This window comes from Acomys minous (genome assembly GCF_964271855.1).
Source record: "Acomys minous genome assembly, chromosome: 14".
Lineage (NCBI taxonomy): Eukaryota > Metazoa > Chordata > Mammalia > Rodentia > Muridae > Acomys > Acomys minous.
In genome coordinates, this window is record NC_140496.1 from 77,840,114 (window position 1) to 78,128,471 (window position 288,358).

Consider the following 288,358-nt stretch of genomic DNA (forward strand, 5'->3'; position numbering starts at 1 on the left):
CTTGGTCTGGTCAAGGACCCTGGGCTGCAGATGAGCTCATGCGTTGCCCCACCCGCACCTGTTATGGCCCCGCCCCCCGCACCAACTACCACGCCCCTTGGACGTGGGCCAATGGGCTGGGCTCCAGGAGGCGGGCCGCAGAGGGCGTGAGGCGTGGGGCGTGGGGCGCGAGGCGGGGGGCGGGGCGTCGCGTCTGTGGCTGGCGCGGTCGTGGCGGTAGCTGCTGGGGCGGCGGCGGCGGTGGCGGTGGCGGCGGCAGCTCGACCCGGCGTCCGCGGGCCAGCCGTGCGGGGGATGGGGACTTCGAGATCCAGCCGGCCGAAGGGGCAGCGGTCGTGAGTGTTAGTGCGGTGTCCGGGAAGCGGGATGGAGCCACATGGTGAGTGAGCAGAGGCGGCGCGAGCTCCCGCCGTGCCTTGGGGCTGGAGGGCGCTTTGGGGTCGCGGGGTCCGGGAGGCTTAGGGCGGGGAGGCGGCTGCGGGCCGGGCTCTAAGTTCTCTCCACCACCCCAGTGGATCAGACCCGGGGTGAAGGGCTCTGAGGAACCGGCAGAGCTGGGGAGGGAGAATGCGGGGACGTTGCGGACCCCGGCGCCCATGCGGGGGATCCCGCGTCGGCCGTGGAGCATCAGCTCCCGGGAGTGACGGTCCCCCATCCTCGGTCTCGTCCGCGGGTGTCCCGCAGCCCCCGGGGCCCTTTCCCATCCACCGCCGGAGGCACTCTGGCCCCGGGAGCTTCCCCATTGCTTTTCTTCCTCTGGGCTTCACGTCCGTGTTCCCTGCTGGGACCGAGTTAGGAAGTTTGGTGGCGTTCTCACGGACTCCACTGTGACAGGCGCACAGGCTGAGGTACGGTAACTCCTGCTACGTCCTCATTTTTCCTCTGGCACTTCTTGTCTGTCCCGGAGTGCCAGGACAAGTTTGTCAGACAGCCCCCTTCCCTCCCATCCCCTGCTCCCGCCTCCCAGGCGCTCCTGTCACTTTCCTCTTTGCATTCCTTGGGTTCTGGTCACCCTTTCCCCAGCTGTGGCCCTAGGGTAAACCGTGCTTTTTGCAGACTTGGAATTGATAAACTGAGAGATTACAGTTACCACCTGGGGAGCCGGCTCCTGAAAGTTTTATTGCTGAGAAGGTCCCAGGACTGTCTTTGATGGAAACCTGGTGTTTTCACAAAACCAAGTCGCCAAAGGCTCCTGGTCTTGGAGCCTTCTTGACAATACCCCAAGTTTATCTCACTTTTTTTTTCCCCTGTCCGTCTGTGGGCATCAAGGCTTGGATTACACACTGTGTTCTTTCGGGACTTTAACGTGTTTTTACTAAGTGTGTCTTTTAAGGGGAGGGGAAATACTATGTGGTTTTTTTTTTTTTGTTTTTTGAAAGTTCAAAGCCCAGCAGGTTTGATTTTGTTTACCTGGTTTTTTTCCTCTTATTTGGGAATTCATGTTACCTTCTCATTGAACTTGGGGAAAGGGGTTACCTCTTTATGGAAAGGAATTAAGAATTAAATACAAAGAGATAGTTAAAACAAACAAATAAGCAAACCCCAACACGAGATTTAGGTAATTTCTTCAGGCAGTTTGCCAGAAATGCCTACTTAGAAATGCTTCAAGTGTTGTGCAAGTAAGGAGCCCTGACACTTAAGCATCATTACCCTGACAGCCTTGTAGCTCTGGTCTCATGATTTGGAGAAGCTTGAAAATGAACTCAGTAATTTCGGCTCAGATAGAAAAATGCTTCAATCCCCAAGTGAGCAGAAAATGGCACTGTGGCTGAGAAGAAGAGAGCACTGTGCGGTGACTGTATGTTGGCTGCTTATTTCCGGTTTTCTTGAGATAGAGCATACACCGGCATTACCAGAACCCTCACATCTCTGCCAAAAGCTGCCTTTGCATAAGGATTTTTTTTTTTAAATTTAGCTTTATTTTATGTGCACTGTTGTTTTGCCTTCATGTTTTGTCTTATGTGAGAGTGTCAGATCTTGGGAGTTACGGTTTTGAGCTGCCATGTGGTTGCTGGGATTTGAACCCAGGCCCTCTAGAAGAGTTCCCCTTAACTGCTGAGCCATCTCTCTTTTTTTTTCTTATGCCATTGATTAACTATTCAGCGTTCACAGAAGAAACTCGGCAGCATTCCACAGGGTTACATAGAGCCCTGTAGATAGAACCTTTTCATTTATTGAGTAACAATAGACAATAAGGAATAGAGCCCAAGGCATAATATTAGGGGCGCCACGAAATGTCATCTGTCCTATGGAAAGGTAGAGGATTTCTAGTGGAGAGAATGAATGAAAAGGTTTTTTTGGGAGAAGTGTTTTGTATGAGTTTGGAGGCCCAGAGGATGGTTGCCAGTAAATGTGGAGTAGAAGGACCCTCCTGGGCAGAATGTTAGGTGACCTCCACTACGGACCTGACTGTCCCTGATACAGTTCTGATTTGGAGCATTCAGGACTGTTTCCATTGCTTGAGTTGTTTGTTTGTTTTTAAAAAATTCCCACTCATCTCTGGTGTGGTCATGAGCCACATATATTTGTAGGTAGAGAAACAAGGCCAGTTAGCAGATTATTCTGTTATAATAAAGATCTTTGTGGAGAGTTAGCATTTTATTGTTACTCTTTATTACTGCGGTGATGAGGAAAGGAGCCACCTAGTTCAGGGAGTAGACATTGCCTGGGGGAGGAGGGTAAGGGAGAGAGGGGATGTTGGTTACTACTTCTCTTAAGACAGTGTCAGTGTGTGTTCTGGAGAAAGTTTACAAATACCAGTCTCCCTTTTTAAGAGGTAACAGTTGCTTAAACATGCTCTTGGAATGTTTATGTTATGCACATGTGTGTGCCTGAGTGTGTGTGTGTGTGTGTGTGTGTGTGTGTGTGTGTGTGTGTGCACCACATGTGTGCAGGTTAATCAAGGTAGCATATCCCCTGGAACAGGTAGTTGTGAGCTGTCTGGGTGCTGGGAACCACTCCTGGGTCCTCTTCAAGAGCTGTAAGTGCTCTTCACTGCTGAGCAGTGGGAAGGAGCAAACAGTTTCCCGGACTTTAAGGCACAGTACTCTGTGTTTTGCCTATAATTCATCCATCATGTTTATGCGTCATGCTTTTGATTTTATGTACACCTGGCTGGCTTCCAAAGGGGAATTGGGGAGCAGCTAATGAAAAGAGGTGTCGAGACTGGACTGCTGGGGAGAACCTTGAGATCCCAGTGTATAGCTGGTGTGTAGGCTCTTTGAAAAACCAAAACAAAATAATTTTTAATATGGAAGATTCACATGCATGTATGAAAGTAGACCAGATAATATAAAGAATTCCTCTATACCCAGCCTCAGCTTCACAGTATATCAATTTATGACCAGCTTTTTCTCCCAGTGCTGGGGGTAGAACCCGGGACCTCAGACATACTAGGCAAGCGCTCTACTTCTCAGCAGCTCCTCCAAACCTTTTTCAGATGCATCTTTGATATCAAGAGGGTAGCTTGCCAAATTTCTGAATTTGCTATCCTGCAATTGTAGGCATGTATCACAAAGCCTGGCCCGTCTTCTATTTTTATCTCTCCTTCATTCATCCATGTTATTTTGACATAAACCTTAGACATCATGTTTTTTTATTCATAAATACTTCAGCATGTATTTCCAAAAAGAAAAACTAATATAATACCAGCATATTTCATAGTTCAGTCCAGTATTTAGTCAAATTATAGGTCATTTTTTTAACAGCTTGAGTCAAAGTACATAGAAGGTTCATATACTGTAATTGGTATATACACACTGACATGCACATATAATTAATTGATACATAATTTATATATAGTAGAATTTATGTTTCATAAGTATACACTTTGAGTTTTGACAAATGATTTGTGCCCATGTAATCACTATCATAATAAAAATGTCTTTTTTAGGATGATGTTTGCATCATTCTAGAATGTATTCGTGTGCGTGTTAATCTGCAGTTTCTCCCCCATCTGTCTACTACCCTGTCTATAGACAACCAGTTATAATGCTAGCTCGCAAATCTCTACAACTTTCATATAAATATAGTTATGCTAATATACATACATTGTTTTCTACAGTTTTGTTTTTTTCGAGACAGAGTTTCTCTGTGTAGCCCTGTCTGTCCTAGACTTGTTCTGTAGAACAGGCTGACATCAAACCCAAACCCACAGAGATCCACCTGCCTTTGCCTCTAAAGTGCTGGGGTTAAAGGTGTGCGCCACCACCGCCCTGCTGTTTTTCTATATTTTTGACCTGTTTTTTTTTAAATTTAGTATAATGCTTTAAATTATGTTTGTGTGTGGTTATAAATTTACTTGTTTTTTCTGTGTAAGTGCTTTGAGTATGTATTTGTGTACAACATGAATGCCTCGTGAAGAGGGTGCTAGATTCTTTGGAACTGGGGGTTTGATGGTTAGAAGCCACAGTGGGGTGCTGTGAACCCAATGACAGTCCCTTACAAGAGCAGTAAGGCTCTTAACTGTGGTGCTGTCTCTCCAGCACCTAGCATGATGATTTTAAGATTCGTTGATGAGTTCTTGCTATGCCATAGGCAGTTTTTATTAAGTGAAGTATTGCGTGTTAAGACTGTACCACACTTTATTGGCTTGTCTGTTGAGGGATATTGGCTGTTTGCAGGTTCTGAATACTCTGAAAATTTTTGTGGATGAGATTTTAGGTGAATGTTTGTTCTTATTTCTTGTGGATATGTAAATGAGAAATATAAGAATCTGCCAGGTTGCTTTCCTCTGATTGTATACCTTGTGTAGCAGTACTGGATTGCAGTTGCTATAACCTCAACAACAGGTACTATTTTTGGTTTAGATGAAATTGAAATTTCTTGCAATAATTAGTATTTTGGTTTAGTTTAAATGTGCATTTCCCAGCTGTGTATCTCCTTCCATAGTATTCCTTAATTACTTATTGTGAGTTTACCTATTTTGTAAGAGTTCTTGACATAATTTAGATAAAACCCTTTGCCAATCCCCCCCCCCCCCATTTTTAGCTTGCAGTTCATATTTTAATAGTATCTTTTAAGGAATAAAAGTTAATATTCATCCAGTTTGCCAGTATGTTCTTTTCTGGTTCTTGCTTTTTGGGTTTGTCAGAGGAATCATTTCTTGTGATTTTGCCTATAGTTTTTGAGAACTATCCTGGACTTTTTAGGCTTTAAAGCCATACTGACTCACCTGCTGAATGTAGCTCCTGTGGCTGAGAAGAAATTATATACAATACATAAACATGATTGTAATCTTAAAAATAACCTTTTAAAAATAGGCATCTGCATCGAGTGTGGTGGTGCACGCCTTCAATCCCAGCACTTGGGAGGCAGAGGTAGGCGGGTCTCTGTGAGTCTGAGGCCAGCCTGGTGTACAGAGTGATTCCATGACAGCCAAGGCCACACACAGAAACCCTGTCTCAACAACAACAACGGCATCTGCTTCTTTTCCCCTAAATTTGAAGAACTGGCATTTTAAATGCTATAATATAGAATCTACAGTAGCTGTCAAGTAAAGTGTACAGCGTAAATTAGGGCTTGATACTCACCTTCGTCACATGTGAGTATCAGTTATTGATCGAAAGACTACTTGTTCTTCTGTGAAAAGTCAGCTGATCTGTGTATTTTGTTTTACCTTTGGGCTGCATTCTATTGCTATCTGCATCACTCTGTCAGAAATCACTCTGTCTTGATTCTTACAGCGGAGCAGTAAATGCTGAAGCAAAGCATTTCTTAAAGTCTCCAACTTTTAAACCATTTAATTTGGTCATTTCATATATTTAACATTTTAATAAATTTAAGGTCAGGCTGAGTGTAACCTCACTACTTGGAGGCAGAGGCAGGTAGAACTGTGAGTTTGATGTCAGCCTCAGCCTGGTCTAGATAGTTCCAAGACAGCTAGAGATACTTAGTGAGACTATGTCTTGGGAGGAAAAAAAAAAAAAAAAAGAGAAAAAAATGAACTCAGCTTGGGAAAAAAAAAAAAAAGAAAAGTTCACAGTGATTGCTTGAAACTGTATGATCTGAGGTAGGTGAATTGTCATGAGTTCAAGACCAGCTTGGACTATATAGTGAATGCTAGATTCTCTAGTTTCATTTCTGTTGTTCTAATAAAACCATGAGTAAAAGCAACTTAGGAGAGGAAAGGGTTTACTTCACTCACAATTCCAAGTTACAGTCCATCATTGAGGGGAAATCGAGGCAGCTACTAGTCGGGTCGTATTCATAGTGAAGAGCAGGGAAATGAATGCACTCTCGCTTGCTTCAGCTTGCCACTTTACTCTGCCTTTCTCCTGTCCTGGCTCGCTCAGGATCCTGTACCGAGGGAGTGGTGCTGCCTGCAGTGGGCATCGCCTTCCCAGATCAATGAACCATCAAGACAGTCTCTCCATAGGGATGTCCCTGGGTGAGCCTGGTGAATTTGACACTCTTCCCAGGTGATTCTAAGCTGTGGCAGCGTCGCCACAGTCACAGAATCTCTGGGCCATACCGTTAGGGAACTCCGTGCTGACGCCAGCTATGACAAATAGAAGCTTATCTGAGAAAGGCTGAGAGGTGAATTACTTTATAGATACAATTAGTAAGTTGTCATTTCAGTAGAGTAATAGATCTCCCATAGTGGGCCAGTGACCTGTTGAGGCATGGGTTCTTACTGTCAATATCAGTGCTAGTTATAGCATTCATCCTGTGCTTGAATAATCCCACTGTTGCATCAGTGGATATATTTTGACAGGCAGATTGTCATTTTCTTTTCTTTAATTTTTTTTTACTCCATTGTAATTTAGGCAGTCTTGGTCACTAATATTCTAAGTTATAAGAACCTCCTTTTCCCCCTAAAATTTTGAGTCTTTTTATTCAGTAAAGTGCTATATTGTCAATTTAACCAGTTGTGTGATTTCTTTGCAGTGGTGTTTTGTTTTTCTTTTCTGTTTGGTGCTTGCAGAGGTCAGAAAACATCCTGTCTCCTGGAGCTGGAGTTAGAAGCAGTTGTTAAGCCACCAGGTGCGGGTGCTGGGAGCGGTGTCTGTAAGAGCAGCACTGCTGAGCTCTCTCCAGCCCTGCAGTAGTGTTTTATGGTTTTCAGCTTAGGACAGGTTTTGTTAAGCTTATCCCTGAAACATCTTGGTTTTTTGTTTTTTTGTTTTTTTTTAATGATAATTGGGAATGGAATTGATTTAAAATTTTTTATTACTCAATTCTTGGTTTATTCAACTCTTGATTGAGTGTATTTATTAACTTACCTGATCCTGTTCTATTAAAAGCAGTAGCTAATAAGTTCTTCAGAGTTTTTTAGGAACACAGATTTGTCACCTCTGAGTAAAGTGGTTTACTTCTCTTTTAATCTGAATGTATTTTATTTCTTACTGTACTTCTTGAAACTTTCATTAACAGCAGTATTTTAACCATTAACTGTGATGGTGGCTGTAGGCTTCCCTCCCCCCCCCCCCCCCCCCCCCCCCCCCCGTCCTTCCCCCCACCACCCCACCCCCAGCCCCAAGACAGGGTCTTTCTGTGTAGCCTTGGCTGTCCTGGACTCACTTTGTAGACCAGGCTGGCCTTGAACTCACAGTGATCCACTTGTCTCTGCCTCCTGAGTGCTGGGATTAAAGGTGTGCACCACCACGCCTAGCTATAGGCTTTTTATAAGGTTGAAGAAATCCCCTTCGGTGTTGACTTGGGCATGGAATTTTGTTAGATACTTTCTCTGCATCTTTTGCAACGGTCATATGAGTTCTAGGGAATGCTAAACTTAAATTCCTAAAGCAAGCTTTTTAAAAACTATGATATTGTCACAGCACTCAGGAGGCAGAGGCAGGTGGATTGCTATGAGTTTGAGGCCAGCCTGGTCTACAAAGTGAGTCTAGGACAACCAAGGCTATACAGAGAAACCCTAGCTCGAAACACACCCCCCCCCCAAAAGCCCCAAAACTATGATATTGTTGCAGCTTGTGTATAAATACTGCATTTAAGGATTTTATCTGTAATTTTATTGTATCATTGTTTGGTTTTAATACTGGGAACGCTGCCTCAAAAGTTTGGGAAGATTCTTACTTCCTCTGTTTTACACGTGTTGAGATATATTTTTTTTTTCTGGTTTAATGAATTTTTTTATCAATAAAGCCTTCTAGATTTACTTTTTTTTTTTTCAAGACAGGGTTTCTCTGTGTAGCATTGGCTTTGTAGACCACGTGGGCCTCGAACTCATAGTGATCTACCTGCCTCTGCCTCCCAAGTGCTGGGATTAAAAGTGTGCACCACTATGCCTGGCAATTTACAGTTTTTGTTCCAGGAAATTTTAGATTATAAATTCAAATTTTTAACATGTATAAGACTACTTATATTTTCTTTTTCTTTTGCTGGGTTTCTTTGGAGTCGTCCAATTTAAAGTGATTATAAAATTCCTTCTTAGCTCTTTAGTATCTGTTGGGTCTGTAATGATGTTCCTTCTTTCACCCTTTTTAGTAGTTTATGCTTATTACTGTCCTTATTTCTTCATCAATTTAGCTAGATATTTATCAGTTTAGTTAATCTTTTCAAATAACTAGCTTGTGTCTATGTTCTAATTTATTTTCTTCACTGCTTTTTGCTGTTGTTGTTCGGTTCGTTGGTTTGGTTTGGTTTTGAGACAGGGCCTTTCTGTATAGTCTTGGCTGTCCTGCAACGCACTCTGTAGACCAGGCTGGCCTTGAACTCAGAAATCCTCCTACCTCTGCTTCCAAAGTACCAGGATTAAAGGCATGCACTACTACTGACAGGCTAATTTTTATATTATTTCACTTGACTTACTTTGATTTTAATTTACTCTTTTTTCCCCTAAGTTCTTAAACTGGAAACTGGTATGACTGCTTTTGGTCTCTTGAAAATAAAGCATCCCAAACTGTTTATTTCTCTAATCATAGTTTTAAACCATGTAATCTTCATATATTGGAATATGTATTTATTTTCATTCAATTAAAAATACCTTAAAATTTAGCATGTGGAAATTTGGCCTATGGATTAGAAACATGTTTTGTAACTAAAAATATTTAGAGATTCCATAGATACCTTTAATCCTGCCTAGATCAAAAGCTTATACTACATTGTTTGAATTACTTACTGGGACTAATTTATAATTCCATATATGGCCTATTTTAGTGACTGTTCCAGGTACATTTGAAAGAATATGTATTCTGCTATTTAGGAGTGGAATTTTCTGTAAAGTTCTGTCTTGTCAAATTTGTTAATTTTTTCCCCAGATGTTCGATAGCCCTAATAATTTTATGGTTTTATTGTAGAGACGAGTACTGGAATTTTAGCCAACAGTGCCGTCAGGGTTCGTCTTATAGGTCCCAGACTTCATTACAGGGACATATCCCTTTAGGATTGTTACAGCTTTAGGAAGAAATCGCTTCTTGTCATTATTATTTAATTATCACTAAATACAACATTTTATGTTTGGTATAATTCCTTGTCTGGTATCATAGAACTGTGTTTACTTTCTTGTGATTTAGATGTTGTATCTTTTTCTTTATATTTCAGATCTATTACTGTTGGCAGTATGCAGTTAGATTTTGCTATTTTACTTAATTTGAGAATCTAGCTCACCTCCTTTGAGCTATTTTCTTTTAGTTGAATCCTCTCTTGGGTCTCGTGCTTGCCAGACAGGTATTTTGGTAGCAAGCTATACCTCCCCCCCATCTTGCTTTTCCTGGGATATTTAGAGTACATTTAATGTTGTTATTAATTATTGCTTTTTATTTATCCCGCCTGTAATGGTTTCCTTTTCTTGCTTTCTTTTAGATTGATTTAAAAAATTTTTAATTCTGGGCCGGGCATGGCGGTGCACGCCTTTAATCCCAGCCATTGGGAGGCAGAGGCAGGTGGATCGCTGTGAGTTCAAGGCCAGCCTAGTCTACAAAGTGAGTCCAGGACAGCCAAGAAACCCTGCCTCAAAAGACCAAATAAAAGTTAATTAATTAATTAATTAAAATTCTGTTTATGATAGCAATTAGCTTATTAGTTATTCTTCCAGAGATTGTAATATACATTTTAACATCTACCTTCAAGTAAATGTATTTCACATATAATGACTCATTTTAATTTTCATTTCCCTTCTTCACATCATTGCCATTTATGTTGCTTCTCCATTTATTGTAAATGATACAACATTAAGTTATAAGCAATAACTTTCTTAAAATGTGCTTGCTTTGAAGTTTCCTTAGGGCTACAAGGCACAGCCTTCCGGGATCTCCTTTTGAGTGTTCAGTATGCCATTCTGATCTCTAGGCAATGAAAAAGCCCAAATCTCCATCTCTCTTGAAATTCTTTGTACCTTTGTGGAGTTTTGCTCTGAATGTGCATCTTGGTATTTGGATACAATTAAGGGATTCCCTGTGCAGGCCAGAGAGTTTTCCTTCCGTATTGTCTTCACCCCTGGTGATCTTACAGAGGTCTGTCCACTCTGGATATCCACTCTGTTTAGCAAGAGTTCCACATCCTGCTTTGCTTCTCTCTTCTTTTGCTGTGGTCTAGAAAATGCCATTAATGTAGAAGTTGGGATGCTGTAGCGTTTTATCCATTTAAAATTAGGAGATGTGTGGGTGATGGTGGCACATACCTTTAATCCCAACACTCGGGAGGCAGAGGCAGGCAGAGCTCTGTGAGTTTGAAGCCAGCCTGGTCTATAGAGCAAGTTCCAGGCTAGCTAAAGCTACACAGAGAAATCCTATCTCAAACAAACAAAGAAACAAGCAAAAACAATCAATCAATACATAAATAAATACATTTTGTTTTTGTTTTTGTTTAGACAGGGTCTCTCTGTGTAGCCTTGGCTGTCCTGGACTCGCTTTGTAGACCAGGCTGGCCTTGAACTCACATCGATCCACCTGCCTCTGCCTCCCGAGTGCTGGGATTAAAGACGTGCACCACCACCACCACCCAGCTAAATAAATACATTTTAAGTTAGGAGATGATAGGGTTTATTTTGTTGGAAGTTCAGAGACTGTAGTTGATTTCATTGGTTTGTGGTTCCATCTCTCAAATACTACTATCCCTTGCTGTGTAATCTGACATTAGAAAGCAATAGCTCTCTACCCACCCCCACCCGGCACTGTTCCAGTTTTTCACTGCAGCAAATGGACAAATCTGTTTTTCCTGCACTTTATCTTTTAAGGATTTCTTTTCTTTTGAAATAGTGTCTCCCTTTGCAGACTAGACCGGTCTTGAATGCTCACATTCACTGCATGGATCACTATGCCTGGCCCTCTTTATTTTATTTTATTTTATTTTATTTTATTTTATTTTTTACTTTGTTGTTGTAGTTGTTGTTGTTGTTGTTGTTGTTGTTGTTGTTTTTTCTTTCATTTTTTGAGACAGGGTTTCTCTGTAGCCTTGGCTGTCCTGGCCTCCACTTTGTAGACCAGGCTGGCCTTGAACTCATAGATTTAGCTGCTTCTGTTTCCCAGAATGCTGAGATTAAACGTGTGCACCATCAGGCCCAGCTGCCTGGCCCCTTTTAAGTCTTTTTTAAATCTAGACATAGATTTTCTTAACTTTTTTTTTTGAAAAAGAAATTGTGTTGTCATAATCTAGGTTTTGCTGAGGGCATACTGAGATATAATTTGACATAGCTTTCTGTCTTACAGCTTATAAAGCCTAAATATAAAGCAGTTGGATCCAGAGTTAAGGTATCTTGACCTTTTGAGTTAGCTAGCTGTAGTGGTGCATGCCTTTAATCCCAGCTCGCAGTCAAGGCCCGTCTGGTTTACACAGCAAGTCCAGGACAGCCAAGGCTACACAGAGAAACCCTGTCTCAGGAAAAAACAAGAGTGGGCTGTCCTGTGCATGAAGGCAGTTAGCATGTCCGTGGCCTTTACCCACTAGATGTCAGTAGATCCCCTTCCTCAGTTGTGACAACCACAAATGACACCGCCAGATGTCAAATGTTTTCAGGACCCTGTTCTGCTATGAAAAGTGGTGGCTACCTAACCCACACAGCCTACTTCAGGAATATGAGAATATCTGCTTAACAAAATTAGCAGTCAGGTGTTATCACTACTATAGATACAAGTGTAAGTATCCAGCCTGGTACCATAGACATTTTGAAGCCAATGTATACAGAAAGGTTTAGAGGTTTGTAAGCTGATGCTTTACAGGATGGATGATTCACAGGCAACAGAGTGTGAATGACCATTTTAGAAGAGAAAAATGCTAGGAACAATTGTAGCAGAAGTGATAGAAACACAGGTCAATTTTTGTTTTGTTTTTCAAGACAGGGTTTCACTGTGTAGCCTTGGCTGTCCTGGACTCACTCTGTAGACCAGGCTGGCCTCCAGCTCACAGAGAACCGCCTGCCTCTGCCTCCCACATGCTGGGATTAAAGGCATGCGCCACCTCTGCCACCACCACCTCGCTAGTAATTTCAATTACAGGTTGCTTCCAGAAATGTTTTTCTGTAACTTGTTGAACAGTTTGAGATGGTTGCATCTCTGTAGATCCATTTCTATAGTAGATGGTTTTTACTTTTGAGAAATGGGCTTTATAATTTTATTATAAACCAATAATTTTAAGTAGAAAGATTATTTCGGTTTTGTGCTAGTCACAGTTTATTTGTGCCATATACCTGTAGATCAGGAGAGATTTATAAGATAGTCCTCTTAACTTAAAAATAAGCTTATTTTTGCCATAAATATCATCATCCTTTGGATGAAGAATGGGAGCTAATATGTTTTCAGACAATTGAAGTATTAGGATTGTAAGACATAAAAATAATTTCCCATAAACAACCCTACTTGGAATTTAACCATCTCATATTTATTGATGTGTTCTGTATCAGAGTCTGTGGACAACAGTTGGCTGTTTGGATAGAGTCAGATCTGCTGTAGAAAATGTTAACAGCCTTGTGGAGCAGATGGAGCCACATACTTTCTTCTCTTGACGTCCCTTGGCCTTCAGAGTCCTTTCTTCTCCTGTTGGTCTCCTTAGTTTTGAGTGGCCAGTGGCTTTCCGAGTTGTTCATAGTGGGTTAGTCTCCTCCAGCAGTGTTTAAGGGAATGTTTTGGGGTGTTTTTTTTTTTTACATGTCTTTGATATTACTGCTTTCAATTTTGATACAGTTATATTTGAAGCTTTGTGAGTCCTTTTTTTGTTTTGTTTTGTTTTGTTTTTGGGGTTTTTTTGTTGTTTTGTTTTGATTTTGAGACAGAGTTTTTTTGTGTAGCCTTGGATGTCTTGGAGTCATTTTGTAGACCAGGCTGGCCTCGAACTCATAGAGATCTGCCTGTCCCTGCCTCCCGAGTGCCACCAAGCCTAGTTTTATGAGTACATTTTAAACGATTGAATTGGAAAAAAAAAAGTTACAGAGCTAAGTGACCTTGCAAGTAACTTCTCAATTTATCTTCCCTGGATAACAACTGGGAGGCTAAGTTGGCTTCTTTCCCCGGAACTCTTTGGCATCAGGGTGCCTCTCCTCTTTTATCTGGCAGTAAGTATTCTTTCTGTTCTAGCTTTCCTCTCCAACTCCATCTTACTTTTTCATTCCCCATCTCTATCCTTTCCTCACCCTCCTCTCCACAGCTGTCTTTCTCAGCCCTTAAACTTCTCTTTGTCTCTGCTCCTCTCTGTCTGCCAGATACCTGTTCATCTTATTGTTCAATGACATAATCAGCACACAATCTTCTCTGTTGTCGGTTGTGTGGGCTGTCAGTGAGATAGGCTCCTGTGTAGCCTAGGCTGGCCTAGAACTCATTGTGTAGCCGCGACCGGCTGTGGGGTCTTGATCCACCCGGCTCCATCTGGTAAATGCTAGGATTACTGGAGTGTGCCACCAGATTCAGCTCTTTTTCATGCCGTGGAACGGCAGATAAGTAAAAGAAGTGCTCTATTTTTAAATAGACGACTTAGGGGGGGTGTGAGCAGCTAAAGCACTTAACACTTCCTCCCAGCTGGGTGCTTTAACTGTGCCTGTCCCGCCAGTGCTCTTCCTTCTTGAGGACACCTTCCCTCTTAGCTTGCTTTAAAAGTTCAGACAGCATGGCTTTCCGTGCTCAAAGCCTTTGGTGCATTTCCTCCTCCAGTGCAATTAAGAGGTAGTTTGGTTTTGAGGTTTCCTGAATGCTTATGGTACAAACTTGGTATTGTATTTAAGAGTAGAAGGGGGTACATTTTGTGTGAATCTTAAAAATCCACTGGGGAGCTAAGTAACCAAGCAATTCTATATTTATCTTTTCAAGTTACACTACGGGGCTGTTTGTCTTGTAATAATTAGAAGACGCAAGCATCTGTTTTTCAGAGTTTCCTCCTGTCTAGTTGGTGGTCGGTATTCACCTCTTGTCCTCTGGTCTCCTTGGGTCCTGCTCTCCTGCCTTTGCTTGTCCCTCTCCTGGTTTCTGTTTCCCTAAGTCTATACCCACATTTCCTTTCCACCTCACTTCACACCTCCCTGGGTCCTTTTTCTTCCACACGTCACTTTTCTATCTCTGTGCTTTTGTCACAGGCACCCTCCCCATGTTTTTCTCTCAGCTTTCTGTGTGTTGAATTCAAGAGCCCTCTGGTGCTTTTTCAATCATTCCTTCTACCCCTGAGGTGAGTTCGAGAAGGCAGTTGACCCATCACAGACCTTTGTGGAAATTTTTACTCTATATAGGGGGCAGAATAATTGTCTTGTTTCTGAGTTGCTCATTCTTTTGGAAAGATGCTGGGCAAGACCCTGTGGCACGTTACCTGTGTGGGGCCTTCATTTTCTGTTTTTTGATTTTTGTTTTTTGTTTTTTTAAGTTTTTCGAGACAAGGTTTCTCTATGTGGCCTGGCTATCCTGGACTCTGCTTTGTAGTCCAGGCTGGCCTTGAACTCATAGCGACCCACCTGCCTCTGCCTCCCGAGTGCTGGGATTAAAGGCGTGTGCCACCATGCCCGGCTTCATTTTCTGTTCTTATCACAGTTAGAGTTTGGCGAAAGAGAACGAAAGTGGTCTAGGAAATACAGATTCTTCATCCAAAAAAAAAACCCGCCTGTTAGCCAAATCCAGTTCTCAGGTGACTTTTCCTAAGCACTGTCTTCTGTGAGAAGACCCTGCCAGACCAGAAGCTGTGACAGACTACCACACCCAGGGCTCCTATACCTGCTATGTGCTCTGCCCCCGCCCCTGCGAGTGCGAGCCAATGTTCTGGCCTCCAGAGGGGGTGGGCTGAGGCGGGGTGGGGACTAGGCGGGACGGGGGTGGGGACAGGGCGGAGCACCAGCACTGCTGCGGGGCAGCGGCTGCAGTGCTGGCTGGCCCGGCATGGGGGATGGAGGCAGCAGGTTTGAGCCCTAGGCGGCGGCCACCGCCGCAAGGCCGTGAGTGTTCGTCTGGAATCGGCGCGGGGGATACAGGATGGAGCCCCACGGTGAGTGAGGGGCGGTGGTGCTCGCTCCTCCCGAGGCCCCTGGGCTAAAGGCTGGGTTGGGCTCCCGGTGAGTTGCTGTCGAGTCTGGGTCCGTATATGTGGCTAGTTTTCGGAGTTCGTAGTTCTTGCTAAGCGTAGGACCGAAGCTGTGAGCAGCGATCTGGGGATAAAGCCCCGCAGTTAGCTCATATTTACCTACCGTGTACTAAACCTTCACACCTTGTAACTCCTTTAATTCTCAGCACAGGTCCATGACCTTTCAACTCATTTCTCACCCAGGGAAGCTGAGGTTAAAAATCTGCCCCAACAAAGTAGTAATTGACAGTATCAAGGCTTAAACCTAGGCGCCCTTGCCCTAGAATCCGTGCTCTAAAGCCCAGTCTGGTCCCGCCAACCCCATCCGCAATTCTCACTCCAGTTGGCGCCCAGTCCCAAGGCATTTAGGAGCCCCACCATACGTATTGTCTTCTGTGTTGTTGATATGGATGTTTGTTTGAGCGCTCCTCAGCGTCATGGTGTGTTCTAATTCTGTTTTGGATATATGCGGAGGTTTGGTTTTAATTTTGAAACATTTATGGATGGATGTGTTCAAGACTGAGGGTTTTGAAGGCGGAATTCTAGTGTCAAATGACAGTCTCTGCTTATCAGTTTTTCACCCTTGAGAGAATTCACCAAACACCTTTTTGGAGAGCAGGCTGGTTACCTGTTAAGGCTTTCTCTGTGACTATCTCGTCTGTTGTGTCTTTTGTCTGTCACTATCGGTGCTGGTTGCCCTTTTCATTTTTTCTCTTCTTTCCTCTGTATTTTAAGTGAGGGATGGGGAACTTGCGCGTTGGCTTTGGGTGGTTTTGGCTGGCTGGGGCGAGCCCTCCCTGCCAGGAATGCTAGACATTCTGGAGGCGTGGGAGGCAGGGCCGCTTCCCCCACCCGCCCACCCTCTCTTTGCTTTCTTTCTTTTCTCTCTCTCTCTCTCTCTCTCTCTCTCTCTCTCTCTCTCTCTCTCTCTCTCTCTCTCTTCCTCTCTTAAGTTATCATGCTGCCTTCCAACCGAACAAGAATGAAGTGTGTGTTGGATGTCTTACTTTAGAAATTGTTAAGGATAAAGCTATTCCTGACATATTGCCATTCTGTTTTTGTAGAGTCCTTTAAAAAAAAAAGTGAAATTAAAGACCATTTCACTTGATTCCTATGGGTTTTTTTTTTCAATGTCTTTGATAGGTTCTCACAAACTCATAAATTATGCTGAAATAGCCGATTTCTGAAATTATGCAATTTTTGGAGGTGGTAGGAACTAACATGCAGGTCTCCCGGGCAGCTTTGCCCTCCCGGGTAGCTCCCTGCTTCAGTCCCGCAGATTATGGAGTGTGGGGGGGACATTTGATTGACACAGACTGCTGAAGTCTTGTAAAAGTCACCATTTGGGAGTTTAGGAAATTTGCACGCACATTTTTTTTTCCTAATGGCTGGTTGGACGCAGGGCCTCTTGCCAGGCAGCACTTTTCCCCTGAGCTCTGAGTCCACATTTGTAATGCACATAGGATTTAGAACTTAGACGGTAGTTTTTTGTATATTCATTCTCTAAAATTCTTCACGACATGGATATTGTAATTTTTAATTGTTATGGCTTGGAGTTGGAAGAGATAAGAATGTTTCACAAGTTTTTCACTCAGTAATCTGTTTGCACAGTTCAAACTTCACTTGGAAGCATTTACTAGGTTTCCATGAAATCAGTTACACTTTTGGAATTGTTTTCAGTCCTATATTTCTTGTTTACAACCTAGAGACTTATGAGGCCACATCTTGTTTATTACTTAAATATGCTTAAAAACAATTTCCCACAATCCAGACCTCTAGTAATAATAGCTCACAATTACCGAGTCTTCATGGCAGGCACTGTGCTAAGTACTTTCTGTGCATCGCTATCTAATTTAATTAAATTACCAGGTGCAATCTGTTATTAACTATACTTCATATTAGCACGAGTCCGAGAATATTCATTTTGGCGCATGGGAAAGCAGCGTGTAGAACCCTGCAAAGTGCACGTTGTCCAGATTTCTCGTTGTCATAGTTCAATTATAAAAGTGTGATTTTAACTTTAAACATCTTTTCAATTATAATGTTACTCCTTTTAAAGTTTTAAATGTTAGAAAAAAATCTTAAGATGTTCTAAAAATTAGTACATTAGCATAGTGCATATTTCAGGCCTTCCTCCTTATGTGTTTAAGCCTTGTCTCAAAGAGAGAAGCCTTTTTGAAGCAAGGTTTACAACTTTGAGTTGCTAATTTGACACAAATTGTTCAATTCTTTTTACTCATAAATTGTTTTTAAACTTATTATATCTTTTAATTCTTGAAGTCATCTTTATCAGTGACTGTGACATGTCATTGATAAACTGGACAATTATGTGTAGTTTACTAAATTTGAAGGTGGCATAAATAACAGCAAAACTTTGTTGTGTAAACTGCAAAGGTGATAAAGTTTGATAGGCTAATTAGTAGCCTTCTCCGTGATATTTAAAATATCTGCCTAAACTAGGTACTTGATTCCTTTATTTATTTTTATTAGTTGAAGGAGTACTTTAATATTGAGGTCCAAAAATTATACTGTTGGACATCATATTTACATAATCACAAGTAACAATAGAAATATACTTCTTTAATCCCAGCCCAGAGGCAAGTGGATCTAGGAAGCAGAGGCCAGCCTTGTCTACAGAGTGAGTTCCAGGACAGCCAGGGCTGCACAGAGAAACCCTGTCTTGAAAATACAAAACTTAGTTAAAAGAAATATAACTTTGATTTTTGTTTCATGTAATCTTACACATTTATATAATTTCATATGTTTATTTTGAGAATAGAGATAACTTTTTAAGCAAATTTTTCTTCAAAATATTGCAACCTAGAGTTACCTTTTGTGTTTCTATAAAAATTATTAGAGTAGCCTTATTAGTCCATTCATTATTAATCTTGCTAAAACATTCATTATGCAGATAGTTTCAAATAGGTCATCCTTCATATGCTTACTGTGGTGTAAGCAAAGAATATGAGGCTAGCAAGCGGTCTTGGTCTTGACAGGAAATCATAGGATAAAACATCTACTTAAACTATAGTAAATACAAAGTGAAAAATTTTGGATACTACAGAAGGACTACTGAAGATTCTGGTCTGGTTTGGTGGTGATAAAGGGCTACCACGGGTACAGGAAGATTTCCTTATTTCTTTCTTTTTGTTTGTTTTTGTTTTTGAGAAGGGTTTCTCTGCATAGCTCTGGATGTCTTGGAACTGCTTTGTAGACCAGGTTGGTCTGGAACTCACAGAGATCCACCTGCCTCGACATTCCAAATGCTAGGATTAAAGGTGTGTGCCAATACCATGCAGCTAGGAAGATGTCTTTAAGAATGTGCTTTTTGAGCTGACAGAGTAAGTAAATCAAGGAGGAAGGAGTGTTCCAGGCAGATGGAGCCTCGAGTAGTGGATGGAACCCTTAGCTAAACACTATTTTTCAAGGTGTAGAGCCGTATGTAAAGCCAGTTTAGCGAGTTGCAACTAGCATTTTTTTTAAATGTTTGTTTATTATTTATATAGTATTCTGCCTGCAGGCCAGAAGAGGACACCAGATCTCATTATAGATGATTGTGAGCCACTGTGTGGTTGCTGGGAATTGAACTCAGGACCTCTGTAAGAGTAGACAGTGCTCTTAACAACTGAGCCGTCTCTCCAGCCCACAGCTAGCATTTTAAAAGATGAACTAGGGCCTATAGAGAGAGCTCAGGGGCCAAGAGTACACACTGCTCTCGGAGAACTAAGTTTGGTTTCCAGTACCCATGTCAAGTAGCTTATAACTCGTGCTCCATGAGATCCAGCTAGCTTCTCTGGCCTCCGTGGACATCTGCACTGACATACATGCACACACACACACACACACACACACACACACACACACACCTGAAAGTAAACAACTATAAAAATAAATAAAGCACAAGATAGGCTAGAATAAGAAAATATATAAACATATCATATCGGTCCTTAGAATATGTCTTATGAAACCCAAATGCATTTATACATGCACTATACACAAAATGATATCCTCAATGTGTGTACTAGTAATAGTGGTACATAATTACCTCATGCTGTGGGTTACAGTTTAAAAAAAAAAAGGCCTGTAAATGAAAAGGGTGTGTGGTGAAGTGTGAGTCCAGATTTGCTTGCAGAGGCAGCTGGGAGCCTGCTATCATTTTGAACTTCTAGACTGTGCACATACATCTGTCCTTTAGAAAAGTATTGATCAAAGAAGGGATGCTAAGAGACTTAGGTTTTAGTGGCTCATGGCACATAAATGGAAGTAGACAAATCCTTAAGAAATTAGTATAGTAGATTAACAAATAATGGTAGTTTATTAGTTCCAGTAGCAGTAAAAGTAAGAACAGATAGATTAGAGAACTTTAATTGGGAACCAAAAATCTATTATGCCAAGTTGGTGTGAATAGACAAATATTGCTTACATATAACAAAGACTATTCCATGAGCATTTCTACTGTTGATTTCGTGGAGGTCATTGGTTGTTCTGTGATTCTGAAAGTATTCAAATACTCATAGCATACTTGGGAAACTTTTTAATGATGTTTGAGCTAATTTAATTCCTCTATTGTTTTTTGGTTGGTTGGTTTTGTTTTATTTTCCACAACAGGGTTTCCCTTTATAACCCTGGCTGTCCTGGAAATTACCCTGTAGACCAGGCCTCAAACTCAGAGATCCATCTGCCTCTACCTCTTAAGTGCTGAGATTAAGCATGACCACTACCGCCCTGCTATTGTCCCCCCTCCCCCTTTTTAATGAGACAAGGTCTTTCTACATACTTCTGCCTGTCCAGGAAGTTACTATGTAGTCCAGGCTGGCCTTGAACTCACAGAGATCTTCCTGCCTCTGCTGGGGAGTGTTGAGATTAAAGACGAATGCCACACCACCTGGCCCTCCTCTATTGTTTCTTTTCTGATTTCAAGAGATACAACCAAAATTAGGACTTTCAATTCTATAACAATAAAGATAAAAGAAAAAAAATTGAGTTCCACTAGATCAGGATTAAATATCTTAGCAGAAAACCCTTTGCTATTTTGCAATCTCTCTTAATCTTCATATGAGCCTGTAAGTTAATTGTATAGGTTATATATACATCTGGAAAATATTAGAGCTAAGATTAAAATACAAGTTTTTCTTATGACAAATATTGCCCTTTTACTCTATCATGCTGAAATTACTAAAATATATATACTCTTAAGTCACAAATTTATTTGTCCAATCAAGGTATGTGAAATTATTGGACATTGTTAGAGCTTCTCTCAACAAAGAAATACTCTTGACAGGTTTTGATAAGCTCCGTATATGTGCATGTATAAGCATTCAGAAAATTACTCTAGTTGAACTAATCTAACCGGCAGTGATCTCTAGAGTATGTTTCCATGAATGAACATCTCACAGTGAAGAGATGATCTAACAGATTGTGAGGTCATACAGCTAGTGGTAGAGAAAATTTTTTAAAATATTTCTCTCAAGACCCATCTCATTTTTAGTTTTGAAGACAATTCTGCAAAGGGAAAATATGACCGTCTGCTAAGTGATAGTTCGCAACTACCTTTACAATGAAAAAGAAAGACTCTGTGTCTTAAGAATTAAAGCCAGGTAGTTGTGAGCATACATTTTGGCATGAAGGCGTATCTAAGTTTGAACTTAAGTTATCAGTTGAGACTATAGAGGCATTTCAGCCCCTGAAGCTCGGGTTCCTTGCTTTGTGAAATGACAGGAATGGTTGCTTACACACCCCAGGTTTGCTTATCATAGCATTGTCAGAATTGTAGACACTTTGTGGCAGCTGCTGTCAGTACTAGCTCAGTGTTCCCTTATCTACAACTAGAGTGCTGAGGTGGGCTGTGGGCTGTTTGTGAAACCTAGTATATTTCTTGGCTGATATGGTATTTTTTCCCCCTCTCTTTTGTTTCTTGTCCCCCTAAGGATTTCAGTTTTACTGACTGTTAAATGAGAGGATGATTGCTCACAAACAGAAAAAGGCAAAGAAAAAACGTGTTTGGGCATCAGGCCAAGTCTCTGCTGCTATTACAACTTCTGAAATGGGGCTCAAGTCCGTAAGTTCCAACTCCATTTTTGATCCGGAGTACATCAAGGAGCTGGTGAATGATATCAGGAAGTTCTCCCATATGTTACTGTATTTGAAAGAAGCTATTATTTCAGGTTTGTCAACTTTTCTCAGTATTCTCACTGGCTAGTTTATCAAACTTAAATGCCGGCCTAGTTACGGATCAGTATGTGTGCAAGGGCAAGAGCAGGGCATGCTTCATTACTTTTTTAATGTCTGTGTCTGTCCCCCTCTCTCCCCCCCCCCAAATGTTAAATGCTTACAAGGTAAACATTTTTGTAATCAAATAGCAGTACAATACATAATAAAAGCCTTGTAACTGTGAGGGAACCAGAGCACAAAAGAAAAACTAGTTTTGGATTTCAGGCAGTTGTATATTTTACATTGGCTCACTGGAAAACCCTGAGTTACTGATCTGTGATAAGCAGGCCAACCTTTGTAATTTACATTGCTGACACTTTTGTCTAAAATTTGCTTTTCACACGTGTGAGTGGTTAAACGTTAAAATAGCATGTGTTGTACCTCGTCACAGTTCTATGACTATGTCCATATGCCACACAGAATAAAGATGCTTGTCTAAAATGGACTCACTGGGCCGACATTTAAGTCCTCATCTCCATTCTGAGTCTCACAGAACAATCCCTGCAGTGTAACTGGCTGCTAACATCAATTACAAGCCTGACTCCATGTCCTTATACAATAAGGGGCCACTGGCCCCTCTTTCCAACTACAGATTCTCACACAGTGAATTGGGTTCACTTAACAAATTGTTGAGCATTGCCATGTGTAAGGTGCTATCCTCAGTGCTCTGGAGGCTCTAACACTTAGGTGATGCTGCTAATGTCCACCAAGTGTTGAATGATAATGCTATATAAATGTGTGTGTGGTGACTTTTCTCCGCTGTAAGGAAAAAACGAAATGTGTGGTGAAATGGATGGAGTTGGAAATTAATAATGAGGTAATTCAGAAGAAAAAATTTGCTTTTCAGATTATTGACAAAATTTAATCCAAAATGGCACTTCAATGAATTTTTTTCTTAATAATGAACTTAATTATGTTTTGGTGATCTGTTATCTTCTTGAAATAAGGGATAAACACAGAATTTATTCTTTTATCTAGTTGAAATGAGTAATGAAACTGAGGTTTGATTCTCCTGACAGAAAGAACTGTACATCTCTGACTTGACTGGACCTAAGTCATTTACCTGTTAGTGTCACTTTAGTATCCATATTTGATATCGGTGACAATTAGTGGTTCAGAGACCATCTTCCTTTTTAGTGATAATTTGCAGTTCACAGTGACATCTCTAGTCAGAGAGCAAAGACCTCTGGTGTTCATATGATGCCTCTTGGGCCATCATAGAAATTTATCAGATTTCAGTAAGGATGTTTGAGCATATAACTAAAACATTTATTTTCAAAAACCACATCTTATTCTAGTGCTGAAATTTTAATTTCTAATCTAAATATAATCTTCAGGTTGAAATCACCAAATTATTGGACTAAAGTGGAAGGTTCAAATTTTTAACACTTAAAATTTGCCATTATAGATTGTTCTTTTGAGATTGTCTAAATATTAAAGAAGTTACTCACAGTCATGTTTAATAGCTTGATGTTGATAATTGGATGACAGTAAAACTACAAAAATACCCTAAACACATTATTATATTCCTAAGACATCTCAACAAAATGGCAAACCTGCAATTTATTCAAAGAAGTATGACTTCATTGTAAAGCCTTATTTTAAACTAGGTTACTATTTAAGCGGTGAGGTTTGGGGTTTTGTTTGTTCTGATGTATAGTCCATTACTGGTTGATTTTAAAGGCTATTTAAAATAATACCTTAGGTAATCAATTATTCACCTCAGCTTATGGTAGAGTATAATTTAATGTTTCCATCTAAGTAAGCTTTAGTTGATATAAATAAGAGTTGTGGTGGAATTTCTATTGGTATTTATTTTTTCTTGGAAAATTGTATTCTTTCAATTCTACATCTTGTATTGGTATCTTTAGTTTCACAAATTTAAAATGGTATTTTAAAACAAGGTGTATCACTTTTTATCTTTAAAAAAAATTATGAGTTTCAATATGTGAGTAGGCAGTCCAGGGGCTAGGAAGAAGATTCTCGCTGGTCTCGGTGGGAAAGAAAGGTGGTTGGTTATAAGATTTAGAAGGATACTACTGAGATAAAGGGGCACATGGAGCCTGGAAGTGGTGGGACACTCCTTTAAATCCAACACTCAGGAGGCAGAGGGAAGCACATCTCTTGAGTTCAAGGCCAGCCTGCTCTACAGAGTGAGTTCCAGGACAGCCAGGGCTACACAGAGAAACCCTGTCTCAAACCAAACCAAAACCAAAAACTAAAACAAAACAAAAAAGTGCATGTTGAAACAGATTTATTCAGTGAAATATAATTTAAAGGTTGGTATTCACATTATTCTTATAGTAAGAAAACTAGTACTTAGTAGATTATTGCTACTACCTCAAGCTTTTAAATTAGATTTTTGTTTTAATCAAATCACAGTGTTATGAGCCAGGCGTTGGTAGCACACATCTTTAATCCCAGCAGTCTGGCCATCCTGGTTTACAGAACAAGTTCCAGGACAGCCAGGGCTACACAGAGAAACCCGGTCTCAAAAAACCAAAACCAAACAACAACCAAACAGTATTTAGAAAAGTGGTCTGGTGCACAAAGTGCTTGCCATACAAGTATGAAAATAAAGCCGGGCAGTGGTGGCGCACGCCTCTTATTCCAGCACTCGGGAGGCAGAGGCATGCGGATTGATGTGAGTTCAAGGCCAGCCTGGTCGACAAAGTGAGTCCAGGACAGCCAAGGCTACACAGAGAAACCCTGTCTCGAAAAATAACAACAAAAACAAGTATGAAAATAAGAGTTTGGATGCTCAGAACCCACATAAAAGCCAGGTGAACGTGGTAGGCACTGGTAGTTCTAGCACTTGAGAGGGAAGGACAGATACGAAGGACAAGCTGCCTGGACTAGCTGTGCCGCACAGCGAGCTGTGTTCAGTTACAGACCCGCAAAGTGGCAGGAGCTCAGAGATAACCAGGGCAGCTTGAGGCCTCCGTGCACAGCATGCATGTGCATGTGTGCGCTCAGACAGAGGGACATGTGTGTGTGAGTGCCTGTGAAACAAGAGGCGCCAATGGAGAGAGATTGAAGCTGAACATAGTTCAGTGTATTTATCAAGTTTTGTGACTGGTGTGTGTGTGTGTATTATGACAAATTTTGCATTGAAGTTTCCTAAGTAGAGCTGTAAAGCTCATTTTAGTAGTTGAAGGACAAACTAGAAGAACTCAGTGATAGGAGTTGGAAAGATGGCTCAGTGGTTAAGAGCACTGACTGCTCTTCCAGAGGTCCTGAGTTCAATTCCCAGCAAGCACATGGTGGCTCACAACCATCTATAATGTGATCTGATGTCCTCTTCTGACGTACAAGTGTACATGCAGGCAGAGCATTGTATACATAATAATAAATAAATAAATCTTTAAATGAAAAAGAACAAAGTGGTTATCAAAGACCTTTCCATATTCCTCACAGATAGGAAATGTGTAGTTTCACTTGCATGGTCTCTCCTTCTCTTCCCTCCCTCCCCCCCCCCCAACTTCATGCACATGCTTTAGCTGACTCTAAATTTACAAATAAACGAGTTCCAGGGCGGCAGGCAGGGAGACTGGAGCTGACCCCTAACTCTGCCTAAGATAAGTGATGGAGTTCAGTGATTCTCCTTCCGTCACTCATTTCCACGGTGCAGTTTCCTGTAGTCTCACACAGTAGCAGGTGTGGGATTTTAAGTTTGAGATCTCTATCTAGTATCATTAAGGTACATTATGAATAATTACAGGGATAAATTGTACATCTTACTTTAAAAGGCCTAAGGTACTCGCTTATGCACATATACTTTGCATTTAATTATGTAGATTCATATGCTTAATTGTAGATTAGAATATATGTAATATAAGTCCTAATTTAGGTTTATAGTTGTCCCCCTTACAGGAATAATCTATCCTGCTTTCCAAATAGTAGATTCAAAAATATTCTCCTAGTTTATGCAGTAACTTTCAGAAGTTACCGTCGGATGTTTCTGGAACTGGAACAGGTACCAGCTACTGAATGTGGGTACCAGCTACTTGATGTGGGTGCTGGGAACCAAGCCCAAGCCTTCCACAAAGAGCAGCAAGGACCCTTAACTGCTGGGAATTTGAAATTTTAAAACCTTTTAATTACATAAAAGGAATACTGCAAAATGCCTAGGTTTTCTGCTACTTCATGTTTGAAAGTGTAGAAGGACATAAAATATATTTGAAGGAAAAACAAGTAGCGATGATTCCTGTAACTTTCCTTTTGTTTACGTAACAATTTTAAATGCATTTTAATCAGTTTACCATTCTAATTATGGTCATTTGTTCTCTGAGGTGTTTGTGTGTGTGTGTGTGTGTGTGTGTGTGTTGTGCTGTTTTGTTTTAGAGAGGGTCTTACTATGAAGCCCAGGTTGGCCTGGAACTAGTGACTCCTTTCTGAGCCTCTTCCTACTAGAGATTACAGGTGTGCCCCCCCCCCTCTTCTCTACTCTTAACGTATTTTTGTTTTTTAAATAGACAAGGACATAACAGATACAAGTTTATTAGGAAGCTAGACATGGTGGTGCACACCTTTAATCCCAGCGCACTAGGGAGGCAGAGGCAGGTGGATCTCTGAATTTGAACAGGCACAGAGTTCCAGGATAGCCAGAAGCCACACAGAGAAACCCTGTATCGAAAACAAAACAAATGGTGAGATTCAGATAAACTAGTTATCTGTTATCAAGTATATAAAAGAAAAGCCTTCAGAGGCTAGAGAAATGGCTCAGTGGTTAAGAGCACTTGCTGCTCTTGCAGAGGCCTCAGGTTCAGTTCCCAGCACCCATGTGCTGGCTCAAAACCATCTCTAACTCCAGTTCCAGGGGACCCAACGCTGGTTTCTTGAAATCACAGGCACACTGGTGGTGTACAAATGTGCACACAAGCAAAACACTCACATAAATAAAGTTAAAAAGTTATTTTTTATTTTGTAAAAACACAACTCTTAAAGTTGTGACTTCTAACACATCCTGTATTCTAGATTTGACAGAGCCAAAGTCATAAGAGGTAACATTGCTTCTAAAGCAAATTTTATTGAATAGCATTATTGATACATTAAATAGCATAGTCTGCTGTGATACATTCTACATGAATTTGCAATTTCAGTTAATATCCTGACTTGTAGGTTAACTCGGATTTTTTTCCATGTGATATGTAAGGAGGATGTGTAAGATCCTTTTCAGACTTAATTTTTAGCCTTAGTAGCTAATTGCAGCATCATAGTCTGCCAAATTTGTATATTAGAAACATTAAGCATCTCTATCTGTCTCCTAGAAGTAAATCTCTTTAGACGTGGCCTCAAATTTGTCCCTAAGAGGAGTTAATGTGAATGTTAACTGGGTGTGTTAACATTAGCAAATAGAACATGTAAAATAAATCACTAAGAAATGGAAAGTGGAATACAAGCAGCTCGCTTATTATACTTGTACCAGTTCTTACGGTATTTTGGTCTTGCCTAGAAAATACAGATATTTTGCACTTGCCTAGAAGGAGTTTATAGAATTTTAAAACCTTTATAATAACAACTTATATTTAATAGAAGTTAAAGCCTGCTAAATCACATATTACGGACACCTGTCATTAATCTATAACTTTTTTTCTTTTTTGTTTTTTTGTTTGTTTGTTTGTTTGTTTGTCTTATGAAACAGGGTCTCTCTGTGTAGCCTTGGCTGTCCTGGACTCGCTTTGTAGACCAAGCTGGCCTGGAACTCAAAGCGATCCACCTGCCTCTGCCTCTGGAGTGCTGGGATTAAATGTGTGTGCCACCACACCCAGCTCTTAACCTATAACTTTTTAAAGCACATGGCAGTTTATCATAGACATTCAGAACCTGGACGTGTGCCTGTAAGGCCAGGACGTGGGAGGCAGAGGCAGGAGGGTGGCTCAAGGTTATGCATGTAGCAAGACCCTATCCCAATAAGACAACCGCGAACTTCAGAGCTAATGCTTGCAGTGCAGTCCTCATTAGGCCTCTTGCTGGGTACCTGTAACTCCGAGCCAGGGTGTTTCTGCTCCTTGCAGCCCCGTTACCACGTCTGGGAAAAAGTCCTATGGCACATTTATTGCTTGAGTTCTTCCATGTAAAACTCTTGGACAGTGCTTTAAGTCTACTGCTAGTAATTTTAGAGTTCCCAGGTAGTGAGGTGAAGAAAGCTGCTGATCCTCAGGGTTCACAATTGTCCTGTAAATTCTGAAGTCATTGCAGCCTTTTCTACTTTTTGTAGAAGTGTGCTACTGATAAGTTCTGACGCTGCTTGCTTGTTGTTTTCACTGAGCTCCCTACAGAGGTTAAGCTGAATTAACCAAACCACTTTTAAAAAATTGGTCCATTTTTCTTTTTTTTAATCAAGGAAAACACCATGATTTTTTCCATATATTTACTTAAGCATTTCCATGACGTGTTTGCAGTGTAAACACTGTGCTATTGTCTTATTGCCTGAGAACCAAAAAGTAGAGCTGACTGGTCTGTTTTCACTTGATAAGTTGAATGTAGCAAAAAATAAATGACGCTAACGGGCGAAACAATAGATTAAAGTTCAGTTTGCCCCATTAAAGGGGTAAACACACAAACACTGGACACTATTGTGCTGTTCTAGAAAACCAGGTAAGCTTCTTTATCTTTACACTGTATAAGTCCACAAAGGGCAGACCCGACATTTATAACGTGGCCATGCTCAAACTTGCCTTGTATTTATTCATAGGACTAAATAATAGTACACGTAAGTTGACAGATACAGAAATATTTTAATGCAGTGTATCCTGATTATTTGACTCCCAAGTTATTTATTAATATTGATTTTACAATAGATTGGAATTCAAACTTTACTCTTTCTTTTTTATTAACCAAAATATTGTGGGACCAGGCTGTAGGAGTGTTTGTTAGTAAATCTGTGGAAAGCATCTCTTTTTTTCAAAGCCATTTTGTGTGAATGACTTATAGATTCACTTGAAAGAATCTTACTTGTAGGCATTAAGACAAGAGGCAGATTTATTTATTTATTTATTTATTTATTTATTTATTTATTTATTTTAGTTGATAATTCATGGCAACCTTAAGAGGTAGGCAGAGGAGATACTTTTATTGGTTCTCTTTTACTGATGATGAATACAAATTCAAAAAGCCCAAGATTCAATTGCAAAGAAGTGGCAACCTGGGTTGGTTTTCTTAATCTAAGTCTATAGGTTTCCACCACATGTGGCAGTCACCCCAACAACTACTACTAGTACCACCACCACCACCTCCTCCTCCTCCTCCTCCTTCTCTCTTTTTTTTTTTTGGGGGGGGGGGCAATTGTAGAAAGGCTTTCTCTGTAGCCTTGGCTATCCTGGACTGCTTTGTAGACCAGGCTGGCCTCGAACTCACAGAGATCCATTTGCCTCCCGAGTGCTGGGATTAAAGGCATGCGCCACCACACCTGGCTTCAGCTCAACTTCTTGCTTCCATTAATTGTGCCACTGGTCTTTTGTTTTATTTATTTATTTATTTATTTATTTATTTATTTATTTATTTTGCTTAGTTTGGTTTTTGAAGGGGAGATACTTGGTGTTGCTTAAAGGAACCATTTAAGCTCCTGAAGTTTTGAAAAGTTGCCAGTTGGGTGGTAGGATCGGAGACCTTTTCCTAATAAAAATAATTGGAGGTAGCTTTACTGTAAGGGGAAGAAGGTTTGGTGTAAGTGAAGCTTCTTTTCTTTGAACAATGCATGGAACAGATAGTTGAGGGCTTGCTAATTTGTAAAGTTAGTTACCCAGATACACTAATGTCTTAGTAGACTCCTTGTGGTTAGCCTTCTATTTAGATTCCTATTGATTTATAGACACTTTCAGAAATTCCTGTTAAATCATAGGGGCCTGGAAGTATTTAGAGCACAATTTGAGGTTTTATGACATGTATTTTAAGTAACTCAGTCACTACCTTTCCGTATGTTGACATGGAACAACTTCAGTATGTGTAAGGGCTTCCTGCGGGGGAATAAAACAGTTTCAGGTTGGTAAGCCATGCATACTGATAGTTCCTGGGATGTTCTATGGAATTTACACAAAAGAGAAGCAAACCCTCCAGTAGAGCACATACTGCAGTTAACGCTTAAAGAGAACACATGGGTTTTGAATCACAGCAGATGGTCAGTGAGCCCCCAGGCTTTGGTATGTGATGAGACAGCACGTGATGGGAGTGTGTGGTAAAGAAAGAGTGTTCACACCATCACATCACAGAGCTCCAGCACGTGATGGGAGTGTGTGGTAAAGAAAGAGTGTTCACACCATCACATCACAAAGCTCCAGAGCAGAGAGAAAGGTCTGGGGTCTTACAGTTGTCTTCCACGGCACTTCCTCGGTGACTTTGTAATTGTTCACTAAATCTTTCCTTCTAAAACAGTGGCTCTCAACTTTCCTAATGCTGCCATCCTTTAATACACTTCCTATGTTGTGGTGACACCCAACCATAAAATTATATTTGTTGTGTTTTCATCATTGTAATTTTGCTACTGTTATGAATCAAAATATACATATCTGTGTTTTTCTATGGTCTTATATGACCCCTGAAAAAGGGTCATTCTACCCCCAAAGGGTCATGATCCACAGGTTGAGGACTGCTGTTACTGTCTCTTCTCTGGCAACAGTGCTACCCTAGGACCATCCCTTTAACAGATAGGCCTGTCATCCTCACATTTCTTTCTTGATAGTGCGGTTAATAAGGGGAATATTTGGTGTAGAAGGGAGAAAATGCTTTTGTTTTTATCCTGAAGATAGTTTTTCTTTGTGGTTATTATCTTTCACTGTTTCTTTAAAAAGTTATGTAATTATGAAATAACTTATATTTACAATTTTTGTTGTTCAAATTTTGCCTCCAAAGCTGAATGATGTTCTTTCTAACTGCCTACCTAATAAAACTGCGGAACACCAAATGAGACAGTATTAAGTATTTTGAGACAGTATTTTCTTTAAATTTTTTGTTTTTGTTTTGTGGTGGACAGGGCATAGGATTCGTATCAAGACAGATCTCTGTGTAGCCATGGCTGCCCTCAAACTCAGAGATCTGCCTGCCTCTGCCTCCTGAGTGCTGGGATTACAGGTGTGCGCCACTGCACCCGGCCCAATTTTTCACCATTAACAACTAATCAAACTTTTGTAAAAAGCAAAAAATTCATGAAAGATCTGTGTATCTTACTATAAGTAAATTACATCCTAGTTTCAAACTGTGTAGATCAAATAATGCTCCTTACACATACACCTGTGGGTTACTGGTTTCTAATACTAGTTCATGCAGAGAATCAATTCCAATGTGCAAACTTAACCTTTCAAAGACTTTTATGGGATTTCAAGTTTGTTACCATGTATAATAAAGACATAAGGCAGGCGTGGCCCTTTTTAGTTGCCTTGAGAAGTCTGAAGAGCATGTTTAGATTAAGAAAAATGAAGACGTTGTGCTAACTGGCCACACTGTGATAGCCTTTGAAATCCTTCTGTGCTGCTGCTGTTGTTGACGACAATGATGATTGTGTGCACTTGTGTCACAGAACACATCTGGAGTCTGAGGACAACTTTGGGGAGTCGTCTCCCTTCATGTAGGTTCTAGAAATTGAGTTTAGGTTGCCAGGCTTTCAGAGCAAGCACCATTACTCACTGTCATCCCACTAGTCTGCTTGTGCTTTTTTGTTTTTGTATTATTTTGTTTATCTTTTGTTTTGTTTTTTTTTTGAGACAGGATTTCTCTGTGTAGTCCTGGCTGTCCTGGAACTCATGTTGTAGACCAAGCTGGCCTTGAACTCAAGAGATCTGTCTGCCTCTGCCTTCCAAATGCTGGGATTAAAGGTGTGTACACCACCACCTGGCTTAGGCCTGTTTTATAACAGGGCTAGTGTAACTCAGGCTGGCCTCAGAGCAAAGCTAAGCATGACCTTGAACTTCTACTTATCGTCTGCTTCCACTTCCCAGGTACTTGGATCATAGGCTCGTACCACCATGCCTGGCCCTAAATCCTTAATGAATTGAGTGACAAAGGGTTTTCTGAACATGCTAATAAGTAAATAAATAAATAAATATAAAAATAAAATGTATATAATTGCAATAGCTAAAAATAGAACTGAATGTGTAGTGGGCAGAAATCATGAAACCAGCATCTACATGTCTTTGTAGCTTAGGTTTCTAGAACTTTGTACTGGAAATTAATTTTTAAATTTTTTTTGTTTTTCTTTTAAAGACTGTTTTAAAGAAGCCATTCATATACGTCTGGATGAACTTCTTCGTGTTTTAAAATCTATAATGAATAAGCATCAAAACCTCAATTCTGTAGAACTTCAGAATGCTGCAGAAATGCTTACTGCAAAAGTGAAAGGTAAGGAAAACTTACTGAGGGTGGCCGCTGAGGGTGAAAGGGATCCAGTGACACATTTACGTTTCAGTCTATACTAACTGTATAGCCACCTCCTTAAGGTATTTTTAGGAATTGTCTAAATAAGGAATTTCTGTATATTTTGATATATAAATATTCCCAAGTCACACCTAAAAGATTTCTTTCCATGAAAAATAAAAACTGTTAGACGTGGTAACATTCTTACTCAACCAACAGCCAGTGTTTAAGGTTTCAGTTTTGGGCATGAGTTCCTCTTCTTCGAATTGGTTATTACTGTCTAAGGATCCTTTGCTATGTGAAGACGGTGGTATTAAAAAAAAAAATGGACATTTGTAGTGTCTTCAAATGGAGAAGAACAAGGCTCGGTTTGCTATGTGAAAATGAAATTGCAATTTTAATTTCATCAAGTATGTGTGGAGATACATTATAGAACATACATTAATGTGATCTAAACAGACTCAAGAATTAGGGCATTGACTCCTGTAAAGACATCCACTTGAAACTGTTAAAAATTATTCTGGACTACAATATATAAGAAGGACTGAGTGAAGGGAGGACTAAAGAGATTAGGAAATTGTGAGAAATAGTTACCTAGATGAAAAATGAAGCCGTGAGCTTGATAGACTGCAGGACATGTAACTGATAGGATGTCAGGGATTGCAGAGATTGCAAAGTTGAAGACGTAGACTTGTGCCAGTGGAAGGGAGCTCTGCAGGGAAATAGAGGGCTGCATGAAGCCAGGGTCAGAAGTGGACAGCCAGAGGAGCGTCTGCCAGGCAGGGAGAAAAGTCATGGACCTTCAGGGTTTTTTAGAAGTGCTCATCAGAGCAAAATGCCACTGACAGGACAACAGGTTTCCAGTAGTGGCACTATAAAAAAGTGGTAGCAGTGATGTGTGGAACGTCAGAGGCAGACAAGTGGCAGGTGTCACAGGCACCAAGGTGGCACAGTAAGCTCCCATCATCCATCCTGGATGAAGGACAGACTCACCAGAAGGAGAGGTTGCCAGTCCAGAAGTTTGACAAGTCACGTGCAGGCGTTACAAATGACCTGTGGCTTCAAGGGTGAGGCTATTGTGTAGGTCGGCCCCTGTGTGAGAACTTTGGGTGTGAAAAAGCTGGTGAGAGTGGTGAATGTGCCCATTCAGAAAGGGAAGAAGCCAGTGTCAATGGGTAAGGCAGAAAGGAAATGAAAACCTTTTAATAAAAATGTAGCCTATATCCACCCCCCACCCCCACTCCTACCTTTTCTGACTTTAGGCTTTTCCTGTTTGTGTGGTTTCCTTTTCTATTTGAAGCACTGGGAGAGAAAGGGTGCTGTAGACAGTTTTAAGTGGGAAACATGGGTCGCTTGTTCTGTGGCTCTTAAAAATGTGCTTAGTAACCAAATTTGTTTTCAAGTGGGTTGTTTACCAGTGCCATTTAACTTTACTTAGATAGGGAAATTTGTGTCTATAGATAGTAAATTTTCCATGCTTGGAAATAGCGACTTAGCTCAATTGTTGTCAGTGGCTATTGTGTGCAGTCAGGATGTCCTGGGGGAGGAGTGCACCAGCGTGCGGCTGCTGTCCACATTCCAGAAACGGACCTGGAGACAGAGGTCTCTTTTTAACTTTGAGGTAAAGCGATCTTTTGAATATTATTTCCCACCATGAATGTCTTATACTCAGAATTAGTGGCACTGTTTTTTGCTTTGGTATTGGATGAAATTGGAAAGAGGAAGATATGATGGATTTGTCAGTGGAAAACTGTTTCTGTAGGATTCCATCGAAACCGAAAATGTTAAAAGGGTTTTTTGCTTTTGCTTTTGAGGCCCTCCAGAAATACTGAGTGACCTGCACAGTTGAAGTTAAATCAGAGTTTACTTATTAGTAATTTAGTTTTTCAAAACCCGAGAAGACAAGAAATAGGTAGAAGCCATTTCAGAATGCAAGAGGCAAACGGTCTAAATGTATTGATATTTCCAGCTTTGGGACAGGAAGTTCCTTTTTTTTTTTTTTTTTTTCATTTTGGGGAGAAACTTCAAGAAAAACTATTGTATGATGGATCAGAGAGCTGCAGGATTGAAGCATCGTCTACATCTGTAAAAACAGCAGTGGCTGAGCAGCTGTCTTCCTTTGCATGTGTTAACTGCAAATACAGTTTTACAACTGCAAATACAGTTTTACAAATTGCCTTACTGTTCAAAACGAAACTTTAAAAAAACAAAACCATAGAACAGAATAACCTCAGGGCTATATAATCTTGTTTGTGTTGCCACAGGTTTGAATTCACACAATATATCTAGTTGTTATACATGAAACAGAATCTTCCCGTTGCTTTTTTTTTTTAACTGTAAGCATGGATTTACCTTGTAATAACTTTAAAAGAAAAATCCTTAGCTTTCTCCCATTTGTCCAGCAGTGATTTGTAGTTCCTGTGTCTCTTTCTGTTCCCAAGCAGGAAGTTCAGTTGACAAAATATTTGCAATGTGGTAGGAGAGATACAGCCTGTTTCTGAAGCAGATAAAAACATCTTCAGATGTCAGTAATTTATGATGTATTTAGTATTTTCAGCCGCTTAGGTCAGGTTTACTTATAAGTGAAAAGTAATTTTGTATATTCATAAGTTTGGCAAACAGAAAAAAACAGACCTTAATCACACACACTACATTGTTGAAGCAAATCTAATTTTTCAACATGTAGTTCATTCATACAGTTGAAAATGCAGATTGCTTCAGCGGATATCCAATAGTGAAGCTTTCTTTGCCGTTAGAACCTTAGCCATTCATCCTAGCCCTGAGGTAGATCGTGACTGCACCGATTGCTGCCACACACAGATACAAGCAAACGCCTGGACAGTCTCCTTCTTCATCCTTGCATTCAAATGATAGTATTCTGCTCCTTGCTCATTTGTCTGCCCATAGACTGTTTCTCAGTTCTTCAGGTTTTATTTTTTTTCAAAGTTATGTGGTGACACATAATGTTGATGTGCTATAATTTAACCATTTCATTCCCAGTAGATGTTTACATTGCGTCCTGCTAATGAGCCTATGCATAGCCATGTGAATTCTTAGTACTTAGGTATTGAGAAAGTTTATGACTTTGGACACTGCCAAATAGATGTCCTCTCTGAAGGGCTGCCTGCCCTCTGATAGTGTGAAAGGAACTGGTTCCCCACCTCTGTTGCAGTGCTGGTTACCAAGATTTGTTACCCAGGCTCTTAGAACTGTTGTCTTGTGTAGTTAGAGCTGCGTTTTCCATTTTGAGTGCAGTTTAGTATGTTTCAGAGTCATTTCTACTACATGTTTTTATTTGAATTGGTCTATTACCTGATTTTCTCTTAGTGTTTGATATTTTTAAAATATAATTAATTCATAGAAACTCTTCACCTTTCTAACAATAGCTCTTCAATATAGGTTATAATTTTACTTATTCTGTGATTTTTTTTTTAAAGCATCGGTCTTTTTGTGTTTGCGAGTTTTAGTTATTGGGGTGGCCTTCCTTAATCTGAAGCTTCACCATTCTCTAGATCATTTTACCTAAAGTTTTTATGGTATCATTTAAGTTTATTTGGAGAAACAAAATGTGTTCTTTTAAATCAGTGGTTCTCAATCTGTGGGTCACAATCCCTTTGGGGGTGGTATATCAGATATTTACTTATGACTCATAGTAGTAGCAAAATTACAGTTATGAAGTAGCTACAAAAACAATTTTATGGTTGGGGTCACGATGACGTGAGAAACTGTATTAAAGGGTCATAGCTTTAGGAAGGTTGAGAACGACTGCGTTAGAGGAGGCCAGGGGTAGTAGGAGTGAAAAGAAAGGAAAAACATTTTATAATCAAAACTGAGCTAAACAATGTATGGGGAAAAAGCAAGCGCAAAGTAGAAGAAACATGTGAAAGAAGCTCTTGGAAGTGTTGGATGTAGCATTCAGCACCTGGAAAGTGACTCCTTGGCAGTATAATACAAGTGAAGTTCTAAGCAGGGACCACACGGGGACTGGGCCCCCCAGCCGCCCCCCCCAGACAGATGTAGCTGACGGGCAGCTTGGTCCTCGTACCCCTTACCACCTGGTTAAAGGAATGTGGGCTGCCCGCGAGGCCTGCTATTCCGTCACTTCCCCCTGGCAGGGCTGCTTCGGTCCTGATGCGGCTTGACATGCTGGGATGGGGAGGGGGCTCCCCTTCTCTGAGGAGTCGAGGAGGGTGGATAGGGGAAACAGGGAGGGATGGTGGGACCACGAGGAGAGGAAGGAGGGGGCTGTGACTGAGATGGAAAGTGAATAGTTAATTTTTAAAAAAAGAAGAGAAGTTCTCTGGAGATAGTAAGGTATAGAGGGAAGAGCCTAAGATGTCTACAGAACTGAGGGAGGGTGCGCACAGCTCCTGAAGTCCAGCCACTTAATGTTTGTTTCTCATTCTGTCCTAAATATGCTACTTTGCGTGTAAAGAAAGGAAATTTAGATTATGTCCGCATCGGAAGTGGTCACAATCAGACTTGAACCCATGTCTGGAACTCCAAAGCTTTACTTCTTCCATGTACTATAACGAATACCTTTTAAGAGAGTTAAATATTTCATGATGGAAGGACGTGGTTAATTTTGTAACAAATAGTAATTACGGCTAATATTCTTTAGGATTGACGATACTGTGTGGCAGACGTTGTTAAACTCTTTACAGGGATGATGTCATATAATCATCCCAGTTCTGAGATGAGTAAACCTGTCAGGTGAGCTTCCCTCAGTAGATAAGGAGCCGCAGTGAGAGGTCTGTGCAAGGTTCTGCCCGTACTGAGTGGTGGGAGAGCTGCAGGTTGAGCTGAGTCAAGGAGACTGAAGACTAAAGAGACCTGTTTCCACTGGCGGCCAGTTGATGCAGATGGCGCTGTTTGATGGCACAGGGTTCCAGTGTCCTCTAGTTCCCACAGCAACCTTTGAGTGTGTAATTATTCCCACAGTCAATGAGGAAACTGAGGCTAGAGGTGTTAATGTCGTCTGCATAGTAAGAGACAAAGCTGCGGCTCGGCCTGGGCAGGCTGTTCGTAGAACCTGTCTTCTCACTTAGGAGCCAGCAACAAGATCTGGAGGGCCAAGTGGAGTTTTATGGGAACACAGGCATTTTTATTTATTTCTGTATGGTCTGTGGCTTTCTTCAGCAGAGTGTAAACCCAAACATTTCCTGAAAATTAGAGATGTTTGCTGCCTGGCTTTTTATAGAAAAAGTTAAACCATTGAACTGAGTGAGTTGATTAATCATAGTGAAAGCAAGACCGTCATTAACTATTGCAGAGATTGGTAGAGAAAAGGGAAACGAGATTGGCTAGGGGCTCAAGAAGAAACATGGTAAAATAAAATTTATCTTTCAATTAGCAAGGATTTTGAGCATTTCCTTAGGAAAAAAATGTTAATTGAATGAGATCTAGGGAAAGAAGGGAGGAGGAACATTGTTGGTACAGGGTTCTGAAGAAACAGAATGAGAAGACAGATTACTGGAACAAAAAGGATGAAGCATATTAGAAATACAAAGCAGCAGTGAAAGGGAGTTATATTTACTGTAGCTTATGTCCTATAATATGGTTGTGTTACCAAATGTCCACTTGAAAAGAACTTACACATGTTGCTTCTGGGTAGAGTTGTACAAAATGTCTGTCTTGTCAAGTTGGTTGATAAGTATCATTCAGAACTCTCTGTCCTTTATTTTATGTTTTTTGTCACTTACTGAGAGGAGTATTGAAATATCTGTCATTGAGACTGTATTCATTTCTCACTGTGGCCATATCAGTTTTTGGTTTGAATTTTGCAGCCCTATACAATTATAAATGTACACAAATTGTTATGTCCTTCTGCTTAACTCCCCTTTAGTATTATGACACTTTAAAAATAACCACTGGGCAATTCCCTTGTTTGGGAATCTACTTTGTATAATATTAGGCAGTAAAGTGGGGCAAGTGTAAGCTTCTCATAGTTTCCTTTTTGTTTCTTTGTTTTGATTTGTTTTTTGATACAGGGTTTCTCTGTGTAGCTCTGGGTGTCCTGGACTTGTTTTGTAGACCACACTGGCCTCAAACTCAAGCAATCTGCCTCCTTCTGCTTCCTAAGTGCTGGGATTAAAGGCATGTGCCACCATACCCAGCCATGATTAGTTTCTTGTTTGTAAATTTTCTTCTTTTTAGTGAGGTGTAGTGGCATATGCCTTTAATCCCAGCACTTTGGGATACAGAGGTAGGCAGATCTCTGTGAGTATGAGGCCAGCCTGGTCTGTAAAGCAAGTTCCAGGACAGCCAGATCTACACAAGGAAACCTTGTCTTAAAAAAAACAAAAAAACAAAAGTGAAGATTACTGCCTTTTTTACTGTCTTAGAAATTGTGTATTCTTCGATTTGTTTGCTTGTTTGTTTGTTTTTAGTTATTTCAGGCAGAAGTAGAATCTGTTTCTCCAACTTGACTAGAGCAAAGGTCTAGAAATATTCTTAAAATTATTTGCACTGGCTGGGCACGTGGCACACTAATCCCAGCACTTGGAAAAGCAGAGGCAGGCAGATCTCTGTGAGTTCGAGGCCAGCCTGGTCTACAAAGTAAGTCCAGGACAGCCAAGACTACATAAAGAAACTCTGTCTCAAAAAACAAAAACAAATTTTTTTAAAAATTGCACTTTCTTAAGTTTTTCATCTTGTTTTAAAGGACATTTAGAAAAGATTTGATTAAAAGTAGGGACTTAATTGTCCCCACCCCAGAGCGTACAGAGATGTATTCATATACAGTTCTGGTTATAATTTCAGGAGTTCTTGTTTCCTAGCCATATTTGTATATTTGAATCAACATCTGAAAAAATAGAGACCTGTGAAGTCTGAGTCTTTGGTGATGGAGCAGTTTTTCAAACTACAGCCAAGATTTAAAATAACCTGTGAAGCATAGGGTGCCTTTCCAGCTCCCCCACCTGCGCTTTGTGAGCAGAGTGGAGCGGGAAGAGATAGAGCAGGGACCACAGGAACACGGTTTACTGAAAGGAAAAAAAGACCAATTCCACCTTCAGATTTTGCCTTGGCAAATTATGTCTTGTTTTTTTCCAATTTTAGTGTATTTGCTGCCAAAGCGAGCACCATGTCTTGGTTTTTAACAACAGTACATAGAAGGAAGCTAAAATAACTTTGTCCCATTGTATTTCATAATATTTATTAACAAAATGCAATATGTTATAAAATCCCTATTATAAACAAAGGGCAATTAAGTCAGTTAATGTGTACTTTGGATCCCAAGAGCCTGTTGATAGGAACAAAAGCTATGTATGAGTAGGATTTTAACTTTTCTAAAATACCGGTTTTTTAAATGTGATGCTATGTTGTACACTTTATGACATTCAAAATGTATCTACGACTCCTGTCGTTGGTAGTTTATATTTTGTACTTCAAAGTGACTTCAGTGGGCCAACATCTTTAGTTCTTTTTAAAATGCCAGAGAGAGCTGCAAGTGAGAAAACAACAACAAAGACAGAATACTCCATAAAGAGGTCAGCGCAGCATGGTCTCAGTGACTGCAGACTGATTTCACATTGAGTCACTCTTTAGATGTGCTAGATTATGTAATGCATACAGTAATCAGCTTGCTAGTCAATCTACTTCCACACAAACTGATGCTTTTGCACGATTTCCTTAATAAAGAACTTAAATATCCTGTTTTTGAACCTTTTAATAAGCCCTTTGAAGCAATAGTGATTCCAGGAGTAAATGATTTTGTATCAGTGTAGTGTTAAGTGTGCCTTCCTCCACTTAATGCAACTGATCTTTGCTTATAGCTGTGAACTTTACAGAAGTCAACGAAGAAAACAAAAACGATCTGTTTCAAGAAGTGTTTTCCTCCATTGAAACTTTGGCATTTACCTTTGGAAATATGTAAGTAAAGACCGTCATTGACGTTACTAAATGGCTCAGTGGGAGGGGAGAGCCCGGAACTTTGGGATGGATGGAAGGCAGAGTATGAGACAGTGTCACATACCAGCACAGCTTGGGGGGGGTGTGGGGGGAGGGGTTGCTCCCTCGTGCTTCCTGCCTGCGTTTGCAAGTATTTGTAGAGCTCCTGTGCTTTCTGGGGTGACATTCCTAGGTATTTGCTAAAACAGTTTATTTTAGATGACAGACTGACAGTTAAGAAACACAGAGTGTAATGCTTTTTTGTTTTTGTGCTTTTTCCCCCCTCTCTCTGGATAGCCTTACCAACTTCCTTATGGGAGATGTAGGCAGTGATTCTATACTGCGGCTGCCCGTTTCTCGAGAAAGCAAGGTAGGTGAATTTTTGTGAAAACAAAGTCTAATATTTTTAACTTACTATCACAGCCGTTTCCTCATACTTAACTTAGTATTATTCTGAGAGTTTAAACTTTATAAATTACCTTATCATTTTGAGGCCAAAGAAAACAGATTAATTTTGTATGCCATAAAATGGTCAGTTTTTTTGGTTGGTTGCTTGGGTTTTTTTTTGGTTGGTTGGTTGGGTTTTGAGTGATGATTTGGTTATTCTTTTTTTTTTCCCTTTTTCTTTCTTTTTCTTTTTTCTTTTTGTCTTCTTTTTTTTGGTTTTTTCAAGACAGAGTTTCTCTGTGTAGCCTTGACTGTCCTGGACTCGCTATGTAGACCAGGCTAGCCTCGAACTCACATCAATCTGCCTGCCTCTGCCTCCCAAGTGCTGGGATTAAAGGCGTGCACCACCACACCCAACGATTATTCTTTTCTAAGTGATACTGTATTATGAAAATAGCTTTAACTATTGATGAATCTATGTTATGTGGTCCAAAATTATAGCGAGGTTTTTTTTTTGGGGGGGGGTGGGTATATTGGTGTAGGTACACATCCATGTTTGAGCATGTGATAGCCAGAGATGGACATAGAAAATAGCCTTCTATCCCCTTTTTATAGAAGGGCAAACTAAGGTTAAGTAAACCGAAATGTGCAGACCGATGCTATCCACCAAAAGCTGAGCACAGACGCAGGTGCCTTTGATCCCTTCTCATTGAATCTGTACACACTGTATTGCCCAGCCATGTATACACGATTCATACATGAATTTATTCAGCCACATGCTCTTAGTCCCTCAGTACTTGGGAGGCTGAGGCAGGCAGATGTCTGTGAATTCTAGACCAGCTTGGTCTGCACAATGAGTTTCAAGCCAACCAGAGCTACATAGTGCGATCCTATCTTCAAAAATAAAAATAAAGGAAACAACAACAAAAACCCAAAACCAACCAACCAAAAAATTTAACAATTAGGATTAATATATATATATTATATATATATATATATATATATATATATATATATATATATATATTATTTATTTCCCCTTTGTGGCCTTAAGAAGATGACATGAAGCCCTCTGGTCTAGAAGACAGAGGCATTAACCCTTTCTTATGTGCATGGTCATTGTCAATATCATCACTAATGTCACAGCTTCTACTTCCATGCTTGGTACCTGGCCACAAGCAACTATTTATTGTAAGGTGACAAAGTCATAGATCAAAGCATGTTTCTCTGCAATGGTTTCACCAAATTCACAAATAAAATTTAGAAGATGTAAAAGAAAATGTACTTCCTTCAGGCTACATTCCATAAATAGGATGATATTTTTAAGCAGTGTCTAATAAGGTGTAGCCATTACTTACATGATTCTTTAAATTTAAATTGATAAGTAAAATTAAAACTTTATTTTATAGTTGGTTGGCCATATTCTAAATGTTCAAGTAGCTACCTGTATCTGGTATCTGCTGCATATGTAAACACAATATAATAGGCATGGCATTTCCATCATCACAGGAAATTTTGCATTTAGCTGTCCAAAAAAATGTGAAAAGGCATGTGTACCTGTGATAAAATGGTAAAAGATGGCTGGGTGGTCTCTGAGTTTGTGATGCTTCTTTAACTTTGGAGCCTTTTTAGATCTGTGGAATTTGAAGTTTAATATGGATTCATTGATTTTAATTAATTAGATTAGATGAGTTTTGTTTATTGTTGAATCTTGGGAACTATAATTCTTGCAGTGTTATGGTATTTAATTAGACTTCTTAGGCCTCTGAGTTTTAAATACTTGAAATTCTTGAACAAGAATTATGTCAGAGTAATAAAGCGGGGGACAGGATTCTGGAAGCGGTGGTTGGTTATGTTCTGCTCTAATCTTAAATTTGTTTCTTCCATGTGTTCAGTCTTTTGAAAACATTTCTATGGACTCTGTGGACTTACCCAGTGAGAAAGGTAGTGCTCAAGATTTTATTGAACATTTGCATTTTCTTTCATTAAGTATTATAAAATACACTTAATCTCTTTGTACTTTGTAATCTAATATATTTATTTTTAATATAAAATTATATAGGAAGTTTTTCATATAAAACAAAACTTGTTTGAGTAGATGATGTGATAATGTAAAGTGATCATAATTACACACAGATTGTAGCTCAACAGATAATAGAAATATGCATTAAGATAAAAATACAGGGGCTGGAGATGCAGCGGCTTAGTGGCTGAGAGCACTCACTGCTCTTGCAGAGGATCCGGAGGAGGGTCCCAGCCCATATGGCAGTCCAAAACCATCTGCAACTCTGGTTTCATGGGATCTGATGACCCTTGCTTCTGGCCTTGTGGGCACCAGGCATGCATGTGATACACACAGACTTGCAAGCAAAACATATAAACATATAAAGTAAAAATTAATAAAATTTTAAAGATAAAGGTACACTGTAATTTGAAGTATAAACAATGGCCTTTTAAAAACTTATAATTTGAATTTGTAACCAGTTTTTGTTGATTAATTCCTAAGGAGCTAAGCACTTCTTTTTATAGACTAATTATGTGCTCATACTTAAACTTATTTTGATGTTTTTATTTTCAGGAAATTTTTCCCCTATAGAACTAGACAACTTGCTATTAAAGAACACTGACTCGATAGAACTGGCTTTGTCATATGCTAAAACATGGTCAAAATATACCAAGAACATAGTATCATGGGTTGAAAAAAAGCTCAACTTGGGTGAGTTCTCTATTAGCACTAAATTGTGATTCATTTTCTACAGACTGAGGTGTTATGATTTCTAAATAGTGGTTATTTCATCTTAAATAGAATTAATTTTTTTCTTGAACGAGGATTTATTACACTAGATATATGTACCATACATTTTTGTGGCCTCCTAGATGTAGGCACACAACAAACAATGCTGTCTCTGCCTTTAGGTTTTTTGGTTTTTAGAGATGGGATCTCTGTGTAGCCTTGGCTGTCCTGGACTCACTTTGTAAACCAGGCTGGCATCGAACTCATAGAGATCCGCCTGCCTCTGCCTCCTGAGTGCTGAGATTACAGGCTTGTGCCACCGCCCTGCTGTCTCTGCCTTTAAAGAATCCTTCAAAGTATATAATCACATAATATGGTAAGAGGAGAGAAGAGCAGCAGTGGATGCAAAAACAGAAAGAAAGGAAGCCTGGCAGAAACAGCTAAGTAGCTAAAGTTAATATAGTGTTTCACAGCTGAAAAAAAATGATTCCATATCCACTATCTGACCTGACCCCCTAATACTTGGAAACCCCCATTTCCCTAAGGGGCATAGCAGATTAGTTTGCAAACGTGGCATATTTGGAGGGAAGTAGGATTCAGCAGTGCCATGCTCATTCTGCACTCTTGACAGCTGAGGGGCAGGCATGTGCGCTCCGAACGTTCCCCAGTTGGTCCTAACGAGCAGTTAGATTAAGAGTTACTTCCTTCTGTCATGATGCATACTGATATGTGTGATCACTTTTTAGTTGAAGAAGCAAAAATAATTTTGGAGTGTATAGATAAAGAAAATGTTCATTTTGCCCTTTTTAACCTTTTCAGAATTGGAGTCCACAAGAAATATTGTTAAATTGGCAGAGGCAACTAGATCTAGCATTGGAATACAAGTGAGTATTGGGTGAACTCCTTGGGCCCTATAATAGTCTACTCAGCTGAACTCCCAGTCAGTTCTAAGAAGAGAGAAGTATTGGTCTTTTTATGGGGGAAAAAATTTTTTTAAATTTAAATGCTAGTCCTTATGAATGAAACTAGAGCATTTAAAAGTTTATATAAAAACCTATTTTAATACTAAGTTTGCTAACTAGTTCATAATTTCATTTTTTTCTCATATAGACACTAGTCATTTTACTAGAGAAAAACGTGTAGTCTTTTTGAAGAACAGGGATATATCCAAAACTCACTGGTTTTTTTCCTAATATGTCAGCTTTAGGGATTGAGCCACAGCATACTAGGAAGGGGCTTCTAGAACTGTGTAGTGTAAAACTGACCTTTCAACTTGAAATTCCAGGAGTTTATGCCGCTGCAGTCCCTGTTCACCAATGCTCTTCTCAATGATATACACAGCAGCCACCTTTTACAGCAAACAATTGCAGCTCTCCAAGCCAACAAATTTGTGCAGGTAAAAATTAGTACACACAGCATATGCTTGCGTGTTTGTTTCTTCAATACCAGCATGCCTTTATAAAACAACTACTTCTTTTTAATATTCTTAATAGCCTCTACTTGGGAGGAAGAATGAAATGGAGAAACAAAGGAAAGAAATAAAAGAACTTTGGAAACAGCAACAGAATAAAGTGGTTAGTATCATACCGGAGTTTCACGTGCCTGCTTGTGAACCTCTAAACCCACCTGCAGTGTCCAAACCGCTGTCTTAGTCCAGGTTCCCTAAACTGCTGCCTTATGGCCTGTTTAATACTCTTTTCTGTAGCTTGAAACAGAAGCAGCTCTCAAAAAGGCAAAGTTGTTATGTATGCAACGGCAGGACGAATACGAAAAGGCGAAGTCTTCCATGTTCCGAGCAGAAGAGGAGCAGCTGAGCTCAAGTGTTGGCTTAGCAAAAAACCTCAACAAACAACTAGAAAAAAAGCGGAGGTTGGAAGAAGAGGCCCTTCAGAAAGTAATGCTTTTGTCATTTGAAACTTGACTTAGTAATCCTCTGCTAAGGATTTGGCTTTCAAACTGCCAGGAGTCAGGATCACCAGGAAGGCATACTCAGGCTGCTGGGCCTTGCCCACAGAGTTTCTTCTTTAGTTGGTCAAGAGTGGGACCCAGGCAAGCATCACTTCTAACAAGCCCCCAGGCGACGGTGATGTTGCTGGTAGAAGTGCACACTTTGGGAACCACTGTGCTGGCACACTTACGAGTGTGCGAAAGAAGCATCTTAGGGTAGTGGTTTCTTATTTTTGACTAGATTGATTATTTATTTATTTGATTATAAAGTCTACTTTCTGGGCAAGTCTCTGTGTTACTCACCCACCGAACCCTAATAAGCCAAGGCTTTGTATCATTCATGAAATATAACATATATAAGTATAATTGACAAATTCTGTAAAATAAATGGCAAATATAAGTAGAAAATGCTGTTTTAAATAAATATGGAGGCTATTTTCTATGCAAACAATATAGTAATTGCAAATTAATCCCAGCAGTTAAAAGCAATGCTAACCAAAATGCTATTTATCTTTAAATTACTTATTTAAAATGTATCTCATAGCATTGTTTAAAATTTTAAATTTCAGAATTTGCATAAATACTTCTCAGTTTTTAAGCTACAGCTTTAACTATAATAAGTGTTTGAGTCTACATTTAGTGATTACTGTTGTTTCTGTGATGGTCTTGAAGGTAGAAGAAGCAAACGAGCACTACAAAGTCTGTGTAACAAATGTTGAAGAAAGACGGAATGATCTAGAAAATACCAAGAGGGAAATTTTAACACAGCTCCGGACACTTGTTTTCCAGTGTGACCTGACACTTAAAGCTGTAAGTTGTTTCTTCATTCATTGAAAGCAACAGGGGAGAAGTCTTGGCATCTGATGACTTTGATTGCTGAGCGCTTTAAACCCTGGGACTCACAACATGTGGGCTCTCAGTTTCCAATAGTGGTCTGTAATTTGTGTTACCTTTTTTCCTCTTTCTTTCTTCCCTCTTTCTTTCCTTTCCCTTTCCCTTCCCTCCCTTTCTCCCTCTCTTTCTTTCTTCTTTCTTTTTACTGAACCAGGGTCTGCTGTGCAGCCTCTGCTGGTTCTTTGTCCTGGCCCCTAGGTGTTGGGTTACATGTTTATACCTCCATGACTTGTTTTGTTGGTGGTGTTGCCTTCTTTACTTACTTTTGTTCTTTCTCTTCACTATTTCCCTAACTTGATGATTTGTTTGGCTAAAACTTAAACGTGAGCATTTGTACTTGCCTCTAGCCCACTACCTTTCTTGCCTTGGTTGGTAAAATGGATTTGAACCCTGAAATGTTTGACATTGCTGCGAGATAGTCTATAAAATTTAAGTAAACAAGATGGTAAAACTGAACCGATGATTGATGTGAGGACAAAGCATCCTGTGCCACATTTCATTTATGTCTTTAAAGTATTTTATAAAGAGTTTGTATTCAACAAGCCGTTTTTGCATGTAGTTGACAATTTTAAATATATATATATTATACATATAATTTTATATATAATAAATATATATATTTAATATATGACAAGGATGGATGGATCGATGGAGATATATATATATATCCCTGGATATATATATATATATATGCATACAACCACAATTAGGAACCAGAAATTTTCATCAGTGTTGCCCCTCTGTTGTCAATCACTATACCCACACCTAATTCCTACCAATACTGACATGTTTGCCGTCTTGTTAATTGTCTGTAAAAAAGACAACATTAACTTTCTTGTTTCTAAATTTTCCAACTTTTCCAGGGTGTCTCATAAGTGGACTCTTAACATCCTAATTCCTTTGAGATTCCTCAGTGTTGTGCATGTTCCCATAGTTCCGTTCTCTGCCTTAGCAGCTGGCAGGTCCCTGTGTTAGTGTATCACAGTGTTTATCCATTCATCAGGTGGACTTATAGTTCGGGGTCATTATGAGTAAAGCCCCAAGACAGATTTTTGTTGAACATAGCTTTCATATTGAGAGGACCACATAGGAATGTGCATGTCACTGTCAGGTGCATCACTAACTCAATAGGAAACTATAAGACAGTTCTCCAGAGTGTCTCTAATCAGCATGAGAACCTAGCTCTGTGCCCTTGATACTGTGGCATGCTTAGCTGCTCTAATAGGTGTGTGGTAAAGATCTCACAGTGGTTTTCATTTGTGCGTCCAGAGTAAAGAAAGGGGGAAGCGATTGTTTTATATTTTAATTAGAATCTTTAAAATAACATTAAAAATTGTTTCAAGAGCTTATTGCAATTTGGCTATTTTTACTTTTTTGTTTTGTTTTTTTTGTTTGTTTTTTGGCAATTCGGCTATTTTAAGTTGTGTGGGTATTTTGTTGTTATTGTTATCTTATGTTGACTTTGCTTGTATTTTCTCCCATTTCAAAGTTTTTCTTCTATACTTTTAGCAATGTCTTGTAAGGGAAAGCTTTTGATTTTGTTAGGTCTATTTTATTCTTGTTTGGGTCATGCTTTTGATGTTATGTCTAAAAGTGCTTCACTTAACCCAAGGTCATAGACCTTCCCCCTCTGTTTTGTACTGAAAATTGTATAGTTTGACATTTGCATATATGGTTCCTGTTGAGTTCATTTTTGTGCAAGGTGTGGACGGAAGCTGGGGTTTTTATGGCATATAGATACCATACTAAAATCATACTGAAGGATTTTCATAAGTACCAGCACAAAGAAGGCAGTACCAGAGAATTTATTGCATTTCCCAGTAGAACAGGAAACATAACATAAGACCACAAAAGAAATGCCAGCTTTGGCAGGCAGAAAGCAGGGGTTACCAGATTCACTAAGTTTAAGAATCTATATTGGAAATTAGATGTGGCGGTGCACACCTATAATCCTAGCATTTTGGAGATAGAGGCATGAGGATCAAAATTCAAGGCCATCCTTGGCAATATGACAAGTTTTTGATTAGACCTGGGCTACATGGGACTCTGCCTCAAACAAAATATAACAACAACAACAACAAAACGAATTTTAGTTGGGGCTTCTTCAAGAAAGGCAAAGCGAGAAGAGACTACGAACAGTTAGAGCTGGCTTCTTTGCACAGTGCGGTGAGCTCTGGGAATGAGAAGATGCCCTTCAGCCTTATTCTGGGTTCACTCAGGGCAGAGGAAATCAGCTTGATGTAGGAGACGCATTGGTTGGGGCTGTAAACTTGGGACTTACTGGTTTTGTGTATGAAGATGTGGTGCTTTCCCAGCTCTTGTCTTATCGAGTACAATTTCCCTGGCTAGCTTTATAAAAGATAGAAGAAGAAAGGAAGAAACATTAATACAGCTCAGTGGGTTGAAACACTATGCTATTTCCTTTAAATTACCTTTGCATCTTTTTCAAAACCCATTGGCCATATTTGTACATACCTGCTTCTTAAATCTCTCTCTTGATTCTGTTGCTTTATACTGAAACTAGGTGTGAGCACAATTTTATTCTTTTTAAGAGTTATATTTGAGGGGCTAGAGAGATGTCCCAGAGGTAGAGAGCACTGGCCACTCTTGCAAAGGTCCTGGATTCAGGTGCAAGCACCCACATGGCAGCTCACAACTCCAGTCTATAACTTCAGTCCCAAGGAGTCATTGCCTCTTCTGGCCTCTCTGGGTCCCAGGCATACATGCAGACAAAGCACTCATACACATAAATTAATAATAATTTTAAAATATTTTTAAAAATAATTATATTTTAAGTTCCTTAATGTTCCATAAAATTAATAGAATCAGCCTGTCTATATAAAAAGAATTTTGTAAACATTTTCAGTGGGATGGATTTATTGTCTTAGATCAGATTATGAAGAGTTAGCTACATGTTTGTATGTCTTTTCATCTGTTTAGGCCTTTGCTTTTTAAAATCAGAATTTTGCTTTCAATATAAGAATCTCTGAGCCTTTAATGCCAGCACTCAGGAGGCAGAGGCAGGTGGATCTCTGTGAGTTCAAGGGCAGTCTGATCTACAAAGCAAGTTCCAGGACAGCCAGGGCTACATAGAGAAACCCTATCTCAATAAAACGAAACAAAACAAAAAAGAACCTTTGAAAGGTTTTATCTATGGAGCTTCTGTAAGTAATGTATATACACATAGCTTACATGTCCATTCCACTTAATTTCAAATTCCAATTGTTTCACAATATTTAGAATCATAGTTAATTTTTGCATGAACTTGTATCTTGTAGCCTTGGTAAATAGCTTTATTTGTAGATTTCTCAAGGTTTTCATGGTAGGAAATTAAGCTGATTGCAATAAGGGCAATTTTATGTCTTTTTCCCCTATGGTCTTTTTATTTTTTATGGCATCTTTTAATTTTTTATAGGGCTGTTAGTTAAATAGAAATGAAAAAAGAAAATTTCCCTGTCTTAGTGTCTGTCTTAGAAGAAAAGCATTTTGTTTTTACTGCTTAAATATGACGATAGCTGTTAGTCTCTTTGAAGATGCCCCATATATAATTAAGAAATTTCCTTTTTTTTTCTCCTACGTTTCCTGAGAGTTGTGTCTATGTTATTCTGTGTGATCATGTAGTTTACCTTATAATCCGCCTTCCTTACTCTCTTCTCCCTATCCTCCCTCATGTCTCTCCCTCCTTTCCCCCTTTTACTGTCTTTTGTCTTGGTTAGGGTAATCTGCTGTCATAAAATGAAGTGAGAAAATACTAACTTTTGTGGGGGAAGGGTTTGCCAAATTTGTGCTATTTCTTCTTTTCTTCTTATGTAGCAGCGTGTGTGGTATCTGGGGTTGAGATTTAGAGTTTTGGTTTTTTTTTTACACTACATAGTCACTTCTTTTTATTAATTTTTAGGTGAAGTTTGGTAGTTATGGCTTGCATGGAATTAATCCCTTTCAACTTGATGAATATATATACATACATACACGCACATATACATACATATGTACATGTATATATTTGGTGGCTGTAGCTTTCCTTTATCTAAGTGGGTACAGTGATGTTTCCTTTTTCATTCTTTTGTTTTCCCTCATAAAAATGCAATCCCCAACTTAATAGAAGTTTTATTAAGGTTTTTTTCAACTTTACAATGGTTTTATCAGAATATTAAAGTTTCCACTTAGGATGAGTTTGTTGACATTTAGACCCATAATAAGCTGAGAAGTATTATACTGTCCTGTTAATTTGCAAATGTTTGCTCACCAGATAGAGTACCAGTAACCACCAAAGAAACAGTTACACGGAGTCTAGTTTGGTGAACCAGTCGGTTTTATGGGGTTACAGGAGCATGAGCAGCCATAGAGCTCAGCTGTAGAGCAAAGTCTGTCCCCCAGCAGCTGTTAACTGTGTGTGTGTGTGTGTGTGTGTGTGTGTGTGTGTGTGTGTGTCCCTGTCCTCTTACCAGAAGGGCCTGGGATGCGCCCCTCCCCCACTCGCCCCCAGCAACTGTTAACTGCCTGTATATCCTGAGGGAGGGGAGGGAGTCACAGCTGCTGAGAGCTCAGGAAGGCCCTGTCCTACCCGGAGGACAGCATTCCACAACAAATTTTGAATGCTATCCTAGGTATTTTCAGTGTTGTTTTGTGGCACTCTGGGTCTTAATACTGTTTCAAGGTGGGGGTGGGGAGCTAGCCTTTGTTCTAGTTTGCTTCACTCTCCTAGCTCTCCGCCTGGCACCTTGGTCTGACTGGGAAGCTGAAGTGTCATGCAATCTATCACCTCTGCTCCCCAGAAAGCTAAGAGACATCAGGTCTCAGTCATTAAATGGAGGAGGTGGGTGCACAACTCACGCATAAAGAGAAAAATAAAAGCTACAGGAGTTTCAACAGTCCACCACCATTCTTTGAACACAGCTCCTCTGAGCATAAAGGAAAATTCATTTCAGAATTTTAGATCTAGTTAGTTCTGTAATTACCCTTCTGCTACAGGATTGTGCCCCAAGGATTTGGAGTTCTGTGAGGAACGGGTCAGAGAGGGTGGATCAGAGAAATCAGGGCTTTCTTCCTACTTTTTGAGCCACATTTTCTATTCCTTCGCTGCTTTGGCCCACAGAGGCCTTGTCTTGAAGCTGTCTGTCTCGTACCTAGTGTTATACTTACAGCCATTGGCCTAGGCTGGAAAACACGATGGGCACAGGAAAGCAAGTTACGTACCTAAATTTGTCATACATTTCCACAGTCTGCCTTTTACCTAGGGAGTCTTTAGCTAGGTGACACCTGACCAAGAATCCAGGACTATGTAGCGAATTCAGTGGGAGAAAAGGCTCCATCTCAGAAACTTCTAAAGTTTGAGCTCTTAAAATTGTGAGTCATTTATTTATCAATGTCTGATATTAGCTTGCCTACCCAGAGGACAGCATTCCACAACAAATTTTGAATGCTATCCTAGTCTGTAACTACAAAGATTTCCAAAGTCCCTTCACCTCAGACTACAGCTGATAATTGCTAAGATGGAATGTGTGTCTGCCTGTGTATTAGGGTGTCTGTCTACCTGACCTTACCTAGTTCTCAGAAGACCCTGCTATGTAAATATATTTTGGCTTCATTTTACTGGTGCAGAAACAGAAGTCTAGAGGGTCCGTCTTCCCAGTGCGTGGTCTTTGGACCAGTCGCCTTTCGTTACTCTGATAGCCTGTCGGTGCTGTAGAGCTTTGGGTTCTCAACCAGACTTGAGATCAGAATCTGCATTCGAACAAGATCTCTCACATGATTCCATGAACTGCACTTTTTCTCATTTCTGGTACAGAGAAATTTTCAGTAACTTGGTAAGTGTCTTTCCCCCATGTTAGTGACCCTTTGGATCCAACAAGTTCAACTTCCCATTAGCATTAGACTGGCTTATTGAGTAGCCAGTCACTGGACTGATGCTGTACCAAAAAAAACAAATAAATAAAATAAAAATAAATAAATAAATAAAGGCTGGATTTCCTATGCTAATTGAAGGGATAAGATGCAAACTGTTCTCTTGGGTGCACACTTCAAATTCTGCCTCTGCTCACTGACTTTCCTTAGAGAAGCCCTTGGAAAGGATTCTGGCTGACTAGGGTTTAGCCTACCATCTGATAACACAGGAGCGATGAAGAGAAAACATGATAGTCTTTTTGAAATAACATTAGCCAAAATTTGGCATTTTCCATATTCTCAAGTACATCCTCCACATGGAATTCGGAGTGGTATTTTAAGGAATAAATAGCCGTGCTTTGCTTAAAGTCTTTAGCTGGCTTCCTGTTACACTTCACCTCCACCCTGCAGACTCCACGGTCAAGTTGACTGCTACCTTGCTTGACCTCGTGTCAAGCAGAAGTTCTGATTCCTTGAGTGTGCTTTAGGCCACTGGCCTTGCATCTGCCTGTGGAGCACAAGCTGTGGCCCACTCACTTTTGCACCACCTCCGCCTTTTGTTTGAATTGGGCCTTCTCCCTGGGGCTGTGTCCTACCTCTTTCTCTCATATTTCAAATGTCAGCTCTTTGGCCTTCCCTAACCTACCATGTTGAAAATACTGTTCCAAAAACACATGCATGGTGGTACTACATGGTTAATATTGGTTTTTAATTTTTTATTGGTGTATATATAGGGGTTGTGTGTATATGTGTGTATGTATGATGGGAGACATGCATGCCGTAGCATGTGAGTGGAGGTTAGAGAACAACTTCCTGGAGTGAGGTTCTCTCCTCTAGCTTTCCAAGGGTTCCAGGACTTGAACTCAGGACATCAGACTTGTGTGGGCAGGTGCCTTTACCCACTGAGCTATCTCATTGGCTCACGTTGGCATTCTTATATAGTGTTTATAGCATTTTTCAGTACCACAAAATATTTTAGGAGCCACCCTTAGGATCATATATCTATGGAGGAGGATCAGTAGCTCATAAATTTGCTAAAGTATACTGAACTATAATATACGTCTAAAATTAAAAGGACTTTCAAAAAAAGAAAAAGTGAAAACAGTCAAGATAGTACTGCTTATGATTGGAAGGTTCCCCGATCCATTTGTTTTTCATTTAGGAGTTTAGAAGATTGAGATTCAACCATCAAAATATAGAGCTAGGAGTCCTCAAACACATCATGCCCTAAAGCTACTAACCAGCCAGGGATGTGGGTTGTAGTTTAAAGCCCATTAGCTGTTAGAGTAAAACTACTGTTTGATTTCCAGCGTAAGTTGTGCAGTCCACCAGTCAACTTAGTGTGCTAATAGTGATACTCAGTGTTGGATATGCCATGTATGGCCCTGTTATTGGTGTGCTTGTTGACAGAAACATACATCTACATAGCATTTTATATCTTACGAGATATGTCTGTCTTTTGTCTTTGTCTTTGACTGTAGGTAACAGTTAACCTCTTTCATATGCAGCAGCTACAGGCTGCATCCCTTGCCAACAGTTTACAGTCTCTCTGTGATAGTGCCAAACTCTACGATCCAGGCCAAGAGTACAGTGAATTTGTGAAGGCTACACGCTCAAGTGAATTAGAAGAAAAGGTTGATGGGTAAGAATTCATGCAACAATGAAACTATTTCAAAAGAGAAAACATTTGCTGGGTTCCTGTCTAAGCTTATAAGGAAGTATCTTTTCTTACACTGAAATATTAACTTTAATTTTAAAAAGTATTTTCATATTATTTTGTGGTTTCTTAGCACATATAAGGTATAGCTACAATGTAGTTGAGAATGAGCTTTCCAGTTTCATACAGACCTCACTTCTTTCAGTCTTAAAAGTCCTTGAAATAGCAAATTGATGACCTACATATTTTGAGTATACCAAAAACTTAACCTACATTTTTCACTAATGTTAGATTAGAAAAGTTTAATCATGACATAAATATTAAATATTTTATTGTTATACCTCTTCCATATTTTAGCTGTTATAAGTAGGAAATTAATATTAAGTTCATCCTGCATTCATTAAACAATTTTTAATAGACTATTAGTGCTGAACTTTATTCATTTTTCACACCACAGGAATGTAAATAAGAAAATAACAAATAGTCCCCAGACCTCTGGATATGGACCTGCTGACTCTTTAGAGGATGTTGCGCGCCTTCCTGACAGTTGTAATAAACTTGAAGAGGACAGGTGCTCCAACAGTGCAGACATGACAGGTGTGTTTCATCCTGAAGCAAATGCTTTTTTATGAAACAGCGGGACACTCGGATGTGGTTACTAAATGGATTTGAGTTCAGGAAACAGTCTCCTGTTCTCTATCGCTTACAGTTCTAACCACCAGACTGTCTCCAGAAGTCCATAACTAGTATTGTTAAAGGAACTAGAACCAGTTCCTGCTCTATAACGTCAGTATTTCACCTTGTGAGACTGCGCGTAGGCAAGCTTGTCACTCTTCTTTTTTAAGGTCCTTCTTTCGTACGATCGTGGAAGTTCGGGATGTTTAGTGACTCTGAGAGTACTGGAGGGAGCAGCGAGTCTAGGTCTCTGGATTCGGAATCTATAAGTCCAGGTACATAAATGTTTGTCTTACTGGAAATCCAATGAGAGACTATAGTAGCCCATTGGGGATTGTTTGTTTGTTTTTGTTTTTCTGTGAAGCCTTGGCTGTCCTGGACTCGCAGTGTAGACCAGACCAAGAGATTCGCCTGCCTCTGCCTCCCGAGTGCGGGGATTACAGGTGTGGGCCACCACGCCCAGCAGGCAATGTGGGATATTTTTAATGAGCATATTTTAGAATAAACTATCTCAGACATAAGAGAATATAATACATACATATGTGTAGTTTAAAGAAAAATGATGACACTTTTATATGGAATTATCATCTAGCTCAGCAAGCAGAACATGAGAAGCACCGTTTATATGCATAAATAAACCACACACACACACACACACACACACACACACACACACACACACACACTCACCTCCTAGCCCACCAGAGTAATCAATCTATATAGATATTTTACATGTTTTTTATAATATATTTCATGGACTTTATCCTCTTCTGAATGCTATAAAAATAGAACATTTCCTTACTCTTGATTTGACACTGGAAGTTGGGCCTCTTGCATGTTGGGCAAGTACCCAGCCACTGAGCTGTACCCTGGGCCGTTGTTTTGTTTGTTTTGAGCGGGGCTTGGAGTTGGCCGGCTGGGCCTGAGCGCATTCTGCAGCACAGGCAAGCTTTGAGTCTTGTGCTCCTCCTCCTCCCGCCTCCCAAGGAGCTGGCACTATAGCCTGCAGCACCGTGAGGCCCGGCAGGACCAAAGGCTTCACTTTTATTTTCTTTATCCATGTTGATGTGAATAGCTATGTCTATGCTTATCCTGCTTAATAATTTGTAATGAAAATATCTTTATTTGGGTTTTGTGGTGTGTGGGCTTGTGTATGTATTTTAGTTAACTGCCGTGGTCGGCCTTTCCAGCAACATTTACTATGATGTCAGTTGCTCTGTCGTACATTAGATATTAAAGAGGAAGAGGCTGCCTGGTTTTTGTTTTGTTTTTCAAGACAGGGTTTCTTTGTGTAGCCATGGCTGTCCTGGAACTCTGAATCCTTTGTTACCTGGATTTTGAGTATAGGAAAAAAAACTAATAAAAATAATACAAACTGTGTAACTCCAAGAATACTATCAACACCTGTTTGTACTGTTCTTTGGTGACTAGTCAGGTAATGGTGCCCACAATCTCATTTTAGGAGACTTTCATCGGAAACTTCCACGAACTCCGTCCAGTGGGACCATGTCTTCTGCTGATGATCTCGATGAAAGAGAGCCGCCATCACCTTCAGAAGCTGGTACTAAGTTCATCTCAGTCAGGACCCACTAATCCAGCTGAAATAGTGGCAGTGCATAACACTAGAACGTTGCTTTGCTATGTGCATCTTAAGTATATCTGCATGTTTATGTATATGTATGAACTGATAATAATTGATCAGAATAAGGAATACAGCTACTAGATGTAAAACATACCGGCACTCTGTTGAACAGCAGGTATATATATGGTGTTCTGTCATAAGTCCCAAGCAGCGACTTTCTGTTAAAAGCAGGCCATTGCATAAGAAATTCTGAAAACGTTCATTCTTAATAGTGCAGAGGCTATGAACAAAAAAGAAATTGAGTGATAAACCCTTACTGTGCTGCTGCCAGCCCAAGTGCTACCAAACAGCAAGTTACAGGAATGAAGAAACTGCAAGAAGCCAAGTGGGAGAAGGAGATAAATGTCCTTCTCAAGGACAGGAAAGATGTGGATGTGAAAGATACAGAAGGCAGTTATTGTAATGACTCAGATTAAACTGATATAAGTTAGGTTTTATTTCTTTGCTACATTCAGATGTCTGGTTTTGGCAGGGGAGGGTTGGCAGAATTTCCCAAATTAATAGGATATTTGACTTCCACTATCATTTAAAAATAGAACTAGCTAATACTAATTTTATAAGACTAACTTTATAAGTACTTCTTTAATGTATATATTGCTAACATGCTAGTTTCATGTAACTAGCTCTTTTGAAGTAGTAATTGGGTTTTCGTCGGAATATAATGCCACCCATAAACACACTTCCCTGCTCTGTATGGGACCTCTTAATAAAAGCATAAATTGGCTTATCCTGAGACCCTCATGTCATGGCATCTTAGAATTAGCTTACTGGTTCGGTGGTGATGTTATAGCTAAACCATTTGATAAAAGTGTGTGATTATATCTATAAGTTGTTTTTGATGTTAGAAACCCCAGACAGTAGGGTGTTTTTGTTTTTTGTTTTTTGTTTTTTTGTGATATGTATATGACTGAAAGGTCTAAGTATTACTCAGAATACATAAAATTTTTGTCATCTTTCCATTCTTGTGTATTGTTTCTGTTACAAGGACCCAACTCCCTTGGAGCATTTAAGAAAACATTGATGTCGAAGGCAGCTCTCACGCACAAGTTTCGAAAGTTGAGATCCCCCACAAAATGTAGGGATTGTGAAGGCATCGTAATGTTCCCAGGCGTTGAATGTGAAGAGGTGAGATCTGTTTGGAATTGCATAGGCCCTCTCACTTGCCATCTAGTTAGTTGATTACTCTGTATCTATCAGTGTTTTTTTTTTATTAGAATATAAAATGATAGGTTGCATTGTGGCATCTTCATATATGTCATTAAATGGTGTCATGTTTTTCGCTTAATACATTTCATTTTTTGTTACGATTTTGTTTATTAGACTCTTTTACAAATACATAACTTTTTACTTTATGTGTAGTGATGGCTTTCCTGCATGTATGTCTGTGCACCAAGTGTGTGCAGTGCCTTTGGAGGCCAGAGAAGGACATCAGATCCCCTGGGACTGGAGTTACAGATGGTTGTGAGCCATCCTGTGGGTGATGCCAGTTGCATGCCAGTCCTCTGGAAGAGCAGGGGCTACTTTCAACTGCTAGGCTGTCTCTTCCACCCCTACACATATATTTTTAATAAGTTTTACCTCAGTGTATGTTTTATTGGTTTGTATTTTCTTCTGTTGTTAGGGCTATTTCAGACATAACACACCTTAAACTTGTTTTTACTATGTTACCAATATATCCATAGTTTGCTCAGTTGTAAATAATTTTAAGGCAAACTAATGTGTTTTAAACGGTCATTTTTCTTGTAGTGTCTCCTTGTTTGTCATCGGAAGTGTTTGGAGAACTTAGTCATTATTTGTGGTCATCAAAAACTTCAGGGGAAAATGCACATATTTGGTGCAGAATTTATACAAGTTGCAAAAAAGGAACCAGATGGCATCCCTTTCGTACTAAAAATATGTGCCTCAGAAATTGAAAATAGAGCCTTGTGTCTCCAGGTACCTAAGTGTATGTCATTTGTTGTAATGAAAAGAGAATTTGTACTATCCATTTGTAATAATTGGTTTTATTCCAACTTATTTGAGAAATGTTATTTGCCCTAGCCAAGTTTTTTTTTCTGTAATACTAAAAAAAGTGCAGTAGATACATCTAATATGTTTGGAATTGTAGTAACCATTTAAACTAAGGCAGAATTTGTTTCTCCATTCAAGGGAATTTATCGTGTTTGTGGAAACAAAATAAAAACTGAAAAACTATGCCAGGCTCTGGAAAATGGAATGCACTTAGTAGATATTTCAGAATTCAGCTCACATGACATCTGTGATGTCTTGAAGTTATACCTGCGCCAGGTAAAGGCTTTATTTTTGTAACTTATCATATTGAAACAGTAAAAATGTGATTTGTGGGATTTTTTTTTTCAGTTCATGGCCTTTGTATATACATATTTTCATTGACATAGACCATATTGATGTCTTCTAAATATTAATGGATAGATCAAAATGCAAATAAGTCAGGCATGCAATTAAAAATATAAAATAATAACAATAAAACACTGATTTTCATCTTTTGGTAAGAGAACATAGAACATTACTCTCCATTACAAAAGACCTCCATGTGCCTTTTCCAACTTATGGCCCCCTGACACTACATGGAAGCGCTTTTGTGTAAAGGAATAAACATTTTCCCAAGCATGGAGAAGCTAAATAACATAAAGTGTATTAAGTTTTAGGAACCCAACTTGTAAGGAAAGGCCAGTGCTGAACTGTTCATAAGTATTCAGCAAACAGATCAGTGTTTGGGTCAACTTGATTTTGTCTTCCCTGATATTTCAAAATAGCTATTTTAGATAGTCAGTGTGTGAGTTTGGGGAAGGGGGGACACCATTTAGCACAAATTTGGGACAACAATAGGTGGGTACTAGAAAGCTAACAGGAATATGGTCAGGAAGTAGGCCACCCTTTATTGTCTTTTCTGTGCTCCATGTTGGATCAGCAGTTGACTTAGCATATTCAAAGACAACATATGTATGGGCCTCAGGCAGAAGCTTATGGGGGCTGTTCAAGAATTTAGCCCAGTGTTATGAGCCAGGTACAAAGACTGCTTGGGCCATGCCTATCTGGCATTCTGTTCCCGGGTGAAGTTGCAGAGAGGGTCATGCTGGGAATATCTGGAGTTCCGTCACTCCATTCTGGACCGTTTGGTCTGTTTGTATAGCTGCTGTCTTGGGAATTTTTTTCTCTGTGAAGAAGATATTTCATCATTGTTTCTGTCTTTTTTCCTGTTTTACTCATGTCTATCCTTGAATAAGGTGGACCTTACTCATCTGTAAATGATTGTGTTTCTGTTCTCTTGATGGGAATTGGACAACATAGATAGTAGATGCCTGTACTTTTCAGGTAGGACTTTGCTTTGCGCGCTTGGCGACCTGTGTTGGCTCTCTGGTCTCCTCCCCTTTCTCTGCTCGTTCCCTGCTTTTTCTGTCCTGTGGTCTTTCTAGGAGATTGATTCAGCCATAGCTCTTCCTACTGCAGCAAACTTAGTTATACCGAGGATCACTCTTTAATTTCTGCAAACTCAGTGGTCTGTTCCTTCCAATTCATTTGACATTGTGTATTATAGTTTTAATTGGTGTTAACATTGGGATAGTAATTAGTATAATATAGACAGATTAGCATTTTAAAATCCCTTGTAAAACTTCTTGGTTTCGAGTTTTATTGTCTGTCAGTTAATGTCTTAATTATTTAATTCATGACAGTGTTTCAGATTAGCCTAATCTATCATGTCTATAGCAAGGATATATATTTAAAGTTTTTTTTGTGTGTGTATGTAAATGGATGTTTTGCCTGAATGTATGTCTTTACTGCATGCATGCTGGTGCCCAGGGAGGCCAGAAGCCAGTCAAATCCTCTGGCACTAAAGAACAGACAGCCGTGAGCCAGCCACATGGGTGCTGGAAATGGAACCTGGGTCCCCTAGAAGAGCAGCCAGTGCTCTTAATCACTGAGCCGTCTCTCTAGCCCAAGCTACTCAGTTATAGACCTACTTTAAGTCTTGTTAATCTAAGAGGACATGGTGGATCATTGATTGGCTGTGAATAATGGTTAACATTAGCTGGAAAAAAGACAACAGTATTCATAATTAATTTTATTTCTTTAGCTCCCAGAACCATTTGTTCTATTCAAATTATATAAGGAATTTATAGACCTTGCAAAAGAGATACAACATGTAAATGAAGAACAAGAAACAAAAAAGGATAGCCCAGAAGACAAAAAACAACCACATGGGAACATAGAAATCAACCGAATCCTTCTGAAGAGCAAGGACCTGCTGAGACAGCTGCCGGCGTCAAATCTTAACAGTTTTCATTACCTCATAGTACATCTGAAGCGGTAAGAGTTCTTTATAGAGCCTCCTTTAGTGGGTGAGTCGTTTTTCTGGTTAAGTAAAATGTAGTGCTTTTACCGTTTTAAAACACTGTCGTAATGTTAAGTACATTGGTGTATTTTTTTAATGGATTTCATTTTTCTTACATGTTAGAGGAAAAGGGAGTGAATGTATGTTCGGACAGCCAACATCAACATCAGATTTCTCCTGTGAGCCTGACTCTAGTTGGAGAAAGAAGATAGGAACAGGGTTTCTGTCCTGTGAGCTTCCTCACAGACCTGTGCATGCACCGCACCCTCATGCACTCGCGCGCCCGCGCACACACACAGTACAGCATCATTCTGTTCAATAGGTTCTGGAAGATGGGGTAAATCAGAGAATGCAGCGCTCGAGTAAGGCTTAAAGAACTCAGTAGTGATTTACTTGTCCAAGAGCGCTCAGAAGAGCATCGCAGGCAGAGGATGACAGACACAGATGGGTGAGAGCAGTTCACACCTAGGAAACAAGGTCATGTGTTTGGGCTACACCAGAAGCTCAGTGGGAACTGATAAGATCTTGCATACCTAACAGCTGAGTTTACCATCTTGCTTCTGTACCCACTAAAGATTTTTGAGCCAGGAATTTTTCATGCTCAGATTTGCCTGTTAGATCTTCCTGGCAGAAACACGGAGACTGGGCTGGAGGGGAGACCTTTACTAAAGTCCTTGTCGAGTAGTTGTAGAAGGCAAAGGTGAGGAGAAGTGGGAGTGTAAGAGGGACACTACAATCCTGGGGCCTCTGGGAGGAGGCGCTGAGGCTTGAGAAATAGCCGAGGTTATAAGAAATTGACCGTAGCATTTTGTTTCCATTATAAAGGTCTGGAAGCATATACAGAAGTAATCTTTAAGGGTTCCTTTTTGTGTCTGCTGGGAAAATGTGTCGTTTCTTTTACTTGGTTTTTATCATAATAGAAAACTATGATTAAATCAACTGGCATGTAGTCAATATTTTAATCAAATGATTATATATTTTTCTTAGACCTCCCTCACAACTTGGCCCTTAACTGTTTTCTAGACTGTGTACCGTGTGTGTGTTCAGGCAGCCAATATGGTCCCTCAGGTGCCTCCTGTGTGCCAGGCTACTCTTCCCAGCCCATAGTACACTGTGCTGAAAACGTCAGTAGGCAAGTCTCATAAGCTTTGTGTGCTCTGCTCTGCAGGGTGGTAGATCATGCAGAAGAAAATAAGATGAATTCTAAGAACTTGGGAGTGATATTTGGACCAACTCTCATCAGACCAAGGCCCACGACCGCTCCCGTCACCATCTCTTCCCTTGCTGAATATTCTAACCAGGCCCGATTAGTGGAGTTCCTCATTACTTACTCACAGAAGATCTTCGACGGGTCCCTGCAGTCTCAAGATGTTGCTGTGCCTCCTACAGGTGCTGTTGCACCTCAGGGTGATCAGGGGTGTCTCCCCAAGCCTCTGTTATCGCCAGATGAAAGAGACACGGACCATTCTATGAAACCACTATTTTTTTCTTCAAAGGAAGTAAGTTTGTTTCTTGTTAATATGTATGTGCATATGTTTATGTGAAAGCACACACACAAGCGACAAGACAGGCGTGTACAGTGCCATGGCACTGGGGTAGAAGTCAGTGAACAATTTTGAGGAGTTTATTTTTATCTCCACAGTGTTGAGACAGGGTCTGGCTTGGTTCTGTTACTGGGCAGTATGATCCAAAGTCGCTAGTTTCAAGCTTCTGAGCTGTTCCCAGGTCCCCGCCTCTTAGCTCACTGTAGAACCTCTGGGGCCACAGACCCCATGTGGCATGCTGCCATACCCATTTCCTTCATCTGTTTTGTTTTTGCTTTATGTGGGCTCTGGGGATCGCACTCAGGTGTCGGGCTTGGGTGGACAGCACCTTTTAACTGTTAAGCGAGAGTTTTGAGTGGTATAGAGTTGTCTTAGAGCTGAATGGCATTTTGTCAATAGTTTAATGATCTTGGAACTGTTGCTTTTGAAATGTGCTGTGTAATACAAGTGTGAAAATTCTTTTCCATTAACAGGATGTCCGTACTGCAGATTGTGAGAGCAGAACTTACGAATTAGCTACATCGTTTGAAGAATCAGAACGCAAACAAAACGCATTGGGAAAATGTGACGCTTCTGTCGTTGGTGAGTAGCTGTAGGAACAACGCTGGGTACAGAATTAAAGCTTTATGAGTAAACTATTACTGAAAGCTGAGATGAGTGCACTGGGTTCAGTCCTCAGCTCTTCAAAAACAAACAGAAGCAAAGTGAAATGAAGTTAAGGAAAGGTCAAACTTCCATGTTTTATTGCTTAACAAATCGATGCCGGCCCCTGGGAAAGTTGCCTTTTAGTGTACCTTGCCTCTTTTTCCAGTTGTGTGTGTTATGTGCAGGTATGTGCATCCGTAGTTTCCATGTGTACAGATGCCAAGGGTTGATATCTAGAATCTTCTTTGGTAATCTTCTGCCCTATTCATTAAGGCAGGATCTCCTTATGAGACCCAGAGCTTGCTGATAGGGCTAGTCCTGGTAGCCAGCTTCCTCTGGTTTTCTCCTGTCTCTACCTTCTGAGAATGGGATTATGGGCAAGCTGCCAGCCATACTCAGCATTAACGTGAGTTCTGGGATGTGAATACTATTCCTCTCAGTGAACCAAGTGCTTTAACAACTGAGCCATCTCCCCAGCCCTGTGCCTTATATTTAAATACCATTTTTCATAATATCTTTTTATAAAAGATACCTTAGAGTTCCTAGGTGTTTTTATGCTCCTTCTAAAATTTTGTTTTACCTTATTTTGTTTGACTTTGCTTCTCTTTCGGTTAAAGTCGAGGTAGACAAGTGTGAGCAGTGTGCTACTGGATAACATGTTTTGTAATGTGACTCAAAGCATTGCTGAATTTAACTGCTAATAAGCATTACCCAGAGTCCTAAAAGTGGAGCTGGAACGATGGCTTAGAGCACTTCCAGAGCTGCTCTTGTAGAGGACCCAGCTGGGTTCCCAGCACCTACGTGGTGCTCAGCCATCTGTAGCCCCAGTGGCACAGACTCTGGTGCCATATGTACATGCAGGGCAAGCACTCATACAGAAATCTGGGTTTTGGTTTTTTGGAGTTTTGTTTGTTTGTTTGTTTGTTTGTTTGTTTTTTCAGTTTGGTTTGGTTTTTGGTTTTTCAAGACAGAGTTTCTTTGTGCAGGCAGCTCTGACTGTCCTGTTCTTGATTTGTAGACCAAACTGGCCTCAAACTCAACAGAGACCCGCATGCCTTTGCCTCCTGGGTGCTGGAATTAAAGGCGTGCGTGTGGCACCACACCCAGCCTTTTCCCACTTTTAAAAAAGAGTTCTAAAGTGAAAGCCTTCAGCAGGTTTCCCATGCTTTTCTTGTGGACGGCCTCATGTGCATCATTCATTCCCTTGACCGTCGCCGCCAGCGGTTCCCCGATGCCGCCCAGCGGCAGTTGTGGTGTGGGGAAAGTGCTTGCTGTTGCTCTGCAAGCCAGTTTTGCAGAAAGGTCAGCTTAGATGTGTGATCAAGTAGTAGTGAGCACGGCCTAGTGCAGGAGAGAGCCTACGTGACTTTCCTGTGTGATTCCATGTATTAGCTGTGCCCAGGACGCCGGATTCATGAATCAGCTTGTGGGCAGGGGGGATTGAGCCTGTCTCGTGGCTTCAGGGGGTGGGTCCTGTCTCGTGGCTTCAGGGGGTGGGTCCTGTCTCGTGGCTTCAGGGGGTGGGTCCGTTGCCTTGGTGGGAAGGCGTGGTGGAGTAGAGCAGAGAAAGGAAGGAGTGCAGAAAGGGTCAGGGTAAGAGCTAGTCCTCAAGGACATGCCACTGGTGACCTCCGACCTCCAACTGGATACCACCAACTGTAACAGCTTCCCAATAATGCTGTAATAATGTGAGTCTGTCAAGAATTTACTAGTCAGTTAGTTCATCAGGTAAAAGCACTCGCCACACAAGCCAGGTGACCTGGGTTGCCCTCTGACCTCCTTGGGCATACCATGCACATACACACAGGTTTTAATAAAACTAATCCACATACTAGGTTAGAGTCATCATGGCCTACTATCTCTGGAGACACTGCCATGGTCACCCCAGAAGTCAGCCTTTCAGTCCAGTACATTAGCAATGAAGGTCACAGCTCTGATACGATCTTCATAGCAACTCCGTGCTGGAAAGCGGACAACACTGGCCTCACTCATGAGTGAATTATTCACATAGGATTGGAATCCAGTTCTCTCTGATTTGTAAATCTAACCTGATTTTGTTTTTCACTACCCCATTAAATGAGGCTCCCAACTAGGAATACTAGTAAACACCATGATTTGAAAGTATTTTTAGTATTTATTGTATACCAGATAGTTCTAGGCACTTTTCTTGTTGGAGCATTTAGACCACATGACAAGTTATACACGTATCTTCTTATGTGCTGTGAGGACATGTAGGGACAGCAAGCCTTTGCAGTGCAGCTCAGGACCAACAGCTGACTGTACAGCCCACACTGCTCTTCACTACGCTGCCAACTCTCCTTGCAGCGCTGAAGGAATACATGTACTTTGGTTCTAGCAGCCAGCTGCAGTGAGTCAGGTCCCTAGAGCATTCTGTGAATGTGGAGAACGCAGAGAAGAAGATTACAGAAACATTGCTCTAGAGCCCAGGGGAGAAAGGTCATCTGGTGGCCGGAGAGAGAGAGAGAGAGAGCTCATTGGCTAAGAGTGCTTGCTGAATTGACCTGAATTGGGTTCCCAGTACCACATCAGGCCACTTCTGCCTGAAGCTTTCGTTCAAGCTTCATTGGGATCCAACACCTCTGGTCTCTGAGAGCATCTGTGCTTTTGTGCACATGTGCACACAGACACACATAATTCATTTTTTAATAAATAAAAAAGTTGTCAGTCCAAGATAAATTAAGAGGTCAGAGAGATGACTGACAAGCGATACTGGTAAATCACCTGTATACACACCATGCCCAGGATGGGGGAGAAGGTGAGGCCACAGAGACTTAAAGCTACGATGTTTCTCAGTGCCAAGGACCCGGGGATCAAGGACAGCACCTTTGCAGGAGTTGTAATTTCTCGGGTAAATATAGACAAGAAGAAAATAAAGAGACAGTGTGGGGAGCCGAGGACTCGGGGTGAGAAAGTGTGGCCACGGGACCAGGCTGGTGGAAAAAGAAGAAAGTAAACCTGGGGCAACTAGCCTGTGGGGGAATGGCAGTGTTTTCCTCAAAGCACGGTTCTTCAACCTCAGTTTGACCTAGTGGATGTTACAGTTTAGTAGCAGAGCGGTGGTGGCAGGCCCCTTCTCACTGTGGGCAGAATGCAGCTAAGAAGCAGCAAGTGAGGTGCCTGAGTTCTTGGGATTCATGGCACGCCTGCATTTGGTTGGTCCGAGATGCTGTAATTTTTCTGAGTTAACTCACCAATGTCTGCCTGTTGGCTTTTTTGACCTAGAAAATACTTGTTCACGGGGCCCACATTAAAACAAATTACTAGACAAGTAGTTTTTGTATTTCGTTCTAGTTTTAACTAATTTATAAAATGCTTATGGCAATTTTTTGGATAAATTTATGCAAAAATTAAATGAACTTTTCAATTCAAACTGCATCTCTAAAGAACAGTTGTGTCTTCTGCATAGACAACTGAAAATACCATGCTGGGACATTTATAAAAAAATTTTTGTTAGCCAGTGTCAGTTTCTAGTGTTTATCATGTGCCACTTTCTTTTTCAGACAACAAAGTACATTTGCTTTTTGACCAAGAGCTTGAGTCAGCAGCATCCCAAAAGATGGACGGTGTTTGTAAAAGCCCCAAGCTCTTTCTTCTGAAGTCTGACAGGACAGCAAGCGGTGTGCAGAGACACACTCCAAGGACCAAGATGAGACCTGTAAGTTTGCCTGTAGATCGGCTGCTGCTTCTTGCCAGTTCTCCTACCGAGAGAAGCAGCAGGAATATAGGAAACATGGACCCAGACAAGCTTGGCAAGAACCCTGCCTTTGAAGGACTTCATAGGAAAGAAAACCCAAATAGTCCTTGTTCCAAAGAGAATGGCTTTGACCAGCAAAATGTGCAGAAATCCTGGAACAGACAATACGAGCGGAACAGTTTTACTGCCAAGACTACGATGATTGTACCCAGTGCGCACTCTGAAAAGGGATTGACAGCCAACCCTGGGAACAGTGGGGACCATTGCAGTAGTGCCGCCCAGCCCAGTAAGCCATACGCAGAGCCAGCCACGTCAGAGCGGAGGTCCTCTGATTCCTGTCCTGTCGCTGCTGTCAGAGCTCCCAGAACGCTGCAGCCCCAGCACTGGACAACATTTTACAAACCACCTAATCCCACCTCAAATGTCAGGGGGACTGAGGAGAAAAGAGCATTGCCCTCCGTGCCTGTGCCTCCTGTCCCAACACAAGGTCCAACAGCATTGCCCTCCGTGCCTGTGCCTCCTGTCCTGGCACACGGTCCCCACATTCATGTGACAAAATCGGACCCAGACTCGGGAGTCACGTCAGCACATCCAGTGCAGCCAAATGGTCAACCCAAAGAGAGCTCTGAGGAGCCTGGCCTGCCTGAGGGGACTCCCACCTGCCAGAGACCGCGACTGAAGCGAATGCAGCAGTTTGAAGACCTTGAAGATGAAATCCCCCAGTTTGTGTAGGATTATCAAAATCGAGTTCTCTGTTTTGTGGTGTCATTTTGTGAGAGGGACGTTTGGACAGGGCCCTTTTGTATAGGATTGCCAAAGCTGTTTGTCACTGTGGTGTTTGTTGATCATGTGGGAAAAGAGAGTGTTCTGACAAGGCTGCATTTATGCCTCGCTGGAATGATTTTTGGAGTTGTAAAAAAAAAAAATGAACGGGTGGATTAGTGTTTTTTAGAGTTGATTTTCCCCATAAAATGATCCATTTAAATGTATCCCTAATATATGATGGTTTTTAGCAGTAGGAGCAATTGGGGAAACCCAGCTTTATTGTGCAGAGTGAGACCAAGTACATATTTATGAAGTATTTCCGACACAGGTGCCTGGAAGATGTTCGTGTGCTGTGATTTCCCCACACGGCCACATAGGGCATCTTTGACCATTTGTGCTTCTGTAGTTGTATGTAAGCTTTTATTTTTCAATTGAAAATTCACCTTTTAATATTTACATAATGGCCAAAGGGTTTGCCAGTCTGTATTTAATTATACTTAATTGCCAGTTTTTACATGTGGCAGTTAAGTTGTACCCCCCAAAATGCACTTAAATATGAACTGTGTAGTTCCATTGCCTCTTATTTGGCATTACATGGTTTTTAATACATTTGGTAGGGTTGGGAGTTTTGTTTTATCTCTTAGTCTTGTCTGTATAAACTTTGTTTCCGACTGTTCTGAACATGTTTTATACAGTGGTCCAGGAAAGATGCTATTTTCAGAGGTTTTTAAATTTCAGTACATTTCTTGTTTTTACTGCCTGGCTTTGTTTAAACTGTTCCTTTTATAAGAAATGTTTTGACTTACGAATCATTTTATATACTTTTTCTACCTGACTTTCAACCATTGAAAATGTATAGTTCATTCAGATGGAGTGAAGATTTATTTAAGTTGATCCCAAGGGTACACTTCAGTAGGCCTCGTGTTTAGAAATTTGGAAGAAGGTATAGATGACCAGATCTGTTTCTTAAAAAAAAAAAAAAAAAGAAAGAAAGAAAGAAAGAAAACAACAACCTGGTTTTCAGAACTTGTGCGTTCCTGTTATTTTCTTGCATCGCTGTTTGTCTAAACTAGGATGTAAAAGGGACACAAATACCTTTTGTATGTGTGAATTATATTATGCTTTTGTATGGCCTTGTTATATTTGATAAATATATGTACATACTCACTTGCTAAATTATCTCAGGTTCTCGTGGCTTGTCGGACAACATCTTCAGTTGTAGTCTTCAGGGGAATTAACCATCGACCTAGGCGTCAGCTCCAGGGGTCAGGCATCCCTTAACTACAGCACAGAACGATTTATGACAAGCTGTAAGAACTAGGGAGCTGAGTAACCAGCCTTTTCATGATGAAGCTTTGTTTTTGTTCCGTATTACACACCATATTGCTGTGAAAGCTAAAATGAAATCAGCCAACAATTATTGAGCCCCCTCTGTATGCTGCAAACTTAACAAAGTTTCTACATAAATCTTCATAGCAACCTGTAATAGGCGAGTATGCTGTCATTCCTCTGCCAGTGATGGCACTAGAAACATAGGGCATGCGTCCAGGTTCACCTGCAGAATCAATCCTAAAACAGGGCCGTCCGATTCTGATGGTTGGTGCTCTTAGCAACTCTGTGACAGTAGGAAATAATATCAGAGTACTTAGTAACAAATGCCCCTCTAAAAATTCTTACTGTGAAGTAAGATCCCCGTTGAGTCATTCCTGCATGTGTGGTTCAGGAACAGTAAGTGTGTTCTCAGGTGTGCACAACTCGCCGTTGCCACAACTTCCTTACTAGCCCATTAACTCCAGCCTGAGCCCAGCCAGTGGCTATATCGTGGCATAAAGATGCGTCCATTTCCCACTTCATGAGTGGCAGTTCCAGTTGTAGACCTTTTCTACCTGTAGGGTTTCCTGGCTATTATCCAGCCTATGGCTCCTCTCTTTTCCTGGGAGCAATAAGCAAGCTTCCTAAAAGAAAGAGTTGCAATTTCTAGAGTGCCCACAGTATCACAGTGCCTGCTACCCAGTAACATAGAGGCAGCTGCTGGAAAGTGATGTGAGCAAGGGGAAAGGGCAGAAGCCAGGAGTCCTTCTAGAAAAGAGCTTTCATTTCACCCTTTAGAAGTACACTCTCTTCAGATGGGGACTGCTCTATACTCCTAGGCTCATGTAATTGATTTTCCCCCCTTTCCTAAAGACAGGAAATAATTTTTGTGCACTGATATCATTAGATGTGTAGATGATTCAGTTAGGATCCACAGTCTAGCAAAGTTCATATGTTCATTGTCAGTATACAGAGGCCAGTTGAATTCCTGTAAATAAGCAACTGTCAGACATAGGAGTGTTCAGGGTTTCATGTCTTCAGTAGAATAAAAATGGAAGACTGAGGAAAGATTTCACGGAGAGATCATACAGAGTCTCTTATACAGAATATCCTATGTATAATGTATATGAATTGGAACTTCTGCTTCTTGCACATGACCATAGTACACCCATTAAATCAGAAGGTTAACATTGTCATGATAGTGATAGCTAATCAATAGGTCAAATTCAGATTTTATCGATTGCCCCTGTCAGTGTTCCTGTCCATGCCAACATTCCAGTCCCAGACCACATGGTGCATTTAGTTGTCCTTTTTCTTTGGTCTCCTTCAATATGGAACTTTGGTACTTGACCTTATGACCTTGGCCCTTAAGGGGCACAGAACAATTTATGTAATGTCCATGTGAGTTTGTGTGATACTTCCTCACAGGCAGAGTCAGGTTATGTATTTTTTGGTCAAAAATATCATTCTTTTTGGTATACCAGGAAATGAGTGATCCCTGTTTGCTATGGTCCTGTTTATTATCTTTGGTCACTTGATTAGGATAATATCCAGGAAGCTTTTCCATTGTCAAGTTTAATTAAAATTAAAAAGTACTTTGGGTCCTGGTTCAGTAAGTCAAGGCTCTTGCAAGGCATGTCTGATCTGGGAACCCTAGGACCCGAGTAAAAGTGGAAGAGAGAGAAACAACTCCCGGTTGTCCTCTGTCCCCTACCTGCACTCACAGGTCACATGCGATAAAAGATGACATTTTTTAAGTGCTTTGGGAAGATATTCCTAGGAACTATAAATGTTTTCCGCTGATTTGCCAACAGCCTGTTAGTTTTGAGTCCATCAGCAATTCTTGCCCGAATCAGTCACAACTATTTCGATTGCCAGATGGTGAGTTCATGGCTTCGGTATTTTTCTGTAAGGAAGAACTGCTTCCTTAATGTATTTTCATCAGTAAAGACTCATAGATTCCTTCTTTACGGAGTAGATTATGATAATGTCCTTTATCCCAAAATTGATTTGTGGGAGTCTTTTCAAGGCTTTTTTTTTTTTAATGCCTCGTAGGGGTCTTTAATTTAGAGGTGTATGTTAAGTGACATAAAGTCACCTGCCCTTTTCCTTATCTCAGATCAAGAATTAGACATTTTCAAAAAGCTCATGTGCCTTTACATGAAATTTGTTTAGGGACCTTTAATCTAGTCTGTCCTTTCATACTTGAATCCCTCCTCCCTCGACATCTCGTCTGTGCTAAATAACTCCTCGGTGGGAGTCGCACCGCTCCTGACCACGCTGAACCCAAGCATGCCAATCAAAACTCTCGCTGAGCATGGTGGTGCACACCTTTAACCCAGCACTCAGGAGGCAGAGCCAGGCAGAGCTCTGTGAGTTTGAGCCCAGCCTGGTCTACACAGTGCCAGGACAGCCAGAGCTACACAGAAAAACCCTATGTCTAAAACAAAACCTCTGGTCTCTACCACATCCTCCCAGACCACACTAACTGAATCCTTGACCCCTGCCAACATCAGTCCTCAGCACAGTTTGAATTCTAGGCCTAGACAGAAAAGAAGAAATGTTCATAATATTAAAAGCAATTACTAAATATTGACTTGATTGCAGAAAGCTTTAAGTGAAAGCCATATGTGGTTTGAAATGTCTTCATAACCAGTATTACTTTGCCAGTATTAGAGGAAAAAAAATAGTGTGGAAGACTTAGTCTTCTTTTTGGGTTCACCTTTGGCATTTTACATACATAGCACTTGAGCCGTAACAATACCTCACAAGAAAATCGGCCTCAGCTTTCTGGGTGTGTTCCTGTCTACTTGTTGCCTGTCTACTTGTCGCAGGGTGTTTTAAGTCTTCCTGTGTGACAAAGGAGAATGATAGGAACCTTATGTTCCTGTGACAGACAAAGGTAGGAAGGATTGCTTTCAGGGGTTTCAGTTCACGCTTGGCTGGCTCCATTGTGTTGGGTCTGAGCTGAGACACATTGTCACGGTGGAGGGAGTATGTGACAGAAGAGACTGCTGTCCTCAAGGCAGCAACAACGAGTAATGGACCAGTCTTTCAACGGTGACCCACTATGACCAGGCGCTTCCTCTTCTCTTTTCCACCTCTCGCTGATATGTTTAGCTATCGATGAGTGCATGAGAGCCTCTGTGATCCAATCACCTCTGAGCAAGGCTTCACAGGAGAGCAAGTCTTTGACACTCAGCCTTCGGGGGACATGATGGGTCCCAACCATAACAGTGTCGCTAGACTTGAAGGCTTTTGCTGTCAAGTCAGTGCTGGCTGGTAGGTGAATGTAGCTCTTGAGCTGTAAAGATCAGGTGCATACTATCTTACTGTAGAGTAAGGTCTTAGTAATTGTAGGCACGAAGTGGTTCTCAACCTTCCTAACACTGCCACCCCATAGAATTATTTAGTTGCTACTTCATCGCTGTAATTTTGCTAGAAGTGTTATGACTAAACTCATTTTACATTATGTTATGACTACAAGCCTATGGGGGCCAAGCCATTCAATTGCTTTTCTAACCCAAAGGCCCAAACTCCTTCAATGCATTCCTTCAAACAAAAGCATTGTAAAAGTAACTTTATTCACCTGTTCCAATTGTTGTCTTGGAGGATTACTGCCTCTGTTTGCTAATTTAGGCCTGGAAGCTTCTAGCCTCCATACAATCTAACCTAGGCCTAGAATGTTTTCAGCTTCTGCGACTTACTTCTGAATGAGCTCGCCCTTTCTTGTTCTTTGTAAGTTCTGAGCTGGTTCATTTAACTCAGCTGTTCTGCCTCAAATTCCTCTCCCAGCTGACTTGTTCAATCTGGCTTCTCTCTTGGCCCCTGAGTTGCTCTGTTAGGCCTCAAACTAACTCCAGCAATCCTTTCTAATCTTCTGGCTCCTCATTCTGTCTTCACCTGTTTCTAGCTTGTTCTCTCATCCAAGTTCTCTCTGTAAAACTCTCCTGGTAAAACTGCCTCCCCTTTCCTCATTCTGTGTTGGTCCTTTAAGAAGCTTCCCTTTCCTCTCTATTCTCATGAGATTTGGGCGTATCTTTCTCTGATTCGTCATCTTTTCTGCCACTCAGACATCATTTTCAAACATGGGTGCTTCCTTATACAAACTAACTTTACCTTCCTTGTTTGAGATTAAAGGCATGTACCACCATGCCTGGGACCTAAACTTTTCTTTACTGGGCACTTGCTCTATACCAGGCTGGCCTTGAGCTCAGATCTGCTTGCCTCTGTCTTCATGGTTGGTGTGGTGGTTTGAATAGAAATGACCCCCATAGACTCATGTGTTTGAATGTTTGGCCTATAGGAAGTGGCACTATTAGGAGGTGTGGCCTTGTGGGAGCAGATGTGGCCTTGTTGGAGGAAGTGTGTCACTATGGGGGCGGGCTTTGAAGTCTCATATGCTCAAGCTATGCCCAGTGTGGTTCACAGTTTCTTCCTGCTCCCTGCAGGTCAAGATATAGAATCCTCACCTCCTTCCCCAGCACCACGTCTGCCTGTGTGCTGGCATGCTTCCCACCATGGCAATCACAGACCAAACCTCTGAAGCTGCAAACCAGCCCCGATTAAATGTTCCCTATATAAGAGTTGCTGCGGTCATGGTGTCTCTTCATAGCAATAGAAACCCTACCTAAGGCAGAAGTTGGTATCAGGGACTGGAGTATTTCTTGCTGAAGTACAAGAGTAGTTGCACAAACCACTCAGAATCCGGTTTCAATCAGATATGGTTTATTGAGGGAACTCACACCCTCAACACAAGGCTGACTGCAATCAGGGCCACAGCAAGGACTCGCAAGCCTAACTGTGACACCCACCTGTTTTCTGGAGTCAGGTTATATAGGCAAAAACGGCAATTAGCTCATACATACATCAGGGCAGATGGTGGGACCAGTGGTCAACTCTGACTTACTTTGCTAACAAGCAGTTGTAATTGAACTTTTGATTGGTCCTAAGTGAGACAAGGGAGGCAGTGCTTAGGTTACATTCAACATGTAACCAAAAACGTAGGTAACAAGAGTGCAGCCAGAGGGTAGCCAAGTGTGTAAATAACAAAGTATGAATTATGACACCATTGAATCATCTAGTGTAGGTTAACTTGACCCTCTGGCAGGGAATGTTAGTGTCAGCTATGAATAACTGCTTCTAGGAAGCAGAGTTGAAAAGTTTTTAAAAATATATATTGAACTTAATTTCACCTTATAAGCAAAATGGAAGTTGCATATGAGTGTTACAGTAAATTGTATTGGTTCAGCCTAAGAAGCCAATAACTGACACAGGGAGACTGAAACGTACTCTAATATTGCCAGCACTACACCGGGCAGAATCTAAACTGATACAAATCTACTCATAAACTAACATAAACTACTCTAAACCTCATAACATACATATATCCCAAGCACTAGCCACTATGATCCTCGGAGACTTCTCTCTCCTTCCCCGTCAACTGTCAACCATCTTCTTTCTCCCTCTCAACTGTCACTCGGCTCCGCCCCCTCTCCAGGAAGTCCCGCCTTCCACTTCCTGTCCTGCCCAGCTGATTGGCTAAACAGCCCTTTAATAACAGTTGTTACGTCCACTCAAGACTCCACAAACAAGAAGATAAAAGTAATGGTTTGTATTTAGTCAAAGCTTGTAGTATTTTAAAAGTTGAAATAGAAGAAAATTAAGTACTTGAACAACTTCAATTTAGGTGAGGTTACTTGGGAAAGTCAAAAGAAAGGAAGATCAAAGAAAAAAGGAATAGGACAGAAATAGTGGGCTGGTAGAGAAAAACCCACTTAAATGAGTAATTGAACCCACGTTATATAATGCTCCAATAATGTAAGTTTGTTGAACTAGAGAGGGATTAAAAACCTTACACACTTCCTGCTTATAAGAGACTCAAAATAAAGGTGTCCAGGAAATGAAAGGACAGACAGATGTGGGTTACAGCTACCAGAACACCCACGCAACTGTGCCAGTGTCATGTAAACCAAGCATGACAGAAGAGAAGATGTTATAACTAAAAAGACAATGTCAGCCATGAATTTAAGGAACACAGGTTCTAAATGTATACAGCGACGAAGACATCTGAGAGGAGAACTGGGTGAAGCCATAGTCCCAGCGTCACCGCCACATAGCTCTGAAGATGGGAGACAGGAAAAGCAGGCATCCACTAGGAATTCCAAAAGTTAGGATCAACTAAACTACATCTCTAGGAGCAGAAAGACTAGCAAGGGCCTGGGAATGGAGAAACTCAAGAATAGAATATGTGAGCCCCAAAGATGCCAACATGGCAGAAGAAAAAAATAGAAAAGGAAATAAAATGTAGAAATTGGTGTGATAAAACACAAACTTTAAAACAATAAAGCTAAGTTTTGAAAAGCCTAAGAAAATGTATAAACTAGTAAAATTAATTTTTTTTCCCTTTGGTTGATTGGTTTAGTTTTGTTTTCCAAAACAGGGTTTCTCTGTGTAACAGCCCTGGCTGTTTTGGGGCTTACTCTGTAGACCAGCCTGGCCTTGAACTCAGCGATCTGCCTACCTCTGCCTCCTGAGTGCTGGAAGGCAGAGACAGGCTAAAATTTAAAAAAATTTTAAAAGAAAAAAAAAATAACATCTGAAATGGAAAAACAATCTCTTCCTAGAGAACTGAACATTGGAAATAAGATAATGAGCAAGCTCAGTTTGAGTATTTGAATAAGAACAAAATCAAAGGAGATGAACTAGGGAGATAGCTTGGCAGATAAGAGCTCTTGTTCTGCCAGCCTGGAGACCTGCGTTTAGACCCCCGTACCCATGTACAAACCCAGACATGGGTGCACTTGCCTGTAGCCAACCCCAGCACTGGGAACGGAGACAGTCACGTCTTGAGAGCTCATTGGCCAGCCAGCCTGGCCCAAGTTTTCAGTTCAGGCAAATCTGAGGATTCTGGTTCTCCTTTGTTACTGATTTCCAGCGTATTTCCCCCAAGGATGGAGAGCATAATTTGAGTCATTTAAATCTTCTGAAATGTCCCAAGGCTTTCTTGATGGCTTCTGTGGTGACGCACACCTTTAATCCCAGCACTTAGGGAGGCAGAGGCAGATGGATCTCTGTGAGTTTGAGGCCAGCCTGGTCTACAGAGTGAGTTTCAGGACAGCGGAGGCTACAGAAAGGACAGGGGCAGGGGGACACATTCTTCCAGGAAAGCAAAGGGGAATAGTTCCAAATCTCATAGGTAGTCCTTATCCTAATACCAAACTTCATAAAGAGACTGACAACTGGGAAAGAAACCAGAAAAAGAGATAATATAGCCTGTGACCATTGGTGAGATAAGCTCTCATTTGAAATTTCACTGGCTTAGTTCCATTTACCATAGATTTTTTTGAAAAAATTGTTCCATGTAATTGACCACATTATCTTAAAGGGAGAAAAATATAATTGCCTTAATACATGCAAATTATAAAAAGAGCTTGAGGTCTGGGGAAGATTGCTCGTTCAGGACAGTGTTCGCCATACCAGACACACACACACACACACACACACACACACACACACACACACACACACACACACGTAAAACACCAGGTGAAGGTGTGCGCATGTAATCCCAGTGCCAGGGAGGCACAGGCAGGTGAATCCCAGAGCTCGCTGACCAGCCAGCCAGCCCAACCTAATCATGAGGTCCAGGTTTTGTGAGAAAACAGCGCACAGTGGCTGCAGAGGTGGCTCCGTGGTTAAGAGCACTTGCTGCACGCTCCTTGCTGCTCACCATCACAGTGCTGCCCTTTATCCAGCGAACCTGCGATCAGGCGCAGACACCTTTGCTGTGCAAACCCATAAGGCACAACTATGAGAACAAGGAATAATTCTTCGCCCCTGGGGAGCCAGAGGGAACTGAGCTGCTTATCAAGCTGTTTCCTTGGAGCAGAACCTCAGCTGAAAGATGTCTGAAGTCACTAGGTATGGACCACCTCGATATTGGCAAGCAGTAGCTCGACTCTGCAAACAGTCTCTACATTCTGCTATGTTTGAAGTGTGTTTGACTAAAGTTGTCTGCAAATAAATGTAAATTGTTGGGGGGGGGATGTACTTACTGTTCTTGCAGAGGACCTGAGTCATTCCAAGCACCCACCTGCCAGCTCACAACTACACTACCAGGGGAGCCAGTGGCTCTTCTTAGCCTCTGTAGGCACTGGGTTCACATACACACATGCAAGCAAAACATTAAGACACATTTTTTAAAGTTTTTAAGTTTACCCTAAGTTTATTCCTGGCATGGGTAAACACACACACACACACACACACACACACACACACACACACACACACACGTTTGATTAAATTCAACAATCATTTGTAATTTTTAAAAATAGCAAACCTCTCTGGGGTGGTGGCTCACACCTTTTGAATCCCAGCGCTCTGGAAGCAGAAGGAGAGGCTGGCCAGCCTGGTCTATAGACTGAGTTCCAGGACAGCCAGGGCTGCAAAGGGAAAACTGTCTCAAAAAACCAAATGTTGAGTGTTTGAGGAGCACATGATGTGTCTACTTGTTTGGTGGTGGTGGTTGTTGTTGTTGTTGTTGTTGTTGTTTGGTTTTTGGTTTTTTTCTTTTTTTGAGAGATGGTCTCACCAGGCCCCCTAGATGCTAGGATTTCAGGTGTGCACTACTGAACCTAGCTTGAGCATAAATATTTAGCAGGTTATTTTAATTTGATCCCCAGCATAAAGCTCAATCCAGAGAAAATGCTGCACTGTTTGGGACACTTAATGCCATGAACTGGTTGTGTAGATTGCATTAGCTACAACTTTTGGTTAGCCACTGAATATGTCTTTTCTTTCCCTGCTGATCCCATAATGGTGGTGGTGGTGGTGGTGGTGTTGCTTTGGCTGTTTGTTTTCATACAGGGTTTTTCTTATGTGGCCCTGGCTGTCCTAGAACTCACTCTATAGACCAAAGCTAGCCTCAAACTCAGAGATCTGCCTGCCTCTGCCTCTCAAGTTCTAGAACCAAAGGCATCCACCGCCAACCCCTGCACATAGTGCGCCAAGCAATCGTCTCCACAGCCAACCCCTGCACATCATAGTGCACAAAGCAATCTCCACCGCATTGCTTTAAGCTGAATTTTATGTTAAAGGGAGATTGTTTTTAATCTGAGTTTTGTTTATTATTTGCGATGTTGGGTATTGAACCCAGGGCCTCGATTCTGTTCAGGGCTTTCCCCAGGGTTTCGCAGACTCCTTTGGAACGATGTTAAGTTTGGAGTATAATGATAAGGTTTGAACGTGTGATTTCAGGAGTCGATGGGCAACACCTGTAGGCCGTGTTGACAGATTTATTTAGTATTTGATTTATTTAGTAAACGAGGTACTGTAATGCCTTTAGTGGCTGATCGTGAATGTGAGAGAGCATAGACCATGGGACCTTACTGGCTGAGAAAGAAGAAAGTAAATTGGGGGTGGCGCTCAAGTAGCCTGTGGGGAAATGGCAGTGTTTTCCTTAAAACACAGTTCTTCAACCTTACTTTGACCTAGTGGATGTTACAGCTTATTAACAGAGCAGCGGTGGCAGGCCCCTTCTCACTGTGAGCGGAATGTGGCTAGGAAACAGCAGGTGAGGTGTCTGAGTTCTTGGGACTCAGGGCACACCTGATTTGGTTGGTTGGAGATGATGTCATTTTTCTGAGTTAAGTCACCAATGTCTGCCTGTTGAAACTATGACAGTCCTTCACTCGGCAATTTCACACCGATAAATTTATCTTATGGAAATGCTTCTTCAACTTTTCATCAAAGAATTTGATGGAATAAGCCATTCTTTGGAGACAGTAAGTTTTGCAGTTTTTAGTGATTTGGTTCGCATAGACGCACGGACATAGTCATGTATTGTGTAAGGGTATTTGGCTCAATGGTGGTTCCGTAGGATTATGTCACCTAGGAGCATCAGCGCCATCTTGTTTCGTGTAAGTATACTTACTCTATGATGTTTGCACAAGGACCAAATTGTGCACCTATTTCTCAAAACACATCCCTGTCATTAAGGGACATGCTTGTATATTTTCAGCATTTCATTTGAAATATTCTGGCTTTGTTAGCCAGACTGGTCTCAAACTCCTTGGCTCAAGCAATCATCCCAGCTTCCCAGGACCTCGGGTGCGCTGCATGAACTAATAAAACATGGGAGGGGGTGTTTAGTCCTGTGGAATAGGTAATAGTCACTGCAGGAAGAAATATGCATTTATTCTTTTATATCTTTATCTTAGTGAGTCCAGCTGTCAACTTAGGCTGGCTTGCTTGTGTTTTGTGTTTTTGTTTTTTTTTAAAGACAGTGTCTCTGTAGTCCTCCTGTCTAGCCTGAAACTCACTATGTAGATCAGGCTGACCCTGATCTCACAGAGACCCACCCGCCTCTGCCTCCCAAGTGTTGGGATTAAATGTGTTTGCCACCACACCTGATCTGGGCTTTTTAAATATATATATATTATTCAGATACATCCCGATTGTTATCCCCTCACTTGTATTTTCCAGTTCCCACCTCCCTCTTCTGCCCTATTCCCCTCCCCCAGTCCTCTGACAGAAGGAGACCTCCTCCCTCACTATGTGACCACAGCCTATCAGGTCTCATCCAGAGAGAGCCTGCTTGCCCTTCTTCTGTGTGCCGCTGGGCCTCCCCACCACAAGGAAGTGATCAAATGGAGGGTAGGGGGCACGAGAGTTCATGTCAGAGGCTGTCCCCGTTCCCCGACAACTGTGGAGAATGAGCTGCCCATTGGCTAGATCTGAACAGGGGGTCTAGGCTTACCACTGGGCGTTTTTATCTAGTATTGGAACACAGACTTTGATGGGACAAATGAGAATGCAGGAAGCTGCTGGCGAGTATGATGAGATCCTAAATTAATGAACAGCACCTAGCAGTTACGTGCAACTGTTGTTACTGGTCCCTGTTGACAAGTGTCTTTGGTGACAGATAGCCACACAAGTAATCGTCCTGTGTAGATACTCTGATTTTTAAATACTTTTACATTTTATGTGCGTATATCTGTTTCTCTGTCTCTGTCTCTCTTTTTCTCTCTCTCTCCGTGTGTGTGTGTGTGTGTGTGTGTGTGTGTGTGTGTGTGTGTATGTGTGTGTGTGTGTGTGTGTGTGTTGGGGGTGGGGGTAGGTATAGGCTACATTTTTATTAAGAGATGCTTTTGTGCTCACGAATACACACAGAGGCCAGAAAAGAGTGTCAGAACTCCTGGAGTTGGACTTAGAAGCAGGTGGGAGCTGCTCCACTTGGGTGCTGGGAACTGGACTCTGGTTCTCTAGAGGAGCAGCAAGCCCTCTTCACGGCTGAGCCATCTCTCTCCAGCCCCATCTTTCATATGTTTTAAAATATATTCACCCTTAACACAGAAGCAGAAAGACTCAAATGGTATATACTCACTTATATCTGCATATTAGCCCAAGGGGCATGTCCCACGAAAGCCTTCACTTACCAGGAAACTGAGACAGAGGAGAGGACATTCTAGTGGGACTCTAGATGAGAGAATCATGGGAGAAAGGCAAAGTAGAAGGATCCAGAGGGTCCTAGAAGCCTACAAGTAGAACATTATGATAGGCAGATTTGGGCACAGGGGTCCCGCTCAAACTAAGGCACCAGCCAAGGACAATACAGGCGGTAAACCTTAAACCCCTACCCAGATCTAGCCAATGGTCAGAACACTCTCCACAGTAGAGTAGAGAGTGGGATAGTACTTTCTCACATACTCTGGTGCCTCACCTTTGACCATGTCCCCTGGAGGGGGAGACCTGATGGCACTCAGAGGAAGGACAGCAGGTTACCAAGAAGAGACTTGATACCCTATGAACATATAGAGGGGGAGGTAATCCCCCTCTGGAACAGTCATAGGGGAGGGGAGTAAGGGGAAAATGGGAGGGAGGGAAGAATGGGAGGATACAAGGGAGGGGATAACCATTGAGATGTAACAAGAATAAATTAATAATAATAAAATATATATATTCACCCTTTCAACTCTAAAAGCCTCAAGACCAGGCCTTCAAATTACCTACCAGCAACTTCCTAAACAGATACAACAACTGTAGCAAGCTAATTAAGCATTTTTCCTGAGCAGCCTATTAAGAAAAAAAAAATCCTCAGTGGAATTTTTGGCATCTTTTCCATCTCAGGACCACATCGACGGGGCAATACTGTTTGTCCCTTCCCTACAACAGAGGTGTTGGTGATTTTTTCCAAAAACATTAGGCTGGGCTTTCTGAGCATTAACAAAGAAAACATTAACTTCCAAAGAAAGGTGGTTATAACTGTTGCAGTAATAACTGAGCATGTGTCTCCTGAATAATGCTGGAAATTAGACGGCTCTGACCCAGTTACAGGCAAGGATTAAAGAAATCTGCTTAAAATTGAATTGTGTCCACTAGAGCAACTGCCAAGAGAAGCGCATTCCACAGTGTGTCCTTCAAAGGACCTCTGGCTAGCCACCCTGCAAACCTTTGATTTCTTTTCAACATTTAAGCATGATGGAAATATAATTCATGCATGTTCACAGCCTATTAGTTTAGGCTTTTATTTTTGCTGGACAGAATGTACAGTCATGCCGGACTTTGTTATTTGTATCTGTATCCTTAAATAAAAGTTAAATGTTGTGTAGCTTATTCTACATGGTATGCATTCTAATTTTCATGCATTCATTCATTCATTCATTCACCTGTATGTGTCCTATGTGTGTTTAGGGGTAGAGAAGAGGGGGGAAGGGAGGGAGGGAGGGGGAGTAAACAAGCAGGGCGAGACAGCGCAGAGACCTAGGGGAGGGGAATAGGGTAAAAGTGGGAGGGAGGAATGGGAAGATACAAGGGATGGGATAACAATTGAGTAGTGATCTGAATAAATTAATTAAATAAAAAAATAATTAAAAAAAGAAAAAATTAAATTTAAAAGATTTTTTGAATCTACAAAGGAAACTTCATGTGAGCATGCTAATAAAGGCAATTTAAAAATAAAAACATATCAATTTTAAAAAGGCAGCGCAGAGAGGGGTGGAGACTGGGGGTTGGCATGGACGGATAACAGCACACCACAGTGGAGCTCAGAGGGCAACTTTGGGAGAGTAACATTCTCAGAACGGGAAGGCTGCCAGAGGACTGGACCCTGGGCTTCTTATTTGTTGTTTGTTTTTATCTTGCCTTTTATTAAGACCACCGGGAGAAGTTTCATTATTCTGCCTAGGTTCTTCCCCAGAAGGCTCCAATTCATTAAGCGTGGGGTGAGAGCCACACCTAGCTGTTTTAAAAGACGTGTGACTTACAGTTGACAGTATACTTAATTCCTCCCAGAGAACTCAGCATAATTGTCTGGCACATAGATACCCCTCAAAAACTGTTTCTACAACAATCTCACTAGACCCTGCCCTACAAGATGGCAAAGCCACAAGCAGTACATCAAGTCACTCCAGCAGGTCTGGGTCAGTAACACGCTGGCAAAGTCACACTGTACCTTCTGGAGTTCTGTCACTTGAGCCCACCAAAGTATTGACTTAACCCGGACAGGCCTATCCTCTTTTGTAATTGGATTTGGGTGGGGGTGGCAGGGTGAGGAGATTCTTGTCATTAAGATTATAGAGAAAATAAAGATTTTGTTCTCATAGAACATTCTTCATGTTTGTATAATCCTTGATTGAAAATAGATAACCGGGGACTGAAGAGAGGGCTCAGTGGTTAAGAGCGCTTGTTGATCTTGCTGAGGATCCAGATTTGGTCCCCAGCACCCGCGTGGTGGCTCAGGACATTCACAACTCTAGTTCCAGGGCATCTGGTGCACTCTTCTGACCCCTGGGGACACCAGGCATACACATGGTATGCAAACAGACAGACAGACAAAACACTCAGACAAATAAATCTTTTTTTTTTCTTTCACATCTGGATAACTAGGTAATGAAATAAAAATTTCCCAGGGCTGGAGAGATGGCTCAGTGGTTAAGAGCACTGACTGCTCTTCCAAAGGACCTGGGTTCAATCCCTGGCACCCACATGTCAGCTCACAACTGTCTGTAACTCCAAGATCTGACACCCTCACACAGAAGTACATGCAGGAAAAACACCAATGCATATTTTTAAAAATGTTTAAAGAAAGAAAGAAAATTTTCACATAAGAGATTGCAGAGCTGAGTCATATGATTCAGCAAGACCTCCACCAAGGGCTTCGTGCTGTTTTGGTGTCCCATCGGATGGTGTGATAGATGGTTGTGGTATATTTCTTGGAGAAACCAATTCTATTCTACAGCAAGGATGAACTTGAAGCACTTCTGAAGCCACCTGAGTTACCTGAACACCATTAGAGAATGTCTGCTGGGTCACCTAGAAAGCTTGTTAACATAGACATACCAGAAGGCCTCGTTGAATAGCTTGGCCATCTCACCCAGGATTCTGTGAGCTTCACAGATGATTAATTCCGCTTTGGGTCCTTGGACACCTATAGACCTATGACACCTATAGACCTATGACAACTATAGACCTATGACACCTATAGACCTATGCCAACTATAGACCTATGACACCTATAGACCTATGACACCTGTAGACCTATGACACCTATAGACCTATGACACCTATAGACCTTTGACACCTATAGACCTATGATACCTATAGACCTATGAGAACTATAGACCTATGACACCTATAGACCTATGAAACCTATAGACCTGTGACAAATATAGACCTATGACAACTATAGACCTATGACACCTGTAGACTTGTGACAACTGTAGACCTATGACATATATAAACCTATGGCACTTATGACATGCTCTGCCTTGTAAGTTCTAGAAACTGAAGGACACCCCTCCTCTGAGACCTGGACAAGCCAAGGCCATCACGGGAGTTCACTCATGGTAAGCATACCTTATACTGTTTCATTGTTTTACTAAACCTGGTGTTTGTTTGTTCAAGAAATACATCAGTTGGAGAAACAACCTTATACACTCCTTGGATACATTTTTTCCTGGTTGGAATTTGCTCCCAGAGCCAATGTTTTCAAGCTGGTTATTACTGAAATAATGTCAAGCTGCTCACCGCTGGAGGGGCCACAACTCAGGAGAGGAGACAGGAAGGAATCGTGTTTACTCTAGAGACTGGGCCCAAATCAGATCAACGTGGCTGTCAGCCTCAAAGCTGCATTTGGGGAAGTCAGGGACACAAAGAGCTTTTCTATGAAGGAAAAACAGGGTTCCGTGGCACCGTGCACAAGAAGGCTCTGTGCTAAGAGGTCTTTCTTGTCCAGGACCTGTGTCTCCATGTTTCCATGCGTGGACCTCAACCTCCTGCTCTTTTGTTTGGTTTTTGGAGACAGGGTTTCTCTATGTAGTCCTGGCTGTCCTGGAACTCTCTTGGGAGACCAGACTGGCCTAGAATTCAGAGATCCACTTGCCTCTTCCTCTTGCATGGTGCTGAGCTTAAAGGTGAGTGCCACCACACCCCTCTTGTCCTCCTGCATTTAAAAAAAAAAAAAAAGATGTTACTTTCTTGCAAATTGAACCTCACACTATTTTACATGTTTTGTTAGTTGATTTGGAGAACTACAGAGGAAGGGAGAACATTACACCAATCACCAGATGTTCTGTTTAGTGGGAGGAGGAGGAGGAGGAGGAGGAGGAGGAAGAGGAAGAGGAGGAGAGGAAGAGGAGGAGGAGGAGGAGAAGCAGCAGAAGAAGAAGAAGAAGAAGAAGAAGAAGAAGAAGAAGAAGAAGAAGAAGAAGAAGAAGAAGAAGAAGAAGAAGAAGAAAAGAAGATCTCTGGCAGCTAGCCACTGAACTATTTACTTGGGTGGGTTTCTCTTTATAAAATTAGAATGACTGGCAAAAAGAAGGGCAAGCCTGCAAGGGATTCGGAGAGGACATTAGAGGCCAGCTGACCTCGCAGGAGAGCAAAGGAAGCAGAGGTTAAGGGGCTTTTACATCAGGGCCTGAAACTCCCTTAGGAAAGCTGTTGAGAAAGCAGCCGGGAATGTTCTCATAACTCTTACCCTTTGTCTGAATGGGATAAGATACAGCCTTCACCAAGGTCAAATGGGACTCCTAATCTAACAGAGGGATACTTAGTAACCGGACAGGGTGACAGGTCTGTACAGTGAACGGCTGTGGGCACACAATGGGGGTTTGGGCTATGACGCCTTTGTGGGCAGACTGGAGAGGCAGAAAGCCATGGTCCAAGTGTTTACCAACCCCGGCACCATTGAGACGTCTCAGCTTGATGGGGGCGAGAAAGGCCTGCAGCCATCTTCCAACCTTTACCCTTGACCTGTGAAACTCTCCTGGTATTTTTCCTTTTCACTTCCTTCTTCTCCATCCCCACACACTCAGTGTTTGTTTATTCGTTTATTTGTTTTCTCAAAAGTGTCAGTGCTGTCCATAACGTTGAGTCCTTCCTTTTAGTGTGATTATTTGGTCTTTTACAAGTGAGGTGATGGGAGCTGGATCTGGTGGCACCTGTCTGGAATTCCGGCTCTTGGGAGGTGAGGTAGAACGATTATGAGTTTGAGGCTAGCCTCAGCTACATAGTGAATCTGAGGCTAGCCTGGGCTACTTGACACTGTCTTAAACAAACAAATAAGACAAAGAGAGCAAACAAAAAAACAATAAGAACAACAACAACAAAAATACAGCAAGAATTAAATAAGTGAATATGGTGGGAGATACTTTTGAGTGTAGGCCACAGTTCGAGGCTCCCTTCCTCAGGTATGAAGGAGCATGAATAACAGTTTGTAAAACCTTCCCAATCTTTTCTTCTCCTTGAACGCTTTTAGTGGTAACCAAAGTCCATTGTGACCATTTCTGCACTGGGAGGGCATAGGAAATTAGGTCTCCTGGAACTGAACTAAAAACACAGACAAGCTGTCAATGTGACATGTGAGTGAGTCACCAAAGGGTCTGGAGCAGTTGGCGACCTATCACCAGAGAGGGGGTAAGAATGGAAGCCAGTGAAAAACAAATGACTCAGTTTTCCCTTTTGGCGCATGATCCATCCCAGCTGATTGCTTTTCCTATTTGACTAAGAAGATATAAGCCAGGACTGGCCCCAGCTGGTGGAGGATGGGTGCACACTGTCCTCTGGGCTGGCGGTACTGGAAAACGGGATGCGAGACGTGTCGTTACTCACTGGGGCACCGTCTTCAGAAGCTTGTGACACGAGGCGCCCAGACGTGGACATCTAAGTCAGAGGAAGATTCAACTCGGTATTTACTTCCCGCTTTGGTCAGATTCACATTGTGGGAAAGAATAAGAAAGCTTGCATTTCCCTGTTCAGCTATTTGACTTATAGTCTATGTGACCTCAGTAGGTCATCTAACATTTTTTGGATGTGTTTCCTCATCTGCAAAATGCAAATAACTTCTCCACCCAAGGGCATCTGTGAAGGACAGGTGAGTTAGAGTACCCGAGTTAATGTACATCTTTTTTTTTTTCTTTCTTTTTCTTTTTTTTTTCTGTGTAGCCTGGGCTATCCTGGACTCACTTTGTAGACCAGGCTGGCTGGCCTCGAACTCACAGCGATCCACCTGCCTCTGCCTCCCGAGTGCTGGGATTAAAGGCGTGCGCCACCACGCCCGGCCATGTACATCTTAAACCTTTAAAAGTGTAGGTGAGGGTGACCCAGGGAGACGGCATAGTACATAAGAGTGTGCTGTCCAACACGAGGACCTGAGTTTGGATTCCCTGGAACCTGTGTGAACCAGGTCATGGCTGCATGTGTCTGTTATCCCAGGAAGGTCATGAGCCAGCTTGCCTGGCCTATACAGCCACGGACCTGTATCAAACAAGAAAGAAGGCATGGGTCAACACCCAAGGTTGTCTGACTCCCTCATGTACAGACACACACACACACACACACACACACACACACACACACACACAATGTGAAATACTGTAGGAACAGCAATTGCTACTGAGTCACAGACCTGAGGCAAGATATGCGTATGTCCCCGCAGTTTGATAGGAAGAAGTAAGAGTAAATGGGCTTTTCTGGTCTCGTGGGTACATTTTAAAAGGCCAATTACATCATCTCTGAGTTTAGGACATTAGGTAAAAATGACATTCATACAACAGGAGAAGGAAAACAGCTTTAGTGGCCTGTTTTACAGTCACTCCCTCTGGGCCACCTAAAGAAGTATCTTCCAAAGGGAGGCATGCCTGCTGGTGGATCACGAGATATGAGGGCATGAAAAATTATATTTCATGATCTGGCTATGGTGACCGACGGGCCTTGAATCCCAGCACTCTGGGGGCAGAGGCAGAGGCCAGCCTGATCTACAGAGTGAGTCCCAGGCCAGCCAGGGCTACACAGGGGTCGGGGTCTTGGGATCGGGGTAGGGACTGCAATAGTTCAGTGCTCTAATGGATTCTAGGTGGAGCATGAGGTGGAAGTGGGGCTGGCCCATGAACACATTATTTCCCACATGATTGTTTAGGATGCAGCTGAACATGGAAAGTGAGTCCACTTGAGCTCAGCGTGGTGACACACACCTGTAATCCCAGAAGTTGGGAGGCCGAGTGAGGTAGAAGGGTTGCTGCAAATTCAAAGCCAGTGTGGGATATACAGGACTACATAGAAAGGGCTTTCTAGGGCCGGGCGTGGTGGCGCACACCTTTAATCCCAGCACTTGGGAGGCAGAGGCAGGCGGATCGCTGTGAGTTCAAGGCCAGCCTGGTCTACAAAGTGAGTCCTGGACAGCCAAGGCTACACAGAGAAACCCTGTCTCGAACCCTCCCCCTCAAAAAAAAAAAAAAAGAAAGAAAAAGAAAAAAGAAAGAAAGAAACAAGTTTCACTGTGCATCAACCAAGAGGGGCCTGCCATGCAACACTGCTCACACGGGGCCCCAGTTTCACTTTTTGTTGTTGTTTTTTGGTTTTTGGTTTTTCGAACTCACAGCAATCTCCCTGCCTCTGCCTCCCCAGTTTCACTCTTTAAAAAATTTGCCTTGAAAATCCCAGACCTCCCATCCTTCCGAGGAAATGCCAAGGGCTCTGAGGACTGTAAGAGGCCTGCTGGCATAGTCCACAGGTGAGGCCCGCTCTGCCTTCACTAGAGGGCCCTTGGCTGCAGAGCAGAAGTTGGCTGCTGTTGTTCTTGTAGCTGTTGGTTTTTACAGCTGAGACTCTTGTTCTTCTTGTTTTCACTTCAGGCCTCCTAGGACATAGTTGGGAATTTGTTGGGGCCTGCTCTGACCACATGCAACAACAACAACAACAACAACAACAACAAAAACCAGTGCAGCCTTCCACTCTGATGGGTTGTAGACATGTCCACTCTTTCTCCAAGTACATTTTAGCCACTTCAACAGCACTTCAGAGAAAATGAGCATCTTCAGTTGGGAACAGACCCTTCAGGAACTTTCTTGAGTTTCTGGTTTACTGGATATGTCTTCCCTTCCCACTTTAATAGAAACAACAGTAGAATCAAGAATAACACTTTTCACCTGGGCAGTGGTGGCGCATGCCTTTAATTCCAACACTCAAGAGACAGAAGCAGACAGATATCTGAGTTTTGAGGCCAGCCTGGTCTATAGAGCAAGTTCCTGGACAGCCTGGGTTACACAGAGAAAGAAACTATGTCTTGAAAAACCTGTGTGTGTGTGTGTGTGTGTGTGTGTGTGTGTGTGTATTGTTGTTGTTGTTGTTGTTGTTGTTTGAAAGACAGGGTCTCATCTATACTAAGCTGGCTGGAAGTCACTAAATACCTGACCTTGAACTTTTGGTCCTCTTGCCCTTACTTCCTAAGGGCTGGTATTGCACACACTAAGTGCTATGTCCCACCACACCCAGTGTATGTGATGCTGGACATCAAATCCAATAAGCAAGAATTCTATCAACTGAGCTCCACCCCAACCCCAAGAATAGCACTTTAAGAATATAGATTTGTTTGTTTATTCTTTCTATGTATGTATGCCTGAGCATGTGCATATGTACCACATGCATGCAGGGGTCCAGGGAAGTCAGAAGCAAGCATCATATGCCCTGGAACTTGTGATACAGGCAATTGTGAGCCCCCATGTGGATGCTGGGAATGAGACCTAGGTCCTCTGCAAGAGCAGTGAGTTTTCTCAGCCCCTCAGCCATCTCGCCAGCCTCCAAGAATGGAGCTTCTAATAAAGGTTAATTTAACAAAGGACTAGGGACTAGAATTTTCTTCATCCCTAGGCGCAGAAGCTCCCCATACTATTCGTGGGGGGCTCCTGGGATAATGGCTGGGACAGAGATCTCCCTGAGCCTCATATTGGGGCTTCCATGTTTGAGTTTGCATTGGCTAAAGTAGCCATGTGACATTTCCTCCTAGGACAGAGCTGGAAACGAGTCCACAGTGGGGACTAAGACTGACACACGTGCTGGAGAGATGGTTCAGGAGTTAAGAGCGCTGACTGCTCTTCCAGAGGTCCTGAGTTCAATTCCCAGCAACCACATGGTGGCTCACAACCATCTATGATGTGATCTGATGCCCTCTTTTGGCCTGTGGGTATACGTAATAATAAATAAATAAGTCTTGGGTTGGTGAGATGGCTCAGCAGGTAAGAGCATTGATTGCTCTTGCAGAGGTCCTGAGTTCAACTGCCAGCAACCACATGGCAGCTCACAACCATCTACAATGTGACCTAATGCACCCTGTGTACATAATAAATAAATAAATAAATAAGTTAAAAAAAAAAAAAAGAAAAGACTGACACACAACTTGCTGCTCAGCTCCTAAATCCCTTTCTCTCTTCTGCTTCCTGGCCTCAAGGAGTATTCTAGAAAGAGACAGAGGATCAGGACTGGTGTGAGTCACTAGGATGGGAGGGAGGAAAGGCTTCATGGAAATCAAGTCCTCTCTAGAGAGCAGGTTTCTCCCTCTGACACATTTAATGGAAGGAATCTGACAACAAATCACATGCCTTCTTTGTCGGGCTGAGCAGACAGGAACCACAGACATAGTTTCCCACACCGCTCGCTCCGTCTCACAAAATGCTGCCCGGGTACTTTCTGCTTTCCTTCTGCTGTCGCCAAGCTCAAGGTCAAATGGCTGCTGGGAGGAGGGGAGGGAAACGACCCAGCACTTGTGGTCACTGTTTGTCATCAGCGGGAAACCAGGACTTAGCACTCCTTCTGGCCGCTGTTCGTTTGTGAAGTTCGGGAGGAGTTCTGTCCTGTATCATTTATTGAAAGTCATCCAGGCACTTGCAAGTCCAGAGTCTTTCGAAATGTCACTCTCCAACCTCCTGAACATAGGCAGGAAGCCGCCTTTGCCTGTGAGGAGTCACACTCCGAAGATTTGCTTACGTATCTGCTTCATTTCAAGTGGATAGAAACTGTTCTGAATTAGTCTGGGCCTCGATTCTCACCCACTGTTTCCTGGTATTAGAATGGCTTTCTGTGCCATTTGGTCGTGTCGCTAGCTTCTGGCCAGGGCCTTTTAGACTATCTGGCCCTTGGTGCGCGACCTCAACAGCTGAGTTTAGGGAACCCCGCCCCGACTCACACCCCACCATCCCCACCACGCCCCTTTCCGAGCAGTGGGTCTGACCCTAGAAGCATAGCTACCCTGGGTTCCCAGGCTGTGCTCCTTGAGCTGCTCAGCCCGCACCCCCACCTCCACCCCCACCCCACCCCCAGCGATAGCAGCCAAGACCGATGCTCTGTGTGAACTGCTCCTCCACACGCCCTCAAAGCGCTTATCTGGCAGCTTCCACGTTCCGTGTGTAATACCCAGAAAATGTAAGACCTCCAGGCTCTGTGTCTTTTCTGAATGTCAAGCCAGCAAAACCTCTAAAGAGTTTTTGGAATGAATAAATAAAAGCCACCTCCTCGTTTGTGATAACACCTTGGTTTAGCTTGCTTCTGCCAAAGCAAAGTTCTTCATCCTGGGAAATGCCTCTCCTCTCCCTCTCTACCTCCCGAAGGTCTCCAGGAAGATTTTTTTTTTCTCCAACGGTGCTAGGCCAAGGTAGCTGACGTTTGTGGTTCATTCATTTCCGGCTGTATCCGTGGAGCTGGGATGACAGGAGGAGCCCCTCCCACAGCCTGCTTCGGCTCACACAAAAGTTGGACCAATTCCAGAGAAAATGACTGGGTCTGGGTGAAAATGACCCAAGTGCGCATCGAGCCTCTCTGGGGCTGGCAGGAGACACAGAGGTGAACGATCTGACCTACAGCTAGGCCTCACTCCCCAAAGCCTGCCAAGATCTCGCTATCTTGGACCAGAAAGACTAGCAAATGGCTTGAAAAGACCACAGTCGGTCCCGACTAGTGGGTTAAAGGACGAAGATGAACCGAATAGCCACAACCTTTCTCTGTAATCCGACAAATGACATGAACGTCGTGGTGGGGAAGGACAGCAGCTAACTGAGGAACTTGCCCCTTGGCTCTTCACGCTGTGGATAAACTTTCCTTCGTTAGAGATGTCTGAACAAACACTGTGGCTGAGTAAAAAAGCCGAAGAAGTCAAAAGAACGATGAGCTAGTTCCTCACATTTGTGACCAATTTATAATTCACACAGGATTTCTCACTTAGTGCCCTGTCGGGTCCCGCCCCTCCCTGCTCCCTTCGTGAAGCTGCACCTGGGTCCCGCAGGCCTGCTTTCCCACGGTGTCCGCGGAATGTAAGATACCCCTTCCCCTGCCCAAGGCTAATTCCTCCCTGCCACCTTCCTTGGGACCCCATCAATCACCTGGCAGTAGCGATAGCATCTCTCTATCAGCTGGCTTCCCCAGATATTAAAAAGGTCGGTCTCTCCTGTCCTAAGGGAAATGATGGCCTCCCTGACCCGGTGTGCCCACTAGCTACTGTGTCCACCGCTCTTCCCCTTCTTAATCTAATTGTATGAAAGAGCCCCTACGGCGTCGGCATCGGGTGCTCGCATCCCATTCTGTGACCCTCCACAGTCTGGTTTCTTCCTCCTCTTAAAACTATTATATTCGCCGCTGGGCGGTGGTGGCGCGGCCTTTAGTCCCAGCACTTGGTGAGGCAGAGGCAGGCGATCGCCGCGAGTTGGAGGCCAGCCTGGTCTACAAAGCGAGTCCAGGATAGTCAAGGCTACACAGAGAAACCCTGTCTCGAAGAACAAAAAAAAACAAAACAAAAACAAAAACAAAAACAAAAAAAAAAATATTCTGCTTATGGTCGACTGTTTTCAGCCTTTCACCTATTTGATTTTTTGTTATTGATGTTGTTGTTGTGGTGGTGTGTGTGTGTGTGTGTGTGTGTGTGTGTGTGTGTGTGTGTGTGTTGAGTTGCTTGGTATTGTGAACTACTACTTCCTTCTCCTTGACACGTTTCTCTTCCCATGATGTCCAGAGAATTCCTCTTTCCTGATTTCTCCCCACCATCTCTCGCTCCCCCTGCTCAGCTGCCTTATTGGGCTTTCTTCCTTCCCTGTAGTTGAAAGAGATTGTTGAGAGATCACATACATGCATATGAGTGCTCAAGTTAAAGTCATAAGCTGAGCATGCCCATGTGACAGATACCCAAGCCAGATGGCAGAAAGTATCCAGCACCTCTACAAACACCAGGTACCCTTTCCAGCCAGTGTCCTTCCTCCCCGTGGCAGACACACACACACACACACACACACACACACACACACACGCACACGCTCGCTTCCTTCCACAGGTGAGTTCTGCCTGTGTTTAAACTGTATGTAAATCAGGCTGTGAATACTTTGTTTTATCCTTTGTTGGCTTAGCATTGTGTGGGAGAGAAGTATCCACTTTTTTTTTTTTTTAAGTTTTAGCTTGCTCTCATTGCTATAAGAGAGTTGATAGAAAAATATAGCATAGTTAAGGGCTGGCAAGATGGTTTGGCGGATAGAGGCGCTTGCTGCCAGGACTCGTGACTTGAGTTTGATCCCTGAGACCTACATGATGGAAGGAGAGACCTGACTCTTGTAAATATTCTCTGTGGCACATGAAACACAACACACACACACATACACACACGCTGTATGCACACAACATCCCCCCACACACACACCGTACACACACAAAATAAACAACTAAAAATAGGACAGGCTGTAGTTGGTTTATCCATTCTTCTGTGATGAGCACTTGTAGAGCCTCTGGGTTTTGCTTTTTAAAAGGATCCTGTGAAGAAATGTGTGCCTGATTGTGAGAAGTCTGCAGACTCGGAGGATGAGATTATCCAAGACTGTTTAGAGTAAAAACAGTAAATGTGTCTTCTCTCTTGATAAGACAGAATGTTCAGGTACATATTTTTTTATAAGCTAAAATTTTTATATCTGCATTTTAACCCAACAATAACAAAAATTTAGGAGTTCAGAATTTTTTCAGGCAAGATTAAATTACTTCCACCTGATGCACAAAATTCTTTCTTTTTCTTTTTTTTTCTTCTTTTTTTTTTTTTTTTTTTTTGTTTTTTTTGTTTTTTGGGGTTTTTTTTTGTTTTTGTTTTTTCAAGACAAGGTTTCTCTGGGTAGCCGTGGCTGTCCTGGACTTGCTTTGTAGGCCAGGCTGGCCTCAAACTCATAGCAATCCTCCTGCCTCTGCCTCCTAAGTGCTGGTATTAAAGGCGTACACCACCATGCCTGGCCACAAAATTGTTATAGGGCTGATTCTGTTAGTAAAATATCTTTTTTTTTTTCTGATAAGACCCGTGATTTGTACAATGACTGGAGTCCTTAAATTATATCAGTTTTATCATTAATTTCTTGTGGGGGGATGTGCACAAGATTGTGCATGCATGTATGCATACATACATATGTGTACACACATGCTTGAGAGTGGGTGCACATGTGTGTACATGCTGGTGGGGGTCAAAGAAAAGTTCAGGTGTCATTTCTTAGGCACTGTCCAATTTAGTTTCAGAGACATCGTTTCTATGGACCTGAAACTCACCGAGTAGGATCTCCTGGTTGGCTACCAAACCCCAGGGATCTGTCTGTCTTCTCTTCCCCAGCATTGGGACCACACCCTCATGCCGCCACATTTGACATTTTAAAAGCGTGTTCTAGGGATTAAACAGATCCTCATGCTTGCACGGCACCCCACCCCACCCCCCACCCCCAATTGACCGTATATTTCAGTTTCATAACAACTAGTAATTGTGCCTGGACCTTTTCAATAACACTAAATGTTCTTAGCAAGACAAAGTAGAAAATGGACCTGCCATTCTTGTCTCAGTGACGGACCATATCAAAGCAATCAGGAAGGACTCTGAGCTGCAAGGCTCATTATAAACGTGTCACAGCCAAATCAGTGAGAGACCCAGTCTCAAAAAGTAAGGTAGAGAGTAAAAGTGAGGATGACAGCTGATGGTCTTCATGTACATGAGCATGTATGTGTGCATTCTCACACACATGTGAGCACACACCACATGCAACATCCACACACACAACAACAAAGACCATGTCGGGTAAGAAGACAGACAACATTGATTAAACAATGAAACAAGGGGCAGGGGTGGGAGTGCTGGAGAGATGGCTCAGTAGTTAAGACCCCTGGCTGGTCTTCCAGAGGGCACAGGCTCAATTCCCAGCACCCACACGGCAGCTCCAGTTCCAGGGGATTTGGCACCCTCACACAGACATGCATGCAAGCAAAACACCAATGCACATAAAATAAAAATAAATAAATCGTTTAAAAAACAATGAAACTGAGCTACACAGATATAGGTTAATGTTGAGTCCTCTGGGTTGTATTTGCCTGACATCCCTACAGAATTGTTTGGGTGTCCTACTCTTCCTGTACTTAATAATACAGTGATTACTTTAATTTAGTTTAATTTTTCAAAGAAAAGTACATGTTTAAATATAATGATATAGTTAGAAATAATATAGTTAGCATGCCGTCCTGAGAATATAGGGGGAAATAGCCACATTTCATGATGGTTATTATTTTTCTTCTCCAAAGGCACTCTTTCTTATGAGACTTTTAGAGATTATGTTTTTAGGAGGGAGAAAATCCTCTACTCTATGCCAAATGGTTCTGAAGCATTCATTACTCCTCTCTGGTGATAAACTATGTGGTATTGCTTCCACATCTAAACACAGAGGGAAAGTATGTTTATACTTCCACTCTGAGGCTCTCTCGAGGGATTCTCGCAGCACTCAGTGACTGATAAGTACATCTAAAACAAAAGTCAAAGTTGGAAACAAATATCGTACTTGCTTGATTCATCAGCTACCCAAGCACTGAGTCACTTGGTATAACTAAGAAATGGTTGTATTTATTAGTCATGGTGTGTGCATTGTGAGTGCACGTGTGGAGGTCAGAGGACAGTAGTGGAATTAGTTCTAGCTCTCTCCTTCATTGTGGAATACAGGAATCAAACACAGATCAGCAGGTCTGTGTGGCAAGTGCTCTGTCCCACTTAGTGGTCTCACCACACCTCAACTAATATAATCTTTATGTTTTGATGATCATAATGTGGGGTGACTGATGAGGATTGTGAACCTGCCACACATCTCTTTAAATATTGTACTGTCAGTTGACTTAACTTGTTTTGTCAGCCTTTCCTTGTTATGTCCAAGAATTGAAAATACTATTTGGGAGTTCCACTTCCTTTTTTAAAACTTGAAATTAATTTATCTTTACATTTTTCCAAATGTAATATAAGAACATAAGCATTGGATGTATATTTGAAAAATCATGCTTTTTTTTTTATATTTGTATACACCGTGTAATTTTTTTAATTTAAAAATAATTTTTTTTGGAGGCAAGGTTTCTTCATGTAGCCTTGGCTATCCTAGACTCACTTTGTAGACCAGGCTGGCCTCAAACTCACAGCAATCTGCCTGTCTCTGCCTCCTAGAGTTCTGGAATTAAAGGCATGGGCCACCACACCTGGCTACCCTTGCCATTTCTTGATGATGAAAATATTTAGGATCTCTTCTGGCTTTTTGAAATGTGCAGTTCATCATTGCTATTTGTGGCCACTGACTGTGTAGAAAGTAGCACCTAGAACTTGCTCCTGGCTGAAACTTAGTTCCCATGGATGTCCCCATGTCGTATGTATCAAACATAGACATGACAGACAGTAGGCCTCTTTTCCTTGATACTTTATATAACTCAATTGAATTTTCCCCTTACATTAATACCATGATCATGGACCTACCCAGGAATATAACCCAACAGTGCACATGTGTGTGTGTGTGTGTGTGTGTGTGTTCATGTGTACTATGTGGAGGATATGTATATCGTCTATGGCTAATATAACTTACATATTCAAAACTATTTAATTTAAAAGTGATAGGAGCCAAAACTGAACGCATTCCACAAAGGGAAGGATCACTAGGTTTGGGATGTCTCACACCTAACCTGCCTGAGACACAGGAGCACAACAGTGTCTAATGACAGCTGGCTGGGGACTTGGCTGAGGCTGGGACACCCTTCCCATCCTCCCCGAGTATCCTGTAAATTCTCTTTGATATCAGGTGTGTTGTTCTGGGAACACAGCCTCAGGGCCTGTGCTAGCCTGCGCTATATACTGTAATATTTGTAAAATAGGAGTATTACTCATAGCAGTCAAAGTGCTAAAGGGCAAGTAAAATGGAATATACATGCAATAAAATGCCATTTAGCTTTGAGGAAAGGAAGTTGGACTCATGCTTTATGGCTTGAATGTATGTGGCCTTTGAAAATCCACAAATTGAAATTTTAACCCCTAGTATGATAGAAGTCTGAGCCATTGCGAGGGACTAGTTGTGAGAACAGAGGCCTGGTGAGTGGGACCAGTGACCTTGAAAGATGCTAAAGAGAGCCCTTTACTGCTTCCCTCATGTGAGCACACACGCAGAAGGCACTGTCTAGGAACCAGAAAGTGGTGCCTCACGAGACATCCTATCTGTCAGCGTCTTGTTCTTAGTTTTACACAGTCCCCAGAGCCGTGAGGGGGGAAAATCTATTGTTCATCTAATATTTATGGCATTTTGTCAGCGAAACCTGAGTGATTAGGACATGTTTCAACATAGATAACCTTTAACACAGTCAGCTAGACATAAAAAGACAAATGTCACATGGTTCCATTGAGTTGACAGAAATGAAAATGTGGTTTCTATGGCCTTGAGAAAGAAGGGATTGAGGAGTTATTATTTAATGTGCACAGAGTTTAATATTATAAAGTAAAAAAACAGCGTATGGAGCTGGGTAGTGGTGATGGCTGAACACAGGGCATGTGTTTGCTTGTTTGGTTGGTTGGTTGTTGGTTGGTTGGTTGGTTCTTCAAGAGAGAGATTCTCTGAGTAACCCTGGGTGTCCTGGGACTCTCTCTGTAGACCGGGCTAGCTTCAAAATCACAAGCGATCCACCTGCCTCTGCCTCCCAGAGTGCTAGGATTAAAGGCTTGTGTCACCACTGCCCAGCTAGGGAACATGTTCTTAACAGTCCTGAACTATATACTTTAAATTGACTAAAATGGTGGGTTTATGTCACGTGTATTTCACAATGAAAAGAGAAAGACTCAATCTCAGGCAACATTTGTTGGGGCAAGAAGAGCTCCAGTCAGAGGACCAATGCAACCTGACGGTTAGTGAGTTAGGAAAGGTGCTTGCCATCAGGTGAGCCCACTCCTCCCTAATTCACTTAACTGTGGACTTTTTAAATTACAATAGGAGATGATTTACGTAGCTGATAATCTGGTGGCTATGACTTTCCCCCAATCATTGGGTAATTTGGAAGAAGACCCTAGTCCCTCGCCTGCTGTCCCTGTATAACCTCACCTACTTCCCAAGCATCTACAATGGCAACCTGATTGATTAATGGTGCCTTGGACTGAGTTATCCATCTATGTGCTGATGGGTTGCAAATCTGTATCTCCATCCTAAAAGCTGGTTCATGATTCCAGACCCAGGTGTCCGCTGCCTGCTGGCCATCACATCATAGGGACTTTGGCTTCAACCCCAACGTAGCTGGATAGGGTAGCTCAGACCTGACATCTCAGTGCTTGGGAGGTAGAAGCAGAAGGATCGGGGAGTTCAAGGTCATCCTCAGCTACATATCCAGTTCCAGACCAGACGAGAATAGTCTAAAACACCAACTTAAAAAAATATCAGAAGCAAATGCAAGTCTCCTGCTAGCCCCCTCATTGCCACCCCCACTCCCCACCCCTACCCCCGCCATTCCTCTTCCAGATGGGCATACCATCCATCCTCTCATTATCCAGCCAATCAGGTTCCAAGCCCCAACCATTCTAGTTGGCTTCTTCTTCTTCTTCATCACTCACTTCCAATCAGTCACCTATCTGCTGCATCTCTTTGCTTCCGGGCGCTCCAAGCCCCGCCCCTTCTCTTATGTGACAGTTGCCCCTCCTGCTTTCTCTCAATAGGCCTGCCCCATGTAGCTCGTAGGTAGGCATTGAATTAGAGTGTTTTTAATCTCTTCCTGAATGATAAAAACCACACTCTCACCTTTAAGAAGCATTTAATGATTCTGTCCAGAGCTTGCTTCTGTTTGGGGGTGCCTTGCACTTGTGACCCACTCAGAGATCACTTCATATTTGCTCACTGAGTCAATCATCAGGACTTTCTGAATCTGGTCTCTGTTTCCCTTTTATAGCCTCTTCTCCCAGTATCTCCCACCCATGCCCCACTGGAACCATCCTTATTGCTTGGAGTTTGCCTGAGCAGGTTTCTGCCTCCCGTGGCATTTTAGTGAGATATTAGTTCAATAACCCAGTATTATGGGTAACAATGAGCAAAGTACTTAATCTTGTGAGGGTTTGTTCAGATTGCTTCTCAGTAAAACAGAACACCCAGCTACCACACAAGACTGTAACAATGATAAAGACAAGATAGGCAAAGACAGTTTACAGTATTACCACATCCTAAATGTATTATGTGTAAGATGCTGTTTTGCATTGATCACCGTCTGTATTCAATGCCACTACCTCCAAGGGACCTTTTAAACATGCAAAGCAGAAACTCACTCCGTCATTGGAAGCTTTGCCAAGCATAGCCAGTCAGCCCTCATGGCTACCCTCATACATTTTTTAGGTTATCTGTGTTCATGTGCTATGTTTACAAACAGACCATGAATTCCACCAAGGCAGCATCCACCCTATTCCACGGTTCTCCTTTCACCCTTTTAAGGTCTTAATGTCTAGGACCTTTTCTTTTGTTTTGCTTTGCTTTGGTGTTTTTTTTGAGACTGGGTTTCTCTGGGTAGCCTTGGCTGTCTTAGAGCTCACACTGTAGACCAGGCTGGACGGGAACTCACAGAGATCAGGCTGGTCTTGAACTTACAGAGATCCACCTGGCTCTGCCTCCCGAGCACTGGGATTAAAGGTGTGCACCACCACCACCTGGCTGACTGGGACTTTTCAAAGAGAAAATATTCCTGAGCTTTGAGAAGGCAGAGGCAAAGCTTCCACAGGGACATACCAAGGAAACATCATGGGGCGGGGGAATGGTGTCTTTGGAATCACAGCTCCTTCACGCAGTGGTTATCTCTCTAGCAACACCCGCTGCTGAGCTAGACTGGTCCTAGTTCCATGGCCCCAGCCTGTGGCAGACATTGCTACTGGCCTGCTGAGTTTGGAGTTATCCAGGACTGGTTGATCAGACTTGAAGTTATTACAGTGCAAAAACAAAGGGCTGGAAAAAGAAGGGTTCATTTTAACTCTCACTTCCTAAGGGGAAGCAGTCAAATTCAGGGTGCTGGCCCATGTCAGATGACTGGGAGGAAATTTCCGGGGGTCCTAGGTATGCAAAGAGAATTGTCCAAGAGAGGTCAGAACACCCTCCTCAGAAACCGCAGGAGCCCCTCCAACATCTGATGGGAAGGGGTAGCTGAGGAGCTTAGTTTTTCCACTGAGCACTTGTGTAGGGCTTTTCTTCCTCTAAACAGGAGCCAAAGCCTGCCTCCCACCCCCCACCCCTGACAAAGGGCTTACAGGTAATTAGAAGGGATTATGCTGGAAGGGGAAAAGCAACCTTTAATCACCAGAAGGACACAGCAGCCTGAGCTGGAGGCAGTCCCAGCGGCCTTTGTTTGCCGGCCTGAGCCCCTGGGCAGGGTGATCCCCCCAGTGCTGGGGTGGTCCGGTATGGGCTTCCTCAGACAGATACAGCTTTTGCTTTGGAAGAACTGGACTCTGAGGAAAAGACAAAAGGTAATAACATGGGGTAGGTGGAGGTGGCATGTGAGGAGGGAGGAGAAGGCTGGAAACTAGTTCGTCCCTTAGCTCTGAGGCCACCGTTAGCTGCTCCATGAGCCTCTCTGACCAAGGGCCCACCCATAGGATGTCACCCTTTTCTTGTCCTTGACTATATGAAAATTATTCTGTCCCCTGGCTAGCACAGGAATCTACTGCCGCTCCCCACTGCTCCAGTGCTGGCACCTGCTAGTCCAGCCCTCACGACACACTGGAAGCATAACTATCCCTGAAGAAACACAAAAACAAACCAAAACAAAACAAAAAAAGCCTCAGAGGAAAGCAAAGCAGCCTTGACTAGCTCTGCACTTTCGAGCAGGCACTTCTTCACACATAAGTGTTCTGGAATTGGCCTGCAGTTCCCAGAGTAGCCACAGTTTTGATGAACAAATCTTTTCTGTCTTGCATCTTCTTGTCTTGCATCTTCCAACCATTTCATAGGTTCACCAAGTGCACTGTACTGCTGACCACAGATTTCCCCCAAACTCTTTACTCATCAGATACCGTTGGTCCAGACTAAGGGCTTAAAGGTGTAAAGTGTACATTCCCTCTGAAGTAGTTTCCATAATGGCTGGGAAACCCTGAAGTATATTTTGAGAGCCCAGCGTCATATAAAGTAAGGTGGATGGACTATCCCAGCAGAAATGGCGGCCAGAGCTGCAGGCGATCAGACCCCCCTGAGTCACACTACGAATGGCTTCTCTATAGCTTTTCTGCGAAGAGATAAGGAACAAATCCATAAAGAAATGGGGCTGAGGATGTGCCTCAGTTGGTAGAGTGCTGGCCTAACACACACACACTGAGCCCTGGATTCCATCCCCAGGACTGAATAAACTGAGTGCCGTGGTACACACCTGGCAAGGGGATCAGAAATTCAAAGTCACCCTTGGTTATATAGTGAGTGAGTTCAGAACCAATCTGGGATACATGAGATAGATAGAGGGGGGAGGGGAGGAAGGGAAGAGACAGAGAGACAGAGACAGAGACAGAGAGAGGAAGAAAGGAAGGGAAGAAGGAAAGGTTGACCCAGAGCCCAGCAGAGTCCTAAAAACATGGCACGGGCTAAAGAAGCTGATGCGGTGGGGGTGGGGGTGAGGTAGGGTTTGCTGTGAGGGAGGGGGGCTGTGAAAGGTAGAGGGGTGCTGAGATTAAATGATGGGGCCCAGGATTGAGGAAGATACCCCTTGTTGAACCCTGGCCTCCACACACACATACATCCTAACACATATGTGCATACACACACATGTATTCGCCACGCACACATATACAAAAAAGGAAGAAAGATGAGCCTCATGAAGATGTCGGGGGGAGACAGGCTACAGGGAAGAGGGAGGTCGGCGTGGGTTTCTATAGGCAGAACAGGGCTTTTCTGGGTATCAGCCAAAACATTAGGGAAGAAAGGGGACCAGGTGGCGGGGCGTGTGAAGACCTGTGTGCGCCTTAGGCAGACGTGGTCAGAGAGAGATGTGCAGGGACATGTGTCAGCTAAGCACAAGACTAGCAGCTGAGAGAGCAGGGAAAACTCAGAGGTTATGGGCAAATAGAAGGTGCCACGCTCCCACTGAGAAAGCCTAGGGAAGGGAGAGAAATTGCTGCTAAGATGGCAGCAAGGACCAGAGATCTGAAAGCAGGGTCTGGTATCAAGTCCAGACTCCATGAGAAAGGAGATCTGGCTGGTGACCTTCCGGTTGAGGAGTGACAGCTTTTTAACTAACAGATAGAAGAAGCAAGGGACACCATTCAGACAGTTCAAAGGCTTAGGTGTGGTTCAGACAGTAGACAGGGAAGCTAGAGAGAGAGGCCAAACTCAGCCATGGGGACACCATTGTCCTAAGGCTGGTGTCATTTCAAATTAGCCTTGAGGTTATTTGGGACCTCCGGGGACCAAGTGCTAACAGTAACCAAAGGCTCAATCCCTTCCAGAAATTTCCCTTCCTGAATGAAAACGCTGTCAAACCCTGAGCGAGACTCATTGTTAACTTCATCGTGTTCACGCACTCATTCAGTCAAGAAATAATAGTCGCCAGGCAGCGTGCCAGGTGCTAAGTTCGCAGTGATAAATGAGACAGTTCAGCCTCTGCTCCCAGGGTGCAAATACTCTATAGATTGCCAAGGAAATCCAATATGCCGCTGCCCACCCCCACTACCTCCACCCCTCCCCCAGCGCCTGGACTGCTGACCAGCAATGCTCCCATTGCTGTGATAAGCCAACACGGTTTCCAGAGACAGGATTGGCTCAGGAAGCTGAGCCTTTCCCTGACATTGGCAAGTGTATTCCTGTTGGGGAGGATGGAGACTTTCTTAACTGCCCATCCCACAGGGGATGGAGCCATTCATGCTGTGAACCCAGCCAGGCTCATTGAAGCCTGGGCCCTGCCTGTATTTGCTATCACCTAGAAATTGAGATCTTCCCCGCCCCCACCCCCACCCCACGCCCCCAGCCCATGCCTCTAGATAGCCAATGTTATCCAGATGTCTAGGTAGGATGAGAGCATTTTTCTAAACCCCCAGTAGCTCTATGAGGGGAGCTGTGGCTCCTTTCAAGGCATTTGGATCTTCTGGAAAGATCTGCCTCTAGAAAACGGTGGCTACGGAAAGTGCAGCATGGCTGACCCATAACTCAGCCATTTCCCAAACATTTATATTTTAGATGCTCAGCATTAAGCAGCGAGCAGGTGAGAACAGGCAGACACCAAGGTTCTTTACCCTCTTCTTTCATCCCCTCAAGATGCAGGATGGGAGTCTTCAGGTGCCTGCTCCCCCTCAGTTCCCATCTTAGGCTAGCACTTGCTTGATGTTAGAAAGTATGTGCCATGGTACTAAATGCATTGCATCATTTAACCCTCACAGTAAAGACAGAGAGGATTGGTTACCCCCATGGGTACCAATGATGTGGGCTTCCGTTATCCCTGTGGGTACCAATAAGGTAACTGAGGCTTCATAAGGGTTAGGATGGGTTGGGCCCAGGATTAAACCATGTGTGGCTTCAGGACAGCAGATGTGCTCGTCAAGCTCACTGTCACATATATCAGAAAGAGCGGGTGGCTTGGTAATTTATCACTTACCAGGGCAATAGAGGTAACCTAATATCGGCTCTGTAGCCTAAGTGTATGTCTGACCTGCATGAAGGGGAGCCGAGCATGGCCTTTGATGAATTTGGAGGCAGGCAGAAGGAGGCTGCCGCACATCAAGGGGTGGGGGAGGGGGCCCAGGAGTTCAGAAGAGATTTTTGAGGAGTTTAACCCTCACACCCCTGCCTCCCAAAGACACTGTCCAGCATCACATCAGCCCGTGCGGGCTGAGAGGGCTTGCACAGCATGTTAGTGTCAGTTTTTCTTGCCTCTGAGTGTACATACCTAGAGTCCCTTGTAGTCCCCAGGCCCCCTCTTCCGGAGGACAGGATGTTTAATGAAGGCCTGAGGACTCATCAAAATAGGGGTTTACAGCCAGATGGTGCTGGCACACGCCTTTAATCCCAACACTCCGGGAAGGAGAGGCAAACGGATCTCTGTGCGTTTGAGGACAGCCTGCTTTACAGATTGAGTTCCAGGACAGCCAGGGCTACACAGTGAAACCTTGTCTTAAAAAGAGTAGGAATTCACTTCCTAAACTCTAGAGATGCAGGCCTGGCATCACTGTGGCCTTTAGTGCTGGGCCCAACATCAGGGGACAAGAACGTGGGGGTACAGGGGTAGAGGGCAGCTGGGCACCAGCTCCAAGGCCAGGCTCCGGGTGACATGGGGCCAGGTTTGAGTCCCCTCTGGATTCCCAGCCCAGAAGGGAGGATCAGCACTCTCCAGCTCTGACTACCTCTCTTTTAAATTGAAAACAGAGAAGGAAGGGAGCCAACCTAACTGGCTGTTTTAAAACAACAAGCCCAGCTCTGCCCTGGCCAGGAACCTTCCCTCCCCCACATAGGCTGAATGGTAAAGAGGAGGGGAGGGAAGGCAGGGGGTCGGGTGGGGAGGGGGGGAACAAGGAAATACCAGTTTAGTTTTTAAAAATTCCGCGGGGGTGGGGGGGCCAGGATAAGGGGGGGCTTCTGAGCTTGGACTGGGCTTAATTAAAGTTACAGACATGTTTAAAGCGGGGAGGGGGGGACTCTGGAGCGTGGTTTTTATTATCATGTGGAATTTCTCCCTAGGGCATGCCTGTGTACACTTGAGCAGCAAGGGCAGTGCCCTTCTGGGCTGGTGGTACTGAGTCTGGGGGAGGGGAAGAGGCTGCTGGGAGGACCCACCTGCCTCTGTTAGTTGGACCAAGAATGACAGGTGGCCAGTGGTGGCAGCCCCTCCAGACCCCACGAAGAGGAAAAACATCAGCTTCTCCAGGGCGACACTGAGATGGGGGGAGAGAGGCTTGCAAGGCTGCTGTTAATTTTCACTGTATTTCTTCCATCGTCTGTCTGTCTGTGCCCTGCAACCACCCACTGTGTTCCTGTGGCCTTTATCATGACTCTATGACACAATAATAGGTGGTCCGTGTGCCAGGCACTGCTTCCTGTATTGAGCATGATAAACACATTTCATTATCACAACAGCTCTGGGAGACAGGTCCCCCCCCTCCCCACCCCCTACCCCCCACCCTCCATCCCCCACCCCCATCCCCCACCCCGTGTCACTCCTTTTTGACAGATGTGGCATGGAGAGGTTCAAAGAATATCCTCAGCCCCAGTCCTTGGCCCCAGAGTAGTCTGTTGCTGACTCTCATTATACACGAAGGACAAAACAACACACCCATTTCATAGATGAGAAAACTGAGACTCAGAAATTAAGCAAGCCTGAGACTGGGTGAAGCACAAATCTTCACATGGCAGATCAGCGCGGGTGGCATTTAGCGTCCTGTACAGCTCACAGGCAAACGTGCTGCAAGAAGGCAGCAGCAGCCTCTTTGGTAAAGAGCCAGCATTGCAAGCAATTGTCTTAGGAAGAGTCAAGGGCAAAGACTCTGGACTGGTTGTCTCATTTCCTCTGTGAGGACGCTGAGAGCAACTTCCAGTTTCGTCACTTGCACCTGTCATGCTGCTATCTTGCCGAACCCGTTCCCCGCCATGCTTCCAGGATGATCTGGAATGGAAGGGGAGGGAAACGCTGGTAGACGTGCCTTTGTGGGGTGCAGTGTGTTTTATCTTCGGACTGTTGATGGCCTGAGCCCTGGTGTCAACCCCAGCTTCCCAGAGAAGCATCCTAGGCCCATCTTGACTGAGACTTATGCCTTCCGGAGAAATCTCATGGGAGCTTCCTATGAGTCCTGCCTTGTGTCCGGTGCTGGAGTCACGGTGGAGGACAGATGTGCCTCTGAGTGATGTGGAGCAGGCAGGGGATTAGGCCAGGGAGGCTCTCTGGATGTGCATGTCCTGGGGGAATTACCAGCAAGTCTAATGGCTAGCAAGTCTTCCTGGGGCAGTCTTCTTAAACACCAGGTGATTGTAACCTTGTAGGAAAAGGTATAGGAACGTTCTGGAACCCAAGGACCTTAAAGGAAACCTACTGTTGTGTCCTGCCCTATTTGTCTGTGGGCTTCCTTTAACATAGCCTCCTCCCTTAAATATTGAGTACTCTTTTTCTTTTTTAAGTTACCCTGTACCTGTAAACAGTTCTGCTTTCCTTCAACGTGTGATTTTCTACCTCCAACTTTCAGATATGTGAGAACTTGGTTGCCAGCAAACGTCTGGGTTGTGTTCTGTTTTGTTTTAAGCAGCACATGGCTTGTCAAACATTTCTGGAGCATCTCCCTCCTAGGCTGTCTCCTTCGTGTCTAATTCCCTGTTTCACGTTCTTTCCCTCTTCTCCTCCTCTATAGTTTCACGTCTCAGTCCTCCCACTGTGTGCAGGGCTGGAAGGCGAGCAGCACCAAGCGAGCACCTCCTAAACAGGCAGGAGAGCTCTGACTCTAAAGCAAGCCTACATCTGGGTGCCAACGTTCTATGCTAGGCTGAGACCAGCTGCCTCTTTGGGTTACAGGGAGGGAGGAGGAACAGGGCAGTACGTCTGCTTCCCTTAAACAGCAGGCCTTGTTGAAGGAAAACAAATGTTGACTAACTAGATTTCGGTTGACATTGCTTTGGGGCACTGTATTTCAGAGTCATTTGTTCCCTGGTTCATTCATTAATTCAATGATCACCTTCAGGCCAGGTCTACTGTGTACCACAAGGCAAAGGAGTAGGAAAGCATAGGAAGAGCACTGGCCCTGGGGGCAGGAGGCTGGACTTTTTGCTTCCTGTTTTGACACTGTACAAGTCACCCGCCCTCTGCAGGTCTCTACACTCACCCACAGAATGAGAGCTTAGGAGACGTACACTGTCTGAGACACCAGCATGACAAAGAGCTTATCAGAATCCGTATCCTTAGCCAGGCTGAGGTGGCGCATGCCTTTGATTCCAGCAGAGCCCGGTCTACAGAGTGAATCCCAGGACAGCCTGTCTGGAACAACAACCAAAACAAACAAACAAACAAACAAACAACAAACCAGCATCAGCATCCACATGCGCACAGTCGTTATCTGCCAAGCCCTGAAGCCTCAGAGCCTTCATGGCAGTCTTGTGTTGGTGCTAGTTTCAGGAACAGACACAGATAAAATGCAGATGGACACAGACTCTGCTTGATACAGTGAATCAGGCAGGAGGTGGCCTAAGAGTAAAGACTAAAGGAGAGAGCTCTTAGGTAAATAGTCAGACTACTCTTAGCAATGGGACATAGTCTGGGAAGTACCTTATGAGATAATTTCATCCTCCTTTGCATGTTGTAAAGTGTATTGACCCAAGCCTACCCAGCACAGCCTTCTACACACCCAGGCCAGCAGCTTTATGAAGTATGGGTAGATTTACAAATAGTGTAGCCTGTTGCTCCTAGAGCACAGGACCAAAGCAAGAACAAGACAAAATGATACAACCAAGAGACAGTGAACAGAAGACGCAGGTCGGCGGCTTCTGCTGCTGCTGTTAACAGTAAACTTCTTACAGTGCATTTTGTGCTTCAAAGTTGCCCCGGCCTCTGGGCTGGCCTTGAACTTCTGCCTCAGCCTTCCAAGCACAGCTGTTGCAGACGTGTGCCATCACGCTTCACCTCAGACTTCCAGTTTCTGTTAGTTCGGTTCTTATGAATAGACACTTTTCTCTCAGTGATTTGAACACAGTAAGTACATAAGCCTGTAACGGTCACATTGTCATTTCTGAGTATCATTGCTACATATAATGTTATGTGGTGTTACATCACCACAGACACTCCAGTGTTAAGACAGTAATGGCGATTTCTTTGGATCTATCATGACGTATGGGGCCACTATGGGCTGTATGACCCATTGCGGCCTAAACTGTTACATGGGCTATGATTTACAGCATCTCAGTCTTGGAACTCAGACAGCACATAGATGAAGGCCTGTGTTCTCTGGTTATGTACCTTTCCGGATCTCTCAGCACCTTTGATCTTTCTCTTTCTATTCACCTTTTCCCAGATTCGCTTTGTAGTGGAACTCGTGTGGCCTTTATCCTTGTTTTTGGTGTTAATCTGGCTGAGGAATGCCAACCCACTCTACAGTCAACACGAATGTGAGTATGACCCCAGAGGACCTGCCTGTCCTTCCCTTTAGGACACTCTGGGGTTGGGAGGGGCTGTCACATTTGTTGCCATTTCAGAGGCTGAGTGTAGAAACCAGGTTCATCAATGCTGCACAAATTCTAGGGTCTTAGGCTGTGCACTGTCTGATTGCATGCTTGGCTGTAGTGAGGCACTGAAGGAATGTCCTACTTGTTGTTTCATTTCTTTCATTTGGCAGTTCTGGGAATCAAATGCAGCCTCGGGTATATCATTATTTTTCAGTTGGGTTGTTGTTGTTGTTGTTGTTGTTGTTGTTGTTGTTTGTCTAAACTTGCCTTCTATTTTTCATGATGACTGATGTAGGGGATTTGTTTTTCATGGTGCACTACGAGTGTGCGGGGGTGGGGGGGTGGGGGGGTGGGGGGGTGGGGGGGTGGGGAGGTAGGTCTGGAATGAAAAGGGACAGTGCAAGATCACACTTAATAAATATTATACCCTAGAGCTTACACCTCGTGGGAGCTGGCTTTGGATAGCAGCCTTTTTGGAAGGTTCCCAGTGGTTTCTAGCCAGGATGGTGCCTTCTCCTTGTAGGCAGCTGGCAGGGAAGCCTCAAGGGTTACAGAGACCTGCTGAGTTCCCAGCTCTTGACTTTCCAGCCTCCATTTCTCTGCCACTTCCTGCCCAGAGCACCTTTGGTCTTTGTCACTCCCAGGAGTGTACAGCCTCCACACCTGCCGTGGAAAGGCCTCACAGCCCCTGCCCCCCCACCCCACCCCACCCCCAAGTGCCTTCCTCCAGCCTCTGTTCCCCTCCACGTGTCCATCTAAGCCTGATGATGCGACCCTTTAATAAACGCCCTCATGTTGTGGTGACCCCCCCCCCAGCCATAAAATTATTTTCATTGCTACTTCCTAATGGTAACTGTGGTTTTTGATGGTCTTAGGCAACCCCTGTGACAAGGTCTTTTGACTCCCAAAAGAGGTCGAGACCCACAGGTTGAGAACCACTGCTCTCGGAGCCTATTCCTCCATCCTCCCCATCTATCACAGAGCTCTGGTACACAAGAGAGGGTATAAACGACCTTAGATGCTCCTGCTTCGTAAACAAGGGGAGAGGCAGAGTGTCTGAGAGTCTATGCCATTGCTCCACTTGGCCTCTGTGACTAACTCCTTCTCGTCTTCATTTCCTGTCTTAAGGCCATTTTCCCAACAAGGCAATGCCTTCGGCAGGAATGTTACCATGGCTCCAGGGGATTTTCTGCAATATGAACAACCCTTGTTTTCAAAACCCCACCCCGGGAGAAGCTCCTGGAATTGTGTCAAACTATAACAACTCTGTGTAAGTGCTAAGATTCCTATCTACAGGGAGGAGCGTGCAGACCCTCCCACTCTCCCCCGCGCCCCCCCCCCCATGTGGGAGTGGGTACACCCACCCGCACAATGAGGAGCTCTGAAAGTGTGGGGTAGGGACAGTTTCCTACCTGGAATAGTGGGTCTCTTCATGGGAGGGCACCTGGAGGGAAACCTTCAAACTCAAGCCTCACGGACATGATTTTGTCATCTTTGTGCCCAAGAGATGGCCTAGAATGTAAGAGCAGCCCCAGCTGTGATATGTCCGGCATTCTGTAGTCACCCATCTGCTTATGTAGAAGGACTCTGTGAGGAAAAACTGTCTTCACCCTCTGCCCCAGGCGACCTGTATCCTCCAACACTTTCTTTAGACATGTAAGGCCTAAGAAAAATGTCAAGGAGCATTGCAAGGAAACGGGATTTATAGGTTTACAACATCAAGTTTACTTCTCAGAAGAAGACGATGAATCCCAAATCCTCTGCTGACACCGTCACTACAGATGGTTGTAAGCTGCCACATAGGTGCTGGGGTTCATCAATCTTGGGGTTCAGTTCACACAGAGTAGCTTTTGGCCTACCAAGCTGAACACCAGTTGCCCATCTTCACTCTCCCTGGGCAGTCAGACCTGATGGGAAGGCACAGGGAGGACCTTGGGGATAGAACATGGTGCCAGGGCCCAGCCCTAAGAGTGGGTGATGGAGAAGAAGCCAGAGAACTGGGCATGGGCTGGGAAGGTGGTTATCTACCAACACCCTCAGCACAATAGACACAGAGAAAATGGGGTTTAAGGTGATCTTGCCCCGCCCCAACTCGCATACTGAGAGAATCACTCATCTCTGTCAGTGTTAGAAACATAAATATCCATCAAAAGGAGGCCATGCTAAGTAAAGCAGCAATTTTAAAATAGCACAGGACTGTTACCGTATCCTTATGAAAACAATAGCTATTTATTTACGTATAAGGCTTTCTCCTTTCTACAGATTAGCAAGAGTGTATCGAGACTTTCAAGAGCTCTTCGTGGACACACCAGAGATCCAGCACCTTGGCCAGGTTTGGACAGAGCTCCACGCCTTGTCCCAACTCATGAGCACCCTGCGGACTCACCCTGAGAGATTTGCAGGTAACCTGGGTGTCAGCGTTCCCGTTCTATACCTGCCTCTAGAGTCAGCCTGACACACCAGACACTGAAGATGTAGTAATGCGGGGGGATTGCCATGAGAAGAGAACAGAGGTGCAGGCCTATGACCCCAGCATTCCTATGGGGAGAAGGGAAGTAGAGACAGGAGAAACCCCAGAAGTGTGTAGGCTAGACAGCCTGTCTTACACAGCAGTGAAGAAAACAAGGTTGTCCTTTGACCTCTATATGCATGCTGTAGTGTGTATGCACCTGCATTCACACACACACACACACACACACACACACACACACACACACAGAGAGAGAGAGAGAGAGAGAGAGAGAGAGAGAGAGAGAGAGAGACTTTTAATGTATATTTCCTGTAATATTTATCATCCAGAATGAAGTCAGTGGGTCTGTTGAGAATAGGGTAGAACATGGAGGCACAACAGAAGATGATCGAAAATGCCCTGCGAACTAAAGACAGAAATTGTACTATATGCATTTTGTCCGGGCTACATTGAGCTTGCATGAGAAGCCAGCCAGAAACACCAAGATTAGCTGGGGGAAATTCAAAGGCTTGGAACCAGCGGTCTTGGCGGCTTCTATGATCCTGTTTAACTGATGGAAAAAAAGATGGAGATGGAAGTATGATGGCCGTGGTTGGAATGTTTGAATTTAGGATATCAAAGGGAAGTCAGGCATGATGCGGACCACAGGGGTGGATGTAGTGAACCGGAGAGGAGGGCAACAGTATCTGGTGGGGGGAAAGATAAAAGAAGTGAGAGATCAGGCTGTGAGCTGCCACAGACACAGGATGCGCAGAAAGGCAGCAAGAGCAAGACACTCCAGGGCTAGAGAAGGCAGGTCAGTGGCTAAGAACAAGGGTTGCTCTCCCAAAAGCACCCTGGTTCAATTCCCAGCACCCACATGGCAGCTCACAACCGTCTGTAACCCCAGTTCCAGAGGACCTGACACCCTCCCACAGACAAACATGAAGGCAAAATATCGCTGCAATTTTAAGCAAACAAACAAGCAAATACATAAATAAGGCTGGGCGGCAGTGGCACACGCCTTTAATCCTAGCACTCAGGAGGGAGAGGCAGGCAGAGCTCTATGAGTTCCAAGTTGGCCTGGTCTACAGAGTGAGTTCCAGGACAATCCAGGGCTACACAGAGAAACATTGTCTCAAACAAAACAAAACAAAACAAAATTAACTAAGTAAGTAAGTGATTTAAAAGAAGAAGAAGAGGAGGAGGAGGAGGAGGAGGAGGAGGAGAAGAAGAAGAGGAGAAGAAGAAGAAGAAGAAGAAGAAGAAGAAGAAGAAGAAGAAGAAGAAGAAGAAGAAGAAGAAGAAGAATCTTAGGCCACTTAAAATGAGGACCAGCAAAGAGGTGGGGGGAGGGGGCAGAAGGGAGGGAGCATGGGGAGGGGGATGTCTTACACAGCCTCAGGAGAAATAAGAGGCAAGCAAAACCCAGGAGTGACAACAAGCCTTACTTGAGCATGGCATGGCTGGCTCATCTTCAGTGGCCTCCTCCTTAGACACCTGTGGGGACAAGGTGTGGCAGTTGGAGCCCATTGCCTGAGCTTCTGTAATTCAGAGGCTACGAGGAAGTGAAGCCTCAGGAATCTAGGGGTTACTGCAGGCTTTTGGGATGAGGACCGCTTTCAAGAAATGTGGGAGTTCAGGGGCAGCAGCTGATGCTGTAGAAAGATGTGTGTTTCTAAGACCGAGGGAGGTGACTGTAAAGATGACCCTAAGAGGATGACAATGATAAAGAAAGGACTACCAAGGAAGGCAAAGAGGCAAGAGTGGTTGGACAGGGCGCTTTTTAATCTGAGTTACAAACAGTAAACTTAAGAGGGTGGTGTGGCCAGCCATCACCTGAGCATGTGGTCCAGCTCCTCCACACTGGGCACACATCTGCCACCTACGGTGACTCATACACTGGCCCAGTCTCTGGGGAGTAGAGATAGATGCGCTTGAATGCCTGCCTACAGCTCATCTAGAGAACAGAAGTAGGGTGGACAGTGACACCTCTCACCTCACCTTATGGGGAAACAGAGGGCTTTGAGAACATAGGCAGTCAGGAGGGGAAAAGACCAGAGACAGAATCTGCCCCCCCCATCCCACCCCACTCTTTGCCTTTGCTGCCAGGACCAGCAAGAGCACACAGGAGTACGTTCAGATCACTGGCTTAGGATTGCTTAGTTACATTCAAGATGCTTCCGAAATGGCAGAGCGCACATACTGCTTGCTGGCCATCATTTCTACAGCCCAGATTATATTGCTGCAGTCTTTGCTCTTCTAGAGAAGCACTTATTTTGAAGGTCTCTAGAAGGCAGAGACATGACCAGCACTTACTTTATTCATTCATTGAATCATATGTTCGTTTGTTGTCTTTGAAACAGGTTTACTTAGCATAGCCAGCCTAGAACTCACATGGTTCAGGCTTGTCTGGAACTCGTGGCAATCCTCCTGCGCCAGTCTCCAAAGTGCTGGGATGGCAAGCATGAGCCATCATGCCTGGTTCACTATTTGCCCTTTAATAGCAAGAAATCAATGGGGGAAACCTGCCAACATTAACAATGTTTTGAGCAAGGCGAGGCAAGGAGACGGGGCTAGACAGCCAGTGTCCTGATCTCGAGATGACTCTCCTTCCTTCGTTCAGAAGGGTCAGCCATGAAGTGGACTTTGCACTGAGGTATCAACTGAGTCTGGCTGGAGGGAGTGGAAGAACATTCACCCCAAGCCGAAATCCTCTGTGGTCACTGCAGTGCGCCTAGGAGAACCCAGGCCACTGTTTTCTAAGCCTTAAAACAGGACTTGAGGGTGAATGAGCTTGCAAGTGGTTCTTTCTGCAGCCTCTCCAGCTTGGGGAAGGAGGGGGGAATCTCCTAAAAAAGAGCATGGCTGAAGGCTGGGGGGTGGGGCGGGGCAGGGGATCAGGATAGCCTTCCAAGGCTCCCCAGAAGCTTGGGACAGAAACTGACAGGGGTCCAGGGACCATACCCAGAAAAATGGCATGGCCTCTGGAGGAAGTTTCGGGCCAGGCACTAAAATGTAGTTGAGATGGCAGGAGGAGGTTCTAGGGTGTTGGTCAAGAAGAACGTTGAAGCCTGAAGTCATGGTGAGGAGCTCAGTCATGCAGAGTGAGATGGATTGCTGTAGCCTCTGTGGCTTCTGCCTGTAGGGTTCCCAGTCACCTGGGAAAATATGCCTGTGCTGACCCAGACAGCACTTTCCTCACAGCAAACCTGTAGGGCTGCATTCTCTGCAGGGGAGGATTAATGAGGACGCACCAGCTGCAGACATAGCCCCCTGTCTCCAGCCAGCTCTGTGGTCTCCATCATCTGAACACCCTTCTTCCCACAGCCTCACCCTCAGCCACCCACCCACCCACCCACCCCAACCTCCCGTCTTCCCAGGGAGAAGAACAAGTAGAACCACATTTTAAATGGCTTGTAGTTTTCTTTCTCCCCCCCCACCCCCCCCTCACCCCCAGCCCCCCTTTACACTTCTCCCTCAGGAATCTAGTGAAGGGCTTGTCTGGTATCCGCACTGTCCGCCTAGACCCTGGGCCCCACACTCTGCAGGCAGGTGTGTGCTTCATCACATGGCCCTGCCCTTCTTGTCACACCCCACCCCTGACTCAGCCCAGGCCACAGTGGTGTGATACTCAGGCAAAATGACTCTGTCTTTTCCCCTTCTCCCAAGGCATTTGTGTGCTATGGCAGCTGAGTGTGTTAAAGAATAACTAAAAAATAAACAGCCTCGTGACGTTTTGCTCTCGGGATAAGAGCACAGGTATTTATTGAGTGCCTAGACTCATTCACTAGACATTTATTGAGGCCTCGACACTATGCCAGGCCCTAATGCCAGGAGAGGGAGAGAGGGAGAGGGAGAGGGAGAGAGAGAGAGGGAGGGAGAGGGAGAGAGAGAGAGAGAGAGAGAGAGAGAGAGAGAGAGAGGGAGGGAGGGAGGGAGAGGGGGGAGAGAGAGAGAGGGAGGGAGAGGGAGAGAGAGGGGAAGGGAGGGAGGGGAGAGAGAGAGAGAGAGAGAGAGAGAGAGAGAGAGAGAGAGAGAGAGAGAGAATTGATGATGACCTTGAGGTCTTACCTCTGTGTACCCAACATGGTTAGGTGGGACAAAGGATGCAAAAAAGCAAAAAAGACACCTGACATGCCTATATATGCATGTGTGTGTGTGCACGCGCGCGTGTGTGCACAGAATACTACAGTAAGAGCCTTCACGGCTGTATCTAATGGAATAACTACAAGAGAGTCAACACCCCAGAGATTAGAGAACAAAGGGAGCTGCTTGGAAAATGACAGGATATGCATATAATCCAAAGGAAAGGAAGACAAAGATGAAATACAATACCTCCTCCCAGGCCCTGCTGCTCCAGGAGGACCCTGTACTCGGGTTCCCCCAAAGGCTTTGCAAGGGAAGGTGATAGTGGGTTATCCATCCACTGGCCCAGCTCTCAAAAACATCCAACTTGACAAGAGGCTGCTGTAGGAGAACATCAGGGCCAGTTGCTCCTGACCCAGACACTGGCAGATGTGTGGGCGTGACCCCTGCCCTTCGATAGGAAATTATCATCAGCAGTATGGATCTGGTCAAGTCGCCATACAGGAACATCACATCCCTGAAAACGACAATGGAGGTTGTCAGACACTTGCCTGGAAAGGGAAAGGTGGGGGTGAGAGGTATAGCTTGCTAGAGCTGAAGCCAGAAGGAGCAGGGGTATTGGAAGAGCATAACCCTTGGAGAAATGCTCAGAGCTTAGCAGGGCACTGGGCACCTGGAGAACTTGGGCTGTCATGACGTCACAATATCCAGGGCTTTGCCTTCATGTTGAAACGGCTTCTAGAAGCTGAGCCTGTGGACTCTTCTCTGGTCAACATCTCAGAAACAGTAGCCAGCTTGAGGCTGACCCTGGCCCGCTAAGCAACAGAAGAGGCAGGTGCTGGGATGACACCTCCAAGAGGGATGGGGATGATACTAATGCAGTCAGAATAAGCATTTATTTAGTACTATTTTCAGGCCTGGGGGTTAAGTGATTCAGGTTCCTTTATCTCTGGTCACCCCTACATCTAGTTTATGAGGTGACTGTGATCACATAGAGAGAGGCCAATCACTTGGCAGTAAGGAGTCCTTTATGCCACCTTGAGAAAGAATTCCTACTTCTAAAAGGTTTTGAGTGAAGTGTTGGCTAAGGCTGACCAGGACAAGCCTAGGCAACAGGCCAGAAACTTAAAAAAAAAAATTTAATTATTGTATATTGAGGGTGGGGCACACATGTCCTGCAGCACATATGTAGAAGTCAGGACAATTCACAGTAATCAGTTCTCTCTTTCCACCATGTGTGTTCCAAGGAATAAACTCAGGTTGTCAGGCCAGGCTGTGATGGCACACACCTTTAATCCCAACACTCAGGAAGCAGAGGCAGGTGGATCTCTGAGTTTGAGGCCAGCCGGGTCTACAGAGAGAGTTCCAGGACAGCCAGGGCTATGAACAAAACCTCTGTCTCAAAAGACAAACCAACAACCAATCCCTCAGGTTGTCAGTCTTAGCAGCAAGCGCTTTTATCTACTGAGCCGTCTTGTCAACCAAGGTGTTGAGCACAAGGTGTTTGCATGTAGCTATCGATCACCTGTACTTCATCTTGCTATTTTGTTTGCCCATTTATTGATTGTTTTAGTTGGGGTTGGTGTTTAGTTATTTAAATTGTTTTTTTTTAATAATTTATTTATTTTATTATTATTATTATTATTAGTTTTGCTTTTTTGTTTTTCAAGACAGGGTTTCTCTGTGTAGCCTTGGCTGACTTGGACCCGCTTTGTAGACCAGGCTGGCCTTGAACTCACAGTGATCCACCTGCCTCTGCCTCCCAAGTGCTGAGATTATAGGCGTGTGCCACCATGCCCGGCTTTATTTTTATTTTATGTGCATTGGTGTTTTGCCTGCATGTGTGTCTGTGTGAGGGTGTCAGTTGGAGTTATAGGCAGTTGTGAGCTGCCATGTGGGTGCTGGGTACTCAGGTTCTCTGTAAAAGCAGTCAATGCTCTTAACCACTGAGCCATCTCTCCAGCCCCAATTACTTGAATTCTTTAAGTTGTTAAATACTAATACTCAATCAGCTATATATAGCTGGCAAAGATGGTCTTTCATCTGTAGACTGTCCCTTTGCACTGTTAGCTATTTTCTCCTCTATGTACAAGATTTTTTTTTTCGTTTCATGAGATTCAATTTATTTATTCTTGAAATCGTTTCCTTAATAATTGGGGCCCCTTTTAGAAAGTTCTTACTTGTGCCTATATCTTGAAGTGTTTCCATCTAGTAGTTTCAGAGTTTCAGACCTTGGCTAAGATCTTTGTCTCATTTAAAATGGACTTTTGTACAGAGTAAGAGATATGGATTCAGTTTCATTATTTTGCCCAGTTTTCCCAGCATCATTTACTGAAGAAACTGTTTTTTTTTTCCTCCAAGTGTATGTGTTTGTCATTTTTGCCCCCCAAAAGCAGGTGACTATAGTTGTGTCTGTGTGTGTAATTCTGGGTTCTCTATTCTATCCCATTGGCTACCACTCTGTTTTCTGTGTTAGGACCGTTCTGGTTTTGTTACCATGGCTCTGTTCTATTACGTGAGTTCTCATCCACAATATCACCTTGGCTACTTGAGGTCCTTTTGGCTTATATATGAAACTCAGAATTACTGGTTTTCCTAATTCTGTGAAGAATGTTGTCTTAGTGTTGCTGCAAAAAGACCCCATGACTGTAGCAACTCTCATAAAGGACAACATCGGATTGGGGCTGGCTTACAGGGTTAGAGGGTTAGTCCATTATGGTCGTGATGAGAAGCATGGCAGCGTACAGGTAGACATGGTGCTGACAGTTCTACATCTGTCAGCAGAAGGAGACTGTGTGCCACACTGGGCATAGCTTGAGCACATGAGACCTCAAAGCCCGCCTCCACAGTGACACAATTCTTCCAAGAAGGCCACACTTCCTAATAGTGCCACTCTCTCTGACCAAGCACTCAGATTCCTAGAACTATAGAGCCATTCCTATCCAAACTATCACAAAAATTCCATGCCATGGGAATTTTTATGGAAATGACATTGATCATACAGATCACTTTGTATTACTTTGGGTATTACAACCATTTTCATGGTGTTAATTCTACCAGTCCAGGATCATGGGAGATCTTTCTATCTTCTAGTGTCTTCTTCAATTTATTTCTTCAGTATTTTAAAGTTTTTATTATATAGGTATTTTGCCTTCTTTATTAGGTTTACTCTATGATTTTTGTTGTTGTTTGGTTGGCTAGTTTGGTTTGGTTTTGATGCTACTGTAGATGGAATTTATTTTCTGATTTGTCCCAGTATGTTTGTTATCAGGACATAGAAAAGCCACTGATTTTTAATAGCTTTTAGATGATTTTTGTTGTTTGTTTGTTTTTCAAGACAGGGTTTCTCTGTGTAATAGGCCTGGTTGTCCTGGAACTCTCTTGGAAGACCAGGCTGGCCTCAAACTCACAGAGGCCTGCCTCTGCCTCCCAAGTGCTGAGATTAAAGGAGTGTGCTACCATGTTCAGCTTAGTTTTTTGTTTGTTTGTTTGTTTGTTTTTTATCATCCTGCTTTGCAGAAGTTATCAAAACTGTGACTTTTCTGGTGGGGTATTTAGATATGCCAGGCTTCCCCAGCCCTCAGTAACACTGGCATTTGTTGGGGCATGTGATTCTTTGGGGAGGGAGCATTGTTCAGTACACTATGAGTGTTTAGCAATGTCACTGGGCTCTCCCCACTAACACTGCCCAAAGATGTCTCTAAGATATTGCCAAATACTCCTCAAGAGCTAAAATTCCCCTGCTGTAGTTCCTTACCCTTCACTCCCCTGAAAGCCACTGTCTCAGTCCAACCCTCAAAAAGCACCTGACACCTCACCCACCCCCAGGTGGACGTCTCTCACCTTCTGGGCCTTTCCGCTGTGTTGTGCCAGGCTCTTGGCTGTACGTGGTGTAACTGTGTGGGAGGCGGAGATACTGTCAACAGCCTTCACCTCCAAGAGTCCCCAAGGAAGCTGAAAACACAGCCCTCTTCTAAGAGTCACGTAGAAATACTTCCAGTCAATTCTAGCTGCTTTTCTTATTGTGACCCATCTCCTACTAAAGCCCTGTTCTTTCCTTTCATTCATGGGCAGGAAGAGGATTACAAATCCGAGACATCGTAAAAGATGAAGAGATACTGACACTATTTCTCACGAAAAACATTGGCCTGTCTGACTCAGTCACCCACCTTCTGGTCCACTCCCAAGTTCGTGTGGAGCAGGTACGTGAGGAGGGGAGCACACTGAGCTTGAGAAAGACAGGGGTGATTTTTTTTCCTTTTCCCTTGTGCATCCATATTCAGAATTCATGACTCATGCTGAATATTCAGGGACATAGCCGGGGCTTACTGAGTCAGCGAGAATCCCATCACAGGGCTCTGAAGTGGCACTGGCACCCGTAAGCTTCCCAGCTTTTGAAACTTGAAGGAAGCAGAACAATCATGAGGCTGAACCTACCCTGTAAAGTGGGGGAAATGTCACCATTTATTTGCTAATCAAGTCTTCAGGGACAGCTATAGGCACTGGAGCAGTAGGGGCCAGGCAGCCAAAGCCCCTGACTATGAAACTTACACCCCAGAGGAGGGTTGATGTAAACAGAGACTCTGTTGTGTTTCTTGGCTGTCAGGAGACATTGTGTGAAGACAAGTGTACCCTTACAGGCCAGGCATGGTGGCGCACTCTGGGAGGCAGAGGCAGGCAGATCGCTGTGAGTTCGAGGCCAGGCTAGACTACAAAGAGAGTCCCAGGACAGCCAGAACTATTACACAGAGGAAACCTTTTCTCAAATCACCATCACACCCCCAACTAAAAAAAGAGAAAAGAGTAAGAAAGCTGACCTGCAAGCACTTGAGGGAAGGGCTGCAGCCAAGAGCTGTGTGTGTGTGTGTGTGTGTGTGTGTGTGTGTGTGTGTGTGTGTGTGTGTGTGTGTGTGTGTGTTAGGGGCTGGAGAGATGGCTTAGTGGATGAGAGCATGCATTAGCTTTGCAGAGGACCTGTGGTGGTTTGAACACGAATGGCCTTCATAGCCTCAGATAGTTGACTGCTTTGTCGCCAGGTTGTGAAAGTGAAAGGATCAGAAGGATTGGGTGTGGCCCTGTTGGAGGAAATGTGCCACTGTGGGTGGGTTTTGAAGTTTCAAAAGCCCATATCAGGAGGTAGCTCTCATCAACTTCTCCAGTTCCATAGGTACCACCATGGACTAAAACCCTGAAACTTTAAACAATATTCCCTCCCAATGACATGCTTTCTTTTATAAGAGTGATCTTGGTCACAGGTCTCTTCAGCATATACAAATGACTCAGGCAGGACCCAAGTGTGGTTCCCAGCACCCAAGTCAGTTGGCTCACAACCCTTCTATAACTCCAGCTCCTGGGGGTTCCAACGTCCCTGGCCTCCTTGGGCAGCTGCACATATGTGAACATGCCTATACACAGAAAGATACACACATAGGCATGTAATTAAAATAAGTCTAAAAGAAAAGAATTGCATGGGTAGTGGTTGACTCTCACATCTGACAAGGATGGGGGAAGGGCCAGCTCTGTACTCCTAGGCCACTTGCTTACCAGTGCCAGACATGCTCATGGTAGATATTTCTGACCCCTCCACAAATTTCATTCATTTTAATTATTTCTTATACTTACCCAAACATGTGACTTTCACATATGAAATAAAATAAAAACACAGGGAAACTGAGGCATCTAGTGATGGAGTTATTCCACACACATCTATAAAGAAAACTCCTCAGAGCCTAAATGGAATTCAGGGCCTCCCATGCCTAGTTTTGTGACTGTTACATGATAAACTGGACCAGCTATCATGGCCCAGTGGCCCTTAGCATCAGTGACACTGGAGTACCTGTTAGAAACACAACTTCCCAGGCCTTACCAGCTCAGTTGAGTCTGAAGTTTTAGTTACAGGGCTCAGTTATTTCTGTCAGCAACCACCCAGTCGGCAAGCTCAGGGGTGAGGGCCATTGCTCTTGTCAATAGGACCTGCCCCTCCTCCCCAACTCCAATGGAGGCAAAAACATAAGCCGAGAATTTCAGAGCATGAGCCAGTCTTGAGATGAAGGTCTGCACAGGGTGCTGTTCTCTGAAGCCAGATGAGCGAGGAGACCTCCACCCCCTTCCCACCTGGTGGGGACAGCTGATGAAGGGGTTCTTATGCTAGTTCCCCACACCACCATGAAGGAAGCCAGGCCTTGCTTTCTAATCATCCAGGCCCCATGATTATCCCTGGAAACAGCAAAGGAGAGTCAGTTCCTGCTGAGGCACAGGGAAGCTGGCCTGGCTGCCCGGCACTGCCTGGCTTCTGTCTTCACCACAGAGGAAGTGTCATCAACACTGATTGCTCATTTTTTCCCATTTGCTTTTTCTTCAGCTCATAAAACTCCAGTCCCAGCAATGCCGGTTGACAATTTCCAGTTGGTAATAAAAGGGAGGCAGGCAGGAGAGATAAGGGTTGGAATTTAGGGGAAATTTCCTTCAAGCTTGCAGAGCCATGACCTTTGTTGTTCAAGCAGCTGCTGCCCTCTTGGCTTCGGGACTGAGGCTCTTTATGGAGAGGACAAGGGACCAGGGTCACCAGGTTGTGCTGCTGGCTCCTGACCAGAACAGCTAACACTCTCAGATCAGCAGCTTCCACAGCTTCCCTCTCACTCCTGACAGGCTGCTGACTGCCCTGACCCAGCTCCCTTTGTATCTCCCAGACCACCTTGCTTCTCAGCTGGTCCAGCTACCATACCCCCTTCTTGACTTCCACCCTTTCGGACCTTTACCCAACATGGCCACTAGAACTTGCAGCCACAAGGCCAGCTTTCCTTTTCAGTGTCTGTAGTGGAAGATGCGCTTACTCATCTTTACTAAACAGGAGGGCTTTGTTCTTCATCATCATTATATTCCCCTTTCTAGTCCATCCTTCCTGGCATATGAGCACAGCTCTGGCAGACGTTTCAACACCTCTTTGCTTCCAGGGAATTATTGAAGGAAGAGAGGAGTGTAGTTTCATTCCCATCTACCCAGCCCCGAAAAAAATCCTATATATGCTTCCAGGACCCAGCTCAGATGTTCCTTCATCAGTGAAGATGCTCATAAGCCTCCTTTCTTCCTTACTCACCAAAGAGTTAATAAGTATTGGCGAGTCCCTAGGAGTCAGAGCTCTGTGAGGCTCACCATTGTGTGACATCGGGTACATGAATACAACACTCAATACCTGCTTCCTCCCTTGTAAATGCAAATATAAAAAATGCCTACCATGCACAGTGGTTATAAGGAGAAATTGAAAAAAAAAATACATGTGGAGGCACTTATAATGGTACCAGACAATTTTAATAAAGACCAAGTATTTTGTCATTATTAATTTTGAGACAGACTGCCATGTAGCCTAGGCTGACCTCAAATTCGCTGTTAGCTGAGGATGGCCTTGAACTTTTGCTCTTCCTGCCTCAATCACTTGAGTGCTGGGATTATAGACCAGTAGGCCAGGCATGTACCACTATGCCCAGTAAATTCTAGGACCTTTCACTAGCCATCCTTTTGCTCTCTCTTCCCTCCCCCTCTCTCCCCTGCCCCCCCTCTCTGTTTCTCTCTGTCTCTCTTCTGTGTTAGGCTTGACACCCAGAGTGTCACACACACACTACACAGGTATTCTGCTGCCGTGTTCCTCTCAGCCCTGACTGACTTTTCAATTCTCCTTTCCTGTTCTAGTTTTGTTCTACCTGACCTTACACTTACGCTGTCTGAATGCCCATATTTATAGCTAGACAGAGAGCTCTTCAAAGGACAGGAGGCCTGTATTATTCACCTGTAGATCCCCAGTCACTATCTTGGACTCTGAACAACAGGAGTTTAGTGAATAACATTGAAAGAATAAGTGATTGAGTGAGTGAGAGGGTGTTTTGTGGTGTTTCCATTACCTAGCTGTTCTGATTAGGTTTTGTTTTGTTTTGTTTTGTTTTGTTTGTCGATTTGGCACAAGCTGAGAAAAGGGAACCTCAATTAAGAAAAAGTCTCCATAAGAGTTGGCTATAGGCAAGCCTGTAGGGCATTTTCTTAATTAGTGATTGATAAAGGAGGATACAGCCCATTGTGGGTGGTATCATCCTTGGGCTGGTAGTCCTGGCCCACCAGCAACCCGAGCAAGCCATGAGGAACAAACCGGTAAGTAGCACTCTTCCAGGGTATCTGTATCAGTTCCTGCCTCCAAGTTCCTGCCCTGTTTGAGTTCCTGTCCAACAACTTCCTTCAATGATGGGCTATAATGTGAACATATAAGCCAAATAAACCCTTTCCTCTGACATTGCTTTAGTCACAGTGTTTTATCAGCTAAGACAGTCCCCACCATGTTGGCTTGTAAGCAAGTCAGTGGGGGCATTACCTTGATTGCTGATTAATGTGGAAGGCCCAGCCTCCTGAAGGCAATGTCATCTTTGGGCAGGTGGTCCTGGGTTGTATAAGAAAATAAGCTGGGGAGCTGGAGAGATGGCTCAGAGGTTAAGAGGGCAGTCTGTTCTTCCAAAGGTCCTGAGTACAATTCCCAGCAATCACATGGTGGCTCACAACCATCTATAATGAGATCTGGTGCCCTTTTCTGGCATGCAGACACACATAGAGGCAGAGTACTACATAAATAATAAATAAATAAAATCTTGAAAGGAAGAAAGAAAGAAAGAAAGAGAAAGAAAGCTATGTGCCAGCTATGGAGAGCAAGCTAGGAAGCAGCCCCCTTCCATGGCATCGGCTTCAGTTCCCACCTCCCACTTCCTGTCTTGAGTTCCTGTCCTGATTTCCCTTCATGACAGTCTGTAAACTATGAAATGAAATAAACCTTTTCCTCCCCCTAAGTTGTTTTTTGTCATGGTTTCATCACAGCAATGCAAAGCAAACTACGACATTAGCTAATACCTATCTAAGTGTGCTGTTGCTTGCCGCCCCACCCCCACCCCCGCCCCATCAGTTCCCGCCTCTGGAGTATGACAGGATCAGACAAAATAAGCTTATACAAAAGGTGTCAGTTTCTGGTTAGAGAGAAGATGGGTTTTGTCCAGAGATAGGAAATGAGGAGGGGGCAAAGGCAGAATGACCTGTGGAAACGCCCCTATTCTGTGCCTCATAGAGGGACCAGTGCGGTCTCAATGCTTCCATCGGGGTGGCAGAGCCTGGCCCTGCTCGGCTTTTCAGCATGGGGATTAAAAGCTACCAGGAGTCTTTAAGGCCCAGTCTTATGAATTTGTTCATGGTACAGAGCCTGGAACTCTAGGATGCCAGGAGACACGCTAGGCAACCAAGAGGCCTTGAGCAGGGTTGGGCCTCTTCCTCCCCATCTTCGTGAAGGTCACCATAGTCATGGTGGTCCTAGTCATTGTGATCTTCTAGGAGATGTGAGATGTGGGTTATCTAGGTAGGCCTAGAGTTGTGGATAAAATACGGGTTATATATTTGATCCTGAATTTCAGATAATCATTTAAAAAAAAAAATCTCAGCATAATTATGCTCCCTTTGGAATTTAGTTGAGACATACTAAAAGTTATTTGTTGTTTATATGAAATTCAAATTTAACTGTGTCAAGTATAGTGGCTTGCTTTTGTATCATCAGGAGACTGAGAGAGAAAAATTACCTAAGCTACAGAGTAAGTTCCAGGTCAGTCTGGGCTAGAGTGAGACCCTGCTTCAAATAAGCAAGAAGCAAAAAAACAAAACAAAACAGTAACAAAGTAAAAAACAAATTGATCTGGGTGTCTTATATATTGATATGGTAATTCTAGGGAGAAGAAGTTGGTCAATGTCACTATAAATATGTTTTCACCACTCCTCTCTTGCAGCCACTGGGAGAAGGTCTTGGTGGCACTTTAGCTCCCTTTTCAAAGGAGATCTCTCAATTTTTAAAAAGCTTTAAAGTGAGGGAGGGTTTGGATTTTTATTACTGCTATAACAAATGACCACAGACTTAAAGGCTTAAAGCAACACAGGTTTATTATTTTATGATTCCCCAGGTCAGATGTCTGAAAGTCAGTCAAGGTGCCATTAGCCACATTCTTTGCGGGGATGCCTGAAGGGAAACCTGCTCTCTCACCTTCCCCACTTTGTACATAGTGTGTACAGACCTCGGGTGGAGGTTTCCTTCCGCTGACAAGATTAGCAATGGCTTCCAAGCTTTTCTCACATCTCAGGACTCTGACGCTGTTTCTTCTACCTCCTTCCAATTTCAAGTACCTTGAAATGACATTAAACCCACACGAACAATTCAAATTAATCTGTGGGTTTTTGTTGTCACTGTTCTTTAGAGACAGTGTTTCTCTGTATAGCCCTGGTTATCCTGGGTCACTGTGTTGGCCAGGCTGGCCTCAGATTCACAGATCTGCCTGCCTCTGCCTCCCGAGTGCTGGGATTAAAGGTGTGCGCCACCACCTGGATAATCTGTGTGTTTTAAACCAACTAGTTATCAGACATAATCCATCTGCTTTTGTTTTGTTTTGTTTTGTTTTGTTTTGTTTTGTTTTAAGACAGGGTTTCTCTGTGTAGCCTTGGCTGGCCTGGGCTTGCTTCGTAGACCAGTCTGGTCTTGAACTCGTAGAGCCCCACCTGCCTCTGCCTCTGCCTCTCCCAATGCCATCAGCTCTTTCAATCCTCTTTCGCCATGGAATGTGATCCGTCAGGCCTACAGGTCAGGATGCAGCATCTGTGTTCAGGAGGATGGTACTATGTCCCTACAAGGACTCCTCCAGCATCCTTTCTCCTCCCCGCAGTTTGCTCACGGAGTCCCGGACTTGGAACTGAAGAGCATTGCCTGTAGCGAGGCCCTCTTGCAGCGTTTCATCATCTTCAGCCAGCGCTGGGGGGCACGGACTGTACGCGATGCCCTGTGTCCCGTCTCCCAGGTCGCTTTACAGTGGATAGAAGACACACTGTATGCCAACGTGGACTTCTTCAAACTCTTCCGTGTGGTAAGGGAAGGGTTCGGTGCTCCTTGTTGGGAGGTGACTCCTGGGCGCGGGCAGGCCAGTGGAGAATTGACGCTGAGGAAGGTGTGAGCATGACGCTCATGACAAGCCTTAAGGATGCTCCAGGATTCCTAGCACCCAAGGGGGGGAAACAAACAACGACAAAAGTCCTTCCAGAATAGCAGCAAGAGGAAGGAGTTAGGTACACCCCTAAGTGTGTGACGGAGTGGGAGTATGAGCAGAGTGCTCCACTGACCAGTGAATTCTCAGCTCGTGGTTACAGACATTGGCTCTGTCCATCCGCACAAGTACGCTATTTCCCAGCTGCCCGACCTTTGACACTGTGACATGACAGTGACATCTACAGGTGTATTGGAAATCCTTCATAGCTATCCTGGAGAACCTGCAGCCTGAGGCTATAGGCTGGACATACCTGTGGATAAAATAGTAGGAAAAGAGAGAGGGGGGAAAAAAAACTGTACAAAGCATTCACAAGTTTCGGCAAATGAGAGGTTCAAGCTCCTTCCTCTGGAAGGAGGTGCCCTTTTCTAGCTAGAACAAAAATAGAAAATGTCATAATCTCAGCATTTTGGGGAGCCTGTATCGTTAGGCCAGCCTTCGGCTCAAGAGCTGGAGTCAGACTTCCCAGGGCCGGTGAGTGACTCCTGCTCTTTTGCTGGAAGGAAGTGGTAGAGCACAGAAGTGCCAAACTTCAGGAAGTGGGGTGTCGATTGAGGCTTCTGAAGCATGCAAGCTCAAGTCCCCCAGCCACCGGGGCGGAGCTGCCTCATCCTGCGAGGAGGCTCTTATGGATGTCCCCAGAGCCTACTCTTTGAGCAGGATTCACGGAAAAGATAGACTGTTCCTAACACCCGAATTATGGGTTTCTTTTTGCCTGTATTTTAATTTTTGGAACTGAGCCACGAGGAATGCCAATCACTAAGACCTTATTTGAATTACTTGTTGATTATAGAAGTCACAGTTTTCTGTTTTCATGGTTGTTTTCTCAAATGGTTGTTTTCTCAAATCCCAGAAAATGTATTCTCTCTCTCTCTCTCTCTCTCTCTCTCTCTCTCTCTCTCTCCCTCTCAGCTTGTCTTTTAACTGGGGACAGGGCTGTTGCTAAGTTACTAAGAGTACTTGGCTTCCATACACAAAGCCAGTGTTAGATTCCCAGCACACATAACAACTGTAACGTTACAAGCTGGGGGCAAGAATGCCAGACTCTAATGGTCATCTTCAGCTAGCCTAGGATACATGAGAAAGAAAGGAAAATAATAGAAAACAGATTAAATAAAAATAAAATAGGCATCAAAATAAAATAGTTTCTGGCAGTTTATTTTGAATTTCCCTTGCAAGTTACTCTGCAATCTTCTCAGCTCATTTAGGGTGGGCCCCCAAAGTAGGTATAGGGGATTAAGACCTGAGGAGGCCACTATAAAAGGTCTAGGACTCAGAGATGGGCTTGATGCTTCTCATATTACAGAGAGAATTAACAACCTGTCCTACAGCGGATTACAAAAGCAACCATTGGCTACCTCCAGAGCATGGTCTTCAGTTCAGTGAGTCTTGGGTATAGCCAGGTAAGACTTGCATCTGCACAAAACTACCATAACATGCACCTCAGTGTGTCAGAGAAAGGCTTTTCCTTGGCTCACAGTTTTAGAGATGCCAGTCTGTGACTGATAGACATCATCATTTTTTTTTTGGCCTGTAATGAAGCAGCACATTGTGGCAGAAAACATGGCAGAACAATCCACTCTTTTTTTTTTTCTTTTTTTTTTTTTTTTTTTTTTTTTTTGTCCAGGAAGCAAAAAAGAAAAGGGGATGGACTTGGGGCTCCCCTCCCACTAGACTCTTCCATGGCTGACTCTCAATAGCCTAAAGACCTCCCACTAGGCCCTGTCCCTCACAGGACCTTCTACTCATGTAAAGATGGAGACCATGCCTATTACAGATGGGCCTTTGTATGACACTCAAGATCCAAACTGTAGTCACTCTCTGGGGCCACTGACCTGACTGTTTACTTATCAAACAAGACAGACCAGAAAGCCTTGCTTCTGCCTTCCACTGGGTTCAGAAATCAGAAGCTTTACCAATTGCCTTCACTGACTTAGATGGGACCCAAGCTACTCTTTCACCCGTTCTGCCCAAGCACTCATGAGTTCACAGCTGCAGCAGGCACCAGCTGGGGACAGGCACTGAGCTGAGGCCAGGGCGCTGACACTGAGCCTCCTTCTCTCACTCAGGCCCCAAACAATCCAGCAAACCTAGCTGTTCAAGGCCCTTCAGCTGAGAAAGCCCAGCACAAATAACACTCGTCCCTGAAAGCAGCAGTTCCTAGGTTTAACCGGGAAAGCATTACCAGCTACACACAGGGGCTGGGGATGCAGTTCAATTTTTGAGCACTTGGCCTAACGCGCCTGATAGGCCCTAGGTTTGATCCCCAGACCTGAAAAAAACAAAAACAAAAAACCAACCAAACAAAAATCTAACCATGGAGGGGTATGCTTGTAACCCCAGTGCTTGGGGTGGTGGAGGCAGAAGGATTAGAAATTTAAGGTCATTCTTGGCTACATGAGGTGTTTAAGGCCAACCTAGACTAAAAGAGACAATAAACAAACAAACAAACAAACAAATAAATGTAGGCTTCTAGGCTCCCAAACCCAGAGTCCAGAGATCCTGAGTCTGTTAGTACAGGATACAGCCTCTGTGCTTCAGTATTTTCCAGAGCGTTCCAGATAATTCCAAATTCCAGCCAGAGTCAAAAATTATTGACCTTGAACAAAGAAGTTTGACTTTACAGTCTCAAGTCTCTGTAGACGAAACAGTGATAGAGCACCCCAAACACCTCTGAGCTTCAAGAACAGAGTGCAGCAAAGGTGCTTCCCTGGCCCTTTCTGAGATGCTAAAGTGGGCCATAGGGCAGGGCAGAGGCAAACACCCCAGTGGGAGGCATCAGGTGACCTCTGAAGACCTCTGTGCCTGCCATTTTCTTTATCCCTGCTTCTGCCTCAGTGGGGAAAGAACTGATTGAAATAGCGAAGTGTAAACACCCTGTCTAGTCGTCTGGTGCCCTTGAAATGTGCCTTCCCTGGGACAAATGAACAGGGCAGCTAAACATTAAAAGCAAATAAATTACTAATAAAGAACTTAAAAGAAATAGCAAGCATTAAATGAGATTTTGCTTTCATTGCTTCCTGTTCTCATCCTGGGAGTGGTTTTAGGAAAATGATCCCCAGGCAGGCACAGGGTGGCTAGGGCAGACCCCACGGCCCCCTGGAGGAACATGGCTAGCCTCTGTGGCCTGGCTGTTATTGCAGCTGGTTGGCGCACAGCCACTGTCATTCCGGTGTTGGGGGCGTGGGTGGGGGTGGGAAAGTAGGGAGGGTAGGAGGGGAGGATGCTGGGCTGTCCCTTCTACAGGGTTGTTTCTTATGCACACGTAGCCCTTGTATAAATAAGGTTTTATTAAATGCCAAGTCAGTTCTCATTAACAAAGAAAGAGGAAAGAAATCTCAGTAAGCCACTGTGACTGGCACCTGCCCCTGCTGGGTACAGAGCAAGGGTGGGGGCAGGGTGGAAGCAACCTCTAGACCTGGGAATCTGTGGAGCTGAGGGAATGTGGTGGGAGTTAGCACCAACTGGGACCAGCTGTGTTTTTCCTCAGTCCTTTGGAGGTCAGAACGGAATGTTGTCATCTTCAAATAATCCAAATGCAGTTCTCCGGGACTTTGCTCTACCTAATCCCATAGTCTCTGTGTGTGTCTCTGTCTCTGTCTGTCTGTCTGTCTGTCTGTCTGTCTGTCTCTCTCTCTCTCTCTCTCTCTCTCTCTCTCTCTCTTTCTCTCTCCACCCCTTCCCCACCCCCACATTTGCACAAACCTATGCACACATATGATAGCTGGATGAGGAAGCACACACAACAAATCAGGTGACTGCATTTTCTCCGGTGGTTTCGCCTCTCTTGGTTTCATCTCCAACTTCGTAGCTTGAAGGAGTTTATCTCCACCTTGGGGCTTTTTCGGGATCACAGCTGTCAACTTGAACCCCAGAAGTTCAGAGCTGGGCAGAGGGCGTCATTCCCGCCAGCCAGCATACCTGAAATGTTTGCACCTCATAAAACAACAACAAAACAAAACAAAAACAAAAACATGTAAGCACTTTAAGTACTTCAGTGAGTGAGAGGTTGGAGGTTTCCTGTCTGTGCTGGCCCAGGTTGTACATGCCTCCCTGTCCCTCCTGCATCCCCGTTTTCTAGCCTTCCCCCCCCCCCAGTACCCCAGTCTTCCTGTTTTCTCCCCCACTCTGGTGCAGCTTAGAAATCTTGCTAAGAAGCAAATCTGTCTCTTGTACAGTGCATGTTGACTTGAGGAAACTCGGCTGAGAAACTGAGGCGGACGCTAAGTCCTGCCAATCTGCTTTCTGCCTCCGCCTTCTCCGTGGCTGTGCATGGAGCAAAGCTGGTTTGGGGGCTCAGAGCTTTCCTTTCTGTAAATGTTCCTGCTGTAGCACAGTTCAGCTTTTCCCTCAACCTCCAAGAGGCTGTGGCTTTCACTTTCCCGTCTCCATTGTCCTCATGACCCCGTGACTATGGGCTGTGTGAACACTGAGTTCAGAGAGGAAAAGGCCCAGTCTTGGGGGTCCTGACTACATGGCTCTGTCCATGGCTTGCTTCACTCTTGGCTCTGCTTCCTGAATTCCTGAGTCACCGGGAATAAACAGGGGTGGACTGTGCATCGCCTGTTGAGAGCTGGCCTTGCTTTCTGTTCCCCGGGGTCAATGGCTGCAGTTTGTTAAATTTCAACTATGTGGTCCAGTTTCTGAGTGGCTTTTTGCTATGTACAATTCTCTGGGGAAACCCCACATCTTCTGGTTGTTTTTTTTGTTTGTTTGTTTGTTTGTGTTGGTTGGTTGGTTGGTTGGTTTGGTTTGGTTTGGTTTTGCTTTTTTGAGACAGGTTTGCTCTGTGTAATAGCTCTGGCTGTCCTAGAACTCTCTTTGTAAACCAGGCTGGCCTAGAACTCACAGAGATTCACCATGCCCAGCCCTGGCCTACTTCTTCTGTTTTATAATAATGTCTCATTAGTGACTTTATCTTCATGATATTTTCTCTGTCTCTCTGTCTGTCTCTGTCTCTGTCTGTCTGTCTGTCTGTCTGTCTTTCTCTGTCTCTCTCTCTCTCTCTCTCTCTCTCTCTCTCTCTCTCTCTCTCTCTCAGTGTGTGTGTCTCTCTGTCTGTCTCCTTCCTCCCACCCTTCCTCCCTCTCCCTTTCTCTCTCCTAACTGCTGGGTCTTTGTACCTTTCTCCTGCTTTGGGAAGAAAACAGGGGGAAAAAAAATCAAATTCCATTGCAAACAGCAGTGTATGTGCAGCTAGGGGCAGGGCGGCAGGCAGGAACAAAACTCAGCCAAAACCAGGGTTTTAAAAACCATTCAACCACACTAGGAGAATTTGACTTACAGCATTCACAGTTTTTCCCCCTTCCTCCTGTCTGCATCTACCAAATCAGTGCTTATTGGGGTGGCGGTCCTCTAGGCAAATACATTCCAATAACGAAAGAAATAGAAGAGCGGTCCAGGGCTAGTGGTCTTATCGTTTGCCTGTCTTGATTTCCTCTAGGCTCCAGATGTATACAGTAGGCTGGGATTTGTTTTCTTGACAGACTTTATAGACTGAGGAAGAAAGAATCCCTAAGTGGTCAATACTAAAGTGACTCAGGATAGAAGCCAGCCCCTGGCGAGGCTGCTAGTTTAGATGACAAGGTCTGGCGTCTCTGCCTGTTGAGTCAGTATAGATCACGTACTTACAATACATGATGCCCACATGTTAGATAATAGGTTCGCTCCGGTATAAACTGACTTTTGGAAGGATTTTGGCTCCTGATACTTCAGCTTTCTGCAGAACAGCAGCGCTGAATTGTTTTTATGGATTAAGGTCACGTTTGAGACTCTGACACCAGCTCTAAGCCCTTCCCATGAGTCCCCACAGACATGAAGGGGTGGGGATTCATAGAGCCACTGAAGCCAGACCCCCAGTTAAAAGCAATTGCAATGAAATGTCTTTCCTACATGTCACTAATACAAAAATACCACGGGGGGGGGGGGTCTCATATATGAATAAGATGTTTCCCTTTGTTTTCAAGGGTTAAACTCTATCTAAAAATTTAAAGTGAGAACACGGATGGCACTTACATAAATGCATATGTGCACAGAATCTATTCTACACAGGCCAAGAACACTCAGGAGAGTGACAGGACTACGGGGCCTCTGCGTGTCACAGCTCTGACAGGGCAGGCACTGAAGATGATTGGACTGTGCATCTACATTTGGGCACAGATGGAAATTACAGTTAAGACCCAACTGCACAAGATAGCAAACTCACTCCCACATCCTGAAATTAGAACACCCACAGAATCCATCTGTTAGGTAAACCCCTCATGGCACAGCAACCCAGTACATACTGCAGAGCTCAGGGGTGACAGACAGATGACCACGGCACAAATGTGACCTTCACATCTGAAGTCCAGCACAGTTTCAGCTCCTACAGTTGCCATGACAACTCAGCATCTAGGCAGCATCACTCTGCCTAACTCCTAGGACCTGCCAGGTGTTTCTTCCTCCTGGATAGGCATCTCATGCAGAAAGTCATGCTGGTTGCCAGTGTTTTTGGTAACCTTGACTCTTTTCTTTTCTTTTCTTTCTTTCTGTTTGTTCATTTTGTTTTTTAAAACAGAGTTTCTCTGTGTTTAACAGCCCTCGCTGTCCTGGACTCACTTTGTAGACCAGGCTGGCCTCGAACTCAGAGCTACCACACCCCGGCTTGGCCTTGGCTCTTTTCATAAAACTCCTCAGCATTGGCTCTTGAGTGTGGGACCAGTGGTCAGGACCAAGCATCCTCTAGTGGCCCAGAGACTGCTTTCTGGCTATTTTCTAACAACTTACTGTTGTTTTTAGAGGACCATTTCTTCCTCATTTGTGAAAGAGACAGTAAGACGCATTCTACACATGTCATGGGATTGCAGTGAAATTTGCATTAGGGAGAAGGTGGGAAATACTCTTTGAAACCAAAGACAGTTTGCTTATAGTAAAGTGAAAGCCTGGCCTGGGGGAGCTGGTTCCCTCACTTTCTTTGTCTGCCACTCAATTAGACATCACTTTCAAACCTGGGTGCCTCCTTCTACAAACTAACTTTACCTTCACTGTTTGGGATTGAAGGCATGTACCACCACACCCGGACCTATGCTTTTCTTTACCTGATACTTGTTCTATCCCAGGCTGGCCTTGAACTCAAATCTGTTTGCCTCTGTCTCCCGGACTAAAGGCGTGTTTGTATTCCAGCTGGATCACACAGACCTAGAAGATCTTTGGATCTGATCTCTTGCCAGAACAGCCATGTTCTAATTAAAATTCTTCTACACACCCTGAAGTTGTCCTCTGCCCACCCCTCCCCCACATACACACACAAGTGGTGGTGGCGTGTTGTGGGGAGAAGGCACTTTGCAGTGGCTTCTCTGCTCCTTCCTCAGACCCCTGGGACTAGAGGAAGTTGGATCACACAGAATGACCTTTCACTGCCCTCTGGATTCCAAGCTCAGTTTTGCTTTCATCAGAAACAGGCACTGGGACAGAAGTCAGGAGGGAACGAGGGCCTAGTTTCTGTTGCACTAAAGAAAGCCCCATAACTTGTCTGTTCACATACCCCAGAGCCCACCCTCGGCTTTAGGCGTTCAGACTCTGTTCCTCCCAGTGTCAGGAGACAGCACGTCTGGATAGATGACCTCTCCTAGCAGAGACAGTTTGGCATGTCCCCCACCCCTCCTATGATTGAGTCTGAATTCTCCTCTCATGACGCATTTCCTAGCACGCAGCCTTCCCCCCCCCCCCCCGCCCCCTGCTCCTGGTTGCCCCCTCACCACCAAAGCAGCTTCCTCTCTTTTTATCCAATGCTTAACAACTGTCAGGCTGCAACAAACATGCTTTAAACCCACAGTCTTCCAGTTGCCCAGCAACAACTTCCCTCCCGGATAAATCTGGGCTTCCTGGAGCAGCTGCTGGGAAAGGAGGCCTAGCAGCCCAGGGCTGTCTGTCTGTCACTCCACTTGCCCTTAACTTCTTCTGGTCTAGATGCTTTCGAGACAAGCGGCTCACTCCTGACTCCACAGTCTCTCACTGGCTCCCAGAGACCATATGGCTTCCAGATTGGCTCCTTTGAGTTAGAAAAAAAAAATTTATCAACTATAGAGGCCACTCCCTCCATGTGATGATGGAGTGATGGCTACTGAATCAGTAAACACTCCATTAAGATGTTTAGGGAGCGGATGTGCTTTATTCCACGCTGGTATACAGATTGCATAGTCTAAGGGAAAGGAATATATTTTGTCCTTCAGGAATTTTTTTTTTTAAGGGGGGAAGGTGATTCAAGACAGGGTGTCTCTGTGTAGCCTTGGCTGTCCTGAACTCTCTTTGTAGACCAGGCTGGCCTCAAACCGACAGCGATCTGCCTGCCTCTGCCTCCCCAATGCTGGGATTACAAGTGTGCACTACCACCCGGCCTCCTCCAAGAATCTTAACAGATATCTTTAGGATCTGCTGTGTGAGGACCAACCACAGTTAATGAAGAGATACACTGCCCCAGCCTTTTTGTATAACCATTCTTCCTTAAAAAGGCTAATTAGACCTAACCTCAAGCCACCCACTGTACCAAATCCAATTATGACACAAAGTTATTTATCATTGGAAATATCAAGAGACGTTACTGATATGGGAATCTGGGCTGTACATAATAGTATTGTTTGCCATTTTGGTCCCTGACCCTTTTTCTAGAAGTGTTTCCACATTTCCATTGAAATAAAGTTGCAGCCTCTTTCAGTTCTTTTGGCAGGAACAGGACTTAGGAATTGGAATCGATGATGGGGAGGGAATTCCAGGAAGACAGGAGCTCAGCGGAAGTTATCTTATAATTTAAAGCAACATCAGTTAAAAAGCTAGCGAGCAGCAACAGGGCATGGTGGCGCACGTCTTTAATCCCAGCAGCCCTCAGGGAGGCAGAGGCAATCAGATTGCTGTGAGTTGAAGGCCAGCCTGGTCTACAAAGGGAGTCCAGCAAAGCCAAGGCTACACAGAGAAGCCCTGTCTTGAAAAAAAAAAAAAAAAAAACCAGAAACGAACAAACAGAAAGCTGGCTGGCGAGCAGATACAGAGGGGAGCTCTGGGAGCCAGGCACCGTTCTGAGAAGGAAATGGCTTCTCCACACAAAACACAAGTGCCTCATGCCTTGTCATCCCCATGAAAAAGGACTAGGAAGGGAAATGCTGCTAGGACAGCGCGCGCACACTAGAGCAGCGGTGCTCAACCTTCCTAGTGCTGCGACTCTTTAGTGCAGTTCCTCACGTTGTGGTGACCCCAAACCATAAAGCTATTTGATTGCCACTTTGTAACTGTAATGTTGCTACTGTTATGAGTTGTGACGTAAATATCTGACATGCAGAATATCTGACATGTGCCTTCCCCACCCCACCCCCTTGAAAAGGTCATTCCATGGTGGAGTACCGCTGCATCGGAGCTTAGCAAATGTCCGTTTGATAGATATTACCCAGTTATTAGCAAGATCAAAACCAGAAAGTGTTGACCAGACACAAAACTGCAGCTCACACCCTGGCCCCAGGCTTCTCTCCCCCCAGATCCCTAATCTTGTTTTTATCTGGCCATCTATCCAGGCTGCCTCTTGAAGCCTGGCTTTACATTCCTCCCTCTCCACCTGGAATTCCAGACTCCCCACCCGCTTCTGTGCGCAGAGACTGCCTTCATCCTTACAGTCATCCCATGCCTTTATCAGCCCAACTGTCACCTTCCTAGTCCCGACTAGGGGAGTTTACTACTCCCTCCTGGCAGAGACACTGCTCATGAAACCTGAAATCTCAGGAGATTCTGCCTCTTTTCTCAAAATCAGAATCTATGGTTTATTAATTCAACACATATCCATGGGTTACCTTTGCTTACCTGCGCTGAAGATGGAAAAACAAAGCCCGTTTCGTGCTTAAGGCGTTCATAATCTAGTTCAATGGTTCCCCATCTTCTTGATGCTGCAACCCTTTAACACAGCTCCTCATGCTGTGGTGACCCGCACCCATACAATTATTTTGTTGCTATTTCATAACAATAATTTTGCTATTGTTATGAATCGTAATGTAAACATCTGATATGCAACCCCCCCACCAAAGGGGTCATGACCCACAGATTGAGAACCGCTGATAGGTACGTTAAAAATAATGGGCTGGGTCCTTATGGTACACACCTTTAATCCCGGCGCCGGGGAGGCAGAGGCAGATGAATCTCTGAGTTCGAGGCCAGCTTGGCTACACAGAGAAATTCTGTCTCAAAAAAATTAGACAGCTGTATGTGGTGTCACATGCTTTTAATCCCAGCACTCAGAAGACAGAAGCAAAGGATTCGGGTCTGCTTATGAGTTCCACAACAGCCAGAGTTATGTAGAGAGACCTTGTCTCAAGAAAAACAAATAAATGATGATAATAATAAATAATATGCTCCTTTTTATCTCTCTCATAGTCTTTTGTTTTGTTTTGTTTTCTTTTCTTTTGTTTTGTTTTTCAAGACAGGGTTTCTCTGTGTAGCCTTGGCTGTCCTGGACTCCCTTTTTGAAAAATCAGGCTAGCCTTGAACTCACAGAGATCCACCAGTCCCTGTCTCCCTGAGTGCTGGAATTACAGGCATGCGCCACAACGCCCAGCCCCATCTCTCAGAGTCTTTAGGAGAGAAGATGGACAAGATTAGTGGGAGCATTCACTGACATGTGATTTGACCTGTTTACATCCTTCCTCCCTGCTGAACTCAACCTCATCAGTCTATGGCGAAAACAGGGATTAAAGTGGCTTGCCCAGCATCCATTACCATTAAAGCTATTTACAAACAACTTGAGAAGAAGTCCCAGCAAGCTGGGTGCCTCATCCCAGTAGTCAGAACAGAGGGCATAAAGCGTAAGAGCAGGCATACCATGGGAAAAACGGAAAGAAAGGATACAGGGCAGAGATGGGAGCTCAGGTAGCTTGGGTGTAACTCCCTGTGTCTAAGCTCTTGATGCAAACTAGAGCAATCCAAGCATCATTCAGAGAACCACCCTGCAGAGTGAAAGGGCTGAGGCTCATGGCTTGTGAGCTGCAAAAACCCCAGTGAGGGTGAAATTCAAGCTTTGTCCTGGCCTCTCAGCCACTCCAGGTGTTCCCTTGAATTTGAAAGCCATTGCCTTAACACAGTGATCTCACTCCTGAAAGACTCCTTAGGGTGGGCTGTCAGTGTATCAATTCCCATCTGAGGCTATAGCCAGGAAAGGCAAGCAGGACTTGGAACTTGGCGTTCAAGGTGTTCACACCTGGCTGGACAGCAGCAAACCTGCGGACTGTGGTATTCCTGAGCAAGACAGAAAATACTCAAACTGCCCTGAGTTGTCCCATAGGCAAACCCTACCTAATTACTGCTCTCAGCTGCAGAATTGACCAGGGAATTACTCGCTGGGATTTGTGGAATCTTCCATGACAGAGCATTGGTGAGCAGAGGAAGGGTGACAACCTGCCCAGAAAGGACACAGAGGGGATACACATGAGCAAGGAAGGAGGCCTGGCAGGCCCTGTAGAGCCTGAAGGTGAACAGATGGGTGCCCTCCACATCGCCTGTCTTTACACTCCGCCAGCTGCACTCTGTTTTGCCTCCTCTGGGAGCCTTGTTTGGTGTCACTAAAACAGCAATCAATCAGAATCACGTTGCTGTACTTACCGTCACCACCACGAGACTGTCTGTAATTGACTAGCTCAGCAGGGAAACTTGGAATACGAGTCTTTGATTTTTCTGGATCGGGTGGAAGCATTTTGTTTCTGAAAGCAAGCTTGCAGAAGGACAGATACAGAGGAAAGAATAGCTTGCAAGTTTGTACAAAATCAAATCAGGCGTGTGTGTGTGGCATATTTTGTGTATATTTGTGTTTGTGTGTGTATAGATTTGTGTGCACATAGGTGCAGAGCTGGAGGTCAACATCAGGTGTCTTTCTTAGTTGCTCTTCATCTTGTTTTTTGAGACAGGCCTCCCTTTCCTCTCCTCTCCTCTTTTCTTTCTTTCTTTCTTTCTTTCTTTCTTCTTTTTTCCCTCTGAGACAGGATTTCTCTGTGTAGCCTTGGCTGTCCTAGACTCGCTTTGTAGACCAGGCTGGTCTTGAACTCACAGCAATCTACCTGCCTCTGTCTCCCAAGTACTGGGATTAAAGGCGTGTGCCAGCACTGCCTGGCTTTCCCCCACCCCACCCCCCCACCCCCAAGACAGGGTTTCTCTGTGTAATAGCTCTAGCTGTCCTGGAACTTTTTCTGTAGGCCAGGTGGCCTCGAACTCACAGAGATCTGCCTGCCTCTGCCTCTGCCTCCCACCTGCTGAAATTAAAGGCTCTTCTCTTTTCTTCTTCTTCTTCTTCTTGTTCTTGTTCTTGTTCTTGTTCTTGTTCTTGTTCTTGTTCTTCTTCTCCTTCTCCTCCTCCTCCTCCTTCTTCTTGTTCTTCTCCTTCTCCTCCTCCTCCTCCTTCTTCTTGTTCTTCTTCTTCTCTCTCTCTCTCTCTCTCTCTCTCTCTCTCTCTCTCTCTCTCTGGCCTAGAGCTCACTGGATCTGTCTAGACTGGCTGGACAGCACGTCCTGAGGATCCCCCCATCTCTACCTCCCAGCACCAGGATTACACACTTGTGCCATCCAGCCAGGATTGTGGCTGCTGGGGATCAAATCCATATTCTCATGCCTGTGTGGCAAGCACTTCACTGACTAAACCATCTCCCCAGCCCTGTAACTACATTAAAAATAATTCTTTTTCCTGTTGATTCCAGCTCCCCACTCTCCTAGACAGCAGTTCTCAAGGAATCAACTTGAGATTTTGGGGAGAAATATTATCTGATATGTCAGCAAGAACGCAAAAGGTAAGAGGCCCATGTCATTAACTAAAGTTTTATTATGCCTTCACACCATTTTAATCACACTCGTTATATCAAGTAATTATTTAATTGTACCCCTCTCCTGTCAAGGAGAAATTCGCTTGCTCTTCCTGTCTGGTAATTTAAAGGCATCTGCTCATATCCCAAACTATCTGTGCTCTTAGGTAGGAGGTAAAAAGAAAATACTGTCCTTGTGATGCTACATCAAGACATAAGTACCAGTAGAGCTGACAGCTTGTCTGCAGTAGCATGCTTCCACATGGACTTGCAACTGAGTCTGAGGCTTTCCGGGACCAACTGGTGCGGTAACCAATGTGCCATCCATACCAATAACAAATACTTGTGGGTGCTTGTGGCTACACTTCTTGGTGCTTTACTTCCAAGGGTTCACGTCATCCTGCCAGAGTGACTGTTTGGTGTTGTTTTATGAAATATGTATGTAGACAACTTAATTACCATGTGAGTCCATAAGAGTTCTCCAACATGGAAATCAGTCCCTCCACTTAAGAGTTGATTGCTGTTGGAGAGAATAGACAGATACAGCCTTTCTGAATACGCAGTCGACAAGGAAGAGAAGCAGGCAGCAGCTCCTCCTGAGTGGTGGATGCCATGCAAGAGGGAAGCCGAACAACAAATGCGGTCTTCCCTGCACTTTCCCCCTTTGATTTTCCCAGCCGCCTTAGGCTCAGCCAACTGGGAAAATAGCATACTTGGAAGCTGTATTTATAAAATTAAGCTCAATCAGGGCAAAGCGGGAGCCCTGCGTGGCAGGGAGAGTGAGAGAAGGGCCCGTTGTACTTAACTGCTGGCCACCTGCTGTAATGGGAGTCTAACATTGTTCCCTTTACAGGACTTTAAAACCTCAGAGCTGTAGAATTGACAGAGAATGTAAATAGCTTCCCAATGCATATTAATACTTTTCATTCTTGAAGGTTGCAGATTTAGATAGAAGACTCCTTGCCTGTTTAGACACCAGATTTAAGCATTTGTGAACCAAGTTAAGGCAGAATGACCAGTTTATATGAATTGATATCAGACCATTTGACCCCAGGCAGCCCTTCATTTCTGAGCACTTTGATGAAATAAGCAACATAATAATGATAATAGCCCCTTCGGGTCATAAGACCCACTGTTGCTGAAGCAATCTGAGATTCCGACCTTCTTACTGAGGCGTAGACTGTGATTATAAACGTGACTCACTGTGCGGATTCCACACAGCGCTCATCAGTTTCGGAAAGCAAGCGTTGGCATGTGCACAAAGAGAGAGACCACAGGTAAACAGCACTGATGCAAGGAGGGGGACGCGCTCCGTCACACCTGGTTGAATCCTAATGGTTTTTTTTTTTTTCCTAAGCAGTTTAGAATGTGAATAGTAAGGTGCGGTTAGGGAATAAACACAGCATTGTTTTTATTTCATATTTTTCCTAAAATATGAGCCAAGTGGCCTTATGGGAACCAAGTTACTGGTGCCACCTGCCCATGTCTCCCAGCCTAATTCTTTTTTTTTTTTTTTTTTCCCGGTTTTTCGAGACAGGGTTTCTCTGTGTAGTCTTGGCTGTCCTAGACTTGCTTTGTAGTCCAGGCTAGTCCAAGCTGGCCTCGAACTCACAGCGATCCGCCTGCCTCTGCCTTCTGAGTGCTGGGATTAAAGGCGTGCGCCACCACGCCCGGCATCTTCTTAGCATCACAGATCTACCTTTCAAAGAGGAAGCCACAGGCACCATGACGTTATTGAAAGGAGAAGAACGCCAGCATCCTCTTAGTTGACACAGAATTTGAAAACTGTTCTTTGCTTGAATCTTAAAACACATACACACACACACACACTGAGTGGACGAGCTCACATGTGATAAAACTGTTAATAAGAAGATATTTTGAGGAACTGGCTTAGTGGGTAATAGCACTTGCTGTTCTTAAACAGAACCAGAGATCAGCACCTAGCGCCCACACAAGAGCATCGGGTTACCTGTAATCCCAGCTCCAGGAGAACTGCGGCCGCTTTCCAGCCTCCTCAGTCATCTGCATGCACATAAGCACAAACAGGCACAGACATAGATGCACACATACACAATAAGTAAAGATAAGTCTTAAAGATTGTCTTCCAAATATAGAACACCAGATTCTAAAGTTTTTAATCGTAGAAATTTGCTGTGGTTTTGCACTTCCAGAACAAAGACATTTCTCCGTTATCTTGTTTCACAGTAACTCCACCTCGACGGGATAACAACTAGCTTATGGGGAAGTAGTCTCTGCATTTTTCCAAGGACACGATGCCAAGGAGCCCAATCAAAGGAAAGCCGACAATGTTACATGTTTTGTGTTCATGCTTGTCCCCAAATACACAACAGCAGGGTGTTTTGTTTTGTTTTCTGCAACTGGATCAAGAATTGCTGAGAATATATGTTTCCCTTTAAATATGGAAATCAGCCTTAATTCTGTCTGCTGTAAGATTATTCAAAGTCAGGGCTGCAGAGATGGCTCAGCAGTTAAGAGCCATGGCCACTCTTCCAGAGGACCCAGGTTCAATTTCCAGCACCCACATAGCCAATCATAGCTGTCTATAACTTCAGTTTTAGGGGATCTGATACCCTCATACAGATAAACATACAGGCAAAACACCAATGTATGTGAAATAAACAAACAAAAAGATTATTCATAGCCTTTCTTTTATCCTAGTTTATTCACCGGCCAAGTGTTCAAGACTTGCTGTGGGTAACGAGACCTCTCCTGCAGAATAGTGGTCCTGAGACCTTCACACAGCTGATGGGTATCCTGTCTGACCTCGTGTGTGGGTACCCAGAGGGAGGAGGCTCTCGAGTGTTCTCCTTTAACTGGTATGAAGACAATAACTATAAAGCCTTCCTGGGGATCGAGTCCACAAGGAAAGATCCCACTTATTCTTATGACAAAAGAACAAGTAAGTTTTCTGACTCCTGTAGGCAAACGGGCCTCTGGTGTTGTTGGTTAAGATGCTGGGTTGAGGATATGGCAAAGCTGGGCAGATGGTTCAGTTGGTAAAGTTCTTGTTACACAAGCACAAGGACCCAAGTTCGATCCCCAGAATCCACTTAAAAAAAAAAAAGTCAGGTGAGTTGCCCACTTGTAATCCCAGGCCTGGATAGAGGCTGAGACAAGAAAATACTGGGCATTTGCTGGCCAGCTGGCCTAGCCTCTTCCCCAAGTTCCAAGCTACTGATAAAATAAGGTACATGGCACACCTCAGGTTGCCCCCCCCCTCTCTCTCACACATACACACACACACACACAAATACTAATATAAAAAGTGATGACTTAACACAGTGGTTCTCAACCTGTGGGTCACAACCCAAGAAACAGACCATTGGAGAATACAAATATTTACATTACAATTCATGACAGTAGGAAATTTACAGTTATTGAGTAGCAACCGAAATAATTTTATGATTGGGGCAGGGTCACCACAACATGAGGAACTGTATTAAAGGGTCGCAGCCTTAGGAAGGCTGAGAACCACTGAGTTAACACTTGTAAGAAATACCAGTTGAGTCTCCTTGTCCTCGTTAAGTGGCCTCGGGCAAAGAGATTTCTCCCAGAATTTCTCCTTCCCCTGGTAGAGGAGAGTGGTGCTCATAGAAGACTGGACTCGAGCCATGGAAAGTACCCAAGCCCACTTGGAAAGGGAAGAGAAGGGACCTTTCCCACTGATGCAGCTGAACTGGGGTTAAGTTCCAGAGGAAGAGATGAGTGATAAATGAGCAGGCAACTCAGAGTCACAACAAAGCTCAGGTCAATAGGGTCCTGGCAAGCCAGCAGGGCTGGCAAAGCCCCCACAGGCTGTCTGCCTCACTTTCACTATTTTGGGGTGGCGTGGGCTCTGAAATTACAAAAAGGCAGCAAGAGACACAGCAACGGGAGTTGGATCCCGAGACAGCTACATATAACGAAGGAGAGAAGCAGCTAATAGGCACAGAATTACTCTCCACTAAAGCTGAGATTCCAATGGGGGGAGGCATGTTTGGGCTTTCACTCCCTTTGGTCTCTTGCAAAAATCACAAGGGGGGGGGTGCTTCTTGACTTCTTCCTTTTAAGCAGAATAAACTGCAAGACCAAGCCTAGCCTTTGTCTCTCTGTGGAGGCTATTATCAAGGGGCACTGTGGCATGCTGTCTCTAATGATGGGCTTGTTATTAGTGGGGGCCAGTCTAATAATCTGGATGATTTCTCAAGCCCTCTGGTGTGGAACTGAATGAGAGTAAGACATGTGACTTAACGCACTAATGACTGTGCTTAGTTATGAGCAGTGGGGAGTTTTGAAAAATGTTCCTTCCCTCTTGACAGCATCCTTTTGTAATGCATTGATCCAGAGTTTGGAGTCAAACCCTTTAACCAAAATAGCCTGGAGGGCAGCGAAGCCATTGCTGATGGGAAAAATCCTCTTCACTCCAGATTCCCCTGCTGCTCGAAGGCTAATGAAGAATGTAAGATCTCAGCTGGTCTACGGCTCTTATGTCTCGGACCTCCCAGAAGACTGTGTGTGTGTGTGTGTGTGTGTGTGTGTGTGTGTGTGTGTGTGTGTGTGTGCCTGAGTGTGCACATACACATGTGCATGCGTGCGTGCATGCGTGAGTGTGTGAGTGCCTGTGTCTGTGTGTGTGTGTGCGCGTGTGTGTAAATATGCTCCTGCCACTGACCCTCCCACTTGTTTCCCCCTAAATGGAGTCCTGGTTTCCTCCCCCATGCACAGTCATGGTAGGAATGCCTCGCTCTGGTGCCCTGCTTGAGCACACCCTCTCTGAAGCAGCCTGCAGTGGAGTTTTCTTTTCCACTGTGTGACTTACATTCCTAATGGAAATGTTCAGTGTTCCCTGATCCATGGTTTCCTAGAACAGGCAAAGATGGGGAGGAGGGTGACTATTCACTCACTAGGATCCCAGCTGTAACTTAATAGGCTTGGAAACAACGTCGCTGTTGCATGTACCTCTGAGATACTAACAAATTAGACTCTGTCAATCCTGACATCTGAGAAATGGCAATATTCCAGGAAAGGAAAAGCACTTTCAAGAAGACCCTTGTGGGCTGGAGAGGTGGCTCAGCTGTTAAGAGAACTGTCTGTTCTTCCAGAGGACCAGGGTTCAGTTCCCAGCACCCACATGGCAGCTCACAACTGTAACTCCATTTCCAGAGGATCTGTTAACTGTTTTCTGATTTTCATAGGCATAAGGCATACACGTCCTTGTATGCCTTGCAGTCCTCCATAGACATACATGAAGACAAAACACCCATATACTTAAAATAATAATAATAATAATAATAATAATAATAATAATAATAATAATAATAATAACAATAATAACAATAATAAAATAAGATGAAGAAAAAGAGAGGAGGAGCTTTGCCTAAACATTAAGGGTTTATGGTGAGGGCAGGAAAGACAGAAGCAAAGCATTTTTTGGTTGTTTTTTTTTTTTTTCTTACAATGTCTTTTCTCTCTCTCTCTCTCTCTCTCTCTCTCTCTCTCTCTCTCTCTCTCTCTCCCTCTGTCTATTTTTTTAGGCCAACTCAACTTTTGAAGAACTGGATCGAGTTAGGAAGCTGGTCAAAGCCTGGGGAGAAGTGGGGCCCCAGATCTGGTACTTCTTTGAGAAGAGCACACAGATGGCCATGATGAGAGTAAGGATGCTTGCAGCATAGGTGGGGAAGGAGGAGAAGGGCCATACAGTTCATCCCTGCTCAAGTCAGACCACACTGTAGCAAGCAGAACCCCAGGCAATAGTGGAAACCGTCATGGAGGGGAGTCACTGGTGTCAGGTGGGGATGTACTTCTTAAATTCCGGGGCATACAATTTAAAAGATGAGACAGCATCTTTCCCATGAATACACTTGAGGGCCTCAGATTCCAAAGGGTGTTTCCTGAAGAGGCCAGCTCTCTGCTGCCAAGATGGTCACTTGTGTCTGTCTGGGCTCATTTGCAACTTTGTCAAGCCAAGAGGTGAGAGTTGTCAATAGCAGGGAAATTAAAATGAGAACAAAACAGAAAGCCACAAAAAGGAAATCTTCTGTATCATTCATATGCTCGCCAGTACCCCCTCCCATGTGCCATTTTGTCTCTGCTCTACTCTAGAGGCCTTTGTGTTTGAAGGGAATGATGGAAGCCCACATGCCTTGTAACAGAAGGAAGGCCTACTAGCTTGTTTAGTGGGCCATTGCATCTCATTCATTAATCATTAGAAATCTGACATGCTCAGAATAAGAATAAGATGGAAGAGCCTGTGGAATTCTTAATTTCTATGACTATGCTTCTTCTTCCCAAGGATATCCTCAAGCACCCAACAGTAAAAGACTTTATAAATAGGCAGCTTGGAGAAGAAGGCATTACCATTGAAGCCCTACTAAGCTTCTTCCCTAATGGTCCCCGAGAAAGCCAGGATGATAATGATATGGCCAACTTTGACTGGAGGGACATATTTAACATCACGGACCGCTTCCTACGCCTGGCTAATCAGTACTTGGAGGTAAGAGGCAGCGATCCACTGAGGACCATAGTCAGCCTCTTAAAGAGAATGCCATGCATGGGTAAGGCTAGCGATCTGTTAGCCAGTCAGCTGGTGTTGGACTCAGTCTTGTATCCTTTGCACGAAGAGGTAAGAGTTCCATGGCCATCTAACAGGATCTTCTCAGGAGATCCCTCTATGTTTACACGAAACTTCCCTTACATCTTGCTAAGTTCATGACTCCTCTGGCTCTCTCCTTCTCCCTTTGAGCACACATCCACCCTTAACTCTTTCCCATCTGCCATTTTTCCAATGACCTTCTATTGGCCAGTGCCCACCAAACCTTGAGTCTGAGTCTTGTGGATTGCTGGACACCCCTAACCCCAAAGTCCTAAGGCCTATAAGACTCAACACGTGTCAAAAAACAAACAAACAAACAAACTTACATCCTCTTATCCTAGTAAAAGTGCACTTCTTATGCCAGTTTATTTCACCAGCCTTTGCTCAGATTCTCAAGCTAAGAACTGCAGGGTCATCTTTAATTTTTCTTTCTTTACTGTCAGTGAAGGACTGGCTGAGGGAGTCTTGGTGCCATTTCTGTGTTTTTGCCTCGACTTGCCCTATCTCGTCCTCCAGCAATTCCATGAAGCATGTGGTGTTATCACTGCCAACGTGCAGATGAAGAAGCCAAGGCTTAAAGAACTTGAATGTGATCCCACAGACATTAGGAGTACCAAGCAGAGTCCAAATTTGGGTGTGCCTGAATTCAGAGCCAGCCCTGATGACCTCTTTCTTCCTCTGTCGTACCCAGCCACCCTGCTCTACCTTTTCCACTCTTACGTGTCTCTGTACCTTGACTCTTGCTCTCTGAGCTCTGTGAGGGCTTGGGGCCTTTGTACCAGCCTGTCCGAGCAGCTTTCTCCCTGGATTCCAGGGTTCAGTCTCTGTAAATCCAGGCATTCCTCCACACAGACACCAGCATCGCATTCCAAACACACATCTGCTTGCATCACTCGAAAGTTTAAAGTCCAAATGACTCAGCGCCAAAGCATCCTGCCTGTTCCTCTCCATTGGTAGAGCCTCAGCTGCTGACAGCCCTCAGCGCTCATCCTTACACCAAAAATTCCACAGAAGGAGGGAACGCCTTTCACACAGCACAAGCAATACCCCCAAAGGGAGCCCTGCTCCACCAAGCTTCTGGGCCTTAATGCCTCTGGAAGGGAGTAGTTCAGACATGGGAGGCCTGGAGCGCATGCCACCGTGGGAGACTTTAAGCAAGATTCCCAGGAAGCAAGGGAGGCATTTTTCCCAAAAGAGATGTCTATCTACTCAAGCCTGAAGTGACTTTTCCTTTTGCCACCATCTACCTGTTAATCGTTAGTCTGTTTTCTTTGTGGTGCTCAGGGTAGAACAATGTTTTTGTGAGGTATATGAAGAATAATTCTTGTCTTTGGCTTCACATTTGTATCATGACATGAAGTTTCTTCTTGCTTTTTCTCTCATTCCTTTCTCCCTTCCTCCCTCCCTCCCTCCCTCCCCCTCCCTCCCTTCTTTCCTCCTTCCATCCCCTTCCCTCCCTCCCTTCCTTCCTTCCTTCTTTCCACACTCACATCTACCAACTGAGCCCTATACTCAACCCTAAAAGAACTATTTTGCCTGAGCATCTTGTGCTTAATACAGTAGCAATGGATACTTAATAGGTCTCTCTCTCTCTCTCTCTCTCTCTCTCTCTCTCTCTCTCTCTCTCTCTCTTTCTCTCTCTCTCTCTGGTTTTACGAGACAAGACAGGCTTTCTCTGTGTGGCCCTGGCTATCCTGGAACTCATTTTGTGAAATGTAGATTTTTAGGAGTATTTACCTAATACTTGGCTTCTTCTGAGAAGTAAATGAGCTACATTGTGTAAGACGCTGTTATATAAGAAACATTAGCCAATATCAAATTTTAATCAACGTACAAATAACCCTGGCCTGAGTGGGACCTAGCCTCCAGCTAATGGCCTCCTCAAGCTCATGGAGCTGTTGACTATTTATCTAGCTTCTCTACCACTGGGACTTCCCCGGGGCTTTGAAGTACAGACCACTGTGACCAAGAGTCAGTAGCCTCCCCATGGGGACCCCTACAAGGCTTTTGATAATGGCAGAAGTGATGATTCACTTTCTTATCATCTTTCCCTTGGGGATAAGGAAGGAGTTGGGGACAGGAAGAAGAAGTTACAGTGGGGGGGGAGACTGGCAGTGAAGGACAGAAAGCCACTGCAATCTACCTCAGATTTTCTGCATCTGCTCTTGTGTTCTGGGCCACCTGGGGGAGCCCTGAAAAGCCACTACCCCACCCCAGAATGCCTGAGTAGCACACTTGCCGTAAAACCGTCTCTCTCATAGTTCTAAAGATTTCCCTAGGACAGGAAAGCTAGTGTGTTGCCACGTATACCTTATTTAAGAATGCCAGCTGGGTCCCACCTTTTCAATAATGGGACTTGAGTTAATGAGATTTAAACACTTCCTCATGGGCCAATCCAAGTGTCCACATCCATGCCTATTCTAAAAACAGAAACCAAACCAAAACGCTTAGGAAAATTAGGCAAGTGAATTCTATTACCCATAACAATGGGACATAGAATTTTCATTTTGAGACTGAAAAAAAAAAAAACAAAACCAGAATCTCTGAGAACAAAGAGCAAATCTTTAAGCCTTTCCTCCTTATGGGAAGTGAGAGTGTGATTCAGTAGATTGGCTTCTCAGTGACTAGAAGGGTCACTTCCTGCTAAGTGTGAAGCCCTAGTTGCTGATCGTCCCACGGAGCAACATGAAGGATGTCCATTCTCCTGACTGTACCTTGTGGGCCCAGATTAAACAGCTGTACAGGGGACTGTCCCACCCATCCCACAAGGGCTTACGGTCAAGAATCTCTGCTTCTTATTAGTCATCCCGAGAAATTTGACACTCAAAAGGCTTGATTTTCTTATATGTACAATTCCAGTTAACAATACACCTACCCTCATAAGGTCATTGTTGATGGGATAAGAGAGAGCACAGGGCATAGCACATTAATCAGACTTGTCTGTAAATGCTGGGGGTGAGGGTACATGAGGGGTGCAGGACGACAAGGGACATGGGGATGGGACTCTTTATCTAGAAGGTAGGATAGGACCAATACCTCCTCACAGTGGCTGTAGGGATGATATGAGACACTCTGGGCTCACACCAAGAACATGCACACATACACACATGCACACATGCACACGTGGAAGCTGCCGCTCTGAACCGTGAATCAAGTAAAGAGTGTAGCTTTTCTCACAGTCCAACACTGCGTAGCGTTAGTCAAGGCTTGTCATGCTGAACTCTGGCTTAGCCCTAGTGAATGGCTTAGAGTCACAGTTGGGTCTGGCTCTTTCCAAAGGCTAGGAGGAAAGCTCTGGAGGATGAAGGGCTTGGACAGTGACCCAGAGGGCAAGAACTGTTCTTATCCGCTGATCCTCTGCCAGATAAAGCTTTCTATGGACTTCCCTCATCCCAGAGCTAATTTCTGTCTTTCTGTTGTTCCTGAGAAACAGAGGTAAAAATGAGACCGACCTCTTGGTTGGAGGGTCAACAGGTGTCTGGGGACAGGGATGTGAGTGACATTTGAGGACCTCTACATCTCTCCCATGTGCAAAGGCTATATTCCCAGACACTGTCTTATCACCCACTCCTCCAAATCTAAGGAACTTGAAGTTTAGTGAGGACATTATGGGTAGGACTTTATCTGTGTAGGGGATGTTCGTTTGTTTCTCTCTTTACTTTGTGTGTGTGTTAGAGGGCAGAGTAGGGTGTGTCCGTGACATGTGTGGAAATCAGAGGACGACTCATGGAGTGACCTCTCCTTCTACCACAGTGGTCTCTTGGGGTTGAACTCAAGTTTTCAGGCTGGGTAGCAAGTGACTTTATCCGCAGATCCATCTTTCTGGCCCACGTTTAGGTAAACATCTTCAATTCATATGCATGTGCATTTTATGAATAATCTCTATTTGTCTCTACCCACATGTTTTCTGTAGAAAAATAAAACTATAAAAGTTAACAAATTAAGCCAGGCGGTGGTGGCACATGACTTTAATCCCAGCACTCTGGGAGGCAGAGGCAGGGGATCTCTGTGAGTTTGAGGCCAGCCTGGTCTACAGAGAGAGTTGCAGGACAGCCAGGGCTACACAGAGAAACCCTATCTAGAAAAAAAAAAGTTAACGAGTTATTCCACTGATTACTTTTAAGTTAAAATAAATATTTATATTTCTCCTCTTCATTTTTTTTGTTTGTTCAGCAAAAGGTTAGACCTAGCATAAATCAAATATTATTTACAGTTCACAGTAGATTTAAATTTCTTAGTACATTTGAATTTCAGGTCTTAAATTTCCTATCAGGAAGCTGAATTCAGCCAAACTTTAAAGTAAGCATGCATTCATGAACTGCCTTTCCTTGGCTGTCAGCTCAGCCAGTGTATGTACATGCTCTTTATGAACTGGATGGTGGTCATCCTCTGGAATTATCAGCCTTTGTTTTTTCACTACTTTTCCTTGGCACCTTTAATACTTCTGGCCACGTGCCATCACCACCCAACCATGTTGTTCTCAGGAATTGTATTTTTCAGGCTACCTTAAGGGGGTGGGGGGAAACCGGATAGGGAAGATGGCGTTGGACTGTGTAATGTGTTGTAGAATTAGAAGTGTAGATATTGGCTGGGGACCCGTATTGCTTTCTTCTGTTAACTCAGTGACCCCAGATACTAGGGAGGTATTGTGGGAAAGTTAGACAGAGTACAGAAAGTACAGAGTGCATAAGAGCTATTATTATTTCAACGGCCATGAAGTACATCCTAAGGAACTCACAATTGCTGTATTTTATGCCTCTTTAATCTCTCAAAATCCTAGCACTCTCCTGGTGGTGATGGTGCATGACTTTAATTCCAGCACTTGGGAGGCAGAGGCAGGCAGATTTCTGTGAGTTCAAGGCCAGCCTGGTCTACAAAGCAAGTCCAAGACAGCCAAGGCTACACAGAGAAACCCTGTCTCAAAAAACCAAAACCAAACCCAAACAAACCAACCAAACAAACCTAGAACTCAATCAGAGAAAAGAAAACAGGTGGACAGTGGGTGGAGGAGAGAGACTTACATGGGCCCTGGGAGACAGGGCCATGTTGGATACTTGTCATCTCTTGTAGCACTCCTGGTAGCCTGGTAGCCATGCCTGGTAGCCATGATCACTGCCATTGTGTAGACTTTACAGCAAAGACTCTAAGACTTTGACCTCCCACTACATCACAGCACATAAGTGAGGAGTTCAGAATTCTAACCCAGATCTGTATGTACTGACTTGAGTGATGAAGTTCCTTTCCTGTAATGTACAAGGCCCAGACATAGTGAGTCCAATAAAGATAGCAATTACTTTACAGTATTCAAGATAATGATTTGCTCTCTCTCTCTGTCTCTGCCTAAAAATAACCAGATTGAATCAGGCATGGTGGCTCACGCCTTTAATCCCAGCACTTGGGAGGCAGAGGCAGGTGGATCGCTGTGTGTTCGAGGCCAGCCTGGTCTACAAAGTGAGTCTAGGGCAGCCAAGACAACATAGAGAAACCCTGTCTCGAAAACAAACAAACAAACAAACAAACAAATAAACAAAAGCAAAAAAAAGAAAACAGATTAAAGCGAGAACAAAAAAAAGTTGGAGTTCATTCTTTCATGTAGGTAATTACACAAATTGACCTAGGAACGTATAAGAATTACTGTTAACCCTTGGCTCCCCAGAAGCTTACTCTCTACAAATACAAAAGCAAGTTTACAAGTCACCCAAGTCCTGCCAGCTCGGCCTCATGTTCTCTTTCTTCTTCTTGCTCACGGGTGGCTGCTTTCAGAGGCCCGTTTGGGCTCTCCTAGCTCCTCACCAGGCCTCCAGGCTCTCGCTGCTTCCGTTGAGTTTCCACATCGTCTCCGATGAGACATTCTCAAACCCAAGTCCTGACACAAAATATGGCTTACAGCAGCTCCTCAGGAGGGCCTCAGCACTGTGAAGATAAATGGCCTCCACAGCTCTTTCACATCCTCTGAGAATGGACAATGTCACCTTCCCTTACTTGCTCTGCTCCACTGGCTGGTCACACCGCAACCCAGGCCTCAGCAGTGCTCTACTTTTCATTTCTATGTATTCCTTGGCAGAAACCAAATCACAGCTTGTCCATACGCCTCCCCTATGTACATACGTTGACTTGACCGCTTCAAGGGCTCAAACTCCCGCTTAGCTTTCTTTTTGATATCTCAGCTTTGCTGAGGAGATCTGTAGTGGCATAAAGTAGACACCAATAAATGCTAAACCTAAGCAGGAAATAGTGATCGTGCTGAGCCTCAAAGGCGAAGTTCGGGCTGGAGAGATGGCTCAGCGGTTAAAAAGCACTGGCTGTTCTTCCAGAGGTCCTGAGTTCAATCCCCAGCAACCACAAGGTGGCTCACGAACAGTCTGTAATACGAGCTGGTGCCCTCTTCTGGTGTGCATGAAGACAGTCTATTCATATACATTAAAAAAAAAATCTTAAAAAAAAAAAAGGCTAAATTCGCTGGCCAAGAAAACCAGAAAGACAATTTTGAAAGAATAGTTTAAATTTAGAGACACCGAGATATGAAGCCGCTGAACAAATTCACAATGAGCAGGAGGTCTGGGCAGGGTACAAAGGTAACACTGAGAAGTGGTAGTGACTGGAGCTGCCCAGCCTGGCTTATAGACGCTTCCTTCTGTGTGTGACAAGACACACTCGTCAACATCTATGTATGGGCTCTGTTACTGGGGACAACATAGCTATACAACTATCTGGAAAATGAGGATAACCCACACGATTCAGGTGACCACCACTGGTATGGCAGAACTGAGTGTTTGCGACACAGGGTGGTCCTACTGACCAGGGCACACACAGCCTCATAGTCCAAGACAGAAGCCCTCACCTCCAGGTGCTGTTGAAGCAATGGAGCAGGAGACTGGGAGGCTTAAAGCATCTGGCAGCTGTCAGTCAAATGATAGTAGCTTTCATTGGGACCAGCTGGGTAGAAAGCATTGCCTGCCCCCCCATCCCCAGCCCCCCAACTTTGAGTCTTTGTGCTCGAACTTCGCCTTTTTATTTGCTTCAATTCTGCATTTATTTGTTTGTTTTAGAAAAAAAATTTTTCTTATTGACATGGGTTTCCTTCTTCATTGGTTAGTCACAATGCACTTCCTCACTGTTTGTTTGTTTGTTTTTGAGACAGGGTTTCTCTGTGCACCCTTGGCTGCCCTGGACTCACTTTGTAGACCAGGCTGGCCTCGAACTCACAGCAATCAGCCTGCCTCTGCCTCCCAAGTGCTGGGATTACTGGCATGTGCCACAGCGCCTGGCTTAGAATGTTCCAGAAGTCTGTTCCCATGCCTGGAACACACAATGCTTTTTATTACAATACGTTGCCTCTAATTCACCATCCCAAACAACCCAAATAGCCCAAAGTGATTTTACTCCGTGGCCTTTTCCATGTAGTTAGGAATAAATCTTGAGGCTTGCAGTTTACATCTGCCAGGAAATTAATTTTGGGATGTTTGCCCACATCCACTGGTGTTTTTCAGAAGGAGCCCCAGGTGTCAGCATGAACACTATCAGGGCCACAGGAGGCCTCCACTGGTGTTTATCAGCTGTTTTGAAAAGATGTAAGGCAGGATTAGAAAGCCTCCGTGCCTCCCTTATCTCCCCTACCGGACCTAGATGCCTTTGGGGTGTCATGGTCAAAATATGACTATTTATGCGCAACTGTCAGCACAAGTGCCAGGCGCCTTTGATTATCAAGTTCAAATGAAAAGAAGGATATTTCCTCATCTCCTGCCCTAGACACGGTTACCACGTAACAGATAATTCCATAAATCTATGACTTAATGTTTATGGACCGAGAGGTCACAGCTCAAGAAGGGAGCCCTCTACCCCTGCAGCTTCTCCTCCAAGGTGATGTTTTGTTAGCCATGTCAACAGATGAGTGTCTTCTGCTGAGGGCCTGGGCACAGCTGCTCCTGCCTCTCTCCCTTCCACCGGAGGCGGGGGGTCGGGGTCGGGGTCTGTTTCCCTGAGCCCACAAGACAGCTAGGAAAGGCGGGGCCAGTGAACTTCACGTGGTAGTGGGGGTGGGGGGGGTGGGGGTGAAGGGCTGGGGGGGGGGGCCTGGGTATTCAGATCTACCTTAGCAGTAGGAAGCTGTGGGGAAGTTGGGGGACCCACCCCTCTGTGTGATAGATTGCTGCTTTGTCTATAGGCTGTCAGAGTGCATTGTCATAGCTCTCATTGAGAATCTGAGTTTCTGCTGTGACCTTTGCTCAAAGCTTACCTCTGAGGCCCTAGACACAGGCTTTCCCAAATAGGTGTGCTGAGTTTATATTGAGCATTTTACACTAAGCCAATCTTGTTGCCAGAGGTAGTTCCTGACTTCTGGGATGGCATAGTTTCATAGAAGGGGATAGCATGTAAAAAGAGACTCTGTGGCTTCATTAGAACCCAGAACTGACAAGCCTGTCAAAATAAACTAAATACACCCAATTCAGGACCTCTGCTGAGGGATTTGCCATCAGCTCTGCCTCTTACACACATACATGTAGTAATATACAAGCCCATCAGCCAAGATTTTAACTTCCAGGGATTAGTGTAAGTATCAGGAGGGAGTGAGGTCACTTGCTGTGAAGCAAATGGCCTCCCCAGGGAATGCATTGTGAATCAAGCCTCACAGGAGCCCTTGGCGGCTTCTGACTCACATCAAAGAAGCTTCTATGGCTTGACCTCATCAAGAAAGTTGGATGAGCCAGAGTGGTGAGTTCGAGGCCAGCCTGGTCTACAAATCGAGTCCAGGCTAGCCAGAGCTAAAACAGAAAAAACCCTGTCTCAAAAAACCAAAACAACAATAACAAAAAAAAGAAAGTGTGGTGAAGGTGACGTGATATTCATGTTTGGTTTTATAAAAACCTTCCGCACTTCACCCGTGAACAGCTGATAGACATCTCCTACCACCCTTTCCATGTCCCACTGCCCAGGTGGCTTTAGCTTCTGTCCACAGCAGTGTTCTAGCCAGACAGTGCAATGGATGAGCTCAGGACAGTTTGTGTCCTCAGACAGATTATTTGAAGAAAATAACTGGTCCCCTCCTTGGACGGACAACTGTCATTAATGAAGTCCTAGCCTGGCAGGACCTTGGAAGTCACTTGATTGTTGATGTTCAAAGATATTTTACAGAAACAACAGTCAAATGGTATTTATAAAGCCCTCATTATTCATGGGACAGGGCAGGGTACTGTCGTGGATGAAAACAGATTCTGCCCCAGTGGGAAGTTTGTTTCATTGCACCTTGTACACGGGCTTTGAATGACCACGGTAACTTTTGACCTTCGTGCGATGTGGAGATGAACTGTGTTCATACAAATAAAGCCCGTGGACCAGCTTGGGTCATGGAGTAAGCCATCAGTATTGTGATTGCTGTTTGTTTTCTGTTACCCTCTTGTCATGTTAGAAAACAAAGCCAGGGTCTTGTGCGTGCTACATGAGCATTCTGTCCCAGATCTTTACTCTTACTGTGAGCCACCCATTGAGACCTTTACACACACTGCCTCATGTGGTCCTTAGACTGAACCCCTGATGTTGGGCCCAGCTCAAATTTCAGCGAGGGCAGCAGAAACCCACAATTAGCAAACAGCAAGATGGGGAGGCATAGAGGATGCCATCGGACCCCAGCACTGCACTGTGCCTCTTCCCAAAGCAATTGGAGAATAAAATGGCCCAGATGATTTAGAATAGAGGTGGGGGTTTGCCAACCTGCCAAGTGTTCCCCGTCTAGGAAAACACACCAGGAAATATGACTATGAATCAGCTGCCTGATTAAAAAGCCAGGATGGAGTCCACGTCATCCTAGGAGCCAACAGTATCATTGAAAACATCAGTGTTTATTCCAGGATATTAAAACATAAAGTTCAAAGAGAATGAGCATGGTAGCTCTGGAGGTCACGTTATTAACGCTGTATTTGTTTACATCAGCTCTTTTTCCTCCAAGAGTTATAACCTAGTTGCATCACAGCCAAAAGCTACTTTATGAATTGCTTCCAGTTCTTCATGAGTCTGGGCGGCATAGAATTTTGTTCAAAGCATGGAGGTACAGCTGCACTTGCAGCATCAGGGCCTGCAAATCGATACCAGTTCAGTTCAGAAAACACTTATTGACTCCCTAGCATGGGAAAATACTATTTCGGAGACCACATTGAACAGAATATGGCTCTGACCTAAAGGGACTTAATACTACCAGGACTAACCCACATAGCAAACAGTACCCCATGAAGCTGAAGACTCAAAGCTTAGGCTGGCATTCAGGAGCTCTTTAGTGTTCAATAGCCAGGTGTGATCACCAGCCACATGTTGCACGGAGTAGATAGAGAACAAGTTGGTCATTGCAGAAAATTTCACTAGACACTGTGGCTCTGAAATAAGAGACTTTTGGGCTGAAGAGATGGCTCAGTGGTTAAGAGTGCCGCCTGCTCTTCCAGAGGTCCTGAGTTTAATTCCCAGCAACCACATCATGGCTCACAACCATCTATAATGTAATCTGGTACCCTCTTCTGCAGATAAAGCACTCATATGCAATAAATAAAATAAATAAATCTTTAAAAAAAATAATAAGAGACTTCCAGTAATGCCAGCACTTTGTGGGTGGCATATGGCTTACTCTCAAAGGAACAGTGGGCAGCACCCATGCATGCACTGCAACTGCCAAGGCCCACACTAATGGCATGCATGCAGATTCTGCTTCTGACCTGTGTTGAACTAAGACAAGATTCTTCATACCTGTGGTCCTATTTGTTTCTGGTAAAGCAAGGACACCAGACCACAGACCAGTGAGTTGGTAAGGACGTTCTCTGTGCAACATCCATGAGAAACTGCTTAAACCAGCTTTCGTCTCCCCCAAGTAATTGTGCTTTTTCTTCTAGAAATTTAATTTCAAATTGCTGTCCTTTTTTTTTTTTTTAGCCATAATATTTATAAACCTTTATGGTACTACATTCTGGTAATTTAGTTCATGTTTACAATGTATAGAACCAAAATACGATAGTAAGCTTTTCTAGCTCTTCAACATATGGCATGGTTTGGGGGATTCTATACTCCCCTAGTCACTTTGAGAAACATCACAGGTTGTCTTAACCAGTAGTTACTGTAGTGTACTCACTCACAGAAGCCCAAAGCAAGTCTACTCTGTGTCTTGGCACACACACTGTATTTCCTTCTCTTCCTTTTTTTCTGCTACACCACCCAGTCTCTAATCTTCTTCTACAAGTCTGATTGACTAGACCCCTCAATGAATGAGAGGATGTAACATTCTGTCTGTGTCCAGTTTGTCTTATTTAAACACACACACACACACACACACACACACACACACACACCAGTTGTTTGTTTGTTTTTGTTTTTCCGAGACAGAGTTTCTCTGTGTAACAGCTCTGGCTGTCCTCGAACTTGCTCTGTAGACCAGGCTGGCCTCCAACTCACGGAGCTCCGCCTGCCTGTGTCTCCCAAGTGCTGGGATTAAAGGCGTGCACCGCCGCCGCCGCCACCGCCGCCACCCGGCCACACACCAGTTGTAAACTCGACAAACAGCCAAAATGGGATCGTTTTATTGCTCATCTTTGTCGAACCTGGATGTCTTCCTAAAGCAAACTTAAACATGTGTTCTGGTGTGTGTGTGTGTGTGTGTGTGTGTGTGTGTGTGTGTGTGTGTGTGTTTGGTTTGGTTGGTTGGTTTTGTTCTTGGTTGGTTTTTATTGTTGTTTGTTCATTTGTTTTTTTGTTTTTTGTTTTTTGTTTTTTTTTAGACAGGGTTTCTCTGTGTAGCCTTAGTTGTCCTGGACTCACTTTGTAGACCAGGCTGGCCTCGAACTCACAGAGATCTGCCTCCTCTGCCTCACTGAGTGCTGGGGTTAAAGGCCTGCGCCACTGCTACTTCTTCATCTTGTTTTAGGACTGGCTGGTGTTAAGTTTAGCAAGTAAGTCCTGTTTGCAAGACAATGACAGGCTGAAGAAAATCTGTTTCCTTTAGCTCTGTGATGTGAGTGTCTATTCTTAAAGAAATCCCAATCCAATTTCCTTTTACCATTACAAGCCTTTTTAAGCCCTGGCCCTGTTGACGTTCCCACACACCTGTGTTTCTCCTGCCTGTATCAGCTAGAAAGGAGATTCCTTTGTTTTCTTTCCTTTTATCTAGAACACCAAGACCCACATGTGAGACTCTCTCCCAGGGCCTGGTGCCTAAGCAGGACAATTGAGCTCAGAAAATCCAGGGAGGTGAGGGTGGGTTTGTAACACCTTGGTGGTCAAACACAGCACTCTCTAAAGAGACTTTTGTACTAATACTCTGGGGTAGGCTTCAGAAGTGAGGGGCTTACAGTAAACAAGCTGGGTCTGCCTGCTTCTTGCTAGTACAGTAGAGCTAAGCTCTGTGGTGCTTGTGTTTCTGGCTCCTTAGTTTCTCCTTAATCAAGTGAATAGGGGCTTGATACGCATCCTACCACTTCCTAGAGATTTTTTGTCCTCTAGAGCAGTGGTTCTCAACCTTCCTAACACTGTGACCCTTTAATAAAGTTCCTCATGTTATAACCCCAGTTATAAAAATCATTGTAGCTGGGTGGTGGTGGCACATGCTTTTAATCCCAGCACTTGGGAGGCAGAGGTAGGTGGATTTCTGTGAGTTCAAGTCTAGCCTGGACTACAGAGTGAGTTCCAGGACAGCCAGAGCTGTTACACAGAGAAACCCTGTCTCGAAAAACCAAAAATAAATAAATAAATAAATAAAAATTATTGTGTTGCAGCCAGGCGTGGTGGCACATGCCTTTAATCCCAGCACGCGGGAGGCAGAGGCAGGCGGAGCACTGTGAGTTCAAGGCCAGCCTGGTCTGCAAAGCGAGTCCAGGACAGACAAGATAACATAGAGAGACCTTGTCTCGAAAACAAACAAAACAACAACAACCAAAAAAATTATTTTGTTGCTACTTCATAACTGCAATTTTGCCACTGTTATGAAGTGTAATGTAAATATATAATATGCAGGATATCTGATATGTGACCCTAAGGGTGTTGCACCCCACATTTTGAGAACCACTGCTCCAGAGCCTAACTACATGAGGACAAACAATATTCATTGCACAGTCTACAGGACCCTTGTGAGCACATGGAAGGATCCATCTATAAGGCACACAGAGCTGGATGTGCACAGTAGGCTATGCCTCTGAGCCCTGCCTGGGCCTATCACAGTCTACCCTTAACTCAGGAGCATCTCAGCAGTTTCTCCCACAGCACAGCAAAGATTCAGCCTGACTCTCAGGCTCTCCTGGTGCTAACTGCTCTTTAAAGCCTTGTCTCTCAAGATTCTGAAATAGAGATTTTGGTGTCTTTAAAGCTGGTCAGTGCTCCAAAGTTTGAGGGAGGGTGAGAACGACATCTCTATTGCTTCAGGTCCCCAAAGGCCCCAGTGCCACTCTTCATGGTCAAGCTGACCTTTATTGCCCTTCCTCCTCCTGCTTGGGAATCTTCCTCCAGGCAGCCTTCCCTGATCCCTCCCAGCAGACCCAGCCCTCCTCTGGATGACCTGAGTCTTTTAGGCCAGCCCTCCTGATCACTCTGCCCTGCACTTATTGGATGAACGCAGTCTGTCCCTCGTCACGTGTGAGTTTGTCTCGGGTAGAGATGGATATTGTCTTTCCTTGTACCCAGGGGAGCCACGCAGGCTCTAGCATGTTACATATACTCGGTAAATATTCGTCAAACAAATTAATCAAGACAAGGCCATCTGACCAGTTGTGAGTTACATTCTAACAACCACGGACACATCCTTCTCAGTGTAAAACAAATACCAGTACAATATAATTACTTCAGCAAGTCTGTACCACTGGGCAACCTCTCAACCCTCCATTTAAAGGAAATTCTTAGTTTTTTCTTCTATGCTTCCCCTACCACTCTCCCTCCCTTCCATGAGACCGTTAGAATAATTCCACTTTTTCATCATAAAAGTTGTAAATGGAAATGATTTCTCAGATTAAATCATCTTGGCTGTCTGCTTCTTTGCTTTATTTTTCTCCCTGGTCCATCCCTCAGCTGGCTAGTCTGCGTGTTTTTGGAGAGAGCCAGGAAGGTTCAATGCCAGGAATGTTTCTCTCTTTAAAAGTCTTTTATCCTCAGGCTTTCTCATCTTCAAAGCAGCCTGTGTCCACCATGACCCCACTCCCTTGCCTCCCCATGCTGGGGAGTGAGAACGTTGGGTATTTGTGTCATTTTGAGAACTTGCATAGTTGGACCGCTTTGGACAACTGGGCAGAGCGCTCTCTATTAACTCTTCAAGGATAAGAGCTTAACATCATTTCTGGTGCCCTCACAACGCCTGGACCTAGGCACATAAAGAACTTAACCCTGGAATTAAACACATATGTGCTATATAGGTCTTTTTGTGATGGCCCCATCCCTTGAGCAGTAGAATTTCCTCTGCCTCCTTGGGTACAATTAAATCTCATATTCTCTCCACCTTTGTGTGTGTCTACAGTGTCTGGTCCTGGATAAGTTCGAAAGCTACGATGATGAAGTTCAGCTGATCCAACGAGCCCTGTCTCTCCTGGAGGAGAACAGGTTCTGGGCTGGAGTGGTATTCCCTGACATGTATCCGTGGACCAGCTCCCTACCACCCCATGTGAAGTACAAGATCCGGATGGACATAGATGTGGTGGAGAAAACCAATAAGATCAAAGACAGGTGATGGTTCAGTCTTGCAAGACTTCTCCAAAATCCGTGGTGAATTGTATTTGGTAGAGAGCAGAGGATTAAGGGTAAACACAGCCTGTAAATCAATGACGTAAGCTAAATGGGAGGAAGTATGGTTTGTGCAGATCCAAGCAGATGGAAGCGATTGCCTTGTGAGTCATGTCATTGCTGGAGTTAACACTGTGGTCCAAACACTATGAGTAGTCTGAGAAGATTTAGGACATCCTTTATCCACCTGTAGGTTGTGACCCTTTCACAGGGGTCACCTAAGACCATCTGAAAATATAGATATTTACATTACAATTCATAAGAAGTAGCAAAATTACAGTTAAGAAGTAGTGGTGACAATAATGTTAAGGTGGGGGGGGGCGGTCACCACAACATGGGGCACTGTATTAAAGGCTCGCAGCATCAGGAAAGTTGAGCACCGATGATCTAGAAGGCTGTGTCAAGAGATTGAGCTCTAGGGCAAGTTGGCATTGTAAAGCGAGTGGGTTGCCCATCTCCACTTACATCCTTTCTCCCTTCATCCTCTGCATCCTTAGGTACTGGGATTCTGGTCCCAGGGCGGATCCTGTTGAAGATTTCCGGTACATCTGGGGAGGCTTTGCCTATCTACAGGACATGGTTGAGCAAGGGATCATAAGGAGTCAGGCCCAGACAGAGGCTCCGATTGGAGTCTACCTCCAGCAGATGCCTTATCCCTGCTTTGTGGATGACTCGTGAGTTCTTGGCCTCTATCTTCCTCCCTGAGCTGAAAAGTAGTGAATAGGGTACTCTCAAGGCTCCGGTGTCTCCTGAAGGAACCCCAAGGGACAAAGGGCCACACTGGGGAGAAGAAGGTTCTGACTAAAGAAGCTGCTGGCCCTGGCACTCCAGACAGAAACAGAGGAGAAAGTAAGATGGTAGGGTGTTGAGCGTACAAAAGGGAAGTTAGAGATAAAACAATAGGAGTAGGTTGAAGGAGGAGATGCTGGCTGTTCAGATTTCCACTTCCTATTATGTTTGGTATGGGTTCTGGCCCAGTGGTTGCAAAGATCAGCAGATTTGGGCTGCATGGCAAGTGGGTCTGGTATCTAGGAGCCTCCGAATAATGCAGCTCCCTCTCTAATTAACATTCCTATGATGTATGTTTGGTGGAAAAGTAGAGGTATCTGTTGGGTGAGCTCTGGCCTCCTATCCTGACCACCCCATCCGAACACCTGTCCATCTTTTTGGCTAGCAGCACGCTAAGTGAACAGCCTACTGTTTTGTTGAAAATTGATTTTGGTAGCCGGATGTGGTGGCGCACGCCTTTAATCCCAGCACTCGGGAGGCAGAGGCAGGCGGATCACTGTGAGTTCGAGGCCAGCCTGGTCTACAAAGCGAGTCCAGGACAGCCAAGGCTACACAGAGAGACCCTGTCTCGAAAAACCAAAAAAAAAAAAAAAGAAAGAAAGAAAGAAAGAAAGAAAAGAAAAAGAAAATTGATTTTGGAGTAGGGGAGAAAGGGATAGAGAAGGAAAGGTGCTCCAAAGGGTTATTACCATGGTAGATGGGGTCAGTAATATTCCCTGACCTACAGTTGGCTTAGGAATTTAACTCCTGTTGGGAACATTGGGGGAGTCACTATAGCCTGTGTGTGTTGGCTGTGGGAGTCCAGGAAACCAAGACTGCAAAAACGTGAAGAAAAGAGTCCAGTTGCCAGCTGGAGGGCTTGTAAAATGAAGCCCAGTGTGGCCACAGGAAAGCAGCTATCAACACTGTGGCCCCATCCGTTCTTTAGCTCTGCAGAAGACTGCAAAGATAACAGTGGCCATTCAACAGTTAGTTTTCCTTTGGATAAGAAGCAGAGATGAGAAGTAGAGCCAAGGGCAAAACCCCAGGTCCATTTTCAGGGTCAAAAGATGAGGGGGAGGGTTGGTAGGGAAATAGGTAAGTGTGGAGAGGCACTGGGAATTGGGGTCACTCAGTATGAGAGAGTCCTCTGGCGGCCAACCCCAGAGGTGCATGCTTTTTGATTGGTTCTCTCCCTAGGGCCATTTTGAGTGAAACTACCCTCCCACGCTGGCATTGGGCCCTTCCTGTGACACCACCCGAGAGTTTCAATAGATAATAATCCCAAGGGCTTTACTAGAGCATTATTCACAGGGAAAACCTGTAAAGCTTACTCGAATGTGATTCCATCGTGCCAAATCCATTCTGCTTGCTGAGAACTTATCCTGGGAGCTACTCCATTTAGGAACAGCTGGTGGAGTTGGTGGCTGTTGGATCACTGGCTTGTTCCGATCACAACCTGTATCATCAGGTTTACAGTCTTCCCTACAAGACTTTACAAGGGAGGTCTATACTTTGACAGAGACAGTGTGGTTTTATTCCTATACTTAACTTATATAGCATTCATCTGAGCTGTCAGGGAAGGCACCATCTTGGGCTAAAGGAAAATCATTCCTCATTGCAAATGAATATAAATATTCAATAAATGTTTACTTCATCTCTGCCAGGCACAAGATGCTCTGTTCTGCTTCCTTCCTCTCACTTTAGCTTTATGATCATCCTGAATCGCTGTTTCCCCGTCTTCATGGTGCTGGCGTGGATCTACTCTGTCTCCATGACTGTTAAGGGCATCGTCTTGGAAAAAGAACTGAGGCTGAAGGAGACTTTGAAAAACCACGGTGTTTCTAATGCTGTGATTTGGTGTACCTGGTTTCTGGACAGCTTCTCCATCATGTCAATGAGCATCTTCCTCCTGACACTGTTCATCATGGTAAGCAAGGTGGACAAGACCCTGACACGTTTTAAATGGTTTCACTGGCCTTGCTCTCCTTCTGTTAATGAATATGTGCCTGGGCTAGTTACCTAAGCATTAAAGATAGCAGGACAGGTAGCTTCTCAGCCTTTCAAACAAGGGAGGACACTTAGAGGGCCAGAACCGTCAATCCCCTGCCCCTGTCCCCTGCCCCGAAGAGCCATTGTATCGTGACATCTTCCCATCTCCATCTTCCTGCCTAAGGGAGTCACTCACTGTCTACATAGATTTTTTTCAATCCATTTCACAGCCATGTGGAGGCTGCCATTAGCAAAGCCCAGTATGGAATTATTGTGTGTTCAAAGGTTGTCTCTTCTTTCAAAGACAGAATTGAGTCTAAAGAGTGTTTTCTAGAATTACCATTCCAATATCTGGCATAGTTAGAATGTGGTAAACACTGCCGGTGCTATGAGGAAGAGATCTGGACAACGACGTGTCAGTCCTCCTCATGGCCAGGCCATTGGCTTCACCAAGCAACAGCCTTCTGCCTGCAAACGTCTCCAAGGACTCTGTTTTAAAGAATGGAATTTGGAGCCTGTCTTTTCTCAGTGATAAGGAGTTTTAGGTGCCATAGAGTATGTCAGTCCATCTTCTGCAAGCCTGTGACTTCCCTACAAGCTAGAATTGAAAATTGTCTCATAATACACTGCTACACTGTATATTTTTAGCTCCTTCATAGAAGCAGATTTTTTGGACTCGGTCGAAACATGAGTACACACACTTGATACTTCTCGATGTTTTGTTGGCCAGAAGTTGGTTTCTGGTATAGATTCAGCAAGCTTGTTCGGCTTCATCACTGTCATCATACTGAGTGTCACTCTGCATGGCCCTATGTGCAGTGGGCCACAGACTGGATGAGTATCTCCCATCCCATACTGGATCATGGCTACCTGATCTAAGAACGTCTCATCATAGCCAACCAACACATATTCATTTAATCCAAATCCTGCCCTTGTTTTCTAGGAAAATGTCCTTGACCTAATGCAGTCTGTCTCTGCTATTACATTATGGTCCAATAGGCTATGATATGAATCAAGCCCTGTGTTAGAGTCTCCCTAAAGCCAATGCTGAGGCGGAGGTTATTCACTCAAACAACCTCACCTTGCCCAAAAGGGCTTGATGTTTACAAAGGACACCAAAGCTCCACAGAGGTGAGAGGAGCAGCCCCTCCCCCCCCCCCACTTTTATCTCCCAGAGGCCCTCCACTCTGCCCCACACCCTCGGCTGCCCCTTTCACCAGCAGCTGTTTTGTATCTTTAGACTTAAAGGACTTGGTGAGTAAACGTCTGGGTTAAGCGGCTGAGGCTTGCCCTGGCTTCTTACTGATAAGTAACACAGAGGTCTGCCTTCCTAAGAATGGGCTTTTAGGACTTCAAAGCTCTTGGGACGTGAGGTAAAGAATGTTCACCAGGAGCTCGTAGCACAAAGAAGCTTCTCCTTGTGGGAACCAGAGCACTGTTCCAATAATGACGGAAACGGAGCTTTCCACACCAAAATAAGGTTTTCCTTTGAGTGACCTCCCCTCCCCCCCTCCCTTCCCGCCTGTAGCTGTTCCTCCCTAGCTCCATTGGGCAGGAAAGAAGCTGGGAGCAGGAACAATGGGAAGGTTCCATTGTTATCCAGTCTACAAAGAGCAGAAAGGAAAGTGGCTGGTGGAGGAAGCTGGGACCGGGAGTTGGTCAGTCTGCCTGAAAGACGGGTATCCCTCTCTGAAAACCACCAGAAAGTCCACAGTTAGATGTTGGCAGGACCTTGCTCTGGGCTCTGATAAGAGTTTGAATTCATTCTACAGAGGACAATGAAAAAACTCTCCAGCCCAGTCATGGCCTCTCTTTAGATTTTCTTAGACTTAGGGTTTCCTTAAGTGCGGCTCCTGTCCATCCCTCCCTTTCCCATGTTTCCTCTTCATCTAGTTTTCAATCTGCTCCTTCAATGCCCAACAGGCATGAGAGCATGAAGGAGAAACGGTGGCCAGGGCAGATAAGAAGTTCATTAGTTCCGCTTGGTTCTCACGGGCTCAAAACAGATACCGCTAATTGGTCTTTTTCTTTTCTACCAAGAGGAAAGTAGTGATTCAGGGAATCACTATGGGTAGCTCAGAGCCCATTCAGAGATGAGGCAGTTCCAAAAGACAGAGGAAAAAGGACAAAAATGCAGGAAGGTGGGCATAGGACTTTTGGTCTCGGGAGTGCTGCGCGACATATCTGTATTACAGCACAACTCAACCATGTCTCGTTGAACTGATGGGAGGTGGCCAAGCTAGACTCGACTCTGAAGCTGGAGACATACTCCCAGAATTCTCCGTGCCTTTGTGTTCCCGAATAAAGGATGTGAGGATCTACGTGTACTGGGGATTTCAGATTCAGGATGGGACAAAGAGGCTGACCCCTTTACAGGGGGTTGTGGTAAAGGGGCATGAAGAAGGCCTAATGCAGTTGAACATCTTGGTCTGGCCTACAACATCAATGGGCTTGTTCAGAAAAAGTCACTCTCTTGTTCCTACTTTTACATAGACAATGGGACAGATAGTAAGTCTTGGACATAGGTTCTACGGAAAGCACAGCATTCATGGAGGAGGCCCAATCCACTTCCAAAGGCTCTGCATCCATCACTGACGTCTCCACCTGGGTACATGGCACGCCTCAGCAAGCAAGGGATGAGTCAGCAGGCCGAGTCCAGGCAAAGGGCCTGTCGACAGTGATGTCTTTCTCTTTCTTATTGCAGGGTGTTTGTGGTACTGCGAGAACCCTAGTACTCAGGTCTTCCTCCCTTGCCACTACCTCCTTCTCACCCGGAACCTGCTGAGTTGACCCATAATTACTGCTAAAAGATAAAGTTGGGCACATTAAAACATTTTTATTTTTTTAATATTTTATTCTTTTGAAAGTTTCATACACTTCTACGGTGTATATTGATAGCATCCATGACCACTACCTGCCTCCAACCCTCCTCAGTGCCCCCTCATTCCGTGTCCCTCCCAGCTTCGTGTCTATTTTATTTTTATGTAATACTGACCTGAGTCCATGTAGTGATATCTATATGCACATAGATGGGTAAACGTCCACTGGGACATGAACAACCTACCAACAGTCAGATTCCCAAAGGACAGTGACTCTCCTTTCCTCAGTAGCCATCAACTAACGGTCAGTAGCTGTTCTGCTGGGGTCAGAGCTCTGAGCCCATCCCCCACCCAGGTGGGACTGTTGACTGGCTGGGTCTTGCGCAAGTAACCCCAGTGGCTGTGAGCTCATGTGTGCAACAGTGATGTCCAGAAGTCAGCAGTTCACACATCTCACCATCTGCCAGCTCTTCCACTCCTCACCTCATCCTCTCAGCCATGAAGTCCCATGAGCCTCAGACAGTGGTGGGAGGTTGCTAGAGATGACCGACCCCCAGCTGAGCACTCAACTTTATTTATACTCCACACTTTGACCCAGTTATGTGTCTCTGCATCAACCATTACCCAGAGCAAATAAGGCTTGGCGGATCAAAATTGAGGGCAACACAAATCTGTGGGTACAGACATAAATATTTAGAGGACAGTTTGATAAAAAAAAAAAATGACAGTAGCTTCTTAACCCAGGGTACATTATCAGCCCATCGTGGCCTTTTGATCCGCTTCACAGTACCAAGCCTCATGAACCAGGCAACTGGAGGCCACAAATGGCCTAGGACTCCACTAAAGGACTGGGGCAGCACGACACAGAAAATCTTGACTGCTTCCAGTCCCCACTTAGAGGTTACTTGGCAGCGGCTGACGGGGTTAAGTTGCTTGGCAGTTGGGTTTTGGTTTACTGGGTTCAGGAGCCCAGAACCCTGGAGCTGGCTGAGAGCGCATGGGGGAGACAAAAGAGCTCGATGCTTCTGGGTGTGCATGAAGTTTAAGCATTAGCAACTAGCAGGCAGGAGCCCCTTTTAAGCAAGAGAAAGCTTCAGAAGACTCTGGTCTCACGGCACACAGGAAGCCCCCTGAGTGGAGCCCTGCCTCTGGGCACAGGTGAGAACTATTAACTCATGATGGCCTTGATTTCAGCATGGAAGAATCCTCCACTACAGCGACCCCTTCATTCTCTTCCTGTTCCTGTTGGCCTTCTCCACCGCCACGATCATGCAGTGTTTCCTGCTCAGTACTTTCTTCTCCAAGGCCAGCCTTGCAGCAGCCTGCAGCGGGGTCATCTATTTCACTCTCTACCTGCCACACATCCTGTGCTTTGCCTGGCAGGACCGGATGACAGCTGACCTGAAGACGCTTGTGGTGAGGCCCCTTAGCCTGTGATGTAGATTTCCCCTGATGACTTTGTAGCCTCTTGGCCCTGCTCTCTAAGAAGGTCCACTTTGCCTCTTGACTCAAGAGGACATGAGATGGAAAGGCTAAATGCAAAGCCTGGTTTAGGATCCAGAGTGAGCGTAGCCTTCGCCTTGAGCAATGTAGCGAGCAGTTAGGCCTCCGTAGACCTGCTTGACTGAAGTGCCCTGGGAAACCATGGGAAAACCGAGTCAGCACCCCGCTTCCTTTGTTTTTGCATGAGAGGAGAATCAACTGCCCATTTCCTTCACCTTCTTTTCTTCCTGTTTGAGAAGCATCAGGAGAGAGGACACTGACTGCCCCTCCCCCTTTAAATGTCATTCTGCTCAGAAAGATGGCTGCATTAATTAAAGCGGGGCTCTTTGTTCTAAAAGAAATTGGATGAGAGAATCTCTGCGTCTTCCTTGTGCTCTAACAGTGTATGCAAAAAAAAAGATGCAAAAAATGAGCCCCACTCCCCCACCATCACCACCATGAGGCTCTCTGGCCAAGAGAAGACTCCAGAAGCTGGCTTCTGATGGCCTGAGAGAACTCTTAGCTCAGGATTCCCAAATGAACGTAGGTCTTTTTTTCTAATTGTTTTCAAGTGGGCTAGTTCTACCCTCTCATTAGCCTCAGCCCTGAAGGGTGCAGTTTTCTGGGCACTCCAGAATCTTTCCTTCTCGGTGTTACGTCAGTAAGGACTACTGACTGCCTCTCTGCCAGAAGAACCTGTTCTTAGGACTCCCAACTCTGGGACATCTGCCTTTCATTTCTCCTGTTAAATAAGAACTTAATTGCCACTATTTATAGCGCTCAGTTTTCTAAGATGATCACAATGGTTAATAGTAAGAAACTCTTGTGACTCAGGCTGTGGGCAGAGCCTGGTAATTTTGGTAATCGTAGGGTTGTTGGGAAGCCACAGTTAGCTTCTCGGACCTACCAGGAAGCTTCAGGTCTGGCAAGTACAGATAAGAGCCGGGTTGAGTTAATTTTATAAGTGCGCGTGCATGTGTGTGTATACATATAGCAAGAGACTTTCTTCCTTTGGCTGAAACTCTGAACTCCATCCAGGGTTCTCCAAATTACAGAGAACTGTCTCGGCAAAGGAAAGCATGCTCTGATGTGTCAGGGACCACCCATAGTGACTTGGCTGGTGCACTTCCTCTTCAGACTTCCTTCTGCACTCTTTTTAGCCAGTGGACTAGTTTCTGCGCGGGAGAACTTAAGATGAAGGCTAGCGCCCTCACTGGCCATAGGACAAAGATGACTTTGCGCCTCCTTTCCTTGGGAGTCTCACAAAGCAGCTCAATGTAGCATCTTCCTTCTGCCCAGAACTGTGTGGTCTCCTGAAAGTGGAAGGTGGAGTCTTTGTCATCCTATGCTGGCCTAATTATATTCTGTTGAACAGGTTGAGAGGTGACTCACTAGGCATTAGGTATGAGCTTTTGAGGCCTGCCAAGCATTTCTAGAATTTTCTTCCCATGAGAAGAGCACTTTAAAACCCTCCCGGAGTGGCCTCACACTCAGACATAACCCGGACCCACTTTGGCCCTCCTCCCTCTCCTGCCTCATGGACCTCTGGGCAGTTTCCCTTATTGTCTCTGCCCATTGCAGAGCCTGCTCTCTCCTGTGGCGTTCGGGTTTGGCACTGAGTACCTGGTCCGCTTTGAAGAGCAAGGCCTGGGTCTGCAGTGGAGCAACATTGGGAAGAGTCCCATGGAAGGGGACGAGTTCAGTTTCCTGCTGTCCATGAAGATGATGCTTTTTGATGCCGTTTTGTATGGGTTGCTTGCTTGGTATCTTGACCAGGTTTTTCCAGGTAAGAAAGGAAAAGGCAGGCTACTTTATCTCGCCATCTCAAGGGAATTAGATTCTTCAGATGCAAAGGTCTGGCCCAACCTTCTGGTTTAAACTGGATACCCTCTGAGCTCTCAGGGCCAGCATTAGAATTTACAGCTAGGGCTGGGCAGTGATGGTGCATACCTTTAATCCCAGCACTTGGGAGGCAGAGGCAGGCAGATCGCTGTGAGTTCGAGGCCAGCCTGGTCTACAAAGCAAGTCCAGGACAGCCAAGAAAACATAGAGAAACCTTGTCTCAAAAAAACCAAAAAAAGAAAAAGAAAAAAAAAAATAAATAAAAGAATTTACAGCTAGAAGCTAAGACTCCACTAGCACATGACTGTCTCCACTTTAGAAACAGGTGCAGAATTCGAGCTGTGGAGATGGCTCAGCAGGTAAACGTACTTGCTGTGCAAGCACGAGGACCTGAGTTCAAATCCCCAGACCCCACATAAAAGCTAGACATGCCTGCTCTATGGAAGTGGAGACAGGTGAATCCCAGGAACTCTTTAGCTGGTCAGAGCAGTTTCCAGTTCAGTAAATGATCCTGTCTCAGTGGAATCGGGTGAGACGAACAGAGGAAAACACCTCCTCTAGCCTCTGCATGGATACGTATAACACACACACACACACACACACACACACACACACACAGAGAGAGAGAGAGAGAGAGGGAGAGAGGGAGAGAGGGAGGTTGGGAAACAAGTGTAGAATCTGCTTCCTTGTCACCACCGATCCACTTTCCCATCCCAAGCCTCCTTCCGCCATCACCTCCTACAGCTGTGTCCTCCTCACTGTACACAGATGGAGCCTTATGCAATCTAGGCCAGATGGTGTCAAATCCCTTCATGGCCCTTTGCCCTCATTCAGAGTAAAACCCAGTGTCCCAAGCCAGGCCTACTATCACTTCGTTATCTGCTTTCTCCTATCCCTTCAATCTCCTGTCCTTCCTTTCTCCCCTGTGTCTTTCTGCTCCACCCACAGTGACCTCTCCACAAAAGTTCAACACGCTGAGTTCACTTCCTCTGCAGGACCGGCATGCCTGTTGTTTTCACTAGCGCTCTCTCTCTCTCTCTCTCTCTCTCTCTGTGTGTGTGTGTGTGTGTGTGTGTGTGTGTGTGTGTGTGTTTGTGTGTATGTTTGTTGTCCCTCCCACCTCCTCCCGCTCCCCGTCCCCTCCACAACCCCCGTCCTCCCCCCACCCCCACCCCCAGCCCCCCAGCCCCACCCCCACCCCTGGCTATTCCTCCAGTCTGCAGGCTCTCTCCCTCACTTTGCTCAGGTCTCAGTTTAACCGTCACCTTATCACAGTGATCTCTCTAAAGATGACTAGATCTTTATCATGATATGGCCGACATTCCCTCCGTGGCCCTAACTCTTTATCCTACTTTGCTTTAAAGCACTCATCATCACCACCTGACACGATGCAACCTTATGTATGTGTTTCCTGACTTTCCATCCTTCCTAGGATATGAGCCCATGAGAGCAAGAGCAAGATCTGTCTATTTCAACTGTGACAGCCCGGAAGCTTGATATTTGGTGGACAATGACTCACCAACAGCCCTGAAACATAGAAAATCAGCTACCGGATCAGAATTAGCTATTTACAAAGTATCTACTTGGCAGAAACTCAGATTTCCCTTCTGATTAGCATTTGCTATAGCTAGAGATGTCTCCTCTTCATCCGAATGGCCTCGGTGTCAACCGGGAGCCTTCATTATACAATGACATCTGGGTGTAGCTCTTGATGCTACGGCCGAAAGCAGACAGAAGAGAATGAGGATGAGCCAGGCCCCTGAAAGGAACAAGCGAATGGTTCTCAGAAATAAGCAGATGGGACCAGGTGTGGTGGTCTGAGTTGCACAGTGAGATCCTGTCACAAACAAAGAACCAGATCTGTTAAACAGCAAGAAACGTGCAACAACCCTAATGGGAAAAGATGGCTCGGCTAAGTCCAGAAACTTGGGTCTATGTTTTAGCTGAAGGAGGATCTGTTTTCTAGAGTTGTCACAACAGGGATCATGGGTAACCTGGCTTGAAATAATGGAGAGTTTTGGTTTTGTTTTCTGTTTTTGAGGGAGAATGATATATTTGACTTACTATCTGGGTTACAGTTGATCATTGCAAAAGAAATAAACGTGGCAGAAACTTAACTCCCCCACCCCATTCCTGCACCCCGCAAGATTGCACTCTCAGTCAAGAGAAGAGAGCAATGAACTTATCTCATTGTCTGAAAGCTGGAAATCCAACAGGAAGCTGTTGGGACGGCCGTGCTTCCCACAGAACCAAGCATCTGGAGGGGTTCAACCTTCTGGCTTTCCTTGGCTCTGATCCCCCACTTTCATGTGCCATTTTCCCTGTGCACCGGTCTTCACGTGGCTATCATCTTATGAAGACTCTGTGTGGTGTTAGATTAGGGCCACTCGACTCCAGCGTGTCCCCACCTAACTCAGCTAAGTACACCTACCTACTAAACAAGGCCACATTTTGAGAGACCAGGTTGGGACACTGGTGTCTTTTTTTTTTTTTAAGCAATGTCCATATTTTTATAAAAATCAACATTTTTGTTTGTTTGTTTGTTTGTTTTTAAAGATTTCTATTTATTATGTATACAGTGCTCTGCTTGCACGTACACCTGCATGCCAGAAGAGGGCATTATAGATGGTCATGAGCCACCATGTGGTTGCTGGGAATTGAACTCAGGAGCCATCTCTCTCCAGCCCCAACATTTTAAATTGGAAAAGAGAACTAACCAGAAAGTTGGGAGCCTTTTTCCCTTTAAATACAGCTCAATCAAGTAGAATGGAGTGGGGGAGTTAAGAACTGTGACATTATAACCAGCTTACGTATGTTAGAATTCTTGCATTTTCATTTAATTAGCTACAGGCTGGGGCAGATGGCTTAAAGATAATGCTCCTCAGTTTCTGCATCCTTCAGACTAATGTTACTATCCAACTCCTAGGGTTGTTTCCAGAAGGCAATGATGTAATCCATGGGAAGTACACAATACGTCTTTTATATAAATAAAATACAGCAAATATTTACAATCAGCAACATTATTGTTTTCTGGTAACTGCTAAAAAAAAAATGGCATGATTTAATTCTTTAATAACATTTATTTCCTGGAAAACTGATGTCAACCAAGATTATCATTGTTAATATTGCTGGTAACACCCAAATAAACCCATGGTATTTTGATTGAAAACTTAGGGAGGCAGAGGCAGGCATATCATTATGAGTTTGAGGCCAACCTAATCTACAAAGTAAATCCAGGAGAGCCAAGGATGCACAGAGAAACCTGTCTAAACAAAACAAAGAAGCAATAATTAAAAAAAAAAAACTTATGGAAAGCAGCAGTCTGTAGACTAGCCCATCAGTAACTACATAATGACCTATGTTTCTAAATTCCTGTAGCTATCATTTAAGATTTGCATGGGTGTATTGTAGGGCTTGCGTGATACAGTGGAGTGGGGCTTACTGTTCGCTCTTCCTTTGCTTTCCTGGTTTCAGGAGACTACGGAACACCACTTCCCTGGTACTTCCTTCTACAGGAGTCTTACTGGCTTGGAGGTGAAGGTAAGGTTTTTATTTGTTGTTTGTTTGGTTTTTTGTTTTGTTTTGTTTTGTTTTGTTGGATTTTCGAGGTAGGGTTTCTCTGTGTAGCCTTGGCTGTCCTGGACTCGCTTTGTAGACCAGGCTGGCCTTGAACTCACAGCGATCCACCTGCCTCTGCCTCCCGAGTGCTGGGATTAAAGGCGTGAGCCACCATGCCCGCCTGTTGTTTGTTTCTTAAATTAAAGTATCCAGGTTGTGGTGATGCACACCTTTGATCCTAGAACTTGGAGTTGGGGAATGGGGGGGGGCAGGCGCAGGGGTAGGCAGATCTCTGTGAGTTGGAGGCCAGTTTGGTCTACAGAGTAAGTTCCAGGACAGGCAGGGCTACACAGTAAAACTCAGTAAAAACAAACAGCAACAAAATGACAACAATAAAAACACTTCAGGACTTAAATTAGTTCCTTGCGGGTATATGCAAGATGTGTAGAGCCCTTTATGTCAAGCGCTGCCTGCCATGGCAGCCAGGACATCACAGCATCACAGCCACCACAAACTTATCTTTGATGAATCACAGAGCCAGAGCAAAAGGCCGAAAACTGACAGTTCATCCTGGGGGGTTAAATACCTGTTGTGTTGGGCAGTGGTGGCGCACACCTTTAATCCCAGAACTCGGGGAGGCAGAGGCAGGCAGATCTCTTGAGTTCCAGGCCAGCCTGTTCTTCAAACTGAGTGTAGGACAGTCAAACCACACCGAGAAACCCTATCTCGAAAACCAAAACAACAACAACAACAACAACAAACAAACAAACAAACAAACTGTTGAAAGGTCTCACTGTTTCAGGAGTCAAATATCTTTTCTCAGCTTTTAAAGCAAAGATCTAGGATCATGAAGGGAGCTTTGCTGCCCATGCTCCTCCTCCGCCATTTCTCTCCACCTTCTCAAAACACACAGTAATTCACTGTGAGACAGAGGCTGCCCTGTTGATCTCCAAGGCAAAGGCTACCACGGCTTTCTTTTGGCTGGAGAAGAAGGCCAAGCGGACATTTGCTGACATTGCCTCCTACATACAATTTATTTTTCTTCCTAAACAAAACGGGAGGCTTAGCGATTTCTAGAAGTCAGAAGGAGAACCCCAGATCACAGTCTTTTGAAGTCCTGAGAAAGCAAGAAACTATAGGGCTATAAGCTACAGTTTCCTCTAGAAATGGGAGGTTCTGGAAGGGGGGGAAATGCTTTTGAATGTTCAAGCTCCTCTCTCACCTATTCACACTTCACTTTGAGTTACTGGGTCTGGCCAAGGGCCAGGATCTTTCCTTTAAGCACTAACATAGGTATTTAGGGTTGTTTTGGTTGGTTGGTTGGTTTTGTTTTTAGCTTAATCTGGAGCCTTTAAAAAGTTTATATAGATTTTTGTTTGTTTGGTATTCTGAGGGTTCCGCTCCCCCTCATATTTTTCTCTCTTTATATTTTTACTAGTTCAAGCAAACAGAATTTTGACAGCCTACTATTTTTCCATTATATTGTTTTCTGCACCATGTTGATCTATAAACCTCTAAATATCCACTATAAGAAAGTTGTCAGCCATCATAAATAAGAATATTTACCATAAAAGTGTCCCTGGAACATTATTAATGTCAGTGAACATCAGGATGCATGCCATTTCCCCATCTATTATCCCAAGAGATACTCTGCTATTCAAGAAAAAAAAATATTGAAAAGCATGCTCCTTGAAAAGGAGGCACATACACTTCTGCTGACAGAAATTAAATACTTTCCACTAGTTTCTTAGGTGAGAATAAATATAATCCTGTGCACTGCCGAAGGTCACAAAGCAGCTGAGTCACTCGCTGGCCTCCCTTTTCTTCTTTTTTCTTTTTTTTTTATTAATTCATTCATATTACATCTCAATTGTTATCCCATCCCTTCTATCCTCCCATTCCTCCCTCCCTCCTGCTTTCTCCCTACTCCCATCCCCTATGACTGTGACTGAGGGGGACCTCCTCCCTTTGTATATGCTCATAGGGTATCAAGTGTTTTCTTGGTAGCCTGCTATCCTTCCTCTGAGTGCCACCAGGCCTCCCCATCCAGGGGATGTGGTCGCTGAACTCTCTTTTCATAGACAAAGAAACAGAACCCCAGAGACATTAGTTTCTTACATTAGTGCCACTGGACACTAGGGACAGCATCTAGAACAGCCGAGGACATTTCCCAATGAGAAAGTCACTCCAGTGGTTATTTAGAAAGATATTTGCTCTTGCAGTTTTATTACACATGAGGACAGTGTGAGAGCTGGCATGCTGACCTCAGGGATCGTGCAGAATCAACCCAAAGCTGCCTCAGGAAGCAGGAACAGGAGTAGAGCAGGCAGCACAGGTTTCTGAGCGGTAAGCCTCAGCCTGCTGCTGCAAAGCTTGAGCCCCTGGTGGGCCACGGGAGAGAACACTCCCAGATGCTGGGCCCCCTAAGGGCTTAGTGCTGCTGGCTTCCTCTTCCTGCTTCCTCTCTGGCTGGGAGGCTCTTCTGCTTCTTCCCTTTCCGGGATGTCCTTGACACCCTCTTAGACCAAATGCCAATTCTTTTTAAAATATCTGTGGTGTGTGTGTGTGTGTGTGTGTGTGTGTGTGTGTGTGTGTGTGTGTGTCACAATCCTGTACACCTACCATGCTCCACCCTGATACTAACCCCAAGGTTCTTGAATGCCCAAATAGGTGGCTTTCTCGGGGAAGCTATTTCTCAAACTCTGATTAAGCTGGCTGCCCATCATATCACTAAAGATGGGCTTCTGTGCATGGTTCCCATGGTTAGGATTCTGCTATAGTCCACCTACCTGTGATGTCACTGCTTACCTGTGGGGGGAGGGGTGCAGGGGGTGCAGGGCATGGCCCTGTGCAGGGCCATATAAAAGAACAGACCCTCCACGGGGCTCTCTCTCACTCTCTCTACACGCCTCTTTCTACCTTTCCTACCTCTTTTCTACCTCTCTCTACCTCTCTAGCTTTCACTACTTCTTTAATCTCTCTCTCTCTCTCTCTCTCTCTCTCTCTCTCTCTCTCTCTCTCTCTCTCTCCACCTGTGTCTCCAGAGACGGTCTCTGTATTCCTTTATTAAACCTCTTAAGTGGATCTGTGGCGTGGTGTGATTCCATCCCTCCGTACAGCTCCTCCGTTCAGCTTTAACCTCCGCCGCTCACCTCTAACCTCCGCTCAGCCTTTTACACCCATGGCCGACATGTTTTCGGTTGGAGCAAAAAGGAGCAGGTGGCAGGGCTAAAGAAAACAAACCCCTTCTCAATTTAGTCGTAAAGTGGATTTTTTGGTCTTTTTTGTTTGTTTGTTTTGATTTTGTATTGTTTGGTTTTGTTTTTGAGGGGGGCAGCATTCAAGACAGCATTTTTCTATGTACCCTTGGCTGTCTTGGAACTTGCTCTGTGGACCAGGCTGTCCTGGAACTCAGAAATCCACCTGCCTCTGCCTCCCAAGTGCTGGGATTAAAGGCGTGTGCCACCACCGCCCAGCTTGTTTTTGTTTTTTATTACAATTTCTGACATGGGAAATCTGGGACATTAAAAGGAAGACTTGAGAACTGGGAGTGTGGCTTGGTGGTTAGTGCTTGCCTAGCTTGCACAGAGTTGTGTTTGATTCCCCGCTCCCTCTAAAAACAAACAACAAGCCAGACGGTGGTGGCATGTGCCTTTAATCCCAGCACTTGGGAGGCAGAGGCAGGCGGATCGCTGTGAGTTTGAGGCCGGCCTGGTCTACAAAGCAAGTCCAGGACTGCCAAGGCCACAGAGAGACACCTTGTCTCAAAAAACAAAACAAAACAAAATAAAAACAAACAACAAGAGTAAATCAAAACTCTCCAACTCCAAGACTCCAAATACAAAAGTCCCCCTAGGCCTGGTGAAGCTGGCACAGTCAGATCTGAGCACCTCAGGGCATGGCAGCAGGTCAGAGCTGAAGGCACACAGCAATGCCAGGCTCTGCCTGTTGAGGGGGCTGTCCCACCCTTGAGGTGGAAAACTTGTCTGTTCCCTTGACCCTCCTTTCCTTTCCTGTCTGCATGGAAGAGTAATATTGCCTTCTGGTTGGTTCAGGTTGTTCAACCAGAGAAGAGAGGGCCCTGGAAAAGACTGAACCCTTAACGGAGGAAATGGAAGATCCGGAGCACCCAGAAGGAATGAATGGTACCCTCTCTCCCTACAAAGAACCAAGGCAAAAAGCTGCAGGGCTTAGGCAGTACGAGAGCAAGAGCACAGGATGGGTGAAGCGAAGGCCAGGAAGCTGACTCCCTCCCTTGACTGGTGTTAAGTCTGATGTCCAGCAACACACAGGGGAATGCGTGGTCTAACTCAGACATTAGTGCATATTTCCTGGAGAAAGCAAATCCCAGGTCCTTGGTGTGTTTGTGCCCTTGTTAGGCAAATCCCGAGTGAGCAGCGCAAACGTGCTGACTTCCGAGGATTTAGCTAGAACAATGACTTGGGTCACTGGGACTTGAAGCGGATATGAGCTACAAGGAAAGACAAAAATAAGCGCACTAAGGGAAAGAGTCTAGCAGGGCTGACTGCACTTCACTCAAGGTTTACAAACCCGCAGCCCATTCATCGCAACCATCAAAGGCCTTTCCTGGCAGTGGAAGTTACCTAATCGGTCCTAGGCTGATGGGCAGGGTACATAAGGCTCACATCCCTGGCCTCTGCTGCTCTGACCCTCTTGAGCTAATTCTCCTAAGCTCTCTCATGCCTGAGTGTGTGCATTTCTTGGGTTTAGAGAGGCACACAGGCTCTGACATAGCCTGATAGTGGCATGAGAGAGAGGGTCCAGTCTGCAGGCCTCCCACAGGTACCACTTCGCAAGGCTGATTGATGCTGGAGACCTGGATCCTCACAGAGCTGGTTCGCAGCCAGGTGTGCCTCTGGAAGGTCCTCCTCCCAGAGTGCAAATGACAAGGTTGACATGAGTGGAGCTGAGAGTGCTGGGTTTGCTTTAGGCTGGACCAAGAGGAGCCAACGGACATGCAATGGGATTTGGGGGCAGAGCAAAGAAGCAGATATTTAGAATTAATGCTGTGATGATAGTTAACCCGGGATTTATAAAGTGAACTGCAGAAAGATACGGTGGTGATGGGGAGGGTGGGTCAACACTGAAGGGGACAGGAAACATAGGGAGGGAAGAGTAGACTGTCAAGGAGCCTGAGGAGTAAGAGCATGAAGGGGAGATTCCTCATGCCAGAAACCCATAAAGAGTCTTCTAGACTGAACTGGGAGCAAAGACAGAGCTTGGTGGGGACTATTTCATATGAGTATAGGCTCTGGGCCTAAACCCTGCCCCTGCCATTTACAAGCCCCGTAGCCTTGACAAAACACTTAGTTTTCTATCTTGGGCTTTCCAAACTATTGAAACCAGCCTAGTAATAGCTACCCATAGGACTATATGTGAGTTCTTGGGGGAAAGCATTGGAAACAGTGCCCTAGCCTCACTCACAATAAGCACTAAAACCAATGATCAGGGCAATTATTTCTTTCGCCCATTTTGATCCTCTTTACAAAGTTGTAGCCCAAGGGCCAGGTGAAGTTACAGGCAGAACACAGGGCTGAAGAAAGCAATATGTTCATTAAAGTATTGTGCTTTTTTTTTTCCCCCCTCCAAGACTCCTTCTTCGAGCGTGAGCTGCCAGGCTTGGTGCCTGGAGTGTGTGTTAAGAACCTGGTGAAGGTGTTTGAGCCTGGCAGGCGGCCAGCTGTGGACCGCCTTAACATCACGTTCTATGAGAACCAGATCACCGCATTCCTGGGTCACAACGGGGCAGGGAAAACTACTACCTTGTGAGTTCTTTAGCAAAGGGGCTGCCTTCACCACCCCATCCCCTCCCAGACTAAGTTCCTTGCCTTCATTCTCTGCTCTTCCTCGCTGAATTTTGGTGGAAACAAACAAACAAACACTATTTTTCTGGTCCCCAAATCCCCAAAGTTAAGCTGGACGTGGTGGTGCACACCTTTAATCCCAGCACCTAGGAGGCGGAGGTTGGAGAACGTGAGTTCTATGGTAGCCTGGTCTACACAGTGAGTTTCAGAACAGCCAGAAAGAACTATATAATGAAAACACACCCCACTCCCAATGGCCACAAAAACAAACAAACAAAAACAAGCATATCACGGTATTTAAAGCCCACTCACATATGTTTTATTTAATGTTCATGAGAAGCAAAGCGAGAAAGCAGAATATGTTGCCCCCTTTCTCTCTCTCTCTCTCTCTGGTTTTTTGAGACAGGGTTTCTCTGTGTAGCCTTGGCTGTCCTGGACTCATTTTGTAGACCAGGCTGGCCTCATGAAAGGCGTGAGCCACCAAGCCCAGTTTTGTTGCCCCCTTTCTGCCAAGCAACATTCAAAGAGGTTGCGTGATATTCCTGAAGCTCAGTAGGCGTATTAGCCAGGTCCTCTCATCACAGTTGTTTCTTGTTTCTAACACCCCCAAGTCCCCTCCCCAACTCCCATGTCTCCACAGTGAGATTAAAGTCATGGCTGCCCATGTCCGGGGTCTGAAAAACAAGTCTGTTTTAAAGTAGCACTCCTTTTCCTACGAATTATTAATTAGGACGCTTCAGTGTTGGCGTGGGACGTCTGATGGGGGTTGGTTACATTTCTGAGAACAGTGGAGTAAACTCGCTGCTTGGCAGAAGGCCCAGTGCAGTCAGATTTTGGGGCTCCGAGTGGACGTCTCAGTCCTTTAGCTCTCGAGCGCCACCTGCCGAGAAAAGTCTGTCATTGTTCCTGCCGCAGACCTCTGTGGGACGGGTGGAGGAGGGGTGGGGGGTGGGGGGAGGGTCAACAAGCCATGTGACAGCAGCCATCAAATCCTTGGCTTACGGAGCCCCGGGAAGGAACAGCGGTGTCCACCCTGCCCTGGAATGTGCTCTTGGGCCTTTCAATGCGAACGGAATGTGGGGCTGGTGCCATTAAGCTTGGTACCGTTTCCCTCTAGTGGTCGATCAACAAAGACTTCAGCTTCTATGTACAGGTTCAGCTAGCCCACGATTTTTATCAGAACTCGGGGACAGAGCTGGGTGTGGCAGCCTAGGGCTGTCTCCTTGAAAACTCACGTGGCCAGAGAACAGGAAGCTCTGCGCAAGACCCCAGGACCTCTTGAAGACAAACACATGACCTCACTCAGTGCAGAAATTCAATTTCCCCGGGAGATGAAACACAAGGCTGCCTAACACCGGGAATTAACACGACATTTTTAAGTTTCACTTCGTGCTGTTTTATAGTACGTTTTGACTCACTTGACTCGGTCAACTACCCAAGCAGGTGGAAGTCGTTATGTCTTATGTTACTGTGTGGGGTCCCAAAATGAAACGGTTAGCGGTGATTCCTATGCCTGCCTGCAGTTATCAGTCAGAAGACACACACTGCCCAGCTTCTCACCATCTTCCAGGCTTTGTAAAGGCAACAACTGGCCTCTCCACAGTCAAGGCTGCTCACCCTGGCAAAGCAGTGGGCGGTGCTCTAAACCCCTTTAACTGCCCACAACAGTGACCATGGCAGTAACCACAAGAGCTTGACCACATCCATAGCCACCAAACGGCCACTATGGCAGACCTTTACAGCAGCCACTACAACTGACCACATCAGTAAACACCACAGTGACTACTGTGACAAGACTTTCAAAATGGACACCACAACTTGACCACAGTGACCACAAAAGCGGCCACTCTGACTGAGCGTCCCCGTGGGCCCTACAATTGACCACCACAGTGATGAATAAGTGATGAGGGGGTGTCTGAGGTTGGAAATCCCTAAGGCTCTCAGCGTTGCCCTGGGAGCACTGGGAAATAAAGAGCAGAGGAAAAAGGCCCTTGTGGTCCCAGGCACTAGGCCCTGAATGAAGGCATGGTGCGAAGTAAGCCCCGCATGTGGAAAACCTATAGCCCCGCCCCCCCTCAGCTACTGTCATTTTCAGTCTGATAGAGAGATGGGCAAGGTCGCCCTTCTCCCCTGCTGAGTCCTAACCACCATCTCTTCTGCCACTTAACCCTGTGTTTGGCAGGTCCATCCTGACTGGTCTGTTGCCACCAACATCTGGGACCGTCCTCATTGGGGGAAAAGACATTGAAATCAACCTGGATGCGGTTCGCCAGAGCCTGGGCATGTGTCCACAGCACAACATCCTGTTTCATCAGTAAGTGAGGTGGGACTGAGCTGTTCCTGGGCAGGGGTGGGGCTCTGTGGTAGAGTAGTTGCTTGGCATGTTCATCAACCTGGGCTCTATCCCCGGCACCACAGGAAAACAAGCTATCTATTGGAAACAGCTGTTAGGCTGGCTAGTTTGTATCCGTTTGTCACAAGTTAGAGTCACTGGAGGGAAGGAAACCTCACTTGAGAAAGTGCCTCAATAAGACAGGGCTATAGGCAAGCCTGTGAGCCATTTTCTTTTTTTTTTTTTTTTCTTTTTTCTCCCCTCCCTCCCCCCCCCCCCCCAGGACAAGGTGTCTCTCTGTGTAGCCTTGGCTATTCTGGACTCTCTTAGTAGACCAGGCTGGCCTCAAACTCACGGGGATCTGCCTGCCTCTGCCTCCGGAGTGCTGGGATTAAAGGTGGGCGCCACCACGCCCAGCTAAGTGATTGATGGGGGAGGGTACAGCCCACTGTGGGTGGTCCTAGGTTCTATAAGAGAGCAGGCTGAGCAAGTCATGGAGAACCAGCCAGTAAGCAGCACCCCTCCATGGCCTCTGCATCAGCTCATGCCTCCTGGTTCCTGCCCAGCTTGAATTCCTGTCCTGACTTCCTTTGACGATGCAGTATAAGTCAAATAAACGCTTTCCTCCCCCAACTTGCTTTGGCTGTGGTATTTTGTCACAGCAGTCGTCACTGTAAGCCACCTGTATCCTGTCCTCGCCCCTCCCCCCCAGCACATACCTTCTGTCCAGCCCCTTGTCCTGTTTGCCTGAGAATTGTCCCTCCAAATGTGAGGCTGTGCTCCTTGAGATCAGAGCTGAAATGTCCCCAGCCAGAGGAGGAAGGGCAGCAGCTTCTTTTTTTTTTTTTTTTTTTTAATTTTTTTTTTTTTTTTAATTTATGTGCATTGGTGTGCGGGTGTCAGATCTTGGAGATACAGACAGTTGTGAGCTGCCATGTGGGTACTGGGAATCGAACCCGGGTCCTTTGGAAGAGCGGACAGTGCTCTTAACTACTGAGCCAACTCTCCAGCCCAGCAGCTTCTTTCTGACAGTTCTCCTTGCTTGCCCCAAAATACATCCTGGCAGGAACCTGAGAGAGGAGACACATTGTTGTCCGTGCTGACACCCCCCCCACACCCCCACACACCCCCACACCCCCACCAAGCTAAGCACTGCCCTTTTGGGAGGTCTTCACACTGGCTTCCTTGGATTTTCTTTTCTCCCTTTCTTCTTCCATCTCTCTCTTCCTTCTTTTTCCCTCCCTCCTCTTCTCCCTCCTCTGTCGTCTCTCTCTTTTTTCCTACTCTCTCTTTCCAACTGAAACACATGTTATGTCCTGACTTTAGTCATTGTGGAAGGAAGGAGGGGAGGGAAGGGGAGAAGACAGCTAAATACACATGAATAACTACCAAACAAGCTGAGCAGTGGTGGCGCACGCCTTTAATCCCAGCACTTGGAAGGCAGAGGCAAGTGGATCTCTGTGAGTTCGAGGCCAGCCTGGTCTACAAAGTGAGTCCAGGACAGCCAAGGCTACACAGAGAAACCTTGTCTCAAAACAAAAACAAAAAACCAAATAAACAAAAAACCAAAAAACAAAACCAACCAACCAAACAACAACTACAAAAAGCTGTCACCAGACGTTTCACTACCCAGAGATAATCGCTGTCAACACTTCCAGATATGATTCTTCAGAAATTACTCTGCATTTTGTAGACATGCACGGATATTTAAAAATTATAAAGGAGAATATAACTATATGTACAATTTTGTAACCCAACTTTTTGAAAATGTGGTTGCTTTTGAGTTATTTTATCATATGTATGGATATTTTGCCTGACTGTACATCTGTGCACTACATGTGTTCCTAGTGCCTGAGAAAACATCAGCTACCCTGGACCTGGAATTTCAGACAGTTGTGAGCCACCATGTGGGTGCTGGTATTCAAACCCAGGTTCTCTATAAAGGCAGCCAGTGCTCTTAACTGGAGCCATCTCTCCAGCCCCATAATTGCTTTTTTAAACCCCAAGGTGTTATGACTATCTTTCCATGTGATTACACATTCCTTTAAGAAGAAATCTCCAACGTTTACATACCGTTCCATCGTAGAAATGAACTATTTAAGTAATTTTTCTCATTAGACCTTTAGGCAAGATTGGTTTGGTGGTTTCACTTTGGTTTCATAAACAATACCACGATGAAAAGTTTGGTTGCTAAGTCTTCATATTCGTCTTTATTTTCTGACATAAATTGTTAGAAATGGAGTTGCTTAGCCCATTGCTTTTCTCCTCGCCCTGTTCCCACAGCCTCACAGTGGCAGAGCATATCTTGTTCTATGCTCAGCTGAAAGGGAGGTCCTGGGAGGAGGCCCAGCTGGAGATGGAAGCCATGTTGGAAGACACCGGCCTCCACCACAAGAGGAATGAGGAAGCTCAGGACCTTTCAGGTGCTTGGTATTGGAAAGAGACAGGGCCACATATGGAGTGTCCGTTGCCACCCGGCGCACCTGGGCAGGAGGCTGGGGGAGAACAGCAGTTCTCAACGTGTGGGTTGTGACCCCCACAGGGATCACCTGTCAGATACCCTGCATACCAGATATCTACGATATGATTCATATCAGTAGCAGAATTAAAGTTACGAAGTGGCAATGAAAATAATTGTATGGCTGGGCGTGGTGGCGCATGCCTTTAATCCCAGCACTTGGGAGGCGGAGGCAGGTGGATCGCTGTGAGTTCGAGGCCAGCCTGGTCTACAAAGTGAGTCCAGGATAGCCAAGGCTACACAGAGAAACCCTGTCTCAAAACAAAAGAAAGAAAGAAAGAAAGAAAGAAAGAAAGAAAGAAAGAAAGAAAGAAAGAAAATAATTGTATGGTTTGGGGGTCACCACAACATGAGGAACAGAATTAAAGGGTCACAGCACTAGGAAGCTTGAGAACTTCTAGGGTAGGGCCTCATAACAGGGGAGCTCCTAAGAGTTCTGTGAAGCTAAAGGTACAGTCTTTTGATGATCAAGTATGAAGCAAGGGTGGCCTTTCTGCATTGATGAAGCCTGGATGCCCTGACTTCAACAGTGTTGACATATCTAAGGTGGCAGTATCAAACTGTAGGCAGATTTCAAGAGCTTCCGGATGCCACCAGCCCTGAGCCTTTCTCTTCTCCATGCTAACGGGTCTGTGATATGTCATCATCCTACCTTTTTCCATCTGCCCCCAGGTGGCATGCAGAGGAAGCTGTCCGTTGCCATCGCATTTGTGGGAGATTCCAAGGTGGTGGTCCTGGATGAGCCCACCTCTGGGGTGGACCCCTACTCCAGGCGCTCCATCTGGGACCTTCTCCTGAAGTATCGCTCAGGTGAGGGCCGTAGCTCAGGACCTATGCTCTGGTGAAGCTCTTTCGGGAACCCCGTTTTCTCATACCTAGCATTTCATAGCTGTGTATTCTACCAGCCGTATGCTGCACTCACTTGAGAGTATCAGTGGATACAAGTTCAAGTGACACCCTCGGGAGAGACACTGAGGAAGTGCCCTACTTGATGAATAGTCTAGAAAATTGGGTTAGGCCTGTCACTCGACTGATACAGTATTAATTTCTAGTTTTGTTTTTTGGGTTTTTGTTGTTGTTGTTTTGTTTTGTTTTTGTTGTTGTTGGTTGGTTGGTTAGTTGGTTTTGGGTTTTTTTGAAATAGGATTTCTCTGTGTAGGTTTGGCTGTCCTGGACTTGCTTTGTAGACCAGACTGGCCTCAAACTCACAGAGATCTATTTGCCCCTGCCTCCCCAAGTGCTGGGATTACAGGCTTGTGCCACCATGCCCTGCTTGATACAGTGTTTACAAAGCATGCACAAAACCCACAGGGTTCAACCCCAGCACCATATAAACCAGGCCGACTACATGGCATAGAATCCCAGCACGAAGGAGATAGAAGCAGGTAGATCAGAAATCCGAGATCAGTCTCAGCTACAAAGCAAGTTCAAGGGCAGCCGGGGCTATGCAAAGCCTTGTATCAACAAAACAAAAGTTCTTTCTACCTTTAGTCCTCCAATTTTGGAAAAGTAGAATTGCACTCTGGCTAAAGGAACCTAAAAACATCCCCAAAACCTGCCTAGCTCTTGCATGACCCCCTGAGTTGGGTGTTAGGAGCACAGGGCTGGATGTCCAGAATGGCAGAAGGCTGTGGTAGGTTAAAATGCCTTAAAATGGTCCCAGAACCTTCCAGAGGATTCACATCTGGAAGCGGCATCAGGCAGAGCTCAGAGAGCCTGTACACGTAGCAGTGTGTGGTTCATCCTGCGCAGCCTGGAGAGTCTCCTCCTCTGTTCTTTTTTTTTTTTTTTAAAGATTTATTTATTTGTGTATATAAGCACTCTATTGCGTGTATGCCTGCATGACAGAAGAGAGTGTCAGACAGAAGAGGGCATCAGACTCCGTTATAGATGGTTGTGAGCCATCGTGTGGGTGCTGGGAGTTGAACTCAGGACCTTTGGGTGAACAGCCGTTACTCTTAACCAGTGAGCCATTTCTCCAGCCCCCCCCCTTTCTGTTCTTACTATATTCCTCACACCCCTCACTGCAGGTTTACAGGCTAACATCCTCATTAGTTCTTTTTAATAACAGTTCCATTTAATGAGAAAGTGCAGGGGGTGTTCTTACAAAGTACAAGAGTGCTGTTTAACACTGTAAAGATTGTATGGAAGTCTATAGCTGTGCTGACAAGTGACAACAGTGATTAGTGTGTCCCACGCATGTAAAATTATCTGAATCAAACCTCAGCCTCAATGCAGAGAGACCCTGCATGTGACAGCGCTTTACAGTATGCAGGATGCTGGGATGTATTGGTCATCATCATGCGTCATTATGCTTGCTGCAGAATTAGCTACTTTGTTGTTTATTGACTCCCACACTCTAAGGAGCACCTCACCTGGAGGTTGCCTGGTAACAAGCCCGATCTCCTCCTCACAGGCAGAACCATCATCATGTCCACACACCACATGGATGAGGCCGACCTCCTGGGCGACCGCATTGCCATCATTTCCCAGGGAAGGCTCTACTGCTCCGGAACTCCACTCTTCCTCAAGAACTGCTTTGGCACGGGCTTCTACTTGACATTGGTTCGCAAGATGAAAAACATCCAGAGCCAAAGAGGTGGCTGTGAGGTTTGTGTCTGCCCAGGGAAGGAGCCCAACTTGGGTGAAAAGGGACAGGCAGGATGGGGCTGAGATCCTAGATATTTCTACCCACCAGACCTTTAGCTGTCAGAATCAGCTTGTTTGGGGGACTATTTGCAGATTTCAGTAACTGTGTTCTAAACTACCATACAGCGATGCCCCCGCCCCCAAAATCACACCAGATACAACTAATTTTAAATAACCAGGAACATCAGTGTTCAAACAACACATGTAGAGTGGTGTACCAGGGGAGAGCCTTGCCCTTTAAGGTTAGAGTGCTTTGTTTAAGCTGTTTCTCCTCCATTCAAACATTTGTGGACCCTAATTAAACCTGAATTCCAGTAGTAAATGAAATCTAAGGAAAGACATCTTTGGGACCTCTAACCTAAAAATGATATGGGGGCAGGGCAGCCAGCAGAGACCACTGAGTGTGTGCTCAGAACCAGGGTAAGGCCGCTGCGTCAGCCTGAGCAAGTGATTGTGTGCTTTGCTGTTGTCTTTCCTCACATGGAAAATGAAGCTGACGGCTCCGGCTTCTGCTTCATAGGGATGTAGTGGAGACAAATGACATAAAGTGTCCTGAGTGTTTCCTGGGCTTCCTGAGAACAGGTGTCCCTTCCATTCGGATTGTGACAAGTGTTCTGCTGTAGCGCTATTTAGGCCTCCAGTGTAAATGGATACAGTGGGCTTTCCTGTCCCGGTAGATTTTCACAGCCTGGTGTCCACAGGGGTGGGGAGGGCAGCAGAATGTCTCTCTAGCTGCCACATGATTAGTGACAAGCCAAAGGGATGCTTTGAGGTTCTGCGTGTCTCTCTGCCTGACTCACATTCCCTCTGGGATAAAAATCAAGCAGCTACACCCTCAAAACACTCAGATGAATTAATAGATTAAACAGTGAAGAGGGGAAAAAATATGCTGGCCACAGTTGGTGATGAGAGACAAACGGAACAGTGGTGACAGCCACTGGCACCACGAAGATGCTATCGCTGCAGCGATGTGTATCCTGTCAGTCATTTCTGTCCATCTGTCGTCGTAGGGGGCCTGCAGCTGTGCATCGAAGGGCTTCTCCACCAGGTGTCCAGCACGCGTCGATGAGATAACTGAAGAACAAGTCCTGGATGGTAAGAGCTGGGCAGCTTGAACCTCAGTCCCGGCTCAGTGAGCATCTGCCACGTTGTTGAGTGCGTTCTGTTGTGATGCGCTCAAGCAAAGAGAACACTCGGTGTGCTTTGAAGCCCAGGGTCACGCAATTGCTCATCTTTTTCTTGGAGCCTATTTCTCCTTCATTCCTAAAGTGATCTTAAAGTCATACACCTAAGGGCCCTTTCTTCAATGAAGAATCCAATCTTTGTGCACTCCCTACCCTTACTTATATTAAGCCTTGGTTCTAAGAGTCTTCCTGCCCTGTAACAGAGTGTTGAGACATCCACTCTTCAAAGTGTGCCAAGGCACCCTCTGGTTCGCTCTCTTTTTACTATTTTATTTATTATTTTTTTAAAATTTATTATTATTATTATTATTTTGGTTTTTGAAGACAGGCTTTCTCTGTGTATCCTTGGCTGTCCTGAACTCACTTTGTAAATCAGGCTGGCCTCGAACTCACAGAGATCCACCTGCATCTGCCTCCCCGAGTGCTGGGATTATAGGCGTGTACCACCATGCCCAGCTTATTATTTTTATTTAATGAGTATGACTGTTTGCCTGCACGTCTGAAAGTGAACCATGTGTATATGCAGAAGCCAGAAGAGGGCGTTGGAGCCTCCAAAACTAGAGTTACAGACACATGTGAGCCATTCATGAATTGGTGCCTGGAACTGACCCTAAGGCCCATGTAGAGCAGTGGATGCTCTTAACTGCTGAGCCATCTCCCCATCCCTGCAGGTCTCTTACAGGGAGCTTTTGGAGACTTGTAGGCAAGCTTGTAGGTGGAAAGGGATGCGTGGCATCTTGTGCACTGTCACAAGTGAGCCTCCCTGAATTTAAGGGTATACTCCCTCTCAGAGGCCTCTCATCATCACCAGAGAGGGAGTAGATACTCTCACCGTAGATGCAATTGTTCATCTGTCAGATCAGACCTCAGGGTCAAGAGCTCGCCAACAACTCTTTCCATTCTCAACTAGTGCCGCCTCCATGCCTCTCACGAGGGTGCCTTTGCAAGAGGAATGCCACAGTGTCCTAAAATCCTATATATATCCTATATAAAAGCAAACTAAACCTAGGTACTGACCCAGCTTTACAAACAGAGGAGAGTGTGTGCTTATCAAAGAAAGCATTTCCTATTTAACACATTTCCCCCTTAAACCTTAAGACTCTACTAGGTGAAATCTCATGGAACAAAGGAAACTCAACAGTATTGATGTGCTGTGCTTAAAACCTGAGTGGGTGGAGGGTGCAGTGCATTAGCACACGCCACTAATCCCAGGAGAGGCAGAGGTAGGCAGATCTCTGTGAGTTCTAGGCCAAACTGGTCTAAATACGGAGTTCTAGGGTTATGTAGTGAGAGATCGTGTCTCAAATAACAACTTGAGGAAAATGCTCCAAGTCCCAGCACCAGCGTTTACTCGCCGCTCTCTATGTACTCTACTCTGTGCTGGACAGAAAGCATGACTTTACCATCGTGTCTCTGAATCTTGTGTCTTGCTCATCTTGCTGTATTTCCTGTGTTGCTGAAAGTTTCTCCTTGAAATCTTGGTCAAGATATTGATGGTTTTTAAAATTTGTTATTTACTTATTTATTTGTTTTTTCTTTTTTTTTTTTTCTTTTCTTTTTTTTTTCTTTTTTTTTTCTCTCTTTTATTAATTTATTCTTGTTACATCTCAGTGGTTATCCCATCCCTTGTATCCTCCCATTCTTCCCTCCCTCCCATTTCCCCCTTATTCCCCTCCCCTATGACTGTTCCTGAGGGGGATTACCCCCCCCCCCTGTATATGTTCATAGGGTATCAAGTCTCTTCTTGGTAACCTGCTGTCCTTCCTCTGAGTGCCACCAGGTCTCCCCCTCCAGGGGACATGGTCAAAGGTGAGGCACCAGAGTATGTGAGAAAGTAATATCCCACTCTCCACTCTACTGTGGAGAGTGTTCTGTCCATTGGCTAGATCTGGGTAGGGGTTTAAGGTTTACCGCCTGTATTGTCCTTGGCTGGTGCCTTAGTTTGAGTGGGACCCCTGAGCCCAAATCTGCCTATCATAATGTTCTACTTGTAGGCTTCTAGGACCCTCTGGATCCTTCTACTTTGCCATTATTTATTTGTTTTTTCAAGACAGAGTTTCTCTGTCTAGCCTTGGCTGTTTTGGACTCCCTTTGTAGACCAGGCTGACCTCAAACTCACAGAGATCCACCTGCCTCTGCCTCCCTGAGTGCTGGGATTGAAGGTGTGCGCCACCACACCCAGCTGACGTTTCCTTTAAATAAATCAATACTAATGTGTTTAATTACAGCAAGTCAATCCAAATCAAGTTGGACTGTGTCTGTGCCCGGCATGATTTTTTTTTTTTTTAATCTGGCTTTATTTCTATGAAAAGCCCTCCTTTGCATACTGTGATGGTCAGCAGTCCTGCAAGTGGCTGGGGCCCCAATTAGGGAGGAGACATCCCTTCACCCCCAGTTACCTCCTTGGCTAGTGTTTCACTCTCACACACCCACACATACCACACACCCACACATACACACACACACACTCACAGACCGCCCTGCCAGATGGACACTTCTGACACACAACCAAGACACAATTCCTGGGAATCCAGTGACTGGGTCCCACTTCCTTCCTAAAAGAACAATGAATGTGACCCTTACAAGCTACTGGGGCAGAGCTGTTTCCTCCAGTAAAGAACTCCCCGGTCCCGTATGATGTCATCGAGCACTAAAGACAATCTCAGAGTTTGCAGGTGTGATTACACAAGCCTTCCAGAGCTCAACACAGGAGCTCAGTGGAGAGCCGTGAAATATTTCAGCCACGTCTTCTTAAAAGAAAGGGGAAGAGTCCCATGGGTGATGCTGACTCTTTGACAAAACTGGCTTGAATATCAACGCTCCCTGGCACTAGGGGAACACATACCTATAATCCAAGCCCTCAGGAGGCTATGTTAGGAGGATTGTGCGTTCAAGGCCAGCCTGAGTTACAGAGCAAGACTCATTTTTTTTTTCTTTTTAAGTTCGACTTTCAATTTCAAAGCAATACATGCTTAGCCATAAAATCCAGTTCTGGCTGCTCGAAGTTATTAGGCAAATACTCCATGTTGCCCCCACCCCCGCAACCCCCCCACCCCACCCCCGCAACCCCGCCACCTCCTGTGCTAGCCTCACTCTCTCCTAGGGCTTCTTAGCTTCCTTCTGCATTCACTAGTTATTGAGTCTCATTCTGATTGAGAGGACAGGGACAACCCAAGGGAAAATGATGTGGCTCTCCAAGAAGTTAAACCAGGCATCGGAGTGATTTAGAAAGGAGACTTGTCTCCTCTTCTAGGCCTGTGTCTTGGATAAGCCCCCTATTGCTTCTTGGGCCAGACCAGAAAGAGGAAAACAGGTTCGACTTAACTCCTATGTTTCCAGTGACTGAGAAGAAAGCAACAGTGACAATGAGCTCCCTTTCTGGGTTGGTGTTCAGGAATGCAAGAACAGCTGAGTGTCATTCTTGTGCCAGCCACCACTCCAAGCGCTGTGTGTACATTAACTCCCCGGTCCACACAAACAGTCTCAGAGTGGGCACAGTGATTTTCCCCTTTCACAGGTGAGGAACTAGGGAAGGACTCGGCCAATTTAGCATTCCTTGAGGCAATAGCACATTTGACTGAACAAAGGAAGAAACTGGCCCTCCCTCAGGTTGCAGTTAAGCCACCTGGAGTATGTTTGTCGCAGAGTCAACTAAGCTAAAAATAGACCTGGTGAGCATCAAGTCTAAAAGACACGGTGTGACCCTGAGATCCAAGCGTACGGTTCGTGCCTCTAATTCCAGCACTCAGGAGGGCCAGCCTGTGCGAAACTGAGTTACAGGCTAATCTGGCCTCTAGGGTTAAAGTCTACCTCAACAAACAAATCAATAAACAAACAAGCAGAAACACACACACACACACACACACACACACACACACACACACACACACACACACACCCCAAAACCACCAAAGGTACTATATTTGTACACATCTATGATCCTCCACCAGTTGAGGGTAGAGGCAGCAGGATCAGGAGGAATTCAAGATCAGAGTCAACTATATAAAGGTTTTGAGGCCAGCCTGTGCTATGGAGATCCTGTTTCAAAATGCTTGCACGCATGTGCACACACACACACACACACACACACACACACACACACACACACACACGAGAAAAGGGGAGTCAGGGGACAAGGGAGAAAGCTGGGGTTGGGGTGGATATGGCGGTGGCTCTCTGCCCCTTTCTCCAATGGGGTGTAGATGAGAACAGGAGGCCCAGGAAACCTCCCAGTCTCCCAGGTTGACCTTGTTCTTGTTCCCGTCCTAGGGGATGTGAAGGAGCTGACGGATTTGGTGCACCACCACGTCCCAGAGGCAAAACTGGTGGAATGCATTGGTCAGGAACTTATCTTCCTCCTTCCAAACAAGAATTTCAAGCAGAGAGCCTACGCCAGCCTTTTCCGAGAGCTGGAGGAGACGCTGGCCGACCTGGGGCTCAGCAGCTTTGGAATTTCTGACACTCCCCTGGAAGAGGTAAGGCAGAGATTGCAGCTGGTCTCTCTGCCTAGCGCCAGAAGAGGCGGCTCTTGCAGAAGCCTAACACTAAAGCAAAACAGAAGCAAAGGCCACAACTCATGCAGCCACTCTCTTTATCCCCAACTGGCTTCCTCCTGCCTCCGTTCACGTGCATGTGTATCCTCTGCAGCCGTGGTCACGGTGTGCTTACAAACTTCACATTTACAGAAGGCTGCCTTCTCGGGTACTTAGAATGTCTTCCTTCCCACAGCGAAACAGTGCCTGACACAATGGACCTAGGTTTAGATTTTTCCTGGAAGCAGGAATGCCTTGAACCGAATGCTCTCTTCTTGTCTCAACAGATTTTTCTGAAGGTCACGGAGGATTCCGATTTGGGCTCCATGTTTGTAGGTATGGTGCTGGGCCCAGTGGCTTGTTCCCTGTTTCCACAAACTCGATCTTTAAAAAAAAAAAAAATCAGCAAGAAAAAGTAACAAAGCACCCATTCACCTCTTCCCAGTGCCAGAGCACTTTCTGTTCTTGGTGCCTGTGGTGGAAAAATGAATTTGGCTGGATAGGAACATTCTGAATGAATCAGAATTCTTATCAGTGTCAGACTGGTAGATTTCTCCCCCAAAATTCACATCCAATACCCCTGGTGTGTGTGTGTGTGTGTCTGTCTGTCTCTCTCTCTCTCTTCTTTTTTCTTTTTTTTTCTTTTTTTTTTTTCTGTCATGTCACCATTGTCTCCCCTCCTTTCTACCAGGGTTCTGATTCATTCTTATTTGCATGAGTAATAACTAGCAGCGAGTCCTTAGAGATAATGGTGACAGCTAACACAGCCCAGATACCAGCTGCAGTCTCCTGACTCCTTTGAGATCAAGATAAAAACGACACTTAAACTCCCAGTTAGTAATCTATGGGCTTTGAAATGGTGGGGACCAAAATTCCTGGGAATTCTGGTCTTCTCTCTGCTATATGGGTCAGCCCAGACCCTTTGCTTGATTCTTCGTGGCCCCATAACACATTATGACAATTGTAGACTTACTGCAGAGGGGACGGAAGTACAAGAAAGGTGACTTGTCTCCATAATACAAATCACTGCTCATAGTAAAAGAAGCATGTACCTACTCTGTTAAAATAGGCACACTAGGCCCTCTCTCCTGCCCAAAGGCAAAGATGTGCAGTAGTCCTGTCTTCGGTCACTAGTTTCCCTCCTCATACCCTGTGTGGCACATCGTAAAGTCTTCCTATGCAGTGTGCCCTCCCTATGGAATTTCTGCTACTATTCCCACCTCCTAAGATAATCTAAGTGACCAAGAATCTATCAGCCATGCCTAGACTCACCAGTGGCCATATATACCCACCCATATGTAGGCCTAGTGAGGCAGTCATCCTAGCAGCAGGGGAAGGGGGTGAGTCCTCTGCAGAAGGTAAGAGTGGCTCACTGTGGGGTCCAGGTTCTCTTTCAAGTTCTTTGCAGACAGAAATGGAATTCACTCAACTCATCCAAAGCTCAAGAGTTGCGCTAATCAAGATAGGAACGAAAACATGTTAAAGCATGCTGTACAAGCTGTGTAGACTTAAAAGTTAGGGACTTTTTAACCTGCACAGCATGCTGCTTTTTAATAATTAGCCTGTCAGAATAATAACTAAGACTTCGAAAACTGGTCAAAATGGGCATAGAGGTGGGTATTTGAGAATTTAGAGTTTAGCCATAGAATGCTGTAGACCAAACATACATATCCTAATTTGATATGTAAATAGATTTGGATAAGGTATTAGCCTCTTCCCATCTGTAAAATAATAATAATAATAATAATAATAATAAGAAGAAGAAGAAGAAGAAGAAGAAGAAGAAGAAGAAGAAGCATTGTAGAATCACTGAGAGAATTAAATAAGTAATGAGTGCCAAGGCTTTGCACAGTATGTGATATGTGATCAAGACTTAGCAAGACCCTTGTGGTAACACTAACAATTCCTCTTCATGCTTGGCTGGATTGCTATACTGGACAGAGCACCTGATATCACAATAGTCTCATGAGGAAGGTAGGACAAGGGCCTGGCCCACCTCGGGGAAGCTGAGCATACTGAAGTTGAATGTAGTGCCTAAAGCCACACAGACTAACGGATCTTATTCTCTGAGCTATGGCCTTCTATTCCATGCTTTCTCCACCTCCCACAGCACAGATGGCTAAGTACAGAGGGGTTAGGGTGAGACCTTGCCCCAAACAAAACCAGAAAGGTTATTAGCCTCCATCCCCTTGTTTCTCTAAATGAAGAGTAATTGATGTTGGAACAAGAAGTTTGTATATAACAATAGCTCTTATGTTTGTTTGTCTTTCAAATTATTGATCCAATATCTCTTAGGTGGTACTCAACAGAAAAGAGAACACGCGGGTCTCCGGCACCCTTGTTCGGCTCCCACTGAGAAGGTCAGGCAGCCTGCCCAGGGCTCCCACACCTGCTCCCCAGGACAAGTGGATCCTCCCAAGGGCCAGCCTTCCCTAGAGCCGGAGGACCCCGGTGCCCCATTCAACACAGGAGCTCGGCTGATTGTTCAACATGTACAGGCACTGCTCGTCAAGCGATTCCACCATGCTGTCCGCAGCCACAAGGACTTTCTGGCTCAGGTACCACTGTGGCCAGCTTGGGCTTGACTCAGTTCTCTTCTCACCACCACCCCCAACCCCCTCCCTGGGTCTGTGGTACTGATCCTGCCTTTCCATCTTATCAGGAGCATCCGTGTGTGTGTGTGTGTGTGTGTGTGTGTGTGTGTGTGTGTGTGTGTTCAAACACTACCCAGAATACTTTCTTCTGCTCCTATTAGCTCAGCTTCACCCTTGCCAAACCTTTATTTTGATTCTGGGACTTGCAAACCTTCTTTGTAAGAATTGGGCCTCAGCAGAGCGTGGTGGCGCACACCTTTAATCCCAGCACTCCAGAGGCAGAGGCAGGCGGATCGCTGTGAGTTCGAGGCCAGCCTGGTCTACAAAGTGAGTCCAGGACAGCCAAGGCTACACAGAGAAACCCTGTCTCAAAAAAACAAGCAAACAAACAAACAAACAAACAAGCAAACAAAAAGGATTGGGCCTCACTTAGAGTAAAATATTGGATAGTACTGTGTTTCCAGCATTGCTTCTATTTTCGTAATAAGGCAGAGTTTTATGTTTCATTCATTTTTCTTTCTTTCTTTCTTTTGGGGAGAGTGTTCAACACAGGCTTTCCTGTGTAACAGCTCTGGCTGTCCTGGAACTCGCTCTGTAGTCCAGGCTGTCCTCGAACTCACGGAGATCTGCCTGCCTCTGCCTCCCAAGTGCTGTGATTAAAGGTGTGTGCCACCACTGCCAGATTCACTTTCCTAATGATCCAAAACCCAAGGCTATAGTCCTCTTTTGAGACAGGGTCTCATGTATGCCAAGCTGGCCTTAAACTCGTTATCTAGCCAAGAAAGGCCTTGACCTTCTGATCCTCCTGCTGCTACCTCCTGAGTGTTGGGATTAAGTGGATGTGCCATTAAGCTTAGTTTTATGCAGTACTACAGATTGAATTCATGGCTTCGTGCATGCTGGGCAAACCCTCTGTGCCACCTCAACTGTGTGCCCAGTCCTCTCTATTTTTCATTCAAAAAAAGGAACTTTGGTTCAAAGAGAAACAAGTAATGTAAGGTGTTTTTTAAACTTCCCTTTAGGCTCTGGCTGAGTGTGGCAAACATTTAGATTCTTTTATGGCTGCGGGAATATTCTTTTTCTGTCTACATATATTGCCTTTTACATTTGCATACAATATTTCCCCAGAAGCCAGTTCTTTACTACCATCATCTGAATATGAGGTGGAGAATAATGCAATAAGGAATATTTGCTGTATGTGTGCATGGGCATACATATGCATGTGTGCACTGGATGCCTTCATGCATATGTGTATGGGCATATGTACACATGTGTGCACTGATTACATCCTGCATGTGTGCATGGGCATATGTATGCATATGTGTTTATCATCTCTTGTACCTCAGCCTGTATCTCCATGGCTATTTCCCTACAGATTGTTCTCCCGGCCACTTTTGTGTTTTTGGCTCTGATGCTTTCCGTCATTGTGCCTCCCTTTGGTGACTTTCCAGCTTTGACCCTTCACCCCTGGATGTATGGCCATCAATATACCTTCTTCAGGTGCGTAGATTCTTCCCAGGGAGTCACCATTATCCTCTGACACAGGATGTTTCTGGACTACATGCTTCCTAGAAAGTTCCTGACCTCCCCACTTCCTGGAATCTTCACCAAGGTGGAAGGAGTCTTGGTGGTGTTCTTAGAAGGGGGAATAATATAGCAGCCACTGCTTACCAGTGTGGTACCCACCCAGTGGAAGGCAGAGAAGGGAAGAGAATGTGAGGCTTGGGAAAGGGGTGGGGGTCAAGACTTCATCTTTTTGAGGAATAGATGATATGCCTTCAGACTTCTAGGTGTGTGTGATAGGCTACCCCACTTCCAGGAGCCCCACAACCGTTCTTAGTCAGTGTTCAGTGCCTCACATACACGCCTGGCATGGAATAGTCATTCAGTAAACACTTGTATCTATGTGTGTTGGTGGCCTTTGTCCAGTCTGACTGTCAGATGAGCTTCTCTCTCTCTCTCTCTAGCATGGATGAGCCCAACAATGAACACCTAGAAGGACTGGCAGATGTCCTCCTGAACAGGCCAGGCTTCGGCAACCGTTGTCTAAAGGAGGAGTGGCTTCCGTAAGTCCTGCACTAACACTAACAGCTCCTTTAGGAGACCCTGAAGCCAGCCCGGAAGTGTTGGGAAAGACCCCTCAGTCCTGCCCTGTATTCTGTGGGTTTCTGGTCACCGCCCACCCAGCTTCTCCTGCCATCCTAGGAAGCCTCCACCGTTGACAGCTCTATGTGCCTCAATTTAGACGTTCCATTGTTTGACGTTATTCACCCAAACTCATTTGGGGAAAACTCTAAACAGGGATGGAAGAAGATGAAGGATATGATGGCGTAAATTATTTCACTGTTGTAGCTATAGAAAAGAGAGTTGTGGAAGACAGTTGGAATCTACCATGGACCTCTACAGTTCAGTGTAATTGTAACACCTGCTCTCATCTGGTCTTCCCCTAAGCTACTGCTAAAGAGCAACATGGACACAGTTCAGATTCTTCTGTTATTTTTCTCCATGTCTCAACAGCAAGAGCAGATAGAAAGAACCAAACAGCGTCCACAAACTAGACGGTCATTCCCTTGTCCGTGTTTTGTGGTCGGTTCCGCTAGGCTCAGAGGAAGGAAAGGCAGAGAAAGAGAAAGGCAGGAATTGCTCAGCTAGCAGCGATTCCTCTTTTCTAGGGATTTAAAGAACTCAAGCAGTGGGGTTGACTGTTGAATATTTTCTCATTTTCCATGAGGGAGTACCCCTGTGGCAATTCCACCTCCTGGAAGACGCCTTCTGTGTCCCCAAACATCACCCACCTGTTCCAGAAGCAGAGATGGACAGAGGCCCACCCCTCCCCTTCCTGCAAGTGCAGCAGCAGAGAGAAGCTCACCATGCTGCCTGAGTGCCCGGAGGGTGCTGGGGGGCTCCCACCCCCACAGGTACCTGTGTCATTCTAACAACTGTATACTTTGTTGAGCTTTGATTGATTTTAAATTATTTCCCATGGCTGATCATCTATACTTAATTTTTTTTCTCCATTTCAAACAATGTTGTGATAAATATTCACTGCTAAAATGTTTACATATTGATTAACATGGCCTCGATAGTAAGCTTCATTAAAACTGGCCTCTCTCATTACTTCTCAATGAACAGATGATTCCCGAAGAATCTGTGTGTTACTTACAGGAGAATGGTTCAGGCGTGGGAGTCAGGGAGTCACGGTTTGGTTTCTTGGCCTCTGAGCCTTCATTACTTCCTATCCTGGAGATAGGAAGAACTGCCTATCCTGGTTGAGGAGAACTGCACTTAGTTCATAGCATTATCATGAGAATTCAAAATAATAATAATAACAATAACAATAAATAATAATAATAATAATAATAATAATAATAATAATAATAATGTGGGCAATGAGCTGTTTAGGACTAGAGTCCGCTCAAGTGATGGCAACCCTAATCTAACAATGGCTAAAAGAGGACACAGCTTGCCTCTTGCCCATATAAAAGTTAACATGGGTGCTCTATGAAGTTGTTTTGTTATTCCTCAGAGGCCTGCAGGCCTCCAGCTCTCCAGCCCGAGAGTTAGAAACTATTTTGTTAGGCAAAGAGTAGACAGGATGAAGAAAAAGATGCAATGAATGGTTTAAATGTGTGCAAGGAAGACTTCCAAAGGTTACTGCATAGCCCTTCCACTTAGCAGTCATTGGACAGGACCTAGATGGGGCAGGGGGAGGGGTGGGGGTGGGGTCTGTCATCTTAACTCTGCACAGCCTGTGCCCATGGGAAAAGCCATAACAATAGCAGCAGGAAAAAGACGTAATGAGACAACTATATTTTACCATACCAGTATCAAAGCTGCTGGCTCGTAGGCGGCTCTGTGTCAACCTTTCTCCCTTTTAAAATTGTAAAGCAGATGCCTTTGTATTTCTCAAGCTATGTACTCTCCCTTTGGTTAACATCTAGACTGCCACATTGCAGGTATCCCTGACTTTCTAGGATTTGGGCTGGGAGCAAGTCAGGCCTTGGTACAGAGGGGTTCATTTCCTAACTGAACGCTAGCTTCACAGCCGCCTGCCTAATGTAGAAACTTACCTCCAGAGTAGCTAGCGCTGGTCCTTGGTCCTTAGGGAGAAACTCAAAGTCCTAGAAGATGAGTGGCGGGTCTGCAACTGTATTTTCGACCTTGCCTCTCCTCATTAGCATTCATGTTTCCTTAGCAGCAAAACTGTACAGCCACCCCCGCTCATACGCACAAGTATGTGCACCCGCATGTACATTTATGTACACATGCAGTCACATCTGCTCTCCCTCAGTTAGCACCTCCCCATTCAGCCAGGAAAAAGAGCGGATGGAAGGCCCTCGTTCCGAGGTGGCGATGGGAACTGGGAGCAGGAACATCTGGGTAGCCAGGGCAGCAGCTGCCATGCTCTGCAGCAGTCCTTCCTGCTCCAACTTTCCTTCAACCAGGTCTTCACACGGATGTGCCCCACCCCTGACTTCTACTCTACACAGAGATAAGGCAGGAATGTTGTACTTGACAAAGGTTTTAGAGACCATCATAAACCGTCCCAGGCATCAACAATCGTTCCAGCTGGCCCGGTTAGATACTGTGGCCAATTCGAGAGACAGACAGTAAACAGCTGTGGAGTCAGATGCAGGTTCTGATCTTAGGCCAACCACACACAAGATGGCCCACTTTTCTTTCTTTCTTTCTTTCTTTCTTTCTTTCTTTCTTTCTTCTTCTTCTTTTTTTTTAATGTTTCGAGACAGGGTCTCTCTGTGTTAGCCTTGGCTGTGCTGTCCTGGACACACTTTGTAGACCAGGCTGGCCTCGAACTCATAGTGATCTGCCTCCCAAGTGCTGAGATTAAAGGTGTGCACCACCACACCCGGCTGGCCCACTTTTCTTAATCTCCCGTTCTCTATACAGTTCCCTTTTGTGAAAGCAACAGGGGTGAGATCCTACATAGAGATTTACTGCAGTAAACCTGGCACACTGTGGGCACCCAGGGGCTGCCACTTTACCAGCAGAGACGAGAATGGAGAATGTGAACTGGAAGAGGAATCAAATGGGAAAGGGCGGGACCTAGAAAACATATGAAAGATAAATTCATTTTGATGGTGGATTAATACCATCTAAAAATCTGTCAGCTGGGACGGACGTGGTGGCACACGACTTTAATCCCAGCACTCGGGAGGCAGAGGCAGGTGGATCGCTGTGAGTTCGAGGCCAGCCTGGTCTATAAAGTGACTCCAGGACAGCCAAGGTTAACGCAGAGAGACCCTGTCTGGGGGTGGGAGGGTTGGGGGCGGGGAATCTGTCAGCCACTTTCGTGTGGCACTCTTGACGGACATGCCATCCACTAACCCAAGAAACTCAACACTGTGTGATATTGCCACCTGGTGGCCAAAATCTAACACTTTTGAATCTCCCCCCCAAATCCCATGATTACTTTGTACTCCTAGATATATTTTGAAAATGATTTATAAACTATAGTGTTATTCAAATAATTTCATCTGAATTACAAATATATTATTTGATAGCTGCTGCGTGCTGGGTACTAGGGGTGTGGAAGCTGACAAGTCAGAGAAGGCCTCTGCTTTCACAGAGATGATCTCATACCTGGGCTAGTGTAGAGGCGCTGAGTCCACTGAGGCAAAGGAGTGTTTTCACGTGAGCTAAGCACAGGGAGGGTACATGCGGTGACTAACGGGTGACTTTTATCTTTAAAATTCAGTCTGACGGTAGATGGTGAGCAGAAAGTGGATGCTCAAGGGTAGAGTCATGGGAACAGTATGGAAGGTTCTGGAAACGTCTAGGCAAAGTCTAGGTGGTGGCTTAGATTGGAGTGACAGGATCAGGATGGAAGAGACAGATATGTTGGGGATTCGTTTTTTGTCGTTAAGCTCTCTGTTGATGGGGTTAGGGAATCAATGATGATTCCCACATCCCGGATGTAGGAACTGGGAAGCTGTCAGGGCTGTGTTTAGTGTTTTTTGTTTTGGTTTGGTTTTGGTTTTTGCGTTTAGTGTTTGCTAGCATCTGAGTCCATAATGCTTTGTTGGAGAACAGCGGCTTCACAGACTCTAAACCTTGACCATGTCTCTTTGCCTCAGAGGACACAGCGCAGCACCGAAGTCCTCCAAGACCTCACGAACAGGAACATCTCTGACTACTTGGTAAAAACGTACCCTGCTCTTATAAGAAGCAGGTAGGTGACCCAGTCATGCTTGCAATCCTGGCTGACTAGCGACAGACAATGTGAACCATGGCAGAAAGCCAATTTCCCACTGTTGACCTGTGAGGGTGTCAGCGGGATGTAAGAGCCTCATAGCAGAAAATAATAATAATAATAATAATAATAACAACAACAACAACAACAACAACAACTGAGGTGTAGACTCATAAGGGACAACTTGGGGTTGATTGTTTTGTTTCTTTCTCTGCTTAAGTAGTCAAAGCTTATCCCAGGCAGTGTTGTATAAGTATCACACACACACACACACACACACACACACACACACACACACTGTATCGAATAAGGAAGGTGTGTGTCTTAAGGAGTTAAGAAAGAGAGATGAAGTTTGTAGGGGAGAAAAGGGGGAAAAATTGAGGCGTAAAACTGGAGGAAGAGGGGCTGGAAAGATGGCTCGGCGGTTAAGAGCACTCACTGGCTGCTCTTCCAGAGGACCCAGCACCCACGTGGCAGCTCACAACTGTCTGTAACTCCTGTTCTAGAAGACCTGGCACCCCCACACAGACATGCATGCAGGCAAAACATCAGTGGACATTTTAAAAAAAGATTTATTTATTATGTAAACAGTATGCATCAGATCACATTATAGATGGTTGTGAGCCACCATATGGTTGCTGGGAATTGAACTCATGACCTCTGGAAGAGCAGACAGTGCTCTTAACCACTGAGCCATCTCTCCAGCCCCAATGTACATTTTTTAAAAATATCTTTTTTTAAAAAGTAGAGGAAGAAGAAAGAGGCGGTAAAGGAGATTGGAAGAGGGGACAACATGTGGGTCCAAGCCCAGGTCCTGCTCTAGCTGGGGACTGCTGCTGTCACACTCCTTATCACCTGTCACTGCCACCCTCGAACACATCCACAGACACTTTACTATCTAAATCTCTCACCTCTGCAGCTGTTCCTCTCGAGCCCAGCTCGGGGTGGAAGGCCGTCAGCTTGACAAGAGCATCCTGCCAGAAAGATCCTTAAGGAAGTGCAATCCACTCTTCGTGTGCTCTGTGGCTCTCAAATGAAGCGTGCTGTGCAATGTTAATAGTGCTTACAGTCGCCTTCCATCCCAGAGTCTGAATAAGTGATACTCGGACTTGAAGGGCTGGAGAGCACTGCAGATGGTGCAAACAGCTGCTGGGAGGGGGGCAGGGCCAAGCTAGCAATGAGAGGGGGGGGGGAAAGGGCATCATCCCATCCACAAACAGAAACGGGGAGGGGGTGAATTTATTTATTAATTCAATAAACAACAAACCACTCTGAACCTGACTCAGTAGCAAATTTGCATTCTGGAATTTTTTTTTAATTTTTCCTTCTGGCTGATGACAATGACAGTTCAGGGCCAGCTGGAACTTTAGGGACTGGGTTTTCCTTACCATGTTATCTCACCTCCAAACACCCAAAAGTCAGAGTGCTGAGTGAACACAGAGGAGTAAGCTAGAACTCCTCCCAAGGACCCAGGTGGTTATTAGACTTTCTTGTACACTATAAAGGGGGGAGAGGGGCGTCAAGCTTCACTCTACACTGGCATGATTTGTTGCTGTGTTTTCTAGGTCCAAACTGGGTTCACTGGTCTAGCCTGAGGCCTGACTAAAGGGCTAGTCAGAAAGCCTAGCGTCTGGGAGGCAGCTGGGAGAGCCAGGGTTGGAACCTAGCAGCCCTTTCTCTGTGTATGGATTCACCTAGGTCTTCAGGCATGACAGCTTCCTCACTACATTTCTTAGACATCAGGAAATGCAAAAACACCCCTAGGACTGAGATACCCCAGTGACTAGAGAGAAAATTTGACACTAAAGCTCTCCATATGGTATTTATTACATGACTTTATTTTGCTTTTTCAGCTTAAAGAGCAAATTCTGGGTCAATGAACAGAGGTAAGAAACTATTTGGGGACGTTGAAGTAGTTAATTTATAGGTGTGACTCTTAGATCATTAAATTAATTGATTGGGGGGAATAATATGTTTCATGCATTATGTAGCGATCTTGTTGTTTCTTAAAATTGAAGATGAGAGGGTTGTGCTGACTGAGCCTGGGAGATCAGTCCTTGGAGGGGACCCAGGAAGTTAAATTCAGTAGGTGGCACTCTTTCCTCAGAGTCAGTTTTACAGTATTGACCTCAAAAGATTTCAAAAATGCTGTGTCCTGGGAGGTCCTGCCTTTCACATGAGACAGACACCAGAAACTTATGGTCCTAGAACTCACCATATAAATCCGACTGGCCTTGAACTCCCAGAGATCCGTCTGGCTCTTCCTCCCAAGTTCTAGGACTAAAGACGTACACCACCATGCCTGGCAAGAAACAATTTTTATGAGAAATTAGCATCTCAGACTATGAGCGTGCATGTTTCCTGCATGGTTTCAGTCAAGTCTCAGGGGCCCAACCCAGCTCCAGAATCCAGTCTGTTCTTTTGAGCATCCTGGAGGCTTAAGTGGTTTCAGAGGTTCAGAATCTTCAAGGCGCACTCTAGAAGTGAGCTGCCTCCCAGACTCCCTCCAGAGCTGCCCTCTAGAAAGAGGTCTTCTGCATCTGGCCTCTGCCTCTGTAAAGCAATCTAGAGAGTCAGTGTGACCTCATCAAAGTGCCAATGGCATTCCATACAGAACTAAAGAAATAAGGGTGGTGCAAGCTGGTATTGGCTTGTCTTTCTGGATAGCTTCAAGACCACAACAGTAAAATCCTGTTTTTAGAAATGTCACCTACTAGGTAACTGGACACTGGGGCTACTGATCCAGAAAATGGGGACAAAGGGACAGTTTGAGACTCTGAGAAATAATGATGACTTCTGCCTTCTTTATCAGCAACTTGATTTTGTCTGTTGAAGAGCTTGGCTTTTTTCCTGCATGGGAGAGTTATGAGCCAATCACTGGAGAGCTATAAACCAATTACTGGAGAGCTATAAGCCAATCACTGACACACACAGACTGATATTTTCAGTGTGATCTCTTTAGACTTCAGAGCCATACAGAAGGTGGCTCCAAAGGTGGGGACCCAAGTTAAGAAAGACAAGAGTTAACAGGCAGTGGTGGTGCATGCCTTTAGTCTTAGCACTTGAGAGGTAGAGGCAGATAGATTTCTGTGAGTTCAAAGCCAGTGTGGTCTACAGAGTGAGTTCCAGGACAGCTGAGGCTACATAGAGAAACCCTAGCTTGACCCCTACCCCGCACCCCAAGAAAAGGAAGAAAGAAAGAAGGCAAGGAAGAAGATAGTTGAGCTGCTTAAGCCAGGGGTGAGACTAAGAGACGCAGAGAGAAAGGAACGGCGGTGTTGGATAGTGCCACCAATATGTGCAAAGGGCAGAGGAGGCATAAAAGATGAGTCACAATTTGGGGCCAGAGCAAAGTCAAGGAGGACATCAAAAAGGACTAACACAGGGAAAATGAGCCGGGGCTAGCTAGATATTTATAAAAGGAAAGACACCTTCAGAAAAAACAGCAAAGAGACTCTGAGGCAGCCTGAAGCATTTAGAGTTGGGCATGGCCAGGACATGACTTTAAGGGAAACTATAAGGAAGATAGAGTTACACCAGAATAAAGGTCCAGACGTCATCTGGGAATAGACATGGGAAATAATTAAAAACCAGCTTAAATCTGGATACAGTGACCTGTTTCTAGTTCTGGTACTTGGGAGGCCAAGGCAAGAGAGTCACCTGAGCACAAGAGTGAAAGGCTAGCCTGAGAAATATAGCAAGACTCTGCCTCAAAATGTGAATTGTAGATCAACAGAACTGATATGAAAATGGTGCTATTACTCAAAGTAATCTACAGATTCAACACAGGTTCCATCTACATGCCAATGACGTTCTTCATAGGATTAGGAAAACAGGTGGTGTGGTGGCTCAGAAGGTTAAGGCACTTGCTGACAAGCCTGATGACCTGAGTTCAATCCCTAGACCCAGACTGTAAAACAGAATTGATTGTAAAATAAGAAAACCGACTCCTAAGCCAGCTGTGGTGGCGCACGCCTTTAACCCCAGATCTCAGGAGGCAGAGGCAGGCAGATCTCTATGAGTTCAAGGCCAGCCTGGTCTACGAAGTGAGTCCAGGACAGGCAAGACTACACAGAGAAATCCTGTCTTGAAAAAAAAAAGAAAGAGAAAGAAAGAAACAAACTGGCTCTTGCCACATGACCTCTGACCTCCACATATATGGGTGCCCCCATCATGATAAATAAATATATGTAAAATATTTTAAAAGGGATAGAAAAGTGACCCAGAAGCACAAAAAGGTGCTGAATAGCTAAAACAATGCCTGGCTTTAGACTTCAGATCATGGTAATACTGGATCAAAGATAGATAGATAGATAGATAGATAGATAGATAGATAGATAGATAGATATAGATGTATACACATACATGTAATGATTAATGAAAGAAGAGGCCATGAATTTGAGAGTAAGGAGGGGCATATGAGAGGTTTTAGAGGGAGGAACAGGAAGGAGGAAATGATGTCATTATATTATACTCTCAAAAATAAAAAGAAATTTTAAGAAATAGACAAAGAACAGTGGAGTAAAATAGAGGACTTACACATAAACCCACACAATTACAGCCACCTTGTTTTTTTCTTTTTTTGTTTTTTTTAAACTTTATTTATTATTATGTATATAGTGCTCTGTCTGCATGTACACCTGCCTGCCAGAAGAGGGCATCGGATGACATTAAAGATGGTTGTGAGCCACCATGTGGTTGCTGGGAATTGAACTCAGGACCTCTGGAAGAGCAGTCAGTGCTCGTAACCTCTGCACCATCTCTTCAGCCCACCACTGGGTCCTTGACAATGCTGCCACAAATATTCCAGAAGAGACAGCTCTTTAACACATGGTGCTGGGGTGACTGCTTATCCACACAGAGATAGTGGAAACTAGAGCCTCCTTTCTTACCCTACACAAAAATTGATTCCAAATGGTAACTTAATTTATGATCCTTTGGAAATATGTCTGAATTCCTGAAACTTTGAAACTACTGAAGGGAAACTACGTCAAGATATAAGCACAGGCAAAGGGTTTCTGACACCTCAGGAAATAAGAGCAGATTGAAGGCTTCTATACAACAAAGAAAATAATTATCACAAAACAGAGATACCCTCGAGGAAGGAGGAAATTCTTTACCAGCTATTCATTCAACAAGGGCCTAATGCCCACAATATATAAAGAACACATAAAGTAAATACCAAATAACCAAACAAATCAATAAATGAATAAATAAAATGAACAGAACTTTCTTAAAAAGAAATACAAGTGACTAATAAATACATGAAAGATGTACAACCAAGGATATAGCTACCAAGGAAATACAAATCAAAACTACATTGAAAACCCACCTCTCCCCAGTCAGAATGGCTGTCATGAAAAAGACAATTACAAATGCTGTTGAGGATACAGAGGGGAAAGGAACCCTATGTACCATATGTGCAGTGTACATTCAGCCATGATGGAAGTCAGTGTAGAGCTTCCTCCAAACACTAAAAGAACAAGTATGTTCGATCTCTACCACTCCAGACATATTTCAAAGGAACAACAAGCCAACATACAACAGAGATGCTTGTGTAGCCACATTCACTGCAGCATGTTTGCAACAGCCAAGCTAAGAAATCCCCCTAAGTGCCCATTTAGAAAACGTGATGTGTGAAGTTATATGCACCCACCGTAGAGAAGAATGAAATCATGCCATTTTCAGGAAAAGACACAAAACCAGAAACCAACACGTTAATAGAAATTTAGCCAGATTTAGGAAGACAAATATATGCTTTCTCTCGTGTGTAAAATCTAGAGCGTGGGTTCATTTGCTTTTAAATCTAGAGAGTAGGAGAGCTACCTGGAGAATAAAGTCTGTGAGGTGGGAAAGTGTTGCTCTATAGCGCATTCACATACCGGTACAGAAGCTGAGATCACGCTGGTGGGCGTGAGCAACATGGCCCTGACAGGAGGCTCTCTTCCTGCCCTGCAGGTATGGCGGAATTTCCATCGGAGGCAAGCTCCCTGCCATCCCCGTCACGGGGGAAGCACTTGTTGGTTTTCTGAGTAACCTTGGCCAAATGATGAATGTGAGCGGGGTACGTAAAGACGATGGAGTCTGTGGGTCACATTTTCGACTCGTTTAAATGTTAAGAGATGGAAATTGCCTTAAGTAGCACAGAAGGAGGGAGAAAGAGGAAACGTTTCTTGTTTGTCGTGCTGTTCTAGGGTCCTGTCACCAGAGAGGCCTCCAAAGAAATGTTAGATTTCCTCAAACATCTTGAAACCAAAGACAACATTAAGGTACCCGACCTGAAGCTAAAAGTCCCTGTGAGTCAGAATTGACTGGGTTTTGTTGTTTATTGTTGTTTGTTGTTGTTGTTACTTCCTGTGAGCTCATTATTTGACTGTTTTACTCTGCTTAATAAAATCCATTCCACCTGCTGAAGTGAGGCACGTCAATCAAGCCGTTCCCTCTTCTTGATCACGTTAATTTTGCTGCTGGTAACTTTCCCTTTAAAGAGCCTGTGTGTCCCCCCTCAGGTGCCTGGGTTGTAGGCCAGCCATCCGATCAGCCTGTCTCCTCCTTCTAGGTTTGGTTTAACAACAAGGGCTGGCATGCCCTGGTCAGTTTCCTGAACGTGGGTAACAATGCCATCTTACGGGCCAGCCTGCCCAAGGACAGGGACCCCGAGGAATATGGTATCACCGTCATCAGCCAGCCCCTGAACCTGACCAAGGAACAGCTCTCGGAGATCACAGTGTGAGCTGCCGCTGCCCGAGGCTCTCAGCATCCTTCCTATCTTCTCTCTCTGGAAACTGAAGGGAGTGTGTGTGTGTGTGTGTGTGTGTGTGTGTGTGTGTGTGTGTGTGTGTGTGTGTGCATGTCTGTGTGTGTCTGTGTGTGTGTGTCTGTGGGTCTGTGGGTCTGTGTATGTCTGTGTATGTCTTTGTGTCTGTATGTACCTGTGTGTTGTGAGGCACAGGGTGGGTGGTAACATTTAATTAAGCTTATATGAATGTACCAGTTTCAAATGCTTCCTGTACCCAATTGCTTAGCTGTTCTTTGCCCTTTTCATTTATTTGGAAAGCAAATACACACTTTACGCTGTTCCTTTGTGGCCCCTGATAACAAGTTCCTCCTGAACTGTACCAGTAACCTTCCTGCCAGTACACAAAGAACCTGCCAGGGCCTGGACTATTCAGTGAGGCCCCTTCATTTCCTTGGCATGTTCTAGATTCTGGTCATTTCCCTCAGATAGGCATGCTTTGGAGCTGTTTGGTTTCTTCAAGACTGGGCTCTTATGCCTCGGCCTCAGATAGGAAGAACATTGATTTCGGGTGTGCTATGCAGTTTGCTCTATTTGAGGCCCACAGGGAGCTTAGGAGAAGCATCCTTCTGAGAAGTGTAAACTTCTAAGAAGCTGTCGGGACCGCCTAGAGTTCAGGCGGGACTCGATGTCTATCTATTCCCAAGCCAAATGCCCTCTCTGTGCTCCCAGAGACCAATCTTATAAAACTAGCCTCCTATCCCCATGTGACTGTTTCCCCTGACGTGACTGCGTAGAAAGAAAGCCTGTCTGTGCCTGCATTCATTATGTATACCATAATATACAAGTAGAAATGTAAGAAAATAGAAGACTCTCTAGAATGCTCCCACAAACCCAAAAAGCAACCAGTAAAACCAAGCACTTAGCCTTGACTAAGGCAGTTCTGTGTGAAGATGAGCCTCACGTTAGGGATGTGGGTCTATAGGACATAACATGGGGCTGGCTAGTGACTGCCCAGAGCTAGAGGCACGCCTTCTCTGTGTTTCTAACCTTCCCTGTCTCTGGTCCTGCTGCAGACTGACCACTTCTGTGGATGCCGTGGTTGCCATATGCGTGATTTTCGCCATGTCCTTCGTTCCAGCCAGCTTTGTTCTTTACTTGATCCAGGAGAGAGTGACAAAAGCCAAACACTTGCAGTTTATCAGTGGTGTGAGCCCTACCACCTACTGGCTGACCAACTTCTTCTGGGATATTGTGAGTACCAGGCCTTTCCTAACCTCCAGGGCGAGGTGGGACTGGTTTGTGTCTGAGCAATTGGGTGTTTCATGTTGTCAGGGCTGCTGGGATGACAGTTTTGTGACTGCTGCTACCTTTGACATCTTCTTTAAAAGCCAGCTGGGAACCAACCCCTGGGAAGACCTCAGAACACAGTTAATAGCCACTGAGTAGGAATGCTCTGTGTCCCTCACTAAGAGGGCTCTGAGACCCACCCCACGAGCTCCATATGCCAGAGACGAGGCTAATCTTTCTGCCAGTAGCATGGGTCTGAGCAGACAATACCAAGCATCCAACGTCTCCTTTTTTTTTTTTTTAATTTATTTATGTATTTATTTATTATTTAGAAGGTGTTCTTCCTGCATGTGTGCCTGTATGCCACAAGAGGGCACTAAACCTCATTATAGATGGTTATGAACGACCATGTGGTTACTGGGAATTGAACTCAGGACCTCTGGAAGAGCAGTCAGTGATCTTAACCTCTGAGAGATCTCTCCAGCCCCAAGGTCTCCTTAAGTCTTGCCTCAACTCCCCCCTCCCCCTCAAAGGGGAAGACCGAACTGCCTTGTGACAGAGCCACCAGGTAAATGTAGGCTAACGACCAACTCTGAATTGCAAGGTAAACAATGAACAACTGCTGGCGTAAATATCAACGATCACGTGGTAACAGGTTTATACGAAACGCTATTGTTTCTTTTTCAGAAATTCAAATTTAATCGGGCATTCTATATTTTAGTTTGCCAAATCTGGGAACCCTGCCTAGAACGCTTATTTTACTCATTCAAAGTAACCAGGGGCTGGTGAGATGGCCCCTCAGGTAAAGGTGCTTGCCACACAAGCCCGAGGACCTGAGTTCAATCCCAGGAACCCATATGAAGGCAGAACCAGAGAAAAGTGTTCTCTGCTTCCACACACGTATGTAGTTGTGGCATGTGTACCCGGACATATCATGCACATATACTCAGGCAATCATAATTTTGTGTGACTAGATCTTCACTGTATTAGGTCAGTTACCATGTTAGCGAGAACTAATAAAAAGAAATCAACAGCAGACAGCAATCAAGGTTGGTGCGGGGCAAAGAGGGATTGGAATGTCATATGCATTATCACAGGCCACAGGGTCAAAAGGAATTTTAAAAAAGGATATGTTTATTTATTTTATGTATATGAGCACCCTATTTGCATGTATACTAACAGGCCAGAAGAAGGCATCAGATCACATTATAGATGGTTGTGAACCACCATGTGGTTGCTGGGAATTGAACTCAGGACCTCCAGAAGAACAGACAGTACTCTTAACCACTGAGCCATCTCTCCAGTCCCCTAAAAAGGAACGTTTATAATGTGGCAGGGTCACTGTGACACCAAGCCATCTTTTCCTGGTGTCTCGAATAATGAGATCTTTGAGTCGTTTTGCTTTGTTTGTTTTGTTTTTTAAAACAGGATCTTAATCAGCAACCCTGTCTGGCTTGGAACTCAATATGTAGCCCAGATTGGCCTTCTAACTTATAGAGATCTACCTGCCTCTGCCACCCAAGTTCTGCGATTGAAGGCGTATCACCTCACCTAGCCCATGAGATCTTCTTCATCTTAGCTCAACATTACAAGAACAACATGAGGCTTCTCTGATGATGATGATAAAGCTTATCAGCTCACAGAGACCAGCGCAAATGAGCTTCTCCCTGTGCCTTTTATAATCATGCTGGCTAAAAGGGTTTATGATGACATGGTTCCTTTGGCCTCCCTTGACATATTACATAGCGGTCACTTAACAAGGCAAAACTGGACATTTTTCTCTAGCAACTGCATTGTTTCCTGTTTTTCCTGCCTGCAACAGTGAGCAACTCCCAGGTGCACAGGGAGCCCAGGAGCCACAAGCTTCTCTTGGTGCTGTGATTTTAACAGAAAAGCAGTCGTGCTCACCTACCTTAAAAAGCTGACTGTTAAGAAGTGTTGACTATTTTACTATTTTTTTAATGTATTTTTTTATTTTATGTGGGTTTAGGTAGGTGACTGTTTGCCTATGTGCATACATGCATCACATGCCTGCTTGGTACATGCTTGATGCCCAAAAGACAGCATGAGATCTCTTTCAACTGGAGTTACAGTCAGTTGTTAGGTGCTATATGGGTGTTGGGGACCCAACATGGGTCCTCTGCAAGAACAACAAATGCTCTTTACTGTTGAGCTATTTCCCAGCCCCTGTTTTATGAGACAGGGTCTCTCTGTGTAGCCCTGGCTGTCCTGGACTCCCTTTGTAGACCAGGCTGGCCTCGAACTCACAACGATCAGCCTGCCTCCGCCTCCCAAGTGCTGGGACTAAAGGCGTGTGCCAGCACGCCCGGCTTTGTTTTTACCATTTTAAAGATGAGAATACATACTTGGGCCTGGCCTATGTTTATCTATGGGTACACAGACAGGTCTTGGAGCCTGTGGGAAGGGATGCCTATACGGAATGGACCGACATCTTGGCTAGAGGTAGCACTGGTAAAGTAGCCAGCGGACCATTCTTTCAAGATCCAGAAGATGTTGGCTGCAGCACTGGCAAGCTTCCTGCTGCTCTAGAGATGTAGAGCTGGCTGGAAATCTGAGCTCCGTGGTCTACAACTAAGGTCCTCACTACTCTCACTAATCAGTGGCGAAAAGACAACGCATGCCTGGGGAGTCATTGTTGACGTAATGAATAATTGTTTGTATCATACACTCAGCACACCTGAGGCACTGCAAATTCCTGTGTTTTATGTGCCACCTGGTTTTCCTTTAAATGGTGAAGTGATTACAGACCCATGGAAGTGGCAGGTACAGCTTGCAGCCTTCTGAGCTTTCTCCAAGTACCTTATTTTTTTCAAGATTGAAGCACTTTATAGACTCTTTGTTTTAATGCTTCTCGTGGGCAGTTGCCACCAGTCCTTGTAAGTCTGTCCAGATCTCTCTGTCCTTGAGGTGTCTTCTGTCGTCCCCATCTTAGTTCCTTTTCACCATTTTCAGCCCCTCTAGGGCTTGAAAGACATTTTCTTAGAGCCTCTGATGAAGTGACAGGGCCTGACATTGTTTCTCTGATGTCCTTTGAAGGTCTTGGTCATGAATGCACTTCCAGCATTATCCCAGGTGTACAGGTGCCGCTCCGGAGAAGCAGCTAGTGTGGAGAACCAACCGCTTCTGTCCCTAGAGAGAGGCCTCTATGTTTGGCCAGCTTGACTGTGTCCTACCAAGTGGGGACCTTCAGCTTCCCAGACCTTTTGAGGAAAGATGACAGAGCTCTGAGGGAACTCTTGCTAGCCAAAGTCTTTTACACAAATTCCAGGCATCCTGCAGTCTCTGGGCTGCTAACCAGGGGAAAGGTGGTGTGTGTGTGTGTGTGTGTGTGTGTGTGTGTGTGTGTGTGTGTGTGTGTGTATCCTTTCTCTTTCATACACACACACCTCTGGTGTGTACCTTTACAAACAAGGACATCTCCCCATACTAGGTTGCACTAGGCTGTCCTGTCTCTTTTGTCTCCTTCAGCCTGAAATAGTTCCTGCTCCTCCCCTTAACACACATGGCCTTGACCCATTAGAAGATTACAGTCCAGTTCTTTGGCAGGATGTCCTTCAATTTGGGGTCACCTGAGGCTGCTCTTGACCAGATTGAGGTCGTGAGTCCTTGGCAGCAGTGTCACATGCAGAGGCTAGGTTCCTCTTGCAGCCTATCAGTTTGCATTTGATTTCAGCTTGTCCTAGTTCTGAGGGTGTTCACATTGTCACTTGCTCAGCTTCTCCACCACAATTATTCTCTACCCCTTTATTATTAATGAAAACGTCAACAGGCATTTTGAGGATGTGAAAACATCTGGTTTGTTAGCAGACTTCCATGTGTTCATTGTCTCTATGCAGCCTTTAGCTCTTGTTAAGCAGCGGGTTATAATATGATTCTACTATTATTTAGTTTAACAAAGATAATCAACAGTGTGTCCAGTAGGGACCCCTCCTTCAAGCTGCTCTTTATGTCCTATTGGCTTGTGTCCATTTTCCTGGAGGACCTCACTCCCTCTGGCTATGCAAGAGACCCCAGGCTTACCCTGCAACATCCCTGCAGCCAGATATCTGCGCCCCCCCCCCGGGACTCTGGTTCATTTCAGTGGGAAGTAGCTTTCATAAACCAAGATCTGGACATCAGACTGTTCATTGCTACCAAGATGGCATGGATAGCAGGCCTTTCAAGTAGACAGAACCGGAGAGGACATTTGCATAATGCATGCTTATACCCGGGCTTCTCAGTCTCTCTATTCGCTAACTGCGATGCTAACCTCTAACTCAAGTCCATGCTAGCTTTCTGACTTTCCATATTCATAACTCTCTTCTCCAAGCAAGAAACTGGCACCCTCAGTCATTTACACAACTGAACAGGATTTACACTTGTAATAAGTGCTCCATCCCTGCCCCGGTCCCCTCTCTGTAGGAATACCTTTCTCCTGCCCCTGCTCCAACTGCCACATGAAGGTCCTCCTTACTCTACCCTGGCTCTGATGCTCCACGTGGATCAACCCTCTCTCTGCACAGACACTTTCCTCACCCCATGGTATCATGGGTCAGAGTCTGGAATGGGTGATCTCAGGTTCTTGGCCCTTTATTTAAGAATGAACTAAATAGACCAAACAGAGGATGGAGAGAGGTTAAGAGTGCTTACTGCTCTCACAGGGGTCCTAAGTTCAGTTTCCTGCACCCACAGGTGGCTAACAACCATCTGAAACTCCAGTTCCAGGGATCTGATGCCCTTTTCTGGTTTGCTAGCAAATAGTGGAAAGACACACATTTGACCAAAAAAAAAAAAAAAAAAAAAAAAAAAACCACTCATGCATATAAAATAAAAACAAGCAAATCTTTTTTAAAAATCCTTTGCAACTGTAAAGTAACAAAGAAATTTTATTCACCAGAAACAATAGAACATATTAAAAATACACTGTCAAGATTGACAGCAGGACAAATGAGTGAGGCTACCAAGGGTTTTAATTATTTCTAGGGGTCCAGGAGGAGGAAGAGCTTGCTTGCTAACAGGTGGACTGCAGAATTTTCTGTTTTGACTGACTAGGGTTGTGTAAATCTTTGCTTAACCTGCAGGCCCCTTTTGATTTTAATCATATGCATGCCCAGTTATACATGGGCATAAGATAGTAAATAGGACATTTTCCTTAATACCTCATTTGAAGATACGGTTTTGCCTTATTGTACATGTACCCTACCCAGTCTAGGCTACCCAATATAGGTTTATACCCTGTAATTCCAAGACTGTGTTCCAGGAGGTACTGGAATTCAAATACAGCATGTCAAATGATTGCTAAGAGGAGTAACATTTTCATTGTTTCAAACAGTTATGCATAAAATTTGACATAGGCCGGAGTCCCAAGTTGCTAAAAGTATTATTTGGAAATGGTTGTGTGAACTGCCCAAGCCAAGCGGAGCCCCAGGCTGCTAAGCTATTCCCTATGCTTGCCTCTGGTGCCTATTCCAGGTACCCTCTGTGTGGTGCCCTCCTTGCCCTCTCCAGTCTTTTACCGTGCTGCCCATCTCTCCGAGTCTGACCTAATGTCTTCAGAACTGCATTGTTTAAAAGAGTTTCCCTCCAACACACACCCCCATGTGGAACGTCTCAAAGACAAGGACTGTCTTTTGAGTTTTTCTAAATTCTGGAGACATGTTTAAAAAGAATGATCATCAGGATTTTATGACCAGCTAATAAGAGAGTGAGAAGTCAGACGGAATTTTATATACATCTTTTTCAAAGATACAGACTGGAGGTCTTTGAACAGGGGTTGAAAAGAGATTGTAAGAGAACTGTGAGGGGCTGGGGAGATGGCTCAGTGGTTAAGCGCACTGGCTGCTCTTCCAGAGGACCCAGGTTCAAATCCCAGCACCCACATGGCAGTTCACAAGTGTCTGTAATTCCAGTCCCAGGAGATCTGACACCCTCCCACAGACAAGCACGGAGGCAAAACACCAATATAAATAACATAAAAAATGAAAAAAAAAAAAAGGAAAACTATGAACCATTTAACCTATATTTTAACTGGAGAACTATGAACCACTTAACCTATATTTTAACTCTGTATCTGCTAACTAAAACTTGTTTTGACAAGAGGTGTCAACCCCAGACCATAGGAGCTGAAGCTCCCCATGTCATGGAGGTTCAGTGACTTAGTGTCTCCTCTCTTCAAGATGAATTACGCTGTGAGTGCAGGCCTGGTGGTGGGCATCTTCATTGGATTTCAAAAGAAAGCCTACACGTCTGCAGACAACCTTCCCGCTCTCGTTGCTCTGCTCCTGCTGTATGGGTAAGTCGTCTGGGCCAGGGGAGCAGGAGTTGTTTTCTCAGAGCAAACTTGGGGCTCCTTGTAGTGGGAGCACACGCGCAGGTGTGGCCTCCAGCTCCAGAAGCTAATGAGAAATCCACCTGGCTGACTCCAGCCAAGTACATCTTTCTGAGTCCTGGTCCACTTAGGGATGAAGAAACGAGTGCCGCATCCTCTGAATAGTCTCCGCTTCCAACTGTGGCCTTGGTCAAAGTCTGGGACTCAGTCGGTCCCCACTTCCTCCCCAGCTCTGATTTCTATGCCCTGTGCGGGCAAGCTGCCCAGTGTAGTGTTTCCCTCTGTGCTGGCCAACAGCTATCTGTGCACAATAGAGGAGTCCAAGCCATAACCCCACCCCCAGGTCAGGCTAGGCGATGACACAGAGACTGGGTCCACTCAAAATTATGGGGCACAATATGCAGCTTTGTATCCTAGGCCCACCACCTGCTATAGGCTTAACCGTGGACAAATAATTCATTTGTCTGGGTGCCAGACTCCTCACTTATAAAAAAAAAAAAAGGAAGGAATAGGGCCCGGCCCTTCCACATGTAGAGAGGGGAGTCTGACTAAAACAATGGTCTCTGTGCCAGAGACCTCATTCATCCCTGAACAATGGTCTCCGTTTATCTCTCTTGAAAATGGACTCGGAAGCCAGCTTGGCTGTGAACTCAGAAATGAGCTATGAAGATGAGCTCTTGGGATCTTCAGTTCTGCTTTCTCTGGAGTAGAGAGCATTACTGTGGGTGGCCTCTGAGCTTTATAGATCCTGAAAATTCACACATAGCTCCTGCCTCATTCGCTCCTCATGAAACTCGTGAGCTAGTCAGAGAAGGCGTCACTAACTCCCTTTGGAGATGAGGCACAGAAGAAAAAGAATGGAGTGTCTCCTTTCTCTCCCTGGGATGCTGTCCAGTCCAGCCATGTCCCCTCGTATCTAGAGGTGTGGTTGATGGGATGGAACCTGGAACTCTCTCCCCCTGATCTGTGTATTCTCACGCAGATGGGCGGTCACCCCCATGATGTACCCAGCATCCTTCCTGTTTGATGTCCCCAGCACAGCCTATGTGGCTTTGTCTTGTGCTAACCTGTTCATCGGCATCAACAGCAGCGCCATCACCTTTATCCTGGAATTATTTGAGAATAATCGGGTGAGAACTTTCTTGGCTTCTTGGTTTGATTAGCAGCATGTTAGAGTGAATATACCAGTCCTCAGAGCCATGGTGAACACAGCGTATGCAGATGCTCATGCACTGATGAGCAGGGCTGTCTCCCCGACCCTCACCTAGCACCACTCCCTACTCTCGGCACTTGATGGACGTGCTCTGAGTGCCATGGCGTCATAAGCCTCTTCTCTAGGCTATATATACTCATTCACTTATGATTCTAACTTTATAGATGAAAGGTAGAGAGTTTCCTCAGGGGAATTTAGGTTGTATACACACACACACACACACACACACACACACACACACACACACAGAGGGATGTATGCATGCACAATGACATAGTCAGGTGACTTCACAGAAGGACCATACACTAACTGATTGTGCCACTGGAGCTTCTGTTCATGTGACTTTAGAGTCTAAAAGAGACAAAAGGATGTAATAATGGAAAGGCCCCCCTACCCGCTTCGGTTCACCCAGCTCCCTTCTCCAGACTCCTCCTTATTCCAGCTCCATGCGCTCTCTGAAGACATATGCACACACATATTCTTTCTCTGTCTTTTTCTAATTTATTAATGACAACATACTAGCACGCACTGTCCTGCTCCCAAAGAAATCCCAAGGACAGGATTAGGAATTCCTGGTGCCGCATGACTCCATTTTACAAGCCCTACCCTGTCCAAAGGAGATGGCCAGACAGACACCTTTAAAAAGAGGGGAGTAGGTGGTGACAGGGCTGTCTTTGCTCTGCATTCCTTTTGCGTACTGTATCTGAGTCCTGCTACATGCTATGCTATGGCTCTGCTCCCAGCATCCCAGCTCCCTGAGGGTAGGGGGGGCGGCCTGTGTCTTCAATGCCTTCTTAGCCTTTTCTTTTCTACATACATCTGTACTGGGCCCTGGCCTTGCTCTGTTAAGGCATCAGAGTCTACCTGCTCATGTGGGGACAGATGGCCTTAGCCTTCAAACTAACAGCAGCCTTTGCTTATCTTTCTCAGACACTGCTCAGGTTCAATGCCATATTGAGGAAGTTGCTCATCGTCTTCCCCCACTTCTGCCTGGGCAGGGGGCTCATCGACCTGGCACTGAGCCAAGCTGTGACCGACGTCTATGCCCAGTTTGGTGGGTAGCATTCTAGGTCTGTGGATCACAGCTATGGATCCATTCAGGCTGGGGACGTTACAACAAGGGTTCTGATGTCAGACCTGCAACCTAGAGACTGGAAGGGCACTTAGAAGATGCTCAGGGATTATGCTAGACCAGCCTCCTGGAAGGGATTGGGGTACCTCTGTTCTATAGCTGGGGAGCCATAGGTGAGACTGAGGGTAGGATTTTACCCTCCTACACTCCGACCTGGGGGACCAAGAGGAACTTGATTTGAGGGGTCTCAAATAGCCTCTCACATAAGACCTGGGCATCTGTGTCATAGTTGGGTTTTCATGGGTGAGTCTGGCAGCCTGATGCACACTTTATTCCTGCTAATGGCCTATTGCTTCCATCCCCAGGTGAGCAGTACTCTCCAAACCCATTCCAGTGGGACCTGATTGGGAAGAACCTGGTTGCCATGGCAATAGAAGGGGTGGTATACTTCCTTCTGACCCTCCTCATCCAACACCACTTTTTCCTCACTCGGTGGTATGTCTTCCTGCACCCTGAGGTGCCATAGGGTAGTGCAGTGTTTCCAAGCCTGGGCTTCACGTCAGCATGGTTCTTGCAAACTGCACTGTGACTTTTGTTTTCCTCACTCTCGAGGCCCAGCTTGCTCTGTGTATAACGGGGAGAGATGGGTTAAAAGAGACCCTGTTGGAATTAGAGACAGATCTTAGTAAGCTTTTCTAAGTACAATGGTTTCATTTCAATTACTAATATCTAACTTCCTTGTGTAATTGCTACATACTTTTCTTAAGTTGGATGGTAACACTGCAGATAAGGATGATTATGGAGGATCCAAGATACAAGGAAGCAGGGTTTTGGTCCACGGGGAGTGAGACAAGACAAACTCCTTGCTAGCCAGACACTGAGTGAGGGCAGGGCAGGGAAGGAGACCAAGGAGTAACACTGGGACCCTGTGCCAGGTGAGGGCAGCCAGGGCCTCATGGAAAGGTGAAAAAGCAATCCAACCTCCCATCCCTGTGTCTAGACATTGCCAACCCTAGCATTGCCACAACATCTCCAAGGGCAGGTCAGCCAGTTTTGGGTTTTTGTTTGTTTGTTTGTTTGTTTGTTTTTTGTTTTTTTGAGACAGGGTTTCTCTGTGTAGCCTTGGCTGTCCTGAACTCCCTTTGTAGACCAGGCTGGCCTCAACTCACACTGATCCGCCAGCCTCTTCCTCCCGAGTGCTGAGATTACAGGCGTGCACCACCACATCCGGCCCAGGTCAGCCAGTTTATGTTCCTGTCCAGCCATATTTCCCAGGCTCTCCCCTGCCCTGCCTGCCTCATGCTGACCTGAGCTTGGTTTCTGGAGTGCAACCCCTTCAGAGGGCCACACCCAGGGGGCCCTTTGTCTTGACCACTCAGGCCCTCCCTAAGAGACTACTATGATAACGTTTTGTTTCTTAACCTTTCTTTCTCTCAGAATGAGTCTGATCACATGTAAAAAGAGGGTTCTGGGGCTTGGTACATTATTTTTTTTTAAAGATTGATTTATTTGTTTATTTAATGTATACAGTACTCTGTCTTCATGTACACCTGCATGCCAGAGGACGGCATCAGATCCCAGTATAGATGGTTGTGGGTGCCAGGAATTGAACTCAGGATCTCTGGAAGAGCAGACAGTCCTCTTAACTGCTGAGCCATCTCTCCAGCCCAGGCTTGGTGCATTATAATTACCTACTTCCTAGTCACAGGGTTAGGAGAAGGACTGAGGAAGAAAATACATCAACACACATGGAATAAGACAGCCAGCAATGCTTTTAGTTATGGGCCAGACTGTGGGAGCCCATCTGTGGGCTCTCAGCCCTTTGCGGTGTAGGCCATAGGGTTTAGAAGAGAAGAGAGGGAAAGAGTTGATTACCAAAACAAAGTCATTAGCTTTACACTCTGATACCTATATAACTGATTGAGTCCAAAGAGCATCAGAGAAGCCTGCCTTCCAGACACTCGACAACAACACCCATGCTGATAATTAACAAGCAAAGAGAGGAGACGGGAGGAAGAAAGGATGCGCTTGGTAGAGGACAGGGCCTGTACAAGAGTACAGCAACACCAGAGAGTAAGGCTGGTACATGGGATGAAAGGACTTCTCGGGAGCTGTGGAACAGGAAGATGAAGGGGAAGTAGGGTAGAGCAGCCAAGGTCGGGTCATGAAGTCCTCCTCATCTTGATGACTTGGGACTCAAGCCTAAGAGCATCATGAAATCCCTGGGGTATCTTAACCAGGTGGAGGGGGCTGGCGGGGAGGGTGACATCATGTTGCCACTCTGAGAGGTGAGCCAGGAGTCTATGTTGAGACTCAGAGAGACAATAGTGACTAGATAGAGACGGAGGAACTGGCAGATGATAGAGAAAATCAGTAGAAAGGCTTTTAGATAAGACTTAGTGGCAGACCTGATGTGGTCCATAAGGGAGGAAGGAAAGAGTGGGGTCCTAGGTTGGGCATGTCTAACTTACAGTCTTCAGGCTTCCCACATCCAAGGATAGCTCTGAAAACAGCACACCCCACTGGGGGATGGCAATGTCATATATCAGTGTCAAAAGGTTGGACAATGGACCCAAAGTGTCAGAACGATTTTCAGAGAAGGGTCTTTAAGGATGGGAAAGGTTCTCTCTTGGCAAGGCAGGAGCAGGAGAACATGCTGAGGCTAGTAGGTAGAAGTGGCCTGTATGAGGTAGAGACCAGGGATGGGAGCCAGTGAGTGGTGGAGGAGTGAGTACAATTTAAAAAAAAAAAAGTACAGATGGCTAAGGCCTGTGGGACCTGTCTGCCGGACACAGAAGTTCAGAGAAGTTAGACTTGGATCCCGCAGCTTGGATCAAGAAAGATTTTGGGAGCAAGTATTAATAAGATGACAAAGCTGTCTTGACATTGAGTTGGTATGGAAGGCTGGAGGAAGAAGGGAGGTTGGTCGATAATAATTCACTTACATTTCACTTGCCATATTAGAAAGCTTTTAGTAATACAACACTGGCTCCCAGGTCCCGAGGGTGCCTGCATCTTTCCTCTGCACCAGGCGTCACTCAGGATTCATCTCCACACAACTCTGAGACAGCCTTCTTCTTTCCTCTTTACATGGTTGAAGGAGGCAAGGCTCAGAGGGGTCCGGTGGCAAGCATAAGGCCATGCGGGAAGAGGCAGGATTGCAACGTGGGGCTGATTTGAACCGAAGCACTTTGACCTTTCTGACCGTCCTGTCAGCAGCCATGTTTAGAGTGGACTTAGAGGAAAGATGTCCCGGGGAGTAAAAGTGAGGGAATGGGAAAGACAGTTGGGTGAGAAGGTCAGTGTGAAGGTTACCACGTGCCCAGCGCAGTCCTGTCCACTTTCCTTTCCCTAGGGTTGCTGAGCCAGCTAGAGAGCCCATTTTTGATGAAGATGATGATGTGGCTGAAGAAAGACAAAGAATTACTAGCGGAGGAAATAAAACTGACATCTTAAGGCTGAATGAACTCACCAAGGTGAGGAGCAGGTGTGGGCAGTTCTATCTTGGAGTTGCAAGCTGAGGCCACAGATGGTACAGGACCATCACGTTGTCCTGTACAACAGCAGGCCATCTCTGGATTGTCACCTGCCTTCCGGGAGCACCTATATCCCATGATGCTGTTCATCTTGGGTACCACAGGGCCTCCAGAAGAGCTTCTCCAACTGGGCATTAGACTCTGCTCTCTGTCCTGTGTATGTGGTGTGTGGTTTGCCCTCTCCGCCACCTGTGTCACGGCTCCTCTCCCAATGCCATGCTAATGTGTAACCTCCACTCTTTCCTGCCTTTTGCTCTTACCCCCCTGCCCTGCTCTACCCTGTCTTGGTTTTCAGCTCAGTTTCTTTGGATCTTACAGGTTTACTCCGGCTCATCCAGTCCAGCAGTAGACCGGTTATGTGTTGGAGTCCGCCCTGGAGAGGTGGGTACCATACAGACTAACATGAAATAGCTCTTGAGAAAACCCAGCCCTTCACCACGCTTCTTCTCCCTCTAAACCAAGCTGGACAGTAGAAATCTAATGAGAGCCAAATCATTAAATTTGCTATTTTTATTTTATCTGATATATCTAAAACCTCATTTCAATGTGTAATTAGCATAAAGCATTACTGAGGTGGTTTTTTTTTTTTTTCAATTTTTCTTTGTTGCTCTTTTTCTAAGTCTTCAAAGCCAGTGAGTGTATTATGCACTTAGTGCCCATGTTGGTTACGATTAGGTGTGTTTTGTGTTGGTAGCCACACGTGGCCAATAATCTCAGTAATGGTAGCCAGGTATAAAACGACTCTCCCAGCTCTCACACTAGCCGGGAGTCTGTCAATGAAGATGTCCTTGGTCACTAGAGCAACACCTGTTCTCTGTTTTCTCCTAGTGCTTTGGCCTCCTGGGAGTGAATGGTGCAGGCAAAACAACCACATTCAAGATGCTCACTGGGGATACCACAGTGACATCAGGTGATGCCACCATAGCAGGCAAGAGGTGAGCTTTCTGCCCTTTCTATAGCAGAGTGTCACCCATAGGCCATGTCCTTTTTCTAACATATGGAAAATCATTCTCAGTCCTATGCCAGAGCAACTCTGAGACCCAGAAAGAGCTATGCAGAGAAGGGGGCCTCCTATGTAATGTGATTCAAAAACACATAGGCATAGATACACAGGAAAACCAAACTAAAATGTAATGATTTAAAGAGTGCTCTTAACACAGCTTGCTAGAACGTTCTGGAAAACACTAAGTCAGTGGTTCCTCATCTCTTTAGGCTACAGACTCCTTCAAGCAGTGGACAAGCCCTGTGCTTTCTTCCTCAGTAAGAATATTCCATAGCCTTCCATTAACTCTCTCTTGATAGCTTCCAAAGCTTTGATGAACTTACTGAGCCTTGGGATACATCGGTATTCCCACGGCAGCGTCTGGATCCCAGGCTAAGAACTCCTAGGTTGATATAGCCTTTCTCTGGGTTGAGTTTCTGAATGGAGGTTCTCGTCAGACCAGGGCAAGCTGAGAAAGAGAAAGCTGGCTCCTGGAGAGCGACTATTAGCCTCTGTAATAATGTGAGTTTCAACAGACTTGTCCTTCATGGGGCAGGCCAGGGGAGTGGATGAATGGCCTCTTGCTGGCTGCTCCTGAGCAGCAACGCTCACACAAGGTGAGTGTGCTCACAGCACTCTGTTCCGGTTTGTACGTGGAGACAGACACTGCTGATGGCTCCCCAGCATCTGCTTGACCAAGACCTCCTTCCGTTACCCAAAAGCCCGGCTCAACACAGCCCAACAGGCAGGGAGATATGACAAAGATAGAGCCAGGTCATGGCTGAGTAGGCCTCATCTGTCACCCAGCTTGTCTGCCACCAAGCAAGTGGTGGTAACAGTAACAACAGCAGGAGTTATGGAGAGACAGAGCTGCCTACAATCCTAAGGTAAAGCTGAGCTGCAGGTCAGAGAGGAAGCAAAGATTTAAAGACTGGGGCTCTTGGGTAAGATAACTCCTGTGAGTTCAGCAAGGTTCCTTCCTTGTTTCTTTTGGTGGTTTTGTCTGACTTACCTATACCTCGAATGCCTTTTGTCACAGTGAGGAACTGCAGTGGACTCTCTATCCCATCCTATTATAGCACCATTTATTAATAAGTCCTAAGCTATAAAGGGTTACATGGAAGTGATCGGACAAAATGATCTATGTACAGTTTTATTGCTGTTCAAGTCAATACATTTTTCTAGTGGGATATTGGTGATGATTCATCAGGTGGGGAAGACAGAAACCTATCCTGCCTCTTGCCAGCCTCCTGTTCTGGGTAGTTATCTGGGTAGTGGCCCCTTTGTGTGACAATAAATACAGAGGAAGAAGCTTACTTCCACTTGGAAGGCGTCACCTTTTCCAAGCTACTCCCCAAGTGTCTGGAAGGGATTACAATCAATCCATTGACAATTCATTGATCATTTCTTAAACCTTTGCCTCCAAGCCCTCAAGCCAGGCAGCCCAACCTACTCACTCAGGTGGCAGGTGTTAAGTTCCTCTCAGCCATGGAAGCCTGGAAGGATCCGACTAATTTTAAAGCTCAGCACTCCTGAAGTTTTGTTGGGTTTTTTGTTTGTTTGGTTGGTTGGTTGGTTTGTTGGTTTTTCGAGACAGGGTTTCTCTGTGTAGCCTTGGCTGTCCTAGACTCACTCTGTAGACCAGGCTGGCCTCGAACTCACAGAGATCCACTTACCTCTGCCTCCTGAGTGCTGAGATTAAAGGCATGCGCCACCACGCCTGGCAAGTTTTGTGTTTTTAACTAAGGGACCTCCACTTTGATTTCCAAACCCTGTGTGTACGTTTCTAAAATGGAGAAGGTCTTGCCCTGTGGCCGAAGCCTCTGCAGCCCCTGCCATTTGGTCACCCCTGCTATGAAGGAAACTCATTAATCATTCTTTCTTCTTGCAGCATCTTAACTAATATTTCTGACGTCCATCAAAACATGGGCTACTGTCCTCAATTTGATGCAATTGATGACCTACTCACAGGCCGAGAACATCTTTACCTCTATGCAAGGCTGCGGGGTGTGCCATCAGGGGAAATTGAGAAGGTGAAAGACAGTTTGTTATGGCCATGTGGGAGAATGGTAAACTATATGCCTACTTTATGAAGTAAAAAGGCAAGAAAGAGGAACTACATATGTTTTCAATATCAAAGACTGGAAATGCTCCTGATCGCAGGATGCTAAAGAGACAAAATGAGGGCTAGAGGGATGACCGTGTGGGCGAAGCACTTGGGCAAATGTGGGGACCTGAGTCTGAACCCCCAGATCTAAATGAAGTTGGGTGTGGTGGAGCATGTCTGCAAACCCAGTGCTTCTAACGGCAAGATGGGAGGGGAGGGGAACACAGGAGAATCGTCAAGGCTCACCGGCCCCCTAGGCTGTCACACACAGCAGAGAACAGTTAAGAGACCCTGACTCAAACAGGTTGCCGGCTCTCCTCCCCATGTGTGCTGAAGCAGGTGTGCACCTGTGGTGGTGCATGACCACCCCCACCACCCTCACACACACACACACATTGGAGGTGGGGGAGGGGGCTTGAAACTATTCCCGGAGAAGCAGTTTAAAATGGAGACTGCATCCCAGTGGAAGGATGGGCAACGGGTTAAAATAGTCAGTGAGTTAGAGAGCAGCAAGTTCCGAGAGAAAAATTAAGCAGGTTACAGTTGTTGGGATGGGGTTTGTACTTGTCAACAGTAAAGACTCATAAAGTGACGTCTAGGTATGGGGCTAGAGAAGGGAAGTGAGTCACAGAGCTACCTACAGGCCGTGCTTGCCTCAAAACACTTTCCCTAGTGTATTCCTGGTTATGGATGCACACACGCACATGCACACACGCCCACACAAATTCCCAGTTTCCTCTTGGGGTCCCTCAACACACTGTTACAGTCCACCATTCTTTTTTATTGTTATTTATTTTATTTATTTATTTATTGCTTTTTTGAGACAGGGTTTCTCTGTGTAGCCTTGACTATCCTGGACTCATTTTGTAGACCAGGCTGGCCTCAAACTCACAGCGATCCGCCTGCCTCTGCCTCCCGAGTGCTGGGATTAAAGGTGTGTGCCACCACTGCCCAGCTAACCATTCTTTTTTAATAAAAAACAAACAAACAAACAAATAATTGTTACCTCTGACCTGGAAGTACAACAAAAACTCTGCGTCCCACTGCTCTTCCCATTGACTACAGTGCCTGGCTCATACTAGATGCTCTGTCAATGTTCATTAGATGAACAAGTTTATAGATGTGATCCTGATGGGTTAGGGTAGAGCAAATGGCTTTGGGGGGTACACTGTCTTCTCAAAGAGACCTTGGAACTCTTGGTGAGAAATGTAGTCTTGGGAAGGCTGAAGGCTGTTGAACTAAGGAGTGAAACCAAAGGTCAAGAGTAGAAAAGTGACCTTCTCACTTTGGCCAGCAGGTGGCCCTGCTGCAACAGATCTGGGCCTGGCAGGATGACATCTGAGAACACAGCCTTGAACCGTGCTTGTGCCAGGGGCCTTCCTTCCATGTTCCTCACCCAGCTGAAATTTCTTCTCTTTCCTAGGTTGCCAACTGGGGCATCCAGAGCCTGGGCTTGTCTCTCTATGCTGACTGCCTGGCAGGCACCTACAGCGGAGGCAATAAACGGAAACTCTCCACAGCCATAGCACTCATTGGCTGCCCGCCCCTGCTGCTGCTGGTGAGGGCATTGGACACTGCAGAGTTGAAGTGTCGCTCCCTGTCCTGGGTTGGGAAAGTTAGTTCGGGCCTTGCAGCTTTAGAAAAGACAACAGTTTGCTTTTGTCTGGATTCCTCACACACTCCCCCTTCAGGCACGTTAGCCCAGTGTTCGGTTACAGCACAGTCTCAGGCCTTCAGCTCCTGAGAAGCATCTTGAGGGGCCAGAAGCTCAGAATGGGAAAGCTCCATCAGCTCTGGGTACCATTGCCATCTGGTTAAACATTAGGATGAGCAGGTCTGTGTGGACCAGATCATTGACTTGAACCAGAAGCTCCAGGAACTGTCACATAAATTGGACCAGACCAGCAAGACCAGCATCCCTGAGTTGTAAGAGGACACAGGACATAGAGGGAACTGGAAAAGTTACTTGAACTATCTCTCTCCCTTCCCTGACCACTAAGGCTAAGTCTACTTTATTATTGTTATTGTTATTATGTTATCTTTTTATGACCATTGTTTTAACCTTAATTCACTCACAGCTGACATGGATCCGTAGGTGTACACTGTGTTCTATACGCTGATTCCCCTCCTGCCTTTGTGTGCTACAGCGCATGGCTCTGTCTTGCTTGCTGGGAAGGGGTTGTGCACATGACTGTTAGCCCAGGAAGGCTGTAGTGATGGAGAAAGACCATCTCCAAGTCTATAGCCCCTTGTTTTCTCTCCTACTCCACAGGATGAACCCACCACAGGGATGGATCCCCAGGCACGCCGCATGCTGTGGAATACCATCGTGAGCATCATCAGAGAAGGGAGAGCAGTGGTTCTCACCTCCCACAGGCAAGAGATCCCCAGGGAGGTGGAGGCGGGGTGGCGTAGGAACTTCCCCCTACTTCCTGTCTCACTTCCGCTCTCCTGCTCGATAGCATGGAAGAATGCGAAGCGCTGTGTACACGGCTGGCCATCATGGTGAAGGGCACCTTTCAGTGTCTGGGCACCATTCAACACCTCAAGTACAAGTAAGCAGATGGAGGGTCACGCCTTTCACTACAGTCTATGGGTTCAACCAGGTATTGAGGTCATCATGGATGCTGGGGATACTTGCTTCTTCTTTCCACAGGCATTGGCTACCAATGGTTGGTCCAGACCCTCTAGACACAGATGGAGAAAGTGGTTGAGATGCTCTATATTGGGCTAATTGCTTGTGGTTAGAAGAGAGTTCTGGGTAGGAGAGCTCTGACAGGGACATTTACAGAGCCTGGCTGAGATAGAGGAGGGCCACCATCACTGATCTTGTATCAACTCACATTTCCCTACAGATTCTGGAACCATAGCCTGTTTTATGAGATTCCACAACCAATATAGGAATGAAAAAGAGACCAAACAGCTTAAGAAGCAATTTTGTATCTGATTGAGTTTGAAAAAAAAAAATGACCATATGTTATGTGACAAACTAGTTATACCAGTAATCTTGAGCAAGATTATCTTGTATCCATAAACTTACAAATGGTTACATTTATAGTTTATTATTTATAGGTCATGCTATAAAACAAACAATTTGTTAAAATGAGATTGTTAACAGCATCATCTTTCCTTGCATTCTAATATCCCCGGGAAAGAGTGGCTTTATATTTGTCACTCAAATATTTAACATACTTCTCAAGAACCCAGAATATAAGCTATCAAAGTAGCTGGTAAAAAGGACAAAGAACGGAGCTTATCTGTGCTGAGATCCAAATCTTGGGGAGTCCATGAAGTATGGTGCATGGAAAACACTATCCTTCACATGCGCCAGGGAGGAAAAGTCTAATAATATGTAAGATGCATTTGGCAAATGACCCTGATTTCTTCAGTGACTATCATGTGGACACTGCATAGATATCCATGATATCCATCAGCGTGTGAGGTCACCAGACCTGTGTCAGCAAGTCCCTATGCCCAATTACTAGAGGACACCGTCCCACTTTCCCTCTCATTCCACAGCATTCCCATGATAGCAGAGGTAAGGAGAGAGTGTTCCCATGTGGAGCAATGGCTGGTTTCCTGGAACTGAAAAGCCAATGCCATCTTACTGTAGAGACAGCCCTAGTTCGTAGAGGAAGTTTTGCAGCAAACTTTAACTGGCACGACGTTCCAGGCATAGGCTATCACAGCCGCCAGCCAATGATGCATACTTTTTCTGGCAGACCAGCCTTGATCCCCATAGGGTGACCAGCAAACCCAATAAGAAGGGAGAAACGTCATTGTTAGTCTGCTTTACTGATGAGGTAAGAGCCCCTCGTGATCAGATCATCCCTGAGGCCCTACCTCTGATCAGTGCTACAGTGAGGACCAAGCCTTTAGTACATGAGTCTATGGGAGATATATGAGATCCAAACCACAATAGAGCTCCACATCCTTCAGGAACTTTCCCTCCCAGAAGTAGTGCCTTCCCAAGCCTTTGTTCCTCCCTGGAAAGTGTTATAAAAGTCATCCACTCATCCTCCACATCTGAGCGCTTCAGCCATAGATCTTTCAGAGTGGGCCTGGGATCGCTACCAGTGGCTACAACCACCTTAGATTTCAGCAAGTATGTCCATCTGACTTTGCCACACAGACATTTAGACCTCCAGAAACTGATGCCAAACACTTTATCACTCCTAGTTCAGGCATGCATGGAAAGAAGTCAATGCCGCGAGGCTTTAATCCCTGTTATGCCTAATGGGTGTACTCTTTGTCTGGGGATTGCCTTTGCTCTAACAGTGCTGTACACACTGTGTGCTTGCTAGGTTCGGAGATGGCTACATTGTCACCATGAAAATCAAATCCCCAAAGGATGACTTGCTTCCCGACTTGAATCCCGTGGAGCAGTTCTTCCAAGGCAACTTCCCTGGGAGCGTGCAGAGGGAGAGACACCACAGCATGTTGCAGTTCCAAGTCTCCTCCTCCTCCCTGGCCAGGATCTTCCAGCTGCTCATTTCCCACAAGGACAGCCTGCTCATCGAGGAGTACTCAGTCACCCAGACGACGCTGGACCAGGCAAGTCCACCCGGGCCACCAGCATGACATCAGTAGTGATATTGTGGAAGGCAGACAGGATGCCCTCAGTTTCAACACTGTGCGTCTCTGTCCCTCAGAATAAAACCTGACATTTCAGAAATGTTTTCCTAACAATATTTCAGACATCCACAAAATGTACTGACTATTTTCACTTCTTTTCTTTTTCTACATGTTATTTCATGCTTGCTGGTTCGTGGCGGTGGTTATTTTCTTTTTCTTTCCAAATCATTCCTTTCATGTATAATTTACAAAGAACAAAATAGATGTATTTAATTGTACAACTCAGTGAGTTTTGATAAACATTTACTCTTTATGTAGGTATTTATTGGTGAATGTGATGTTTGTATGTGTGTGTGTGTGTGTGTGTGTGTGTATGGTGTATGTGTGTGTGTGCATAGGTGTGCATGTGCGCATATGCATGTAGAGGCCTGAGGTTGATATTAGAATCTTCCTCCATTGCTCTTCCCTCCTATTCTTTGAGGCAGAGTCTCTCATTCAAACTCAGAACTTTCCAATAACATGACAACTCTTGCAAGGCAGCTTGCTCTGGGGATTGCCTGTCTCTACCTTCCAAGGCGGGCATTAGAGCTTGCCATACTTACCAGGCACTTAAGTGGGTCCTGAGGGTGTGTCCTCTGGTCTTCACACCAGCATGACGAGCTGTTTAGCTCTTTTAACGGCTGAGCTGTCTCCATAGCCCATCTTTACTCTTTTCATTTGTGTCACTGAAACACTGTTTACCAAATACTATATTACCACTCTTTTTTCCCCCAGACAGGCCCTGGAAATTACCATTTCACTTTATTTTTGAGAGGTTTGTAACCCATTGCTATATGCAAGCTGCTTCGGCTTCCCTGGTGCTGGGATAAAAGGCTTATATAACACCAGCCATAGATGATTGATAGATGGATTGAAATACACACACATATATATTCCTAAATATATAAATGCAACCTGATCAGTCCTTGTAATGTCACTTATACCTGCGTGTCTTTGCTCAGCTGGAGTGCTCTCCCTCTTTAAGAATTCCTTAGATGCCCACAGTTCTTCGTGTAGGGTTGAGGCCTGTGGAGCTCCCCCACCATCCATATGAGCACGTCTATTGGTGTTTTCCTTGCTCAGCACTCTATTCTCTATGAAAGTGACTATCTGAGGTGCCTCCTGTACGTGGAATCAGATAGTACTTGTCATTCTTTGATTGTCATAACATCCCCAAGGGTCCGTGCCCACACTCTATCATGTGTCAGAGTTGCCTTCGTTTTAAAGACTGATTAATATTCACTTATATCTATATTTTACTTATCTACTCAGTCATCATGAACATTTGAGTTTTTCCTTGGTTGTTAGGGATTTGGTTCCTTTTTAATTTCGAGTTTTCATTTTTTAACAGCCATCCTTAAAGTCCCTTTGGGAAAGCAGTGGGAGCTGGCAAGTGTTTGCCTCTAGAGAAGCTCTCTGCTTTCTTGCCACCCTTAAGCAGGTGACAGTCACACTGGACTCCTTCTGCAGGAGTTGTGGCCACATTGCATATGGAACCCAGAACACAGCAGGGGACAGTTTCCTTTGCTCAGCTTCTGTTTTCAGAGAGCCAGGACTCTGCCAGCTGCCTTAGTTTATCCCAATTTCTCATGTCCAAGGCCCCTTGAGCCCTCCAGCAAGAACTCCCTCAGCTCAGGAGTCTAAGAAGCAAGCCTTGTCTGGAGCACTGCTGTGCAGTCTTGTGACAAGCCACAGATGAAAGCAAGCCCCACTAGCCTGGCTGTCTATCAGCTGTGGGAAACAGAGCAAAGCATATAGGAGTTGTAGGCACCCGCCTTTCTGGACACACCTACATACTCTTCTCTCACCTGCAGGTATTTGTGAACTTCGCTAAACAGCAGACCGACACCTATGACCTCCCTCTGCACCCTCGAGCTGCTGGAGCCAGTCGGCAAGCCAAGGTATTTCCACTGCCCGGTCCTAATTTCTGTTTAAAAGGGGCCTCAGTTCAGGGGCTTCGGCGACCCACTGGGCCTGAGGGCCTCCCAGGCTTGGATGAGGGTCTGCCTGCCATTAGCTATCACCCACCTGCAATCCTTTTTGCTTCGCCTCAGCTGTTCTCTATCAAGAGCCGTTCTCAATTAAACGTTTCACCCAGTAGCTGAGTGGCTCCCTGCTGCCATCTGAAAAACATCTGGATGGTGTGGGCGAATGACATTTTAAAAGCGTTTATTTATGTGTGTGTGCCTGAGTGTGTGTGTCCAACTCAGGCTGTCAGGCTTGAGGCACACGCCTTTAGGCAGTGATGCCACCACCTCTCAGATCCAAGGATTATTTTGAAAGGAAATGTCCCACACATCTTTGCTAGCAGCATAAAAAAACCAAAAATCTCCAACCTTCCACTTTTAGGAATAATCGGGGGAAAGAAAGACTAGTGAAACATCTTGGCTGTTGGGATATTGACAACACTTCGTGGTCACACCTTTGAGTTAAAAGGTTCAGACTGACTGACACTCCGCTTCAATAGCAGACATGTCTGGTTAGAGCCGATGCTTGGACCAGTTTTAAGAGGGAGATTCTTTGTTCTTCATGGAAGTATCAAGATGGTAAAGAAAAAAGTGATAGGAAGCCATAGAAGGACCAGGCGTGGTGGTGCATGCCTTTAATCCCAGCACTCTGGGAGGCAGAGGCAAGCGGATCTCTGTGAATTCAAGGCCAGCCTGGTCTACAAAGTGAGTCCAGGACAGCCAAGGCTACACAGAGAAACCCTGTCTCAAATAATAATAATAATAATAACAACAACAACAACAACAATAACAATAACAATTTCCCTTAAAGTTCCTTGAAAACAAGTAATGGGTAAACTATCTCAAGGGAAGCTAGGAATATTCCCAGCCCGCTCTGAGGAAAAAGCAAAGCCAGGCTTTGGGGAAGAAGTTCAGCAGGCTGATGTCTTCAGAGCTCTTGGTTTTAAACAGAGACTAAACAGACATTTTGTTATCTGGAAATCTGCTTATAAGGACTGTGTTCAAGCTCTCCAAAGGACCCAGTCTTAGGAAACATCTCTTGGGGTTTGGCTTTCTACATCTCACAATCTGTTTTCTGGGAACAGTTGAGCAGCAAGGTAAGTCTTGGGTAGGAGAGTTAGTGATTGCAGATTGGTTTGCCTGGAAATCTACTAAACAAGTAGATTTTACACCGACCGCATTTGCTTTGGACAATCAGGAACAACTGGGAACACTGCTGCTTATTTTCATCCCCCACATCGGGTTTATCCTTCAGTCACATTCCTATGTGTTTAAAGAACCTGCAGTCTTGACTGAGATGCCTGCACCAGCTTAGAGCCTGCTCTCAGCCTTGCCTGCCATTGTTGGCTTCTGCCTTGCAGCTGTGGCACACACCTTTGTCCCAGCACTCAGGAGGCAGAGGCAGGCAGGTTTCTGTGAGTTCTGTGAGTTCAAGGCCAGCCTTGTCTACAAAGCAAGTTCCGGGATATCCAGGGCTACACAGAGAAACCCTGTCTCTGTGGGGAATCCAGAAGAGGTTTGTTGGCTCTGTTTTTTTTAACACTTAGACTTTATTATACAATCCAACAATCCTATATGAGAAGGAAAAAGGGTTAAAGGGAAACAAGAGTGAACCTTCCAGTATCTGTTCCGTGGGACGGATTCCCAGGGGTCTCTGGCCTGCACTCTGGTCTGGCCTGTAAGCTGGTCTCTCCTCAAATGCACATGCATTCCTGTTCCAGAAGATGTAGCCTTCTCCTCTCGCCTCTGCCTTTGTCTCTCTCTGGCGTGCAAAGGCGGATCTGGGTCAGGATCCCTGCCCCCATGGATGTTCGATTAGAAACACAATAGCCCGGCTGGAGTCCCCTGGTCCACTTCCTGAATTTCAGACCCAGCATGGCTCCATTCAGTCTATCCATGGTGTTTCCCAGGGGCAAAGCCCGCCAAGATTGCTTTCTCTTGGGCAAAGCTTAATTGTACAAGCCACATTTTGTACCTCCAACCACCTCATCCCACAGCTGGAATTGGATCAGGAAGATAATCTATAATTTATGATTAGAGATTATGTTTCTAGATAGAAAGGTTGAGTTAAAAAAAAAAAAGTCCATTTCTCCAGGACCCTGAACTCAGTGCACAAGTTTGATTTGGATTCTTTGTCATGAACGCATTTGAATCTCTCTTCATGCTAAATATATCCCTGGTCAAGTGACCCTTCTTCCCAGGAGTCACCTCTGAATGAACTGGACAAAGAGAAGTCTAGACTCAGGGCTGAACTCAAATTATAATCTTTTAGCTTTCAAGCAGGCAAGGTGATGGTAACTCTCTTGGAATAAAACAAACAAACAAACAAACAAAAAACACCTAGGGTTAGAGAGTTAGCTCATGTCTAATACTACAAGGGGCCTAGGTTTGGACCCCAACATGGGAATGGAGAGCATAAGTTTCCAAAACATCCACTGGAAGGAGCACCGAGGCATAGCTTTCTTCTAAAACGTAAATAAAAACACAAGGATGTAAGTCTCTGCAACAAATGGGTGGGTCATAGAGTGCATCTGGTCTGCACACTTCACAGATAAGAAGTCAAGCAGCCGGTAACCTTGGTGGTCTGACCGGATCCCAGTCCCTTCAGTTGAGTTCCCTCCAGAGGCTGCCAGTGGTTACACTTTTAACCCTAAGACCCAGGACGAGAAGCATCCGACACATCTTCCGCAGGTCTGATTTCCTTCCGTGTTGCTTGTTCCATTATAGCTTGAAGGGAAATCTGGGCGGCTGGAGACACAGGAGCCTTTGCCCACAGGAGCAACTGAACAACTGGCGAACGTAAACAACTCCACTGCAGCCGAAGATAAACACACCAGGCGCCCACAGTGAACAGGAGGAGGCTCTTTCAGAAACAAACAAAAACAAAAACAAAAAACCAAATCTTACCGTCTCACCGGAATTCCTGATGGCAAAACTGACCTATTGGAACACGGCCACCTTTTCACCCAGACCCCTGACTAGCGGCTTTGACATTGGTGTCACTTTCATTCTGAGTGGATCTGCTTTTGTGGAGTGGGAGGGTATGGATGTGTGGGTGTTATTTGGGAGGAGGAATAAATAAAATGCAGTCTCCTCTTAAGCTGCTCTGATTACTAAGCTCCCCAGCATCTGGAAGTTTCAGGCTTTCTCAGAGGGTAAGTGCATTCTAAGTTGCTGTGAGCTTACGTGAGAGTCACTAGCACCATCCTACTATTGGCAAAACCCCTGTAGCGTTGGAGTGGAAGTGAATGGGCTCAGTGTTTTTGTCTTTGTTTTTGTTTTCCGAGACAGGGTTTCTCTGTGTAGCCTTGGCTGTCCTGAATTCACTTTGTAGACCAGGCTGGCCTTGAACTCACAGAGATCCGCCTGCCTCTGCCTCCCAGAGTGCTGGGATTAAAGAGCATGCGCCACCCTGCCCAGGTGCCAAACCATGTTTTTTCAATAGAGGCATATAAACAAATAACCCTGAGTCAGTTATAATGAATAACCTAAAGTGAACTCGCTCCTGTCTGCTACACCCAGGAGAGGCACAAAATTACATTCCAAGAACAACCCATGTTACGGAGGAACAGAGAGTGTAGGACTCTTGTCTGTTTACCTGGAGTTTTCTCACAGGGTCTCAGAAATCTCCTCACACAGGTTGGTTCGTGGACCATGCTCTGCCACCCTCTAAGGTGCTAATGAGCACATTTGCCGCAGGGGAATCGGAAAACAGTCGCTAACAAGGCATTGAGCAGCTCACACCAAAGCTTACCGAGAATTAGAAACGAAACCTTTTTTAACCCAAACTCTTTCAAACGACTGGGAACAGATTTCTCTTCCAACGCGCTCTCCCCATCAGACCTGCACACAAGTACTTCTAAGGCCAAATCATGACGTGTCTGTTCTCCAGAGTCCCGGAGGGCTTGTGGGAGAGAGACGCTGAGATAGTACCTGCTGGTGACAAGAGGACATGGGAAGCTGAGCACACGTGGGAAGGCCTTTACTTCAGCCTCACTAAACGAAGGCTGGCAACTCTGGCGCCATGGGAGAGAAGACTATGCCAGGAGGGGACGGGAGTAGTCATTTACCGAATGAGGGCTTCAGTGAACCATGGTGTCAGTTGCCGCCTTCTACCACATGGGTCCCAGGGGTCCCAGCCTTGGTAGGGAGCACCCACCGAGCCGTCTCGAAGGCCTTGTAAACTCTTTCGAGCGACAAGTTACTTCACTTCCCTCATACCTCTACTAGATTGTAAGATCCTGGACCTGGAATCTTTACTCATTTTTTTTTTATCCATTGCTATTTATATCTTCTTTTCTGATGTTTTACTACATAACAGATTTTCGGTAAATACTAAGTGGGTAGCATGAAACGTTAATGTGGAAAACAGTGGGCAGAACTGGGTGCACAATTGGTTGGACGCCGTGCAGATGGAAAATATGAGTGCAGCTATCTAGAATTTCAAGGTGGCAGTAGCGAAGCATCAATCTCAATACAGGACCCTCTGAGGGTACAGGCCTGTGCATCTGCACAGGCGCACACTCCCCAAAGTCCCCCTCAGTGGCTGACTCTGACCTCACGACTCAGAAGCACCTGAGTGATTTAAAAGGGTTAGGCTGTGTGGACACTGCTCCCATGGGATACCTGGCATTCTCCTCCTAGAAAGGGTATGATTTGTTGCACAGTTGCCCATATAAGAACTGTATTTCTCAAGCTTGTCCTCAGTGGTCTCTCTAGCTCAACAGTAGAAAGGATGTGTGCAAAACCTAAGCAGAAGAGCCCCCTTGGGTCCTCTTTCTCGGTTCTGGTACCCAGGAGGCCAGCTTCAGCCAAAAAAAAAAAAAAAAGCATCCTGAAGGACTCATCATGTCAGAGCACAGTAGGAAGGACTCTGGGTTCCAGTGGTGTGATGTATGTGGAACAGACATACTCAGAAACACAGTACATCTCAGAGTAGAGGCTCAAACCAGTGAGGGCCCCCTATCATAGCTTTGTTGGCACATTTCTATGACAAAATCCTCGCTTTTCACTCACCCAACAGGCAGACAGATGACACTCTAGACCAGTGGTTCTCACCCTGTGTGTGGGCCAAGATCCCTTTTAGGGGAGGGTCACATATCCAATATCCTGCATATCAGATATTTACACTACCGATTCATAACGGTAGCAAAAATGACAGTTATGAAGTAGCAACAAAAAATAATCGTATGGTTGGGGGTCACCACAGCATAAGGAACTGTATTAAAGGATCACAGCATTAGGAAGGTCAGGAACTGCTGCTCTAGAGTAAGCCAACACTGGAAAAATGCCTGTAGGGCCCTGTGTATGAGCAGCAATAGACATGGGGTTAGCTCCGGAGGGCTCTTGGCTGAGCAAGGGAGTAAGCCACGCTCAGGTATGATTACACCTGCTTGCTCCCTCCCAGGAAATTCACATGTCCTAAATTAACCTAATAAGACAATGTAGTCTTGAAACGAGTGGCTGAAACCTGGCTCATCACACGTTTTCTGCCAGTCACAGATGACAAACTGAGGAAATTGTCCCTTTAAGAGACATGCTGTTATGGGTTCAGGGATAGCTGCACACTGACCACTCCCGCACCAGACTCAGACTGACGGAAGTTTATTGAGCGCTGAACTAAAACTGACCAGTCAGGGCTGTAATCTGGGCTTGGGAGCCAGACTGTGGTACCAGTCTGTTTCTAAGGCAGGAGGTAACAACCAGGTAACCAGGTAGGAAGCAAGGGTGCCCCGGCCAGCGGGGGTTTGACTAATGCTCAGGAAGAGAATTCTCCTGTATAGGGACAGAACACAAGACTCGAAGAAGGAGAGCAAGTCTTTGATCAAGCTCTCAAATTTTATTTTTCAGATAGAAGGTTTTATAAGGCAGAGGGCAGGGAAGCATATTGCTATGGCAACCCAGCTGCAGGCTATCTCAAGATGCAAGGAATTCCAAGCAGGTCACAACGTTCTGCCACACCGAATTATTTTGCTATCTTTGTCTAATCTAACTGCTAAACTACAACAGGGTGCCTCCATCTAAATCTTATCTTTAGTCTAACTGTCGAACCATGACAGGGTCAGCTGGTTTCTGGTAAATGACAGACTGCTGGAGAGATAGAAACTTAGGCTCTGACAAGATGGCTGAGCATTGGCCACATGGCCTACTGTCCCCAACACAAGGAGGAGGTCAGCATTACATCATTTTGATTAGCTAAACTCAAGAAGAACCGATTCTGTTCTGAGCGCTATGTATCCTGGTGGCTAGCCAAAGCATGTTAAGCTGGTTGGCTTGGGGAGTTTCCAGCCCCCACCCTATTGTTCCGGGAGAAGGGAACATAGCAGGACGTTCCGGTCTTAACTCTGATAGAGCATGCATTTATCATCTATTGTTTTATTCTAAGCCACAAGTATTCTGGTCTCAGGCATGTAGGGCCTAAGAATTTGAACTTAATTTCACCTCATGGTCAAAATGGAGACTTGGAGGCAAAATGCTTCTGATAGGCTTAAAGGCGACAGCAGGTGTTAACAGAGGAGCCACAGTGATGCTAGGAACTAAAGCTGGTCTTGGAGGAGGAGCTGTAGGGTGTAAGCACGTTAAACAGGCTATACAGTTCCTAACTGTATGTTCCTAGGTTATTCCTCTGTCCTTCAGCAGCATTTTATGACTGTGCTGTATTGCTCTCCAGACCGCCTTGGCCATGAGTACCATCTGATCCATCGGTCCTTTGTCTGCTCAATTAGCCTCTGTTGAATGGGTCTTTTTCATTCCTAACAGAAAGGAGTCCACAGTGAGACCTCAAGCAGAATTCCAGGGCTGCTAAAGATTGAGCAGAGCTGTCGGATCAGGATCCACTCTGCCTTTGGCCTCTCACAGGGACTGGAGGTCAGGGGTGAATCTCTCTTGGATTCTGAACCCCAAAAACCTGTGTTTTGAGATCTTTGGGTTGATTTAAGCAACTCTTACATAGCTGGATCACATTCAGTTAGAAGCCTCAGGTAGGTACATTTTGATAATGGGCTTAGGTAATCAGAGCCATCTTCTGGGATTCCAGACAATTTTATGTATAAGAAGTATAGACCCAAGCCTTTTATAGGTTAAGAAAAATGTCTTGTTCATACTAGAGAGCGAATGGCACTGAATTATCCAAAGGGGCCGATGTGTGGTGCACACCTTTAATCCCAGCATTGGAGAGACTGAGGCTGATTATTTTGAGTTCCAGGGTTACATAGAGAGACCCTGTCTCAACAAACAAATACATACCTTATCATTATGGAGAAATTTTAATTTGATAAAACTGGTTACTTTGGAAGTATATTAGTAAAAAGTGGACCAGAGACCCCCTCCCACAAAAACAAAGTGCATCTTAATTGGGATACAGAGACATCTGAGAGATTAGAGGGGTGAAAAGTTCCCTCCCCAACAGAAAAACAAATCTGTTTGTTTATTTTTCGAGACAGGGTTTCTCTGTGTTGTCTTAGCTGTCCTGGACTCGCTTTGTTGACCAGGCTGGCCTCGAACTCAGAGATGCGCCTATCTCTGCCTCCCTAAGTGCTAGAGTTACGGGAGTGTGCCACTGCAACCCAGCTAGAAAAGCAATTCTTAAGCAGCAAACAGAGGACATTATACAAACTGACAGCTTTGACTAAATCACACTACTCATTTAGTCTGTCAGTAGTTACCCATAACAATCTCTCTGCCCACCATCTTGTTTTCATTCTGAAGATAATGTAAAAGGAGAGCTTAGGCAAATGTTATACAAAGTGAGGCCTCCAGTCAGCCCGGCCTGCTGGCATAGCCACTTAGACCGTACTCTACAGTCTAAGACTGAGGAAAAACTTAAGATTATTGCTGTTTTGTTTTTTAATAGCTTGAAGGAATGGCTCAGGGGTAAAAGGCACTTCATGCCAGGTCTGCAGACTCAAATTCGATCCCTGGTACTCATATGATATAAGGAGACCTCAAAAGTAGTCCTCTGGCCCGCACGAGTGCACTGTGGTCAAAGAACAACCTGTGGGATTCGGTTCTCTCCTTCCGCATGAGTCTCACACTGGTGCAGAGCTTACCAAGCAGACTGTCAGCTAGCCCAGGCATCTACTTGTCTCCTCCCCAGCACAGCGGATTCAAGCGTGCCCCACCATGCCTGGCTTCTTTACATGGGCTCTGGAGATGAAACTCGGATCTTTTGGCTTGCACAGCAGACACTTTACCAACTGAGCTATCTCCCCCAGCCCTGGGTTTGTACGTCCTAGCTGAGTATTTTGAGAGGACTCTAAAATAAAAATCTAAAAGACTGACTAGATTATATTTCTCCAACTACGACCATTATAAGGGGCAAAACCAAGGGTCTTTCTCATCTATTATGAGAAGTCCTACGTAAGAAAAGTTTTTTTTCCTTTGAGAGAGAGAGAGAGAGAGAGAGAGAGAGAGAGAGAGAGAGAGAGAGAGAGAGAGAGAGAGAATGGAAGGTAAGTAGTCTGCTTTTACAGGAGTCTTCCTTCTGAACTAGATACTGTTGCACCCTGTCCACTAGGGGGAGCCCTTGAGACAATCACCATCCAGGGAACTCAGGGAATCTCTGCTGAGTTGTTCCCCATAATATCTTTAAATAAGCATAGAAAAAAAGAGTTAAAGTGTGTGTGTGTGTGTGTGTGTGTGTGCGCGCGCGCGCGTGCGTGTGCGTGTGTGTATGTTTGGGGGGCAGTTCTATTCTGGTGAATATTCCAGTATTCTGGTGAATAATGGAAACATCGTATCTACTATAAAGTCATTTTACTAAGTCAACAAACTTCTCAAATCCTTTCTGTGGTAAAGGTGTCATATCAAGTGTGAAAGAGTCCTATCTATAGCTGACCCAGCCCACTGGGGGTCATGTACAGAAAAAAGCACATGTTACATTATATGATATTATTCCTGTAAGCCTCCTTATTTAGCTATGTGCTTTATAAACAATGACAATCCTTGTATTTCTTTTTTTTTTTCAATCCTTGTATTTCTTTAGGCTTTAATAGATATCAGATGGCTATAGGCAAAGGTTTAAAATGATCCATTTTGATTCCAAACAAACAGAGGCTCCACATTTTTAACCTTTTCTGTGTCAGCTAGAAAAGATTCTAATTTTGAAAGCTTGGAGTATAATTTTGATCTATTGATTTCTGCCAAATAGAGAAACATTAAAAATGTGGTTCAAGACAACTGGAAAAACTCAGATTATTTCTTTGTGTGAAGGGAATTTTGTATGCCCCTTTGGCTTGGAAGGTAAATTTCACCCTAGCAGGCTTGCAGGAATAATATCATATAATGTAACATGTGCTTTTTTCTGTACATGGCCCCCAGTGGGCTGGGTCAGCTATAGATAGGACTCTTTCACACTTGATATGACACCTTTACCACAGAAAGGATCTGAGAAGTTTGTTGACTTAGTAAAATGAGTTTATAGTAGATACAATGTTTCCATTATTCACCAGACTACTAGAATATTCACCAGAATAGAACTGCCCCCCCCCAACACACACACACCCACCCACACACACACACACCACAGAGAGAGAGAGAGAGAGAGAGAGAGAGAGAGAGAGAGAGAGAGAGAATAAACCAACTGTGAGACTAAGATTTCCTATTCTCCTGAAGTCTATAGTTTTATTGTCACAGGTGCCCCTAATTCAAAATGGTTCATAATAATTGAAATTTGCTTGGTCTTCTTTCGAATTCCAATTGAGGAAGCCAGTCTTGCCTTTTCTTGGAAAGGTTAACAGCACACCTGAACAGTAATGCCACAAGGCCTCAGTGCAACCGTCATTCCCCCCTGGCACTGAATGAAGACTGAGCAGCCCATAATTTTCTTCTGGCCTATAACCAAAAGACAATCACGAAGGCTCTTTGACCTTGTGGGATGATGCAGGTTCCGGGTCTGGCATATTTTCTCAGTACCCTCATCTTTTTCACTAGAAAGAACCATGGCCTTTGTTCTAGGAAGGAATTGTGGTAGCCCTTTAACCAGATGGCATTGGCCTCTGACCCTAGTTTTAAACTTGCCATATTATACTAAACCTGTTAGCCTTATTTTTCCATGAGCATGATAATCCTCAGGTTTTATGCCAGAAGGAGACCTTCGTATGTCATACTGTGCAATTAGATTGCGTAGCTAAGGTATGTCTGAACTATTTAGAAGCATCGTCCAAAGCAACCAGATTGACAGAAGTATCATCCAAGGTGGCTTTAGGAATAAATTTTATTACAAGTCCTCACGTTCCATGGAAAGCCTATTAAAATCCAAACAGCCCTTTTCAGTCATCAGACTAACAGCTCTGGAAACTCTTCTCCTGCCTCCTGCTGATCTCCATCTGAAGTCCTGCATCTTAGACGGCCTCCGGTGCCTTCGTCTGGATGGTGAACCAGGTCCAGCCAGTGACGTCACACAAGCAATCACTCACCCATCAGAGGTGGGTCTCAGGTCTTGATTACACACTGCTGGAAAGCACAGTGGATCATTTATAGATATCTCATAGGTTTTCTATATTTGGTAGCAATTACGCTCACCTCTTTGTTTTGTTTTGTTTTGTTGTTTTTCTCTTTCTTAATGCTGGAAATGCAACCCAGAGCATATCACATGCTACTGCCTTACTACCAAGCCATAGGCCAGCCCATAATTGCTATATTTTGTGGGTGTGGGTGGGTATCTGTGTGTACTGAATTAAGTCAATTTTGTGTTTTTCTTGCTGGATGTGGTTCTGTACTCTTGTGGCATGCGATAAAGCAGTGGTTCTCAGCCTGTGAGCTTTGACTTCTTTAGGGGTCAAATCACCCTTTCATAGCAGTCACATATCAAATATTTACATTGCAATTTATAACAGTAGCAAAATTACAGTTGTGGAGTAGCAACAAAAGTAATCTTAGGGTTGGGGGGTCACCACAACATGAGGGACTGTACTAAAGGCTCACGCCATGAGGAAAGTTAGGAACCACTGCTATAAATGGACTATAGGAAAGTGATTTTCTCACTGGACTTTGCTCAGGAGCTATGTGGACTCAGGCAAACAAACTTAACCCATCTCTGATCTAACATCCTCTTTTCCAGCCGCTGTGGGGGCATGCTGGGTCAGCAGAGGATGTGAGTCCCCTGTCCCGCCTCCACAGGGCACCAGATGCTATGCCTCGCACTGGCCTCTCACATTACTTTCCCTGAAACGATTTGCCATGCATTAAATTGGATATACTCTGAGAAATATTATTGTGTGACTATCATAGAGCATTTTTATATAAACCTACATAGCCTAGCCCATAAAGGACCTAGGCTGCATGGGCTACCCTAGCTTTTCCTAGGCTACAGAATGTACAACATGTTACTGCATGAATACTGCCATCAAATGTAACACAGGGGCAAGGATGTGTTCACATGAACAGAAAAGACACTGTGAAAAGGCAGTTTGAAACTTTAAGAAATGCAGCAGGAATAGAGGCCAAACCTGAAGAGTCAGTGAGTGGCGAGTGAACGTGAAGGTCTTCTGCATGGCTGTAGACTTTATAGACACCGTGCTTTTAGGTCACACTAGTTTTATTTATTTGTTTGTTTGTTTATTCTTTAATAATAAATTCATCTTATTGTACAGTAGCTTTTTGCCACCAAAACCTTTTACATTTTTAACTTTTTAAACCACTGATAAAAACACAAATGCAGAGTTGCACAAAAATAGTTTCTTTATATCCTTGTTCTGTAAGCTTTTTTCTATTAAAAAAAAAAAAAAACAACTGAGCCCGGCTCTCATGTACTCCAGACTAGCCCAACAGCACCCCTGAGCTCATGATCCTTCTGCCTCTACCTCCTTAGTGCTGGGATAACCGGCATAAACTACCATATCCAACTAAAATTTTGGTTAACAATCAAGACACAAGCCTAGAGCTGCCCAGGGATAGATTACCAGTGGTCTTGACCTCCACAGCTCTTCTCACTAGAGGGTCTTCAGATAATACGTCACATGGAGCTGTTACCTCCTACAACAACCATGTCTTCTCCTGGGATCTCCCATGAAGGCCTTGCCTGGCATGCATATTGAGCGACATCAGCCCTTTCAGTGTGCAGCAGGAACAGTTGCTCATGGTGACTCAAGTCTTCTTCCAAGATGGTTTCTTGAGGTGCCGTGCCAACAAAGCAGAGAAGCACTGCTTGGAGAGCCACCTTTCAGGGTTCTCCTCACAGTTAATGATGTTCCCCCACACCTCACCCCTTTGCTGGCAGTGCACATCACAATACTGAAGGGATATCTTCCCCCCGCAAAACACTACTCTATGCTTTGCCCAAGCTATTTCTGTAACATAACGACACCAAAAGACATCATAGCAGCCCATGATGCTTTGCTTCACTTGCCCCCTTTCCCTGTCACAGATTTGCTTTTAAACAGACAACAACACACCTTGAATATTCCTGTTAACTCATTGGTCTTAGGGTCATGTTTCTGAATTTTTGAAGATTATTGAGGACTACAGAAACTTCTGCTAAATTCTGTGATTCCTCTTGGCCATCTTCTCCTTTGGCTCTTTTTGGACTTCTTCAGTTTCTTTCTTTCTTCTTTCTTTCTTTCTTTCTTTCTTTCTTTCTTTCTTTTTTCTTGTGTTTTCTTCAGCTATGTGTCCCTCTGCTAGTGCCAACAACTCTTGAGTAGTCACTTCCTCAGGAGTTCCTAAATGTCATCCTCAGCCACAGCTGTTTTGCAAGCTCCTCACCCTTGGTAAACCCTTTAAAACCATGGGCAAACCTGTGGTCTTCTCTCAGATGCCATCGTTATACTCCTTGATGATATCACCTCAAATCCAAGTGAGTCATGATGCAGTCATGGATGTTTTCATCTCCAAGGATGCATCTATGTCTTTACGTTACAACAATGGCTTGGGCAAAGCAGAGACTTTGATGCTATGATGTGAATCCACTGCCAGTAAGGGGACATTATTAACAACAACAAAGAAAGATCTTTCTCCAAGCAATGTGTCTCTGCTTTGCCAACATGGCAATTCAAGAAAGCATCATGGGAAAAGAGCTGAGTTCCCATGACTTGCTATTCCTGCTGCACACTGGCAGTGTAGATGCTGTGACACGCTTGAAAGCCTTAGGGAGAGTCACTGTGACAAGATCACACAGGATTTCAACCCAACCTGTAGCTTGCATCAGTGCCCTCTAGCCAGGCTGTGATCTGTCTTTGGAAGCCTTAAACCCAGCACTGACGTGCCCTCCTAAAGGTGAAAGTCCCGTCAGTTCCGTCAGGTACTCATTTCCAGAACAGAGGATTTTTATCTACATTAAACATTTGCTCTAGTAAATAATTTTCCCCTGAAGTCAACTAAGGCAGAGCTTCCAAAATCTCTTCAACTGTCTTCACATTGGTACTCAGAGACTCGGCATTCTTTACGTATTACATAATGAATAGTCTTTTTTTATTTACTTAATTCCACCTGGGGTTAATACTGAACCCAGCACCATTGTGTGACCCAAGCTTGTCTTTCAACATTGAGATCAACCTTTGTGCTTTGGTTTTGATTGCCATGGTATTGACAAGGATATGCACTGTGCCTGGTCTTTAGTCTAGATCACTAGGCCTTTCTCCTTACGTGACAGAGGCCATATGCAAGTTGTCTTAATCTCATTGCCTTCTGGGAAGTGGATTATTTAAAAGCTTCCATTGCTCTTATTTTTGTTCATCAAGATGACAACTTTGATTGAATGGGACATGACTGGCTAGCGCTCAGTCACCATTTATTGATTTCCCACCTTCGTAGCCCTTACTTTTTAAATTCTGTTTCCAAGTCTGTCATCCCTCTTGGTCTCTTGACGGTGAAATTAGCAGTGGGTTTTGAGGTCCTGGTGAACAATACAAGATTAAATCAAGTGTACTGGGAACTGTTGCAGTTCAGAGACACACGGCAGAGGAGATACGCGAGTTAACATAGCCCACTGTTTCACAGGAAGCTTTTTTTTTTTTCAGACACAGAAGCAGCATATGCAAAAACAACAATGGAAAGGATTTTATACGGCATTCGTAAAACAGTTGTATAGTCATTTATTATCACTGTCAAGCATTGTGTATATTACATAATTATGGTTCTCTGCTTTTATTTGATGGGCACACAGTTGAGGTGTTCATACCAGCATCACCACAATTATGTGAGTAATGTTTCTGTTGCAATCCTACAATCACTAGGAGAGCACTGGGTGCCAAGAATTTTCCAGCTCCGGTCTAGTCTTACGGGGTCATCGCATACATGGTCTACCACTGACTGACATGTCGGTACGTGAGGCATGACTGCACTGCTCATAACCAGAGCCCACAGCTGTCCATAGCCAAAACTAGCACCAACCTCGAAAGAGAAGAAAGTGTGTCAGACTCCTTCAGTAGGAACATATTCTCCATTTTTGTTTTATTTTTATTTGTTTGTTTTTTGAGATAGACTATTCTATGTAGCTCAGGCTGTCCTGGAACCCACTATATAGTCCCAGTCGGCATCAAACTTGAGGCAGTTCTCCTGCCTCAGCCTATCTGATGTGGTGTATTCAAGTTTGAGAATCTTGACAATTTGTATACCACCATCCTTGGTTCAACAATAGTATCTATGATTAAAATGGTAAATATACATACATACATACATACATACATACATACATACATACATATGAATGACCAGGCATGGTGATGCACATGTTAATCCAAACACTTGGGAAGCAGAGGCAGACAGATCTTTGTAAGTTTGAAGCCAGCCTGGTCTACAGAGCGAGTTCTAGGGCAGCCAGGGCTACACAGAGAATCCGTCTTGAAAATAAAACAAAAGAATAGTAAACATAAGTTAAAAAAAACTTAAAACTATACAGAATCATTCAAGTAATATGACCTTATAAATTCATGTGTACTGCATACTGAAACCAAATGAGTCTGTTATGACAGTGAGAGAAGGTAGTGCAAGGCTTTGTTTGACCAGTCTCCCAAAACTGAGGAGCAAATGACACACTGCATTTATCCCAAAGCTGTCTTCTTATGGGGGCAAAATATAACTCGGAAGTATCCAGACAAACTGTAACCTAATTTGAGAGAACACTCTTTAACAAGTAGCCGCGTCTTTGCAAATCATGGCAGATGAGCTTTTAGCCAATCGCATGCCAATCATTGAGCTTTTAGCCAGTCGTAGACTGCAAACCAACAAGGCATGTCCAAATAAAGCAGCTGCTGACCTGTATCCAAGCAGCCTCTTTCTATATGTCACTTCTGTTTTCTGGCCAAACTGTGGAGCAGAACTCTCCTGACTGCCTTTATTCTCAGTCATATCGGATAATAAATGGGTCATTTGTTCTCCTTAACGTGATGCTATTGCATATAATGTAAGGTTTTCCTTCTTTAATGAGCTGCCTGCTCTCTCGAATTATTTACCTACACCCTATCAGGTTTTTTTTCTTTTCTGTCCTTTTCACTTTAGTTCCTATTTTCACTTCATTGTTTAGATTGATAAAAAGTGGCTTAGCAAATTACTTGGAGAATTTGCCTGCTTTATATAAAGTTAGCACTTTACAGTTTCTTCAGAGATGAGAGAAGACATTTAAATTGAAGAAAAATCCTCAACGGTGGACATTGTATCTCTCCAGGTAATTGCTTTCTGACTAATGAGCTGCCTAGCTCTTTGGAGTTCAACAGGGCAAGTTGGGCGTTGCCGCACTGAAAACATCGCACTACAGCATGCCGCAGAGATCTCTGGAACTATCCAGAAACCCTACGGTAAGCTTGGAGCTGGCTCCTCACTGGCCCACTAAGAGAACTTTTCCCTTCATACTATAAGCAAGATCACCAGGCCTGAAAACCTGCTGGGCCTTGTCAGATGACAGACTGTTTACAAACAGGACTGAAACGCCAAACACCCATCAACTTCCCACAAGGCTACAAACATTTCCCTCTGCATCCAGCCACTCACTGGATGGCGTCCAGGGGTCGACGGTCAAATGTTGCGTAACGAAGCCCTCGCTCTATCAGCAGGGCACTTGTACACGATCATCCTTTGGCAACGGGCCTTGGCTTTCATAACCACATTCTTGGATTTGGTTGTGAATTCCTTTTAACAGCCACGATAAATGAATGTCCGTGCCTGGTGATTCGATTTTGCAATGAGAAAGTGAACTGGCTCGTTGAAGGTTCTCAGACAAATGCAAATGGACCTACCTGGCCCTGAACATTGCAAAAACCAGATAAAGGAATTTGGAAATTACCAGAGAACACATCTAAAAGGCTAAGGAGATGTTTTCAATAGTTAGCATTTTCAGCAACATTTAACATGTTCATTAGAACCAGTAAAATAGATGATAGATGATAGATAGATAGATAGATAGATAGATAGATAGATAGATAGATAGATATTTACAGAGCTAACCTGAGGGCAACAGGAAACTTAACACCAGAGGCATGGCCGGGCTTGGTGCTAACAGCCCGAGTCTTGTCTGCAGCCCACATTCACACTTTGCTCTCTTTTAATGAGGAAGAGTGACAGGAACAGGCTGTCATTGAGCAAGGGCCAACACTGCGTGTGGATACTAGTCAGGCTCTGCACAAAAGCCTGGCATTTCTACAACAGCAAAAAGCTGCAAGGGGAGATAGGACAGTGGCCGTGCTTACAAAGCTAGGAAGAAACAAACTCTGGGACTGGAAGGGTAGGGTAGGGTAGATAACAGAGCCGAAACAGTGCTGAAGGCGCCTCCAGGAAAGCACCAAGGGTATGTACACCCACTTCTGAGAGTAGGTTAGGGACCAGACCACAAGCTCTCATGGGATTCTCCAACATCCTAATTCCACAAGAAATCCAAGCAAACATTGTTCCATCTGACTTTTCCATGAGGTGAAAAGACCTGTGGATACAGGCCGAGCTGGAAAAATGGGACTAAAGGCTGTACAAAAACTATAGGAGATGTGAGACATTTGGGGTAAGCTGAGACTGCCCATGTCTCTGGGAGCAGATCCAGCCAACTCAGGAAGGGCAGCCGTAGGCTCTCTGTCTAGCTAAGGTTGAAAAGCCTGGGAAATAAGACAAGGAGGTGGTTCTGGGGAAGGTCAGAAGGGTGTTTTCTCTTGAAGGCACTTGCAGACGTCAGAAAGGCTCTTAGCCTTGGAAGTGCTGATACTCAAACTCCCTGGCTTGTCATTACATGGTCTGACTTCATTTTGGGAAAGCAACACATAAAGGAAGGGATGTTTATGATCAGTAAGAACAGCAAGAGGGCTGGTGGCCATTTTATAAATCATAAAAGACCTTGATCCATAGCAGGTCAGAGAGAGAAGGCTAGGATAGGTTTGTTTGTTTGTTTCTGTTTTGTCAAAAGATTCTTAGCCTCCATGCCTTCCCTCCCATAGGTACATGTTGCTAGGAACACATACCCAAACCTGCCCGTTAATTGAAAGCTCCAAACAAGGCCTTCATTATAAGAACCTCATAATGAGTTCTGGTAAGTTGGCCCAAAAACTCCTAGAGAGCAGTCTTAGCCTGCCTTGTTCAATTCTTCACTGTTCTTGGCCCAGATTTTGTCTGATCCCTGACTCTTGGCAATGGCGTTTTATGCAACCATGAATCTCTCACTGCTTTGGGTCCTGGTGTGATTAATGATCTTAGGAACTGCTCCTTAGCACTGTGGTGGAAAAAAAAAACAACAACAAAAACATAGACAAAAACCCCACAACTCTCACCTTGAAGTGAATCAAGGTTTTTATTCTGGAGCCAAATATACGTGCCCCGGGATTCAGGTTTCCCCAGATACCGTGTTCAACAGTGGAAGCGATTTCTTGAGAGATTTTTATTAGTTACAGATCAAAGTAATAAATCGAGGGACTTTAGGGATACATGGCTTGGGGCCATGGCACAGCCAGTAGGGAAACTGTTCTGGGTTACAGATGATGCCATCTGATGACATTCTTAGCTTTTGGATTGTGGAAAGCAGTGGCTGCCTTAGAAAACATACTTAAGATTTTGGTAGTCACAAGGATGTTAAGTCTGAAAAAGAGGTGGACATTGAAAGGTTTTCAAAAGGATCCAAAGTGGTCCGAGATATCTTGGCTCTGGCCTGCCACCTTCCATATGAAACCTGCATCTCTCCACTTCTAGCCAAGCCAATACACCTCATGAAACCTGCCAGTCTCTGCCTCTTGTCTCTGTCTCTCTTCTTGCTTAGGAAAGCCCTCTAGCATTCCCTCCTCCCTCCCTCCCTCCCTCTTGCTATTATTATTTTGTTCTTAACAACTGGCTTAATTATCATTTCCTTTGTACTAGGCATGCTTCTATATTTACCTCAAGATGGCACTCATCGAAATGTATAGCCACGCCCCACTTCCCCAACACGTACTCCCCCTCTCCCCTGCCTTGCCCCCCCCCCTCGTTGAACTACAATCCCCACAGAATGGAAACCATGCATAAAGTGAGCTCCACGCCTTTCCATAATAAAGACGTTCAGCCATTTGGCCTCAGAGTATCTTTCCAGAGCTTCCCACTCCCTCCCCCCACCCTGCTTAGAACTTCAACTGACGACAGTGCCTTTATCCATGACAGTGCTTTTACCAGTGCTAACCCAGACCCCTGCCCTCTGCCTCCCCTTTTCTTGGAAGTTCTAGGATATGATGGCGTTCTCAGCTTCAACTCCACTTGCCACGAAAGCCCATGCACACCATCCCCACCAGAGCAACACTGGCTCTGAGTGTGGCTTTATTGCCAACACCACCTCTGTTTGTAATTTATCCCATGTTCTATGGCCAGCTTGATCTCTGGTACATAGTTTTTCTCATAGCTTGTGTTCATTTCTTGTTGACTAGTGCCTTGTTCTTCAGAGACCAGAGTTTGAAATCACAAATCTCTGGGGCCTCTAACAACATCTTGATTCATTTCCTACCTGTCTCTGAGCTCCTATGCAGGGCCAAGAAGGAGGCAAGTGTAAGGCATGGTTTTCATTCTCTGATGCTTATAGTCCAATGGGAGAAGGAAGGAAGGAAGGAGGGAAGGAAGGAAGGAAGGAAGGAAGGGCCAAATGGTTATGATTCCATGTGTTTACCACCAAGAGATGAGTGGAGAAGACACACCTAGTCTAGTCCAAAGGAAATGATAGCTAAGCCAGTTATTAAGAACAAACGAGTAACAAAAGGGAGGGAGGGGCCGGGGAATGACACCGAACCCATTTTAAACCACAAGAGTGAGAAAGACACTCGGGCAAGTTTTCTGAGGCGCATCAATGCGGCTAGATAAAGAGCGATGTGGGTTTCATGCGTGCTTGCAGCAGAAACAATGAGCAGGCGACAAAAGAGCCACATCCTGCTAGGCTTTGACTAGTGTGTTCCGCAGCAGCTGGGCTCCATCCCACGGTGTACTCTACCTCCTAAACTGTACTGAATGGAAGAATAAACAGGGGCGGTGGTCTTCACAGCAGACTCCTGAGCTCTGCGTGAAGAAGCATGCACTCAACAGGTCGGAGGCTACGCTGGGGGAATCTGCAGTTTTCGCAGCCCCCACCCCCACCCCCACCTCACGGTGCCGCAGAGGATGGCTAGGAGGTAACTTTCCAAACACAGCCCCTCCCCTCTCACGGTGACGCTGAGGATGGCTGCGAGGTAGCTTTCCAAACACAGCTGTAGGAGCCGGGGGAGCCATAAAAGGGTATCACGATCAGATCTGTTTCAGAAAAGTCACTCTGGCAGAGAGTAGCCTGGGTACCTGCTCACTCAGCAAGAGCCCCTAATCCTTTGCTAATCCTCCCTTAACCCTCTGTGGTTTAGGGCCTGCAGAGCTCAGAACTGGCTCTGAAAGTACATCTGCTAACACGAGGCCTCTGAGAAGACCACATCCGAGTGGTCTTGAATTGTTTATTTAGACCTGTTATGCTCCAAATATCGATACAGTATGTGGGCAGTGAAGGGAGCCCGTTGTGGAGGCTCTGGGACTCAATCCCCGAAAGGGGGTCTGGAGAGTGGAGTGTGGGCCTAGAGTGGGTGGATCCCTGTTTGGAGCTCCTGGGAGCCTATGTTTGGTAATACAAGTCGAGCGGGTATTTGGGTCAGGCCACAAAACTATTTACCCCCAAACCCCAATTGTGTCACGTTAGGGAGCCGAGCCCACTTGGATTAACCTAGTCTAGTTTCTTGCAGCCAGTGATGACTAAATACACTGATACATATTTTGTGTTGGCTACAATAATGGCTTTCCAACCAAGAGCCTGTACATCCACTTTTTGCAACTCCATTCCAGGAGTTTTCAACACACCTTATTTTATCATCTTCAAACTTAACACGAGACAAAGGCTATCTGTGGCTGCATGCAGCCCTCGGGCCACAGTATGGCCATGCTATACCACGGAGCTAGATATTTACATAACTTGCTTTCTTTTAATCTGGTTACTTCACTGGTGAGAAATGCAGGCCGCTTGACCTGAACTAATAGCACAAATGGCAAGGTGATGTCCATCCATTCTTCCATCCTTCATCCACCTCAAGTTCCAGGTCTTGTGATGCTCGGGTCCAGCTTCTGTCCCAGCTGCATATGACTCTTCCACAGTAGGTCCCATCTCTTCTCAAGCTGGGCAGTGCTTTTGAAAGTAACACTCTACAGCCTCAAAGGGCGAGAATTACATCTTAATTCTCTTTTTTTCCTGGCTCCCTGTGTTAGATTTCTGGGGCAGTGTAAAGAGACAGAAGGCGGAAGAGACAGAGGTCTGACCTACAGCAGACAGGACTGTGTTTATTGGTGGTCACAGCAAAGGGGCAGCCTCTCCACCTTGGGAAGTTGATGAAAGAGAAAAGCTTTCTCTTTTCTCTTGTGACTGACCCTTTATATGGGTGGGCTAAGGGGTTTAGGAATGAAATTGGTGCAACATATTTCTCTCCTGCAATCTCTGAATCCACATCTCTCTCTTTCCTAAGGTTATTTGCTGAAAACAAGACAGGCTATCCCGACAAAGTCCTCCCTAGGATGCTTGTAACTCTATGACAACGTCTCTGCTCCTCCCCCGTGTTGTGTCTGAGGTCTAGAAAAGTTCCTGGAAGCCAAATGTCCACGCCATAGGTGTCTCCGGTCTTTGGTAAGCACAACTGGGATGCGAGTTCCAGGCAGATGTGACAGAGAGCCATTTGCTCATTGTGTATCAGTGCCCTTCGTCACCTGGGTCCCCCTGGGTTCTCGGCTTCAGTGTCGAAGGGGGGTCTCTTCTGAATAACTCTGTCAACTGCTTCCCATGATCTATGTTGGTGGCCTCACAATTGGTCTAGGGGTTGAATCTTAGGATTCAGGAAGCCAAGGCAGGGGGATTGTGAGTTCCAGGCCAGTCAGGGCTACATAGACCCTAGCTCAGAAGGGAAGGAGGGAGGCCATTTTTTATTAGGTCCCTGTAGCTGAGTCACATTGAAATGTTGCCTTACAGCTATGTAAAGCACCTGAATTATGATTACTTTTTAATTTTAGTCCTTCAGCCATTAATTTCATGCATACTTGGGTGCATGAGCCTGAACACACACGTGCACATACATGCATACACCACACTACCACTTCCATACACACACACATAGTCAGTATCATGACACTCCAACTGATAAGGATCCAGCTGTGAAGGAGTGATCCTTTTAGCATAAGAGGGAATGCTGAGAAGAAAGTAAATGGATAGGCCTGGAAAGATGGCACCATGGTTAAGAGCAGTTGCTACTCTTCTGGAGGACCTGGTTTGGTTCTCAGTGTCCATGCAGGCAGCTCACACTGCTTGGAACTCCAATTCCTGGAGACCCAATGTCCTTTTCATAGCTCATGGACACTTGGCATATAAATGGTATAGAGTCTTATACTCAGTCTCAGGTATGCGTGTGTATGTGTGTGTGTGTGTGTGTGTGTGTGTGTGTATAGCCCCGGCTGTTCTGGAACTCACTATATAGACCAGGCTAGTCTCGAACTCACAGAGATCCTCCTGAGCCGGGACCAAGTCACGGGTCACCTTGCCAAGCTTAATTAAATAAATCCTAAACTCAAAAAAGAAAAAAGAAAGCAAAGGGTCTCCACGCAGTCTCTTGGTTATTGCAGCACCACTCACCACAGGGCAGGGTAGTAGAGTGTCTCAGTCATAAGACGGGATTCCTACAACATTACTTGTGACTTCCCTTTGTCATCCCAGCAAGGACTGTGTTGGGACAGCCTGTCTCTCTTTCAGCAAACAACCTTAGGAAAGAGAGAGACGTGGGTTAGAGATTGCAGGAGAGAAATATGTTGCACCAACTTCATTCCTAAACACATGTGGATACCTGCAAGCCCTGTTTTTGGGGTGCTTCCAGAAATAACTGGAGGGCATTTTGAGCCCTGGGGGGGGGGATCTGGTTTCACGTAGCAAGAGGGGCAAGGATTAGACGTCATAGGAAATGACTGGACAAACACAAGCTTTTTTTTTTTTTTAAGTCCAAAGAATGATGTTTGGGGGCAGGGAGTGGGAAGGAAGCAGGAAATTCTGTTGAATTCAATTCTGGGATGCTTAAGTTTTTATAAGGAACATGTGTATTTTCATATAGCTCGTAGGAAGACAGTCTCATTTAGAAAACAAAAGCTACGCGGGCTGCAGCTTCTGCTTGCAGCCTCTGAGCCCTTCTCTGCAGCGAGGCACAAGTAGGAGGCCACACTAGGCATGTAGTGCATGGCAGGCCCTTGGAGGGGAACGACACGCAAAGCAGCAGGAGGCCCACATGCTCCCCCAGCTCCAGGGGAGCTCAATGGAATCCATCTGAAATGGAATCACAGTAAAAGTTGATTGGTGAGCACTTCGAGGTGCCGTGGTAAGCCATCATCCCTAGCATAGGCACCCTGCTCTGAGAGCTCCGAGCACACCCCTTCAATGGAGGTCCCTGACTTGAGTTGCTCACTCACATATGCTTAGGCTACAAGCAATGGAATAGATGGAATAAAGGTCTACGCCCTGCTGCTGCTGCTGCTGCTGTCATGAAATCATCTGGTCTTGACAGAGGCTCACGTGACCTGCCCCACTTCCCTCCCGACCCCTGACCCCTTTCCAGCTCTCGGGCCAGCCACTGAACTGGGTGTAATCGTTCTGTAATCTGGGGTTCCTGATCTGCACTTACCCTCTGACACATTCTCTCACTCCTCCGTGCCATTGCCCTTTGCAGAGTCCCCCCCTGGGTGCCCTCTGAGTTAAACACCCTCAGTTCCACTCCCAGAACACCCACGGGTCGTCCTAGGAAGCATCCCTAAAGATTGTCCCCTGAGCGCTTGCAGTGACCTCTACCAGACTGTTGGCTTGTTGTGGACAAGGGCTGGCATATCTGCCACAGTTGCCTCTGGGTCTGGGCAAAGGGCTCAGATATGTGCTCAGTGACTAAATTGTTGGCTTGTCATCCTTGTCAAGTCAGGCACAGAGCATCCATGGCTATGCTCCCGTCCTCCCTGCCTCTTCAGTAGAATGCACACTTAACTCAACTGTCTTGTCCTGAAAACTTCCACATGGAAAGCGTAGGATGCTGGCTGAGGTCCGGGAGACAGGAGACTCCTAGCACAAAATTCTCAGAGTCCCTCTACTAGGGATGGATAAGGGTTGGGAGGTCCAACTAAATAGGTTCGAGGACTAAGGTTCTTTCTTGTCTGTGACCATGAAAGTCCTGTTACCATGGAAGCCTGAATGTCCCGCAGAGTGGCTAAGCCCCTCGGAAGGGGGGAGAGAGAAGACACTTGACTCATCTGAACAGTACACAGGAGGCTTGCACCGAGCCCTGAGCTCAGTCACCGACACAGCCCAACCCAAAGACTCCCGCATAAGACAAGCTCTCTGTGCATGATACAGTCACATTCTGGGTTACAGGGCAAAATGCCACAAAGGTCCTTGCGGTCGGTGCTGTTTATAAACAAACAATTCTTGACTTGGTGGGAACCACTTTCCTCTGATATGAAGGAACCATGCTTCCCCTGGTCTCATTGGCCATAGTTTGAATATTACTTGGGACATGTTTTTTTTTTTCCCAATACTGGGATATGTCAGTAGACTAGAGCCTGGGCCCCTGGGATTTCTACTCTGGAGGAGCATACACACACGCACACGCATGCACACACACACAGTAGTTAGGGGGCCTTTGGCTATTGTAAGGGGAAGAGAGCAAATATTTCTTAGCTTTGGCTTCTCTCAGCAAGGAAAGAGGGGATGGGTGCTGGCATTTCTTTTCTGCTTGCATTTACCTTTGCCGCTCATTTCCTTCTAGACTGGATACTTGCCCCCCACCCTACCCCAATGTCCTGAAGTTCTTCCTTGTGAATATTAGCATCTATTTTCAAAATAATTTCCTCACGTACTTTTGCCACTCAGTTTTTTTTTTTTTATCAAGACAAATCCTGGTCTCACAGTGCAGGATTTGTATCTTTTCATGTCACTCTCTACCTACTACTTTGACAAGCTACCTTTGACAAGACAGTGAAGAATTCAATCATAAAAAGGTAACATCAAGTCCTCTGAATAGACTGCCCAGTCCCCTGATCACACTGGCAGCCAGGATCCCCTACAGCCCATCCCTATTGTCACTTTCCACACTGACAATACAAGGTGGCCCTCATTCAGGGCCCTGGCTTTAAGTCTGCAGGAGCTCTCTCCGCCTTGGCAAGTTTTTTGCTTACTCATAGCACAACCTTTGCAATAGTTACATTTTAATCTCATCAAAAAAAAAAAAATCCCTGTAGCCTCGGGGTGGGGACAGGACTAACAGGAAGCTGGGAGGGAGCAGCATCAGGGCATGTGACAAGGGTGACATCTGGGATGAAGAGGCAAGTCCTCAGTTGTCCGTGCCAGCTCTGGGGCCAATAAACTTTACCCTTCTGTTTGGATTGGCTTCGGGTTTTTCTGTGTTTAGAAAAACCTAAAGGATCTAGCTGGAGCTGGCAACGGGACGAGTGAAGGTAGGTTAATGACCCAAATTTTAAGTTAGGGTCCCCAACTAAAGTTTCCCTGACTTGGTTAATAAATAAGCCAGTAATTAAGCTGCTCTGGTACATTCTATCCTGTGGCCCAGAAAGAATCTTTCTTATTGCCAGCAGATACAAAGGCTAGATTAATAACTTGAGTCTCTGTCCAACCTCATTATGGCTATGACCTCTCCATAGGGTGCACGGCAAGGCCACTCAACTACACCCAGCATCCCTATGGCAGTTCCATGGAGGCTCAGAGGAAAAAGGAGGCTCCTGGACTACTGTATGGGACTGGCCCAGGAGGGCTTGGCATGCGTTTGCCACTGCTCTGCCATTGTGCCCACTACCGTGCCCACTGCCTTACACACATTTCTTTAGTTACTCTCATGACACCGCTGTGACACAAAACTGCTGGCTGTGATCTCTGCAACATACAGGGAACTTGTAGCTCAGACAGGTTAGATAGTAAAAGCAAATCGAAGCCTGGCACGGTGGCTCACGCCTATGATCCCAGAATCCAGAATCATAGACAGGCAAATATCTGAGTCTGGGACACCCTGGTCTAAAGAGTGAGTTCCAGGACAGCCAGGGCTACGCAGAGACACCCTGTTTCAAAAACCAAAAATACAAAATAAAAGCAAAGTGGCAGAAGCAGAGGTCTCAAGTCCCGTGACCTGATGTCAGAGGGTGCCATATACTACCCCGACTGAGTTAGTACAGATCACAAGGGCTACAGCATTTTCCCCAAACAGGGAGATCAGTGAGTGGTGGTGTTTTCTGTGAAATTCAATGAGTCAAGGAGAAGGATATGGAGGGGCCATGGGAAGGGAAGAAGGCAGGAAGCTATGGGCAGGGAAGCTGCGAGGCATCTTATCTGTAGGTTGAGACTATCCGAGCATGTGCAGATGCGTGCTGTGAACAGCAGCCAGGCCCCAGCACTCAGAGAGAGAGCTGCAGGGCAGGCAGATGGTACCCCATGCAGTTCTTCTTGGTCAGACTCTGTAGACACTCTTTCTTGACACCTGGGGCATAGAGAGAACTGGGCCAGTTCATGATACTTCTGCTAGGAAAGCTCTTTAGACTCAAAACCCTGTCAAATAAAAGTTGATTTTCTCTTATGGTTTGAACATTTTTTGTGTGGATAATCCTGCAAGTTTCATTTTGTCACTCGTGAAAAAAAAATGTTTGCTTTTAATAAATTTCTTCCACAAGTCAAATATATGTTCTCTTAAAAGTACAGTCTTCTGAGTGACTTGTTCAAGATTCAAAAAAAAAAAAAAATGCATCTCACGTGTTTCAGTTATAACCAGGCGTCCCAACAATGAAGTCAGAGCCCTGTGAGAGGTCACTGAGCCCGAGCACTCAGCCCCCTGGCAGCATGAGTCTTCCTCTCCTCCCAGGACCTCAGCCCAGAAACTGTCCTCTTAAGTCTCTACTTGATTTCATCTCCTGTCTCTGGGACAGGCCCATGATGCTGAAGTCTCCTGAGGTGGCCTGTGCTCCACCCACACATCCAGTGAACATGCCCTAATGCCTGCTAAGTGCCAAGCAAACCTCCCGACCACTCTACGAAAGCTCTTTGCATTGGAAAGGCATCGGGTTTGACACTGCAGACTGCATAGACTACATGAATCAGAGTCCCAGCTTGCTAGACATACGGTCCTGAGCATGTCATCCTGCATCTTAGTATAGAGGTGACAGCAGTACCTTTCTCAAAGTGATGAGAACCACATACGTTCTCAGATGTAAAGCGCATCGAGGGTTCCAGCTTGCACTCAGTTCCCTGTCTTAGTCACTTGTAGGGTCCCCTTGACACAACACAAGTTAGCAGTAATGACCAGGCCAATACAGCAAAGAATAAGCACTTCTTGCAACAGTAAACACAAGATGTTCTAGAAAAACACAAAAAGGCCTGGGTAACCTAGGAGGTTTCCTGAAGATTCACAGGCTAAACAGAGATTTTAAAAATCAGTTAACAATAGGGAGGAAATGCAACGATAGGGAGAAAAATGTTCCAGATTGCTTGCTTTCTATGATATACCTAGACAATACGCAAGTCACTGAGAAGCCTGAATTTGCAATGTGCCTGGGGTTTTTGTTTGTCTGCCACTGTGGCTACAATGCCTTAGAAAGCAAGGTAAGAGGAGGAAAGACGTGCTTTATGTTATGATTTCAGGAGGTTCAGTGCAGAGGGACAAGCCACTCACAGAGGCCTGTCCCTGGGGACCTACTTCTTCCAGCTAGTCCCCACCTCTCCAAATGACCACAACCTTCCAAAAATGGCACCCCAACTGGGGACTGAGCATCCAGAACACAGCCTGCGGAAGACACTTCGTATTCAGACCTCGACACTACAGCCACTGAACCATTACTGAATAACCCACAGGAAAGTTAGACTTAGGTGTCAAAGGTCAAGTCTAAACTACATTCATCTCCAGCAAGGTCAAAATGGCGCACACATTCTCTTTGTCGTCAGTGGCAAACAAACATGAGTGGGCCTCCAAATAGATTAATGTAGGTTAGTGTACTGGTTTCTTGGAAGATTTTGACTTGAGACACAGTGTGATTTTTGCTTTTTACCCCCACTCTCCCAGCACAATGCCTTATACATAAAAACTCCCCAACAATTTGCACTTATACCTAAACACGCTGAATTTTAGTTTGCAAGCTAAGTTTTGTTTTTTAAAGAACAACTGCTTTTATGACAAATGTTCAGATGGGTCCTGCCAACACTCACTGCTCCTCTTGCCATTAAACTCACAAAAGGCAAGTTTGGGCCTGGCTCCAACCTACAACAGATCTTCAAGATGAAGTCACCACAGGGCTGTGGTGCAGGACCAGCCAGCAAATCCCAGCATGAACAGAGCAAACATTAGAAAGACAATAAACCAACCAGACTGTGCACATCAGGAGGGCTAGGCATCTCAGAGAAACAGCTGGACCTGTGATTGATTAAATGTCTTTTTCCTGAGACAGGGTTTCTCTGTATAGCCTTGGCTGTCCTGGACTCGCTTTGTAGACCAGGCTGGTCTCGAACTCACAGAGATCTTCCTGTTTCTGCCTCCTGAGTGCTGGGACTACAGGCGTGTGCCACCACACCTGGTTTAAATGGCAATTTTTAAAGAAACTACAGGAGAAGGAAATTTCCCAGCAACTAATAATTCTTCTTAGAAGGCCAATAAAACTTCTTTCTTAATTAAAAAACAAAACAGCAGCAACAACGAAAAGGAGATTATTATCCAGAAATATCAGGAGGAAAGGGCTTTTATAATTCATCCAAGGCAATGATTTTCAAACAAGTTTTGGCTGAGGAACCTTTGTTTAAACCGTTTCCAAGAGGTCCACAGGAGCAAGAATTCCAACTGCTCTGGTTGAAAGCAGGGTCAGGGTTCAAGCCAAAATGAGTTCAGTCCTGGACATCCAAGTAAAAAGCCAGGTATAGTCAGTCACGTGTGCTTGTCATCTCAGGGCACAGGAGGCAGAGACAGGAGGAGGATCTTGGGGGTTCACTGGCCAGTCAGCCTAATCAGTGAGCCCCAGGTTGCAGTGAGAGAGACTGTCCCTGATGGGAGAATTCTGTTCTTTCCTTTCTTTTTCTTGTCTGCATTTCCGTCTTTTCTATGGTGAATAGGTATTAATTTTAACATAAGAAAGGTAGAGACTAGGTAGAGACGGTGAGTAGTAGTCAAGCTATCTATCACCCAGCCCAAAATCTCTTGCAGTATGGCTCATAAACTATTCTTTAAATATTGCAGCATAGGACCCAGGCCCCCTACACAGATGTAGCCAATGGGCAGCTCAGACTTCATGTGTGTCCCTTAGTAAGGAGATGGGGGTGAGGGGTGGGGGTATGGAGCTGTCTCTGATATGGACTCTGATGCCAGCTTTTTGATCCCTTCCCCCCGGCACGACTGCCTCGCCAGGCCACAGGAGAAGAGGGCACATGCCATACTGATGTGACTTGATGAGCTGGCATGGATGGGAAGGAGGAATCGAGGAGGGGACAGGGAGAGGAAGGAAGGCTGGAACTGGAAGGAGAGGGATGGGGCTATGACCAGGATGTAAAGTGAATATGATGATGATGATGATGATGATGATGATGATGATGATGATGATAATAATAATAGAAGGTTGGGCATGGTGGCGCATGTCTTCAGTCCTAGCACTTGGGAGGCAGAGATGGGTGGAACTTCGTGAATCTAAGGCTTGTCTGGTCTATAGAGTGAGTTTCAGACCAGCCAGGGCTACATAGAGAAACCCTGTCTTAGGAAAAAGAAAGTAGGAAAGGAAGGAAGGAGGATCAAGTGTGCTGAGTAGCTTTGTAAAGAGAAAATAGTTGACTTATTAACTCTATTGAAATTAAGAATTGCTACCATTTTATGTTGTTTTTATTTAAGGTTTATGTAAGTTTGTTTTGTTGTTGTTGTTTGGTTTTTTTTTGTTTTTTTTTTGTTGTTGTTGTTTTTCAAGACAAGGTTTCTCTGTGTAGCCTTGGCCACAGGCTGGCCTTGAACTCACAGCAATCCATCTGCCTGCCTCTGCCTCCCGAGTGCTGGGATTAAAGGCGTGCGCCACCACGCCCGGCTTGTAAGTTTGTTTTTATGAGCAATATCCATTTAAGGTTATAAAAGTAAATGTAAAATACTAATTGTAGTTCATCTTATTTCAAAACAGAAATGTTCATCTATTTCTGTCTTTTGTGTAATTTTAAGAAGCCAATGGTGTAGAGAACAAATATAATTGAAAAGCATTTTATGCATGTGAAACTCAAAAAATAAATAGCTATTTTTCAAAAAAAAAAATTATTGCAAAGCCAGATGTTGGTGAGCCCAGCTACTCTGTTTTGTTTTGTTTTTTTACTGCCTTTCTTTAGCAGTTCTGGGACTCAAACCCAGGGCCTGAGACATAGTAGGCAAGCATATTCTACTTGATATTTGCCTACAAGCATAGGCCTTCATGTTTGGGAAGCCAAGACAGGAGAATTGTGGGTTCAAAGTCACCCTTGGCAATATAAACACCACATAGTAAGACCTTGTCGCAAAGAAAAATGTTGAGTAATTTTAATAGTACAAGGAAATATGTGTTAAGATGTTAAATTTAAGAAACATAGTTGATGGGCTGGAGAGATGGCTCAGAGGTTAAGAGCAGTGCCTGCTCTTCCAAAGGTCCTGAGTTCAATTCCCAGCAACCACATGGTGGCTCACAAACCATCTATAATGAGATCTGGTGCCCTCTTCTGGTGTGCAGGAATACATGCAGGCTGAATACCATATACATAATAAATAAATAAATAAATAAAAGAAATATAGTTGTTGAGACAATGAATAGTAGTTACATAAAGTATGTGGTTTTTTTTTTAAGTTGTCTTTGAGTGGTGTGGATGGTTTTTCTTCTATTTTTTCTGCATATTCCAGATATGTTACAATAAAATTAGATTATTTTTATAATTAAAATGTGGGTCATGCCTGATGGCTCAGCAAGTATTTACTACATAAGTCTAACATAAACTTTATCCCCAGAACACACATGACATGTAAAGAGAACTGGTTCATAAGTGTTGTCCACTGACATCCACATGTGCACTGTGATGTGCATTCATACTCCTCTTTCTCTCTCCTCTCTCTCCTCTCTCTCTCTCTCTCTCTCTCTCTCTCTCTCTCTCTTGCTCTCCCTTGCTCTCTTTCTCTCTCCATCTCACCCTACCCCTAGTGCACATCCTTAGCTGGCCTAGAACTCACTATGTAGACCAGGCTGGCCTTGAGCTCACACAGATCTGATAGCCTCTGCCTCTCTAGTACTGAAAATAATAACCATGCCCAGAAATCTTTCTCTTCTTTATTTTAGGTATTTCATTACAGCAATGAAAGACAAAAACACTCAAGATTAATTATTAATCAGTAAGACTAATTATTCTGCAAATATTCTTTCCTTAAAGGAGTGCTGTTTGTATTTGTTTGTTTGTTTTTTCAGACAGGGTTTCTCTGTGTAGCCCTCGCTGTCTTGGAACTCAATCTGTAGACAGGTTAGCCTCAAAGTCGGCCTCCCAAGTGCTGGGATTAAAGGCATGGGTCACCATGCCTGGCTTGTTTGTTTGTTTTGAAACTATATCTCATGCATGCCAGGGTGGCCTCAAACCACCTACATAACCAAAGATGGTCTTGAATGCCTCATCTTCCTGTCTCTACCTTCTAAATGCTAGAATTACAGGTATGTGCCATCACATGTAGCTTCTACAAATATTTCTTTAGATTTATTTTATGTATATGAGTGATCTATCTACATATACACATGCATGCCAGAAGAGGACATTAGATCCTGGTATAGATGGTTGTGAGCCATCATGTGGCTGCTGGGAATTGAACTCAGGACCTCTTGGAGGAGCAGACAGGGCTCTTAACTACTGAGCAATCTCTCCACTCCTCTCTACAGATATTTTTTTTGAAAGATTTATTTCTTTATTTATTAGTATGTATACAGTGTTCTGCCTGTATGTACATCCTCAGGCCAGAAGAGGGCATCAGATCTCATTATAGATGGTTGTGAGCCACCATGTGGTTGCTGGGAATTGAACTCAGGACCTTTGCAAGAGCAGTTAGTGCTCTTAACCTCTAAGCCACCTCTCTAGCCCTCTACAGATATTTTTAATCATGGCATTTATGGCCAAAAAACCTTAAAGCTATCCTATAATCTCTCTGAGGCAACAGAATCCCAACTTAATTATTAACACCCACTGAGGAAACCAAACTGAGTGATTAAACCGGGGACTTTCATTTCCTGTTTTGTATACTGACTAACTAATCACAGCTTTAATCTATACTGAACACTCTTTAAATTGTTTGATAATCGAGCTCCCCATCTAACAGTCTCCTGTGACCAACAAGCACAATAGCAGTCACAGTGGAAGTGCCCCCTAAGGTCTATGCTTCTGGAAAGCACCTGTACAAACCCCAGTTACTAGCTTTATAGTCCCTGCAGCTGCGTCACTAATAAAACAGGAGGCTATAGAGAGCAGTGGTCCTCAGCCTCCCTAATGCTGGCCCTTTAATACAGTTCTTCATGTTGTGGTGACCCTGACACACACACACACACACACACACACACACACACACACACACTGTAATTTTGCTACTGTTATGAATTGTAGTGTAAACGCCTGACATGCAGGCTATCTGATAAGTCCAGGGCCACAGTAAAACAGTCCTCCACCTGAGGTCTCTGTACAGTTCTTTACTCTTGAGCAAGAGGGTGTGGGTGGAAAGAGAGAACACACCTGGGCAGGCACCTGGTTTGTATTCTAAGGAAGGCGGTGGCTGTGTGTTTTCCCCCACTGGCTGGGGTGGGACCTCACAGTTTAATGCGCTAGTTTGGAAAGAGTTGGCACACAGGAAATGGAGAAAGCGAAAGGTGTCACTGCTCCAGGCCATTAAATTCCTAGGATAGAGCAGTGGTTTTCCTAGGTGAGGAGGATTAAAATGTTGTCGAGTTCTCACACTAATTCCACAAAAAGAATTTTAAACATCAGGTGTTGTTTGTTCTCACAGATGGAAAAACAACCAAACCAAACTAACCAAGCACATCAAAACCCCCAAAACAAAACCAACAAATGGAAACTGGGAATGAAGATGTTAACCTCTTTCTACAGCAATGGCATCACCGTGACAATTTTTTTTCCCCTTGTCTTCTTTGATCCCAATACTTAGAACCTGTGAGTCTGCTAGGTTTTCAGGAGTGTTCTGTGGTTGCATGCATTGGGGACATGGTAGGGCTTGTCACCGGCCAAGCAAGAGGGATGAATGGGTTTGAAAGGAAAGCACAAACAACACTATCAGGTTCCACCTATGCCAAGGGAAAGGAAAGGCAACAACTGAAAGGCACTGGGTGTTGGTGACTCCTCCTGCTTTACAGGGCCCCTGCAGGAGAGCCTTAAAGCACAGGAAAACAAAGGTTACAGTTTACCTAAAGAAGGAAGCAAGGCAAGCCCGCTGCCCTAGAGACAAAAGAGAAGACTCACAATGACGGTGCAACCACGTTTGTCTGGTTTGCAGTCTCTCCTTTATCTGTGGCAGTACAGTCAGTAAAATATGTAAGGCACTAAGAGCATATAAATCATGTGCAGGCACATTAAGGAATTTAAATTACCTGTAATATGGACTAGTAAAATGTTTAAAATAAAGCACTTGGGGAGTCGTCATCATCTCCCCCTCCTGTGTTGTTTCGAAATAGGTTTCTCATTGTGTAGCCAGGGCCAACGCTGAATTCCTGGTCTCCTTGCTTCGGCTTCCTGAGTGGTGGAATTGTACCTGTGTGCTACCACACTGTAGTCTCAAAACAGTCTAGGTTTTGGTCGGGCCCGCTGGGATTTGTAACAACAGACAGTAAAACAACATAACAGGTTCTAGGGCTAGAGATGTAGCCGTCTGTCAGAAGGCATGTGCAAGATTTCACCCCCAGGACCACAAATAATAATTCTCACTTACTGAGCATTTACCATAAAGCCAAGTACTGAACTAAGAACTCACGCCTACCCAGTGGAGGATCTGATGCCCTGAACACATACTGTGCACATAAACTCATGGAGGCAAACACACATACACATAGATAAACAATTTTTTTATTGTTTGCTTGGAGTAAGAATCTCTCTACATAGCTCTGGTTGTCCTGGAACTCACTATGTGGACCAGACCGGCCTTGAATTCATAGAGACCCATCTGCCTCTGCCTCCCAAGTGCTAGGGTTAAAGGTGTGCACCCCTGCCGCTACCACCTGGCAGCTAGACAGATCTTTTTTAAAAAGATTCTAGAAAAGAGAAATAACAGTTTAGGAAATATGACCACTAAAGTTTAACCAAATATTATTTACACAAAATATATAAAAAGTCAAGTAATTCAACAGAAAAATCAATTGTTTATATTTTTTAAGTAGGCCATGTGAGGGGGTGAGTCACACCGGGGCCAGAAATATTTGCTCAACATCAGCCTCGCTTTTTCTGGAAGGATCTTCTTAACTAGTTTGCTAACTCAGATTAGTTTTTTCTTTTTGAAAGATTCTGCCCCCTTATAATGAAAATCTTGTTCGATTCTAACATAGCTGACTGATTTCAACAAAACTGAAGGTTTCCTGAGTAAAGCTTAATACACTGTCAGTTTGAGATTACACCCAGTCAACCCCAGTGGAAATGGTGGAGAATCACAGCTTGTGTGAGTCATAAAGCCTTCTCTATTATAGTCTGTTCCTTATGCTTCACTCACCTAGAAACGAAATGTCCTGTGATGACAGTCGTATTATTTAATGTTTCATGAGCTTAGGCCTTGTCTTTCAAAGGACAGGCTTTTGAAAAGGGGGGGGAAAAATTAAAGGTGTAGTCTCTCTGATTTCATACAGTATCAGCAAATAGGGTAAACCAACACGCTGGGGGGTTAAAAAAAAAAAGATCAGTTTGGAGAAGAAAGGTTCTTGAGTGAAGCAAAGCCAAAATATAAAATAATAAAATAAAACAAACGAACATAGCATTCGCATCTGCTCTAGAGAAATGAGAGCAGGCAAGCTTCCAAAGCCTCGGTGGTGGCTGCGGAGGGGGGGCGGAGGGGGGGGAGCGGCGGTAAACAGTCACGAGGCGCCGGGCCGCGCGCCGCGCTCCGGCCGGCAGGGGGCGCCCCTCCGCGCGCCGCGCTCCCTCCGTCGCCCCGCGGCTCCGCCCGCGCCCCCGCCGCCCGGCGCCACGCCCGCCGCAGGCCGAGGGCCAGTCACCCGCGGGCCTGCGCCCCGCCGCGCCCCGCCCCTGGCCCGCCGCGGGACGAGTAACGGTTACGAAGCACTTTCTCGAGTGCGGTTTCTGCTTAGTCATTGTCTTCCAGGAAACGGCCCTCTTCTTTTCGCCGGCGGCTCCGGTTGGTGGCCGCAGAAGTCGCCGCGGCCGTCCGCGCCAGCGCCTCCCTCCGGGTCCGCCTCTCCGTCGCCGCCCGGCCTCCTCGGGCCCGAGCGCACACCGGGCTGTGGCCGCGCGGCGTCCGCAGCCTCGCGCTCGCCACTGGGGCCTGTGGGGCGGGGGGGCACCGCCGCGCCCTGCGAAGGCAGCCGTCTTCCCGCCCCGCTCTCCGCGGCCCCGTCGTCTTCCCCGGTTCTCCCCGGGCGGCTTGCTGCCATGGGCACCGACAGCCGCGCGGCCGGGGCGCTCCTGGCGCGGGCCAGCACCCTGCACCTGCAGACCGGGAACCTGCTCAACTGGGGCCGCCTGCGGAAAAAGTGCCCGTCCACGCACAGCGAGGAGGTGAGCACGGCGGGGCCGAGCCCCGGGTGGGGCGGGGGGTTTGCGGGTCGCCTTCCGTGGGGGTGAGGGGCGGGGGTGGGGGGGGAGGTGCGCGGGTAAGTGGGGACAAGCAGGACATGCCAGGGCTCAGCCCGCCCCAGAGGCTATCTCCGGAGGTATGGAGGTGAGCTGGGTGCCATCCTGGCTTGGCAGGTGCTACTGCTGAGCGAGGGGCGCCTCCGGCAGTCTCTCATAGTTGGTCGCACAGCTCTGTAGCTCACGAGGGTCCCCTGCCAGGCTGGGGATGTTGGACAGAGCCACTGCACCCCTGCGTCCCCGTCTTCCTTCCCAGGTAAAGGAATATTAGGTTAGTGCTTGGTAGATGAACTAACAATGCGCTTAACTTTGCTATTGTTGACAGTGGTTTCTCTATTGTGCTGAATTTGGATTTGGGGCAAATACTTAACGGCAAGTTAACATTTTATTTGTTTCAAAACGAACCATTATAAGCCGAGCATGGTGTCGCACGCTTTTAATCACAGCCCTGGGGAGGCAGAACCAGGGAGGGTCTCGAGTTGGTGGCCAGCCTGGTCTGTGTAGCGAACTCCTGGACAGCCAGGGCTACTCTGTCCCAACTCTCTCCACCCACCCCTTCACTAGTTGGAAGTGACAGAAATTAATCTAGAATTAAAACCCTTTATATTTGTGTTAATGGCCCATTCCTGAGCCAGTAGTTCTCCATGGACTGTGCAACTAATTGCAGAGGCGTATTGGTAATGGAACACGCAATTATCATGTGTTGTAAATAATAAGCTGGCCATGGTGGTGCGCACCTCTAATACCCAGACTCGATGGGATGAGGCGATAGCACGTGGGATTTGAGGCCAGTCTGGGCTACGATGTGAGACCCTGTCTCAAAAAAGAAAATAAATAGAAACTCTTTTAAAACAAAACATTTACATTTAGGAGCTATAGAATTTTGAGACAGTTCTTCCTCTCTGTAACTTTAACCTTGAGTAATATCCTGTCATCAAGGTATTGTGGTAAGTAAAAGGTGGCTTTTTATCAACTGGATCATCAGAAAGGTAAACAAATCCTGATTAAAGCCAGTCCAGGACAGGCAGGGCTACACAGAGAAACCCTGTCTGGAAACAAAACAAAACAAGAATACATTTCCTAAGTTATATCCTTCGTAACATTAGTATCTGTGGTCAGAGACAGGCCTCTGATCTTTTAATGAGGCGGATTATACCAACAGCACCTGGAATCCTTATAATTGTAAATTGAGAGCCTGCCCGGGTCAGATTTAGGAACCTGAGTCCCTAACCTGTGTTCAGGTTCCAGACAAGTTAGAATGTTCTGTTAAAACTGCCTGCTTTGCCTGTTTTCTCCTAAAGGCATCATCATTGCCTTTTGGCATAGAGAGCCTGGTTCTCCCAGCACTGAGTCCACTACAGCCTCTGGCCATGAGTAGGACTGTGCTGGGTGAAGCAGTCTCTTGCCTTATCTCACCACAACACACACTGGTGGGTTTCAAAGTTTTTTTTTCCATGTGTTTATTAATTCTTTGAGAATTTCAGTGCCTCTCTGAACCATCATCGAAGAGGTTTTCAAAGTTTTTTTTAAGCCTTGCTTATTAATATGTATATAGTGTTCTGCCTGCATGTATACCTGCAGGCCAGAAGAGGGCATCAGATCTCATTATAGACGGTTGTGAACCACTGTATGGTGCTGGGAATTGAATACAGGACCTCTGGAAGAGCAGTCAGTGCTCTTAGCCTCTCAGCCATCTCTCCAGCCTCTCAGGTTTTTTTTTTTAACTGAAAATAATGCATTTTGTTCATTCAGTTCTTAGTTTTCCGTTTCTGTGTGTGTGTCAACATATTAGAAACAGGTGCGTTACAAAAATAGTATTAACCCTTGCATACTGTGTGACAACCTTTTTTTCCTGTCCTTTTGCATTTTGTAAAAATTGACTTTTAAAGCTGGGTGTGATGGGGTATGCCTTTGATCCCAGCACTCAGGAAACAGAGGCAGGAGGATCAACTGACTTTTAAATAAAAATATAATTGACTTTTTAAGTGTGTGTGTGTGTGTGTGTGTGTGTGTGTCAGAGCCCCTTGGAGCTGGAATTACAGGTGTTTGGAAGCTGCCTTGTGGGTGCTGAGAACCAAATTTGAGTCCTCTGTAAGAGCTGTAGCTATTCTTAAACACTGAGCCATTACTCTGTAAAAAAAAAAAAACAGTAATGTGCACAGTTTGAAAAACATTGTTCAGCCTGGCAAGGTGGCCCACGCCTTTAATCCCAGCACTCAGGAGGCAGAAGCAGTCGGATCTCTGAGTTCAAGGGCAGCCTGATCTACAAAGTGAGTCCAGGACAGCCAAGGCTACACAGAGAAACCCTGTCTCAAATAAACAAGATAAGAACAACAACAAAAAAGAGGGGCTGCAGAGATGGCTCAGCAGTTAAGAGCACTGTGTACTCATCCAGAAGTTACTGAGTTCAATTCCCAGCAACCACATGGTGGCTCACAACCATCTATACTGGAATTCAGTGCCCTTTTCTGGGATGCAGGCATACACGCAGATAGAGCGCTCATACATATAAAATAAATAAAATCTGAAAAGGAAAGAAACAAAGAAAGATGGTCTATAGTGTTTTTCTCAGGATATTTCATAAGAGTAGGATGTAAACTAAACCTAGAAAACATTGAGGGAAAGTCTCAAAATATGTCAACATATTGTAAGGAATCCATAGCAGATTATGTAGAATGCAATGGGTGTGTTCTGTCTGACGAAAAGAACTCTGTCCTGTGTGTGAGCTCAGAGGTTGGTGTCTGATGTTTTCCTCTATTACACTCTAGTTTGTTGGTTTTTAATTTATTAATTTATTTTTAAAGACAGGGTGTCTCAACTACTTACTGGTGCCTACCACCATACCTGTCTTTTATCTGTGTGCTGGGCTCCGAGGTCAGGCCCTCAGCTTATGTGGCAGCCACTCTACCACGTGAGCTGTCGCCTCAGCCTGTGCATGAGGAATTTTCCAACAACCAGAGATCAGGATGTGCTGTTTGAAACAGTTAGACTTCACTGAAGAGAGTAAGAAAATTGGGAGACAAAACAAAAATAACCACTAATTTTTTTCAAGGCCTGACCTTTTTTTTTCTCTTACAGATTCTTATTTTGATTTTTAAATTTTGTTTTTTATTTAATGTTTTATACTGTATACTTTAATCATATTTCCCCTTCTGTGACTCCTCAGGCCCTCCCCGTCTCCCTCCCCATCCAATTTTATGTTCTCTCTTTCAAAACAGCCAGAAACCCCACAGAACCTCAAAATGAACAAGCGGAAGACCAGTAAGACAAAACAAACAAGACAAAGCAAAACAAAAAGTCCACAGAAAAGCCATGGAGTTTGTTTTGTGTTGCCCAACTACTCCCCAGCATTGACACTCCATTGAAGAAAACTAGTTTTGTTTTGTTTTTTTCCCCCTTGCCTATTGGTGTCAGTTTCAGGCATCTTCAAGGTTAGGGGTGGGACCCTGAGACCCCTTTCCTCTCTCTGCACTAAGAACCCGTCCCGTCCGGCTTGCTGCCACAGTCTCTGTGGGTTCATATGTGCTTCGGTTCTGGAGGACACTGCTGCCTTGGAACCATCGTTACCTGTGGCTCCTACCATCTCTCTGCCTCCTCTTCTGCATAGATCCTGTGCTTTGAGGAGAGGGTTGAGGAGGACAGCCCGTGTAGGCCTGTGTGCTCCCAAGCCTTTCACTCTCCAAACATTGTCCAGTTCGCTCTCAGTTAATCCTGTCTACTGTTAGAAGCAGCTGCTCTGACGTAAGTTGAACAAGGCACTAATCTCTGGGTGTTTGATTGATATCCTAAGTTTTTCATTTTGAGTTTTAGTTTAGTTTGGGTTTTTTGGTTTTTTTTCCCCCCCTGTGGTTCTAGTTTTTTGACTTTCATACCCTGATCTGTTTTTATTATTTAGTTCAACTATATTTTTCCCAGTCTTCATTGAGGCATTTATTCATGTCCTCTTTAAGGCCCCTAAATAATTGCTATTTTGAAGTCTGTGTCGTGTGCTTCAACTAAATTACTCTTCTCGGGGCCTGTTGCAGCGTTGCTGTCTTAGCTGCTCTGGGACCCAGGCATGTGGAGTTTTGAATTGTAAATATCTGATATGTAGGTGGTTTTAGGTGACCCCTGTGAAAGGATCCTTTGACACCCCCCCCCAAGAGTTTCAACACACAGACTGAGAACTTCTGGAAAGGAGTGGTGCTGGGCCAGGGGGAAAGGCTGAGAGGGCCAGCGGAAAAGAGCTAGGAGTGTCCTGTGTCCTTCCCAACGCCAAGCTGTAAATATACTTAAAACATTTATTTGTAACTCTGCTGTGTGGTCTGGAGCCTGACCTTTGTAAATGACAGCATCGCAGTGTCACAGTGTCAAAAGTTGAACAGGAAACCTTGGCATGGTGGTGCTCATCTGTAATCCATGTGCTTGGGAAGTAGAGGGGGGCGGGGCATCCTGGGGCTAGATCAGACTCAACAACTCAGCCACCTTCCAGAGGACATGCATGGTAGGTTTTGACCAATTGAGTTATGTGATAGGTTTTGTTGTTATTGCTGTTTTGGGACAGGATTTCTCTGTGTATTCCTGGCTGTCCTGGAACTTACTATGTAGACCAGAGATCTTCCTGGCCTCAGAGATCCACCTGCCTCTGTCTCTTGAGTTCTGGGATTAAAGATGTTTGCCACCACTGCTCAGTGTATGGTTGTTTGCTTGCGTGCTTGCTTTTTAAGTTGTTAGATAATTCAGATCCAATGACTGGCTAAATTGTGGTGATATTTCTCTTCAATGGTATTGTATGAGTGTCCTAAGAAAAGAGAGAATAGGGAACGAAAAATACAAGGTGACTGTTTGGGTAATATACATATTATGTAATTTGTAAGATTAGAAATTGTTGTGTTTATGGTAAAGTTAATGAATTCCTCAAGCAATTAACTTTGGAAATTTTCTGTAATTTGTCCAGAATCCAAGACTGATTAAAGAAATGGTTTCAGAGGTTGGGTGTGGTGGCGCACACCTGTAATTCCAACATTTAGGAAGCAGAGAGTCCAGGACAGGGAAGGCTTGTTACACAGAGAAATTCTAGCTCTTTGAAAAACAAACAAACAAACAAACAAAAAGAATGGAGTGGTTTCAAGAAAGGGGCCAGTACTTGGAAGGTAAACAATCTTGTTGGGTTGAGGAATTCATCAGCAGAGCTCTAATATGTAACTAGTCATCTTCCCAGAGAAAAAAGCCCCTTAGAATATTTCCAAGAGTTGAACTGCTCATAGAATGGTTAACCTCAGCCGGCTGCTTCAACACTTACTAGTTCGTAAGAGAATACTGACGTTTTCCCGTTCACACTTGTGCAAGGGAGGCGTTGCGAGAGTGAATAGAGACTGTGAAGCCAGATGGCTGTGATGGCGAACGAGGGGTGCTGAGAAAGGAGATGGACAGCGGCCACGTATGTCAAGACATGGAGAGGAATTGAGGATGGAGGGAGCGGGAATAAGGAGAAGAGAAACAACAGAAACATTTTGTTTTGAAAAACACAATAATGAAACTTAATTGTTTGCAACCTAAAAACAAAACTTAAAAAAGAATAAACAACAACAAATGTATTAACTTGTAATTTTCATTATTATTCTCTGCATAACAATGCAGGCTATGACTCACTGTGCCCTTGGTTATCTTTAAAGCAATGATTTCTAGCTGCCAGAGTTGGTTAATTAGTTGATCAGAAATTAGTTAGGGTCAGGCTACCAAGACGGCTCACGCAGGCACTTGCCTTCAGGCAGGACAGCCTGAGCTTGATTCCTGAGACTCAGTGGTGGGCTGGAATTGATTCTTAAAGGCTGTCCTCCAGCTGCCCACACACGGTAAACCAATGTAATAGAGGCTTTTATTTTTATTTTTTTATTATTTTTATTTTTTTTTTAACTAGAAATAAACAGAGGTTTTGTTAAGACATTCTTTGAAATAAGATATACAAGTATCTGTAAAGTTCACATGAAGCAAAACTGAACATTGGTCTGAAGATAAATACAAATCAAAATAATTTAAAATGTGACACCAGGAGAACATACAGGTAGGTGTTCAAAGATGTAAAGCAGGTTTTCTGGTAACTCAGCATATGAAATATTTTCTTTTTCTTTTTTTTCTTTTTTTTTCTCCTTTATTAATTTATTCTACATCTCAATGGTTATCCCATCCCTTGTATCCTCCCATTCTTCCCTCCCTCCCATTTTCCCCTTATTCCCCTCCCCTATGACTGTTCCTGAGGGGGATTACCTCCACCTGTATATGTTCATAGGGTATCAAGTCTCTTCTTGGTAACCTGCTGTCCTTCCTCTGAGGGCCACCAGGTCTCCCCCTCCAGGGGACATGGTCAAAGGTGAGGCACCAGAGTATGTGAGAAAGTAATATCCCACTCTCCACTCTACTGTGGAGAGTGTTCTGTCCATTGTCTAGATCTGGGTAGGGGTTTAAGGTTTACCGCCTGTATTGTCCTTGGCTGGTGCCTTAGTTTGAGCAGGACCCCTGAGCCCAAATCTGCCTATCATAATGTTCTACTTGTAGGCTTCTAGGACCCTCTGGATCCTTCTACTTTGCCATTCTCCCATAGGCTTTTATTTTGTTTCTTTCCTTTTGTTGTTTTTAATGAGCTTAGTGAGGGTTGGGCTGATGGCTGGGCAGTTACGAGCACTTGTCGCTCTTGCAGAGGACTGGGCCTGGTTTCCTGCCCGACGTGGTGGGTCACAACCGTGTGTAACTCCAGTTCCAGGGGATCTGATGCTGCTTCTGGTCTCCATGGACACATGCAGGCAGGCAAAAGACACAGAAAGTCAAAGGAATAAATCTAATAAAAAAGTTTAGTGAATAATGAAATGGTGCTTCCCCTATAGAATAGTAGCCACTAGCATGCTTGTAGATCTAAGTAGCATGTTGTAGTTTTTCTTTTGGTATGTACATGTAGGCCTTCATTAAGTAAATATGCATCTTATTAGAGAACACTATCACTGACATTGAAATAAATACAAGTGCATATTTTAATTTATAACATACAATGATGTTTGTAAAGGAATATTTTATATAAAAAAAACACTGAAGATAAGGTAAGAAGTGTACCCTGGGTGTTAGGAAATGACTTACGGATTGTCATGTTGCAAGTTGATCCATGTCTGTAGTTTTCAGACTGTAGAATTATATAGCAGTTACTTGGATGTTTGTTAACAGTACGTTCTGGCTGTTTTTAGAGAGTCTTTGGCCAATCTTTGATTGAGCACAGGAGTTTGAATGCACAGTTGCGGTGCTGGGGACTGATCCAAAGGCTGGCCTCAGGAATGCTGGGCAGCTGCTCTCTTGTTGAGCTGTATCCCTGAACCAAGATTGAATTACAGCTTCGCGCCACTACGACCTGGCCCAAGTCCCTTTGTAACCATATTCTTGAAATAATTTTTTTGTTCTTTATGAATAATGTCTTCAAGTTTCACTGGTACAAAATTACCTTTTGAATGCTGTATTCAAGAGGTGAAAGCAGGTGAATCCCTGAGTGTGAGGTCAGCCTGGTCTATACAGTGAGTCCAGGACAGCCTGGTCTACACAGTGAGTGCAGGACAGCCAGGGCTATGTAGAGAGACTCTGTCTTAAACCAAAAAAGGGAGTGGGGATAAGAATAAAACAAAACAAAGGTTTGCTGGGAACAGTGGCACATGCCTGTAACCCCAGCACTCTAGGAGGCAGAGGCAGGCGGACCTCTGTGAATTCAAGGCCAGCCTTATCTACAAAGTGAGTCCAGGACAGCTAAGGTTACACATAGAAACCCTGTCTCAAAACAACAACAACAACAACAAAAAAAAAACAAACAAAAAAAACAAGGTTAGAATTTATAGTGCCGGAAACAATAATAACTATTACAGAGTAAGCATGGGCTTGTGTGGTATTTTCTCTTACTCCTTTCCCTCCTTCTAGGTGTGGCGAGCTCTTGACTAACTTTGAAATGCTCCTTTCTGCAGCTTCGAGACTGTATCCAAAAGACCTTGAATGAGTGGAGTTCCCAAATCAGCCCTGATTTGGTCAGGGTAAGTGAACTGTGAAGTAGAAATCTCTAGAGCCTGCGCAGGTGTGAGGTCAATTTTCAGTTTGCCAAGTGAAGCCCAGCAAGCAGTTGGCCATAAAGCTCTGTGGCTTTTTTTGCTGAGTTGCTGGCCTGCTCTAGTAGGGCTGAGCAGAACATCTGGTCTCTAGCCAGTTCCTCATCTAGGTTTCTCCTGCTTAGTTCCCACCACAGTTTCCTCACCCATCAGTGTTTTGTTCCAGTTACTGTTTGGTCTAGTGTAAGAGCGCTTATCAGGGGCGCTGGAGAGATGGCTCAGAGGTTAAGAGCACTGACTGCTCTTCTGGAGGTCCTGAGTTCAATTCCCAGCCACCCACATGGTGGCTCACAACCATCTATAATGTGAACTGATGCCCTCTTCTGGCCTGCAGGTATACAGGTAGGCAGAGCACTGTACACATAATAAATACATCTTTTTTTTTTTAAAGAGTCATTATCAGCCTTAGTTGGTAGGTTGCTTGGTAGAATGTCAATCCAATAATGTAGATAGGAACACTTTTTAAATATCACTTTCTCATGAAACAGTAAGGAACTGTACTTCACTAAATGCCAGTACGTGACGATTTTCAAAAAAGTTAACAGACCCAATAACTGTGTGCAACCACTCTGAAATCAGGCAAAGGCTTGTGTTTGGTCATGTACTACTTTAAATAAAAGCATGGAAGAGGAGCCAGGCATCATGGTGCATGTATCTAATCTCAGCCCTTGGGAAGCTTGAGGCAAGAAGACTGAGGTGAAGCCAGCCTGGGCTACAGCAAAAATTCCAGGCTTAGTAGGACCCTGTTTGAAACAGAGACCATCTGCTAGAAGTGCTGGTTCCCTTGGGCATACTGTTTTAAATCGTATAGCTGCTGTACAGAAATCGGTTGTCATCTGTTTATGTGACTTAACCATCTCTTCTTTCCGTGCTTGACTTTGTACTGCTAACTTTGTGCTTATTTGTGCTAGGTATTGTAATGTGTGCAGGAACAACAAGAAAGATAATATTGCTTTGTTAAATCTTAGGCAGTATGTTTCTGATGGGTAGATGCTGTCTGCCCTTTTATCATTATCCCAATAGAGTATTCATGGGGATGACCCCTGGCTTTTTAAAAATTAGACTCAATAACGTAAATATTTTAACTTAAAATATTTACAATTACAAAACTGAATATACTGTTGTACAGCTCATCATTCTTATGCATTGGTATCTGCCCGAAGGACTTGAGTATTTATGCACACAAACTCCTACACATGGATGTTTTTTCCAGCTTTATTAATACTTGGCAACAGTTTGAAATGGATGTTGTTAGGTAGACAAAAGGAGATTAAGACTGTGGTGCATCCAGGCAGTGAGATTTTACTGAGTCCCGAAAAGCAATGCGTGACTAAGCCAGGAGAGGCACGAAGGAGCCTGAAATGCATGCCGCTAAGTGAAAGAAGTCATTCTAAAAGGGTGCGTCCTGAGTGATTGCAGGTGAGCACTGATGGCATGGTGACGGTGGAGGAGGCAAAGTGTGTGTGGGAGCACTCCCTGTTCTTCCTGCTCAGTAGGAAGAAGCTATAATGCTCCTTTTCTTTTCTTTTTAAAGCAGCTATGTTACCTTAACAGGTCAAATTGGTGTGCTGGTTGGAGGCTGGTGTTTGTTGGGAAGGGTTAGGAGGTTTGGCCTTGTTGGCTGAGGGGTGTCACTGGGGAGTGAACTTTGAGGTTTCAAAAGCCCATGCCAAGTGTGTTGTCTCTCTCTCCTGTCAGCTCATCAGGGGCTCACCCCATGAGCCAATAGCTCTCTCTCCTGTCAGCTCATCAGGGGCTCACCCCATGAGCCAATAGCTCCATGCTGGAGAGCAGAAGGCATCGAAACAGGAGGAGAAGCTATGGACATTTGGGCAACTTCTTCGTGTAACTTGCTTGTGCCATCTAGTCATGGTCTCTCTTCACAGCAATAGAACAATAACCCAGACAGCTGGTAATTAATATAGAAGGTTTTAACATGTAATCATTCAAAATAGGTAATTTTCATCATTTCTGATACTTTATATTAACTCTAAGCTCCTCTGCTTGTTTATTCATTTATTTATTTATTTATGGTCATGGATACTTTTGAATACTTGGTCAAAATGAGACTTTTCTCCAGGAAATAGAACACACAACACTCTCTCTCTCTCTCTCTCTTTCTCTCTCTCTCTCTCTCTCTCTCTCTCTTTCTCTCTCTCTCTCTCAACCATTATATCTCTACTAAGCTTTTAAAGTCCATTAGAGCTCCCAAAGAATCTTATCTGTTAGTTCTTTGTTTCTGAAGTGCTTAGGACAATAAAAACTTGACAATCAGTAGTGCTGATTTTATGTCCATTGAATGTTGTGTTTCCTACAGGAGTTTCCAGATGTCTTGGAATGCACCATGTCTCATGCTGTCGAGAAGATAAACCCTGATGAACGAGAAGAAATGAAAGTTTCTGGTAAGCTCTGCCCCTTACAGTCACTGTCCTGTGTGCATGGGGGGAGGTCACGGGACACACACATGAGAGTAAACCCTTCCTTCTCACCTCGAATGCCTTGGTCACCAGACTTTAGCGTAATTCTAATGTCAGGTCTTAGGAGGGAGTTACAGGACGTCAGAGCTGAGTGCTGTGCAGTCAGGATGAAAGTTTGACTTATTGTTCCTCATTTGTGTGCTTTGTGTTTACTCGGCAACAGAAAGATTCAAGTGGGAGAAGTGGAGAGGATAAAGGGAACGGTTGGGAGCAGTGTCTGTGCAGACAAACCCAACCTTCCCTTCCTGGGGGCTGGTAAGCAGTGGCGGGGCCGCCTGGAGGTACAGAAGGATGTCTGGGCAGTAAGCCTCGGGAAAAGAGGCAGTGCTTATTAATATCCTATACATCAGCATATGCCGGTGACTGCTGCATTTCAGAAGCAGCAGTAAAGGTTAACAGATTGTGCCCTCAGCTTGCAGACAGCATGGCAGTCATTAGCATCTCAAGCTTGCCTAGATTCAGGCTCCCTGAGGGTGGAGACTACTGACAGAATAACCTAGGGCTAGCAAGTGTTTAAACGCTTTGAGCCTCAATTTGTTTATCTGTACTGTGGGATACAATTATTTCACAGGCTTCTTTATATATAATATGGATGAAATAACAAGAGGCACATAACTAGGGCTGTACTTGCCACAAAGCAGTGGTGGGTCTCCATTGTTTATTAAGTAACATACTGAGATGGACATGCATGACGGGGTAATGAGATAGGAATGGTCTTTTCATTCCAATCGTAGTACCATCTCTTTGAGTCTTGCTTTATGCTAAACGCTGAGCTGTCCCTTTATGATTATATTTGTGCATGTAATTGTCAAAGCAAACATACCGTCACACCAGTGGCATTAAATAATGTGACTGTTAGCCTTGACCTGGGTGTAGTGGCACACAACAGTAGTTCCAGCTTCTTGGAGGATGAAACAGAGGATCAGAAGTTTCAGCTGGCCTGGCAGTGTAATGAGACCCTACCAGCTAAAAAGGAAGAGAAAAGAAAGTTGTCTTTCAGTCAGTTAGTTGATGAACCCACACACTATGAAGGTATGCCTGACTCCAAAACCTGTGTCTTCCGTTAACTACACATCCCTGCTTGTGTAGGAAAGGAAGTAAAGCCAACATTTTGTGTAGCTGGTGGTAATGCATCCTTGTCTTGGGCCTCCCCACGCTGTCCTCCATTCCTGCTCCATTTGAGAATTTTGATAGGAAGAAAATTCTCCCCGTAATCAGCCTTTGTCTTTCTTTCTCAGAGTACCCCATCTTTGAGAGAGAGAGGGGGGGGGAGAAGGCTATTCCAGATGGCAAAATTTAGAGATCAGGTGTTAGTAGTGGGAGATGTTATTTGTGTCAAGGGGAGGAGGATCAAACGCAGGGCATCACACATGTGAGGCAAGTGCTCTATCACCTGGGAAGACTTTTCAGCGTGTGTTCTGGGAGCTAAAGCTGGACCCAGCTGGTGAACACTGACTCATCTGATAGAGGAGCTGTAATGGCCGCTCACGAGGAGTAACGCCAGGACCAGATGTCTTAGGAGACCTAGCAGTAGAAAAGAGGGCGGATAAACAAGTAAACAGGAACATTTGTTGCATGTGTTGAACACTAGTCTCTGATAATGAGCATTTTTGTTATGTTTTCTTCCATTGTTCTGTTTTCTGTCATTGTTTTCCTACATCTCTTACATTTGTTTACAATTCTAAATGTACTCAGTAGACTTCAGGTTTATATAAACATGTACATATAAAGTTGAGTTTAAGTCAAGCATGTTTCTTTTATTGAAAATTAATCAACTTCTAGGCGTAGAGAGGTGGCTGCGGTGTAAAGAGCTCATGCTGCTCTTCCAGAAGACCTGATTTTGGTTTCCAGTTCCCACATAAGGCACCTCACAACCACCTGTAACCCTAGTCATGGAGATCTAACAGGACCTCTGGCCTCCGTAGCCACCTTCCCCTACACATGTATATGTACACACACACACACACACACACACACACACACACATACACACACACACACACACACACACACACACACACTAGATTTAAGAAAAAATAAACTTCCCTATTAACCAAAGAAATATAAAATAAAACAGTTCTGGAAGGCTACATGTTATGTCTGCTAAATTTTAAGAAATGAGTACAAATTGACTGCCTGGAACTCGAGATGTTTGAATCTCAGAGGTTTTCAGATTTTCTGTTTGGGTGGATTTCACTGGTCATACGCCCTGCATGGTGAGGTGGCTGGCCTAGTGCACTGGGGCATGGCTGTCAAAGGACAAGGCATAAAAGTAGAGCAGGACCCACAGGGTACACTGGTCCTGTTACTCAGAATCACATTTCTAACACTCTGCTTTGGGAAATGATTCAGTGTAGGGTTGAATAAAAAGTTACCAACTTGTTTACATAACAAAATATTGGAGCTGGGGCTGGAACATAAACTAACAGATGTTGAGTGGGCAGGACCCCGTCTGATGAACTCCACCCCAATACAATGTAGAATAAGTCTCAAGAATGAGAAAGGAGAACTGGGTGTGCCTGGTGCAGTGGCAGCCCCAGCATTTGGGAGGGTGAGGGCAGGAATGTTGGGACTTGAAGGTAGAGTGGGCTAAAAGGAGACCTTGTCTCAAAATATATATATATATATTTTAGTGTGTAAAAGTATACGTTAAAAACATAGGCCAGGGTTGTATTTGCCTTCATAGAGTGCAGCATTGAAGGGAAACCAAGAAAAGACTAAAAAAGCTTTGAGTGATAAGTCTGCCTGCTGTCTTTTTTGGTCTTTGCACTTTTATCGATCTTTCTTGTTTGTGGAGTAAGCAAGCATGCTATTACCAAGAAAACTTTAAAATAACTTCTACATAGAAAACACATAGGAAATATTTACCACACAAAGATGCCTAACAGGGCTGGAGAGATGGCTCAGCAATGAAGGACACATATTCCTTACAGAGGCCTGGAGTTCAGTTCCCAGCACTCCCGTAACTACAGCTCCAGAGGATCTGATGCCTCTGAGGACACATGTACTCCTGCGTACTACACACGTGCACATAAATAAAACATTTAAAAGATAAACCAACTAGAGCTTTTAAAAAGTTATACCATACTTTATATTGTAAACTTTTTTTTCAGTTTTCTCATTACACATTTGAGGCTTTCTTAGATTTGTCTTACTGTAGAAAGTATGTAAAATGCTCCATTATGCTTAGCTTATGAAAATAGACATTGAAGCTGGGCGTGGTGACATATGCCTTTAATCTCAGAACTCAGGAATTCAAGGCCAGCCTGGTCTACAAAACAAATCCAGGACAGCCAGGGTTAGCACAGAGACTCTGTCTAGTGGGGGGTGGGAGGGAAAAGCAAAACAAAAAAAATAAAAAATAGACACTTAAAATAATTTTAGGTCCAGTTTATCTTGAGAAATAGACATGTTGACAACTAGCATGTAACTTGACAACTATCATGCAACTTAAAAATTACAGTATGTGTGCATATGTCTGTCTTAAAATGGGGTATGCAATTATAGAAGTAGGAAAAGAAAACTAAACCCTATCTTGGTAATCCTGCACAGTAAGAGGTGTGGATACACACGGACAGTGAGGCATGGATACACATGCATGGACAGTGAGGCGTGGATACACATGCATGGACAGTGAGGCGTGGATACACATGCATGGACAGTGAGGCGTGGATACACACGGACAGTGAGGCGTGGATACACACGGACAGTGAGGCGTGGATACACACGGACAGTGAAGCGTGGATACACATGGACAGTAAGATGTAGACACACATTCATAGTAGATGTGGAAACACGTGCACAATAAGGTGTGGACAAACACATTAACGGACAGACACATGTTCATAGTGAGGTGTGGACACACATGCACAGTGAGGTGTGGACATACACGGTAATCAGCTTTTTCTTTGTTGTCCAGCAAAACTGTTCATCGTAGGATCGAATTCATCATCATCAACTAGGAGTGCAGTTGACATGGGTAAGCAAAACTTTTTCAGCTAGGTGGTGGCGGCGCACACCTTTAATCCCAGCACTTGGGAGGTAGAGGCAAGCAGATCTCTGTGAGTTCCAGGCCAGCACGGTCTACAGAGTGAGTTCCAGGACAGCCAGAGCTACACAGAGAAACCCTGTCTTGAAAATAAATCTTCTTCATAATATGAGTTTTTAATTATCTTAAGTGAATTAGTTACAACCAATCTAGATAAAGAAAATAAGCTGATTTCAGTTTTACCATTTAAAGACTTGAATAGAATTAAGTCTTCATTTACATATAGTAATACATTGATAGAAATATAAATGATGTATTAAATGTTACCTGTTTGAGGATAGAATTTCTTTTTAATCATTATTAGCCCTTTAAATATTACACGATAGATGAAATACTAAAATCAGAGACAACAAAATACAAATACTTTGGATTCATTTTTAGCACCTGATTTGTTAAAAATCCCCCCCAGGGAAGAGGGCAGGTGAGGAACCCACCTGTCTGCTCCACAGAGATGTAAAGTGGGCACTTAGAGACATGCTGTCAAGGACAAGCAAATTATGCAGTAATCTAGCGTTCAGAAAATGATTCATGACCAAGACAGGATTGAGTGGTGCATGTTGGGGGCAGTGAGGAGTGTTTTTAGTGTAACACACAGTCTCCTTTCGTGTCTCCGTTTTCGTCAGCATGCTCGGTACTTGGAGTTGCACAGCTGGACTCTGTCATCATCGCTTCACCTCCAATTGAAGATGGAGTTAATCTTTCCTTGGAGCATTTGCAACCTTACTGGGAGGAACTAGAAAACTTAGTTCAGAGCAAGAAAATTGTTGCTATAGGCACCTCTGATCTGGACAAAACACAACTGGAGCAGCTGTATCAGTGGGCGCAGGTAAGGATGTGCAGATGAGGACGCTTGGCTACAGCTGTGGAGCATCGTGCATCTAGGGCATGTTGTGGGTGACGGCTGGGTGGGAGCTCTGAGACAGGCTTATCTAAAGCACCAGGAGCTTAACATTTTACTGAACTGAGTATTCATCCACCTCAAGGAGTGAAGAAAACGTGGAATGCTAAGTTTCCAGAGAAACCCAGAACTTCATTTCAGGCTTACGTGATGAAATGTTACACTTTGTGTATTATGGCTCTAATTTCTTAAGTAAGGAAATATATGTATTTACTTTTCTGTTAAGTGAAGATGATTAGACTTAATTTATAGAAGCTGATATAGGGAAGGCATCATAAAACCTTCAACCTCGCACTCCTGCTCTAAGACCCTACAAAATTATGAGGAAGTACCAGCATGTTACCCTTACTTTCTATATTTTGTCCTTATTCTTTTTATTTCATTTTCAGCTGCTTCCTCAGACCTTTCAGAATTGATGACAAGCAGGAAGGCCATAGAAAGTATTGTCCGTTGACTTGGTAGTAGTATGTGGCCCAAACCATCTGGACACGTAGTGATCCAGCAAGTATATACCAGTTAGCCAGTGCAGCTACTGAAGTTATGTGTCCTTTAAGTGCCTGCTTAGTAAGCCACAGTTTATACCCTGACATTCATTCAGTGTATACCTTGAAGATAGATTCCCTGTTGCTAAAACATTATCCTTAGAATCGCTGCTTCAGAGGCAGATGTGCTAGATTGCTAATGATTTCAGCAGGCTTCATTATGAATCTTAATAGTAAGCATAATTCTGTGTTCTCTCACCCTAGGGCTATTTTCCGTGTTATCACTAACATGGACTAGGAAGGCATACATTAAAACACAAGTTGGGCAGAAGTACTTTATAAATAAACCATTGTCAAATACTGTTTTATGTTCTGAAGTCTATTGCTCTCTTTTCTAAAAAGTAGGGGTAAGGTGGTTGCTGTACTTGCAGAGTTCACTTCCTAGCACTCACCAAAGTACCCAGAAGTAGTGCCTGCTTGTGATACCAGGCCCAGAGAAGGCAGAGGCACAAAGATTCCCCGGGGATTGGTGGACAGCTAGTGTACTGAATTAGTGATCTCAGGGTTCATTGAGAGACCCTGTCTTAAAAGTTGGGTAGGAAGTGATTGAGGAAGACACCCGATAACAACCTCTGCCTTCTGCATGCACCAATACACACATGTAAAGACAAGGCACAAAATCAGTTGTCTCACTAAACATGCAAAGCAATAGGCTTCACTACAGAGCATTTTCATACATACGTCATTATACCAAATTCTAATTAATTCTCCTCTTCTACTCCCCCTTGTGAGACCCCTTCCTTTCCTCAGTGTAGTCCATCCTCTTTTCACCCCCAAGAATTCTCCTTCCCTTTCTAGCTTCATGACCTAGACAGACAGACAGACAGACAGACAGACACACACACACACACACACACACACACACAGAGTTTTATATTGGAAGGTCCCACATGTGAGAGGAACATGTAGTATTGCCTTTCTGAATCCAGCTTAGTTCAGTTCACATAATAGTTTCTAAGTTTGTTTATTTTCCTGCCAATATCATAGTTTCCTTTGTGGTGACTAAAACTCCATTGTGTTTATCGTTTTTTCTTTACTCTTTCTGTTGGACACATAGCCTGCTTCTGTTTCCTAGCTACTGTAAATTGTATCTTAGTGCTTTCTTCTGTCTATTTTCTGTATGACATAATTTAATACAGTACATTTTATTTCCACTTATAGGTAAAACCAAATAGTAATCAAGTTAATCTTGCCTCCTGCTGTGTGATGCCACCAGATTTGACTGCATTTGCTAAACAATTTGACATACAGCTACTGACTCATAATGACCCAAAAGGTAATGATATTTTTATTTATAGGCTTTGATCATGAGTGTTTGGAAGACAAAAGCTGTTTGTTCAGTGGGCTGGAGGTGCAGGCCTGTGACAGAATGCTTGTCTAGCATGTCCGTGGCCTAGGTTTGGTCCCTGACGCCATACACAAACATTTTCAAAAAGAAAAAGACAACAAATATTGAAATTGATTTTAAGTGTGTGCTGTGATAATATAAATGTAACACACACACATCTTTATTGTCTCTGTGCAATGGTGGAGTTGTAAACCGGTTGGCAGGATCCTACACATAAGAATGAACTAAACCATATCTCTAGAACTCACGTATTTTTGTTAGTTTGTTTTGTTTTAAAGCAATTGGCGTAATGCTTTGATTAATATAATTTAGTATTATGCTGTGACCAAAGCAAAAGTTCAAAGTAATAGAAAAACTAGATTTCCTTTTGCCAATGATGAGGAATATGTTATGATATCTACCTAATATACTAATGGGGAAGTTGACTTCAAATCCTAGAGTTATACCTTTTTGCACTTATTAAACATAATACTGTATGAATCACACACACACAGTGTGTGTGTGTATGTGTATGTGTCTGTATCTCTGTGTCTCTGTGTGTTTATGAGCACATACCAAGAAAAAAATCTTGATGAAATACACAGTAATAGAAATGCTGTAAATAGGGTTAGGAATGATTTATTTTCTTTTTACTCTCCTGGATATTCCCTAGAGATTTTCAAAAATTGCAAATTCCAGTCTCCAATAACCAGAAGTTATGAATTAAATAAAGAGGCCAGAGTACAAGGATATGTTTTCAAAGAACTGATCATTTTTAATACTGTGGTTCAGTTTAAAGGGATACAGTTTTGTTGTTAGGATCTCCTGCAGCCATGCGGGCCTGGAGGTCACTATATTGCCAAGAATTACCAGAACTTGTGGTTTTCCTGCCTCCATACCCACATGCTGAGATCCAGTTGTACGGTCAGAGCTGGCTTACGTGCCTGGGGTAAACAAAACCAGGTGCTAATCGCTGGCCCAGTATTCAGTTTTGTTGTGTTTAAATGCTTACTTACATAGAAGGAGCTTTTGTCTTCAAACCTAACCTGTTGGGGTTTCTGTTTTAGAACTGCTCTCTGAGGCAAGTTTCCAAGAAGCTCTTCAAGAAAGCATCCCTGACATAGAAGCCCAGGAGTGGGTGCCGCTGTGGCTCCTGAGATACTCGGTCATTGTGAAAAGCAGAGGAATCATCAAGTCAAAAGGCTACATTTTGCAAGCCAAAAGAAGAGGTTCTTAACTACTATGCAAGCTCACACCTCACTGACCTATGTTTATCTTGAACATACGATAGAAATCCAAATTATAAAATTGAGATGTGTAAAAAAATCTAGCTATTGCCTACAAGAAGTGTCATTGAGGCATGTATTCAGTTGTTTTGGCAGTGTGGTCAAGTTTTGAATACGTCTCTTGCCTCTGCATCAGCATACTTACAGGAACCACTGTCTTCTTTTCATTAAACTTGTTTTCTAACTGAAATAATCTATAAAGAAAAATACCTGCAATATATTTCCTTTATTTTTATGAGTAATAGAAATCAAGAAAATTTGTTTTTAGATATATTTTGGCCTAGGCATCAGGGTGATGTATATACATATTTTTTATTTCCAAAATTCATTAATTGCTTCTTACTCTATACTTCTATAACTAAGCAATTAAATTACAGTTGTTAAAACAAATACTGGAAGAGATTTTTTTTTCCTGTCATTGTCAAAATAATTTATCTCAGAGTAACTATAGCAGCTGGGATCTACTAGTAATGTAAATACAATCCATTCTCTGATCCATGAATGGAGATTTAATCTTGTGTTCTCGATTACAGCTTAGCTCTCTTTGACCGTGTGCTCTGTATGTTTCTTCCCTCTCTTGTTTACAAAGGCGAGCCACAGTGAATCCGAGAGGCTTGAGGCTTTAATGTCACTGGGAGTTTCATAAAAGCAACTGTCATCTTCTGATTCTTTGGAACTCTTGACACATTTTGTGTGTTGTTGCTTAAAAACATTCACTAAGTCAGTTGCACTCACCATGTGCTCAGCACTGTGGGCTCTGGAGATGTGGAGTAAGAATCAGCCAAGTAAAGTGTGTGATTTCTGTACCTATTAATTACTGACAGGGAGGGAATAAAGCCAGAAAAGGCTGGGGGCAGGGAATCATTTAGTTTTGATTTCATACTAGTTTAAAAACTAGAAAACTGCAAAGAAGCCATGATCCTTACATGCAGCATTCTAAATAAAGGTCTTAATCTATAAATGTGTGTCTAACCCAGTTTCAGTGTTTCTTTGAAAGGTATGTTATATGCCAATATTTTTAAACCATATAGGCCTTGGTAAACAAATTTTGCTCAGAAATTTTCAACTTAGAGAAAAGAACTATAGTTCTATGTTAAGTCGGTACAAGAGACCTTTTTCTTTCTTTCTTTCTTTTTTTTTTTTTGAGACAGGGTCTCTCTGTTAGCCTCGAACTCACAGCGATCCACCTGCCTCTGCCTTCCTCGTGAGTGCTGGGATTAAAGGCATGAGCCACCATACCCAGCCAACAATACACTTTTTTCTAAGTAAGACTTTGTGGTTAGTGATTGGTTTTTCTCAGAATTAGGTGAAACTAACTGATTGCCTGCTAAAGCTTGTAGAATTTTAACTGAAAGCCTATAATTATATTGTTTGTATATAATGCTAAATATAAGGTAACTTTTAAAATTAGTAATATATGTGTCTTCATATGACAGATCTTTAAGTAAATGTTGTATTTTAAATCTGTACAGTGAGCTGGCCGAGCTACTCTGAAGGGAACCTCAGTATCACCTTTATTAAACCTGGAAGTGGGGGTGCATTTTTGATGTGTGTATGAGAAAACAAAACCTTCACTCATGTGTGCAGATATTAGCTTTGTTTGTGGGCATCTCTTCCACTCTCAGCAGGGAAAGAAGCCCAGTTGTGGGTTCATTTCGTGAAAGAAATGTTCATGTCTGGAATTTTAAAACAATTTGGTTCTTTTATTCCAAGTCCTTATATTATTGGATAACTTCTTAAAATGAGATTTTTGGGGGTCTGGAGAGATGGCTCAGTAGCTACAAGTATTCGCTGTTCTTGTAGAGGGTCCCAGTGCCAACCTAGCAGCTCACAAATGTCTGTGACTCTAGTTCCAGGGGATCCAATGTCCTTTTACATACACACAGGCAAAATACATACGTGTGTGTATGTGTGTGTGTGTGTGTGTGTGTACATGTATAAATACTCCCAAGTAACTAACTGCCTAAAACAAAAAGCCAAGTTGTCAGTATTGTGTATGACAGATATATTTGAATGTAGTGACCCAAGGTAGGTTTTGAGTATAATTTCTTTCTTAGTAAACATTTTAAAAAGAGGATGTAGCCAGGAGGTGGTGGCGCACGCCTTTAATCCCAGCACTCAGGAGGCAGAGGCAGGCGGATCACTGTGAGTTCGAGGCCAGCCTGGTCTACAAAGTGAGTCCAGGACAGCCAAGGATACACAGAGAAACCCTGTCTCAAAAAAACAGTCAAAAACAAAAGAAGGAGGAGGAGGAGGAAGAAGGTGTTAGCTTACTACATTTCCACAGCCCCGTGGTGCCTTACTCTGCAGCACTCTGTGACTTGGGATTCATGCCATAAGTTTACCTAGTTTCCCACCAAAGAGCCTGGAGACACCAGAAGGACCTGGTTCTCTCACAGGCTAGATTCATGTGCTGTGAACTGTGGGGACTTTGTTTGGTTTTTGAGGCAGGGTCTCTATGTTGTCCTGGAGCTTGCTACATAGACCAGGCTGGCCTCTGCCCCTCTGGAGTGCTGGGGTTCCAGGTGCACACCACCACGTACTGTCCCGGAAGACTGTATTGATGCCGAGACACCAATACCCATTTAAGGATGGCCGATGGCCAGTGCTAGAGCATGAATCATTGATAGCTAATTGGTGCTCTGCCTGAGAAAGGCCGTCTAGACATGTGAGCTGTGTGCTTGAAATGGCCATCTAGACATGAGGCTTTGATCCCGTCGTGCCAAGGAACATCTAGAACCTAGAGCATCACGTTAAATAAATCATGAATTATTTTTAAAAATACATAAATGTAAAATGAAAACCAACATTATTCTGTATTGCCCAGGCAGTTTAGGTGAAAACCGTAAAGCTATTTTGTCCACTTTCCATGTGTAGTTCAGACTGTTGTGTGTCAGGTCCAAGTAGTAACCAAAATTAGGATCTTGCTTTTCAGAGATAAATTTTCTAAGGCTCATCTTAGTCATGTCTTTATCTAAGTGTTTCCCTCTGGGCTACCTACCAAGTATTTTCATCTTTGAAATGTTAGCAACTGATCACTGATGTATATTGTATATTGGCTGGCAATTCATCCTGCCAAATGTACATAAAGAGTATTGTTAAGTTTTAAGGGAATTCAAATCACTTGTGCAATTTGTGTTCTCATTCTCAAATGCACCAGCCTTTGATTCTAAGCCTATTTTTCCAACACTTAATTTCCAATGTTTCAAAATTAATTACCTCTCTTTTCATCATAAAACTGAGGGAGGAATATGTCAGAGTTTGATTTTTCAACAATATGTAACAATATTTTTATAGTTTTCAGATTCAGGGAAGCAGAAACTAGAAATAATTAACTATTCTTATGTGTCCAGTAGTGTACTGAGTCAAAATATAACGCATTGTTAAAAATAATCTTTATTTTGCTTATATTAACTTAAAATGTGAGGCTTTTGGGGGGGGGAGTGGTTTGAATAATGGGAATAAAATCACGTTGATTTTGAACCATTTAAATTTAAATAGTATAAATTAATAAAAGAAAAAAATTCAAATAGTATGATTTGAAAATAAATTGAGTTACTTGAAAAATCTAAGCCATAAAGCTATTCATTTACTCAGCCAGAAATGTGTGCTGTGTGGTATGCAAGATGCTACAGATGGACACACAATCTCGTCTTTAAAGAGCTTACAACATATTCATGGGAAGAGAGCAGGCCATGAAGAGCAAAAAAGGCTATCTCGGGGGATGGCAGAAATGGGGAAAAGGTTGGAATGTTGAAAGTGACTATGGGTGGAGGCTGACAACAAGACTTTCCTAAAGGAGTCAACTTAGCATCCATCAGGATCGGACAGGTGTGCTGAGCATTGTGGGTAGAGATCCTTCTCTGCCTGATTTGTAAATAATGATTTTTATCAAATGATGAGCAATCTATATGTAAGCATGCCAGTGCACTGAAAGCATCTTCAAAACCCTATTCTGGGCTGGGGAGATGACTCCATGGATATCTCACAGGGCAAGCATGAGGATGTACATTTGGATTCCCAGCATCCACAGTGGAGCAGTGATCCCCGCTCTGGGAAGTACGCAGCCCAACCAATCAGCAAGCTTCAGGTTCACTGAGATTGTATCTCAAAAAATAAGGTGGGGTGTACTAGAGGAAGATACCCAGTGAGGAAGACCTCTGCCTGCGCACACAAGCACAGGAACACAGTTAACACATTTAAAAGCCTTGATGATCTCAGTAAGAATGGAAAATTCATGTTGTAGAAAAGAGACTAGCTGGGTGGTGGTGGCACACACCTTTATCCCAGCATTTGGGAGGCAGAGTGCTCACAAAGGCAGAGCTCTGAGTTTGAGGCCAGCAAGTTCAAGGCCAGCCTGAGCTACAGAGAAACCCTATCTTGAAAAACAAAGAAACTAAACCTTGTCCAGTCGTCCTGTGTTTCCAAGCCACCCCCAGCCCAGTTAGGATATGGTTGTATGCCCCTTGCCAGAAAATTAAAATGTATTTTGTTAGAATGCATGTCATACATGGTTTGGGTATGTTCCCCCCCACCCCCACCCCACCCTTGTTTCTTTGTTTTTTGAGGCAGGGTTTCTCTGTGTAGCCTTGACTGTCCTGGACTCACTCTGTAGACTAAGATGGCTTCAAACTCACAGAGATCCGCCTACCTTTGCCTCCTGAGTGTTGAGATTACAGGCATGCCTCACCAAGCCTGGCTCCTCTCCCATTATTTTAAGATAGTTCATGTCTTAAAGTAATTATTACTTTAAGTCAGCTCTTTCCCTTTCTTTGCTCAGTCCTGATTCTTGCATTGTGCTTATTACATTCATTTCCCCCCTTATATCCTTAGACATTTTTTTCACCTACATTTTTGGAGTAGTGTGGTCTGGATCTTAAATGCCCCACAGAGGGCCATGTGTTGGAGGCCTTGGTTGATGGTGCTGTGGGGATGTGGTAGAAACTTTAGGATGTGGGGCCTGGTGGAAGTTAGGTCATTGGAATTTTGAAGAGGGATGGGGCCCTGGCCTCTCCTCCCTCTATACATCTCAGCCCCCATGTGGCTTTGTTGTCACATACTCTGCACCATAGTGACAACGATAAGTGACATGAATTACAGCCTTTGAACTATGCGCCTAAACAAATCTTTGAAGTTAAGTCAGAAGTCTTGTATGGTATCAGACGGCTGACAGGCATGCAGCAAACTCTGTGGGTTCTGTTTGTCTGAGAATGTATTTCATACTCAATTTCTTTTTATCCTTGAGGTCCTGGAGACAGCCCAGAGCCTCCACTGTGAGGCCGGCAGGCCCTTTACCACTGAGTTACCTAACCCGTGCTCAAACTATCATTTACATAATCCTCTGCTAGTTTCTCTCAGCATCTGAAGATAGTACTATGTCTACTTCCACAGTATACATACTCTTGCAGATGAACATCTGGATTTTTCTTCCTAGCAGCAATCTGTCCTCTCTCTAGTTGCTTTTGGTTTTTTAATTTGCATTTTTTATTTATTTTGGTGTTAGTGGCATTATAACAAAGCAGAGAAATGAAAACGCCAAAGCTTTCTCATAAAAACACTAATTACAAAAGGATATACTGATGAACACAAATGAACTTAAAATAGTTTCTTTGACTTTTAGTTTGTATTTATTTGTCTTTTGAGACAGGGTTTCTCTGTATAGCCCCAGCTGTCCTAGAACTCACTCTGTAGACCAGACTGTTCTCAAACCCAGAGATCCATCTGCCTCTGCCTCCCAACTACTGGGATTAAAGGCCTGCGCTACCACAGCCCTCTTTGACCTTTTAAATGAAAATACAAAAACAAAAGACTTGGAA

General features: G+C 44.5%; 3 protein-coding genes and 2 long non-coding RNA genes across 11 annotated transcripts; 4 read left to right on the plus strand and 1 right to left on the minus strand.

Moving 5' to 3' along the window:
* The first annotated feature begins 225 nt into the window (after positions 1-225).
* Positions 226-68,195, plus strand: ARHGAP29 (Rho GTPase activating protein 29). Of its 5 annotated transcripts, none has more exons than XM_084757382.1 (23): positions 229-379; positions 21,351-21,587; positions 31,831-31,965; positions 39,756-39,852; positions 40,168-40,240; positions 42,153-42,201; positions 42,836-42,973; positions 43,811-43,875; positions 44,277-44,387; positions 44,485-44,565; positions 44,697-44,885; positions 45,611-45,748; positions 53,197-53,357; positions 53,830-53,969; positions 54,218-54,322; positions 55,510-55,608; positions 56,675-56,814; positions 57,436-57,624; positions 57,838-57,975; positions 59,783-60,015; positions 61,209-61,539; positions 62,058-62,166; positions 65,751-68,195. In XM_084757382.1, exons 2-23 carry the CDS (start codon positions 21,383-21,385, stop codon positions 66,674-66,676), a joined length of 3,852 nt encoding a protein of 1,283 aa, XP_084613508.1. In that variant the 5' UTR covers positions 229-379; positions 21,351-21,382; the 3' UTR covers positions 66,677-68,195. The 5 variants fall into 5 exon arrangements, with proteins under 5 accessions (XP_084613510.1, XP_084613508.1, XP_084613507.1 ...); XM_084757381.1 differs by lacking the exon at positions 229-379 and adding an exon at positions 15,200-15,348; XM_084757383.1 differs by lacking the exon at positions 229-379 and adding an exon at positions 15,223-15,415.
* Positions 68,196-98,898: 30,703 nt separating this feature from the next.
* Positions 98,899-231,689, plus strand: ABCA4 (ATP binding cassette subfamily A member 4). Its single transcript, XM_084757380.1, has 50 exons — positions 98,899-99,059; positions 106,554-106,647; positions 107,833-107,974; positions 108,967-109,106; positions 117,317-117,444; positions 123,967-124,164; positions 137,037-137,126; positions 139,818-140,058; positions 141,458-141,597; positions 142,673-142,789; positions 143,431-143,631; positions 158,198-158,403; positions 158,958-159,134; positions 160,936-161,158; positions 165,234-165,455; positions 167,103-167,307; positions 170,838-170,903; positions 174,977-175,066; positions 176,533-176,707; positions 178,929-179,060; positions 181,362-181,501; positions 182,269-182,406; positions 184,013-184,206; positions 185,256-185,340; positions 189,699-189,904; positions 190,249-190,297; positions 192,257-192,519; positions 193,931-194,055; positions 194,523-194,621; positions 195,287-195,473; positions 198,651-198,745; positions 200,620-200,652; positions 204,725-204,830; positions 204,961-205,035; positions 205,326-205,495; positions 206,579-206,756; positions 212,969-213,084; positions 214,103-214,250; positions 215,264-215,387; positions 215,771-215,900; positions 218,761-218,881; positions 219,260-219,322; positions 219,770-219,876; positions 221,815-221,956; positions 223,454-223,588; positions 224,303-224,406; positions 224,493-224,585; positions 226,335-226,584; positions 228,459-228,545; positions 231,339-231,689. The coding sequence occupies exons 1-50, from the start codon at positions 98,994-98,996 to the stop codon at positions 231,459-231,461; spliced, it is 6,939 nt and encodes a 2,312-aa protein (XP_084613506.1). The 5' UTR covers positions 98,899-98,993; the 3' UTR covers positions 231,462-231,689.
* Positions 231,690-238,806: 7,117 nt separating this feature from the next.
* LOC311583445 lies at positions 238,807-245,123 on the minus strand. Of its 2 annotated transcripts, XR_014774518.1 has the most exons (4): positions 244,989-245,123; positions 244,536-244,706; positions 242,368-242,442; positions 238,807-239,063 (listed from the first exon to the last, which is right to left on the minus strand). It is a non-coding gene; the product is annotated as an uncharacterized lncRNA (long non-coding RNA). The 2 variants fall into 2 exon arrangements; XR_014774517.1 differs by lacking the exon at positions 244,536-244,706.
* On the plus strand, positions 244,032-254,553 carry LOC311583446. The gene is made up of 3 exons (XR_014774519.1): positions 244,032-244,342; positions 245,963-246,054; positions 249,503-254,553. It is a non-coding gene; the product is annotated as an uncharacterized lncRNA (long non-coding RNA).
* An 8,715-nt stretch (positions 254,554-263,268) lies between these two features.
* Positions 263,269-284,504, plus strand: GCLM (glutamate-cysteine ligase modifier subunit). Of its 2 annotated transcripts, none has more exons than XM_084757826.1 (7): positions 263,269-263,781; positions 271,827-271,892; positions 274,282-274,366; positions 278,361-278,420; positions 279,113-279,315; positions 281,091-281,205; positions 282,324-284,504. In XM_084757826.1, exons 1-7 carry the CDS (start codon positions 263,656-263,658, stop codon positions 282,491-282,493), a joined length of 825 nt encoding a protein of 274 aa, XP_084613952.1. In that variant the 5' UTR covers positions 263,269-263,655; the 3' UTR covers positions 282,494-284,504. The 2 variants fall into 2 exon arrangements, with proteins under 2 accessions (XP_084613952.1, XP_084613953.1); XM_084757827.1 differs by lacking the exon at positions 263,269-263,781 and adding an exon at positions 263,978-264,112.
* The last annotated feature ends 3,854 nt before the right edge of the window (positions 284,505-288,358 follow it).

Excerpts from the sequence above, each read along its gene's own strand:
- ARHGAP29 (XM_084757382.1), top strand. The coding sequence starts at position 21,383 with ATGATTGCTCACAAACAGAAAAAGGCAAAGAAAAAACGTGTTTGGGCA. Across the intron at positions 45,749-53,196 it reads GTGACCTGACACTTAAAGCT|GTAACAGTTAACCTCTTTCA; the intron begins GTAAGTTGTTTC and ends CTTTGACTGTAG. Across the intron at positions 53,358-53,829 it reads TTAGAAGAAAAGGTTGATGG|GAATGTAAATAAGAAAATAA; the intron begins GTAAGAATTCAT and ends TTCACACCACAG.
- GCLM (XM_084757826.1), top strand. The coding sequence starts at position 263,656 with ATGGGCACCGACAGCCGCGCGGCCGGGGCGCTCCTGGCGCGGGCCAGC. Across the intron at positions 278,421-279,112 it reads TAGGAGTGCAGTTGACATGG|CATGCTCGGTACTTGGAGTT; the intron begins GTAAGCAAAACT and ends CGTTTTCGTCAG. Across the intron at positions 279,316-281,090 it reads AGCTGTATCAGTGGGCGCAG|GTAAAACCAAATAGTAATCA; the intron begins GTAAGGATGTGC and ends TTCCACTTATAG.
- ABCA4 (XM_084757380.1), top strand. The coding sequence starts at position 98,994 with ATGGGCTTCCTCAGACAGATACAGCTTTTGCTTTGGAAGAACTGGACT. Across the intron at positions 140,059-141,457 it reads TTCTTATGACAAAAGAACAA|CATCCTTTTGTAATGCATTG; the intron begins GTAAGTTTTCTG and ends CCCTCTTGACAG. Across the intron at positions 190,298-192,256 it reads TTTGGGCTCCATGTTTGTAG|GTGGTACTCAACAGAAAAGA; the intron begins GTATGGTGCTGG and ends AATATCTCTTAG.